At 40.2% G+C, this 219,012-nt stretch overlaps 5 protein-coding genes and 2 long non-coding RNA genes across 15 annotated transcripts; 5 read left to right on the top strand and 2 right to left on the bottom strand.

Annotated features, from left to right (window-relative positions):
* Positions 1–19,375: 19,375 nt before the first annotated feature.
* asb7 (ankyrin repeat and SOCS box containing 7) lies at positions 19,376–31,031 on the bottom strand. 3 transcript variants are annotated; one of them, XM_069528221.1, is made up of 5 exons: positions 30,781–31,031; positions 29,928–30,053; positions 26,203–26,456; positions 24,640–25,245; positions 19,376–21,006 (listed from the first exon to the last, which is right to left on the bottom strand). In XM_069528221.1, exons 3-5 carry the CDS (start codon positions 26,441–26,443, stop codon positions 20,867–20,869), a joined length of 987 nt encoding a protein of 328 aa, XP_069384322.1. In that variant the 5' UTR covers positions 26,444–26,456; positions 29,928–30,053; positions 30,781–31,031; the 3' UTR covers positions 19,376–20,866. The 3 variants fall into 3 exon arrangements, with proteins under 3 accessions (XP_069384322.1, XP_019935858.1, XP_019935859.1); XM_020080299.2 differs by having other exon boundaries at positions 26,203–26,414; XM_020080300.2 differs by lacking the exon at positions 30,781–31,031 and adding an exon at positions 30,368–30,505 and having other exon boundaries at positions 26,203–26,414.
* Positions 31,032–39,117: 8,086 nt separating this feature from the next.
* On the top strand, positions 39,118–47,415 carry lins1 (lines homolog 1). 2 transcript variants are annotated; one of them, XM_020079673.2, is made up of 6 exons: positions 39,118–39,506; positions 39,691–39,780; positions 40,669–40,801; positions 41,633–42,211; positions 44,563–44,746; positions 46,593–47,415. In XM_020079673.2, exons 1-6 carry the CDS (start codon positions 39,219–39,221, stop codon positions 47,404–47,406), a joined length of 2,088 nt encoding a protein of 695 aa, XP_019935232.2. In that variant the 5' UTR covers positions 39,118–39,218; the 3' UTR covers positions 47,407–47,415. The 2 variants fall into 2 exon arrangements, with proteins under 2 accessions (XP_019935232.2, XP_019935231.2); XM_020079672.2 differs by having other exon boundaries at positions 39,122–39,506; positions 44,560–44,746.
* Positions 47,416–51,653: 4,238 nt separating this feature from the next.
* Positions 51,654–65,720, top strand: cers3a (ceramide synthase 3a). 2 transcript variants are annotated; one of them, XM_020079695.2, is made up of 12 exons: positions 51,654–52,801; positions 52,918–52,983; positions 56,430–56,630; positions 56,937–57,054; positions 57,938–58,056; positions 58,212–58,269; positions 58,459–58,509; positions 59,149–59,241; positions 60,542–60,670; positions 61,778–61,884; positions 62,665–62,818; positions 63,922–65,720. In XM_020079695.2, exons 3-12 carry the CDS (start codon positions 56,458–56,460, stop codon positions 64,105–64,107), a joined length of 1,188 nt encoding a protein of 395 aa, XP_019935254.2. In that variant the 5' UTR covers positions 51,654–52,801; positions 52,918–52,983; positions 56,430–56,457; the 3' UTR covers positions 64,108–65,720. The 2 variants fall into 2 exon arrangements, with proteins under 2 accessions (XP_019935254.2, XP_019935253.2); XM_020079694.2 differs by lacking the exon at positions 52,918–52,983 and having other exon boundaries at positions 51,656–52,801.
* A 7,602-nt stretch (positions 65,721–73,322) lies between these two features.
* Positions 73,323–183,123, top strand: adamts17 (ADAM metallopeptidase with thrombospondin type 1 motif, 17). Of its 5 annotated transcripts, none has more exons than XM_020080368.2 (24): positions 73,323–73,463; positions 73,834–74,198; positions 87,603–87,774; positions 101,195–101,367; positions 103,113–103,196; positions 103,743–103,900; positions 111,661–111,704; positions 127,400–127,505; positions 132,733–132,873; positions 137,022–137,172; positions 138,784–138,885; positions 139,002–139,147; positions 139,301–139,470; positions 147,676–147,803; positions 151,862–151,982; positions 153,840–153,914; positions 158,287–158,367; positions 160,624–160,781; positions 164,190–164,349; positions 168,070–168,205; positions 173,445–173,649; positions 174,681–174,833; positions 178,381–178,558; positions 180,480–183,123. In XM_020080368.2, exons 1-24 carry the CDS (start codon positions 73,406–73,408, stop codon positions 180,629–180,631), a joined length of 3,417 nt encoding a protein of 1,138 aa, XP_019935927.2. In that variant the 5' UTR covers positions 73,323–73,405; the 3' UTR covers positions 180,632–183,123. The 5 variants fall into 5 exon arrangements, with proteins under 5 accessions (XP_019935927.2, XP_019935926.2, XP_069383787.1 ...); XM_020080367.2 differs by having other exon boundaries at positions 101,192–101,367; XM_069527686.1 differs by lacking the exon at positions 153,840–153,914.
* Positions 139,480–144,227, top strand: LOC109625220 (uncharacterized). Its single transcript, XR_002202444.2, has 3 exons — positions 139,480–143,592; positions 143,725–143,911; positions 144,071–144,227. It is a non-coding gene; the product is annotated as an uncharacterized lncRNA (long non-coding RNA).
* Positions 169,527–172,562, bottom strand: LOC138410778 (uncharacterized). The gene is made up of 2 exons (XR_011243368.1): positions 172,355–172,562; positions 169,527–172,103 (listed from the first exon to the last, which is right to left on the bottom strand). It is a non-coding gene; the product is annotated as an uncharacterized lncRNA (long non-coding RNA).
* A 4,178-nt stretch (positions 183,124–187,301) lies between the features above and the next one.
* On the top strand, positions 187,302–202,956 carry minar1 (membrane integral NOTCH2 associated receptor 1). The gene is made up of 5 exons (XM_020079710.2): positions 187,302–187,656; positions 187,963–188,872; positions 190,235–191,704; positions 194,433–194,690; positions 200,617–202,956. Exons 2-5 carry the CDS (start codon positions 188,024–188,026, stop codon positions 200,812–200,814), a joined length of 2,775 nt encoding a protein of 924 aa, XP_019935269.2. The 5' UTR covers positions 187,302–187,656; positions 187,963–188,023; the 3' UTR covers positions 200,815–202,956.
* The last annotated feature ends 16,056 nt before the right edge of the window (positions 202,957–219,012 follow it).

Below are 219,012 nucleotides of genomic sequence, written 5' to 3'. Positions count from 1 at the left end.
GTCAAATCAGTGTGCGGAGCACTGACCACTGTCATAGACTTACTGTTGTAGTCTGATTCATGAATTGAAAACCTTATTTTGTAAATTACAGCACACTTTAATAACAGTAGCAGTCTTTAATACTTTTTAAAGCACTTTCTAAATAAAAAGAAAGTCCATATTTGACTGATTTTATGAACTCATATGAACTGATTCAAAAGCAGCCATGTGCAGTCATATAGGAAGCTGTGGGTGTGATACATTGAAATACATCAAGACGCATTAGTAGTCAACCTAGTGAATACCAAAGAAGACCATTGTCTCTGTGTGAACTGTTGAGTATTTAACTTAGTGTGACGGAAATAAAATAAATTGCGAGGTAAGAGATGTTCTACTATACTTTTTGCTTTTTTATAAATAATTATGAGAAGTGCCCTTTTTGTCACTTGAGCCCATGCCCTCCAAAAATGTCTGTGCATGTCCCTGCTCTGTGCTGACTGAGAGTTAGGAGATCACCCTGTCGTGGGAAAGTGGAGTCAGGTGACTTCTCTTCTTCCAGGCTTGGCTGCTCCGGCTAATTGGCACTGCACACCTTCTAATGGTAGTCAAGTGTTCTCCCATCTGCAGGCTTCAACGCCAATTACAATCACTACACACATGAGCTAATTACAGCGTTATGTCTTGTAGAGAATTTTTCGGGGTTGAGTTGCATTTCACAGTTCAGACACACCATCGTTTATCTTTCATTTCAGCCGCAGGTCTCAGTTCAGGAGAATGTGATGATACTAGAAATAAAATGATGTGTGTGTGTGCAAACTGATGTGTTGAGGCAGCACTGGTATTGTGGCTCTAGTCTAAAAGAATGTTCAGAATGTTCAAATGGTCATGGGAAAAAAAACTGTACCAGTCAGATCTGATTGGAGAAAAAAATACAGTTGGCGACTTCCCCAACATAATGTTTACAACACTGTTCTCCATAGTTCATACTTCTTCATGTTGCTTGTGTCAGTGGTTTTGTTGGTTTAATGGGTTTCATCTTCGAATGTCCACAAAGCAGATGGTTGGCTTCTCACTCTGCTTTTTGCTGTAAAAAAATAACAATTAACAAAAATAGAGAGACTAAATCAAAGCAAGACAATAAAATGTTCCTAATATTGAAATTAAAGTAAAACAACATACAGGTTGAAAAGAAAGTTAAATGTATGAATGTAATAAACTATCATGTAAAATATAATGTAGTGTGTGTAAGTGTGTATACAGGAACACACGTGTATGTGGTCCATGTAGGAGGTTAATGCAGGTATGACATAGGAGACAAGTCAGTTGAAGTTAAATAAGATGTCACATTTGTATATGTAATAAACATCTGCAAGCCATGTAACCAGAATCAGAATCAGATGCAGTACATCTGCAAAGCTTTTACCTCTGTGTATTATTATTATTCTCTGTTTGTGGTGTTGTACAGAATTATAACAAACTACAGTAATAATATAAGAGCAAGTATGTAATATAATACACTCTGGTTCAACACCAAAGTACAGCCTCAAAATAAAACAATCAGTGAATTTATAAGAATTTCAACAAAGAACTAAAGTGATTACTACAATATTTATTTACCCCCAACATTTACTTCAAACTACGTATCATTATAAGTTGAGGAAGTAGGACTCCTGAAAGCCTTGGTCTCAGTCATGATTTCATCGTGAATCTCCATGGACCTGGTCTGGAATCAGACTCAGGAGGACCGTTGATACGAGCTCCAAATGATCTGACCATGACGGATGAATATCACTCTTACCTTGTGGTGCTCTGCCTTTAAACTTTAACACACTTTCCCATGCCTGTCTATTAGTTGTCTGCACTTTGAGTCACATTGCTGCAGTTGGACGCACACAGACAGAGTGCATAAAGGACAGAGGGGAGGGGAAAAGGCCAGAACAATTCAGATTGAAAAAGAATGACAGCTAGAGAGAGAAAGAGAGAGGAGGAAAGAGGGAGGGAGGGATAGTCTGAACCACTGAGATAACTCTGTCCAGGTGTTCAGAGCCAAACAAAGGCTCTTTTCAGAGCGCGATGAGAACGCACCGCTCCTCCACTTGTTGCAAAATATACAAGATAGAAAAAAAAGGAGCACAACCGAGGCAGGAGCTTATATTGTGTTTCGGTACCAAAATATGCACCAGGGAGCCTCACTGCTGCCAGTAAACAAGAGTATTAGCTGGGAAAGAAAAGTGCTGAGGTCACAACAGTGAACACTGACAATACGTGAATTGTGTTAGATTACAGTAAGTATCATTGGTTTGAAAGTTCTCCAGGATTAAAGTTCATAAGATAATAAGCAGAATCATCCAGCAGGAAGGAGTGGGTAATTGTGAATATGGCGAAAGAACAGTCGACCCTGTCTCCCAGATATTACAACTACAGCAAACACATTTTAAATTACTTCTTTTACTGACGTATTATTTTTCTATTAAAATGAAGAAATCATGATGATACGTTTCGCAAAAATCCTGGTACCAAACCATTAGTGAAATGTTCCTTGGCCACATAATGTGCTTGTTAACGTTAACATTTTCCTTCCTTAACCAAAACGCTGCAGCACATGGTGTTATGAGTTGCCTGCCTTTGACCTTGAGAGTCTGCTGTCCCCTCTGTAACTGGGAACACAACTTAGTGGTACTGTAAACAAGCAGAAGCTCAAGGAGATCGCCTTGCAACTGGACAGAGTAAAAAAATATAATGTCGATATAAAGGGCCAATTTGAATGGAATAGAAATAGAAGGGTAAAAAACAACAACTAAACTTTGGTTGGGTTGTTTTCTCTCCACCTTGATGAAGTTTGCTCCACAGTGTAAAATACTGACAGTCTTTATGTCATGGTTTTTAAGCAGCAGGCCGTGTTTGTATTCTTATTGCAACTAGTAAGACGTAATGTATTCAAAAGGTGTGGCATTGTAATAAATGCAATGGTGCAGTATTGTGAATGATGCACAGTAATGGCAGAAATCTGAAAATATTGCATGTTGATATAAGAGAGTTTCATCATGTCAGTCATTCATTCTTCTTTAAAGGTACAGTGTGTAGAATTTAGTGATATCTAGTAATGAAGTTGCATGTTGCAGCTGAACACCCCTCACCTCACCCTCTCCTTCCAAACATGAAAAAGAAACTGTGGTAGATTTTAATTGTTATAAAAACTCAAAAGGTGTTTAGTTTGTTCAGTCTGGACTAATGTAAAAAACATGGAGGCCTCCGTAGAGAGGGTCCTCTCGAAGTAAATATCGAAGTATTTAAATATAAAGGGTGTTTTGTAGGGAAAAGTACAATTTATACAATTTAAATGAAATGAACTAGTGAAAACATCATGAGGATTATTCTACATTAAATTTCTGCCAATAGTTTCCTTTCACCTAAATCTTACACACTGGAGCTTTAGTTATATCTCAAAATAGTGTACATTTGTCTAACTGTATCCTCACTCTGTTTCTGAGCACATCAAACAGGATAGTGCCTGATGTATATACAACTCATTGTCACTCTACCAGGCACAGTTTAAATGAAAGGAGACTTTTCCTTTATTTTAATTTTTCTGACGTGATGAATACACAGTGGATATAAATCACTATTTAAACCTCTACACATTAAAACTGTCCCCTTTGAGTTATTAATCTGTTGTTGATGACATTTATTTTATTTATATTTGTTTTTTTATCAAAGCCCTGAGAGGCAAGCGGAGAACTTTTTTTTTCAGGATTTGTTTTTGTAACACAAACAGATAAAAACAAGAGCCTCGAGAGGCAAATTCTTTTTATCGTGAAAACTATGTGAAGGATTAAAAAGAGAATTTCAGCCACATGAGGCTGAAGTTCATTGCTACCCCCTTGTAAATAGGACTACAATTATTTATATTTAGTTTCATGTTATTTCTTATAATTATCAGCCAGCTAGAAAACAATAAAATGAAAGGTTAATGCAGGATTCAGACCCTAGTCTCCTTTTTTAAGTCAGCCACCACCATCTGCTGTGTTGTTCTTTATATCCCAAGTTCTTTTCCAAAAGCCTCTGACAGAAAGAAATCCCCTGAAAGAAAATATGGAGAGAGGAAAAAAAAAAAACTAAATGGAAGAAAAATTAACAAAAAAAGATAAATAACATCTCTTGCCTCTTGGTGCCTGTGGATTAGTTTATTCAATAACTAAAGCTTCATGTGTTGGCAGTGTATAAACTATAATTTAAATATTTGTTTGTACAAAGCTCATCATATTCTACACACAGAATAATAAATGTGTACCTGCACTAACTGAAGGCCAGAGAGACCTTTCCAGAAATGTAATGTAAGCCATGTCATATATTTCTTCAGGGTGCTGGACTGTGATGTACAGAAATTCAACCACATACAAATACAATGTAATGTAATCACGATGTGTCCAGAAGATTTTTAGGTTATATACAAAAAGATGTTGCAGGTCAGTTCTTTGGAACTCGCTCGCTGGGATGGAAAGGTTTTTGCCAGCGTTTCATCACTAGCGTGGGCCTCTGCCTCAACATCCATTCAGTGCGGGGACTCTGTGGGCTCAGCTTGCACGGGGATATGTGCCTGCCTGGCGGCCCTCTGTCATCCCTGCCTGCCTCAGCTGACAGAAGGGAGATGGCAGGCTTTTGATGTCACAGAGAGATTCTTACTCCTGGCTGTTTCTCACCAATTCATATCGGTCCAGCTACTTACCCAGTCTGTTATTACGAGTGAGAGAATGCTTTGTGTTTCCAGATCAGACCAATTTGCAAGTCCATTCATGAACAGCATGAAACAGAAGGAGCTCAGATATAGAATCTCTCATCACTGTTTATAATGGGCAGTAGATTAACTTTCCTACCTGACGGTATCTCAGTTATTCGACTGTACGCTCGGGGGAACAAAATTGGACACTTGGAAATTATACAGTTAAAGTGAAAGGTCTCTTTGACTGTAATGCTGAAAAGCAGCTGTGGAGAAAATTCTTCTCACATTACATGTGACAGGATTTCTGTGGACTGACATTTGATTTTTATAATAGATAGATAGATAGATAGATAGATAGATAGATAGATAGAAAACATCTCAAAGTGACAGGAATTCTCCTTTTGATGGCGCTCAACAATACACACACAATTCACATTTTAAGACACACAGCATATATCCTAAAAATAAAACATAACAGAGCAACAGCGAGGACCCCCACCCCCACCGCCACCCCCACACACAGAGACGGTAGTGTCCTTGTGGCTGCTCTGACACTCTAGAGCTCCGACAAACTTTCTGTAGAATTTCTCCGGCCAGTCCCATAGTATGAAGTCCGCAGGAGCTGATGCAAGAGCACAGCAGGAGGTCCTTCTCAGGATTCCCCACGAGTGAATGGAGAATTTATAATGGCATTTTGAAGATGTGACAGACACATAAATGAAAAATAAAGCAAAGGGCTGACACCGGTGTTGATGTGCACACTGAAATTAATATGATAAGTCCTGCCTCTACATGCTGTGCCATCCCTCACCTGAACACTCCAGAGTGTGTTGCTGTCAGCAGAGAATCTCCTTCTGCATAGTTCATTTGTGAAAGGCAAACTCCGGAGAAAGTCTGGACCCAATTCTATGGACATCCTCCGGAGGTAATGGCTCATTGCACTGTCTTACTTTCATTTCCCGGTGATGCATTCTAGCCTTGAGCATAACGAATATTTGTTTACCTTAAATCTTTACCACACCTCCACTTAACCTTACAACATGTCATCATCACCTTCAGTTTTAACGATTGACATTATGAAGACTTGCTTTTCTACCTTAAAAGGAAAATAGTGGGTGTGTTACAGATTTAAGTCCCCAGAAAAAGAGTAATACACACACACACACACACACACACACACACACACACACACACACACACACACACACACACACTCATAGTGCCACACTTGGGGCTGTATTTCTCTGCTGAGAAACACAATGCTTTAATGGCAGTGCCACAGAGGACATATCACCTGTTCTCCTGTTGCACAGAAATTCTCGGGGGCTACTTGAAGTACACAGCTCCAGTGGAAACATTCTGTATACGTGTCGAATCAATACGCTCTATTGTGTGGAAACTCAGAGCAGTTCTGTGAGAGACTCCCACAGCATCTAGGATGGCTGGCCTGCTCTCCTCTGCTGCTCAGGGAAGCATGAGGGGATCCTGGATTAGTGCACACAGTGTGTTCTGTCTGCACCCACAGTCATCTCTCTACTTGTTTCCCTCTTGGTGTTTGAAAAGCAATAAGTAATGCTTTAAAATCTATCAACCCTATACGTCATTTAAAGGAAACCATTGTCCCTTTAACATCGAGTGTCCAAAGTAACCACATTGAGAACATTGGTTTGCTTTAGAGAATAGTTTCATGACATCTTGGATGTGGGATATGATTCATATTTGAAACAGAAATCACGAAATATTTCACAGTTTGTACTGATCTAGTAGTACCTTGTCCAGGATACACAAATTGTTTGCTCGTCATGATAGTTCTTAAGATCAAACGCGTCTTGAACTTGTTGTGAGCTGTCCTAGATGCTATGATGGATTTTCCATGTTTGATTTTATAGTTGCTCAAATCAGGAAGCCTACTAAGTACATGTTAAAAAATATTGTCCATAAAGTTGTTGGAATAACTCTAACAGACAAAAAACTTTGCAACGCTCAATCTTTCATTTCATCCAGAGAAATCAAACTAAGGTGGGCAAAATATGGTAAATAGTAAGTGGATCATTGCATTCTAAAGGATCTGGGGTTTGAACTGCCACTGGATGACCCTCTCTACCTCCTGAACCTGATTTTTTCTGTACAATTCAATTAAATACACTACATTTTGCCAAAGCTAGCATTTGGCACAAGACTGTTTCTCCCTCTCTGTGGTTCTGGTCAAACCACAAGTGATGAAGTCCTCCTACACACCATGTTTTTTACCAACTTGTTTTTTAAGTAAATCAGTTGTTGAAGTGGAACAATGTAATACATTACCGCTGAAGGTCACTCAGGGGACCCTGTGTGTGTTTTGTCATGATCATATTGAAGAATAACATGTAGAAGAATGCATGAAAACTCCAGCTACAGAAAAGAGCTAATTGCATGAGGGCAATTAGTATTTACGAAGAAAACATCAAGAGCTCTTAATGTGAACAAAGACGTGAAAGGAAAAAGAAAGAAATGTTTCTCAATTTTATCTAGAGTCATGTGAGGCATTGGTGCTCTGCATTGATGGCGGTGAGGAAGCCAAGTTGAATCAGGAAGTCAGATTTGAGACTGTTGTTTTCTGTCTTTGCTCTGTGCTTTTACAGTATGTGGAGGAACAAAAGTAAATGGGCACAGTGTGTTCTGTCTGCACCCACAGACATCTCTCTACTTGTTTCCCTGCAGGAACAGAAATGTTAAGCAACTTCTTCCTCCCTGTATTGAAGCTCTCGTCTTTCATTCAGCCATTCAGCCTGCTTTGGTCTCTGTTCAGAAGGGTCCTAAGGTCTATTTTGCACCATTTCACACAATAGAAATACATCAGGCCCCACTAGACAAAAATAACCGGCACTTTTACAATGAATGTAGCATATTCAGTTTAATTATAGATTGCATTTGGGGGAGGATAGGCAGAAAATAAGGAACTGAATGTTAATGTACTATTTAAATAGACTAATAGTCTAAGAAATGGACGGGGCACCTCCAGACACTTTGATCTGGTATGCAAGGCAATTCTTTTATTTAAAAAAAACAGCTCAGAAAAAGAAAAGAAAAATGTTTTTGCAATAAAAAAAAAGATTTTCTAATTTTGAACAGATAAAAAATATTTTTTTTGAGGGCAAATGCAGTGATACAATTATAATGTATATATATATATATATATGTTGCTATTACTATGTGATATATGTGTTCAGTAATTTAGCATGGCCCTAAAAGGTTTGACAAATTCCCACCTCTGGTCTTACACATAGACTGTATATAAAGATGGACAACATAACTGCTCACCAAAAGTGAAGCCGGAGCATCTCAATCAACACACTACAGACACCACTGACAGAACTGATTACCATGTTTACTTTCAGTTAGCTTTCTTTGTAAATCAACACTTCAACTGCTGCACTTTGTGAACTCCCTCCTTATCTGTTACACAACAGAGCCAATGTGTAACTAAATTAAATACAGAACTAATAAATACATTGCCAAACTGCAGTGTCAATATTAGAGAATTGTCAAAAACTTGGATTACATTAATTGGCAACATTTTTTAAACTCCTTTTTTTTAGTATCTTTGCTTTGTTACTACAGTATAGCTCAGTTACAGGAAAGCAAAATACACTCCTTTATGTGGTATGGTTGAAGTATGGCAGATAAAACTATACTAAACTTGCTATAGTATAGTAATTGGAGTTCATTTATATATCAGAAATACATTTGTTAGATTAATTCTTGCGTTTGCAATGTGTTAATTGCCAGATAAAAGCAAAGCCAGCAGACCAAAAGGCCTACATCTATACTACCAGTTCTCATGATTCTCTATGACCTTTTCTTGCATGTTAAGGTCAACTCCAATCTCCATATGAACAAGTGGCCCAGATGATTCGTATGAAGTGTACTCTCAAATGCAATCTAAATAGCAAATAATAAGTTCTCTACCCCAATTCATGTGCCTCAACCCATGCTGGGGTTCAGAGTCACTAAAAGACTGACTCAGAATGCAATTAATACAAATATAGGCCTCTTCACCATTTAAGTCTTCTTAAGACAGCAATGGAAAAGCGAATGGCAAGCTTCATCCAAGAGAGCCCACCAATATGAAATAAAGGTTAGTACATAAAGTATAATTTAGGTCAAACAATAAATCCATGATCTCTTGGCTATGGGTAAATGAAAATCACTTTGTGCTGCAATATTCACAAGGAGATCAATAAAATCCAGGTATGAATTTATGACAGGCTTATAAATCAAAGACCCAGATTAACATCACACAGTTTTTGGCCCTGCCAGTGGTTTTCAATTCTTGACAAGAGAAAAGGCTACTACCAAGGCTTTATGACAAAGAGTTCAAGGCACCAAACAGCTTTTAACATCGTTGGGCCTGTACAATAGGTGTGGATACCTTTCATACACACCAGTGCAACAGCTGCTTTATTATGGAGCATAGAGGAGATGCTTGTCGCTGCCACAATGACCTGTTTATGTCTTAGCCTGATGATATTCTTTGCAGAGACATAGCACTTGAAGGAGGCACAGAGGGCTATGTCACCAAATAGTGCAGTAAAGGAAGCCAATAGTAAAAAAAAAAGCAGACCACCTGTGGGAACTATCGCTTCAAGCTCTCCACTAAAGTTGTACATCTGGAAACAAGCTGGCATTTGTCATCATGGACCAATTCACTGGGTTCTCGTGCCACTAAAAACAAATCTTGAAAGACAACCACCAAGAGGAAATTACTTCATACTGAGATTTGGCAGCCCATTTTAATCATGATCACCATCATGATCATGGGTGGGAATTTGAGAACCAACTCTTCAAGAAAGTGGAACAGTTGACAGGAGTGGGTTATTCTCAAACACGACAATATCATTCCCAGGCCAATTCTGTTGAGAGATCCACTGCTACACTGTTACAGATGTTAAGGACACTTGAGGAAGGATCAGTCAAAGCAACATCTGCCTCAAATTGTACATGTATGATTGCACAAAACATTAAGCAATTGGGTTCTTGCATTGTATCTCCTCTATGCCCCAGCGCAGGCCAGCCCTCGAGTTATCTGTGCTCTGCTGAACATACGAGCTAAATGACCTGCCAGCAGATCTTCCAGTGCTTCACAAGCTACTACAACGAACAAAAGAGAAACACAAATGAGCAAGGTCCAGAAAGCTCCCAGATGTGATTTATAACAGTGATGGAACAGTCCCCATGGATGAGTTCCTGACATAGGACCAGAAGCATGTTAACACCTGAAGAGGAAGGAAGCATGATGGAAAGTCAGAGGTAGATTACCCCCCTGACACATGAGGACTCTTACCTGGTGTGCCCACATGAATCCAGGCTGTGAGGGAGCAGGAGCAGACAACAGTTATCAAAGAGATACGAGAGAGAAATTCGATGTTGAGTTGGTTCTAAATCAGTAGTAACTGCCAGGTTCCATTACCAACAGTGAACTGAATTAGTTATTTTATCCACTTAACACTGTGACGTTAACAGAATCTAAATCATACTCACTGAATATCGCAGAAGCAAGAGCTTCTAGGTTCTTGAAGATGATAGACCTAAGAGACAAGAACTAAACCTAAAAACATTACAGAGAAGAGTGTGTGCCGTACACCCAACAATGGATGTGTGAGCAGGAATTTTCATTATCGCTTTGTGTGCATTGGCAACAACTGTGTGTGTGTGTGTGTGTGTGTGTGTTTCACCTTCCTCTTACACTGGGTTATTCATTCAAATCAGTGTCCATGTCTGCAGCCCACAGGCAGATTATGTGTTACCTTCCTATTACCTCTGGATGATGGTCATGTGAGATAATTATAAGGATTATTATAAATATTTACCCCAGTAATATTGATAATTACCCAAATAAAGCTCACTTAACGTTCAGTCATCCATTCAATCTTAGTGCCTACTTCGTCTTCCTCTCACTGACTCTCCCTTTTCCTGCTCAAACTAATATAGCTGACAGAAGGCAGCCATACAGAGCACCTGTCCACTTCCTGCTAATACCTTTGTGCTGAAATTGGCTTCAATTCACATTGAAGCCTCATTGAAGAGTTTGAGGTAAGGAAATGAGGTGAAAGGAACATTTGAAGTGGAGAGACGTAAACAAAATGTAAATCTGGCTGCTTACTCTGCATGGCAGCCTTAATAATTATATTTCACTCTCAAACTGAAACAGGCTCTAAACCAGAAGAGCAAATGCTTTAAAGTTGCGAGTGATGTCACAAATGTTTACATCAAAGTATTTTACCCAGTTAAAAAGGCACAACATTAATATCATGGAACTATATCTATTGTTGATTTAATTGATGTCAGTAACATTATATTTTGGGGCTACAGCTCTATAGACCTTCATCCAATCTACTTCGATGACTTGGTGAGTGCATCCTACACAACCTGGAAGCTGAGAGAGAGGAAATTCTCTGTAGATTAATTGTGTTACTTTGTGAATATATCATGTGTTGGGTCACAGTGGTAATCATGTACAAACAATGTGAACAAACATCAATTTAACCGTATGACTGATGTTGACTATTTATGTGTTTTTATCAGTTTTGCATTAATCTCTCATTACACAAGAATGTACCTATGACTGTGCTCAACTTTTTAACTTTAATACCTCTGCAGCTTCATTTTACAGATGATTACTGATAATTGATTTACTGTTATTTAAACTGTGACTTTCAAACTTAAATTCCTTACTTTTAACTTTCCACATCAATTTGAATCAGAGCCAGCGTCCATGGAGCAGTCCACCGGCCTCATCAAGCTGCATGTTGCATCAATCCAGATCTCCAGCATTATTCTTTACTCCTTCACCACCACCACTGTCTGTACTCATTTAGGGATGATGCTGTGCGGCTTAACCTTTTTAAATTACCAGTAACAATATGGTCTAACCAAACTAATAAAAGCAGCTGCTACAGCTGTGGAGTCCTGGACTCCAGCAGGCCTACAAGAGACATGACAAAAAAGTCCATAAAATGATGAGAGAATTGAAGATAATACTTCTTGTGTGTGGCTGAGCTGGAGCAGGAAACAGTGGAATGGCAGCATGAGGGGATCCCTGCACAGGCCTCTGTCTCTCTGACGTCTAAGCTGCTAAGGTGCAGCTAACAGCTGGTTATGGTAACCAGGGGATGGAGGCCATCAGAAAGAGCCCCTTTGTTTTCTCAACGTTCGGCACAAGGCGGCCAAATGTCACACAGTTGACCCCTGATAGATGCTTGTCTCCTGAACCGAGCAATAAGATAAAGAGTTCCTTGACAAAACCCAGTGGAAATGAGCCAACATCAGCTCCTGGAATGCCTCCTCATTTCCTGGAGGACAAATATGTTTCATTCATCCTGCAACAATAAAGTACAGTGACAGTAAATTTATAATTTAAGCAACCCGACCTTGTTTGAGTTCTGAATGAACTTTAAAATGACTTCTAAAGAAGCTAAATGCCCCTACTAAAGACTCAGAGCAGACAGTGACCTGTTAGCATTTCAGAGAGATTCAAAAAGTTAAAGCGTTACAAAATGACATTTTTTAAAACAGATCAGAGTCACAGGCTTAAATCAACATCATAAACCTCAGGTATTCTGATCCTCCTGTGCAGTAACTCTTCTGAAGTTCGACACTAACAAGATTAAAACTCAAGCCAGGTCAAGGTGAAAACAAATTTCAGGGCAAGACATGAAATTGGCCACTTGAAAACAAAACAAAAGTATTAGTTAAGCTGCATTAATATCCAGATAGCCACTTGTAAATTAGAAAAAATGTAACATTGCTCCAGTGATGTAGTCGTGCGCTCCAGGGCTTGTCTGTGACATCACTGCTGGGCGTGGTTATAGGTGCCATAGAGAACTGGCCACACTGATCAGTGTTGCTGGATGTGATCAGTTACATTATTTGTTTGTTCTGTTCGATGGGTGAGCGAAGTGGTTGTGTGACAGACGATTATGAAAAAAAGGATCAGCAAAAGTGGCCCAAAACAGCATCCGGCCCATATGACCAGTTTGTAGTTTTCAGCTTTCTCCATGGCAGCATAATGTGATCGTGACCACAGGGCCGGAGCCTAGAGGTTTAAATGAGACGGACTGAGTTTTTCCATTTGCCATTGTGCTTTTAAAATGAACTGTCATGAACTGGGATGAATTTCAAGCTCTGTGGCCAACTGTCAATGCCTTTTTCTCTTTTTAGATTCCTATGGTAACTTAAAAATAAGAGGTTGATCTCCCTATTTGCATCATTTAAGTGACTGCACAACAGCTGTCACCGTTTCTCTCTGAATGATAATAAGAAAGTACATTTAGCTGAAATTACAGCACGGCTGTTGTCTTTATCTTGGTTATATAATCAGGATTTCAGCAGTACAGCTTGGAAATGTAGTAACTGCTGCTCAGCATGTAATATTAATAGCCCCCTTTTTAGTCACTGTGTCATAATTGTTGCATTTTCTGAAATGCAACAATTAGGGAAATAGAGAAATATGTTCATTTAAAGTAACTACTTTAAAGTGGATTCATACAGTGTGAGCTGGGAGAGTAGGAGAGAAGCTAACAGATAGAAGGCAAAACCAGCTGGTACTAGGCAGGATCAAAATATGACATCAGGAATAAATACAAATCATTTTATAGCAACATCAAGCAAATTTTGCAATGACAGCAGTTTCAAAACAGTTTTCTATTATGCCTTCAATTTGGCACAGCCACACACAGACCAGTCATTAAGTAGTTTTTAACCTATCATTGTTCCATGTGTTCCCTGCACAGTTTGGTTATGTCTTGTTTTCCTATTTTTGCCGGATACTAGACATTGCTTTCAGTGTTGTGATGCAGACAGCGCTGCCACTAACCCTTGAAAGTACCTGGAACTTGATGTGGAATTAACTTTTGAGCTGTACCCAAATTTAGTTCCAGGAACTTGTCCTCTGAAGGAGCGGAGAGCAGTGAATGGAAAAGCTGAGACAGAACCCGAGACAATGGACACATGTAGGCATACTTCTTGTGCTTGAAAGGGACAATCTGATCTCCAGCTACTCAACAAATCAGTGTGTCTGCTGTGTGGTGCTGGGCATGCGGAGCAGAGTGGAAGCATCAGAGCCGTCTGCTGCTGCTGCTGCTGGATGTGAGTGAAGTTTGAGAGCTGGAAAAAAGGGCTCAAATATACTGATGCTGATGATAAATCTCTGTGATTCATTATATTTCACATGTAGTCATTTATAACATCAGACGATGAAGATGATAGTATTTTCCTATTGATTCAAGACATTGACCATTACACCAACAGACCTGTACTCTATTCAGATACGATAAAAAGACATTGGGAGTGTATTATTCTGCTGCTGCCTGGAGAAAAGAGCTCAGTTTCTCACGTTACATCACTGAGAAACTACAGGACCTTGGAAACATGTTAATGTAATAGAGTCGCATGAATAGTTTTGCACAAACCCATCATGAATGATACGGGCACGTATGTGATTTAGGTGGGACACTAGGGAGGAGCTGTATCAGATATGAGAGGAAGAAGCATTTTGATATTTTTAGACAGCACACAGAGCTGTACAGACAAAGCTGCCATTGTTCCTCCTGTCTGAAGGCTTGCTGGCCCACAGAGGGATGGCATTGTCTTATCATGTAACGCTACCAGTGATCTTGTCAACGATAGCACCCTCTGTTTGGTAAAGTAAGACACAAGTATATCACAGCCACTATTAGGTCACCTCGGCTCCACGCGGGGCTCGACTGAGTCCTGCTGAGAACAAATGGGAGTGAAAGCAGAAACCACCTCTTTTAAAACAACATTCCTGAGGAAAAGAAAAGAACAGAAAGAGGGTGGAAGGATAGAGGAAAGGCATGAGCAGGGATGCTGCTTGACAAAGTGCCATTTTCTGAGTTTTGAGTTGCTTTTATATTTTTTGGTGAAGGGGGCAGTTAAGGAGTCACACTCGTGCAAAGCCATCCTTTGAAATGTAACACCCTGGTACTGTGCCACTGTGAGGGGAAGGACCTGAACACTCAGCCTTGTGCTGATTATTATCACATGATTACTTGCGACACAGCAGGAAGACAGTATTGTCTGATTATTTCCCAAATCCTTCTCAAATAGCTCCAAAATACGTTCCATGTGTGATATGTAATAAAAACGCATATTTTCAGGCTGCTACAATAAAGGCAGCGACGTCAGGGCCTGCCTACGTATGCCTACGGACTAAGTATCCAGCACCAGCGATCACGACACATAGTCTTGCCAGCTAACAGAGCAGAGTTAGCATTAAAACCTAACCGACCAGCATGACGATAGTCCACTGGACCCACAAACAGGTCCAGAGAAAACCTTCTCTTCCTCTCCTTCCATGGACTTGGAAACGTAACTGTTGTTTAACGAGCAGTGTATTGTATTGATAACTTCTCTGTATTCACTGAGCATTATTGCTATGTTATTTATTGGTATGTTCCACCATCACAATACCATCACAGTACATCTGGTAGGTCTCTTCTTCTTCTAACCTCTTTGGACTGCAGCCATCTCAAACTGGCCACACACACACACACACACACACACACACACACACACACACACACACTCAGTCTAAGTAATGTTGTTATTGATTATTAAAGTTATAGTTGGTCATTTCTGGGACACTGAATCAGTGAATTGGCTCTTTCCCTTCCTTTTGAAAGGTGGTGCCCTGCTGTCTAATTCTAATGAGATCTTATTATTTGATCATCAATAATGAATAATATCAATTACACAATTCTTTTCCAATAGCCAAAGTTAATGTGAATGTATGGAAGCTCAAGGTGCAACAGATTAGACGCGACAATGTGTTTAGTTCGAGCCGCAAAGACAATGTCAAGTAAAAACCAGAAACCTCCTCCTTAAGAGGAGAGCGAATCAAATTATTATCAGTAATCCAATAAGACGAACCCTGACAATTGTCTTTGTGTGTCACAAAGTGAATGAGAGTGTGTCAACACAGTTCCTGTGGGGAGCATGATTAGAGCACATAACAGTTTGATCATGTACATCTGTTTAGTGTTGGAGCTGTGATATTAACAGCTGCAATCTGACGCTGAAACATAAATATAAACCTACTCTGTGATTATTTGCAGATGGATCGTCATTAACCCCTTGAGATATGTACAACTTCCCTTTACAGTGTCTTTGAGACAGAGCAGAGTCCAGGCCTCAGTCGCTGGAGTTATAATCTTTAGAGGCACAGTCAGATAACAAATACATTTAGTTATCGTTGAGTGAATTCTTCTGTTTTCTCTTTCTGTAAGAACAACTATTCCGATGACTTCTCCTGCACTTGAGGTGTTTATTGATCAATTGTGATAAAGTCAGACTTGACTATTAGCTTGTTGCTCATAGCGTAGTGATGTCATGAGATAGAGGTGCATCTGTTTGGGTGACTTACTTAAGAATGTAGTCTGTGTCCAGTTGACTCGTTCTCCCCTTGTCCTCCCCTCTTGATCTACACTTCTGGTGGAGGCCAACAGATTTTTGGAATCACTCCGTCAAAGTGGTTCTCCTCGCTCAATCATACCCACTTCTAAACAAGTAGAAGCAAATGGTTTGATCGAAAAAGATCTTGACATGACATGGTTCAGTAACGAGGGCTAACGCTGTGCTAAAGGATGAATAACAGCACGTAGGATGTTGTGTTACCACCTGACCGACATGTAGGATGGTCACAGGACACTGGGACAGGACGATGGGTGCAACAACAAAAACATTTGATTCATGAAATAGCCTCTGTCTAAAGAGTGTTGCTGAGCTCAGGATCAGATGTGTAACTGAATCCCATGAATGAAAAAAAGATTCCACCAATAACAATGAGAAGTACAGTACAAAGAGGCAGTTGCAGGATATACTGGACAAACATTAAATGGCTGAATAAAAGACGACCATAACTAATACTGAACAATTCATATTGAATGTTCACTTATATTTACTTTTAGTAACGTCTCTATTTTAACTGTCCTCTTCACTGCTGTTATATGGCATGCTTCCCCAGTGTGGGACTAATAAAGGAATATCTTATCTGAATTCAAATGTTTAGGAACATGACTTTAATGTGTTTTCCCGCATACAACAGTGAAGATGATAATGATCACAAGATCAGAGAGAACAGAAGATAATCTGCTTCTATCCACCATGTGTCTTTGGTTGGGTTTTAAACTTATATGTAGTTGTTTTATATCACTTGGTTGTTTTGCATCACTGGCAATTCAGGAGTTCTGCATGTCTACATAGGAAACTGGACATGCTTGTGTTTCTTTAGTTCAAAAAAACATTTTGTGTGGATTTTGCATCACTTTGACATTTTGTGTCTCTTTGAGATCTTTGTGCGTCTCTTAACAGCCCTTCTGCCACTTTATAGAGGTTTTACTTTGTGAATGTTGTCGGCCTGTGCCTGACAGGCTCTATCATCTGTACTCCATCCATACAAAGAGACAAGGGACACCTTCAGCTACACAATCAATCACTGTGAGAGATAATCAGACTGAAAATAGTTTTTGATCCCACCTGTCCCATGTCTCAGTGACTAACACCAGAGTGGACCCATGGAGACGTCTACAGCAATGACGTCACTCGAGCAAAGTCAAGCAGGTCAAGACACAAGAGTCAATGCTCTGATCTGAAATACTGCTAATTATCCTTCACTATGAGTCAACACAAGAGCAACTTGTGTTTTCCAAACAAGCTCGTGTCAGACTTCTTTTTGCTGATGTCACTCGTTTCATGTCACCCCCACACACAAACATTTGACAACCAAGAAACGACAACTTGTAGTTTATTCACACATTTGTTCTGTTTTACATTTGAAAATCTGCATATTCTGTACATTCAGTAGTTAACGGTGTGGACGACTTTCTGAAAGCCACATAAGACGATGCATGAAGTGTTTCCCTGACTGTGACGACCAAAGTGTGCTGAGGAACTGATTGGAAGAGGCGGTCACTGTACGACGGACTCATTCACGCACAAAATACAAAACTGTAAAATGGCCCCATATCAAACCCACACCCAGGTTGAGGAAGATGGACCATATGGAAGATGAAGCAGGACTGAAATGTAGTGAAGAATGGTCTGAGATGACAAAGTGAGGCAGGGAGGGGGGTGCATTGGGTATTTTGGGATAAAACATTAGCAAAACTGCTCCATCAAAACCCAGGAAAAATCTCAAAACTCACATTCTTAAATTAGTGGAAATTATGCTCCTGGTTTAGCTCAGAGCAGCAACAACACTTTGCTGAGCTAGAACTGAGAACTGTTTACTTCAGGGGCTCAACAAGAACAACTACAACTTTGTGGCTGACAAATTTGTTCAGAATCAGCACCAAAATGATTTGATACCAGTGTAGGCTTCCTGGTAACAACTGGAGCAACACAAGCTACGATTGTCGTGCTTGGTGCTGGCATTGGCACATATAAATATATACAGAGACGCCAAGAGTTGGTTCACTGACACGCACCTGCTCAAAACTACCCCTCTGGATTCACATTGGTGGACAGAATACAGACAAAAACGTGCTCGATGATGATCCTTATCAAATGATTAGGTCTCAATAACTCTCATATGGTTTGCACGGGGGAAACACAATAGAGGTAAACTTAGGAAAATTAAATGTGTGCAGCCTTTCAAACCTGAGGTGAAAACTTAATATCACATCCAAAACTGATGACCAACTAATTTGTGATCTGTGTCAGAAAGTAGGGTTTCATTATAGAATCATCTGTTCACATTGTGTTTTCAAGATGCAGCAAAAAGCTAATTTCAGCCATGAAACACATATAGAAACATGGCGTGTAATAGATATACACATGCTAATGTGGCATCGATGTGTATTTTAATGGATGCTTTCAATTCTCTATTGGACAGTGTAATCAATGTCGGTTTTAGTTCATTGGATCACGGTTTTGGATTGAAGGTGTCCTGTGGAGTTTTTGACCTCTGCTGGCTGTTTCGTCTGTTTTGTACACACACACACACACACACGCACGCACGCACGCACGCACGCACGCACACACACGCATATTAGATATAAAGATGTTTCACACTATTCCACTGACTGACGGCTGCAGTAATGCTAAATAAACAGTAATGCACCAACGACTGCAAAAAAAAGAAAAATGCTATCTAGTAAAAACGGATGCAATTAATTCAGGGTATTTAAACTGTTTCTGTTCCATGTGGAGGTTTAATGTGGAAGGAAATACACTTGAACATTTCTTAGACTGCAATGTGTTGAAGTGACTTATATGAATGTAAACATTTGTGTGTTTGAGTTGTAAATTCCAAAGGGCACCTATAGATTAAACCAGATTTATCCAAAACTGCACTGGACACTGTATTCAGTCTTTAAAGAGCCTTTGATGGACGCAGCCCACAAAATTGGAGAGAGTGAAATACCAGTTAAAACAAATCCAAGCAACTCTCCTGAACCTCACTTTACATTTTCCAACCATTTTTGGTAACAGGAAAAAGTATTTGTCTCAGTTTACTTGAATACAAAATATCCTCATACAAAGAGCTGCTAAGTTAAAATTAAACATGAACAGGAAAGTGACATTTGTAAGATTGTGAAGATTTTAGGAAAACCAATTTTAGGTGCCAAGTACGTTCAGGATGCAATTTAAACACATGCAGAGACAAATAAAAACATATTCTTGTCTTGTGGGTATTTATTTAGACCCCTACAATTTATTTCTAAATGTCAAAATGAAAACTTCACAGTATAATTCACACGCAAAAAAGAAAGAGTCACACCAAACAGATCATAATATTAAATCCAAACTTTAAATACATTGAGAATACCAGAAATCATTGCTTAAATAAATTCTACAAAAATATCTGTTGTACATATTTACATAGACTGTAGTGATTGTGTGTCAGTGTTATCCAAAACAGACTATTAGCTGTTATTCTTGTTAAACCACACCTTCAGTGAGAACATGTGGTGCTTTCAGAACAGAAACGAATCACAGTGCACTCACTTCAAACTTCCAACCTTCCATAGAGTTTAGAAATGGAAAACGCAACTTGATTGGTGGTTGATCATTGCTCAACACTTAAGCTGTTTAACACAATTAATTCTATGCATTAGATTTGAGAATTCGGACTGCATTATATTCTTCCTGGTCATTCTTGTATATCAGAAGCAATGTGGAGCGAAGATTCAATCTAATCCTGTCTGATTTCATTACAGCACTATTTATCAACCTTGCGACCTTAATCTAAAACCTCAGCTTTCTTTTGATACTTAAAAATTCAGCTCCAAAGAATCAGCATGGAGCTGGAAGGACCATTTGTAGACTTTCACTTCAGCTGACGTTACATCTGATGTTATGCTGTCACTGTACAGAGTCAGCAGTTTAAACTCAAACCCACCTGCCGCAAATTTTAGCCAAATTTGACCCTAGAGCAGATGTGGATTTCCAAATTCTGGCACGTTGTGGCTGGTTGTTTGTTATAGAACGATGATTGATATAAGTGACCACATGGGGATCCAGCTTATTTCTTGTAACACTACTTTTCTATGTCGACATAACTAAATAGCTACGTTGAAATAAGATTCATCAATTGTTTCTGTGTGGGACATATCTGTCGACGGGCCCAACAGCTCTGTTTGCTTCATGAGTCATTGAAGTAACTGGAGAAGCTGGTAGTGATTGGAACCAGATTTAAAAACAAAAAACCCACCAGAATGTACCTTGTAGATGTTTTAAGTTACCTGTATGTAACTAGCTCACCACTTTGTGATTCTGAGCAATAAAATCTCCACTGCAACAGCTCGAGTTTAACATCCTATAGGGGGAAATAAATTAAAGTATATTCATTGAAAGTACACATTCGATGACAATCTGAGTCAACAAGGATAATATCGTGCACAGTAACATAAAAAGAATTCAAATGAGGTTTCGTATTCCCACAAAAACAATAATTGCTGCTCACACAAGCCAGCTCTACTTCCATCCTTCAGCAACCAGGAGTGACGTGGGAAACTATTTGTTGAAGTGTGTTGAACTGGACAAAAACAGGATCGACCTTCCTTCAGCAAGTAAGGAACAGACATGTTGATGGGTGATTGCATAGTCTTCATAACTGATAGCACAGAGGGTTTTCAGCCACTCTCTCCTCTTCTGTTGTATCCTCCTTCACACATTGTCAAACTTGTGTTTTAAATAGTCTTTCATAACCTTTGCAATTGGTAGATCCTCCAGGAACTTCAAGCTCTGAAGGCCGATGCAGTGACGGATTTTTATTCGACACAAGTCTTGCAGAGTCCTTGGTTGTCCTGAAAGAGGAATGGAAAGAGTCGTTATACAGAGGATCTCCACCAGAGGCACTTCACTCCGTCCAGGCCCATGTTAGCCAGTGTTTGCTTATTGTGTTAAGGTCAACATTGGTGTTTCTTTCCGTCAAACAGGAACCAGAAATTAGAGTGATGGAAAACCAAAGATAAGTATTACCAGTGTCACTATGTACAGTAATTTGTCCACTGGCAAGCACTGCGACACACCAGCTAAATCTTGTCTGTTAAGTATGTCTATGTCTAAGTATGCCATCCTGTTTTTCTGTACAGTCCTCAAGCTCCTCCCATATCTCTGCAGCGTAATGAATATGTTACATCCCGCTTCTGTCTGTAGCACCCCTCCCCTCGTCTGTATCCAGTTGAGAATTGAATGCTGCTGGGAACTCTTCTCAGCAGAGAACCCCCTGCTGCATTGTGCATGTGTGAAAGGCAAACTGTGGCGCAAGTCCTCCAAATCTCCAGAGATCCTCCGAAGGATTTCTGTAAACGGCTTATGAGAGAAAAAAAGCTGCTGTTACACATGCACTGCAACCGTGAACTTTTCTATGTATTGCCCAAAGGAGATGTATATGTGAAGATAAATGTCCAATTAGTTGAACCAGACATAAAATGGACTTAAGAATCAGTGCGATGTGTGATTGAGAAGATGTGGAAATATGTAAAGGGTGAATTCTAAGATACTTGACTGTCTCTATGGACTCAATATGCTGAAAAAGAAATTTCAATCCAATGCTTGCATAGTTAAATTCAGTGGGATTGCAGGACAAGTTTCAGCAGTGGACATTACAAAATCCCTACTACCTGCATAAACCAATGGTAGTGCAGTCAAATTTATAGGTAAGATTACAGAGACACTTTAAGATGAACAGCTAATAGTCAGAAAATATTGTGTATTTATTGATTAAAACCACAGTTTGAGGGATTGGTGCAGTGCTGTCAATCCCAAAATGTGATGTCACACCACAACAAGGATGACTACAACAAACTGCCAAAGAGTACAGGTGAAAATCTTTTAAATGGAACCTGGTTATAGATTTTTTGTTCAGCCTACAGACTTGTGTCTGTTCATGTAAGGTAAATCAATACCATCATTACTTCTGCTGACTTTACTCACCCCACTGTCACCTCCTGGATGAACTATACCCAAAACATCTTGGTTTGAAAAACAGGATGATAAGAAAGGCATTACAAAGGCTCTGCAAAATTCAGGTAATGAGGAGCCCCAGGTTGAGTGTTGTACAGCCTGTTCAGATTAAAGATTGTACAGTGAAAAGGGGTTAAAGATTATCACATATGACCTTCCTAATGAAACTCAATATTGTCTTTGTTCAGTTATGAAACTAACAGTCACATGAATAAAAGTTTGGTCTTCCCTTTGTAAACTTAAGAAAGTCCAGACCAAAGTACTTGGACAGTAACACATCTTGTTGTTTTTCAGGCTTTAAGTGCTGGAGAGCAGAACCCAAAAAAAAAAATTTAATCATCGATATACTTCGTCTGTACTGTATTTTGTAGTAAAAAGAAATAAATACAACCCCTGGAGCAAGAAACATTAAAAATGTTAATACACTGATACTTAATAAAAGATCACTAAAAAACAAAAAGTTTCAGCACCCTACTGCGTCAGTACCCCCCCTGCCAGCTGTTAAGCACGGGTGTGGAAATATTCTGCTTCAAGGTTGCGTGGCAGCGACTTATACAGGAAACACAGAGGAAAGAATGGATTCCATTAAATATCAGTGAATTCTAGATGCAAATGCCCTGCAGTCAGTCGAGACACTGAAACAGAGACAAGGCTGGCTTCTAACAAATGTCCATGATCCAAAGCAGACGTCAAAACCATCTGTTGCTACAGTTGAATGCAGAATTTTAGATATTTGGTGATTTCTGAAGGGAAAAATAATTCAATATAATAACCATTCTTTAGGTGGTGGAACTAGAGATTATTAGAAAAGCACAGGTATAGCTCATAACATTCAAGATGTTCAATTGTCCGGGTAAAGGACCATATGACAACCTGCCACTGCATTTCAGCCACTTGTCCACACGCAAACAGCCTTTTGACTAAAACAGATCCTGACAAAGTGCATATTTTCAAAAACGTGTGTGTACATGTAAAAGGATAATTTGGGAAACAATGATGCTTACTTTACACAGCTTACTGGATTTTTTTGGACCACAACATTCTTCCCGGCATGCTTGTTTGAGCAGTTGTAGTAATTTTTGTGTTCTCATTGTATTTTCTAACATGAAGGCTACGTGGACGTTTGTTTTAAACGGAGAAACAATACCAGTACAAAAAACTATCACGGGAGTGCAGACAAGGCATTAACTTGTAACTTAAAGGTTCAGTGCTCTAGTGAAAACATAACTAGGAGTAATTTATATATTCAATTTCTAGATCCCTTTCACCTAAATCTTACACACTGAACCTTTAACTCAGCCATCATACATTTCATTATTTACACCTCTGCCTTTACTGCTGTGTCTGTGGTGAAGTTGAATTACATTGAATGCGTTGTAATGTGGCCCTGTAATAGGGTTGAACAATATGTCAAAATGTTCCAATCAGCAAACTGTTGACTGACAATATACAGTACTTGTGCAAGTGTATGTGCGTGGGTGTGCATTGGCACAAACGCAGCACATAGTTTTGGATTGTTTTGGCTTTAAGTCGGACGGAAGCCCACACATTAAGACTTCATGAAGCTTTGCACGAGAACAGCTGTGCTAAGAGTTCAGCCGCTGAAAGGGCTGAGGGTGTCTGACATTCTGTGTGGGATGAGACTTTCATGTCATATGAGTTAATCTAGGGGGTGGAGGTGTAATCAATAACCCAACAGATATGTGATCTGGCTGATGGCTCAGAGTCTCTGAAAGGACTTCTGTGAATCAGTGCTCAGCTCTTTGATATCTTTGATATCAAACTTCAGGGGGCAGGAATGCAGCCATTGTTCCTTCCAAATCAGAATGCTTCAGGTAACGTGCTCTCCTGTTCTCTGACCTGGGATTGTTCTCTGACTGAACACTGGTCATTATAACCTTGTGTTGGCAAGCAGCCCTCTTTCACTCTTTACATTTCTCAACTTTTGCCTCCTCTCAGCTTACAATAAAAAAGATCTATCGCTTTTCTTACTAAACTTGGACTCTTTTTCTAAACCCCACCCACTTGAACAGATTTATTTTCACAGATAGGGACATTAACTTTTCACTGTGCTACGCTGCATTTGCTAACAGGCATGCAACACTGGCTTGTATCCATTCTTACAAATAAAGTGTGCACTTCAAAATGTAGCTATCGAGGCAACAATCTCAAATAAACCAATGCCACCTGTGAAATGTATTCTGACCCAGTTCCAGAGGCTATTATTTGAAGCACCAAATGAAAATGTGTTGACACAAATACTTCAATGGGCTACATGTGCACTTCTCTCTGATGGAAAGATACGCACCAGGCTAAAGTGTCTGGTTTTGACAGAAAGAGAGACAAAGTGGCTTCTTCCAAATGGAAGGAAGGAAGAGGAGAGAATAAGTAACAGAGGAATGAATGATGGTTTAATGTAATGTTATTGTTTTAGTTTTCTTCGTGTGTAGGTGCAGTGTTGTGAGACTTACTGGTGACCTCCTGCAGGAAGTCCAGACAGGGCCGGCTGATTCCTGACATGCTAACAGATACAGCTACAGGTGTCTGGCCGTCATAGTTCCTGGCGTTAGTATTAGCTCCATACGTGTAGAGCATCTGGGCACACAATACATCATCCCTGAGGGCTGACAGGTGCAGGGGAGTTTGGCCATCTTCAAGACGTCCCAGGTTTGTGTCCGCTCCCCTCTGCAGGAACATGCGGCAGTACGAGTGATTGCCTTTGATGACGGCATACCGCAGCAGGAAGCCATTCTGAATGTCAATGTTGGCACTGTGGTCCAAAAGGATCCGTACGCAACTGGAGCGCTCCCGGATAATGGCCAGCTGCAGCGGCGTGGTGCCTTTATCGCTCAGTGGGTCCACCTCGGCCCTGAACTCGAGGAGGAGGCGTACAAAAGAGTCTCGACCGTAGTGGGCGGCCACGTGCAGCGGCGTCCAGCCGTCGTTGCTTTTTGCATTTATAATGTCACTGCGAAACTCGGATTCCAGCATCAGTCTGGCGATGCGTGCTCTGCCATGCATAGCAGCATAGTGAAGTGCTGTGAAGCCACCTATGAAGTCCTTCACTGTGGGGTCAGCTGCACAGAGGAGAGAGAAAAAGAGAGGAAAGTCAAATACAGCAACTTTAAAGCACTAGCTAATGTGCACTAGCTCTATTATCACACTTACAGAATTCAGAAAATACACTAAAACCTTTAAACCTCCTTCTGACTGTTCAAATCAGTTTCAGATGGCCATAGATTGCATTTATTCAGAACGCGAGACAGAAGAAATTATGAGTGGATTTTATGTTTTTTTTCTTCAGAGGGAAATTTTATTTAAAAGAACAGTTTATCTGTGTTACTAATTGCAACTGGAGAGAGTTTCAGAAAAGTGGCCCAAGATTTCCTGACCACAAGAATTTTATTAAGAGATAGTGATCTGTGTTGAGACTGCAGCTTTTTATTCTCTGCCTCTGGATTATACATAGGAGACACGAAGAATGACAGATTACATAATAGTAAAATCTATTCATTACAAAATCACTCAAAATGGACAATTTTCAGTGGCTTCACAACAAAAACTGTTTTTCTATTTTGATTTACCAGCACTGGGGTCATGTGACCACTTGTTGGAAACATAACTGTGAGCTATCATGAGGCTTTGTTAATGTCAGTATGTTGATCAGTACTAGTAGCACAGGGAGGAAAAAGTCCAAGGTCTTCATTTTGGTTTTTATTATCAAATCATAAATCAGTCTCTTGTCAGTGAAGGACGAATATGAACGTTTTTCGACAGGCTGGACTACGACATTAAAACTTTTTTTCATCATGTTTAGGAACTTTTGACTTTCATGCAGAATAGCCAATTTTGAAATGAATATCACAAAAGACACACAAACATGTGTCATGTCAACAAAAGGATACTATTTTAGCTAGGACTTTCAACTTATACATAGGTGAATGAATGGCCGTCTTATCCAGTAAAGTAACGCCCTCTAGTGTTCACACAGGAAAACCTGACAAGGCATGATGCTCGAAGAGAAAGCCTCTGACCTCCATGCTCCAGAAAGACTCGGACACATCTCTCTTTTCCTTTGGCAGCGGAGAAGTGGAGCAGAGTCCAGCCGTTTGCGTCGCGGATCTTGGGTGAGTACCCTTGCTCCAGCATTCTCCTGACAGTGCAGACATCCCCAGCTGCCACTGCAGCCTGGATCTGGAGCTCCTCATGAAGCTCTGGGTTCCTTCTGCAGTGATGGTTCAGCATCCTGTCACATTTCGGAAGGGTAATGTTCATCTGTGCCTAACCGCTGTTAGGAAAAATCAGTGAATACATTCTGTATGCCGCAGGGAAGTGGCTGGGTTTGAGCAGTGTGTCTGATGTTTCTAACTCACCTGCCAATTGTATTGGATTTGGCTGCAACACTGTCTACCCCTGAAACTCCAAAAGTGTTTTGTGGACTCAAACACCTCATTTTTTGGTGAACTATCCCTTTAAAGCTGAGTTTCCAACACCGCAAATCCCAATTATTATAAACTAACCAATAGTGGTGGTACGGATACCTACAGTACATATTTACATCTGATTTAATCCAATGATTACATTTGTAGGTAGCGATTTTAATGATCAAAACATCACCACTTTCAATAAAGATGCCTTTTTTAAGATGGAAATACCTGCAGAGCTGATTCTAAGATTTAGATATATTGATATTTGGGCTGGTCTGGGCTTTAATGGATCTCTAATGGTACATATATTGATACTACACGGTGTTTAGTCAATCGCCATCTGCTGATACTGCACCACCTCCTTTACCAGAGCAAGGCTCCACAGTGCATGCTATTATGTGATCATTAAGATTGTGTGAATGTAAAAATATCAACATTGTTTATCACTGAGTTGATGCAATGCGGCTGACAAGAGCCCACTAATAATCATTAGTAGCAGGGTGCAAATCCATTCAGGTAACAGCTGCTCACGCTACAGTTTTCTGACCCAGCTTTGTGTCATCTCACCTTCCGTTCTCCTCTTAGGGGAGTTTAACATCCACATTGATAACACTGACTGCTACTTCAACTTCACACAACATGTCAACTTCCCCACTCGCAGCCTTGGTCACATCATGGATTTGGTCTGTTCTACTGGTCTCACAACACGTCGACCTCAATATCTCTGACCACCTGGCCATCACCGTGGACAATGACATCCCTATCCCCATCCCAAAAGATAAGCGCAATACACCCTTCATAAATCTCAAACCTATCTCCCCCACAACTCTTTCAGCCTCTCTTGTCAGTACTCCCCTCCCATGTTGTCTGATATTCCCTCTCCGATCTTGTCAACTACTACAATGACACACTCTCCTCCTGTCTTGATCAGCCGGCTCTCAGTAAAACCAAAACTGTCTCATTCACACACTCGGCTCCCTGGTATAACCAAATGAAATCCCAGCATGCGCCAGCATGAAATACTCTGCAAGAAAACTGGTCTAAGCTCACACCAACTACCTTCAACCATACAAAGATGCTCTTATCTCAGCCCGGTCCACCTACTACTCACACCTCATACTGAGGCTCTATTCTCCACAATAAACAAACTCCTCCAACCCAGGGACCTCCAACTCCAAATCCTTCACAGTGAACAAGTGCAACTCTTTCCTTTCATTTTTCCAAACAAAACAAACAACTTTTGTAAAGTGTCTTTGAGTATGTTGAAAATAAATAATGCTTAGAATTGCATGACAAGGTAAAAAACTGAGGATTCTGCCAAGATTAATGTTAAGGATATAAATCTGTCATAAATAAGACAATGTTACTAATACTTATCAAATTATGTTTTTGATGTATTCAAGTAACAAAATATGCATTGATGTGTTGAAAATGTACTTTTAGTCCCACTTTATCAAATATGATTGATAACATGGTCCAGCATGCTTGGGTAATCTGGGACGATCATTAAAGTTCTGTAAATGGGGAATATGCATTTAGGAACTTCCTGCAGCAAAAAACAAAGAGATGTAGTAAATGATCTGCAGTTGACTGACAGGAGTTAATGGTAAATACAGTCTGTCCCTGTCTGTTTCAACTGATTGTCTGGTTAGCTAACTAGCACATTACAGATTGCTGTCTAGGACAGAGATGATCCAAAAAGCACAGAAGAGTCTGTCCTGTGGTCTGCAGCCATTGGTTTCACCAAACATAGGAGGAGTCGAATTGGTAATATTCCGCTTGTCATGCATAAAGCAAGGTGATTTAGGCTTTTCTTAAAAGCCTAATATAAGTGTCCCAGATTACAAAGCGACCTGTCCCAGATGATCAAATTCAGGCAGAATTTTCTTTTTTGGCATAGAGAAACTAAAAGCTGGGTCATGTCTCCATTGATATCTCAATTCCTTCTCCTGGTGTGGTTAGAAAACCTCTTAAGGGTTACAGAAATCTTTAACATGTTGATCAACTGTGTAAAACAAATATATGGAATAAGTCACAGAAGTCAAGATTGCATACAATATCCCAGATTACCAGAGTTCACCCCTATGTGTAAGTAGTGTCATGTTTACGAAGGTTAGACAGTCTACGGGCTGACAAAACGTACGACAGCATCCACACTTAACATGTTTATCCTCCCCAATGACGTAGTAAGAAAGTGTAAAAGTGATGTCACAAACAGACAATGATAATGAGAATAGCGCTGCACTGAAACAATCATGTGGCTAGAATAGAGTTAGAGCCACATCAGGTTAGGTTGATGCACATATTGTAGGAGGAGCAGAAGCACACGTGTTAATGTCCAGAGGTGGACGACTCCACATCCATGCAGAGACTGAACATAATGATTCATGTTTTCTGCTGCAGGTTTCCACCTCTGAATAATTATACCCACTGCTGCTCCAGGATCAGGACAGACGCTTATTGAAGGTCCGGTCTTTGTCACACTCTCTGTCGGAGTCTGTTTCCTCCTCTGACCTGCGCTCACTTTACACTTGAACAATAAACTCCATCACTGATCACAAGTTAATAGAACAAGTAGAGGACTGACATTTACTTTGTGTTTGTTTGATTTGCTCTAGAGTTGAGGAGACATATGTTAAAACCTGGACACAACACGAGACGTGACGCACAAAGTCAGGACATGAGTGTTAAAGTGAGAGGAACGATCCGGAGTCATGATCCGACTCGATTAATAACTATTTTAGAATATAGGACTAGATGGTGAATATCCCATGTTATTATCAGTTAGTGTGTGACACACACTGTGTTTTAACTTCTTTGTTGCAGAAGAAGCGACGCCCCTTTTATCCAGGAACATGAATATGAATTCAGCAGTTTTTATAAAGATCAGTTTTAAGTGTGAGGATTAGAAAACATCAGAGGAGCAGAGTCACTTGTTGACCTGTGGAGTAATACACCTCAGTGCAGTGGAGCTGAATTAATTTCTATTGTGATATATATCAAGATCGACTGATATGAAAAAAATTGTGATAAGATTTTTTTCTATTTCGCCCAGCCCTAACCCAGATGTAGACACTCAATGCAGTGTGAACCTAAACATGTGCAGATAAGCTGTCCAACGATATTTTGGAGATAATGCAGTCCTTAAACAAAAGGCTCTTGAGGACACAGCGGCAGAGTTTCTACATGATTTTGTTCCACACAGCCCAAATTTAAGCCTGACTAAATGATAAACTCAGCTACCTTCTCTTGTTGGGAGAAATGACTTCTTTTCATTCAAAAACCTACAATAGATGGATGGTATGAAAAAGAGAAATAAAGAGAGAACGCACCTTTTGACCAGCTGGTAAGATGGACTTCTCTTAGTCATATCGGAGCTGCACCTGTAATGATACAGCTGCACAGTGAGGGAGCCTGAGAGGGATTTCAGGAGGCACCTCTGTCTTCACGTGTTATTTCTGCAACACACAAAAACACTGACACTGTTAGTCATGCAGCAACGATATCCCATGGTAAGGTATGCTCAACACTGACAGAGAACACCGTGCACATGTTGTGACTGTACAACCACTAATACTAGTAATAAGATCAGCAATGATGGGAAATGACTGGAATGGGAAATGACACGTATGTTGCAAATACACAACTTGCTAACTGAAGCTGGTTTTCATTTTGAATGAAGACAGATGTCTGAAGACAGATGTCTAAAACCGTGCAAAGAGACAGGAAGGTGATGTGGACATCCGCTCATCACACCCGACACTGTACTTACCTTCACCCATGAGCCGGTGGAGGAACAGCAGTGGACAATGGAATGGCTTTATTTGCTAACATCACCAACAATGCAAAGCACGAACAAGTGATCTACGTCGACAGCTGGCCAAACCCAAGACCTGCACATGTGCACGCGAAGACAACTCTTGACACAAACCACAGGACGTGCAGTTAATGTGACACAGGAGCTCTCGTTGCGAGGCTGTTATTGTCCGGGCTGGAAGCTAACGCCAGCAAGCTAACCAAACTCACTAGCGCTAGCTCGCTAGCTAGTGTTGACTTTTTGTCACGGCACAGCCGGTCACACATGGACCTCGGCACACTGCGTGGGCGACGGTCCACTTCGCTGCGCACATGGACTTGGAGGGCAAACAGCAACTTTTGCACGAGTGTTAAAAACAAAAGATTTACTTGACAGACGCCGAGCCGACGCTTCACTCGGCCAATCCGCTTCCAGAGGAGAGGAAGAGTCAGAGCTGCATACTGGCGTCCTCCGAGCTGTGGTGCAGCACCGAGCAGCGGTGTTATCCCCTGACACATGTGCGTGTGTCCGCAGCCGCGATCTTCACCATCGTCTCTCTGTGGAACGACCAGCTTTGACAACAAAGTGTCTCTGTGTGAACCCCGGTGACCCAGCAGCAAAAACACCTAGCCTTCCGACTGCAACCTTTCACAATAAAAGCACGAAGGTACACTTCATGCTTTGCAAAAAGGAAATAAGGAAGGATACTCGAAATGTTGCTGCTGATCCAAACTTTAGGTGCACTATCTATATATATTAGGGTCATTGAAGACCAGAATTGCACCTGTCTACGTTCCTATTACACTATTAAAGGTTCAGTGTGTAGAATTTAGTGAGATCTAGAGGTGAGGTTTCATGTTGCAGCTGAATACTCCTCATCTCACCCTCCCCTTCCCAGAGAACCTGTGGTGAACTTCAGTTGTCATGAAAACTCAAAAGGTTTTAGTTTGTCCAGTTTGGACGACAGTAAAAAAACATGGCGGTCTCCACAGAGAGGACTCCTGTTTATACCCACATACATGACCAGTGTACATGAATGGTCATGTGTGTTCGTATGGACGGAGATGATTTCATCTGGACGGAGATGATTTTCTTCTTAAAATAATACTACATTAGTGTGGACAGGACCTTATTCTGCAGTACAGTTGGTTTTAACTGTTCATGATGTCATGATTTCAGCTGACTTCATCCACAGAGTTCCTGGTTTACCATTTACAGCCGCTATTGCATGTCATTGCATGATCAAATTCTGAGGAGTAGAGAGGTGCGACACTGACAGGAGATTTATATACCCCAACATCTGTGGCAGAAATTATGTCAAATTATAGATATCTTGACATTCCAGCATTTTAGTCCCGGTCATGTCTTAAGCATTGTATAAACTGACATCATCATTTTGACAATAAGCAGAAGTTTACTTTTCAGCTAGTCTTTATAATCTCGGTAAGATGTTGATCGGGCTCTTCTTCTCAGAGTTTCTGCTTGAAGCTCCATTCAACCAGCCGGTAGATGTCAGGCCTCTGGGCTGCATTGCTGCTGAAATGCCGATGGAAATTTTACCTTTGTTATATGGTATGATAGAGTCAGCATTACACAATAATACACTGGGTGGCTGCAGCTGGGCAGTCATCCTCCAACCAGAAGGTCAGTGGTTCAATCACAGTCTTCCCCGTTTGAACCCCAAATTTCCCCTCATAGGAAAAAAGTGCAGCTAATAGATGCACTGATGACACCACAGGAGCAGTACTGAGGCATTTAATGCTTTTTTCAGTTTTTTTATATTTGAAGAAGTGGTCATCAGTTCAATTGTAATGGATTCTGCTGCAACACTGTTTACCCCTGAAACTCCTAAAGTGTTTTATGGACTCAAACACTTCACCCACCCCTCCATGAGAGAATTTTCATTTTTCAGTGAACTATCCCTTTAAGTTTTTACAATCAGAAACTTGTTGTCTCCCATGTATTATATATTCAAACTGTTCTTTGTGTCTACCAAAGGCATAGTTTCTCAATGGCTATGACACTATTAAAATAAAATAAATAAGAATAGAATGGGTATTTATCAATCTGTTTATCAGATTTTCAATAAGTGTGTAATATGAAAAGAAACAACATAAAAAAAAATATAGGCTGTACAACATAAAATAAAAAATGTATTAGTGCAAATACAGTAAGGTACTCAGTAATAAGTTGCATGTGTGTGTATTAGGGGGCAGTGGGGCTACAGTTTTACAGTGTGGATTGGATTGCCTGTATTTTTCTTTGTGGTTTTGTTGTCCATCACTTGATAACTTCTAGTTGTTTGCGCTTTACTTGAACCCTGTTCTCTCTGTCTAACACAGTAGTCCCTTCTTATTCACTTTCCTTTAGCTCTCTCCCATAGTGTCTCATTTGTCTGTTGCACTCTTCTTCTCCACTGCTCCCTCCTCCTGTTCTGCTCAAGAGAATGCATGAATCAACATATGAAAAATCTTTCCTACACCAATCTGCTTTGATATGAGTCTTATTTGTTGTGATTGTGATGACTGTTGCATGGACACACGAGGATCCAATACCTGCTGGCGTTTTGATAAACAATAGTCTTAGACGCTCAAACCCAGGCTGTTGTTTACAGATATGAATCCCTGTTCATATTTTACTGTTTGAAAAATACATATTGACTTTTGATCATTTTTATGAATTTTTATTGAAGAATGTTTCAATAAAAAAAAAAAGCCTCTTTGTTGAGGTCTTAATTTCCCCTCCTTTCAGCTTACATGAAGAACTATCATACTAAGCACAATAGTGAGAAAAAAAGTAGTGACCAATTGGCTTGCTAAAGCTAAGTTATTTAGCAGCAAAACTTCACAGAAATGTTGTACAAAAGAAGACCTCCAGGATTCAGGATTTTCAGACAATCAAGAACACAGTTGTCCTGAGCTGTTTGAACTACTGGCACAAGAAGCTGTCTAAGCCAGAAGCTCTAACAGTATGTGTGTGTGTTTGAGACAGCGAAGGGGCAGGAGCAGATGGGGGACTGAATAGAGATGTAGATGATGTGGTGGTTTAGCTTTAGCATTGCAATTTAGTGCAGCTTTCCAGATGCCCACTCACAAGCAGTCTCTGGTCATACAAAAACACATTAAAGCCGTTACAGGCAACGACGGCACCAGAAAATTATTATTGGGGGGGCAATGGGGGGAACTGATTGTTTCTAGGAGGTGCTAGTGAATTCTGACCCAACAAACACCAACAAATAATCCTATCATAGATATAGATTTACTGTTCCCAGGCTCACACACTACATATTGTGAAATGCACGTTACTAAATGTTTATCATAGAACAACACAAGCATATTTAACAACTTGTATTCAATGAAGGAACAAAAACCAAACAAATATTTCGAGGGGGGGGGCGCAGCCTTTGACAGGAGGGGCTTAAGACCCTGCTTGCCCCCCCCCGGCGCCGCCACTGGTCACAGGCCTTCATTTTTAATTGATTTTGGCACCTCTGTCTATCCAGTCATGGTCATGTACCTTTTTGTTTCTGAATAATTGTTATAGTTTTTGTCTCTGGTTCATATTTTTATACAACATTTGAGCATATGACCAGTTTGAGATCTGCATGATTGAAGTCCCCTGCCACGATGATCACACCTTCTGGGTGAGCTTTTAGCTGTTATGCGATGACATCCTGCAGCTTTTCAAGCTCTACCTGAGCTTCAGCTTGTGGGGGAATGTATTCTTCCATGATTGTTATTATTGTGAATTCTGTATCGGTCTGTACCTTACCATGAGGAGCTTTAGGTCCGGGCAGCAGTGTTTGTAGTCCACAACAGGGCACCAGGGCCCTGTAAAACATAACTGGATTTGTGCTTATCAGGGTAAGCTTAAGTACAAGGTCGTTCACTTCGTATCGGGGTAAATGGTAATTTATGCTGAATGGCTAACCTGCTCTGGAGCAGCTTAAATTTCAGATAAGAGATCAACCTGTATAAAAGCTCCGCCCACTGACCAATCAATTCCTTATAAATGTAAAATCAGCATTCTTATAGAGGATCCCGTGGAGTTCTGTGTGGATTATTTTATTCTGGATTATGTGTTTGTTCTCCTACTATTTTTATAATATAACGGTTTGCTCCTCGTTGTGAAACATGTGGCCCTGCTGTCAGTTCACTTGTCCATGTCTGTGATTGGTCATATACATAAACACGCCCCTTTCATGTTTCATTTTCATGTGTGTGATCTTGGTGAGGAAAACCTGGATTGATTTAACAAATTGATAACCAGCTTTGTATGACCCTGTAGCCTGACTGCGATTATTAGTAAAGACACACACCCCCTCTTCTGCTCCTCCTTGAGTCCCTCGTGTGCTCCGCTCTGTAAACAAAGCAGCCAGCTAAGATTACCACGTCCAGGTTGTTGTTTTTTAGCCAGGGGCCTGTACTATGAAGTAGGATTGGCGGTTATTGGGGTAACTTCAGGTGTAGTTCAAGTTGGGGATAAGAGTATAAACCAGTATAAAATCTCTTCCCACTGACCAATTAATTCCTTTGAAACATGACATCAGCATTCTTAAAGGATCCCCTGGAGTTCGTTGTTAGTCTCTGAGGAGGACAAGATTCTTCAGAGAATGACAAAATCTTTTTACCTACTCTGATAAATGTCTTTATAAAAAAATATAGATCCTCATCGGAGGGATGACAAAACCTTTAGCAGCTATTGGATCCGAACCAACCTGACACAGAGGGGTAATATGCTCACAGTACCACAGACTGTCTGCAGCGATCTACATTTCTTTTACCTGTGAGAGTTACTTATATTGATGCTGGGTGTGTGAGCGGTGGGATAATTAGACATAGTTTTATACTTTTATCCTTCCCTTTGAGGAACGTTTATTCTATGAAATTAAATATTTATTTGGAATGGGGGAAAGATAGTTTACCGATTTGCCTTGTGACAACCACAATCACACATTTTTTTTACCAGCTTTCCCTCCTGCACTTAGCAGCTGTGACTGTGTTTCTTTTATACTCGATACCCTCACATTTTCTAATATAACAGTTCACTCCTCAAACTCGTCCATGTCTGTGATTGGCCCTATGCAGTAAACAACGGCCCTTTCATGTGCATGCGCTCATACCGAGTAGGAAAGCCTTGATTGAGATAACCAGTGTAGAGTGACAACTTAGCCTGATGGCATTTGTTAGGTAAAGTGCACCCAGGTATCGGAAAGATATCCTGGGTTGGTGTGAGAACTTTTTGACCATCCTCACATATTACTGTATATGCCACTGTATATTATGTATATAGGGTCTATTACTTCTGTACACCATTAGAGGGGGTCTGTCTCTCTTCTCTCCCTAATCAGTATCAGAGGTCAGGTTTTAGATAAAGGACCAACCAACAGTGCATTGTAGTGTCTACGCTTAGGGACTTTCATATCAGATGCTCCAGACAGAGAGGCACCAACTCTAACTCTTTAGTGTATTTCACCAGTGGCAAGACATGACGACACAATGTGATTTAGGAATGCATACTTAGGCTTAACTATCCGATAGGATGCAAACACTTACATGTTACATAGGGACTGACAGCAACTCTAGCTTTTCATTGATGTGCTGTTAGAATGGGTGACGCAAGTAGAGGAAAATATATGGGGAAGCTGTGGGAGACATCTTCAGACTTGGGGCTGACAATCACTTTTTAGCGTTTGTATATTGTTGCACCTTCTGGTCTCCTTGATGCATCAAGTCTACATTCAAATCTTCTGCATGAGACATCAGCTGCTGCCTGAGTTCTGCTTTCCATCACACTGGATATGTTGAACTTGCTTCGTAGTACAGACCCTAGGTCTCTGTGATGATAGTCTCACAATGAGGCGGGGGGTGGAGTTGAAACTGAACCCTGGAAATGTAAAGATAGACTTATTCAGCCTGACCGTCATATTTGACTATTTACATCACCTGTCACCACCTGCTCTTCTGTCAGTCATGCTCCCTATACTGCCACTAGTGCCCATTTGTGGATACATTCCAGTACTGCCTGCGGTACACCATCACCCACAGCCTCTGACATTCCTGTCAGGATTACTCACAGAATGGATTTTATTTGTGATGAACAAAGAAAAGCAAAGAAGCAGTCGAGGAGGTGGTCTCACCTACTTACCGAACAAATGAAAAATCATGGCCCAGCCGAAAAGCTTAGACATGGAAGGTAGAATGGTTCTTTTAAACCTTCGTGCACTTACTAATAAGACTTTCATCATAAATGATTTTATCAGTGAACATAAGCTTGATTTTATTTTCCTGACTGAAACGTGGCTCAATTCAGATGGAGCTGCTCTTTCTTCAGTGAAGCCTCCCCCCTAACTTTAGCTACATACACACAATACATGAGGGGGGAGGTCTAGCAGCTATATTTTTAAACACTTTTAAATGCAAGCGTCACAGTCTAGATTCCTTTTTATCTTTTGAATATCAAGCTTTTAGATTGGAAAGTCAAAATCCAGTGTTTTCTATTTATCCCCCTCCAAAACCCATAGGTTAATTTTTTACCAGAAATGTCTGAGCTGCTGTCCCTCTCTTTAAATAACCATGACAGGATAATCATAACTGGTTATTTTAATCTGCATATTGATGACACCTCGTACAGTAAATCATTAAAACTTGAAATTAAGATCAGCTGTTTACATTGTGGCACCTGAGAAATCAAAAAAGAAATCACAGACTAAACTAATGCCATGGAAAACTGACAGAATACGTCTACTAAAGAGGGAATGCCGTAGAGCTGAGAGAGTGTGGAGAAAAAGCAAATTGACAACCCACAGAGAGATCCTCACCTACAACAAAGCTGTGCGCTGTGACAGGCCTATTTCTCCATGCCAGTATTGTGAACACCATATATACATCAAATAACTCCACTCCAACCTCCAACCCAGACAATTAATTTATATAATTTTATATATAATTTTAGAAAAATCAGTGAGCTTTGTAAAATGATTGCACATGCTCATTGGATGCAATCCCGACTCAATTTTTGAAGAGGTTTTAGACAGTTTTATTCTCGATCTATTGGACATTTTAAATTGCACACTGGAAAAAGGTATCTTCCCAGATACACTAAAACAGCTCTGGTAAAGCCCTTTCTTAAAAAAAACAAATCTTGATTCTTCTATGCTAAAAAACCACAGACCCATTTCCAACCTGCCTTTCCTTTGCAAAATTCTAGAAAAGGCCAAATCTAAACAGTTGGATGAATTCCTACTTATGAATCATATACACGACAGATTTCAGTCTGGTTTTAGAAAGGGACACAACACCGAAACAGCACTGGTGAGAATAATAAATGAGAGAAATGCATCTATCCTGATGCTCCTCAATTTATCTGCTGCATTTGACACAGTAGATCACAAGATCCTTTTGTAAAGACTCGAAAGTTGGATTGGTATCAAAAGGCATAGCCCTAAACTGGTTCAGAACATACCTTACTGGCAGGACATATTTTGTGAGCCTCTGTGACCATGACTCACAAAAGCATGATAACCTTTTTGGCATTCCACAGGGTTCCATTCTTGGTCCATTACTATATGTCTATATATGATACCACTGTGCAAAATCATTGGTGACCATGGTGTCAGCTATCATTGTTATGCTGATGATGCTTCAAGTTATCAATTGCCTCTTCAGCGTGGAAAAAATGGATGAGCAACAATTTTCTCAAATTAAACAAAGATAAAACAGAAATTCTTGTAATTGGTACTGATGATCAGAGACAAAAGATTATTGGCAAACCTGGGAGTCTGGCGCATCAAAACAAATGTAAGTAAAGTAAAGAACCTACACTTGAATCAGAACTAGATTTTAATTCACACATAAACAATGTCACAAAGATTTCCTTTTATCATTTAAGAAACCTAGCTAGAGTAAGACTGTACCTCACTCTGGAAGATACCAAAAAGGAGACTCATGCTTTTATACTTTCTCGCCGAGACTACTGTAATTCACTATAATCAGGTTTACCGAAAAAAATCCATGGATTGACTACAACTTTTGCAAAATTCAGGGTTTTAACGAGAAAAGTGATCACATTACTCCAGTTTTATCGCTTTACACTGGCTTCCAGTATCACTGAGGATTAATTTTTGAATTATTTGACTTGTTGTTGAGTCTCTTACATCATACATCTCTGATTGTTCATCAGAGTACGCTCTAAACCATTCCCTCAGGTCTTCTCCTATTCTCTTGCTCTATATCCAAAAACAAATTCTAAAAGGTTTGGGGAAGCAGCTTTCTGTTGCTTTGAATCAAAGGTTAGGAACAAACTCCCACCACAAATCAGACAAGCTTCTTCTGTTGATAGTTTTAAGAAACAACTCAAGACCTATTTCTATGATCTTGCTTTAAAATAATTGCATCTATTTTATTTGTATTGTACTTTTTCCTAAATCTTAGTTTTCTTGCTAAAATGTTCTTATTGATCTCTTATTTTCTGTCTTTGATTTTATTGTGAAGCACTTTGAGCTGCATTTTATGTACGAAAGGTGCTGTATAAATTAATGTATTATTATTTGCTAATGGGGGTCATAAAGAAGCAGGAATATCAAAATAACAGCTTTTCATAACCATTTCAAAACTCCTTGTAGGGGCTTTAAGTGAGCAGTACCTCTTTCATACATGGTCCACCAGAGCGGAACACGATGACATTTGTTTTATTTTGAAGGCTCGTGCAACACACATCCGGTGTTAGTGCATTACTTCTGACGGAGCTCGACGGCCCATTTGTTGTGGCGCTGCTTCCGCGTGAGTCACGTGGCAGGTGCTCGCGGAAGAGGCAGCAGGGCAGCAACATGAACGAGCGCTTTGACTGTCTGACACATGTGTACAAATGTTTCCTCTCGGGGTCGCGGCCCAGCCTCGGTGCCGCACATGTGGCCGGCGTGATGTGTGGGCTGGTGGCGTCTCCCGGTGGGGACGGCGTGGACGGCGTGGACGTGACCTGCATCAGTGTGTCTCTGGTGGAGATGCTGACCTGCCTGGTGTCTCAGCGGCAGCCTGGACCCGCAGCAGAGCTCACACAGTACTGCGCGGACACCCTGACACTGTTGCTCCGGGACATGGATCTCATGACACAACTGGTGAGTCCCACATCCTCATCCTCTTTCAGTCCTCTGAATGCAGGACGTTCACACGTGTTGCCAGAACGCAACATTGAAGACAATCAATGTCACAGTCAGAATCACAAAGAATGACCACACTCTCCTCCGGCGCCCGGGAGGTGAACTCACCAATGTATCTTGTTTTGTTAAAATCCGTCCACAGGTGCATCATTTCCAGAGTGAGGACCAGATTGTCTCTCATCTGGCTGCGAAGAGTGCATCATCGTGTGTAGTCTATCAGCTCCTCAAATCTGTGAGTAGACTCCTCAGGGCCACCATGCCTTTACTGGGAAACTTTCTTTGACCACATCAGTGCAGCAGCTGGTTCATCTGGGCTGTGTTGTATTCAAGTTTAATTTCTGGAAAGTTAATTTGAATTATTGGCTGAATTTAAGGAAATTATGCACAAGACATGTTATTGTCTCTGGATCATGAACCTTCAAATAAATATTGGACAGAGAAACAGAAAAGCTCATCAAATTTTAACAGATCATCCAAGTTGCAAGTTTAGACATGACACAAACAATAACAGATTGTGTGTCTTTATTTAACATCCATTAATTCACACTGTGGGTGGGAAAAGGCAATTTTGTTCATAAAGTATACCTCTTATACAAAGAGGTAGATTCAAGGTGACACCAGCCTTGTGTGAGTCTGCTCTTTGGCAAACGTCAGGTGAACAGTGCTCATTCTTTTAGAGAGATGGGGCTTCCTCCATGAAACATGTCTGTTCAAGGATTTTTATATGGAGGACTCATGAAAACATGTTAACCAGCTCCAGTGGTTCCTTGAGGCCTGTTACACTGGCTTATATTGTGCAGTTGGAGTCCCCTTAGCTTCAGAGCAAAAAGTCAAGAAGATATGTTTTTCATTTGTGTAGAACAAATCAAGAATGTTACTCAGTGGAGCGCAGATGTCAACTAAGACCCAACAGTCCCTTTAAATTGCAAGCTTCACTAAACTGCTCCAAAATGCAATGAGTTCTTTACTGACCCAAGTTTCAATAAAATCAGTTGTACTTCCTGTTTATTGGTCCCTTGCATGTTGTACTTAAGTTCTGACATTACATGTGACTTTTATACATCAAATAAAAACATTAATATATGTCATTATTTTATATATTAATATTTTCATTTCTCAGGGAACAGTCAGTCCCGTCTGGCAGCAGAAGTGTGTACAGGCATTTCTCAGCTCACCTTCCGCTGCTGAGTTGGACGCTTGTCTGTGGTCACTGACTGACGTCTTAAAAAGACTCCTCAGAACAGCTCCTCAAGGTAAAGATAGTTGGTTTCATGTAGGTCTGAGTGACAGCTGAACTCTGCTGATGTGTCAACCCACTGCAAGCTGAACATTAAGGTCCTCAGCCAATAGAAGCTCAGATACGTTTATGTTCTTCTTATTTCTGTAATTCAGGGCTTTGTTTTGCTTTGTCTGTCGAAGACAATCTGATCAGTGATATCAGTGAGATCAGCGCTGACAATGTGGGCCCAAAGATGATGTGAGAAGAGACTTAATGGTCACTAATGATATTAACTACCATCCAGTGAGTTGAGCTGTTCAGTGTCTGAAAAAGTTCAAGTTGTGGGAGGTAACAAACAGCAGTAGCCCCCAAGAAACACGATATGCGAGAGACATTCTAGTCCTCACCCAGACCTCTAAAATTATGAAACTTTTTGGTTTCTCAAAAGATTGTTCCTGCTGATCAAATTTCCTCTGAGGCCTTCTTTTGGCTGGGCCCCAGCAATTTACCCTGTGGTAGCAGAGCAGGATGGTGACCATGCATCGCTCTTGGATTAAGAGTAGTTTAAACCTATGTCATTTTATTAGATAGATAGTTTGTAACAGCAAGAACAAACCAAAAAATGATCAACTGCTCACAGTAAGTCAGTTAATATGTGAAGCTTTATGATAGGGATATTAAATACACAGTCAAAAGAGTGGCTACAGCTTAGAAATTATTTATTAGTAGTTGTTTTTTAAGCTTCAAAATGTCTTTTTTCCCCCAGTCAAAATCCAAAGATATCTAGTTTACAATGTTGAAATGTAGAATGTTGGTACACTAACTGTAAGATAACTCTTCTCATGTTACATCTTTATACCCTCAGAGATCCTCTGGAAACTTGTGGCACCTTTTGACTCCAGCCTCAGTGCTTTATGTTCAAGGTTTCTCCCTGAAAACCAACAGCTTTTGATGGAGTCCAGCAGCAGAGCCTGGGGAACAACATTCTGTCTCCTGCTGGACCTGCTGGAGGCGCTGACTGCATCCAGTTTGATCTCCGTAGCTGGTCTGAAGAGTCCGAGATTAGCCCACATTCACTCCTCAGCGCTCCTGACTGCAGTCAGCTGCTCCTCAGAGTATTTTGTGAAAAAGCGAGCCCTGCTGCTTCTGAAGAGACTCATTCTTCAGAAGGCTGGAGAGGACTGGGCTCCAGAAGACGTGCTGTCCGCCAGACAGAGACATGAGCATTTCCGCTCTGATATGAACATGCTAGCTCAGACTGTGTTAACAGCGGTGGCTGCTGATTGGTTGCAGAGTGTCCAAGTGGGGTCTGTCTCTTTCTTTGGGGGGACCAGACACATCCGAGGGGATGATGGTCAGAAACCAGACTGCGTGATGTTGAGAGGTGTCAGTCTGCTTCTTCTCAAGTCCATGGAGCTTCATATACAAACGGCTGGGAGAACAGGTGAGGATCCACAATGAAACACAACTCTGTTACACACAGATTGTTCAAAGCAGTTACATGTTGTTGCTGATCTGTGTATACTGCATGTGCTTTTGTTGCTGAGTTAAATCAGCTATTAGTGCATTTTAGTTATCCCTATATCAAATGTTTGCACAGATACATATATTTCTACAGTCTAGAGGAAATATTCAGAATCAAACCTCATTTCTTAACTTACCAAGAGATGACTACAGAGGTGGAAGCAATTTGGGCTGGGTATGGCATCTGCTCCAGAAGAAAAGGTCCCAAATTAATTCAGTTCACTTGAATCATCTCAGCAACAACCCAAAAAACAATGACCAGCCTTAATGGAGATGTAAGTGTCAGGGAAAGTGCGTCAAATAGTTTTCTTGACTTTAGATTATTCTTATTACGCTGATATATGTTCATGTGTTCATTTATCCAGTAAGTTTGGTTTGAATTTGTTAGTTGATGCTATAAAAACGGGTTGAACCGTCATGATTGACAGCTGAGTCGCGATTGGTCGAGCGCGTGTATGGCAGCATGATGTATCGGGAATCTATCGTCATCGCGATATCAATGTGTGCAACAGACGCATCAAACTGCGATAAATGATGTTTCTTGGGCCACGCATTCACACTCTGCATGTCAATATGTTTGGCCGATCAGATGGAGCCCTGCTGTCCTAGATGAAAAAACAGGTTTTCTGTCAGTGAATAATTGTTGGAAGAAGAGTAAACTGAGAAAACAGAGAATTGGAAAACAGAGATTGAACGGAGCGAGGCGGCTTCGTCAAATGTCGCTCCACCTCCTCCAGCTAAACTCTACTGTGGAAACTTCTAGTGCTCACGTGTCACATCATCAATATGAGGGGTTGATCACATAAAAGAATTATGAAGCTTACTTATGATCCCAGAGGGGAAAGTAACAGTGCACACACACTGAATCTGCTGCTCTGTCTCTCTCTGACACTCTACAGTTTAAAAGTTGATTCATTTGAAATGTCGCCAAAATATCAGTGATACTGATCATCACATAATGATTGATGCTTTGACTGGTTTCTGCACCGGACCCGGTGGCACTGCAGCCAGGCTGTGCCACCAGGTCCGAGCTGTCCGTGGGCACTGCATCCATAGCCAAGGACTCTCTGTTTATTTATCACAAGTCATATCGTCATCGTGATATTAAGCAACTTTATCGCATAACGCACGTTTTCCTAATATTGAGCAGCCCAAGCATGTGTATCCGTGAGAACTTGTCACCTCGGCTCCATCCCACAATTGCTACTGTGCAGACACTGGTTTTATATGAGCAGGGTTGCAGCTTCGTGTGCAGGATTTTTTGGCTTCATTTCTGGATGGTGGGAGGATGTGAAGACTTGTTTTCCATCTTTATATCCAGTCTATGGACAGACTGGTGAGGAGAGCTGGAATCCCTCATATCAGTGGCAGAAAGAAGGACCCTAAACAGACTGCTAGACATCTCTCAACACTCCCTGCACAGCACACTGCCTGGAGGAGTACTTCAGAGGCAGACTGCTGTCTCCGTCCTGCTCGACAGACAGACTGAGGAGATCCTTTATCCCTCAGGCCATGTTTTACATGTTCTCTCAGATATGGTGAAATGAGAGTGATTAAATGCATTAATCACCCACATCTGTCACCAGGCTGCCAGACTGTCACCATCACTGCCTATGTTTATCTATTTGATCTCTATATCTTTAATATCTCCAGTTCTATAGTTGTATTCGATTCTTTCACTATTTTCAGTTTTAAAATACCCTCAACATCTGTTGTACCCTAATTTACAAACTATGTTAGTCTAATGCACAAATTTTTACTTGTTTCATTTATTTATCTTTAAATCTGTATTTGAATTGGGTTTGGTACTCAGGCTCGGTTTATACTTAAAATATCTGTGTTACCCTCAATATCTCTATTAGCAGGGACAGCTTTGTAGTAGCTCTGATGGCTTGACTTGCATCTCACTTCAGATTGTGTAATTTTTCTAGACTTTATATTATGCTCTTGTGTATGACTGTTTGTGTCCCTCAAATGACGATACACTGTATCAGTGTTACAAGTTTTCTGTAGATTTTGGTAATTGTGGGCGGTGAAGATGATACTGCTGCGAAGGATGTGCAGATTTCTGAGAAACAGATAATTGGAGTCTTTCCAGATTCTGTAATGGCAAATCAACATAACAACACTTGTGTCTTTGTGAGTCTGTTGTTGTTGCAGTTAGAGGAATTGTGACATTCTGTACTACTTTATGTACACAGCAGGGGGCGGCCCGCTCACATATGAGTTGAGAAGCTGTGCTAATACCTTCACTGTGTTCTCCCACAGCAGAGCAGGACAGTGCCACTGAGGTTTATGGGTATCTACAGAGTCTGTGGGGCTTCCTGAGGCGGTGCAGTGTCCAGCTGACAGAAGTCACTCACCTCTGCTGCTGGGTCAGTCTGCTGTTCGGAGAGCAGGACGACGACATGATGGAGGCAGCTAAAGCCTTGCTCTCCATATTCCTCCATCACAGGTACAACAGATGTGTCATGTGTTGTTATCAACATGTCACGCAGACAAAGTTAATGGGGAAACTTGTTTTACTCATATTTCTAAAGGTTGTTATTCATTTTTCTATTTAGTATCTTTAAAGATCACCTAAAGACACGCCCTAGGATCTGATATGCTGAGCTTTGGATATTGATTTGTCTGAAATGTTTTTTTTACAACAATATTACCTCATGATGCCTTATGAGAAGTTCTTAAAAGAAAGATGGATATAATGCAAATAATAATATCTATAGGTGTAATTACATTATGTTATCAACAACATAACAGCAATAATTACTGTATTTAGGAGTAATGATAAGAAAAACAACAACAGATGAAATGATAAGAAAAATATGCTAATACAAATAATAAATAATAGAGAAAATAGTAAAAATGTGTTAATACGAGATGTTTCAAAATATAATCCCATATATGTCCCATGAAATGACTCAATCTCTAAACCAATGCAGTGAAAGTATAAATAATAAGAAAGATATATAAATAATTATCCAGATTTTTAAATTATGTTTTGTGTTCCTTCACTGTGGGATATGAAGGAGTTCAGAGACTTAACATGAGATTTATCTGCAAAAAAGAAATCAAGAGTGAGGGCGTAATGTTATCATGATTAAAAGAATGTAAAAACAGCCATTGAACATTAAACAGCCACCACTGCTGACTGAATACAAGTTGGACCAGACGTGTGGATCTTATGAAGGTCCATGTGATTTCCTGTTTATACTTGTGGTGGTGCTAAAAGCTGGTGAGGAGCTTTAAGGAATCTCCAAATTACAAGGTTGAGATTCACCATTTGATTCACTATGGATTCAGTCAGAGACTTTTCAGTTACAATTACCAGTTTTGCTTGGATATGAAAGAGATTCTCAGAGAACTAATGTACATTTACAACGAGCCCTCTAACCTTGTATATTATAATTATGTCTATCAATACTTCCTTTAAGAATTCACCCCAAATCATTTACAATTTGATCTGCCTAGCGTCAAATCATAATATACATTATCTCAAGGCTCTTTACATAGAAGGTCAAGACCTTAAAATCGTATTAATATAGAGAAACACAACAGTTCCCACAACGAGCAGCACTTTGGAGACTGTGGAGGAAAAACTCCCTCCCTCGCATTAATGTACTTTTAATTTAACATGACTAAGGGCGTGGTGCAGAGACACTACACTGTGTCAAGTCAAATAAATCCCCGTTAATACATCCATGTATCTTCACTGTATCATTAAAAACTTCAGATTTAGATAAATCACTAAGCTGTCACTGTACCTAATGTAAACATGAATAATACATCAGGAAAACACTCTTCACTGGTTGTCTCACAAAGCTTCTTTGCAGTCAACTACACTGGTTGGTGCAATTCTCTCCTGAGTGAACGTATTTATCCCAAAGTGTGAGCGACCCTATGTTTCACAACTGCAAGCTGGTGTGGAATCACCCCTCCACTGATACTGTATGTTTTCATGTGTTCTCGTGATTTTCATTAACAACACTGTACAGGTGTATATCTTTCCATAAGAAAGTTGCTGCAGTTAAACGTGGTGTTGAAAACCTTCTTCCAAACATGTTTGGTCAATAATAACGATGGTGAGTCCACATGACCTGGAAGAAGGAAATGTAGGAAAAAAGTACATTAATGTTCATTTTTCATCTGTGCAGACTTCAACAGATGTGAATGGTAGATTAGGAAGATATTCTCTGGGCGGATGTGTAACATGACTTTATCGAAGAAGATCCATCAATCAGGGAAATCCTCTCAGCAGGTTTTGAAAATGAGCTAACTGAACTGCTCGTCTCTCCCTGCAGACTCTGTTCTGGGGTGGATGATTTGGCTGAGCTGGAGGCAGCCTGCTCCTCTGGCTGCAACCCTCACTGCCACTTCCTGCTTCTGCTCCAGAGCGTCTCCTTCGATCACAGCACCCTCCTCGACTTCCTCATCTCCTCTGAGACCTGCTTTCTGGAGTACTTTGTGCGGTACCTCAAATACCTCAAAGCTGACTGGCAGGGTTTCACCGCAGCATGTGAAAGAGACACAGAGTCCCACTGTCATGTTTCACTGCAGGAATCACTTGCTCGCTTATGCGGTGGTGATAAACCTGCTCTGACATTTAAAGTTGAGCCAGAACGTGTTGAATCTAGCACCTGTGCTCAGCCCACATGTGTTATTCCACCAGTGGAAGGGGTCAGTTTGGCCAGTGGGCTTCGCCTTGTGGAGTATGACAGCTCTGGGGAGTCTGATCCTGAGAGCATGGAGATTTGTGAAGATGAACCAGGGGCGTCTGTAAAACGGGAAAGAGGTAGAACTCCGCTATCAACCACACAGAAACAATCTGAGTCATGCAACTCAACAGGATTTCTGAGTGAACCTACATCAACACGGGAAGCAGAGGGGCTTTCACCGCCAAGGTTACCGAGCAGGCAGAGATCATGTAGTCTGTCAGGACAGGGCTCCTGTGAGACATTAGCCAGAGTGGTCGCCTGTCTGTCGGAGCTCAGAGAGGTGGTGACAAGGCTGCAGACAAAGAAACTCTTCCCCTACAACCCTTCCTCTCTCTTAAAACTCTTAGCAGGAGTTGAGATGTGTTTCCAGCAATCACCTCCATCACAGTTTAATAAATGATAAAAGGCATATATGTGTTTTGTTCTGTTCTGTTCTGTGAGGTGGCGTGGAAGCTAATCTAATGGTTTAAAGCTTTTAATAAATCGTCTATTTATATAGAGATTTTCTAGGCTTGATGACCACTCAAAGCTCTTTACAGTACAGTTTATTTCCATTCATCTTTTCTATGAGGCGCAGTTATGGGTTCAGTATTTTATCCAAGGATACTTCGGGATGCAGATGAGGAAGACTGGGATCGAACCGCCAACCTTCTGGTAAGAGGACGACCACTCTGCCCTTAGCTGCAGCCCATAAGAGTCGAGTGCATTTCCTCTGCCTTGTCTGCCAGAAATGCAAAGAAGAGGGCTGCAGAAGGATAATTAAAATAATCTCCTTTCCTAACTTCTATTCCTTGACTCCAATAGGAAACGTCATGTGGTCTGGGAAAGATGTGAATGAAAAGCAGTAAGGAGTTAGGAAACAAGATAATATTACTCCATTTACACTTTGTAAGAAACAACTTTATGACCGAAGACACACAGACTGTGTGATACAGTGTTTAACTCTGAGCTGTGCACCCACCGTTAAACTGAGGTTACCTGCTTAAAACCAAATGACTAAACAGATGTTTCCAGTTTATACGGAGGAAACATTTAGAATCAGAATCAGCTTTATTTATTGGCCATGTATCAAACGCATACAAAGAATTTGACTCTGGTTTTTCCGTTGCTCTCAACGTACAGAAATAGATAAATTAAAAAAACAAGGACAATAAAGCAGAACAAGGTTAAGCAAACATTTAACCACTATGTACAAGTATGAGTGGATTGTCAGATGTTTAAAAGTTCCTCCCTGCTGAATGTGATCTGAGAGGGACAGCTGGAAACAGAAAAAGTGTAGTGCAGTACCGAGGCTGCCATCCGCAGCACCATCTTGATCTTTAAACATCAGTTACTCAAAAGAACTAACATCAAAATACATATTTGAAATAAGAACGAAACAAACAGGACAGAAAAGTTGAAAAAATATAAAAACACGAGGAATGTACGTGGAGAAAACCTTATATAAGTGGAATGTTTTTTTGTTGGCATCACACAATCTTCTATATATTTTGGTATGTATAGAATTTTTATTTAGTTCTGATGACGATATTGTGATCTATACGTTTAAGTTTGTTGCTCACTGTGACGCCTGACCAGACAGATGTGACGGAGGAGAAATCCGGAGTTCTGGATGTTGTCACGACAATAAAACAGCTTTTTTAAAATGTACTACTTCATCTACGTGGGTCTGGTGTAACTGCAATGTTTTAAATATTGCTGCGATAAATTGTGGGATGGCATTTTCTCCTTTCCTTTCATAAAGGATGGTTCAGTGTTTCCTATGCTAAAGGAGTTCAGTTAGGAAGTATTGAAGCTCCTCTCCTTATGATTTAGAGAATTCAAACAGCTCGTATTATGGCAGCTGCTGAAATACTTCCAGGTTATTTCACTCAGGTAGGAATCAAACTAACTTCTCCATAGTCTTAAAGATTCTTTGCACGCTCATAACATATCTCTGTGTGCATTTTGAAATATTAGAATGACCACATACTCACACTATGCAGAGGGTACCAGTTGAGTAGTGGTGCATTTAGTGAAAAAAGAAATAAAATAAGCATGTTTACAGTACGTTAAAAACTATACAAAATAGTGCAAAGAGGTGCAAGAGGAGGTAGTTGTGGTTAATTGTAGTGCAAATTAGGTAGTTACAATGGGACAAATAGTGTTAATACTCAAATGGTATATATGCTGTGTATCCAGAACATTGGCATTCTATGTATTCCTATGCAATGCCTCCATAGCCTAGCAAATATTTGTCAGTGATAACCCATTTCTACACATATGAAACTCAGTGCTGACACTCCAGCTGGTGCTATCAGTTTTTGGCACACATATTAAGAGATCACATCAGCCAGCAGATTTGTAATAAAAAGAGAAAAACAATCCTAAATGGAAACAAAAACTCATACAGAACAGTACAATAAATACCTGGTGATGTTGGGCTCCACTGAAGTCAAGTCCATCCACTGCAGAGTATCTGGGGTTTGATTTTTAAGATGCCTCACAAGATGATAGATGGAGGGATCTTCATCCTCACATCCTCCTGCAAGTGGTGAAATAACAAGGGCCTGTGGTGGAACCACACCTAATTAATACATGTTGGGAGTGATTGGTCAAACCTCTTTATGTATTGTGTGTTGCAATACATTTTAGTATCAAATGAATTATAAATACATTTGAAAAAAAAAAAATGCAGACAAACTGAGGGAGACGTTTCGAAGTGGTTCTCTGATTCTCTCATCCTATTTTTTTCCGGTACCTTTCCATGTGGCTGTCATGTTAATCATTAGTTAGCAGTGTCATCAAAGGGCCCTGTTGATTTAGCTTGACTAGTGAGTACCAGTGCATTGTTTGCTTTGTCAGTCCACACACCCTAAGCTACACAGGGGAGGAGCTGACTGTAAACTCTCAAAGTCAGCATACCTTCCCATGTAGAGTGGCTTTTTCCATCGGCCTGCACCCAATAAAGATCATTTGTATATAAATGTTTACAAATTTATTTTACTTGAATGGATTTTATAAAAAACATATTTCATACAAAGATATTCACATCATGTATTCTGTACTTTGTCGAAGTCCCTTTGGCAGTGATTGCAGCTCTGTGTCTTCTGTGGGGAGTTATGGAATAAACATGGACTTCTGCAGTTTATGGCAGTCTGCCTGGCAGATCATCTCAAGCTCTGGATGCATCTGAAAACATCTGGATGGGAGTCATCTGTGAGCTTCTGGTCGCCTCCAGGTCTCTGGGTTTGAGTCTGAGGTGAAGCTTTGTCACTGAACGGTAATGTTGTACCTTTATTTCACCTTGTCGTTCGGTATGAAATGTACAAACACACAATGGAGGAGTATTGTTCTGACAATAAGGCTCCAGCAGAGGTCGTCACAGAGCCGTACTGACGTCTTCGTAAAAGGATCACCTGGATGTAATGGAACATAACACCAACTCTGTTGTGTTGGGTGAAAGAACACTAAAAACATTTCTCTTTACTTCAGTCTTTAACTAGATCTGGCAGATGGCCACACTTTTGGGCCTTTATCATTTTTATCACTTTCCTTTCTGATTTTATGCATGTTTTAAATTTTATTTCATTTCTTTTTCTATTTGTTTCCTTTTCTTTTGAATGTCATTTTAATATGTTCTTATGTTATTTGAAACCTGTTCTTTCATATGAATTCAATGTTATATTTAATAACATGATTTGATTTGTATCTATATTGTATATATGTAAACCACTTTGAGTTGTATTTATTGTATGAAAGGTGCCAACAAATAAAGTTTATAGTTATTATTATTATCATTTTAGAAGATATATTTGCTGGGGGGCCGCCAAGGGGCGCTAGGGGGGCCTCAGGAAATTGGAGGGAAGATAAGAAAAAAAAAGCAAAAAAGCAAAAATATAATAATATTATTTACGTAATCATTATCATAAAATATTATCTAATTATTTTTTGAGGCAACTGGTCACAGCTGGTTTTATCCAAAACTGGCTCAAATAAATGCTCACCTTTATTAGAGCTGTGCATCGTACAAAGACAAGGTCATTCTACCTTGTCAGTAATGATCCCGATGTTTGGGTTTGTTGTTTCCTCACAGGCCAGAGAGAAAAACTGTTGTCAGCCTTTTTTCAATACCTTGCGCCATATCTCTAATCTACTGTACAAATGTGCAGCACAAACAAGGCTCATTCACAAATTCTTTTTCTCAGTGTGGTTTCAGCTTTTTAGTTTTCAGCTTGCTCAATGCAAAACTTGCCTTCGTAATACAGTCACCGTCAGAGAGATGTGTGTTGGACCCAAACTACACCAAAGAGAATTAAATTGATGAAAGATCATCTGTCCTTACAACATATCCAGTGTTGCAGCATGTTTCCAGCTGTGATTACATTGGTATTGGACTTTTTCATCACTGAGAGCAAGTCTTCACAAACTGGGTGGTGTGGCTTGTCTTTTACATGACAAATGTAACAAGAAACAATTTATTTCTTGTTACATTTTTTCATGGGATAGCATTACATTCTGCATCAACTTCACTGCGTACTGACAGTCACCATGATGCTTGGCAGTGATGACATGTAACAGTGCGCTGTTCACCCTGACCGTGCTCTGGTTAACAGCCAGAAGGAACCACCCTTGAGGACATGTTATTCTATTATTTTATGTTATTTTCTTAAAGTGTGGAGAAATTCAATTGCTGTAATGAGAATTATTTTGTAATTCTGAGTTGTCCATCAGCATTCCTTTTTTCCCCACATCTTCTGTTGTGCATGGACGTAGCATCTCAGATTTGTTTATCTTCTAAGGTTGACTTCTGAAATGGTTTCTGGTGTTCCATGGCAATGACACATCACACATGCGTGTAACTGTGGACTTGAGCTGAGAGGTCTGGAGGGTGTGGCATTAAAGTTAGGGAGGATTAGGAAGAGTCCTTGTGATTCCAATATTCTACCATGTCACAGTTATTGAGGTCACTGTGCGGCTGAGAATACTCAAAGCTTTGGAAATTGATGTACACTCTATTTGCTCTTATCTATTGATTACTACAATGTAATTGCAGTGGGCTCTGCAGTTTTCTTTTCACACGTACAACACAGTGGGGGGCTTCTCTGCTCTGACATGTTCAAATACTAATTCTCTGCAGGATTCAGGTGAGGGGTGGTGCAGCAGGCAGAGGATGTAACATATTAATTCTGCAGGGATCATGCAGAGAAGATTTTGTTCACAGCACATCTATTGACATCCTCGTCGGTGTCTTCTACAGAAATGGTGCCACTTTCTATGATTGTTGTTTTTTTGTTTTAAAATGTTTGCATCTGTCTCATGTGTCATCAATCCCCAATTTCCAAACAATTCTAAAAAATATTTTAATATTATATTATATTTTATTATCAGTTTGGAGTTTATAGTAAATGGGTATAAAAAAGGTCAGCGTAATGCAAGTGTGCTCTCTCTCGTCAGTGCACAGTTTGTTTTGTGGGAGAGCTGTCTTTTGTACTTTATCGGGAACGCAGTACAAACAAGGCTATTTGATCTCCTGAGGGCAGAGAGAAAAAAAAAGTACTTGTGTGTTGTGACAATTCACCAGCCTACCTGTACTTCCTGGAGGGGAGGGAAAAAAACCTTCCCAGGTGATTATGGCTGAAATGGGTGTGACCATGAAGAATGTCAAACAAAGAAAGTGGGACTGGCTAGCTTGTCATTGTGGGGTAATAGAGGGTTTTCCCAGTCACATTAACTTCTCCTATCAAACCCAGCAGTCAGCCGGAGTGGGAACAACTGCCCTTACCTGCTCTACCTGTAGCACTGACAGTGGAAAGGTAAGCCTGTGTCTTCCTGTGACCTTGGATTGTGATGAATGAGCTCTTTGTTTGTTTTAGCTTGAATGTGACTGACAGTTCCATGCTTTTTTATTCTGGTGTGAAATTGTCCCCAGGGCTTAAAGTTAGAGGAACAAGGCTGTGGCTATTGTGGTGAGCTGGTCCGAGGAGATCCTACATTGGTAAAGCTTGTTCTCAGGCTGTGAGAGCCTTTTCAAAGCTGTATTGGGAATAATGAAGTCCCTGTTATCAGAGAGATTATCATTAAGTATACAGTAACGTCTCAGCTGGTGGTCAGCCCACTAAAAATCCAAGGGTTTTGGTTAAGATTAGTTGCAGTGGTTTAGTATGTTATCTGTCTCTGTTTGACTGTTGCAAGGATCTGCATTGCCAGGCAACCTTTGTAGAGCCAGCACCAATGGAAAGGTGGAATAACAAGAACTTCAAATAATTACATGTCACTCAAAGCACCAAAAAAAACAACATCTAACAGTCAAGTCAAGATAGGTTTTGTAACTGTCATGAAAGCCTGGCATCATCAAAAAGACGTTTTTCAGAGGCAAGTCAGGGGTTCAGCGTTACTGGAATATCTCCACTAAATGTTTTAGCTTAATATTCTGCTTTAAAACGTTTAATTTGTGTTTTGCCAACAGTCGAAATCAGCTCATTGTTCAAGTTTTGAGTCAGTTAGAGGAGGCCTCAGGCAAGGAGTTTTCTATGCAACATGCAGACTGGACGTGCCTTGTCAAACACATTGCTGACTGAAGCCCCAGTATATTTCAGGGAAAATGCTTATAGAGTAGTTTAGTATTATGTCAACAAATAGGATGAGCTGCAGTTAAAAAAGAGCTTCAACCTCTCCCCTGCCCATTGATTGAACTGATAATAAATGCAGTGAGCCTACTTAAAGGTTCACCCTGTAACATTAAGGTGAAAGAGATCTATTGGCAGAAATTGAATGTAAAATAATCCTAGTGATGTTTTTATATTTATATTGAAATACTTTATATTATCATTGGGAGCAGCTCCTCTCTACAGAGGACGCTATGTTTTTTACAGCAGTCCAGAGTGGTCAAACATGAAGTGGGTGGTGAAGTGAGGGGTATTCAGCTGCAACGTGGAACTTCACCACTAGATGTCACTAAATTCTACACACTGAACCTTTAACAGTATGTCAGTGTCACGACATTTCACTAATAAGATTGTCAGGAATGCTTGTATCTGTAGTGAGCAAAGTCAGGACCATTCACTCGTGCACAAAATGCTGATAATGTGGTCACATAAGAGCAACACATTGTTATGAAGAATGTTGTTGGACTGCATTAACTAATGCTGAAAAAATAGTTCATGATAAGGATTTATCAATGGATTTTTTAAAATGCTTTTTTATGTAAATTCATCTTTGATTATTGTGTCTTTTTTTTTTTTTTACAAATATCGGATTTAACGGACAACACTCCACCACAACTACAACCACAAAAGATTCACGGCCAATGGTATGAATCAGAGTATTGAGTCACACAGTAATGTGACTGCATTCTTAGGACCTAATAGATGATGGAAATTTAAAATCACCACAAGATTTGCAGTCCAGCCCTGAAACATAACCTTTCCTATACTGTATGTCAAAGTTAATGGAGGACCACTGGTTTCATGGAAATAAACTAAATAATACAAATAGATATGAAGTGATTCATTATTTTTATTTGATTTTAAGATATCTTTAAGTACATGATTGCACAAATCAAATTGAAAATAGATTTAATCTTAATTTGAAAGGTAAATGTTTGTTCTTTTTCTTAATATCTTAGCTCATCGATTCCATCATCAGTTAGCTTCTTCTTTTAGCCTTTGCATTCAGTCTTTACATTTATACAAGAAGAAGAAAATCCACAGGGCTATAGGTTAGCTAGGTAGATGGTATCCTTTCCATCTTTTCCTAAACCAACTGAGTTTTTCTTATTTTGGCCCATACATAACAAATCCATGGCCATTCCACAACATTTACTGCATGTTTTTGTAATCACCACTTGTAATGACGCTGGAGGTCTGGGACACCTGCTGCTGGTATGCTCCCACAGGTTGTTATTGTGACCACGATGGTTTGGCCTGCTGCTGGTAGAGACAAATGAGTATCATTGCCATTGTCAGAGAACTTGGTGTATTTGCACATATTGAATCTGCCAACACAATGTGTTTGTTGGCCATCAACAGACACAAGACTTAGTATTCACATAAGCACACAAGGTCGCCTGCAGTCAAAGATAAAGTTGGGCAGTTCTAAGTATTTCAATAGACGACTGATGCTATGATTCTAGTGAGGGTATTCTGGACCACATCTACATCCACCTGTTTCACAGTAGCCCACCTTCTATAGGACAGTGACTCCCTGGTGCTTTGACTGAGCAATCGTCAAACCATCAGTTTGTCCGACGGTTGCAGGGGCTGCTGGGAAAGAGGAGGGAGGCTCAACAACAGCCTCCAGTGCCAGTTGATAAAGGACTGAATAGACTCCTTGTCAGTATGAGCTATTCTACTGCCTTTATACATGTTATTTTACACACACACACACACACACACACACACACACACACACACACACACTGACTCAATGATTAATTACCTTGTACTGTTAGTGTGTTGCTGGGCTGCAACCCAGACTTTCACTAAGCAGTGTTTTTTTTCTCTCTCCCTTCCTCCCTGTGTGTATGTGTGTGTGTGCGAGAGAGAGAGAGAGAGAAAAAGGGAGAGGGAGACAGAAAGAGAATTATTAAATAGGCGTGGAAGCTAATCTTGAGAATCAGGGAGGGATCCCTGGGTCAATATTTGTTTAGGAAACAGACCTTCATGTACAGTAACAGTCTATTGGCGGGTGCAAACCAACTTCAGGGTGCATTACCATCAGCTCTTGTAGAATCTGACTAGAATATTACCATATTACTATACTTCCTCTGTCTTTGTCTGAGAACTAACTCCCCTTTAGTTATTATACAGTCTGGTTGAGACTGGACTGAGCACTACACAGTATTTGCACAGAGCTGAGGACAAAACAATTGGTGCATGTACATTTTACACACACACACACACACACACACACACAACCAAAGGTTGTGTCCAGCTTCAGGCAAACTCAGGTTACGGGAGCCATGCATGGTCTTTAACAAGTACTTGCAAATGCTGTACTTTTAGAATATTATTGTATTTCGTAAATGCATTTTTTTCATATGCAGAATGAATGTCAGTTTCCTGTGAGACCAATGTCCATGTCAATATTTATCCAAATTTCCAGATGGGCCTTGTCGACAAATTATTATAATTATTTCAGGTTGTTGTGTAAACCGTCATAAGTCAACACAGGAAAATTAGCTTAAATAGCCAAGTCTGGCTCATTTATATTATTTTGTCTGTGGATTAATGAGCACCCTCCCCATCAAATAACTTAACAAATTAAGTGTAATTCCATGTTAAAAGGCTGATTCCTTAGATATTCTTAGTTCATTATTAGTTTATCGACAATTTCCTGTGAACTGTCAGTCATGTCACAGTCCTGTTTTTTCAACACATTAGCAAAAGACAATGATCTATGTTCATTGGTAGTTAACTTGACTTATCCCCCTTGTGTTTGTAGGATCTGGCGGCTGTGTTAAGTAGCAGGGATGTTTGACACACTGTATGAGTGGTTCTGGTGGGACAGAATCTGGCTGCCAGTGAATCTGACGTGGGCTGACCTGGAAGATAAGGAGGACCGGGTCTACGCCAAAGCCTCTGATCTTTATGTCACTGTCCCCTATGCCTTTGTGTTCTTACTCCTCAGATACCTGTTTGAAAAGTAAGAGCCACACTCCGTGCACCTACTCCCCCATGTGGTTATACAGCACCAACATCACAGCACGTTCATAACCAACAAATGATGCGAAATATATAAAAATATACACTGAAACTGACACTACATATTTAAGTACACAGAAGAACAACAACAATAATCTTATGCCCTAAGGAAAATACATATCAGTGTGTGTTTGTGTGTAAACAAAGGTATTGATTATGCTTCATGGAAACCTACATCCTCATTATTATAAACTACATGTCCTACACTGACGTTGTGAGAATTGAATCTTGTATAACTTTGTTTTAGTTGGATAGCAACACCACTTGCTGTCTCTGCTGGCATCAGGCAGAGAGTCCATCTGAAAGCACAGGACAACCCCATCCTGGAACTGTACTACACCTCTCAGTGTAGACATCCTGCTCAGGTAAACAGCAGTCACAATCCACTCAAATATTCATTCTGTGACCGTGATAGGTTAAATTCTTTATTTTGTTTAGCAGTATGATAACATAAAATATTACATAGTCAGGCTGTACTGCTGACAGCTGCAGACGTGTGATCTCTGCAGGACACGCTCTATGACTAACAGATGCCAGTGGGAACAAATAAGCCTTTAGATCTGTCATGGATCCTCTGGTATTACTGAGCTACTTATTGACTGAACTCAGAAAACAACACTATGTAAACTTTGGGTTCTTCATATTAGAAAGTGGTTGAGATAATAGGAATACACTTTCAACATTGAACTTGTGTAGTTTTTATTACAGTCCAGTCAAACACGTTTTCACTCAAATGTTCCAATAAATGTTACTATTTCTGTCTTTATTTTAGAATATAGGACAAGATGAATATCCCTTGGACATTTGAAGGTCTTGTGCACAATTTAAGTTACCAACTACCAGTAGATGTTAGCAGGGGTTAGCAGCCGCCAGCGGATGGTATTTCTGTCTCAATACTGAAATCACTGCACATGCCTAATATTAGCCGATTTTAAAATCCTTCTAAAAAGGTTTTAAATGGATCGGTTCCCATCCTTCCTTCAGTCTGATTACTGAGTGTAATCCATTCTACCCTTCACATTATCTAGATGCTGCTTATTTCACTATTCCTTGAATAAAGAAAAATATTGTTTTGGAGCAACACTCATGAAACATGAAAATCAATGTGAATCTATTCATTTACAAATCTCACTTTTGACACCATTCGTTGAACAATTATAACTAGACTGCACAGAGGTGTTGACATATACTTACATTTAAAGTATGCTCTGCACACACGTTCATGTGTGTGTAAACACTCACTTTCAGGCAGACATTGATGGGCTGTCTAAGAAAAGCAGTCTGTCAGTGAGACAAGTGGAGCGCTGGTTCAGAAGAAGACGTAATCAGGACCATCCTGGAGTCCTGAAGAAGTTCAGAGAAGTCTGGTCAGTATTGACCCCCCCCCCCCCCATCGCCACACATCTTCTTTTGAATTTATCTCCCATCTCTCTCTCTGTCTCTCTCTCTCTCTAATAATATTTAAAATATGATGCATTACATCTAAAAGCCACAGTATACATTTGTGATTCCTCTGCTACAGTTGGAGGTTTGTCTTCTACCTGTTGGCGTTCATAGGAGGACTAGCAGCCCTGTATGATGTGAGTAGAATGAAGAAACGGCCTCTTATTATGAAAAGCAACTCAAGGCAGCTACACCTCACCGGCAGCCTTGTGGTTGGAGCACTACTGTATATCTCACACAGAAGTCCTTACCTCTTCAACACTTCTACTTTAAATTTCAAATTACCAAATGCAAATGTAATAACATGTCCCTCCCTGTTGTTGCAGAAGGAATGGTTTTATGACACTCGGGAAGTGTGGACAGGCTTTCCACAGCAGGTTTGTTAAATAATACTTTTGACCATGGAGTGTCTACCAAAGTTTTTTAATCATAATTTTTCTTAGGTTTGAAATCTTTCTGTTATAACTAACACCTTTAACACTATTATTACTATATCTATAATTATATGATGTGTGTGTGTGTCATCTAAAACCCCAGGTTTTGCTGCCTGATTGAAAATTGTGTTGAGAAGAACACAGCAGTGTTGTTGTTTGTGTGGGATTGGTTTTATATCATGGAAGCAGGACAGAGGAAATATTTTCTGCTGTACTTGTGTCTTTATTACGTCTTTATTGAGAATATTTATAGAAATTGATTCTGATTCTGAAATACAAATAAGGTTTATGCGCTGACATTCCACGTTCTATGAAAACGGGACCTTCATTACAATACTGTGATGTAATTCAGCCTCGGTACACATGATCTTCATTATGAGGTTGTATATCATGTTGTTGAAAAACAGAGAAGACCTGGGAGGTGTCTTCTCAGAGTGAACAATAGATTCTTCTCCTACGCTAATGGTGTTAGGACAAAGAGCACTGCCCTCAGGGACGAACCCTCTGTCGGTGGGACTGGGCTTTGCTGTGGCTTCATGTTACACGTTGTCCAATGCTTTCTGTCTCTCTGTCTGTCTGCAGTCCATGCTGGAGTCTCAATACTGGTATTATATCCTGGAGATGAGCTTCTATGCCTCTCTTCTCTTCAGCATTACCTTTGATGTCAAGAGAAAGGTGAGTTGTTGGAAGCCGAAACATCGATTCACACTCCTCATCAATAAAATCCTTTGTCATCCCAATTTTTAATTAATACCTTGTATGCAGGATGCAGGGTATTGTTTTCACCCCTGTGTGTGTTTGTAAAAAATCACTCCACAATACACGGACTGATTTTACCAAACGTGATGGAAATTGTACTTGGGAGGATATGTTTAGACGATGATCTGTTGGAGTTGATCGGTCAAAGGTCAAGAACAACAGAAATATGGTCAGAAACACACATTTTCAATGATATCCCTGCAAATATAGAGAGACAATGTAAAGATTAGAAAGATTACATTTTATCAGAAAATTCTTATCATTATATTATATCATACATATTTGAAAAAAAAATTCAACAAGGTATCTCTGTATCCATATGCCTATATAGATATGAAAGAAAAAAATCATGATTATGTTGTAGAAGTGATTTCACCAGGGGATCAGTAAATTACATCATTTATAATGTAGTAATGTATTCATTTTTGCAACCAATAAGATTAGACACAATCTACAGCTTATTAGGAATAACTAATCATTCATCATCATATGGTATAAATGACATCATGATATCATGATGACATCGTTAGTAAAATGTCTGCATTGCATACAGTGTGTTATACATTTAACACTGTAATATGCATACAGATGACAAAAATGAGTTTATGAAATAGCAGTCCAAGAAAGAGATTTTATTTGGTCTTGGTCTCATACTGACTACTCCCACTGTCAGCGAGAACAGATGTCCAGTCATCGGTTCTCATCTCACTGGGCCTGTTGTCACGCCACCTTGGTTCAATAATCAACTGTCATGGTTTTTCATAACATTGCTATTCGTTTTAGTACAACTCTCACCCTGCCTCAGTGACATGTTCACTGAAATGATGGAACACCATCTATAATTCATTGTCTCTAAGGCTGAACCTCTGATGATCTGAACCGGTCCAGTTGTTTATCTCGTCACAACATTAGTGTCAAAGTCTGGGGCATCTTTTTCTATGTTATTCTGGTTTTTAACTGTAATTAACTGTATTTTGCAGTGCATCACCATTTTTTCACATCAACAAATTTATACAACTTGAAAACAACTCTAGTGATATGACAATTCATGTTTAACATTATTTAAAAAAAGTTGCTTATTCCAACTTTTTCATACAGTTGGATGAGGTGACTTAGTAGACCATAAGTAATGCTGGTAAGATTTAGGTAGAAAGTAGGAGTGTACAGTGTTCTACATGTTGGCTGACTGCTGTGATTTTATTTTTCCCTCTTTCAGGACTTTAAAGAGCAAATTATCCACCACTTAGCCACTCTGGTGCTCTTATCTTTTTCCTGGTGTGTCAACTACATTCGCATTGGAACCCTGGTCATGCTTGTCCATGATGCGTCTGATGTTTTACTGGAGGTCAGTCACAGTCACAAGTGTTTTTTATACAGCTCGTTCCATCACCTCATACGGATGTAACAGTGCTGTATAGAAAGGAATACCAAACCCCACAGGTTTTACTTTGATGGGATACAATTAGCACTGTCAGGTTCAAGAGTCACATTTCAGGAACATGTTGGTCTGACAGCGTCATTTGTTAAAAGCATGTGATTGTCATATTAATGTTGTAATGTCATTTGTTAGTTCATTTGTCGCATTCAAGTAACACGATGTAACTTCTCGTAGAGAAATGGCGGCCTCTACAGGCACAATTGGCCATCAAACCTGTTGAGCTTCGAGCCTGAGCAATTAATGTTCGCAAAGCATATCAATCACGACAGTGGAACTACAACTGTGCAGTCTCACTCACTGAAATGAAACTCAGTGGTGTACAATCCACATGATGCCTGGTTTCCCCAACCAGAACAGCTGTTGCTGTAACAACCACCACAAATATGTAGCGATTGTTTCCTCATCAAATATCACAGATGAGAGCTGACTTTTATTTCTTACTCATTTATAGTGCAGCATTACTTTTGAACTCAATGGGCCTGATTCCATCCGCTCACATAATGTTGCTTTAAAGGTACAGTTTGTAGAATTTGTTGAAATTGCATGCTGCTCCTGAACACCCCTCACAACCTCTCCTTCCAAACATGAAAAAGGTGTTTAGTTTGTCCAGTCTGGACTAATGTAAAAAACATGGCGGCCTCCTAGAGAGGACCCCCTCGATGTAAAGTAAAGTATTTAAATATAAAGGACATTTTCTGGGGTTAAGAAAACTACAATTCATACAATTTAGATGAAACGAACTAGTGAAAACATCATGAGGATTATTCTACATTAAATTTCTGCCAATAGATCCCTTTCGCCTAAATCTTACACACTGGACCTTTAACTGGAGTATTAAGAGGCCAAATTGCCCAAATTAAACTAAACTCCAAAGGTAATCTGGTGTCTTTTAGATTATACCATATGACACCATAAAAGGTTTATTCTAACCAGTGAGTATGATATGCTGCAGAAAATGGGCTGTTATTCAGTTTAAATTATGTTTATTAACAACACAACTCCTTTTTCTTACAGTCAGCCAAATTGTTCAACTATGCCAAATGGGAGAAAACCTGTCAAAGCCTTTTTGTTGTGTTTGCCATAGTGTTTATGGTAACACGGCTCATCATCTTTCCATTTTGGTAAGCTGATAGGTGCAGTGTGTGTGTGTTTGTGTCTGTGCGTGTATTTATGTGTATATATTACTTTAAGTATTATATTATTATTTGAATTTCTTTTCATTGTTGACAATTAAATTTAAATTGACATGTATTTGGTTTGCTGTTCAAATTGTTAATAGTGAACAGTTATTTCATCTTTTTACATGGGCACTGGCAGAAATTGTAAGGATTATACTATTGCGGTTCTTGTGAAATGCTGGGAACACAGGGCTGCTTTTACTCAAATGTTTTTCAGCTCAGCAGGATTTTTCGGAGAATCTCTGCTATTGAGTTTTATTGCTGCTTCACCGATGGAATTTTAAAATAGAAGGTTGTAAAAAAAAAACATTGTCAGTTTATTAGGTTTGTCTCGCCAAAACAAATGCAGGCCAATCCAACAAGTCTGCATGAACATTTAATAGCCTGTAATGAGTATTAATAGTGATTTTTATTGTTTTAAATTGAGAGATATGCATCTGAAAGTATATGAAGGAACACTTGTCTGGAGTAACCTGGTGGCCTATAGGCATTTAGTGCTGAGCAAACCACTGCAACATCACCTACGGTAAATCTGTCAACTCCATCTCAAGTCAAGTCGCTACTAATGTATTTTCTGATCATTATTCAAAGGGGAAATTGTAACATTGTAACACAATACAATGTTTGTACTCATAAAACACACATCCCAATGAAATTACACAGCACACAGGTTTCAATGCTGGATACAGATTTTCACTTGTTTTCGGTCTGACTGTGTTTCAGGCTCATCCACTGTACCTGGGTTTACCCCCTTCACCACTACCCCGCCTTCTTCGGCTACTACTTCTTCAACGTGTTGCTGGTTGTCCTCCTCTGTCTGCACATATTCTGGGCCTACCTCATTCTCTGCATGATCAGGAAGTTTATGTTTGGAACGGTGTGTACAGTTTTTGCCATTCACCCATTCACACACATACGGCATCATCGTCATGCTTATCTGTTATTAATCAATACCTTCACATTGTTTTCATTGGCTTTGCTGGGCAATGTGGTCTATCTAGTAAGGACATGGAGATATCATGAACATAGATGCCAAGGCATGACATAGGTTTGATAGCCTATGCAACCAAAGTTATCATCAACAGCTGTTTACTTACCAATTGAGCAGAATGGTTGTGAGTTAAGCATCAAATGACACACAAACACCACAATGATACAATTTTATTTGAGTGCAGATCAGACTACGACTACAGACTACATTTTAAGATAAGAAGTTCCTCATGAGAATGGTCAGGGTTGACCTAATTCCTGTTGTTACAAACATTTCAGGTCTGTTCACTTTTGTCCACACCAGGGAAATGACAATCAGTAATGGCCAACCCTAAAAACTTCTCTTGGTGGTGTGAGCTTCATGTCTAAACCTATTGGAAGTAGTTTTGTTGGGTAATTGGTTGCTACCAACAGTCAGACTTTCTTTCAACCATGATTACCCTTTAGTCTTACTCAAGTATTGTTTGTTTCTGAACTAACCTTAATCTGAAAGCTAGGGTTGGTCATTTTGGGAAAGCTAGCAAGAGCAACCTACTCAACCTCCAAACCACCCTCTCTTCAAGGCTACATGCCCAAAACACACGAATGTGCACTACCTCACAAGTTCTGCTTGACTCATTCGCTAACTCGTGGCTATCGTTTCTGCTTCAGAGTTGTGAGACATTTTAGACAAACACTTTTTTAACACCAAATAATATTTTGGCTCTGGGCAAAAAAATATTCTCATCAGTCAGCAGCCACAGAGCGAAGTAAACAGAAAGCAGTAAATAAATCATTTCGACTGACATCAACTCAAAACTCCAGCTCATTGTTCTCAGCTGCAGCTCAAGTTCCAGATCTGCTTTCAGAGGTAAGTTTTGCTCTCTTTCCATTTGGCGGCTGGATCCACCAGATGATTTTTGTATTTGCTCAACGCCCTTTCTCCCTGCATTTTCCCCCATCCTTCTCACCTCTCATTTACTTTATTTCTTCCCATGTCTTCTGTCACAGATGACCGGAGATGAGAGAAGTGAGAATGAAGAGGAGGAGGAAGAGAGCAGTCAAACAGAGCACGAAGGTGTAGGACAGCACAAGCTGGGCAATGGCCATGCAGTTGATGAGAAGGAGGACAAGAGTGGCTGCTTTGGGCGCTTGTCTCCACCAGAGGACATCTGTTCCTCAAAGACTGTCTGCTGACTCATGCTTAGTATGATCAGTAGAACTGAAGATGTGAGGAACCAAAAAATGTTGAATTAGTTTTATGCTCTAAAGGCTGAAAAATAAACAAAACATGTGACTTTTTCGTTTGAGATGCTGGAAAACAACCTAACTCAAATAAGCCTTGCTGTCTTACAGCGTTTTGAACTGTGAACACGTAAAGGGAGAGACTTTGAGATGTTTTGGCAGTCTGGCCCTCCCTAGTGTTGTCAGAGGCAACATTTCACTTGACAGCCCTGTAGGTCAAAAGAGACCAGCGAACCAAACAAACAATGATGTGCTCATCATCACCTCTAATTTGTTTAGCATTTTTTGTGAAGTGCAGAGTCGCTGTGCTGTGGATCTTTCCCCCAGCTGCTTTGCCTTGATGTTTCATTTGTCGTGACCTGCTAGCTTTTATCAACTCTCTTCTGGTTTGTTTGTCTGTGGAGATTGGCTTGAACAGTTTATTTATGGTAAGAGGGAGATGAATGGGATCTATGACCTGTTAGGGTTTCCCCGCCACCTTTTGTGTTTGAACCCTGTCCCCTCCAACTTCTTATCATGTAGGCTACAGTTCGTACATGTACAGTCCTTATTCTGTAATAATACTACATGCAGGTTTTTGCACGTTTGTAGTGATTTAATTAAGCATTAGTCTTGCATAGCCAGCACTATCTCCAATGTGGCTCTTACAGGAGAGTCCAGAAATACCACACTGCGGTTGCATACCTCTACCATTGCAGTTACCGTCAACATTTTTCTTTTTCGAATCAATTAATCAGTGAGTCCATAACATGTGTTTAGTGAGTTCACAGTAACCTTGACTTTCAACCATCAAATTATAATCTGTACATCCAAGTGAATGTTGAGGCATTTCATTATGTATTCCTGATATATAACATTAAGTCACGTGACCTTGACTTTGTGACCTGCGACCACCAGAATCTACTTATTTCATTTTTGAGTCCAAGTGAATGTTTGTGCCAAATTTGAGGAAATTCCCTCAGGTGGTTCTTTAGATATTGCGTTCACAAGAATGAGATGGAAAGATGTATGAACAGATGTAATGACAAATGTACAGACAGACACGTGCTGTCGCTGGCACAGAGGCATCAAAATTGTCTGGCTTGTTTGTATTACCTTAAACAACCACAAACATCTTGGTTCTAAGCCAAGGATGCTGCGATGGTGCCCTTGCAAAATATGCATTGTCAGGAAAAATTTGTTTCGGTGGAATATTTGCATATGGGGAGACGATCAATGTCATTAAAATGGTTAATTCCCAACAAGGAACAAGGAACGCCACACACAAAAACCAGAAGACACAGTATGATTAACCACTTCAAAACCTGTCATTTCATCACATAGATTGCTGGCTGGGCGGTGACTGTTGTTTCTTGTACCAAACTGGGATTTTGAATGAGAAATGGCTCAAATGCTGCATGAGACATGGCTATACCCACATCTACATCTGGTGTGTCAGACAACACAACAGTCACCATGTGAGCACATCATATACTATGATAATGTTGTAAAACTTACATATTTCCACACAGGTTACACTGATTTTGTTTTTTATATGAAAATTGCAATAAATTACTTGGTCTGGATTTTTGGGGCATTGGGGGTTCATTATACATCTTTAGTGCCTGTTGGTCCATGGTGTGTTTAGCCAGAAATATTTCAGGTGCTTACCAGGAAACAGTTCATCCAATTTTCCTATTTCTGAAACTACCATACATTTGTATGTTTAGTACAGTTTATACACATATGTACACATTTAAATAAACAAAGTACACAAAAAGGGATGGAAAGGCATACTTTTTGGTGTTGTGTGCAAAATGTTTTCCTCTTTTAGGACTCTAGAGTTGTCGTAGAGTCTATCAGGTTGTCCTGACTGGTTTATTGGCATAGTTTAGTAGCTACTGTTTAACTTTAAAAGTTTTTACTTAAAAAGTTCAACCACAACTTCTTTGTTCTGCTGCAGGACAAGGAAATCCTTATTCAAAATCCCACTGATATCTGTAGCAACACTTATAACAATCCAGCCTTAGAATAGAAGCTTTCTCTATGGTATGTAGCGGGGCTTGCATTCTACATTAAGATAAGGTAAGTATTTCTGTAAATGAAATTAATATGTTTATTTGATGTGTCTGTTTTATCAGTTTTTAATGTGAAAGTGTTCACTACACGTACTCATGTACTACATGTATCAACTAGTGGTGAATGTTGTCAGCTGTATCAAAATACTTTTTAGAGGCTTGTTGTAACACTCAAGTAAGCATTGATGCTGAATCTGTTTGAGGCAAAATACTTCAGAAGAGCAGCAAGTGGTAGTCTGTTAAATTGTCAGAGACCCTGGCCTGCAACAGCAGCACACACAGAAAGAGAGATCTCAGAGATTTTGATAGGGAGGCCTTTAAATGGATTCAGTGGTAGAGTCTAAATGGTAGATGTATGCTGTCCGAGCTGAAACACAGTGGGTCTGTCATTTTTCTTAGAAATTACATATAATCAGTCAAATAACACACATACAGGTAAACTTCAACGATATCAGAGCTCAACCAATTATGGTTTATAATATTTTAGATTAAGATTCATATCCAAACTTCTTTACAGGCTATTTTCACGTTGATAAAGACTATCACAGCCCTAACACGCTTGTGCACTTAAAAAGAAAGAAAACAAAATCTAAGAAATATATTTCTCTAAAAAGGGGAAGAGGAATGGAATAAAATCTCAGTTTAAATAAATCTGCCAATTCTGTCAATCAATCAAGCTGAAATAGTTAGAGAGGGGATGACAAATATCATACATCATGGATAAGACTGTTGTATCAAGAAAACCATCTTCATCAGCTGCTATAAGTCCATATTTGTTATGGTCCGTACTTATCTAGCACTTTTCTAGTCTTGATGACCACTCAAAATGCTTTACAGTACAGTTATTGCCATTCATTCAATCATGGGGCTCAGTATCTTGCCCAAGGACACTTCGACATGTAGATGAGGAAGACTGGGATTGAACCATAGTGTTCCTGCGACTGTTGGAACTCGTTTCAACCTGCAGCACTAACTTCATCAAGGGGGATTTATTCCAGACTGCTGCATTGGACTGCATCGGTTTTGGCTATATGTCTCCCGAATAAACTGCCAACAGAGTGTATTATTTATCATTAATGCTAAATAAATGTATAAGCTGCATTTCATAACTGGTGAATGTGGATCAGTTCTACCAGCTTTCATGTGTATTTGAAATGAAATCTATGAAGAAAACAGCAACTACAGCAGTAAAATGAGTACAGAAGCTCCTCTGAATTTTGAAAGGGAGATATAAAGATAGTAAACATGTGAATTATGGCTCTTTGACGGGAGCTGCATCTGATAACACAGAGTCTGTTGTTGTTTGTCTCTGGCTGGAGTCCAGACCTATAAACATCACTCGCTGATGAAGTTACACACCTCAAATTTCTCACTCTACTTATGTATCTGGGTTCATGGTGTATGGGGAAGTATAATAATTCTGGGAATCTGATATTCTTCCTATCTACAATACTTCGAATGGATCTTAAATTTGATTTATTATCGTCAAATTTAGACTTTAAAAGACTTCTTGTTGTAATTAGCAGAAATGATGGGATATGAATTTTCCAAATTAACATGTCTGTTTATAATATGGTAATACTTATTAGGATTATCTGCATCAATAATATGATTTTTACTTGGTGGTGCAGTGGCTGTGCTTTTTTGCTGTGACTATGAATCATCAAAGATTGTTGTAACAGCTTAAGATTTCTGTGTTTAAACTCAGCCAGTAGATGTACTCCCCTGGTTTTTTCCAAGTACTCTTGCGACATTACAAAAACAGTCAAGGAAGAGTGATTATCATGTTGTTGTGTCACGGGGAAATCATTCTTGGTTTCTTTTTGAACCACAGGAAATGTAGCTCTTGCTGTTGGGTGCAGCATGTTGCATGAAGTGTCACAGTTTGGAAAAGCAAAGATTAAACAGTTTACATCACTTTATGCTACAGAAACCATGACAAAATATTTTGTTGTATATTTTGATGATTTCTCATTGTTCTTGAGATTCATATTGAGACTCCACTGGTAGCCACAAGATGGCACTCATTACTCTGCTTTTCTCTGCCAAACCATGAAGCAGGATCAGACTGCTCACCACATGAGCAACAGAATAAAAAAGGAAACAATCTCTGGCTTGATTGACTGTGGACACCTTTATTATGTGTCACGTTCTTTTATGATTATGATTATATATAAGATAAACTGTCCATGTAGTTAGGTTAGATTTAAAGAAACTAACTGGCAGTAAAAAAAAATCAAAGCAGCAATAACCTGATAGTATGTTTTGTTGGACTTGCCCTGACTGGCAAACAGTCTGATCTTGCAAACTTCTCATCTCCACTTTGTAACAATGTGATAAATGTTGTCTCCAAGCCCAAACTCCTCCAGAGCCAAGGGGGAATTGTACAACTGTTTTCACAGGCTGAGCAGAACTTACTGTGATGATTTAACTGAAGTGTGATGTGTTTCCATTAACACACTGATTTAAGTGTCAAGCCCCTACACATGAAAGAACAAGGAGGCAGGACATTAAGGGCTCTTATTTTGTATCACGCTTTGAGTCAACAGAAGACTAAAATTTGTTCCACATTGTTTTTGTGGACGGTTCATTCTTATTTTATAAGCTTTGTCATTTATGCTTATATTTGGGATTATGTATTTTATCTTTTTTTGTTCAAATGTATATGTTCCTTCTCGCCCTCATCTGTTTTCTCTTTTTTTGTGTGAACATTTCTTGAAGTATGTGCTTCTTCTTCTTCTTCCCCTCCTTCTTTGTTTGATTTATTGCTGGATGGCAAACAACATCAAGGTGCATCCAGACACAAGCAAGAAAATATTGCACCTGAAAGAAAAAATGTAGTGGTCTTCAACCCCTTTAATTGCGGTCATAACCCTGGTTTCCACTGACAGTACAATACCTCTTTGATTTCTACATCCAAAGACTTACAAAGTGTTTATAAGAGATACTGAACCAAGGTTCCAGAGGCAGAAACTTCATAGAAATGCAGGGTTTTTTTCCTCATCTATTTCTTTGGCATATAATGGGAAAAAATGGACCTGCCTTTTGTGTGGAAAACAATTCTGTGTCAACAGCTGTTGCAGAGATATGGGGATCCTAAAATGCTTTGTCCAGATGGAATCACAGAGACTTCAAACAATGTCTACCCAAGTTGTGTGATGATTGAGTGTGGTACAGACCTAAACAAACCCAAAGCAGCACTGAGGTGTATTTTAAAAATATATTTGTTGACTACAACCTCGTCTACTTCTCTTTACATCTGGCCCCCACACTCACCTGTGTGAGCAGTATTATAAACTACAAATGTCATCAAGAGTTTGATGGGTTTTCCTGATGTCACCCTGATACCACATGGGGAGTGGCCGCCTGCTGGAAGAGACCCACCGCTGTTGGAGGCCAAGCCTCAGCTGCCTTGTCTCTTAAGATAAGGCAAATATTGAATTAACTTTTAAATGAGGCAAAACCAGAAATTCAATCAGAATTGTTGAAACTGTTTTTGCTCAGAAGATCTCTAAATAAAATCACAAACTAAAAATATAGTTTCAAAAACAATCTGAGTTCTCAGACTCAGCATGAGGTCTGGATTCACAGTATGAGCTGAGCAGCCCAGTGTGGCAGTTATAAAAGGAGATCACAAGGCCGTGCTATATCGACTCGGAAAACTCACCTCCCTCTGCTTCCATAAAGAGCCATCTGTGGTCAGTTCAGCAGATCAAACCACTGAACAAAACAACGTTGACATGCCAAGTGTGGCTGCCCTGCTGAAACAGTTGCCCGGCCCTTCACACCAGTGTGGAGCAGACGTTGGCCCTAATCAAACCAGTCTATTGCTCCCATCTGTCACCCCTGACCATAGCTGTAAGAAAAACCAGCCTGGAACTGTCACTGGTTTATTTAACTCAACGTGTTTCTTTCTGAAAGTTTTTTTTTGCTAAAGTCGTTAATGGTATTAAATCCTATAGAGTGTCTGCCCTGAAGTAGGTGTCTGCCGGAGTCCACCAGGTTTCAACAACTGCTGAAATTGTTTTGTTTGAATGAATATAAAAAAATCACTTAGAAAAGAAACATCTACTAATTAAGCTCCTTGTTAGGAATGCCTGCATACATGCTTATTCATGATATGATATCACCACGTGCATGGCAGCAAAGCATGGACCCATCCTGCCTCGTGTCAACAGTCCAGGTTAGTTGGTAATTTAATGGTGTGAGGGAAGAAAATATTCTTGGGTTTTTAATATAAATCAATGGTGGTTTAAATGTGACAGTTTATTTAAGTATTGTTGCTGAACATGTTCATCCTCTTATAGCCACAAGTTTATCATCTTCTGATGGACAATAGGATAATGGTCCATGTGATATAGTAAACGTCTCAAAAGTGGTTTCATGAACATGACAGTGAGTTCAGTGAACTCCGGTGACCTCCACATCAATGTGCAGTGGGACAATCTGCAGAGATGTGATATTATCATGTCAACATGGAGCAGAATCGCAGAGGAAAGTTTCCAACATCACTGAGAATGAGCAGAGGAAGACCCTAACCACTGCTGGTATGGCGTTCCTAATAATGGTATATACACACACAGCCACACCCGCAGTCCGCAACACACAAAACAGTTTGATTCCAAACAAACTACAGACAACGTGCACATTAGGTTGGCTCAGAAAGGGGGGGTTCAATTACAGGAAAACCACAATGCTCTGTCTGGGTAAATAAAAAATGAAAATTTCACAACAGCTGCACAACATAAAGTAACATAAAACAGGACATTAACATACAAAGTGAGGAACTAACACACAACACAAACCAATGAGGACCATAAAATTGTCAATGTACACTGAGGGGATCTCTTTTTTTGTAGAATATAGGATGTTGAATATTAAGGTTATCCCCCAACCACCAGCGGATGTCAGGGAAAGATCTTCAGTTATGTAACTTAGCGTCATCGGGTGTTTGGGCCTTTTAATCACACATCCCGCTCTTCTAAGGCAGGCCCACCACAGGTTGATCAGAGCAGCGTGCATGTCCCTTGCATCTTGGGGCCCAGTTGGGATCTTTCCTCCTGATCCAGTGTCATTGGCTGCATCGTTCTGCAGTGTGTGATGTTTCTTTTATGTTCTGGCACAGGGCTTGTCCAAGGATCCCCAGATCAGGCATGTACGGACAGGAGAAACAATTACAGTGAACTAAAATTCTTTCTATGCAGATATGGGCATGTGACTGCTATATCTAATAAACTTGACTTCGAGTTAAGACATCCAGATTTGAAAGAGTGTCATTCCACAAGTTAAAGCAAGCAGCGCATTTTTGTTCCATCCACTGTTCTGTATTTTAGAATATGTAGATGTAAATCAGGGGGTGAATGTGTTGTGTTTTTTGAACAAATATTTGAATACAGTATATACTGCATGCACAGTATGTGTGAAATACTTTTTCATCAGAAAGTTTTCATGTGGTCATCTGTGTGGGTGTGAACTTCAGTCAATCAGGACTTTGGTCTTAATTTAAAGCCCCTACAAGGAGTTTTAAACTGCTTATGAAACGTTCTTATAAGGTCTTATAAGACAAAAGTGAGCATTAGCTGGGGGTCTGTGACAGGAGCGACACACCCAGGCACCACCCTGACCTCTGTACCTTCCCCTTTCATTTCAACACCTACAGGTCACACTACGTTCTTACGTAGGCACGGGAAGTGGAGGTGACGAGGTGGTGATGCTTTTGAGAATGAAGATAACTGCTCACCTTACACACTTTACACAACCTGTCCTGAAGTGATTCATAGTAGGGCAGTCGGTAGCTCACAGAAACATGTTTTACCTGTATTGAGAAAAGAGTGAAGTTCAAACCCCTGGCACCTTTCTCATCTGCACACACCTGTGTGCAGTACAAGCATTAATGTTGGATCATCGATGCTGGAAATGTACACATATGGTCAGATTCACTGTAGCTGCTTCCAGACCTGCACTCTACTCCAGATAGTCTCCTGACATTCTCCAGAGAGGCTGTATGTGAAAGTGTCAGAGTGAGAGGCTCTTGTGCTAGTCCCCTATAGTAAAAACTCTTCTACGCAAAAATGAATCAAACCAAAGGAATATTTCATTTTTACCATGTAATTCAGTAGTGTTTATTACAATAATTCTGAAACCTCATTAATATTCATTTTCCAACATGCTAGAGCTTTTAATGTAGGTCTTTCTTGTGAGAACATTCTGCATTCCCCAGCCAGGCACCCTAACTTTAGCCACACTGTGAGCCTAACCCTCAAACCAAGTCTGAACCCTCACACAGCTGTCTGAAGTTAGACCCACCAAAATGGCCTCACAAGGACAAAACACACACACACACACACTCACATCTATCTTGGTGAGGACACTCATTTGCAAAGTGAATTCCTTAGCCCCTCACCCTAACCTTAACCATCCAAACTAAATGCCTAAATCTAACCCTAAGACCTAAAACCAAATCATAACCATCAAACAGCCCATTGAAAACGTGAGGACCTGTCAAAATGTGCTCACTTTCAAAAAATGTCCTCCCTCTGAGGGGTCTTCGCCCAAAATGGTCCTCACAAATACATAAATACAAGAATGCACACAGGCACACACACATAAACACATGCACGTCTCTCTGTAGTTGTGAGGACAGTCATTGACACAATGCATTCCCCAGCCCCTTACCCTAACCTTGCCCATCACAGCTAAATGAACTAACCCTACCCTCACTCTAACACCAAGTCTGAACCCTCAACAGACCTCTGAATTTGTGAGGACCAGTCAAAATGTCCTCACAATCATGGCATTGAACCAAAATTGGCCCTCATAACTATAGATAGGCATGCGCACACAAAGACACACGCGCGCGCGCGTGCGCGCGTGCAAGCCAGCTCTCTGCTCTTTTTTTTTCCTTAACTCAAAACCACGTGTAGGGTTTCAACCCCCGGAGGTGACAGACGCCTTCGCTGACCAATGAGAAGGCAGAGATTTCTCGGTCTGAGCGTAACGGGGCCAATGTGACACCAGCAGAGGTCGGTCCACGCTGTGTGGGCGTGTCCTGTGCGCCGAAGTCACTCCAGCCTTAATTACTCCAACTTCTCCAACTTTGGAAGGATTGCGCGGAGCGGTACGTGTAGCGGCTCCTGTCCCCGCACGACCACACCACACGCCTCTCCAGCTGCTGCAGCCTGCTGTGCTCCACCATGCACTCCAGCCATGTCAGCCCTCTGCTCGTCTCTCTGCTGTGCATCGGGCTCACTGGTGAGTACTGACGGTGTCTGCTTCTCTTAGATATAGGTCAACCAGAACCACCACTTTCCTCTGTTAAGCAGCTGAAAGTGTGACTAAGATCAGCTGTGTGAGGTCGACTGTGCTTCTTTGTTCGATTCCCTCCTTAGACATCGATTCCCTCCTTGATTCATCGAGTGATCACTGCAGTGTAATAACTTGCATACTGCTCCTAATAGTCACAGGCTGCAGATCCTTGCAAACCGCTAGTGGAGCAGGGAAGTTGAACGTGGCTGCAGGATTCACGGAGCATTAGCACAGACAGTTCAGTCAGTTCATTGAGTCAGGGCTGGTTTTTTACCCATCGTGGCCGCTGTCTGATGGAAAGTGTCTCTCCCCACAGTCCAGTCTGAGCTGGAGACGGATGAAGTGGTTCCCAGGCTGCTGTCCGGCCAGGAGGCGCACCTGTCCACCCACCACACCGCCCGCGCTCAGCGGCGCCGGGGTCAGCGCTCCGTGGACGCCCCGGGGGGAGGACACCCTGACCCGGAGTACATCATCGTGACACTGCCCGCTTTTGGAAGGGACCTGTATTTGAATCTAACGCGGGATAGTACGTTTCTCTCGGGGGACTTCGTGGTGGAGGAGCGGCGCAGGGACCAGAGCGCAGCGGTCCGAAGCCTGCCCACGAACCAGCTCTGCTTTTACTCTGGCTCCATCGTCAACCACACGGATTCCCTGGCATCTTTAAGCACCTGTGGCGGTCTAGTAAATCCATCTTCATTTTTTTCTTGCACTGCCGATAGCTTTCATGTCTTTTCATTCAGCCACGCTGTGAGAAGGCTTGTTGGATCACTGCAGCTTGGTCTAGTGTCCACGCAGCCATCCTGATGAAGTACCTCTAAGCACGATTATTAGCTCCTGTCTCATATGTCATTGTAGTTAATCTCTTAAAACCAACAGACCTGCCAGTGGGTCGGTCGGTTCAAAGTCACGCTGTCAAGCCAAAATCCTCAGAACTTGATTTCAAAAGCTTGTGGAGATCCTGTTTCCAAAGATAAATGTGTCTGGCGGCAATCTGGGGAAATGTGTTGAAAATGATGCACACACATGCTCAGTATTTTCCAGTCTGAAATGTAGCAGCATAAAAAAAACATAAAAACTTCTAGAGGAAACAAAAAGGAAACTGGGTTTGACAAAAGACCTTTAGCTCAAGTTCTGCATACTGACTTATTGTGCAGTTCTCAACTGCATTTAACAGAAGTGGCTGTAAGCTCTGGAAAAGCAGCTGAGATTTAAGAGTTTAATTTTGCCAAAGTAATAGTTTCAAGGCAAAGAAGAAACTTTCAGTACTTTTATATACTTTCTATGTGACAGGGTTCAGCAAAAGCCCCTTGTTCAAATCTTTTATGGTCATCCAATTGTTTAAGAAACTGTGAATTTCCCCACCATGATAAGTTCCACATTAGCTGAGGCATTTGACAATGCTCTTATGTAAAGTGAGTGTGGAGGTAGGGCTTCAGCCTGAGTGCTGGACTCTGCAGCAGAAACAGTCTTGAAGCCAGATCCTGCTGCAGACTCTGCTCCTTTATTTCCTCCACAAATCCTCAGTGACAGTCTGAGCTCTCGGCTAACCTACAGTGAATGACAAGATTATTGTCCTGCTGTGGACAGTGTGAGTCAGTGAGGACAGAAGTTAAGCAGTAAAACCTGAAGTCGCTCACAACCTGTCCAGACTAGGACCCGCTGGGTTGCATTCAGTGTCCTCAGTAAAATTAGCTGTGTCCCAGTGTTCAGGTGTAAACTACTTCTCAGTACATGTATTACATATTGTATACTTACAATGAACGACTCTGGCAGAGTAATGTACTGTAGGCACATAATGGGAAATTAGGCAATGTCAACCATACTGCAGCTTTGAATCTTTAACATTGAAATCTCAATGAACCACCACACAACATAACTGTATATTTGTTTTCAGTTTTTGTTAGTAATAGCACCTTTTCTGTCCACTATGGTATGTTATTGGTATATCATGTTCTAAAGACAACAAATGTCATGTTTGAGTTAATTTAGAAAAGGTGTACCTCCATTTCATAATTCGTCCACCAGAGAGCACTGACAAGTTTATTTTTGCTCTGTATAATGTCCTACTCACTACATTTCTGGGTCAATATGTGTTGAGTTCAACATCATAGATGAGTATCAGCATCAAAAATATAGTGCTGTCTCGGCCTGCATTGCGTTTTTTGATTGTCTAGTCAAAAAATGAAAGCAGTGTCATGATTAGAGAAAATTAAAATTCTAATCACTCATGAGGTTTTAAAGACTGGTTCGTTGACACCACCTGTTGAGGCAGTGTTATTGCGAGTAACACGATGATGGTGGAAAGTCAAATAAGCATTCAGTGGCAATAAAACAGCTTTGTAGTTATAAGATATATTTAGGTTTGAACACTTTCTGTGGGACTGGGACAGTTGGATAGTTTCATTAGACTGATTGACTTAAATTGAATAATCCCAGTTTGTGACTGTTGCAAGTGTAGGATTTGTCCAAACTGTCTCTGTGTAGACAGGTGTAGTGTTAACCTCTAAATCCACAGTTGAAGTCTTTCCTGGAATTCAGTCAGAAACATGAAGGCTCTGTGGGCTGTCATGTGGGACTATTTAGAGGTCTTAGAAATGTTATTAGCGGCACAGAGCGTGCCAGATATCGGTTCGCCAATTCTTCAGTTTCTGAGCTGGTAGCCACTCTGCCACGTGCACATGCTCGCTGTGTCTTTGATCTGAAGACTGACTCGGAGTGTGATCAGGCTGTCTGTATTTGTCCAGACACACACACACCCACACATACAAGCAGACAGAGGCACACATTGATGTCAGGGTTGTGCACGGTGAGTAGCCAAGATGTCTTGAAGCTCAGAGTAAAGTTTTTATTGGCTGCCAGCCACAGCAGACTTTTTGACCTTTTTATTGCCATTTTGTTGAATTCTCTTCTCCAGGCAGCTGCTGGATGTTATTATGATGAAAAGAAAATGTTTTTGAATGTGATGTCCGTTCATTGGAGCTAACTACGTCAGACCTAGTGACTCTTTAAGTGGGAAAATAGAGATGCATCTCAACCCTAATGTATTATGGGTTGCCTGTGAGAAACCTATCTCCATATGGTCCAGCTTATATATGTAACTTTATCCAGTCACAGCCCCTGTCCTTATACCTGCATATCAGTCAGCCAGGCATGCTCTGCACACAGTAGCGCTGTCACTTTGTCAAAAAAAATCAGCTTTGATTGGATTTGAACTGGCATGTACATTTTTCAAACAAATTCAAACACAATCCATATACCCAATTTCCCCTCCCCCTGCTCCGCTGCATGTTAATCTAGTCTTTCTGGCAGCAGTGCTGAGGATAAATGGGGTGAAGAGTGTGCATTCAGATGAGGTTGTGCAGTAAATGATTCTCCACTTGTTCCTGGTGCCTCTGATGCTTCTATTCGGTGGGGTAATAGCAGACGTTTACTGTTCTCAGTTGTGATATAGTTGTTGAGTGATGCAGCGCTGCATGCACCAGTCTGACCATTTCAGTCCCAACACTGATAGTGATACCTGGGCTTTGAGTATTAGCCAATACAGAGATCTTTTCATATACCAGTACATATATATATGTGTGTGTGTTGTATGCAAATTCAGAATGGACCAGTGTTTAATGATCAATTGTCAGCTGCTTTTAGCAGTTTTTTTGGCATCATCTTGTTGGAGGAGCCCTGACCTGCAACTTAGACAGAGCTATCTGACACTGGAAAGTATGTTTCACTACAGAATGTCTTAATCATCTTCTGATATCATTGTGTTGTATCACTGATTTTCTCCAAACTTGGTGGGATTATTTCTTGAGAGGGTATGTTCTGATGAGCTGGAGCTGATATAAAGTCAAATGACCCAAAATTACAAATTGAAAACAAGTTTGTGTTTTTTTTTAATAGATCTCTCAAATTTTCAAAAAATTGTTTTGCATTTACACAGTTATGTATGCTGTGTCCAGATGCTTTGTTCACCTGGATTGAGGCAGGTTTTCCTGTTCTTGCTGGCATATCCTCTCAAGCTTTGCCAGGCTTCACCAGATTGGAAGGGAAGTGTCTGTCAGCTGTAATCTTCAGGTCTCTGCACAGATGTTCTATGGGATTTATGTCTGTGCTCCGGCTTGGCTACTCAAGCACAGGAAACGCCGCGGAAAACACAGTGGTAAACAGTGTCAAATTGGTTTGTCGAGTATGGCAAACATTACAGTGCTTCCAACAGCAGCTTTCTTTCCTTACAGGTTAATGTCCACATTCCTGTGCTGAATGTATTTACGCTTTGCTCTGCTTGAGTGGTTTTATTATTCTGAAATATTCGACATCCAACCTTATTCTCATCGTCTAGATCAAAGTACAGCCAAACCACGCGTTTTTTTTTTACAAGATGTAATCTGTACCACTTTTCACCTCACTGGTTTAAAGCAGCAAGAGGAAAGAAGGCCTGAAGCCCTTCCTTATGGTGGGCAGCTGTCAGAATTTCTCATAAGGAGAGCAGTGTGTAATTTTTTAGCAGACTAATTGCGCTCATTCTTAGGTCATTCTGTTTAGGAGAAGGACTCTGTCCGGGTTGGTTAGGTACTTAAAGCCTACTTGGCACAGAAAGTATCAACAACCTTGCCAAAAACGTGAGTTTTCATAGCCCTATATGTATAATGTTTGTGATGTCACTCTTGAATTTCAGCACTTCACTTAATTGGGCTCTTAACAACACACATGTCAAGAGTGAAGCCAATACGTTGAAGGGTTCTGGAGCTATGCAAACCACATAAGCTGCTTTCAGACATGCACAGAACTCCTGAGATCCTAGTTAACGCAAATGTCCGAGTGAGAGCCTCCAGAGTTTCTGTGAACATTCTCCACCTGGCAGAGAGTCTAGAGGAGCAAATAAGAGACCACAGTAGGAGATCCTCTGCTGGATGCACTGTGAGTGAGTGGGTGTGTTGATAATGTTTCTAACAATCAACAGATGCAAAAAGGCAAAAAAAAACCCCAACAACCAAAAAGCATACTCCAGAGAAAGTCCACACCCAATTCTCCGGAGTTCCTCCAGAGGTCACGTCTGAAAATGGCTATACAGTCAGGACAGCTGTGGCTCAGGAGGTAATGCTGGTTATAGTCCACTAACCTGAAGGTCGGTGGTTTGATCCCAGTCTGATTCTGTGTGACCCATGACCTATAATTGACCTATGTTTATATTGCACTGACAAAGACCTCTAATGGTCATGTAAATTGCGGCTGTCATTTATTGGAGAAGTTCTTATGATCGGGAAATTGGATGAGAAATGGTCAATACGAGTCAATTTAAAGAAACTCCGGAATCAGTAAAACACTGGTATGTTGGCTTTAAAGTACAGAGACACTGTTTTTCTGTCTGATCAAGAGTCAGTAGAGGAAATGTACTGTACAGATTGGTCCAGCATGGAGAAAAATGTTAGCCTCTGTTAAAGCAGACAATAATGGACATTTAAGAGTTTTTAAGTTTATTTGTTGCAACTCTTACTTAAATATCACAGCAGTTAAGTACAATTACAACTACAGTACTATTTTCTGCAACTAAAGTATGAATCAAGTGTAAGTTTCAAGACTCATCTCTGCTGCTCTGGTATCGTTTCACCCAGGGAGCTCATCACCTATCCTCCCAAGAGATGATTCTGAGTATTCAGGGAATGCTAGAACCTTGTAACCCCACTCTGAGGACAGGTGTTGAGGAAGCAGTTCCATATCCTTGACGTCAAGTTGTAGCTGTGCTTACTTACTATCAATTTTCCCTCACTATACACTTCTATAAATAGTCATTGAAAACCATGTTTGTAAAACTTGTGCCATCATATCAAATAACCCTAACTCCGGCAGCACCAATTGAAGTTTGGCCTTACCCCAGAATTAATCATAAGCCGATACAGACGTTTGATTATCTGTGTGGACAAAGAATGAAATTAACACAGTAGAATTATTACAGCAAATAAGAAAAGGATTTCATCATGAGCAAAAATAAAAATACACTGGCAAGCTCTTAAAGAGAAGAAATCTCACTGAAACTTTACAGCACATTCAGCATTCAGTGGACAAAACTGTCCAAGAAGTTTGTTTGTGTGCAGCGCTTATATAGACAATTCAAAAATATTTGTGTGGGGGGGGGGGGGGGGGGGGGGGCTGCGTCCAACAATATGTGACCAAAAACTTTACAATTGAATTTAATACTATGATGTCTGGAAATGTGCCTTTATCCACACATTTAAACAGCCTGTTCTCAGTCAGTCAAGCTGGCTGGGCCACAGACTTAGGTTTGGCTAGTGGGGGGGGGGGGTCTTCTACAACACAATAGCTGTGCACGACATATTTCCAAACTTAAGTTTGCTATTTTGAGTGCTTGACCCCTGCACACTGGCTTTGTGTGCAGCACGTGATGGCTGTGCTGCTGATCTGCCGTGTCTCACAGGAGTCTGTTGTTCACACCGTCTGTTGTCTGCTGCTTTGCTCGGTTTTTGGTATGATTACTGTATTTGCTTGAACAAAAGTACTCAGCTGAATGCTAGGACTCTATGGTATGAAGCTGTATATCTTAAGTAATACAAATCTCAAAACAACTGAATGGATTTATTCATCAGATGCGAAGTCACATTGATAACGGTACACTTGCAAATATTTATTTGTTTGTTTGTGATCTATTTGACTGATAGACAGTTGAAACTGGTGAAAGATAATTTTCATTGCCTTGAACCACAGTATGCGGAGAAGACAGGCAAGACCCTAACCCTCTACAAGAGCAGGCTGAGACGCTCTACTCATGCAACAAGTGATGAATAAATCCAGATGAATAAATCCATTCAATTGTTGCTCTACTCATGCAACAAGTGTTTTCTGGGCGGACATGTAGTGGTGCCAACCTTTGATTTTATTAAGGAGTAGGATTACAAGGCAGAGCAGCACAAACTAGTACAAGTTAAAAATGATCATTCCCAACAACAAGGAGAAGCAAAACACCGGTCTTGCGCCCACTGACATACTGTAGACCAGAACACCCCAAACTTGTGGACTAACCGCACACACACACACACACACACACACACACACACACACACACACACACACACACACACACACACACAGTCAATACTGTAAGATAGCATGTGTTTGCATGTACTAATATATTAGTTTCATGTATTCCACTATCAGTGAATGTATCCACGTAATAAAAAAATTAATACAAATTTGTTAAAATTGTTATGTTTGAATAAAAGACTTGTTTACAATACAGTAAAAGCAATATTAGAAATCATGTAATTCAAAAGAGTAACAGAGCAGAGCCGCTCTCTGGAACTCTACAAACGTGTAATTGGCTGGGATACATCTTCTGGGTGGTCAGAGCCCAACTGTATATAGTTTTGTACAATGGTCTAACTTAAGAAGGGAGGGAGCAGAGAAGAGAAACAACAAGAGACCGTGAGAAACGACCCTCAAACAACACTATCTCTCATAGCTCTCATCCACTGAACTCTATTCAGATTCAGCAACTGATCCACTCAATCACCACCTTCTAGCTTCAAATTATACCCACAAAGTTATTACCAAACTTCAGTATAAACATAATATACATTACCCTCAGGCACTTTAGTTAGAAAGAACAAGACAATACAATTGAGAGAAACCCCAATAGGTCCCACAAGAACAAACACTTGGTGACAATGCAGAGAAAAAACTGCCTTTTAAGAGGAAGACAAGTGGAGTCAGGTGGGTCGGTCACCTGCCTCGACTGGGTGCCTTGAATTTAGAGAAATGTGGAAGAGAAAAGAGTGAGAGACCAAAGAGAGCTGTATGTACAGTTGTATTTGAGCACTGTCAGACTGGCTCTTTTAATAGTAATAATGATGACAGTGATACATTTAGGTGTAATTGTGTGATATTAAAGCAGTAGGCCTAAAGCAGCCTGACTAAGGGATGACTGGGGTCTGACTTGATCCAGACTTAACTATAAGTCTAACCTTAAATATAGAGATGCTATCTGCATCCTGAACCCAAACCATGATGGTTCCACAGGAGAGGAGCCTGCTGAAGACACAGCCTCATATTCTATTCTCAAGGAACAAGTGGGTCTGTGGGGATAATAAGGTACTTTGAGCTCTGCAGGATATGACGGAGCTGGGTCATTAAAGGCTTTGTACATAAGGAGAAGGATTTTGAATTTGATTTCGGATTTTACAGTGAGCCAATGCAGAAAAGCTAATATGGGAGAAATATGAGGATATTTTCTGACCTCCTGCCAGTACTGGTGTTGACGCATTTCGGATCAAATACAGGCTTTTCACAGACTTACTGGGACATCCTGATACTAAAGAATTAGTCTATGGAAAATGGCTTTCTTTTGAGTCAGGATGTTTCTATTCATGACAATACATGCAATGCACTTTATCGCTTTAAAGCACATGCACAAATAATGAGAGGAAAGGTTGACCAAACACCAGAGAAATAAAGAGAAAATGCAGGAAAACAGAAAGGACATGGAAAAAAGACAGTTCCATTAAAGTAAAAGGAATATATAAATCTATATTAAAAGGTTCAATGTGTAAGATTTAGGTGAAAGGGATCTATTGGCAAAAGTTTAATATAAAATAATCCTAGTGATGTTTTCACCAGTATGTTTCTTCTAAATTGTATGAATTGTTGTTTTCTTTACCCTAGAATGGGCGCTTTATATTTAAATACTTTATATTTACATCAAGAGCAGGTCCTCTCTACGGAGGCTGCCATGTTTTTTACATTAGTCCAGACTGAACAAACTAAACACCTTTTGAGTTTTTATGACAACTGAAGCTACCACAGGTTCTCTTTCATGTTTGGAAGGAGAGGGTGAGGGGTGTTCAGCTGCAACATGCAACTTCTACTAAATTCTACACACTGAACCTTTAAGCTGTCCAACAACAAAATATACGAAAACCAAAATTAAATTAAAGTAACTTTGTGGAGGAAAATCAAAACACTGTGTGTAAATTCAAGTTTAACAGTCTATCAAAAACAGAATTTTAGGGTAAATTAGAGCAATTTGAGTTACACTGAAACTTTGAACTGATGTTACACTGAACTTAACAGGAATACTACATCGCTCTAATAATAAAAAAAAAAACTGTTCTTTTTCTAGTTTCGAGTAAAATAAGGTTTGCATTTAAAAACTAAATAAAGAGCTTATGAAAAATGCAGCTTAAAATAAATGATTTTAGAAAAATTAATAAAAAGATGTAACTTGAGGTTCCCCTTCTCTTCTTTCTTCTGTTCCTTGTGCTGCCAGGATTTAATACCGTAAAGACAAAAAAAGGTAGCATGGGTAAAAATATGACCACCGTAAATGTGAGAAAAGTTGCGCAGGTTAAAATAGAAAGGCTCAGTCAAAATCTAATAGCAGGTCTGGGTCCATATAGAACAGTGTCTGGGTCTGGACTACAAGCTCATATGTGTGTATGTGACTTGTGATTTTCCAAGCTTTCCCAACACTAGTAAATTGCTGCTGTTGCAAATTCAGAAAAGTAATTTTAGCCCACATCTAAACTACTATACCTCGACTACACATTTTGTGCATTGGAGCCTGCTCAGGGTGGGTTGCTCTTTGTCAAATTATGAGAAGTTTGGCAATGTGAAAGAGATTTTCTTTGAATTTATATTAATAAATGAAGCACATATATTTCTGTGAAAGAAATTTCTTTGACGTTGGCACAATTAAAAAGGTTTGTCCTGGCATCTATATTTAGACTGTGGGTACATAGTATAACTTGAAACAAATATTACCCTATTCACTCTCCAGAAACAAACATTGTCAGACTCCTGGGTTGTAAGGAGGAGCTATAGACAATCAGTAAAGACTTTCGACTCTTAGGTCTGTGAGACATTAGGTTTGGAGCATGAAGAAGAGATGTCTCCTGATAGTGCTGAGTCACCAAAAGCATGCATTCTGGCTGCCACCCTCCACCACATTTTCTTTTGACCTACTTTTAAAGCTTCAGCTTACAACAGGAAATGGAATTGGAAAGCCACAGCAATGGGATGATCAATGTGATGATTTGTAGACAATGTGATTGTGTCAAACAAACCTGAAACCAAAAGTGTACAAAGTGTTTTGTTGGGTAGCACAAAGTCATCTGTTTCTATGCAACCTTTATTTATGAAGTTTTAGGTTTTAAATGCTATTAACTTTTTTTTACTCTAAGTGGATACAGATTGAATCACTGTTTTAAATTTATGTGAGTAAATGTTGCTGTGGGCTCACAGTAAAAAGGTCTTTGAGAAATGGTGATGGCAAAGATCTTTTTGTCCTGTGTTTTGTATTTGAGGCCAGTTAAAGGCTGTTGTACCCTCTGATTGCTGGTCTTGTTGGCTGTATGCAGCATGAGAAAATACTTGCAGACACTGCTCGGGGTTAGTAAAAATATTGCCACCTCCTGGGCAGTTCTCAGGCAAAAACAAAAAATGTGTATTTTGATTTACAGTTAATATAAAATAATATAAACATTTTGCTAAAAAACACAAATTCAACATTTCTCAGCAACTATTATGTTAATGTGACTATATGTAATTCTTAATAAGAAGAATAATCTGTACTTATATAGCACTTTTTAAAAACAGAGTTTACAAAGTGCTTTGACAACAAAACAAGAAAAGTAAATTAAAACTTGAACACGAAAAAGCAGTAAAATGCCAATAAAAAAGTGAAATTTAAAAGTAAAATAAAAGGTAAAGGTAAAAAGAAAATGATAAAATCACAGTATCACATGAAAGCAAGTCTATAAAAGTTGGTTTTAAGAAGTGCTTTAAAATAAAGTCACTGACTCAGTGAGCCTTATCTCCTCAGGTAGGCCGTTCCAGAGTCAAGGGGCCAGTCTTTTGTTTTCAACTTCAACTTTGAAACAGCGAGGAGGGCTCCAGCTGAGGATCTAATGCTGTGTGCAGGCACATAAGGGGGTCAGTGATTCTGTGATGTAGCTTGAGGCCAGAATCTGGCGTGCTTTTAAAGTGATGGGTAAAATCTTAAAGTCTATTCTAAAATGGACAGTGAGCCAATGAAGAGAAGCAAACACTGAGGTGATTTGATGTTGCCTTTTAAGACCAGTGAGAAGCCTAACTGCTGCGTTCTGAGCTTGTTGGAGGCGGGATAGTGACGTTTGGCTTATGCCAGAGAGGAGGGAGAAACAGTAGTCCAGTCTATAGAAGACTAGTGTATGAATTACTTTTTGCAATTCCGGGTGTGAAAGTATTGGTTTGATCTTGGAGATGTTTCTGATTTGTAGGAAGCAGGACTGGACTACTTTTTTAATTTGTGGGTCAAAAGTGATGGATTGGTCAAACAGTACTCGTTGGTTTCTGGCAACAGGCCTAACATTGATGGATCAGGTACCAAGGCTGAGTTAAATCTGAGTGATGGGGTTAGGTGAATTGAATAATATTATTTCTGACTTTGAGTTGTTAAATAGTTTTGTGCCATCCAACTGTTGATATCATTAAGACAGTCTAACAAAGCAGCTAGGCCTTCAGGGTCATCATGTCTCATTGAAGACATACCTGTCTGTCATCTGCAGTGAAAGGAGACATTGTGGCATTGGATGATTTGGCCAAGAGGAAGCATATAAATAGAAAATAACATCATGCCTAAAATTGAACCTCATGGTACATCACTGGTAACGATATCGTTGTAGAGGATGTGTTTACCTATGGTGACCGATTGGTGACTTTGACAAGGGCAGTTTCTGTACCGGGTTATGCTGTAAAACCTGATTGAAATTTCTCAAAGATGTTAGTATGACAAATAAAAGACACTTTTTCTAAATCTTTTGATGAAAACTGAAGTTTAGAAGCTTAAAGTTGTTAAGAACAGAGGGATCAAAGTTAGGTTTCTATAAAAGAAGTTGGACCACAGCCTGTTTAAAACTGGAAGAAAAGATTCCCTCTTTGAGGGAACAATTAAGAATCGTTCAATACTGGGCCCAACTGTGTCAATAACCTCCTTCAGAAAATTTGGTAGGAATCATGTCAAGGGTGCATGTGGTTGGTTTTATGAGTTATGATGATTTCAGATAAAAACAACAGTGACGCAGATTGAAGAGTGTTTATTGTTTTGAATATATAAGAAATGACAAACAAGCATCTTCCATTAGAGAGTAAGAGTAAGATTGATATCAGTCTCTTTAACATGAAGACTGAAGACTTTATCATATTCTGGTGTTGTGAACACAGGCTCATTATGGCTTTCTCTGCTGTGACAAGTCAAATGTCTGCTGTGAAAAGGGTGCATTACGTATCTCATTTATATAAACCATGCAAATAAACAGAAATGTAAAAATTACAGTTTGGGGTTTAAGAGGGATTTGTGTGCTGGAACATTCTTTGGCAAACAAGAGTTTATTCATTCACCCAGGAACACTGGCTATAACACAGGCTGCCAGATACAGTGAGCACAGGTTTTGGTCTCAGTGTGTTGGTGCCAAACCTGGAAGCCTTACATTGATGACACAGCTGTAGGAGTTGTGCAGGTTTTTCAAATAATATGTCCAATCAATGTCAATTTATTATTTGTTTACCAATGTGGGCCAATATAATTAGAATTATTATTCTCTGGAAAAATACTTGCAAATTAAAAAAGTGTGCTTTGTGTTTTCTAGTTGATCTTCTCTTTGAATCTGTATTGTACTTCTGTTGACAAATACATAAAAAAAAAAGTAAAGAAAACATTAACTTTACTAAAAAAAAATACACTTTTCTTATCTGCTTTCACTTTGGATAAATCTTTCCCCTTGCCTCCAGTTATGCTCAGATAAGCTAACCACATACCATGTAAAACTATAAACGATACCTCTAGTACAGGAATGTACACACCATTTCTTTTTTGTTGTTTTACTATTATTTTGGTATGATAAGCATTTTTGTCAATGACTTACTCATGACACGACAGAATTTTTCTCTGTGTGTACATAACGTTTCACTGTAAGAAGCCCCTGTGATTGTCCGACGTATTACAGCCATCCACATTCAGTCAGAGTGAAGGTCTTTTCATTCTATTTGCTTGTCTGTTTGTTGTTCTGTAAATATCCCAAATCACTTTGTCAAACCGTCAATGCTTATGTTGATATTTTCATGCCCTTGGTTCATCGGGATTGGCACCAACATAAGATAAGATATTTCCATGGGAACCATAATTAGTCCCAGATAACAGTAAAGATATGTAGGGTGCTATATGGTGAGAATCACAGGTTTGTGAGATAGCAAAGCCATGAATCTTGAGGATGTGTTCCTATTTACTGACACACACACACACACACACACACACACACACACACACACACACACACAGAAAAGACAATCCCACTATCACTTCATTACACAATACGATGGGGAGTGGTGTGCTATCACTAATGTTCAGTCCACATCTTGATTGATTGATTGACTTCATTGACTGCTGTGACTTTGTACAACATGGTGCTGCCAAGTGTAAGCTGCCATTCAACTATGTCTTGAGTTGAGTGTTGTGTGACGCTGTGATGCGAACCTCACAGTTGATATTGGTTTTCATCCAAAACCGTTTCATCCGTGTGCCGGAAGATTTTTTCCAGGAAACAACTTAACAGACTCTTTTACTATGTGAGCTAAATTGAACTACTTTTTGAGGAATTTGGGTTCATGCATTGCACATGCATCACATTACACAACATAAATGGGAATGATCTGATAAAGATTTGAACAAAATATCTTTACAGCTTTAAAGATTTCTGAGAAAACAAACAAACATCTCATAAATAATATTCTATAGCATATTAAATATCAACCATGGCACTCTCACATTTATTATTTATTGTATTCAATAAGACTATGAAATTGAAATGGAAACACTTTGAACTCGCTATCAGCAGAATCTCTATTGTATTTAATAATTTGGTCATCATGAGAAAGTTATGCTAGCTATAACAAGATAATGTCTGTTACCTTTATCATGTTTTATTTACTGTTGACATTTAAACACTTTGCTCTAACTATATACTAATTTAACCTGTCTACTCTGCTCTACTTCCCTATGTCTACAGTCTTTTCTTAATCTTCTGCACGTTTTGTTTTCTTGCACAGACTGGGCTCGTCCAGATTGGGGAGGACAGCCTGTTCATCCAGCCTGTGGGTGAAAGCGACCCATCACAGTCGTTCTCTGGACTTAAACACCAACTGCTGCGACAGCGACGCTCTGCAAAGAGTGTCTATGCTCCATATGCTGACCACACCAAATTCTGTGGGACGAAACAAGGTGAGTGACATAGAGAGCTGGACTGGATGGTTCAGGATGTATGAATATGGTCACACTGATATTTAATGGTTTATAAGGCAAGCCACCTCCATAGATGTTATGTGATGTCCATAGCACAAATGATTTGTTAAGTTCAAATTGAGCTTTGTTATGAAACTATACATACAGTTTGTATATGTGGATGGTGCTAAAGGACTTGCTTGAGGGAAACAAAACCTTACAGAATCTGGTAGTGTAAGTCTGGGTGGGAAGAGTGGAAGCTGCATGGAAGATGCAATATTTTTTTGGGATGGTAGAGAGCCCTCGATTATGCTCTCAGGTGTCTTCACTATCCGTTGCAGGGATTTGCGGTTTTCAATACAGACAGTGATGCAGCCAAAGTGGATGCTCATTATGGTCCCACTGTAGAACGTGGCGAGGATGGAAATGAAGAGGCCCGCTCTCCTCGGTCTTTGCTGGAAGTGTAGACACGGCATAGCAGTGGTGTTGTGTGGGATAGCAGCAGTTGATGGCTTCTGTTGTGGCAAATCCATGGAACCTTATGCTGCAGATGTGTCAGATGTGTCCACTGCAAAGCTGCTGATCCTCAAAGGAGTGTGTGTATCGGGAGCTCTTCTGAGGTCAGCAACCATCTCTTCTGTTCTTTTCAGTCAGAGACAGATTGCTTTTTCAACATCAGTCCGAACCTCCTTTATTGCTGACACAACCCACCACCACAGTGTTATCTGCAAACTGAAGTATGGAGCCTGTCAAGATCTAGTTGTAAAGCAAGGTGTTAATTTATAGCAGACTATACAACAATTCTAAAGAACCATGATGTTGAAAGATGAAGTGAAGATTATAAACAGCATTAAGACATTGTTGTTCACTGGTAAGATAGAGTCAGGTGGGGGGCAGTGTAGTGTTACATGGTATACAGATACCAGAAAGGTATTGCGATACCCAGCCGTTAAAAACATTATGATACCTTATTTCATAAGGATTTGTATTGTATTTGTACTTTATGAATGACGCGTGGGGCAGTCGCGGTTGTCAGTTGTTAACACCAGCTGTGGTTCAGCCTCGAATTCTGCAGCAGAGCTGCTACTGCCAGCGCTATGTCTTTACATAGGGTTTACGCTGAAAATAGCTATAAATGTGTGAGTGAGTGAGTGAGTGTGTGAGAAAGAGACAGATAGAGGGAGAGAGACTACTGTTCATCACCTGAAGTTCTTTAACTTTTAATATAACTACAGCCCTTCTAAGGTTTCTGGTATAACTACTGTATTTCCTTGTGTAAAAGTAGTGCTGTGCACTCAAATGAATACCAGTATAAACCAGTATGAAGCTGTGCATCTTCTGCTCCTGCAAATACTTCACAATAAAAACCTTTTAATGAACCTTTTAATAAAAACAAATTAATAGATTCAGCCAACAGAAACCCCGGAGTGCTTTTATTTTGAAACGGATAGGCTTCAGGAAGTGAAGCAAAGACTCATGTTCTTGACATATTGGACAGATAAACATTGAAACTGTGCTGAAAGATCACTTTCTCTGTCTGTTCAGCTGTGAACCACGAGACCCCGAATCTCTAGAAGAGCAGCGTGGCTGAACCGCAGAGCCATATATTTGCTGTGTGTGCAACGCTTTGCTTCCACTCTCTCTCACTGCAGCAGCTGTCACATGTCACATGTACATCTATACAAGTACATGTAAGTACATCACAAGTACATCATACACACACCCATGACCTCAAAAATAAGTCAAACGAGTGTTATTTATTATGTGACAAGCGGACATTTTTCACCATCCAACCAGCTTACCAATGAGTCTTATATGCAACTGCAACATTTTAACTAAGTAAGTTGTTATAATCTGCTTCTAAAATCAGGCGTTCGAAAGTATGCATATCGAAAACACCAGTTACGATCATTTAGTCAGTATTGGTAATGGGTATCATCATGGCACGTACATGTCTGTCAATAATAATTTCTATTACTAGAATGCGCTCCATAGAGCACACGCCGAGGTGTATTAATAAAACCTGTTTTAATAAGTTGCCTTATATTTTGTTTGTAAATATAAAGTTTGAAATCCCAAACTCAAGTAGGCAACAGGGGGCATAAAGTTACTGTAAAGTGAGAGCTTTAATAACATGCCTCTTATCAAAGATAACAAGTTATGACCTTGATCTTTACAATAATCCAATTTATATATACCTTAATGCTATAAAATGAAGGCTACTTATCCATTATCCACATTTTTGTTTTCTACTGATCACCCAGAAAAATAGCAATGTTGCATCTTTGAACAGCTACAAATCTTTTGCAACTCACTTCCAATTTTCCTATATCATGATTAGATTTAAAAAAAAAACGTTTCTTGTTTGCTCCCCTCCTTCATACACTGACAAAAAGAATAATTTGTGCTCAAGTCTTTATGGTAGAGAAATGGTTTGATGCATTTGGGTCACATTACAGAGGATCGGATTTGTGTAATTTTTTAGAATCTGGGGAATGTTACTTACACTCTACCCAATAACCCTGAAACATCTTCCAAATCCCTCTACAGTGATGTGCTCGCAGTGAGCTGTGTGAATGAACTACTGTCTGCTTCTCCACCCTCCAAGCTGAAATGGGCCAGTCTAACATCCCAGGGTAGCAATGCTAATAAATCACAGGTTTCAGTGCAGCATTTACTGCGATGTGCCATGCTTTGATGTTCATTCAGCCTCAGTGTGTTGCAAGAGAGGCTGTGTGGAATGCAGATGTTTCCTTATTCAATGTGTATCTCTTTTCTGCAATGTTCTTGTTGGAACCTGCTGAGTCTCTCGCTGTTAACACTATCAAACAAAGAGCAATCCCCACCTCTGCTCTTGTACACTATTAATGTGCATATTTCCCATACGCTCTGTGTCTACTTTGCCAAGATTCTACGTTTTTGCAGTCGGAGTTTTTCGAATCATGGTCTCCTGATTTTTGAATGATGGCAGGGTTTTTAGTGTGGAGCACACCTGAACACAGGATCCAGTCAAAAGCACTAATGACCAGCTTGGAAAGTCATGGAAAATTTTAATTAGTTGCAGACTGGATTTATAGTTATCCAAACACTTCTCTGAGCAGAGCACTGTTCTGGAGGCAGAATCACTGAGTGAAGCCAAAGAGCCACATCACATCAGCCAGAAACCTGAATTCAATGTCTGCTGCATGTCTGCCTGCTTTAGTTCAGTAGATATGTTAAAGTTACAAACTCCTCTCTGAGGCAGAGCCAGATTAGAGGCAGAAATGTTAATTCTGAGAGAAGCCAGACAAAATTAAAACGTTACTTAGATATTTTAGTGGTGATCTGTGTGTGACTATCCATATCTGAACCTCAGTCAGCTATATATTAGGGTGTTAACGATTCTAGAACCAAAACCGAAACCGCGGTCCAAGACGTCCATGGTTTTGGTTTGCGTGTCTGGTTTTCGTTGTTTAAACTGGATTGAACTGAACTGGGTTTGTGGGGAGAATGAAACGGACTTTGTATAATTACGGATTAAAGTGTGGACATTGAGATTAGGGGAGACATACACCCTCACCCCCCCTATACTTGAGTTTTTATTGTTTACTTAGTTTTATGTGAAGTCCAACATGTTCTTTAGAGTCAATAAATACATTTTCTGCCAAATGGGTTTTTTAATGCACGCTCTTAGCCTACAGGCGGCTAGCAGCTAGTTAGTATGACTGGCATAATTAGCATAGTCGGGCTAATTCTGACTGCTTTTATCAAAAATATGTATTCATTTTTTTTTTTGTGTGCAAATAATTAACATGTCCATGTTGTTTGCAGAAAGAGTTTGATGCCCTGCTGGCATTAACAATGTCTCCCGCTTTGGAGAACACTCTCACGCTAGGGACAGGTTTCAGCCACAGTGTGACTTGCTGGCATGCAATGCGGATGAGAGGGAACTTCATAACAGGGCTTGATTACTTTCAGCAACTGTTTGAACCCTGCGTTCTCAACAGCAGAGAACAGTTGAATATCGGCTGCTATAAAAACAAATATGACGCTTGTTATAACTTTGACACGATCTGAATTATTATCATGCAGCTGCTTAAATTAAATGCCACGTGGAGCTGGGTTTGCACTGAACTTGTTTTTTCCTGTCCTACAATTGATGCTGTTTCAAACGAGTGGGCATGTTCGATTGCTACCAGCTACATATCCAATTGCAGTTGCACAATGTCTGAATACAGCTTTTGTACTATCCGCCTTTCTTTGCCCATCATCATTATAGTTGACTGTGAAACTAAAGTGTTCCCACACAGTAGACTGAAGTGATGAGGGAGGGTCTTCAAACTCCTGCCTATCTGCGGTCGCAGACCAATCACCTGAATGTTGTACCAGTCTCTATAAATGTGTGGAGTGCCATGGGTTTGACAGGAGGGCACTCACTTGCACTAACATGAATACACAGTAGGATCGGCTGCCGAAAGACAAGCTTGTGCTGGATTTTGGACTTTCTTGTGGACAGATCCCAGTGTGTGAGGGTGAATGGCTCTGTGTATGACATGCTGTTCTCTGCCGCTGGTCTGCCACGGGGCTGTGTCCTTTCACCCATCGTGTACACTGACGACTGCAGAAGTTCCTAACCAAGACATGTTCTGAAGTTCGCAGATGACACGGTCATAGTGATACATAGTGTTACAAGGGAAGAACACAGCACCTGACACAGTGGTGGATGATTTTATTGAGTGGTGTGATAATTCCCATTTAAAAGTAAGTAAAACCAAATCATATCCAGCCATTTAGACTGCTATCAATGCAGAAGTTGTTGAACGAGTCCAGAACCTGGGTATTGTTATTGATAACAAACTAAGATTAAATTAAAATACAGAAGTACTCTGTAAAAAAGCACAGCAATATTTCGCTTCCTCTGGAAGCTCAATTGGTTTGGTGTATGCAGTTTCCTTTTTTTAATTACTCGTTGGTAGAGTCTGTCCTTTCCGTTGGCTTTATCAGGTGGTTTGGTAATCTCTGTATCGGGGACATGAAAAAGTTGCAACACATCATTCAAGATCATTGGTGTTAAGATACCTGACCTGTCTCTCACCTTTGGTAAGAGAGCTACAGCTAAGGCTCAAGACATCTTACAGTGTCTTTGACATCCTCTCTTTTCTGAAGTTAAGCAGAAGATACACCTTACCAAAGTCCAACAGCTTGAAAGATAATTTTATAACTCGGGACATCAAACTATTAAATTCTAATGTTGACCTAGTTGATTAAACATGTCCTGTTCACTCCTGATGAGGAGGGTCTTGTTTTTGGTTTAAATGTTTTATTGATGGTTTTACAAGCTCTCGGTTGTATGTTGTTATTTGATGTATTCATGTATTTATGTATTTTAATGTTTTTTTCTTTCTTGTGCCTGTGTGTGCGCGTGCGTGCGTGCGTGCGTGCGTGCGTGTGTGTGCGTGCGTGTGTGTGTGTTTGTTTTGGAATTTGAACTTGCTCAGGACACCATTATTTCGCTGTATTTTTACAGGGAAAATCATCGTTGGTGTTAAAAATATCATCTAAATAACTTTTAAGAAAAAATCTGTATAGTTGTAATTCAGCAATCTTTCATATGACCTTTTCCCAATGTGCAATTCTTCTATAAGGCCCATACATGCTAAATTATGGACAATGTCTCCTCTAAAGCGTCATGCATTAATTTGACAACCAGTTGTTCAAAAATGACATTGATACACCATGTAGTATAGTTATGAGGTTAGCTAGTTCTATCTTCGTAGCATATCAGTGCTGTAATCTTATTCAAAGGATTAAAAAATTACTCTGACAAGCCTATCCACTGACATTACTTATTCAGATGTAACCTCCAATACTTTAAATGGCAAAACTAATGAAATGGCTCCTATACCTAGAGAAGTGATACAGTAAAAACTGTAAAAGCATTGACACAAATTCACCGTTTTCCTTTAATCTCCAAACTCAAGATCAGATCATGTCTGAAGGGTGTAGCTACTTTGTTTCTCGTTATCCCGTCAAGTTTTGTTTGTCGTTCCAATGTGCACTATTCTTCAGCCGACTCTCCAGTATAGTTTAAGAGTTGTTTTGACTACATACGTCTGCAAATAATTTCTGTTATGACTGATGTGGTACTTTATGCCTGCACTATATGACACATTCTGAAACGTCATTTAATACAGTATTTGTATTCCATGAATAATGTTTGTTAGAAAAAAGAAAGCTGTAACATTCCCTGCCCTGCTTCACATACTTTGGAGGAGAGCAAACAGAAACAAACAGGGAAACTAGTTTTGTAAGACCCTAATGTGTCTGGTGGACTACACTGTGTCCGACTCTGCTCGGTGAGTGTGAGGGGGGACTGTGAGTAAGAAGGCCATTTCTGCAAAAGACCATTTTTGGACTTGTACCATGGCTCGAGGAGAAATGACAAATAACAGTCATACTTCTCCACCAAGCAGAAAGACATGAGCAGGCAGGCTGCTGTGTCTAAACTGTTGGGTGTAATCATTCTGTTAGCTTGCAGACAATTAGAACCCTTTGCAGACATCCCCCCCTGGTGCAGAGTCATCAACCAGAGGAGCTTGTCCCTGAGAACTGAACTGCACCCCCAAAGTTACATAACACCACCCAAGCTGAAGACCACCAGCACTTTTGACAACCTGTATAAATAAATTTTTTCCATATGCTCATAACTAGGTCATACACAATCACTGAAACCTCCTTTTTAGAAGGAAAGAAGAAAAACCTGCAGAGCTGTGAGTGTCGGACTCTTGCTCCTCTGTTTGTTTTCAGCCATCGTACAAAAGCTCAGCAGGGTTTTTCATTTGTTTTTATGACACATTTTCAAATAGCTTCACGTTATACACTGCCATTCTGCTGTAGGGGAAGTTTTCTGTGGATGTTGAATGAGAGATCATACATCATTCCTTCAACCACCCTTCATTGACATCATAGCAAAGTTAAACTAGCCCTCACTCTTCTGTTCTGTAAGTATGCATGTATGCACCTGGTGTAGGAAAATGTCAGATTACAAATTCTTTCCTTTGCATTTATGTCTGCCTGGACTCTCTGTTCCATTCCTGTAGTTCTTTTCTGTTTCCTTCTCCAACTCCACCTCATGTCCAGAGGAATGCACAACATGACGACCTCTCTCTCTCTCTCTTACTCTCTCTCTCTCTCTCTTTCTTACTCCCTCTCTCTTACTCTCTCTCTCTCTCTCTCTCTCGTGCATTCTTTGTACAGAAGTAGTTTAGTCTGCTTGGATTAAGGTAAGTGTGTCATATTGCATAAGAGCCTGGAGGAAGATCTAGAGTGACTGAACAGTGTATCTATTATAGTTTTGTTCAGTTTAGGGGCAGAATTACTTTATTCATCCCTTTTTAGGGGTAGTATGGGGGTTGTCATTATTTGCCTAAATTGAATCTTCAGTAAAAACCCTCAGTAAATAATTCAATTTGATAGTGTACTTCAAAGCTTGTTCTAATAGGAACTGGCAGTTGAGGTTGGGCTTCACACCTGGTGGTTTGGGTGGGCATTGTTAAGCCCGGCCCACCCAGTGTCACCTGTGCCTGCCCCTGAGTGAGCTTCCATTTTAGAAGTTGAAGTCGGACTAGCCATGGTTTTTGGATTTTATTTTTTATCTTTAAACTAAAACTGCATCTTGATTGTCAGAATGTCTATGAGAGGACACAGACAGCACAGCACACATCAATTCATGCCTGATGGAGAAATGAACACTACTGGGGAGAGCATTCATGCTCGTAGGATTAGCAGCATAACCCCCTCTTAGGCTCATATCAAGCCATTGCAGGCAGCAGGAGCAAGCCAACAGAGTAATCCTGTACAATTTACTGAACACCTTTTCTTTGTCAGGAAAAGTTCCTGGTATAAAAACGAAGACAGGTAAATGCTGCAGTTTACTGTCCATGCAGGACATTCAGAGGAGTCAACTTTGTTACGGACACAACCTTCAGCCTTAGCGGATTTTACAACGATGAGAAGCCTATTGCATGTTAGCTTGGTTAATGTTAATGAATCAGATTGTATCCCACAGCATCAGAGCCCACAGTCTTACAATTTAAAGTGCAATAATGATCTGTTCGCTAACAGTGTGGTTACTCAGAAAGGTCATCATTTCCTTCCTTCCTTCCACTCTCAGCAGGTCAGCCATATTATGTTTAGTTTTTTATCGCACAAACATTCATCTTTTACAAAACAGAGTGATGACGGAATCACAGTAAACCTTTACTAAGTGGTTACTGTCTGGTGTTTGTGCTGAAAAGCAACAAATCATTTCATGTTTGAGAGCTAGACCAAAATCACACATCTTATGTTTTATATGTTATATACTTCTACTATTAATAATTATAATAATTTGATACATTACTCAGAAAATGGGTCTATGTTCAAACACTGAATATCATTGCATCATCATCAAAAATTTTACAATCCTAGTAGTTATTTATATTTGTAGTATTTTGAGAATAATTATTTTGCCATAAATGAGATAAACACAAATACATATTTCAAACATTCACATTGTTGGAGAAAATCTATAAAGCTCTTGGATAATGACAGAAACAAGAGCTACCTGGAGTCAGTAGTTATGAAGTTAGAGCTGCAGTACTTTAAATCAGCAAACACTTGGGTGTGCTGTTCAATAGAAACATCTACTAATACACTTCATGCCCTAACAGAAAAATATATCAGAAGACTTATTTTTTTGAATTGCATAAAGCTGGAAAAGATTATACAGTATCCACATAGATTTAAGATATTTGTTAGTCCACAGTTAAATGGCTATAAATGGATATGTTTTAGTTCTGTGGCTACTAGGTGAAAGTATGGCCAAGATGATCTAGTGCACATTGTAGAATGATCCGTGAGGCAATAAAGAACCCGAATGTAACAACTAAAAGGTGTCACAAGAGCTGGTTAAAATCTCTGCTCATGAATCTACTATTCAAATCATGGGGAAATAGTTGCATGGAACCTTGTTCCCATGGCAGAACATCATGGAAGACATAGATCTCTCGGTTTGGTCAGGCGGCCAGCTCTAGGAGGAGTCCTGGTTTTTCCAAACCTCTTCTATTTAAAATTATGGATGCAACTGTGGCTCTTGGAAATGTTAATAGCAGCAGAACGTTTTTGTAGCCTTTCTCAGATCTGTCAATCCTGTCCCTGAGCTCTGCAAGCAGCTCCTTCAACTTCAGGGCTTGGCTTCCGCTCTGATAGGCACTTTTCAGCTGTGAGGCTTTGTATTGACAGGAGTGTGCCTTTCCAAACCTTGTCCAATCAGTTGAATTCACCACAGGTAGATGCCTATCAAGGTTCAGAAACGTTATCAAGAGAAATAGCAGCGTTTTTTTGTTTCCCCCCATCAATCTAATATTTCCAGGTATGTCTGTCTTTCTTGTCTGTCTGTATGTGGCTTGCAGATCTTGAGAACCGTTTGTCGTCTTCACACAATTGGTATGTGTATTGTTAACAACCCAAAGACGTGCAGTGTTAAATTTGGTGTGATTTGGATATGCACTACATTCAGCATTGATACACTTTGAATTAAACAGGCCCTCTCAGTTTAGATTTGTGTAGTTCTACAATCTGTGTGTAGGTGATCAATTGAGTAGTCTGTGCTCATGTGTAATATGTTTAAGGACTGATTGGGGAATTAGGGATCTGAATGATAAGTGAATGGGAACGGAGATGACAATGTGAAAGAAAAGGTAACAGAACAGGGTTGATGGTGATGACCCAAGTGAAAAGCAGGAGTCGGGAGATGCACTGGGGGAGTAAGCTGTTGAAATAGGTTACATGTCTGCATGGCAGTGAATGTATGATTTCAACATTTAAGCTAAACCTGCAGGTAACAGTGATACATGTGGTTTGTGCTACACTGTAAGAGAATGTGAAGTAAACTTTCACTCATTTGCTTATTAACTAAATTAGCCAATATACTTTAGTTTTTCTGAGAAGATTCAACATTTTAGTTTAAACCTTGTGTGTGTTTGCAGCAAGATGTGTGGTCATTATGTTTTTTGTTTCTCCTTAACAAAAGTATCACTTGTGTAAAAGGAGTAGACTCTGTCTTTCACTTGCTGCTCTTGACGACTGATCTAAGAGAATTTATAATTATAATTCTTTTTGGAGTGGCCTGTTCTGTCCTGTCTGCAGTATATTGAAATTCCTGCTTCATGAGTGGAATCTGAGACAGTGGGAAAAGCCCAAAGGAAGTTAAAGCAGTATCGAAGCCCAAGCATCTGCTTACCTCATGCTGAAGACCTTGTCAAAAGCACCTTACCCCCACTCCCTGTACTCCTCGGCAGATACTCTTACACTGAGTGGGACAGATCACAAGGGTTTCCCCCCCTGTTTCCTCAGAAAAAAGCCTGCAAAAGGAAATTTACCTTGTTGTAAAGTTTATACCCTACCATTTATAGAATTTCAGTCAGAGCACAAGGAAAAGAGCAATTAAATGATGAACGATTTGATGGTTATATACGCCACCTGTATAGTTGTGTTTATTAAACTTATGATTTGTCAATCCTGAGAGGTGACCAAATGAAGTACTGCATTTCACTATCTGCATGTGAACACATCCAACCTGTGAATAGGCTGTTAGAGGCAGAAATGGATGGACACACTCTGTATATTATATTCACACAAGGAACCTCAGCCAACACATCTGCTGTAGTAATCTGGTTACTGTAAGTTCATATAAAAGCATCAATAGTCAGATTTCTGATCATATTTTGGAACCATGGCTTGCTTATGCTCAAAGATTTTAACTGCATATGCTTTTTTGAAGAAGTACCAAAGAGGATGTACCACTGGTGAAAACATGCTCTTTTAGGTCAAGTGGATATAATTACCACTGAGCTTTATGGCAATACCAATACATTGGTTGTCACACAGCAAGAACAGAATCAGGTCCTCTGCATCATCAGAGTTTTCAGTGTAATGAAGGTTGACGAATAACAGGGTCTTTATGTCGAAAGAGCAAATTCCTTTTTTCTGTAGTGTGGTATTTCTGACATTGGTGGACATTTGCTTTGTGATTACCACCAGGAAATCTCTTAACAACAATGATTACTTCAGGCCTAAGTAGCAGCAGGAGCAATTCAGTCATTGTATGAGGCAATATTTTCCCACAAAGGTCTAAAAAGGCAGATTTACTGTTCCCCTGCACTCCTGGAGTGGGTTTCACAGTTCAAAGTACTGTGTTATTTGTCTGTGTGACTCAAACACATCCTCTCATATTTCTTATTACAAGGTTTCCCCTCCTAGTAATAAGAGTAGCTCTGCTGGGAAAGCCTTATTTCTGCTGAGGTTGGATATGTGTAACTTCTGTTAGACCACTACCTGTCAGCGCTGCCTTTTCAATCAATCATTCAATAAAAATGTATTTGTACAGCCCACATTCACAAATTACATTTTTCCTCATAGGGCTTAACAAGGTGCAGCATCCTCTGTCCTTAACCCTCAACAAGAGTAAAGAAAAACTACCAACATAAATCACTATTACCAGGTGGAATTGTTTTTAGAAACCTTAGAGGAGGCTACATGGGAGGGATCCCTCTCCTAGGATGGACAGAAGTGCAATAGATGCCACATTTCTATAAGCTGTCCCTTCCAAGCATGATTTCTCTTGTTGGGGTACTTCATTAAACAGTTTTTGTGTGACAGCTCTACTCCTGAGCCAAGAGATCAAGGACACTACATGTGACTGCATGCCATCAGCGACATCACTGTTTCCCACAATAAAGCAGTTGACAAGATAATAATATTAATATAGTTTCTACATTACTTGATATAATAATCAGTTGATTTACAGTGTTCCCATCCAAAAGACACTGTTCAGTCTGACAGTTTCCTGATACGTATGTTTGCCAGGTGGGATTTTACCAATAGTGGCTGTTGTATCCCAAAGGGTAAAGGTTTCTACCATTGTAATGTGTCCTACTAAAAGTCATAGTCAATATTCAGCTGCCTTACTTACCAGATGGTCTTTGATCTGTATTCTCTAACCCTGACTAACTTGGACTGGATACAATGCTTGCTCTTGGACTCCTTTAAATCCAACCTCCCAGACCCCAGATCATTGAATCACTTCCCACTTTGAGTACTGACGGTTTGGTTTCAATAAAAAAAAAAAAAAAAAAATCCTACCCTGAATAATATGATGGTCAGCAGTGCCAGTGGCAGCAATGGGGCACTAGTCTGAAATTCTCCCTCCATTGCTTTATTTGTCTCTCCCCCATGAAGCTTGGTGGTCATTTGGGCTGGCTTGTGTCTCACATGATATATTGACCCCGTACATGTCATATCATAACCATTAACAGATTAGCTTCAATTGCCTAAACTAAATCAGACCTTAACCACAAAGACTTCAGAAGAGAAAACACATGCTTTCAAGGGAATGATAAAAAACAAAACCATCATTTTCATTTTTGTTGAATGTCAAAGTTTGACTTTTTGGTTGCATTTGCTTATGTATAGCTAGTTTAAGATGTAAACAAACTTCCTGGCTCCGTTGAAGTTTCCTGTTTAAGAGCTTAAAGGGATAATTCACCGAAAAATGGAAATTCACTCATTATCTACTCACCACTATACCGATGGGTGGGTGAAGTGCTTGAAACCCTAAAAGTACTTAATACTTTTAGGGTTTCAGGGGTAAACAGTGTTGCAGCCAAATCCAATACAATTGAAGTAAATGGCGACCACTTTTTAAAACATAAAAAAAATGCCTAAATATCCGATGTAATTCTCCTCCTTGTTCCTGCTGGTCTCATCTCTTGAGAACTCAGGAGTATCGCGAGAACTTGCAGTTACTGCAGCAGTAACTAGAAGGAGGATAACAGCAGACATTTAGGCTTACAACATGGTGTAAATGACAAGTATTTGAATGTCGGGGGCTTACGGACATCTGGATGATACCACAGGAGCAGTATGGAGGCATTTAATGTGTTATTCTTTTGTCTGAAGAAGTGGTCGCCATTTACTTGAATTGTATTGTATTCGGCTGCAATGCTGTTTACCCATGAAACTCCAAAAGTGTTCTGGGGACTCAAACACTTCACCCAACCCTCCATCAGCATAGTGGTGAGAAGATAATGAGTGAATTTTCATTTTTGGGTAAACTTTGTCTTTAAAGGCAGAGGATGTTGCACCTTGTTAAGCCTGTAATTTGTGAATATGGGCTGTACAAATAAAATTTGATGTATTGATTGATTTAAAAAAAAAAACAGCTGAATCTGCTCAGCTCAGTTTGCTGCTTCATCAAAAATCTGCTTCAGTTTAATTGAACTGACTCAGATTTCGATAGATGAATGACTGACAAAGACTCAGCAGAGTCCCAGTGTTTCTTTTCCCTCTAGTGTAGAGTTTCTAACCTTGGTCTTCCTCTCTGTTGTTCTTTTTGTAGCAGTAAAGAAAAAGGAGAAGAGATCAAAAGTAGGTGAGGATGGTCGTGGGAAGAGAAACGCCATTCGCCTGCATGAAGCATACACTGTGGAGACGGTGGTGGTGGCAGACTCGGACATGGTGCAGTACCATGGTGCTGAAGCGGCTCAGAGGTTCCTTCTGACAGTCATGAACATGGTAAGAATCCTTGACACAAACAGAGCCCTCTGACTCACCTGCTATGTGTTTTATTTGTGATAGACAAATCAAGTGGTGACGAACCAAAGTTTCTCTGTTTGCACAGTTTCTCAGCTGAGCTTTGATGGAGGTTATACAGTTAAAAAGGCCACTTTTAAAGACACCCCCATGATTAATTATCCTGCTTTAAGATAAACCTTACGAAATGTGATCATATCCGTGAATGATAATTGGTCTGTATTTATATGGAGCTTTTTTTAGCCTTGATGACCACTCAAAGCACTTTACACTACAGTTTTACATTCACACACACAGGCATACAGTGCCTTTCTCTATGAGAAAGGGAAATTTGGGGCTCAGTATCTTGGCCAAGAACTCCTCAGCATGCGGAATGGGTAAGATCAAACTGGTTAGAGGATCACTGTTCTTCCCCTGAGCCACAGTCGCCCTCTGAATGCAGTCAGAATCACAAATAAAACATTTCCAGGTTTCTCGTGTTCTACTGAAACTTCTTATCCCAAATGTAACAGTTCTCAGTCTTGGGTGCTGGGTGCTCTGTGTTATTGATGGAGATGATCCAGAACTACATCTCTGTTTTGTCACTTACGCCGTCGTCTATAACAACAGATTCGACCAGTCTACTGTATAAACCTGCTTAGTACTCAGAACAGCACAGGGGAGTCTTCTTAGCTCTGGCTCAGGCTTTGAGGCCACAACAGGGGGAGAGGAGAGGCGTGCACAGAAAGGAGCTGGGAAAACAGTGAGAAAGCTCAAATCTATCAGTTTCTGTGTCAGCAGAACATCTCTTCAGGACTGCAACTCATAATTATTTCTCTTACAGATTAAACTGTCAGTCAAACAGATTAATCAATTAGTCTGCAAAATGTTGGAAACTTATCGAAATAGTCTGTTTGAGATTTTTTACGTTGAGAGTGAGGAAAGTGAAAGTGAGGATGTTTAGACCAGTCATCACTTTATAACACACCTTCAAAGGTGGAAATGACAGCCCCCAAAAGTGAAACCAGAACAGTCCCCTGCTGGCTGGCTGCAATATAGGTGTCAGTCATAAACCCTGCCTCCTCCATGTTAGCGAATGGAACATGGACCAAACTTAAAAGTCAAAGTATACAAATAAAGTTTTCCCGAAGATGGTTTCTGTCATAGTTCTTATTACACTGATGTATGTTAGACTGTTCATGTTTCTGATTAGTTTGGTTTTAATTAGTGAATTGATGCTATAAATAGGATGAAACGTCACGATTGATTGCTTAGATTGACTTGTGATTGGCTGGGTGGGAGTATCGATGGGGCCTTGATACCTTGGCATCAATCTCTGATGACTACTGGTTTCAATTGACATCACCAGTGTGAGACGGACCTTTTATTTACGTCGGAAGCATTGTCTCAACCTCATATGGTCATTGGTTAATGCTAGACTTTAGTGTTGTGGTTAAAATTAGTTATAGGTTTGGGCTAAAGTTGGGGTTAGGCATTTCCATGGCTTTAGCTGTTGCTGACCTAATGGAAATACCTCACCACTTTACCAACCTTCCAGAGATAGAAGCCCAGCACCAGGCTTCTTAATTAAAGGCCTTGTATGTCACATGCTGTCATTGGGCAAGAACAACATCATCTGTGTGCTTGTTTATAATTTTAAGGGATATCATGAAACAGGACATTGACATCTCTGCTCATTTTTCTTCCTGATGGTGAATTCTGTGAAAGTGTTTTTCCTTCTCTTCCAGGTCTACAACATGTTCCACCACCAGAGTCTAGGTGTGAGGGTCAACATTCGAGTCACCAAGCTGGTGTTGCTTCACAGCCGCCCAGTAAGCCTGCGTTTTTCACCCTGAGTGACCCCTCTTAAATGCTCTGTTGACCCTCAACAGCCTGACTGTCAGCAGATGCATGCACATGTGTGTATGGAATCTTATTCATGCCCCTCGGGAAAGTGATTTCCTCTATTGCTTTGTCCTTGTGGATTGAAGAAAATGAAGACTGCCTGTGCAAATGAAAAATTCGAACTGTGACTACAATTATTTTCATCAATTTCTTAATTTTCTTTTCATATTTGTCAAGAGTTTAGTTTGAAGTGTCCATGGTAATGTACTTAAATACTGTGGTCCCCGAGCATGTTTGAAATAGGTATCTGCAGGCTGGTATATTTCAGTGTTAAATACTGGGCCCAGTAATGTAGAACACAACTCTGTAAATGGTTTTTGGCATCTATGTTACACACTTTTAGATTTTATACTCATATTGTTTTTGATTTAATTTAAATTAATTGACCCGTGTGACTGTGAATTTATTTCTTAAAGAGAGTTACAAAGCTACAGAGCCGGACCAGATTTATCAGCTCTGTATCTCTTCCTCAGGAAAAGCTACATGTGGGCCATCATGGAGAAAGGTCTCTGGAGAGCTTCTGCCATTGGCAGTACCAAGAGTTCGGGGGGCCGCGCTACCTGGGCACCAACCATGTTCCTGGTGGAAGGGATGATATCCCACCAGTGGATACAGCTGTGCTGGTCACCAGGTATGTCATATTAATAAACGATAATGAATGACGTGAGTATCTAATGTGAGCTCAGCTGTTGGAGCATCTACAGTATTGGAGAGGATCCGGAAGGATGTCATTCCATTTTGGGTTAGAAAAGATAAATAATCTAAATAAGTATTTTGGTTTTCCCTGTATTCAAATAGCGGTTTTGTCTTTGAAGAATAGTTTCTCTGAAAAAGCCGGTTATACAAGTAATCAGCAAAGGCATGACTGTATTAAACAGCACACAGCAGCAGATGACTCATTAGATTTCCTTCTGTACACTCAACCTTCTTTTGTGCCAGAGCAGACGGAGCAATGAGAGGACAGATGTAGACCATAGAATCTCCTCATGGCCCAAAAGCTTCACGACTCGACCAAGGGTCCAATGTTCACTGTTACTTTGTGTTACTCTCAAATACATTTGGACGTGGAATGGAGCGATTTTAAACCCACAAGTTATTATGTAATAACCTCTTTATCCACTAGCTGTTCAGGTTCACTTTCTCTGTCTAGTCTTTGCCATGCACATGTGTGCTTGTAAAACACCTGTTAAAAACCTGATATCCACAGAGATGGACAGGAAATGTTCTCTCTCCTGGAGGAATCTAGCTGGGAAAATTAGGTTTCTCTTATCCCCAGCCCTTCCTATAGAAACTTGGTTTCTCATTGTGATATTTATGAAATAAACACACTGAAAAAACCAAACTAACCACACATAGACACATAGATGCAAAGGTAATTGGGTTCAATTGCTTTGTTCCTGTTCCTTTCCCCTGTACATATTGATTTTCTTGTTTTGCACATGATGGAACTTAGACGCTTGCAAGTTTCTGAAGTGTGTAATACACCAGCATACCTCATTGACTAATATTACCACTGAATGACAGATCATTTCTCAGCATATTGTCTGAAAATGCCATGTCACAATCTTGTTTTTCATTTTTGTGTTGCTTCTACTTGGAGAGTAAATGAGGGAGCTGGGTTAAAAGGAGTCATCTTGTTTAAATGAGTAGTCATGTCCATTGATAGATTCTGTCTTGTCTTCTTTTATGTGGGCATGTATACAGTGGTCTTTTGTTCTTGAGGTGGTTTGTTGCAAACCTGATCTGCCCTCCCATCTCTGCCCCCCCTACCCCCACTACCTCTGTTATGAGGCTTCCTCTGTGAGGACGGGAGCAATCAGGAGCAGCATCTGCTGGAAGGGCAGCAGAGGGATGCTGCCAACAGCAGTCAGGATGATAGCGAGGCAGCATGCAAGCAAATTAGAGCAAGTTGCTCTCAGGTTTCCTTATGGTTGATTAGTGTCCTTTGTGTATGTGTGTGTGTGTGTGTATGTGCATGTGCTTTGCTATAATCTCACATAGCTCATGGAAGGCCCATGTGGATGATATCCCAGCAGTACATCTCTTACTGCTTATTAACAAACTCTTAGGAGAATAAAAGGTATTTGATATTGATGTCTGGATGATTTCATGTCACTTGCATAAAATGTTTAGGCACCAGGTTTAGAACTTTTATTATAAATGATCAGAAACTTTGTTTAATGACAGATTGATCATTTAGAAAGAATGATTGGAGATACTCTCCTTCATATTTTTACACTCAGAAGAGAATAATCTGGTACAAGCCCTGTTTTACTGGTGGACACACAAACCAGTCGATAAGCACGTCCCCTGAAATCTTTAGTGAACCTTTAAGTGTTCAACCAATGCACCATAACACTTTCCTGAAAAGCTACCTAGCCTGTCCCAGCCCACACTGCGTGAGACCTGACAGATATTTGAAAGTGAACATCATTAGGAATACATCTTTTTTTCAAGACATGCCTTATGCATGGAGTTTTACTTTATAATTCCATCCATCATATTTGTTCTGATGAAACCTTTTTCTTTCCTTTCTCTCTCAAAGCTTCACTTTTCCTCTCCTTTGCTGTGCACGTTCCACATGCAGCCGAAGCGCTTTATGTGTTTTTCCACCCAGCTCCTTCCAAGCAGGTGTCAGATCTACGTAATGTTGACCCCATGTCCATCAGGCACAAGGAAGCAGCCAACCCTGCCAGTGGTTCACCAGACTAACAGTCTGAATGTTGTGATGTTAACTGCTTGTTATGAGTCTTATTTGGATAAAGATCCAGGTTTTTTAAGTTAATTAAGTTCCATTACCTATAGTGTCAAAACTACAGTCACCAGGTACTTTATTAAAAATACCTTAACATCACCTAATTCATACAATTATCCAATCATGTCTCAGGAGAGCAGTTTATAAAATCATGCAGTTAAAGGTTAGAGAGTTCAGTTAACGTTTTTCTGAAGCTGTTGTTCTCCTGAGATTTTAACACACAAAAAGTGGTACTCCGAATGAGGCCAAAAACAAAAACACCTAGTGAGCAGCAGTTCTGTGTTGATGAGAGCAGTCAGAGGAGGAATATACAACTGCTTGGAACTGACAGAAAGGCTGCAGTCACTCAGATAACTACTCTTTACAACTGTGATGAGCAGAGAAGCAACAAACGAGATGTTGAACCTTAAAGTGGATGGTTCTACAACAAAAGAGGCCAAGTCAGTTTCCTCCTCTGTTAGCCAACAACAGAAATGTGAAGCTGAGGTGACATCGACTCAGAAATGCTGCACAGTTGAAGACTGAAAAACATAGCCTGGTCTGATGAAGCTGGATTCTTGCTGAGGCTGCAGATGGTGGAGTCACAATCTGGAGTCAACAGCATGAACCTACAAACCAGCCTTAGGTCAACAGTCCAGGCTGCAACCGATGGTGTGGTAGTGAGGGGAGAGTTTCTTTGGCACACTTTGGGGCCCTTCATCATAACAATGACACAGTTAATCTGAGAATTGTTGCTGACCCTGTTCTATTAGAACATGGATTACACAATATTAAACTTTTATTGTGAGGGTTTATAAAGAGGATTAACTTTCGGAGCTGTTTGGTCAAAGGTCAAGGTCAAGTAAAGTATGGTCTAAAAAACACAAGATGTCTCTAGAAATAATAGAGAGTACAGTTGAAAGCTTGTATTGATTATTCCCCATCATATGATTTTGTGTGATAGCTAAGTGACATCAAGAAGACACAAATAGGTCAGAAAATTGTCATGTAAATCATGTATTGTTAAAAAATATTGTCTACATCCTTTGTGTTGATCTCAGTTGTAATTCCTACTCTGACAATTGTGACAGCACCATTACTACAAAATCAAATGTTTGGCAGCATTTGGACATGATAAACTGACAATTTAACAAGAAAATACGCAATAATGGTATTTAGTATAGAAACAGCAGCTCTGCTTTCTGCTCCCCGAGGAGTTCACCTACCTGCACATGTGGCACCTCAAGTGCGGTGCAACTGTGATGACGGTGTGCCATTCACAGGGCAGAGCCGCACACTTTAAAGTGGGAATGTTAGAAATAAGTGGGTTTTTTTCAGTTTATCATGTCACCTCGTAAAAATGTTATCATCTACGGTTAATTGTGCTCATGATTTTTCTGTGCTTTTATTTTATCTTGTGCATTCTCTGGCTCAAACCAACAGTATTATTGGTGGCATATTTTCACTTTTACTCCTGATGGCTACTGCTACTGGCAGATTTCCTCACACTGACAGTACTACTCAATAAGTGATACAATACGATATGATATACTTTATTGTCCCCATAGGGAAATTAGTTTTGGACTCAAATGCTGTGGACATACGCTTCAATATTTACAGAACAAGTTACATAGCAGCACCAACTGTGTGAATCAAAACATTAAAATGCACACAAAATGTTTCAATAAATAAAATATTGCACCACACACCCCATAGAATATGTTAGTTGATGTGCATGTTGAGGTATAAATTATTATTGTCTCTGTAAAGAATGGTTTCCACACATTATGATGTGTGATATGTTTTCACTGAAGCTCCTGTTTGAGCAGTAGTTGATAATGATAATCCTGTATTTTAAAATAATTTCCTGTCGCACCCCCCCCGCTTTGAAGACACACGATGCACTTGATTGAACCAGCGTACAGCAACGATGTTACTGAACTTAACTGCTCCTCTAATAACAAAGCATCCTGGTAGGGTTGCATACAGACCACTGCTAGCAGCCTGAAGCTGTGTGCTTTTGATACTTACGTGAAATAATGCAGATCATCCAAGCTTTTCAATTTCAAATGTCATTGATTCACTGACATTAGCACATATGTTATTTGGATATTATAGGTTTGTCATTAGTAACTGCAAGCAATAGCATTGCTTTATTTAAAATCTCAACAATGTTATTACAATGACAATCTCCGGCAAAACCTTGTGTCAAGTCTGTTTACATCGACGACTACTGATGAGGTGTCGGGTTCCTGGGACTTTTACTTATGATGTAACAGCTTCTTGAATTGGACCTGTTGTCCACACTGCTTCAACATGTTCTAGGCCCTTAAGTGGAGACTTTAGAAAAACAATTAATTATACACAATTATTATACACAAAGAAGACAAGATCTCAAGAGAGATTGTGGAGAAAAGAGATTTGATGCTGTTGTGAACTTGTCTCTGCAGAGAACCTCCCACTGCGTAGTGCATGTGTGGAAGACATATGTTCATAGTATTTTGTATTTTTAGTAAGTTAGTGCGGAGTCGACTCCAGCATGTGAATGACCAATGTATGTGAACATGCATTTTCTGTGTATTTCAGGTAGGGCTGCACTATATATCAGAAATCTATCGTGATCGTGATATCAACATGTGCGATAGATGCATCACAAAAACTGCGATAAATGGTGTTTCATGCGCCACGCATTCACACTCTGCATGTCAATATATTTGGCCAATCAGATGGAGCCCTGCTGCCCTAGATGATAAATTAAAGACCTTCAGATCATTGATGGGTCAATGATCTGATTGTTGGAAGAAGGGAATAAGAAGAGAATAGAGACAAAACAGATCATTCGAAAAGTAACAGCGCACACACACAAGTAAAAACAACTGAGTTTATAAACCTAGTAAATATATGTAGAGCTGGAGAAGCAGTGCGCTAGGCGCAAATGACAGAGGTACTGAGAGGATGTAAATTACAGACAGAGCCGCTAAAAACTGTTAAAAAAATAACTTCACGGTCCAAACATGTATGAAAAGACCCCAAATTAACACTGTCAGTACAAAGTGGAGCTGTGCATGGCTCCCTGGTGCCTGCCCCGACTTGGTGGTGCTGCGGCCGGGCTGTGCACCTTCTCCTGGCTGTCCGTGATCTTTGTGTCAGTAGCCAGGGACTGTTAATGTTTATTTATCGCAAGTCATATCGTCAACGCGATATTAAACAACGTTATCACTAATATCGTGCAGCCCTAATTTCAGATGTGTTAGTCTGGACAGAAAGTATGGATTCTTTCTCATTTGAAACTAAAATGCTCATCTGAACAGACATTGATGTCGTTTTAAAATGAAATATATATGATATTAAACTGTGTGAACAGAACTTGGGTCTGCAAAATAAGCCACAGGATTGATTAAAGCTGATGGCCCAGGTGAAAATAACAAGAAATAGATGGGTACTATTGCAAACTCAATTTTGATATGGTACTTTAGCATATTAATCTGTTGTTGCATCATTCAATATTTAGGAGCTCTCTAAATCTTTATATCTCTGCTGGTTCCTTTTCCTTAATTGGCAGGTCATGACCATGATCGAGTTCTTACAAAAGCCTAAATAATCGAACACAAAACACAAAATTTGAACGACAACATTTCGTCACACGTGTTGTCAACCAGATCTTGTTGAGGTCTGGTTCCCAGAGGCCAAGCTGCAGCTGTTCACACCTAGCTGAGGCTTACTACATGTAAGTGGGAACCTCTCCTCCTCCGCTGTTGTCGCTGTAGTGCAAGTATACTCAGCATTGCCAGGGGCCATAAAAACCTGCGGCTTTAAACGTTTAGAGCCCCAGGGTTTTCCCTTGATATCTTGCCTATCGTTCGCAAGGGTGTAGTGTAGTTGAATGGATTATTTTGATCGGGATTGGCGATTATGCTTGATCTCAGCAGATTAAAGCTCATACGTATTTTGTATTAAATATAAGGCTACATTCAGAATGACTTCAGCCTTGCATAAAAAATGTGGCCCAGGGATTTATTTGGAGGGTGTCTGCCTGTTGATGTAACAGGGGTGACAGCAAAACAATGCAGCTCTCTTGTTGACTGACTGTGGAACTCAATGAAATTTTGCATCAAATTTGCAAAGCCCCGATTTATAAATCACAATTTGTCTGATGGGGCTTAACAAGGTGCAACATTATCAGTGAAAAAAAAAAGTAAAAATACTTCAGAGAGCCACATGTGAGGAGTTCCTCTCCCATGACTGCAGATTGAACAGGTCCAGAATGGATGCTGCATAACACTTTCAATTGCAGCTGTGGTTGATGTGTAGCGAAGGTGGCATCTCCATTGAAATAATGAAAGGAGCAGACTTTTCAAACAGCTCTCGAAAGGGCCTTCCTCCAGATTTAATTGCTTTGCCCTGCAGGTGGAGTTCAGATCACCTCCTATCAAGACTTTGTCCTTTGAAATATTATCCATGAAGACTAATGTTTTTATGGCTTGCCCCTGTACTTATATTATGTGTGCGTTTTTTTTCTGTTACGGATATCGGGACATTATCAAGGAGCCATGTTTTACATGCAGACCTTATATGAGGATATTTAGCCACATTTGCTTAGATATGAGCCCAGCCTGGATCAATGGACGTAACAATCATGCAGCGATAGAAAGATGCGTTTTTAAATCTACCTGTGTTTATTTGAACTCATTGTACTCATCTTTTGTCTCATCTGTGAAAGGTTCAGTTGACATTTGTGACAAATGTTTTCACAATTTCCTGTCAGGGGCCAACACTTATAAAATCTCTGTTTGATAGGACTCTACACTGGGAGGAGTTTAGTTCAATGGCAATGAGCAAAATCATTTATCTGTTCATACTTCTATTATTAATCACTCAGTTAATATTTAAGCTATAAGATATATTGGGAAGTGCAGGACTTGTTATACAAAAGTACCTTCAGGAAACATGCACTAATGGTTACTTTACTTTACCCCCCTATTATGTCTGCAGAACATTCAAAGTTCCTATCTCTGTGGAATGATCTGGGAATTTTAGAATAGAACAGTAACATTTTCCAAAAACTTTTTTTTTTTTACCTCACATTAATGCTGTAGATGTCAAGAAAATTTTCATGGGGAAGTTTAACTTGCAAACATATAAATGATCTAACCTTAAAAGACAGTTATATTCAACTGGACTGAGATTTTGTCATTCCTAGGCAACAAGTTGGAGTAACCCGCAATAAAAGAAAACTTTAAGCCAAAATCTGTTGAGAGGTTAGAAAGTAAGCAGGCTTTAAAATTCTCTTTGGGTCTCATATTTCCAGTCTTCACACAACAACCTCTTTCACCGTTTGTGTTAACAGCAGTAAATGTTTGCACAATGCCATAAATGTTTTCCAGGAGAGACATCAGGGAATTGTGTGCTTTTATATTTAAATGATAATTGTGTCTTGCCGCTCTTTATGACAACTGGCTTCTCACCACGTCTTTCCGTGTGGTCATTCTGAGTAGCTATAGACAAAGTATTTCCATCCATAAGGTGGTTGGCTAACTAGTTATTTTTTGCATAACCCCATACACAGAGCCGTTTATTAGTTTAGTTTACACATTCTATATGAATGGTTATGTTATTTTCAGGAGATCGGTACAATAAGCTCTGTGTTTCTTTTTCAGGACAGATTTCTGCGTCCATAAAGATGAACCCTGTGATACAGTGGGTAAGTAAAACATCTCTCTTGCCTTTTGCACAAACATGCACACAAGCAAATGTCACTGAATCTGTCCTCAAAAGGACTGAAGAGGATATACTCAAATGAAACATTCACGCACAAAACATTAGTAATGTCAACACAAAGTCTCACTTTAAAACTTTTTCTGCATGCAGTCAAGGGAATGCCATTGCCAGAATGCTGTATAAGCATTTCCAATTGTCCCAATTGTGCCGGGAGGCCTCCTGGGAGGGCAAGCACAATGATAAACTTGTAGTCTTCACTTAGTGAGGTTTTGAAAAAAAGCATCTGCATAGTTGTATCAATTCAGTAACTGGTGATACAAGAAAATATGTTGCAAAAAGTATTTTAAAGTTCGAGTCAGATCCATGACTTGGAAGGACAGCTGTTCCAAATGTTCTGGTCAGAACTGCTCAAACTAAAGTTCATCCACCTGCTAAAGGTTCTGGAGTCACTGAAGGGTCAAGTTTAGTCTCTCGACTAATCTCCACTTCTGGCCATGGGGTTGGTCCTTTAAGTGTAGCCAACCAAAATAGACACCTCTTTTGGTTCTCGTTAGCTGCTTTCAGACATGCGCTGAACTTGGCAGTTCCTCTGTGCATGTGTGAATATAAATGTCCCAGTAAACGCTCCGCAGTTCCTGAAAAATGTTCTTCACCTGGCCCCCTGGTACAATGTCTGTAGAAAAAATACAGCTGGAATCATCTCCAGTGAGTGTGGGGGGGTTGATGATGCTAACGCAATAGACATATAAAAAACAAATCAATTCAGAATTGAAATGTAGGGCTTCCAAATTAAGGTGTAAATTTAATACCATGAAAGAGCAGCAACGCTGTAACTCCCCATCCTCCCATTCCTAATGAAGTCTCTTCTATTTACACACTTTTTTAACAATTTTCAAAATTGGACTCAGTTCAGTTTACAACATTGTAAGAGTTTAAATGAATTTGATTTAATATCCCAGTCAGACTGAGGACAATTACTGGCTTGATGACTTAACCATTAGGATTTTGGGTAACACTTTATATTAGGGAACACATATCAACCATTAACTAGTTGCTTATTAGCATGGATATTAGAGGCATATTGGCTCTTTATTAGTTATTATTAAGCACTTATTACTTATTCTCAGTGACCTTATTCTGCAGCTACTCCATTGATTAACATTTTTCCCTTAATAACCTCCTAATTACTGCTTATTGATGGTAAGTAAGGAAGTTGTTGTATACATATCAAGTGCTTGGATGTGTTCACATTGTGTTCCCTATTATAAAGTGTTACTGGATTTTGTCTTTTTATTATGCCTCTGCCAGCGACAGCCAGTGGCCAGAGGCATTATGTTTTCAGGTTGTCCGTCCATCCATCCCATTCTTGTGAACACGATAGTGCCTTGAAGGAATTTCTATCCTATGTATCCTATGATACAAACAATCCCTAGGAATCAAGAATTAACTGATATGAGTTTGGTAGGCAAAGGTTAAAGGTCAAGGTCACATTGACCTCATGTTCCTGTGAATATAATATATCAGGACTGCCAGTAAGGAATTTCATTACATCCAGCACAATTCACTATGACTCATGGATGACCTGATTCAAATTTGGTGAACACTAGGTCAAGGTCACAGTGACTGCTCAGAACACCTCAAGGAATTATTTCAAATTTGGTACACAACACTTTTTATTTGAAATCTGAAACCATCGAAAAATAAATTATTTATTCCTAAAAAAATCCCACAATTGTATAATAAAAATGTTTAGTTTAAAAACCTTCCATTTCACTTATTTTTATTTTGAGTACATTATTTTAATTCTTTATTTAATTTTTTTAATTTAAAGATAAAAAAAATGAACTTTCAGTCTCAAATTGTACTTCTTCAATTCTTTTCATTTGGCCCTGATTTAGCTCCATACATGTGAAGCCTGTTCTCAGTTGTCAGTCCTGAGATTATAGATTCTAGTTGCTGCAAAGATTTCTTCTGCCAATGTGAACCTCTCTGTTTCTCTCTTATGTAATGTTGGACCTCTTCTATTCCAATTGTGATTTATGCCCTTAGAAGTCAAAGAACTGGCCAGGAGCCATAAAAGACAAAGCAGTTTTCTTTTGTGCTGGTCTCCCTATTTGACCACATGAGCTTGTTATCTGGCTATATTTAGATTATCAAATCTCACACATTCGCTTTAAATAACAATTAAATAACTAAACAAATCAGATTTATTGTGGAAGGACTTTATCTTTAGGCACTGTGATGTATCAGAGTTTCTCAGAATACCTCAGATGTGGTGGTCTGAAGCCTTGTAATACAAAATACGCCTTTGAACTGAGTTGAGTTAATCTCCTGATTTTTATATGAGGAAGAATTCTCCTTTTTGAACAGTCTAAAACTGAAAGTTTCGAGAGGGCCCCTAGATACTTTTCATTTCTTTTATGAGGACGGTGTGTGTGTGCATACAAGCATGTGTATACGTTTGAGTGAGTATACATTGCATGCCTCATAATTTCAATTGCTGCTGTGTTGTCAGGAGCCACTAAGCTTCATATCAGGCCCTAAAACATTTAGATGGATTTGAATTTGGAGTAATTACTATAAATATTTTTTTAATGCAAAGTTGCAGGTTTTGGTGGTATTTATAATACTTACAAACTAAAAAGAACAACCCAGTGTGTACTTTGAAATATGACAACATGCAGTTCAGTAGTTCAAAAAACCCCTCCTTGTTTAGTTTAATGGCAGATAAAGCTAACATCATTTTCTAATTCAGACCTACTACCTATCCCCATCCAATCAAAGAGCCATCTCAAGCTATGCACATGAAATAATGGACAAAGTGTCCATATATGGTGAATGACAAGTTATCAAAGCATTCACCATGCGTCCTGTGTCCTTACCGGTCGTTTGCCTTCGTCGTATTGCTAGTATTAGCAACACTGTTGGTGTAACACTGCATGTGCGTCCGTGACCTGCAGCAGTTCAGTGAGGCAGCCTTCATGCATAGGTGAGGTGAGCGGTGTCTTAAATATGAATCAAGTGTGCCATCACCAGGATATATCAAATGCACATCTGGTGATTTTTGTGCACTCGCACACATTATTACACACCCTAGGTGAGCATGTTGGAGGCTCTGTCACGACCTGTCACATTTGCTGCCCTCTTCCCCCTGAAACTCAGATTCACCCCCTCATGATGTTTCTGACGGTTTGGACATTTTGTGGAGCGTTTCCTTCTTATTTTTGTCTGGGTTCATTTAGAGTTTTATATAAGCAGTTGCCGAATTCACTTGTCTGAAGGTGATGATGATATTACAGTCAACACAATATTCAGTATGCACAAATGCTTAACATTTAAGTATGATTCATAAAGAGGGTGACGGTTCATGTAGTGTATGTATAGGTGTGTGTAGAGGATATATATTGGTACTTTTGAATTACTTCATGCACACTGAACCATGTCACCCTCATTTATCCACAGGAGTGAGGAACACGTTTTTTCATCCATTGCTAATCTATTTCTTTGCTTCCTTACTCTCAGCTGCCGGTCCCGATGAAGCCAGGCAGTCTGCTTTTAAATGTTAAAGTAACAAGGATTAGCTGATCTTGACGAAAACAATGTCTTAGACCAGCCATGTTATTTTCACACCTGATTTAGTACTGTGCTCATACAGTCTGTGTTCAACCAACAGGAGTCATTTGCTACACACGCTATATTTTAAATTTGTCAGGGTTTGAACAAACTTTTCTTTTCATACAAATTTGTAGAATCCAAGTGTGGATCCACTTAGGCAAGGCCATAAAGTGGAAAGGCTTTTCCATGGAATAACCAATGTTGCATTTTTCAGCCATTAAATGGCTTATTATGTATGTACAAAGAAAACGCCCTCATATGAAGAGTGGATAAAACTTACATGGTAGAGCTTGGATTGGCTCATATCTAAGTCTTACCCTTCATAGCACCACTTCCCACACATTATCACATAGTATCTGCATGCACATAGCTATGAGGTAATGGAAGGAGATGCAGACAGAGGCAGGGCTGTGTTGTGAGGCATTGTGGCAGCTTCTGGCCATGCCTGGCCCTGCACAGCACAGCTCTGCCCTACCATAATACTCTCAGCCTGCTAATCTTCCTGCACAATGAGAACACTCCTGCTCTTTGTGCAAGTAGGCCCAAAGTGTGTGACCCACTCTGAGCCTCACTATAATCACAGCACTCATTAAAGGTCCTGCCTTAAAACCCCTGCCACCCACGTCCCCCCTCCCTGTTTCTCTTCTCCAGGCTGTCTCAAGCTTCATGTCAGAAGGCGCCTAAATACACACAAAGGTGGCCATGGAACAGCATTCAACCAGATTCCAGGGAACCACAGTTGTTGATCTGTTGTAACTGTACAAACATCTCCAATTTACACAGGACAATGGGGGATTACTCTGCATTTCTTTTACATTCATTCATCTGAATCTATTCTATGTGTTGAACATAAAATATTTTTATTACAATAATTGCTCAAATGACTAAAAGAGGGAAGCTTGTGGTATTTCGACAGTTCATAACTCTTGGTTAAAGTAATAAGGTTGGGGAATGCTGATGGTCTTGGTTAAGATAAGACTTAATTGTCCCAGAGGGACATTGGAAGCCTTGAATGCACAATTTGGCTTCTGTACAGAACCAAATATTCCAACAGTCCATACGTCTCATAAATACCAGTTTAAAAGTGGTTGTACAATAAATTACTCAGGATAAATATTTTTAAAAAAACATTGACACTCAATACTTAAAGGAAGAAGCCCTCAAAAATGTATGCTGATCTGTGTCTTGCACAAACTCCTGGCATTATTGCGAAAGCCACCAATTACTTTCAAGAAAGTTATTATCATCATCATCAGCAGCCGTGTTTGCTTTTGGGTTTAATGGAGTGAGGGATGAAGGAGCTGTTATTCACAATGTAGAGTATGAGTGGGAGGCTGTTTCCTTCATATAAGGTCTGAAGATCTGGGTGCTGATTGACTCCATGGTCTTCATGGCCTTCTGCATGAGACAGCTGACCTGTCCCGTTAACTGCACTGACAGGTTGCAAGACATTGCTCAAATTCCATAATGCAGAGAGCTCTCTATTACTGTGTGATTGAAGAAAGGCAGTATTTTCTAACCATCTACACCATCTATACACAGGTTTTGGTTGCTGCTGGCTTATGCAGCAGACGATTTGGCCGAGCAGCAGACCAAGGGTTGCTGTTTCTGAATACTTAATGTGAATATTTTTTCTGCTACTTGTTCAGTTGTTACCTGTGAAGGCAAAATAAGACAGTAAAGCTCACACATCCCTGGGGGCAGACCAGTCCTTAGCCCTACCCCTCTGTTTTGCCCGTTCATGCGTAGGGGTAGTGTGTCCTGATTCTTGTTGGGATGGAGGGCTAGGGGCAAATATTAGGGCTGTACATTGGAAATTTTTCAGACCCACACTTTAAACCGAGGTCTATGAAACTTTCCCAGAATGCCTTGCACATCGCAAGCAAGATGGGAGAGATACCCACAAACTTGGCATTTTCTCAATTAATAAGGATTTGAAAATCATGATAATAATTGTAACATCTTAGTTTATTTCGTTTCATTGATTATGGTCATTTTTTCACAACAACCTTTAATGCTAACATTAGCATGCCAATGTTAGCAATCATTATTGCATGATAATCCTATATTTTGATGATTTCATGTCGCACCCCCCTCCTTGAAGATACTTGATGAACTTGATTTAACCTGCGTATAGCTGCGATGTTACTGAACTTACCTGCTACTCTAATAATAATGCATCCTGGCAGGGTGGCCTACAGTGTGAAATAATGCAGTGCATACAAGCTTGTAAATATCCTATGGATGAATGGCAAATGTCATTGCGCTTGTCTATTATTGCCATAGTACGGAGGGAAAGCAGAAAAACGTGTCCTAAACATTAACCTGGTAATTAGATACACCTGCATTATCATAGCTGTTATTTGGATATTATAGGTTTGTCACTTTAGTAACTGCAAACGGGTTTATTTAAGATCTCAACAATGTTATTACAATGATATCCCAGCAAAACTTTTTGTCGCAACTGTTTTCATCGATGACTACTGATGACACGTCGGGTTCCAGTGATGACTACTGATGATGTAACAGCTTCTTAAAAGGCTGTCCCAATTCTTAGGGAAGGATTTCAACCACTACCTCTCTGTTTCAAGGGGCAACATTACCATGGAAAACAAGGGGTAAGGGTAGGGAGAAGGGGTGAAATGGGATTGGGCCATTGTTATGGAGGTGTTGTCAGTCCTGACCTGATGAGCACAGTTAGTAAGGGATGAGTGAAGCCATTAAACACAAAAGGGGCTGTTGATGATTTGGGGTTGCAGGGAGAATCTACAAAGTGCAGTTTGGTGAGAAAAGATCTGGGCTTCTACAAGTGCTTATTCGATTAACTACTATAAAGTGCATCCACTGTTCTTCTGTGTCATGCAAAAGCAAAGGGATCTAATAGCTTTAGTCAACATGGTATTTTTTTATGTCACACAACAAGAGTCTAGGGTCATGGGTCTGAAATCATTGCTTATGACCAAAACAGGTGTCCACAACTGGCATCGTATATTTTTTTCTATATGGCTCCTGTTGAAATACACTGCTGTTTTCTTACCAATCTGCATTCTGTATTGATATTTTCTACAGTTAAATTAAAGGTCCAGTGTGTAAGATTTAGGTGAAAGGGATCTATTGGCAGAAATTGAATGTAGAATAATCCTCATGATGTTTTCACTAGTTTGTTTCATCTAAATTGTATGAATTGTAGTTTTCTTTACCCCAGAAAAGGCCCTTTATATTTAAATACTTTACATTTACATCGAGGGGGTCCTCTCCTTAAAGCCAACATGATAAATGTTTTAAAGAATTATAGCATCTGTATTTATTCCTATTGTTAATATCCACAGTTTTGTTTTGAATGTCTAAATACTTGTAGGAATTATGTATTGGCCTTTAGTAAAGGGGAGTTTGGTTTGACCTGATGTAAGGGGATTTTCAGCCTCAGATGTTGACTAATAAAAAGTATTCACTGCTGAAAGACAGCAGACTTTCCAGCTCTCCATCATCGTAAATTCATCATCCAGATGAAAAATCCTTATGTGGTAACTATTGTTTTTTCAACATTAACACATACAGTTAACACAGATCCTCCAGTTAGAACTAGAGGATCTGTATTATGAGTTGATTCTGTTATCGTACAAACCATTTCACTATAAAACTGCTTAGATGTGATGCAGTTTCAAATCAGCTGCAGTATTCAGTGGGTAACAGGTTAAAAAGTGTTGGTTGTGGGTGGCATGGTGGTTAGCATTGTTGCCTCACAGGAGGAGGTTTCCCAGTTTGAATCTAGGTGCTTTCTGTATGAAGTTTGCGTGTTCTCCCTATACTTTCCTGAGTTGTCTCTGGGTTCCAGGGAAACTTGGGATTGGCCCCAGCTCTCCCCACAAGAGGTACAGATAGTGAAAGGATGAATGTGTCAGTTGGTTTCAAAGATCCTCAAGTGTTCAACCTCATTCCTCCCTAACAGAAATTTGGGAATATGAACATCCTTCATCTTTGCATACTGGAATGATTTCAGGGTCAAGTGTGGAGCAATGAGTGATGAAATAGGGGAACTGGCAAATGATTGATTGCAAGTCATATTTAAAAAACTATAATATGGAGTTTTAGACATTGAGCCTCAATTGGCACAAGGGACTTGATGTGCTTTTGTGGATTTAAGAATGTTGTGCAGATAATATTAAACCAAAATACTGAAGTAAATAGTAACTGAATCTTTAACAATCAAATATCCATGTGAATAAATCAACGTTTAATGTTTTTTTCTGCTGCTGTTTATAATAGCTCAAAAGTACATGAGATGATCCGGTTAGTTGGAACCCTAACCTACACCTAACCTGTTAACCATCATTTGGAGCTAATGTGCAATTAATAAGAAAATGCAACAATTAAGGTTTCCTGGACTTTAAAATCCATGAAAAACTATAAGGTTGATACAGACTGAGATATGTGAGATATTTGGACAAACTCTGTTCTCATATATTGGCAAACTGATGAAAGTCTAACCCCAAGTGTGATGGTGGGTGGGACTGGGATGTAAGTAATATTTGTAGTAGTATCCTATTTCCTGTGTTTGCTTTGCTGGAGCAGGGGTGTAACTGGGAGATTAGGGGGTTGGTGGGATGTTGATGTTAAACTATGTCCGGATGACTGGAGAGTCACGGTTGACTTTATGGAGTAGCTGCTCACTGGTAGGAGGTGACGCTGCACAAGTCAGCTGATTCATACACTGTGTGTGTATGAGAGGAAGAGAGAGAGAGATACAACAACACACCCACACAATGTTTTTGTGAGAGGTGCACAGAAAGGTTGCACAACATCAGTGAGATAGAATAGGTTGGATAACCAGCAGAGCAGTCGATTGCAAGACTGATAAAGACAAGAAAGACAAAAACCTTTTCCACTGTTTGAAAACAGAATGTAACCATCCCGCCAGCCCTGTTACGAGTGGCTCTGTAGAATAGGATTCAACAGCACGACTCAGAGGCATGTTTCAACTTAGAAAATGGTCGGTACACAAATTTCAGTCCATAAGCAGGCAAAGGTATCCATAAGTGGTTAAACTAAGGCTTGAACAGGTATCAGAAAATTGTATGGTACACGGAAAGCTAAGACGAGGAAATAGTCGCTGGAAGTAGATACAGAGTAGGCTACGTTCTGGCAACTGCTTGAGGGAAGCACACAGACTTAATACACATGAAGGCAGGGAAGGTGATGACACAAAGGTGAGATCACGCACCGGTGAAGCACATGAGGGCGGGGCAAGTAATCACACATGAGTGAAACTTGACAGGGCATGGGGTCTGACAAGAGAAGACACACAGGCTTCCAAAATAAAACAGGAAACACGGAATGAAGTGATAGTACATAATGTAAACAAAACTTAAGTACTCAGGTGAGATGGGACAATCCCACTATTGAGATATCAGAAGCTCCCGAACTGCTACAGCTAGCACCCAGCTCACAGTCAAGCTGCCTATACATTACATTGCTAATAATATTTTTCAAAATCAGAGCTGTCCCTAATGCTATAGATCAGTTAAAAACAAATGTGATACTTTTGACCAGAACCCCCAGCCCCACAACCTGTAGTCAGTTGTTGATTCTGGACGTGAATAATGGTAGTTGACCCTTGCTAGAGCTGCAAATGAAATGAGTGATTCAACTGAAGGAAATGATTGAGCATAAAGTTCTTAATTTAAACAATAAATAAATAAATGACACAAATATGTCATACAGATGTGTATTATTTGAGTAGCAATGATAAACAATGTTATGTCTATGTCAGTGATTTGCACATAGGGTAACATAATTGAGTCATGGGCATTAGAGGAGGAAGCATTTTCAGGCATAATAGAGCACCGATAAGAGCCAGAACCAGTCCAGAGTCACTGATGCCATGCAGTGTGTCAGCCATAGGCAGAGACCTTGACCAGAGGAACCTTTGTGCTGTACACAGACCAAAACACTGATTAATCTGTTGAATAGGAAACATCTTAGATATGGGACCAACCGAACACCCTGGCTTCCTGCATCTTCAATTCCACATATTTTCCTCATACCTAATCTCATTAGCTTCTTATTTTCACTTTTTCTATCTTTTTTTGTTCACCTATTACAAATGTGCCTATAGTGCCTGCATGTGAACAGTATGAGTACACATTGTGCAATGTGTCTATGTTTGCGTGCGAGTCCAAGTCTTCTGTCTGTGTACAGTATGCGTGTCTGCAGCATTTTCTATTTGTTTATAGTGTGTGAATAAGTGGGGAACATTAGTGTGACATTAAGGTCAGTGGGGTCAATCTATAGTGAGCCAGTATTTGCATGTGTCATGTGTAGGCATGTGTATGTATGTGTGCGTGAGAGGGTGAACAAAGCGTCTCTTCCAGGCTGACTCAGGCCTGTGTTGTCAGCACTGGGAGCTTTGACTGCCCAGGATTCAGTGGCTCATTGGAAAGCCCTTCATGTTGTAACGGCTAATTAGCGCAAAATAAATGGCTGGCCGAAGCTGCTTGTGGGCAGCACAGGGCTGTGAGTCCAGAGGTCTGATAAGGCTTTGTGGGTCTTTTGAGGCTGTCTGGCTGGATGTGCTGCCAGCTATGTGAGCCAACACATTAGTGTTTGATCAGTCAGCTAGCCCCTAACACCAGGTCAAAACCCAGCACTGATAACCACAGCGCGGTGGATCGCAGCTCTTTGTGTGGGGGCTTTAGCCTCAGAAGTGCTGGCTTCAACGGATCTTTGATGCTGCAGAAAATCTCAGTCACATCTCTGACATCACTGTGGAACTTCGCCACTCAGCTCTGTTTTATTCACATGGGCTTTACAGCCAGGATGGTGAAGGCTTGCTCAGTAGCATTCAGTGTCATGTAAAGGTATTCTTTTCTGCTAATGAGGACCTTGGGCGGTGAACCAAACATAGCATTAGCTTCCTACTTTGGTGCTCACATTTGTATTAGTGCCTGACTGCTTGTAGACATGAAGGACATCAAAACTATATGTCAATGGTGAGTTGGTAATTTCTGATCAACTCTAATTCAGTTCAATTGTATTTATATAGGGTCAGATCACATTTTTTATCTCAATACTGCATATAATTAGTACAAGTTGCATCAGGATTTTCAAGCAAAACATATCCACTATTTAGGCCTATTTACAAATATCAAAAGAAATAAAAAAAATAATAAACTGGGATGTCCAGACATAGAGGTGCCAAAACTCAAAAATCTAGTCCAGGTAGTGTGGCTGACCTGAGGATAGTAAAATCCAAATATAGGGTTTGTTATCAGTGGTGCCTCGATTATGAACAGCTGCTAATACAGGATGGAAGCAAGTCATTCAAAAAAGACAGAGCTTACTCAGCATGAATCCTCTTCTCTAGCACTCAGCAGGTGTTCTTTAAGTCTTCCCTCTTTATTTGAATGAAAACATCAAGGACCATCATCTAATTCCCTCAGATCGTACACATTATACACACGTAATTACAGCCTCTAGCTAAGCATGCTTGGTTGTAAAAACAGCAAACCAGTGAAGAGGAAAAGAAACACATGTTCAAATCCAGGCCAACATCTGTTTTCATCAGCCTGAAATGTTTCCAGTGAAGAGGGCTTTAGCTTGAGCTCAGTCCAATCCAAATACACCATGTTTGTATTTTACTAAATGGGTCCATTCTGTACTATGCTGTAGCAAGATGAAATGTACCGGAGAGTTTGAGGAAGTTAGTCCTCACTTTGCATTCAAGCTGAAACTGTATTCATCATGTGGTCTCCAGGTATTTCAGTTCAGTATTTTTTCTTGCAGTTTTTTGCCAAGCATGAAGTTGTTTCTAGAGGAAAGACAGTGACAAAAGGAACTGTGAAATAGCAGTGTGCCTAAAAGGATAGGATGAAATAGAGTTTTTCCAACATGTATGTGTGTATCCGATACCAGCAATAACCATTCAGGCCATAAACATTTAGCTGCAAATCTACGACCATATTCTGAAAAAAATCTGAGACACAACACTTCAGGGACAGGTCATTTTTGCGTGATGCACATTGGTTCTGGAATTATTTCAACAGAATGTGTTTGAGGGAGAATGTGGAGAGAGTCCAGTCACCAGTGGAGTAGCCATTTATGTCTGATTGAACTATATCTCTGTTCAATTTCTCATATAGACAGGGACCTATACAGTTAATGATTCATGTTGTGAGATATGTCACTGGAGGATAATGTCCTGAGCTGTACCATCATGCGGTGTTGGGAGTGTTTGCCTCTAGTGAACAGTGGCTGTGTAAAATTTAATTAGCATCATTTGGCTGCTTACCGGCTAACAACAGGTCATCTTCAATTGAGAGAAGATGAGATAAGGTGAAGCAACAAAGGTCCTGTCCTTATTTGTTCTCAAGTTAAAGAAGCATCAAAGCATATTTGAGAAGTGCAGTTAGATTGCTGCAACCAATTTTGGTTGTATACTGGGAGGATGAAGTGGAGACCTATTCTTAACAAGTAGCCTATTATTTGATGGCTTTGACATAGCAGGTTTTAAAATTTGTGAAACCAACCAGGTCAGTCCAGTGAAGTAGCCTTAAGGAAGTTCAAATTTGACTACATTCTACATGGTCTGTCACCCAGCACATTCGACGCCACCACGCCATTATGTTCATCAGGAGCATAATGCCCTGACGTTGTTGGGAGTGCACAAACAGGCCATGCACACTACTGAGTCACATTATAAGTTGCTGTGATGAAATTCATGCAAGTCAGCCTGTGATTAATTTTTTTCACTTTGATTTTCGGTGTGGTTTTGAATCCAGTTCATAGTCCATTCATCATTATCTGATGTGGGATTTAAGTGTTCCCTTAAATGTCCTCTTATGCTCCATAATGCATTGTGTGATCGAGAGTTGTGTAAGGGTAATGAAATAATAGAAATGTATTGTCTTCTAACACTGCTTGGTATGCTACCATGGGAAGTTCCTTTTGGTTTGAGTAGTCTGCCAGGGGATGAAGCTGAATTTGCATCCTTCTGCAGTTCCCTACACTGCATCACTTGAGCTCCTGTCCTTTTCTGGATTTCCACTTAACTATTCATTGACGCAGCCATCAAGAAGACACAGCGGGAGATTCAATGACCATAGATTGTAAGCCAGTGGCTCTCAGAGCTGAAACCAGTGGGGCAATATGTCTTTCACCAATGCCACCCCGACATCCACATCAGGCTGGTCCCACCTCCCCACAAATCAACAAGTCATGTTGATATAAGAGCTGTGGTTAAAGAAAGATAAGAGAGATCCCTGCCCTGAGCCTCTCTGAGGCTGTTTACAAATTTGGAAAGAAGAATTTTATCAGCTTCCCAGTCAGTGCTGTGTAAAAGCCCACCATGTTCAACCAGCTCACAGTTGTCGAGAAGTAGAGGGTTCTTCTTGTGCCTCAAATTTGTTTACACCCTATTTGCACCCTGAGAGTCAGTTAAGAAGAAAAAATATGTGTCATGCAAAGCACCGACCAAGTTCTTTTTAAGGTTGAGTATTAATGAAACCACTGTCAGTCTTAATGCTGATGGTGCAGTGTGTGATTCAGAAAATAGAAAATCAAAAACTGAAAGGACTGTCACCACAAGAAGGCACAGCTGCTTAAGTTGTTAGCGCTTAACAACAATACCTTTCTGATGCTCACCCGTGCCTGTTGACAGTAGCCGAGGGTCACAGGCATTTGTAGAGGGTTTCCTCAAAGGACAAGGCTGGTTTGACTGGTCCAATAAGTCTTAGTTGACTAATGACACATGTAAGATTACCTTGCAAGATTAAATGCAACAACCTTTACCTAAACAAAGGGGAAATGGAAGAGGTTTCTGAGTACTTCAGAAAGATGCATGCTGAGCATACACCACTGACCACCAGTTTGTAGAGTGTCAGTTGCAAAAAGTTCTTCATGAAATACTGTAAGTCCTCTCCTAGACCTTACACATGACGATACACCCTAAAAGAATCACTTGATTGTTTTTACTTCCTGCATCTCCACATATCCTCTCACTGTGTTCTGTAGTGTCCATTGAGGGCTGCATCACTTTATCAGTTGGGAACCTTACCACACTTTCTCACAGTAAACAATAAGCACAGTGCTTTTAACAGCTCCATAAACCAAATCGTGATGATGCAAGGTGGAATGGCCCCTCAGCATTGTGATTGACCCATCATCGCATCCTCACATTCTGCTGGAAGTATTGTAATATCAAGGCTTTTTGTATCAGACAAAAATGTGATCTAGTTTTCTAATTTTATTAGACAACACTTAATGACTCAGGAAAGCATGAGCATACTTTGACAGAGCCCTTTGTGTTCCCTTTTTATGATGAAACTCCTCAAGCAAAAATAACACTATGACTATTTCCATCTCATCACTGCAGTGTGCCAATGACAGCTTATACAATGGATTCAGACAGATATGGTTTGATACATTACATAACTGTCCCATCCATCCCCTCAAGTTGCAAGGTGGTGCTTTATATATCATTGGTACCTCTTGTTTCTTTATCGCACAAAGGCGTTATCGGATGGCATGCTCACTACAGAAGTTAGCGAATTTGAAATTGGTACCTTTTCCTCTAAACTCATACATTTATGACATATGTAAGACAGATTGCTTTCTTGTAGTAAACTATTGGGGACGAATAACTCAGCACTGAATGCTTTTTGATAATGAATACAGACACAACAGGAAAGCGCCCATTAAGCATCAATTTCATATCTTCTTAACATTGTGAATTTATTGCTCCACTTTATTATTGTGCTAGCAGCCACTTGAATGCCTCCAGCTGCTTCTCTGTTTCTTCTAAAACAGCTCTGTCTTATCACACAGACCTAAATCCTGAAACCTCATTCACTTCATGCACCAGTGATGTAATGCATGTGTTTGCCATGTTGGCTGATAAGGCCCAAACTTCCCTGTCTCTCTGGATTTCTGTTCTTCTCTTTCTCTCTGTCAAGGTTCTGCTAAGGTTATTTCTTCTCTCTTTAAAAATCTCATCTTGCTTCAATTGTCGTATTATTGCCAATGCTTAATTTATGTCTATCTGGATTCAAATGAGGCAACATGGCCTCGTTCCAGAGGCAGAAAGAAAGAAAGCCAGGTGTGTGTGTGTGCGTGTGTGCATGTGTGTGCGAGACACATGGAGATCTGTAACGCTCACCTCAGAGAATGCCTTGATAAAAGGCTGTTAAATTTCAACAGTTATCACCACTCATGTCTGCTGAAGCATTCAGTGTGTTAACTAGTTGCACTTGAAAGGTATGAGAACATTCAATGTGGTTTTGTTTTTCAGACTCGTTAATTGAGTTGTTGTTTATCCTGTCAATTGCTCCACCTATTATGGAGACACATGAGGCCTAACAATCTGATACTATGTCCTGTCCGAGTCCTGCACCTCTGATGTGACTAGTTTCGTCCAGTATGGTTGAATCCATCTTTATTTTGGTAATGAGGAATTCTTAAGCAGGATAATATTCACTGCAAACATTTGCTGACATCCTGTGTCACTTTGAATCAACAGGGAACATAAACACAGTGTTTCCACAACAGTAGTCTGTGGGGAGATTTTTCAAGTTCTTAACGACTATTTTATTATTTATGCCATGCTTTGATACACCAGTATCTATCTATAGTAGTATTGATGAGGCCTCTTTCATGACCTATCAAACCATGGATTTACACTTCAGTCTTCTTTGCAATGAAGGGCCTCAGTAGCCTCTTAACTCTCCTCATTGTTTAATGAGGTAGAGCAGGTCGGAATTTTCAGAAGTTTGATCCCTGACTTCCCCAGAATACATTTTGAAGTGTCCTTTGGTAAGATACTGATGACATACTATTGGTTTGTAATGTGTGTGTGAATGGGACCCAAAATGATTCGAGTGGCAGTGTAAGACTAGAAATGTGATATATATAATACAGTCCATTTACAATTGAATTTGGTTGTTGGGTGCAGTGTAATTAGAATCATAGAAATGGAAATAAGAGGCCGTATGATTTGGAAATATAGTATTGATGAAATGTTAGCAAATAACCCAATATTATGAAACTTATTGTCATGTTGTTGTGTTCCAGGTATCGCTTATCTGGGTGGTGTCTGCAGTGCCAAGAGGAAGTGTGTGTTAGCAGAGGACAATGGACTCAATTTGGCCTTCACCATTGCTCACGAGCTGGGACACAAGTAGGTTTCCCTGTTTTATTCTTTTGTTATTTTGATTGTATTTTTCACAGTCCATCACATCATTGAGTCTAGCTCTATTTTCCACATTTCTGCTGTTATCAGTTCATTTTCATTTAAACTATCAACAATAATAATATTGGGATAATCATGTTGGCGTAACAGTTGAAGGCTTTCATTCAGATCACCAGCAAAATGAGCTCAGTCATTCTTGCAAAAAGGAATCTTATCTAATCTTAAAACCTTGTGGCCGTTTGAGCAATGCAGAGTGTAGGTGGAACACTTCAAAGTTGCTTTATTCAAAGTTGGAAAGTCTCACAGAAGGATAACAAACAAGCTGTATTTACGCTCTAGAGTTATTTGACTGCTGGTGAGGTTTTCTCTGTCTTTTGTCCACAAACAGTCAGTGGACAAGTTCCCTGACTGATGTTTGCTGTAACAACAATCCCTGATTCTCTGTGACACTTCAGACGGGCTCATTTCCAAACTCACCAGGAACTCAAGTTTCTCTCCTTTTTGTCCAACTTCTCCCCCTTTTTTCTCAGCACCGAGACATACATCTGTGAATGATCACAACTGAAATGTTATCCTTTCAAACTTCCCTCTTTGTGACCTAAAGCAAATTTGCCCATAGTCCAACCTTTTACGCTTATTTGCATCTATGCAGTGAGTGTGTACTGGAATCCTTTAGGAAATACTGTGTGACAGAATGATCTCAACTCATGGTTCACTCACTCACTCACAAAGCCTAAAGCTTCATGGTCCTCAGTGAATGCAACGGGCTTGGTTGTCTTCATGTGACCTAAGTGTAGAAGGTGCTCATGTGATGATAAGTCATTGTATACAGATGCGATCTTTGACTCAGTTGTGAATAAATTGTTGATAACACACTAACAAGAGATGTATACAAATATGCCTTAACAATATTATTTTGTATATTTTTAAGGGGCATTCAAAACCATCAGGTATATAACTTTATAAATAAGCAAAATGTTACAAAAAAAGATAGTGACCTATGTGCCAAAGGTGTCAAATAGAAATGCGTGTCTTGTGAACCTGAGGACAAACAGAGAAGTTTGTGGGTGAGTATATATAGTCTCCTATGATATTCACAGCAATTTGGGCAGGGCAACTAAAAAGAAATGGCAATTTGAATTCAATCTGAGCTTTTTTCTCGAAAGCATTCCCTTTACCTGTAGTCAGGTTACCAAACAAACTTTTTTTCTTTGACAAGTGCAGTGACCGTTCACAACCTGCCTGTTTGGAATGGTCTGTAGCTGCAGCTACAGAGCGCCTGTTTATTCAAAGTTACTTATTTCCAAATCTATCCCAAGTCATCAATGCACTTTCTTGGGCCTTTAACAATACACATTCCAAGTATAAAACAGATATGATGAACAGATCTGTAGATATGTGTTCCACAAACAGACAGACGGATGATGAAAATGGGATCTGAATGTACACAAATGCTTAATAATAAAGGACTATTACACAAAGGCAAAAAAGCTGGGACTCAGCTGCTTCTTTCTCCCCTCTGTGTGGCAGTAAGATGTGTGTTACAGCTGGAAAATCATCTGGAAAAGATGCCAAAGTGTATGAACCTTTGTAGCAGCTTTGTGGCTGCTCCCTCCCCCTCTGGAATTATCACAGTTTTCATGGAGCAACTCTGCTCCAGCTTTGGGGGCCAGGAAAGGTAACAAGCTGGCACACAGACTCACTAGGAGTAGGAATTGTCATTTAGGAATTTATGTAAACTCTTGGCTTAGACTGGAATTGTATTGAAGTTTTTATCGGCAGGCTCAGCATAGTAGATGATATGGGATTAAAACTCTAACATTTATGCAGCTTTACCTATTCCACGTATACATGTTTAACTGGTAATGGTTGTCATGTTCACACAGGATTCTTATACCTTCCTTAAGTGTGGCACCATTACGTGTGTGTGTGCGTGTGTGTGTGTGAGAGAGAGACAGAAGACCCCCTGGAATTGTGGGGACCATGTGGCTGAGATGTATGTGTTAAGTTTGGGGGATGAGTGTGTGACATGTTGGTGCCAGGTTTAAAGAAAGTAGTTAGTTGCTAGCAAAGAAAGACCCTTAACCTGTGAATAACATAACATACCTAACATTCACTATCAATAACTCATTACCAAATATTACAACAACACAACTCAAACTTATAAACATCACACAAAATAGAATTTAACCATCCTTTGCTTAGCTAAGTTTAAATATTAAGCCCAGTTGTGTTACCACTTCATGAAGAGGGGGACGGGTCCATTTTGATGTGCTGTTTGAAGTCCTGTGAAGTGGTTTTGCTGGTTGTGGCTCTTGTTGTCATGCATTCATATCTGCTGGTCAGACTTTGTCGTGGCCAATGGTGCTGAAGTGTAGCCCTATGAGACAAATGGTGATTTTTGAAAATGGGTTATACAAATAAAATTGATTCATTGATGAAGTATGTAGGAAACCAGACATGATGCATAGAATCAATTGTCCTCATGCACTCATCTCATGATATCAGGTTTTTGTTCACCAAGGCCCTTTTACCATGATCGATCAGTTTGTTCAGGCTGCCAGCTTAAGGAAGAGTTCTTTTGTTCCGATCTTCTTCCATTTGGAATCATGAAGGCCCCTGTGGGTCTTGGTAATGTTAAATACAGCTAAAACTTGTTGGAGCCTTCACACGGTCCAATTTTCTGAGCTCTGCAGGCAGCTTCTCCAACGTCATGGCTTGGGTTTTGCTCTGATTTTAGCTGTGAGACTTCAACAGGTAATAAATATCTATTGTCATAGTAAAGGGTCTGAATACTTCAATGTTAATGTGAGAGTAATTTAGCAAATTTTAATTTTACTTTGTTATTTTTTTGGGTTTGAAAGTATTTGGTTTCAACGGTTTTTGGATGTCTGGGTTAAATATATCCATTTATGTTCCTGGCATTTAACTGTATAGCATTCAATGTACTGCACAGTAAAATACAGTCAGTAATTTAAAATACTTGCGCTCACACACACACACACACACACACACACACACACACACACACACTCCGAGGTTGCCGACAGACCCGTAGATCAGTGCAGGGACTTATTACAAATGAGACAAGAGGTGTGTTATAACTCACATGACTGGTTGCTCCCTCATTGGACAGTTTTAGTTTTCTTCTGTGGTGTCACAAACAGCTCACCAAGAAATAATTGCTTATGACCATAACTAAAGTAGGAAGACTATAACACACTTCTTGCATTGTTACATCACACATCTGCTATTACACCACTCAGTGGTTGGTCTTCATTTTTCGAATTTGATTGACAAAGTTCACTTGAACCAACACAAACAGGTTGAGTGTGAAAATAGTACTCTTCATTTTCAAACCTGTTAATTTTGTCCAAACCAAGGACAAAAGATTGAACGATTGCCTTTTCTCTTCACAGACTTATTACAAACAAACTGAGAATTAACATGAACTCATTACATATCTGGACACATAACCCAGTCATTGGCCAGGTTTGGTGATGCCATCCTGCCAACAGTTAATGTGATGCTGGTGTAACAAGGTGGACTGTAGACTGCTAATCAAACAAATCTCATAATATGTCAAATGGACTGAAACTGTAGTATTATGGGTATTACAGGGTAGTTGCTGTGAGAAGTTCTCCCCCATTTTATTAGAGTACAGGATACCAGCCTGCACTCATGCACCGGTGTTAATATGGTTAAGAAATCATATTGCAGAAAAATATACGTTGCGTTTGCGGATGGTTTGTTATTAAAGTGCAGGGTTCCCAAATAGCTCACAGTTACCAGTTGAACTCTGTCTTGAAGCTGACTGAAATCACAAATGCAGCAAACGCATCAGAGCTTGACTTTGCATCTGTATTCGGTCAGAAGATTGAATTAGTTTTCATACAGATATGATGTTCTGTGGTAGGTATGTTGTGCTTTACAGTGTGTACTATTGTACAAACTGTTATGACAAGATATCTTAGCCATTTTTTAGATTATATTGCCTGTCTGCATGGGCCTGGTCAAGTTGGACTGTTCTGAGGCACTAATGTATTTCCTCTGCTTTGAAGGCACTGCACTATCCTTTGCTAAGGATGAGGACAAGTATGACAAGTATTAGTCCTTCACTGCAATTCTATATTGCTTTCATTTATACCAGAGGAAAAGAGTCTGTATTTGTAATTTATTAGTTTCTGAGTCTGTGCCTGGAGTTCAGAAGTTGTTGTTTTTAATTTGCAAATGTAGGTCATGGCTTTGAGTGAACACACACCACACCACACTACACACACACACACACACACACACACACACACACACACACACACACACACACACACACACACACACCATAACTGTGCCAGAGTGAAGTCCTCCCTGTTTGTGTCTCACTCACATACGTGCAGTGTGTGTCTGAGTAGCTTCCCTCAGGCTCTGACTCTGCTCCATCAATATGTCGCGGGTGTGTTGCCATGAGACGTGCTGCTGGTTGAGGGAGATTCACTGAACTGTAGTTTTTCGAAGCTGTTATATGTGCTGCTCAATAAAAATCTAATTTCTTTGAAAAGTAAAATTCTAATAAATGCTAATTAGTTTCAGTACAATACACTTAGTTTTCTTGTTGCTTTCACAGAGAATCCAAACATACAGTGTAAGCACAGTTGACCAAGATGTAGAAAGAATTTGTTTCTACTATTAGTTTTTTTTTTCTAATTAACTGTGATTCGTCTCTATCTTGCTGGGTTTTTTGCTATTATTTTTACTATTACTGTAATTATTACTTAGATGGGCATGAATTTAAGCTCAGAGTGCTATGCACATTACTGTGTACTGTAAAATGGAGCACATGAGAGCTCCTGGTGGCTGGCTGCAGAATAGATTGTAAACCCTGCACACCCATCCTAGCAGATAGGACATTTCTGTCATTTTAGGGTAGTTGTAATCACACTGATGTATGCTCAAGTTTTCATTGTCCTCCTGAGCTTGGTTCTAGCTTTTTTGATGCTGTGAAAACAGGCTGAGACAATAAAAATATCACACTGACTCCTTTATGTAATGGTACTGATCCAGCAGGTCTCCTTTAGCATGGTTTAGCATTTCATTTGGAGTCATAGAGTCATTCATTGAAAACAGGCTTTATAATATACCCGATCCACAGACAGGGACTGTGATGAGGACCAGCTCCGCAAATCTTTGACACAGTGTCTTTATATCCTTGTCTTTTCAGCATGGGGATGAGCCACGATGACGACCACGCCACCTGCACAGGTCACTCCCACATCATGTCTGGTGAATGGGTGAAAGGAAGAAACCCCAGCGACCTGTCCTGGTCCTCCTGCAGCCGTGATGATCTGGAGAACTTTCTCAGGTAAGGCACAGCTGCACTGGGTCCTGACAGGTGACCCCAGAAAAATGTGTGTAAAATATGTATTCATTTTCACTTATAGGTAAAGATAAACTAAATGATTTCAGGAAATTAATAAACATGATAATAAACAAAAAAAAATGAAATGAAGATGCTGTAAATTTAAACCAGTGTCAGTTTGAGTCAGTTTTGCTCAATTGCAGCTATCTTTGTGTTACTTAACATTGCACCATAAACAAGTTGGAGCAACAAGAGACAGCAGATAACCTCAGCCTGACATTATTCTGGGTGAGGGTCAGTGTGTAGAATTTAGTGACATCTAGTGGTGGTGTGCATGTTGCAGTTGAATACCCCTCACCTCACCCTCTCCTTCAAAACATGACAGAGAACCTGTGGCAGCCTTCAGTCGTCATAAAAACTCAAAAGGTGTTTAGTTTGTCCAGTCTGGGCTACTGTAAAAAAAAAAACATGGCATGGTCCATGGAGAGGACCCCCTCGATGTAAATATAAAGTTTTAAAATATAAAGGACTCATTCTAGGATGAAGAAAACAACAATGTGTATAATTTCAATGAAACACACTAATGAAAACATCACTAGGATTATTTTATATTCAATTTCTGCCAATAGATCCCTTTCACCTAAATCTTACACGCTGGACAAGTTTGAGCCGAACCAGAGCAAATTTAATTTCAAACAGGGACTATATGAGTGCAAGGGCAGGGTTTTGATGAAAAGTAATGCACAATCTGAACATAAATTCAACAAGTCATGCGCTCGAACTGAAAGACCACGCTCTTATTTAAAGATAAGATGTGTTTGACTGTGTTGGTGTGTCTTTTTGAAACTGTATCCATGTAGGTCTCTAACCTGAGGTCAATCTGATAAGTCCTGATAAGTGAATGAAGGCCCAGTGAAGTTCTGAGTGTCGGGCTGCACAGACACCTCACATTTGGCTGTCACTTCTTACTGTATGTTGGCTTAGCTCAGCATGTTGTTAGATAACCTGTCTGCATAGTTTTGTGCCACAAATGATGAGCCCTTAAAAATGATAGTTGGTCAATCTCTGCTTTGTCAGCTTATCTATCCAACTGCTGACAGTTGCTGGAACCATTGATATTTTTAAGCCTACAAAAAATCGTCTAATTTGACCAAGCAGTAGGTCGTTCTGTCTCATGTCTACACTGCTGGTATCAACATCCATCCCGAGTGATCTGATCACAGGTGGACAGTACTTGGACAGTCAGTTTGAGCACACCCTAATGTGTCCTCAACGTGTCTTTAGATCTGATCCCTTAGATCACGTTTGGTGATGCTCTAGGACTCGTGATCACAATCTGCTGTGTGAATGCAAATGTGGGCCATATGAATGTGGACACATTCCACTGAATGTTGGAATGAAGGACCACCTACTCAACTGAACCCAAAGTATTTTTACCAGTATCAGTAACCACATGTTGATTTGATTGTGGCCAGCACCACAATATCAACACTAACCATCACGTAATGATTGCTATTATTTAAAATGGATAAAATCTCATCACATAGTAGAACTGATTCACGTAGCCTCGCTTGACTCCACTCTCTCCTTCTCTCTCTTGCTCATGCCGACACACTGACATACAAACACGCACACAGAGACAATGACAACGCAGTAAGAACAACACCTTTTGGTTTTCACGAACACAAAAAAACACTGTTAGACTCCATCTCCTGAGTAACATCTAGCCACTGGCCATTCTTCCAAAATACTGAAATTGAAAAACTGAGAGCCTCCAAATCAGACTTGGGTTGAGCCTCACAACTCAAAGTCTGAAAAAAAAAACATGAGGGCATATTTCCAGGCCTAGTTTTGAGTGGATGTAAAAATCAGGATTTATGAGGAAAACCTGTTTTGCATTCATGACTCCCATGTCTCCCATGTCCCCCACACTCTCAGAACTTAACTCGTAGATTGATAACAAGTCAATTGTGTTATTTGCTCATTTAATAATTGTGTCATGAGTAAACACTGATGTCATCTGAAGTTATAAACTCAGTTTAAGATTATGGATCCATTGGCACGTTTACCAACAGGCTGAATGTGATTTATCAGTCTTGGCTAATGATCTGTTCACTGATACCAAAACCACAAACATAGAGAAAATGGAAACAGACTTTCTCTTCAGCAAAGTCAATACTAAGAGCAGTGTTCTTCTTACAACACCAAAGACCAGTGCCCTACATCACCCAAGTGGCGTGTAACACTGATGTTGACATGGAATCTATTTTATGTGGGAATCTTGTGTTTCAGACCTGCATTATAGAAAATGGAATTTTGGCTGCAGGACCACTGATTTTATATCATTTTTATTTTTCATCACATTTTATTCAGTTGATAGTCATTAGTTTTTTTAAAGACATTTCTTAATTTGTCATGCATATTGTACCCTGTGGCATATTAAATAATAATAATACATTTTATTTATAGGTGTCTTTCAGAGCACTCGAGGTCACCTCACAAGGTGGAGATAAAAACACAACAACAAAAAAATGGATCAAAAACATGTAGTTCTGATGAGTTTGAGGAAATTGAAGAAGAACTGGGAGTTGATTTCCTGTAGGCAATCAGAGAGGGAGGGAGGTTTGGTGGAAAGGTAGAGCTGGGTGTCATCCGCATAGCAATGGAAATGAATGTTCAATTTTATGGAAGATATGGCCAAAAGGAAGAGCAGTAAGTAAGTGGTGGGGGACACCAGTAGTGACTGGAAATGGCTGGGATTTGAAAGATTTGAGCTGGATGAAGTGAGTGTGGCCGGAGAGGTTTTGATCGGTGGTGCCAATGGAGGGTAGTCTGTCGAGGAGAATATGGTGAGAGATGGTGTCAAAGGCTGCGGTCAGAGGAGGATGAGAATTGTTAACAGTTCAGAGTCAGCTGCCATGAGGAGGTCACTGTACTATGGAGGGGCGGAAACCAGACTGGAATTGAAAAAGATTGTTGTCAGATAAGTGAGCATGGAGTTGAGATTTTCAAGCATTTTGTAAAGAAAAGGAAGGTTAGAAATAGGACGCAAGTTATTAACATCTTTGGGGTCTGAACCATGTTTCTTTAAGTATAGGAGTTATTGCAGCTGATTTGAAAGATGAGGGACCAAGACCAGAGGTTAGGGAGGAATGTATGATGACAGTTATTAGGGAGGCTAGAGAGGGTAGGCAGGCTTTTACTAGGACGTAGGAAGAGGGTCTAACTGACAGGTAGATGGTTTGGATTTTTAAATGTGGTCAGAACTTTCAACAGCAGAGGGAAGATTGAAACTTGAAAGTAAGAGAGAGGGGCTGAGAGAACCAGAGAGGATGGACTATAGGAGTTAGGAGTCAGTTGCTGGTGAATTTTGACAACTCCGGCATTAAAGGAGACGTTAAGGAGTGACAGTAAGAGGTTGAGTACACATGAGGTGCAAGGGAGTCCAGCAGTTTAATTCAGTTGTGAAAAGTAATTAGGTTGTTGTCAAGTTTCAGTCAAACACAAGAAGTCAAACCTATGTATGTATGGAAATCTGTCTGCATCATTGCTCACTGATTAAGAGTAAAGCGAGGAACGTCCCACTTTTAAAGTACCAGTGTTTAGGATTTTTGTGGCAAGAGATGATATTGCAGATGGCAATCAACTGAATACCCTCTCCACTTAACCCTAACTTTTTTAGTGTGTAGAACAATCTAGGGTGGCCTTCAGGTAACGGAAGGCACGGATGGTCATCTCAACATCCAGTATTTAGTTTGTCCACTTTGGGTTAATTTTAGAAAACTGTGGTGCAACATGGCAGCCTCCAAAGAAGAGGACCCTGTCTTGATGTAGATATAAAGGCTCATATTAAAGTAACGAAAACATGTTTAATTAGTTAGTCTCAGGTGATAGCATACAAATGAAAACAACACTCTGAATATTATGTTCAATTTCTACCAATAAATCCTCATAAACCTCACACACTGGACCATTGGTATGGTGTTTATGATAAAGTGGCTTCATCATTATATGATTACATATATTGTGTTATTATCATCTATTAATGCCAGGTCTGTTTTGGATTCAGATTTGATGATGAGAATAAGATTCTTTGAAATGAAAAAGTTAACACAGTCCGGATCCTTTTTTCTTTTGGGTCTTTGGAACAGATCCAAAGCCAGTGGCTGCCTTTTGTACACAGACCCAAGGAGCCGGTACCAGGTCCGGCTGCCCCCCAAGCTGCCAGGTATGCACTACAGCGTGGATGAACAGTGCCAAATCCTGTTTGGAACCAATGCCACTTTCTGCAATGACATGGAGGTAAGACACAATCTATTTGCCCTGTTTTTATAAATCTCACATCTAACAACCAGGAGGTCAAATGAGATTTGGAATGTCTAAGAGTGAGTTACTACATAGGTATTTTATTTATAAAGCCATGTAACACCACATGTGACTAGTTATTACATAATGTGGTGCCACAAGCCCCTCTCATTTTGATCCTGATCATGGATCACGGTCAGACATTCTAATATGTACAGATAATTTAAACACTGGTACACCTCTTCATCTGTCAGACACTGTCTTTTCTCATCAGCGTTGTGTCTGTTGCACTTCTCTCCATCCTGGGAGAGGGATCCCTCACATGTGGGTCTCTCTACGAGTTAAGGGCAGAGGATGTCGCACCCTTTTAAGCCCTATAGTATGAGATGAGTAGTGATTTATGAACGTGTATTCAAATTTAGTAAAAGGGAAAATAAGTACAAATAAAATGGAAAGAATAACAAAATAGAAATAGAATGAAATACAGTAATGGATGACCTTATAGAAAAGCTTAGTTTAAGGTGCTCATGAAAGAAAAAGTTTTCAAACTGGTTTTGAAAATTGAATCGATAGAGCATTTCTAAGATCAGACAGTTGATTCCAGCACGGTGCTGCAGAAACTACAGTGGCATATGTGTATGTGTTTTAAAAGGTAAAACTCAAATCAGAGATGACAGGTAAATTACCTAGTTCATAACCTTTCACCTCTTACCAGTGGATGCTGTCAGCAGTTGTACAACTCATTTACAGTAAAGACATGAGGCCTTGAGTCATATTGCACAAGTGTTTATCTTTCCATTTTTTTCCCCCTCAGTTTTTAGTTGTAAAAATCCTTGAGATTCCAGGGGTTGGACGTCTGTGACTGAAGCATGATATTAAGCAGGTTGCTGCAGTGTGAACCCACCTGTTAGTGACTTAATAAATAGGCCTATACACAGTTTGTAATTTCAGCCAGGGAAACACGAGCATTCTGAGCTGCAGGGTTGTCATTTGACTGAGAAATACTTTTCAGACAAAACATCTGTTTCTGACCATTTTGTTTACTCGTCCTGGCCTCTACATTCAGTGCGGTAGCCTTCACATGATGCTAATTCTTACATAGTGCCATCATTTGAGGATGAGGATGGCTTTTTGACAACTGAGAGCAGCAGCAGAGTGTTGAGTGGGCTACAACTCTGTTGTTGTACTGACAGTAAATTCATCTGATGCTCGATTTACCTTGTGAATGCCATCATGAGTCTGAAAATGTATGGTATCTCTCTCTCGCACTCTCTCTCTCTTCTTCATTGACATAGTTTTTGGTGAATTAAATCATTGTAAAATTAAACTAGCTCTCATTCTGCTGGTAAATCTTGTGGGACCCCTTCAAGAATATCTGACATTGCCCAAAAAACATGGAGTTGATTAGATGATTCCTAATGTTCTGTATGTATGCATGTATGCACTTGGTGGGGGAAATGTCAGATTATAAATGGTTTCCCTTGCATTCATGTCTGCCTGGAGTCCTGGAGTTCTTTTTTTCCTTCCCCACGTCCACTTCATGTCCAGAGGATCGCACAACATGAAAACCTCTCTCTCTCTCTGTTTGTGTGTGTGTGTGTGTGTCAGCACTTGATGTGTGCTGGCCTGTGGTGTCTGGTAGAAGGTGATTCTTCATGTAAGACCAAACTGGATCCGCCTCTAGATGGGACAGAGTGTGGAGCAGACAAGGTAGGACCATCTGACTCACAGCATGCTTCTGATAGAAGTGCACCAAGTTCTGGTCCAAGATGTTGATCTCCCTTATTTTTATGTATTCTGTGTGTGTGTGCATGTGTGTGTGTCAGTGGTGCAGGGCAGGCGAGTGTGTCAGTAAGACACCCATCCCTCAGCATGTGGACGGTGACTGGAGTCCATGGAGCCAGTGGAGCATGTGCAGCAGGACCTGCGGTACTGGAGTCCAGTTCAGACAGAGGAAATGTGACAACCCTCCGTATGTCACCTCTCTGTTTTTGTGTGTGTGTGTGTTTGAGGAGGGAGAGCGAAAATTTAAGATAAAAAATTAAGCGCATACACTGCCAACTCAGGAACCATTTCTATCATTCACACATATAATAACTGAAAAATCTGGGTTGTCTTTTGCCAGGCCTGGTCCTGGTGGGCGACAGTGTCAGAAGGCCAGTGTGGAGCACAAGGCTTGTGAAAGTCCTCCCTGTCCCAAGGGCGCACCCAGCTTCAGAGACCTGCAGTGTCTGTCCTACGACCGACATGCAAGCAAGAAGAAGGGCAACATGCTGACAGCTATTATTAATGATGGTGAGACAAACACACACAGACATACGTATTGTACATACTGTGCTTCCTGCTAATACCCCCTCACTCATCAGCTAATTTCTCATCGAAGCATGAAAAGTGGTATACAATACCCAACTGTCCAAGAGCAATACTTCAATTTCTTTTTAAAGGTGCCAGTGGAAGCTGCTTCCAAAATTAAGCAGTGATAATAAAAAAGACATAGCGACCTTTGGTTTAGTTTTGGATCAAATTCTAAACTGAAAGCCAGTGTGAAAAATGTCATATGACAACTTTTGAAGACTTTTTGTAATACCGTCCTATCAGTCTCCAGAGTTCAGCAGCCTATCTACTGCTGTGGCATTTCAAATGATGCATGTCAAGTGCAGGCCCTAGCATCAGTAGGTATTATTGTGCTGCAGTACACTATAACAATGTGTTTTTCCAGTGGGGTGAGGCTGAAAATAGGACAGTGGCATGATGTTTTATTATGTAGCACCAGTATAGCTGTCACTAGTGTGGTGGTTGTACTTATGAAGTAATAAGTATGGCGAACCTAAGTTATTTAAGATTAAAGCCATTCTATATTTTTTTGGAAGCCTCTTCTAAAAAGATTCAGATTAAAATTTTAGTAGTTTAATGCAACTTTTTCTCACTTTTTCTCACCCTGTATATTTTGTGTTTTTCTGCTGCTGCTTAACTTGGTCTTTTGCGAGCAGTAACTTATTGTGGCTATTAACTAGAAAATGTTAAAAAGATATTTTTGTGATCCTGACATGACTGAATTGGTTCACTTTAATGTCTCACCAGAGACCATCAGCTCTCAAGTTACATCGTAGGTAAAGTAATTGTCAGGTTTGCACGAGGAAGAACGCATAGCATGAAAAAATACATTATTTCTTGTTCATTCGAATTGATGTTGATCCTTTTTTGTCCTTCATGAAATCGACAATGCTATAGAAGTGCAGTATGGTTGGAGTGATCCTTTAAGCTGAAGGAAATCACTACCAATCTTTGGAATTTAAGCAATCGAGATGGATTTTGAGGCATGCATGAAATAATGGTATCTGCTTAGCAGCGGTGTGAGATGTCTTCTATTAATGATCATCCTAAGAAAGAAACAATTGTTTTTAACAGGGTTGAAACTGTAACAGAAAAACCCCATCACTGTAACTTTTCACATTTACTGCTCATCTGAGCAAAGAGCACACACTGACATTTGTAGCTTTCTAAGTATCCTTGCATGTTGAGGTGTTGTCAGATAATAAATTAGAACAGTAAATGCTGTAAAGGACAGGTGGCAGCAGTAAATTAAAAGTGCTCACGGAGACATGCACTGAACTCTGCAGTCCCTCCGTGTTTTCTCTGGGGGAGGTGCATTGTGTCCGAGTGAGACACTTTGCAGTTTTTGCAGACTTTCTGGCCTCCTAGTGAAAAGTCCAGAAGAATCCGATGTGTGAACGCAGTGGGGGGGATTCCCCGTTGGATTCACAGTGAGTGAGTGGTGGGCGCAAAAATGAAAAAAATACAAAAAAGAAGACAAACATCTCCAAGTGAAAAAGCGCTACTACACTTATTACAGCTATTTTCAGTAAGACTTAAAGGGATAGTTCACAGAAAAATGAAAAAATGTACTCATTATCTAGGGGTGGGTGAAGTGTTTGAGTCCACAAACACTTTAGGAGTTTCAGAGGTGAATACCATTGCAGCTGAATTTAATACAATTGAAGTAACTGGTAACCTTTTATTCAAACAAACACATCATGCCTCCATACTGCTTGTGTTATGTCATCAAAGTGTCCGGAAGCCCCGACATTCACATTTGACTCGAAAGGAGATCAGTTACACCACGTTTTTAGTCTAAATGTCGCGTTCACGCTTGCTTGCCTATGCACTGCGCAAACACTCAGCCAAGGGGCGAGATCAGCGAGAACGCACATCTATGTTTACGTGCTACCGGAACTTGGTATTTACACAAGAGAGAGAGAGCTGCTGGAGTTTCAGCAATCAACAAGTAAATGTGTCGGGTCGGAAATTACATTTTAGGTCTTTACCAAACGGTTGTGGCTTACAATACAGACTATGGCTGTGGCTAATGGCTCTTCGTCTGGATCACCACTCCTCCGTTCATTCACCCAGTTCAGTCCGGGTGTGTACTGAACCCTTTTTTCAGCGGATGATTACCATCCACATGTGCCTGGAAGAAAAAATGATATACTTCTGTTGAAGTCTACAGCAGTGCCAACGGCATCACCAGTAAGGACAGAGGTATGTACTTTATTTACCTGTATAGTACTTTTATTTATGTATATATTTATTAACACTTTTCAGAAACGTGACCACAAGATGTAGCTCTGTAAAGCCATAACGGTACAGAAACTAGAATGACATGTGATTGCTTGTTGCTTGTGTTTGCTGATAGAAGAATTACAACACTGGTTGCACCGCAGATCAGCTGTGTGGTGGTTGTCTGTTGTTTACACGTACATTATGCTAATGGCGGTGGAGCTGGCTGGTAGATCTACTGTATTTCCTTGAAAACATGTCGGATTATATACTACACTAAATGTCAGGACACTAGGGTATAAAGACCTGCATCTTCCGGTCTTGCGATAACAATCAAAGTCCCGTTAGAACAAATTAATGGATTCAGAAAGAGAAATGCTGTAGTGCTTTTACTTTGAAATGGTTTCAGGAAATGTTGAAAATACGTTTGTGACATAGACAGATGGTCCAAAGCAGAATAAACAGAAAATTAGTTTCAATGTTTATCTGATACATTTATGTCGCAAAAATAAATGGTTACTACACTTTCTGTTTGCCTTTCAAAATAAAAACAAAACTGTTTCTGTTTTTGTTTAAAAAAAGGGATTTTATTGTGAAATATTTGCAGGAGCAGAAGATGCATGGCTTCATACTGTGTAGTAATGGTATTTATTTGAGTACACAGGACTACATTTATACAAAGAAATATAGTCATATGGCCATATTCAAGTCAAACTAATGTAAAAAACATTGTGCTGCAGTAGCAACTCTTCTGCAGAACATTTTGTTGAACTGAGAAGCTAAATAGATGCTCAAAATAAGAATTTATATTAATATGAATAAATTTTGCATTGAATAAATAATAGTTGGATAACTGCCTTTCTTTCGTTTTTAGGAAGATATCAGAGTGGTAGATCTGAGCTAATATTTGGAATTAAAAAGTGTCCTTGGGATTTTAAAGGTTGCTGACCGCTGTCAGAGTCACACATTACCATTTATTTGCTCTTAGAAAATGATGATATCATAATCAGCGTATGATTATATCTAACTTACCTCATATCACAATACCTGTTTCCAGGAGAGCCCAGAAACAACAAGAGAAAGGACACGTCCATCCACGTCTACCATGCCTTCCCTTAAGTACTCACACATGCATATTGTAAAATAATTTAAAAACTACATCCACTTATTCAAATTGTAGTTCATTGGTCATCCATTTGATGGTATTAGTATACAGATGAATAGCTTTTGAATGTCTCTTTTGCAATAGATCAATTAGTATGTATTACTCAACAAAACCTAAAAGCTAGAAAATATTAATTATGTCTAGCCTGATGGCTGTCTGAAGCACAGACTGGACACAACTTCTTGTTGGAGCAAAGGTTTTAGCAAAATGTCAGCATAGTTGATGCAACTTTTCAAGACTTGCTATCAGCGTTGAGGGGGATACTGGAACCAAGTGTCACACCACTACTGGGAGCCAAGTCCACATAAACTGCCAATACTCAAATGGACATAGAGATTTTATTTATAGAGAGAATATAACAGCCTGGGCTTCTCTGCCAAATACAACATCGACACCATCATGGAGGACAACGCTAATGGGAGTATCCTCTTTGAGTTAGTGCAGGAAAGTATAGCAGTACATCATCATATCATGTAACCACAACCTGAGAACATGTGTCATTTGGCATGCATGTTTATGCAACATCACTTTTGCACACAATTTCTACCTGACTTTTTCTAGTATGTTACATATGGAATCTATACTTGTGGTATAGGCTACAGAGGCAACAAGCACTGCTGCTATGGAGCCAATAGGATATCGGAGAGGACTGGATTATCTGCTGGAGAAAGGTGTAGAGGTGGTGACTAGTGACAGTGAGTAAAAGTACATTCATACAATTTTTTAACAAGTGCTGCAACAAATTGTACTAGTAAGAAATAGTACAGTTCAAGCAAGGTATTTGTCTGTGAAACTTAATTTCCAATATTCTCTCTTTTGTATCGCAGGATCTTATAAAAAAGTGGCGATCGCTATTATATAAAATTTTTGGTGTGCACTGCTGGGAGGTATATGAAGAAGAGAATAAGTGTCAGCATGATGCTCTCAGTCCAGAGCAATAGAGGCGACAGAGGTAGCTTCAGAAAGACACCTTCAAAACCCTGTTGGCTATTGCCCTGGAACCTAACACACACGGTCAGTGTTTCTTTTGTTTTTATCACATTTTTGGCACAATCCTTGAAGAGCACCTGATTTTTCCTCATCTTTTTTATTGCCTTTTTTATTCTCATGACCCTGCATCCTTTCTTCCCTGACATAATTGAACTTACCACCTGCATATGTGCTTCTTTTCAGGCACTAGCGTCTGGCACTAGCTCCGCTGCTAGTCACCTTCGATCCGCAGAGAACGGCTTGGTTTTCATTTGGCTACACAAAGCAGAACCACAGCGAGAGAGAACCATCGATGTTACAGTGTTCTAGTTCTTATATAGCTTGGGGGGCGACTATGCTAATGAGGTACGCAGTTCGTCATGCATGTCGACCGATAAAAACTGTATAGTGACCATGTGCGGGCACTTTCAGACAAACTCAGGAAAAGAGGAATGCTGTAAACTTTCAGCACTACATTGTTCCCATTAATTTCACATGTTTTCAGTAATCACTTAATGTACAGGATGTTAAAGATTTGCAAAATACTGCAGCAGTTGACTCAATAATATAATGACATGAAAGATATGACAATGAAACATATTAAACGTGAAGTGCTTATAATATTCTTTGCATGTTTGAGACAATTTGACAATAAAATGTGTTTATATTTAGTTTTACTTATAGAGTCTTCAGATAAATCCTCTTTTTGTTCTCCTTGGGGCGTTTTTGTAAAGAAATCACTGTATTTGCTGCAGTTCTCTTGAAGCCGGTCAGCTCACAGCAGAAGTAACTCAATGACTTTGGTCTTACCTGAGACAGAGTCGAGAGTCGACCAATCACATTAGATAAAAACTTAAATCAATACCTATTGGCTAAAAGTGGAAGCCCCCGGGGCACAGAGAGCTGCATTCCATGGAAAATCTGCAACAATCAATTTAAAACAGACTCAGGTCCCGTGGTAGTTAGCCAGTCGGTTGTTTTTTCCTTTCACTGTTTGTATTGGTTACTCACAATGGATCAGGATTATTCACTGCCATTTGCAGCGTATCGTGAGCAAAACTTTAATACATTACCTCCACCAAAAGTGGTGAAGACAACAACTCTCATTAATAAATCAAATTTATTTGTATGGCACGGTATCACAACAAACAGTTGTCTCAGGGTGCTGCACAAATTCTAAGATCTTAAAAAAGACAAAATCCAACTTGCATGATCCCAAACTGCAAGCAAAACAACTTCGTCTCTTTTCAGTGCATCTTTGTCAATGAACTGAAATATTAATATACTTGCGATTTGTCAGCTGTTGCTGGGCAGTGGAAAACTTTTAGTTGGCCTAGATTCTAAACTGCGATACAGTTACGGAATGGGGATGGGCAATATGCAAAAAGGCTGTGGACTATAATCCACCACAGGGGACTATTCACTGGTTATAGAATTAAAATCTCATGCAATTCCTGTGATTTTAATCTTACTTTGATTACTAATGCTTTGATATGTTTCCAAATATCCACTGCTGCCAGGGTGCTGTTATGTTAAACCTCCGCTGCTCACATCATTACAGCTGTTTGACTAATGCTGTCTTGCATTTAATTGATTATGGAAGCAGGTTACTTATATTTCAAATACATTTGAATATGTTTTTGTGAAGGTAGATATAAGTCATGCCTCCATCCTTGTTCCATCCATTGGAGACTGGATTCACAAGATGAAACTACTCTTGTGGAGGTTGAGACTGAACTTTAAAGCTTAAAGGTACAGTGTGTAGAATTTAGTGATATCTAGTGTTGAAGTTTCATGTTGCAGCTGAGGGGTTCACCTCACCCTCTCCTTCCAAACATGAAAAAGAACCTGTGGTAGATTTTAATTGTTATAAAAACTCTTAAGGTGTTTAGTTTGTCCAGTCTGGACTAATGTAAAAAACATGGCGGCCTCCGTAGAGAGGGTCCCCTCATGTAAATATAAAGTACTTAAATATAAAGGACATTTTCTGGGGTAAAGAAAACTACAATTCATATAATTTAGATGAAAAGAACTAGTGAAAACATCATGAGGATTATTCTACATTAAATTTCTGCCAATAGTTCTCTTTCACCTAAATCTTACACACTGGACCTTTAAATGATTCTCAGTGTTTACTAAAACCTCAAATTTAACCATGCACTACTAATCCATAATAGTCCACCATGACAGAATGAACAAAGAAAAGATGATATGATTTTTGATAGTGATGTTTAAGATATGTATGGTGAAGAATAGTATATTAAAGACATAAAAGCTATCATAATAGTTTATGGAAACCAAAGCTGGGAGGATCCAGGACATGAAAAATGATATCCAGCATCACAGTGGAAACGTCTACCCCTGAGCAGCTTAGGAGAGTTCATTTTTGACCGTTTTCTCAGAGAGAGCTACATAAAGTCTCTACCCATGGGTCCACATACCAGCGAGCTCCAGCAGAAAAAATACAGCATTGTGGCTTCTTGACTTGTCACATGACCGACACCGAATTCCACCTAAAGCTTGTTGTGATAGTCAATGATCGGTGGTGTAATAATACTTTGTCAAATGAGAAATATGGATATTTTATCATGGGACCTGTATTTGACTATAGATCATATATACTGCACGTAAGAAGTCTGATGGAGATGAACAGAGCAGCAATGACCATTGATTTGTAAAAGAGTTATTTCCAGTAAATGTAGAATATGAGAGTTGGCTTATTGTAGATCAAGCAGTCTTGTTATAATCATAGTCCATGATCAGCTGCCACGGTGATCACGATCCACCATCACGATCCACAATCCACCATTACAGTCCATGATCAGCTGCTACTATGATCACGATCCACCATTATGATCTCTAATTCGCCGTCCACAGTCATGAGCTATGATCCATCATCGCGATCCATGATGCATTGATAAGATTGTTATATTATAATGAGAGAGAGGAAGAAAGAGAAGCTGCTTGTGTCATGCCCCTCTTGGTTTTTGGTGTTTGGACAGTAAAGCCATATAAGAGATTTAGTGGCAACATATTGTCACACCATCATCATACCTCAAAACCTATTCTACATTGTTGCATTTCATGTCTCTTGGTAGGTTATCTGCCAGATGCACCAGTTAGCTGACCTAAAACTGGAGGTATATGGATTTAGAATCTGTTATCATCATTTTTCATTAATTTTTTTAGGTTTATTCAACGCCTCCCATGCCTACAAATGTATTTCACTGAGCTTGAGAAAACAAATCTGGTAAATGTTCTCTCTTAAGTTTTAATTAAATGTCTAGTCAGGCAGAGTCATTACAGAGAGATTTACTCTCCAATTAGATTTTCTTTGCTTATAGAGTCAGTACAAACATGCGTGGAATCTGGCATACGATTTGTTCAATTCTAGGTGTACAGGTCTACTAAATACAACATGTCTTTCATCATGTATAGCACTCTATTATTATTATTATACAAAACATCCATGACTTAATTGAACATGTATTGTACTAACACAGCTAGGTTCCATCTTTAAACTACACAAAAGAAGAGTCTCTAGAGATAAATGCTGTTTAAACAATGGATGCTACTGTTTGCTTTTTGGAATTGTTTCAGTCAGTTGTTTATTCATTCAACTCATTTCAGGTAAAAAAAAAGACCTCAAGAATGAAGTGGTCTGTAAATAGGAAATGTCACTGCTGGATTGTAACATTTAATGAAAACACATCTTTGTTCTTCTGATTGATCAGTATTTTTATAACGAAGTGTGTGTGTGTGTGTGTGTGTGTGTGTGTGTGTGTGTGTGTGTGTGTGTGTGTGAGCAGAGAAGCCCTGTGTGTTGTTCTGCAGCCCGGTGGGTCGAGATGTCCCAGCCTTGATGGCTGACAGAGTGATGGATGGGACACCGTGCGGACCATATGAAGCTGACCTGTGTGTTAACGGGAGGTGCCAGGTACAAACACAAAGACACACACACACACACTGTTTAAAATCATGTCATGGGACGGTTCACACAAAGTATGATTGGACTTCCTTTTTCCTGGTGGTCCAAGAGGGACAAAGTCACAGCTTCCTTGGCCTGTGTGGCAGCACTAATCCTACTGAATCTTCAATCAGCCATTATTCTTTTGAAAAGAACAGAGCTGTCAGCTGATTACTGCACCAAGGTACAAGGCCCCAAACCTGAGTGGGAGAACCATGGGTCAACCATAGGCCCCTTTCTCAATGTTTCAGCATTCCACCCTCTTCTGATCCTTGGTCATAGAGCAAAGTCAGAGAATGTGGGAAGACAGTGCTGTGAATGTGCTGCTGTTTAACCTCTACTCACTAGAGTTTACACAAGTCACTTTACACTATTCAGGGTTCTGTCTGAATAGCGCAAGTACAATTTTTTTCCCACTGTTTGTAGAGATTTTGGTCAGAGGAGCATCAGCTCTCTGTGGAACTCGGAGGAGTCGCAGACAGGGAAAGAGTGCTGGTGCTCTGGTGAAGTTAAAGTGATAGTTCATAGAAAAATGAAAATTCACTCATTGTCTACTCACCATTATGCTGATAGAGGGGTGGGTGAAGTGTTTGAGTCCATGTAACACTTCGGGATTTCCAGGTGTAAACAGTGTTGCAGCCAAATCCAGTACATTTCAAATAAAGAGTGACCAATTCTTCAAACGTAAAAAAACTCAAGACTCAAAACGGTGTCATTTAGCCTAAATGTCATGATAATCTCCTCTGGAGCCGCATTCGGCTGCACATTGCTTCACCGAAAGCTGTCTCCATCTGGACAGCTTTTTACAGCTGTTTGGTTTCCATGTTCACTCAGTGAATTAATCAGGGAAACAGAAATGTTTGTTAAAACCCACAAACCTCTTTAGTCTCCACAGGAGTCTTCCACTTTTACTCTGGCCTTCATTAACAGCTCACCTCAGTGCCTGTGTTGGCACCTGGCTGATCACATAACCGCATCAGAACATAAACATCAGGAATATTAGCTGTTTATTTTAGGTGACTCTAACAGAGTGATCCTCAGCCAATAATCACCAGAATACAGACAAGATAAACATCCCACCTGGGATAAAAACACAGTGAACCATTACCATGTTAGAGGACACCCAGGTTGATCAAAAAAGCATGTGCCTTTTTCAATCAATCAATGAATTGATCAAATTGGATTTGTATAGCCCATAATCCCAAATCACTGACCACATGAACAAAATTCCAATATTTAAAACATTGATTAGAAAAGACTGTGTTTGACATATATGGAGAGGTGTATCAATGTTAATATACAAATTAATCAGAGGAGGCCACTGTTCTGTGTCCCACAGCACAAACTGTTTTCATTTAACCATGACCACAAACATTCCTTTAACAAATGATTTATTGTACCTTAACAAGCCCTAACCACAGAAAGAGCAGATCAGATAACATGAAATAGTCTCCTGTTGGCAATGGGGAATCTGGATTCTTGTGTCTTTATTTTGAAAGTCACTGATGGATTATGGAGTTTATTGTTTAGTTTGAAGGCGTTGTGGTGACAGTGAGCTGAGAACAATCCAGATTTGACACTGAAATGGATGAGTGATTTTAGGGTGATAATAACATCAGCAGACATTCAAATATAGACGGTTTCCAGTGTGACGTCTGTAGGATGACCTGATGTTTTGAGATAAATAAAAAAAACTTTATTCGTTTGGCACTGCTGTAATCACAGGATTCTTTTTACCAGTCATAAAATAAACAGACAAATAAATACAGGTCCCAGTGCAGCATGGTAAAAGAGGTCAGTCAGGGATTAATAAATTAACCCATTCATTAGCAGTTGGCAGTGGTAGAGTGAATGGAGGGTTTATTTGGATCTGGTGTCTCCAACTACAGTCAGTCTTTTGTGTTTATTAGTGAATGTTGGATGCTGGTACATTTGGAAGGAATTTCCCCATCCTTAAGTCCAAGGCAGACAGAGAGAGCGAGAGAGGCTGGTCCAGAAAGTCAAATATGGATGCAATTATTGTGACGCACATGTGCTCACAAAATACTTACTTCACATTTCAGCCATGACTCATGTATCTTTTACTGTGCAAGATCCCTTAAAATGGGTGCAGCTGCAGCACACATTACATTCATAGTCTTTTACATGTTAGCTTTCACTCTCTTTATATATATTACAGTATATGTGTATGTATTCAACTGAATGATAGTGGCACATGAAGAACTGTTTTAAACTATCTCATCTCACTCACACCTCTCCCAAACCTGAGTTATTGTTTTAGATCCTCTGTGAAAGAAATGGGATTTTCTTTAACTTTAACCTGAGCTATACATGTAAAGTCTAGTACCCTGCAAAAGTTAAAAACACTTAAGATGTTTTGGTTTTCTTTTGCACCGTCTAATCCGTCCCAGATTCATTCTGTGGCATGACCTCAAACTCTCAGCCAGTTACGAAGAACTATCTTCAACCACTTGAAGAATTAGGAGTCCTGCAACAGATAGGCCTGGAGTGGGCCCCACAGATCCATGATCTCAGCATCATCCAGTCAGTCTGGGATCACATGAAGAAATGAGAACAACTACAGAGCTGTGGCAAGTTCTTGAAGATCCTCAGAGAAAACTGCCAAGTACCTTGAAAGAAGTTAAAACGTATGCACAGTACTGCATGCATACATGTATGTAATGTATACACAACAAGAAATGAATAATGTGGAAAGTGCCATTGTGCTGGTCCTCCATATCTTACAGGGCTAGTATAGAGATAAAGGCTGTGTTCAGTATTCATGTTTTGAATTGAGATGACCCTCATATTAGGGTCACAGCATTGTTGTATTGTTGCAATAAGCCAGAAGCAGTGGTGGTGACAGAGCCCGATTTATGTCAGCATAAAGGGAGAGTGGGCATGGTGGGACGGATGTTGACGCTGTTGTGTTACATGTCAAGTGTCTGATTCCAGAATGCTACCTACGATCACAATTTTGACTTGTCGACTGAAAGTGCTTTAGAATGTATGCCTCATACACACATTCACACACTGATGAGGCATTAGGAGGAGTTAGGGGTTCAGTGTCTTGCTCATGGACACTTTTACACTTTGGCATGGCTCAGGTGGACGGAGGTACATCCTTCATGCCCATGTGTAAGTTAATGAAATGGTATAATAATCATTTAGATTACTATGGAAAATGAGAGGACACGTTTTATCTTCTGTCCTCTGAGACCTGCGAGGTTCAGCATCAAAACCCAACCCATTCCCTCCATCTAAGATTGTTTATGGTTAAAAGTATGGCATACCTGTAGTTTGGTTTCATCAAAGTCCACCAATCAGTTCCATTTTTTATATAATTACTGAAGAAGGCCAACGTTTGTATGAAATAGGCGAAATAGAAGTTTGTGTATCCATTATCTTAAAGGTCCAGTGTGTAAGATTTAGGTGAAAGGGATCTACTGGCAGAAATTTAATGTAGAATAACCCTCATGATGTTTTCCCTAGTTAGTTTCATCTAAATAATATGAATTGTAGTTTTCTTTAGTCCACAAAATGTCCTTTATATTTAAATACTTTATATTTACATGGAGGGGTCCCTCTCTACAGAGGCTGCCATGTTTTTTACGTTAGTCCAGACTGAACAAACTAAACACATTTTAAGTTTTTATGACAACTGAAGTTTACCACAGTTTCTTTTTCATGTTTGGAAGGAGAGGGTGAGGTGAGGGGTGTTCAGCTGCAACATGCAACTTCAACACTAGATATCACTAAATTCTACACACTGTACCTTTAAGTTCAACATCACCACCTGATGGTCACTGAGTAACAGATGACACCAGGACAAGCCAAGCTGTTACACTCAATACAACACTTGAATACACCACACACAAAACACACAATTGCAAGTTGTCTGAACATACAGTAAAAGCCCATCCAAACCGAAAGACAAACCACACAGAGACACACGTCAGCGTGTATTACCACGGAAACTCATCAGTGTTTTGGTTCAGTTTTGTTCTTAATTCCTTTGTTGTTGGTAGAAAATCGGCTGTGATGGCGTCATCGGCTCTTCGGCTAAAGAGGATCGTTGTGGCGTTTGCAATGGAGATGGGCGCTCCTGTAAGATAGTGAGAGGAGACTTCAACCACACTAAAGGAATGGGTGAGTGTGTGTCTGTTTAATATCAAACTAATATACCCTGTATGTGTTCATATATGTGGTGGCTTTCAATAGAAAAAATCAGGTTTCCAACCATTTATATTCACAGATGAAGCGATTATTTATTTGATTTATATTTTTTGATTTATATATATTTTTTAAATAATGATCAATGACAAACAATGTGTTTTGTAAGTGTCTGGTATAAAAGCCGTTTGTACGCAAACTAAAATACAAAAACACTTGTTTATTTAAGTTGTTGAATTATTTGGGCATTAAATGCATTGGTCCAATTTAAAAGATCCTGGCACAATCACATTGGCCTTCAGTTCTGGTCAAACACCAATGTACAGTAGATTTCACATGGTCAGACACAGAACCCCTGCTGTGTCACACTTCATTTATATCAGCCTGCCAGTTTTGAAGACAAAGAGGTTTATGGTACGACAAATGTTTCTTATGTTTGCATTGGTTCTCAAAGTATTCCAGGGATCAACCAGATGTGTTTTATGGGCTCCAAAACAATGAGAGGCTTCACGTCCAAATGGTTCAGTATTGATCTGATATGACCACGGGGAGTTGTAAACACAGGCATCTTCATTCCTACACTAAAAGTTGAGGATTTAAATGCAAACAGTACAATATTGGACCTACTGTACTCTGATCTATGTCAGTGGTTCCATGTGTAGTATAATACAGTTTAGAGGGTTGGAGCACACAGTTTATTCTGATAGAAAAGCAGCACAACAACAGTTCACATCAGTTGTATTGGTGTCTGTTACACTTTTTTACATAAATAAAAGCAAGTCCATGGTTGACAATCTCAGTGAACATTCCTCAACTTGACCAGAGGCTTTTGAACACACATTCACACATGCATGCTGAAGCATCAAGATATGCTACTTTACCAGGCAAGGGCTGTCCTGACCAACTGAGGGATCACTTTGATAATCCAGTACAATAAATGTGAAGCAAAGGTCTCAGAGTTCTCATTCATTTTATTAGATCTTGAAACCTGGAATTAACCTGCAACATTATCAATTGTGTATAAGCCTTGAATGATGATGATGATGATTATTAATATTATTATTATGAAGCAACCAATGTTTTATATTTAGTGTCTTAAGCTGACTAAGTTGTCACTAAACTTAGTTTCAGTCCTATAAGAAATGATAAATAGTGTGTAACATATGCAAATATTCGTACTGTTGTGGTTTTATTGCTGATATAATTGTACTCACATGAAGCAATACAGATAAAGAGTAACCTTGGAAAATGAAACATTACTTGTATCTAGATTACACCTGTGACCACAAAGTCTTTCCTCTGATGAATTTGGGAGTAAGGTTTTCCAAATATCCAATCCATCACTTTAAAACCAAACCAATAGAACTAACCAAAAGAATGACCTGACAAATCATACAGCAAGTAAATGTACTCATAGTTAGGTAACACTACTTCTTTATAAGACATAATTGTATGTGAAATACTTGTCGACTCTGTCAGACGACTTCACTGGATTTACAGCTCCTGGTTGGCAGGATGTCCCCCTGAATTAAAGGACACACACTTTCTCACCCTCTGCTCCTCGTAATCCTTCATCATGTTTTGTGTGACCAGCGGTGATCATTCAGGTTCTGTAGCAGTAGCCTCTGTGGAATTAATAATCAGTCATTATCTATCACACATGGAGCCACAAACTGAGCCAGAGGAGGCGATAATAACTGGAACGAAAGCCTGTTAAGTGTGTGTGTGTGTGTGTGCGTGTGTGTGCGTGTGTGTGTACACATGTGTGTGCACATGCTGGTATGATCCGCAGGACATGTGACCTCCCTTCAACTTCCTTGTCTTGTCCTCCAGTCACCACTAGGCAGTGTAAGAGGGTATCTACCTGTGTGATGGCTAAACCCAGAGCTGTCCCCAAGTGTTTCTCATGTAAGATGCATGCAGTGTGTGTGTGTGTGTGTGTGTGTGTTTCCTGCACTACCTGGTGTGTTTTATCGTAGGTAGATGAGAGAAGCAGTTAGTTGTGGGCTCCCCTGGGAGATTTAGTCTGAATCTTAAAGCTTGGTTAAAGTTACATAACCAGCTGTTTGACCCTGTTACCCCATAACCCAGCCGTCAGGAATGCCAAGGACGGAATCCAAGCTGTTTCCTTCTCCCTGCTGCTGCTGCCAAGAGCTGGAGCAATAGTGGAGGGGGAGGAAACAGTCGTCTGCAATAAAATGCCTACGTTCACGCTCCTGAATCCCAACCCAGTACACACATCTGGTTCTGCTCCCAGCTTAGAAGTTTGACATACAAAGCACTGTATAAAATGCCCTACTTTTAACATATGGCATTTGCTTCTTAAAACGTCATATGAGTGTCTTTGAAACCCAGGTGAGCCCATGGCAGTCTGTGTCTAACCATACGTGGACGGGCAGGGTGGTGGAGGGTTGATGGATATGATTGGCTGGTGATCAGGAACGTGTGGGGTGTTTGTTCATAATGGATACAAGTTGTCCAAATGCTCGGATAAGATCTGTACAGGTTCAGTTTCACCCTGGACTCTCAAAATTTTGTGTCATGAACGCAACCTCTTGAAATGCAAATGCCATATCTGCACATGCAGATGAATTATTTGCCCTCACTGTGCAAGGAAACATGGAAAGACTTCTAAATAAACAGCCAGTAGACACACATTGATAGTAATTGAAAGTATCACATTTTCCAAAGTCATTTGGGTGAAGAGTGAAAACATCTTTTTCACTGAGAAAAACCTTCAGTGACATTCTTAGCTCAGATACTTGTTGCTGTCGTCACACCTCAGAAAGGCCCGTAGCTGCCAAATGTACCTCCCTCATAGAACCCTGATTGGTCTGAACCACCATGGTTCGACCACTGGCGAGTGGTGGAGTATGACAGTTTTAACATTCACCTACCACAGGTCAAATTTGCATTTCATTTTTGGGTTCATTTTACAACATTTTTGCCATTGTCTCGTCTGTGTGTCTGTGTTCGATGTCACCCAAAACTGGCTGTCAGTCACTGTCAGAGCATCCTGCACACTGTATCATGCCACTGTAGCTGTAACTGCTGTGTGTTGGTGGTAAGTGATGTTGGTCATATTGGTGTCTGGAACTGTAACGCACTGTATAAGATAATAATGTTGGGCATTATTGTGTACCAGAACAAAGCAGCTCATTCGAATCACTTCAAGCATTTGAGTCCAGCTTTTTCTGAGAGCTTTGAAATCAAGAAGTTTTAAATTAGTTTTAAAACACCTGCTCTACTCAAACATAATCAATTAACCATTTAACATTTTAAAATCTAAATATTTTTCATTTCCATCAGGCACAGTAATATTTTACATATCTGTGGGTGAATGGATAGATCAGCTGTGACTCTGACACAGGAGATAGCAGTTCTCTGGGTCAAACCAAGCCCACAATGAATAAGCGACAGATCATAAAATCACTGTGTAAATCGTCTAAATCATAAAAATTATTTTGTAATACTGTGTGACAGCTACACAACACACCGTGTAAGGGAGATTTGAGATCATATCTTGTCTTGCAGTTAGGGGGCCACTTTGCATTTCACTCACCAGCTTAATTTCTCTAAAAGTCATAGACTCGAGATATAAAAATGGACAGCATGATAGCTCTGAAAAGAGCTTTAGCTCATACCCCATCCATGTTAGCATATGAGACATGTTCCAAACAAGTCAAAGTACACATGGTTTCTGTCATTTACAGTATTTCTTATAACACCGGTGTGCTCATTTTTCCTGTCAATTTGGTTTTAATTCAATTTGATTTGATAAAAACAGGGTGACACATCATGATTTACAGCTGAGATTGTCTTGCATTTGGTCGAGCATGTGTGCTTCACTACCGCTGCTCCATCACCAAAGTGTTACTGTGCAGGCTTCTCGGTGCAAGATGGTAGCCGTAGCATTCATATCCAGGATATTCTGCATTCATTTCTGGAAAGTAGGAGGAAGTTGAGACATCTTTATATACCGTGGATATTAAAAATAAATGAACCTGCACTGTCACACCCCCCAGACATTCAAGACTAGTAGAGCTGGGGTATCTTGAATGAAAGCTCTATATTATGCAAACCAGCTGAACTTATTAAAAAGAGTATTACTCTGTAACAGATGTAACTATAAAAATGTAATTGTCTTAGCCTTATCTATATGTGGTGAAGTGATAGTCTGTCATACCTCCAGGTTGATCTTGATCTATTTTGTAGGAATGAAAGTGAAGTTGCTATTGAACTCAAGTGAAGTCCTTTGTGCTTTTGACCACTGAAATACTGCAAACTGGAGTCATTGGTCAAATAGTTGGTAGCTGTCAGATTGAGCTGCTTTGTATTGAAATAATGCCCAGCAAGTATAAAAGAGGTGTGCTGTTTCTGGAGAAGGGCTGGCGGCTGGTTGTGATATAGGGATGCCAAACTTAGAAAGTAAAGTATTGTAATGCTTATTCAATGGTAATCTAATTGTGTTATGGTGCCTAACGCATCACCAACCCAAAAATAAAATAAATAACTTACCGGTGTTCAGAAAAAATATATACAGCTACAGTCCTGCCCAGCTACATGGCCAGTGATATTATTAGTCCTATTGTGATTAATATTAATAATATAAACCAACAAACCTAAAAGAGCATCTAACTTACTGTACCTGGTCGTTCATAAACTGCTTAAGCTTTACTTTTCATATTTATCACTTTTTCCGTTCCCTGACGTCCATTTGGTTCTTTCCGATATAAGTAAACTTTAATTTACTGATGCAGAAGCAGTAGTAAGCAGTCGACCAGGGGCCTCATTTATAACCTTTGCGTGTGCATAAAATGGGTCCTGAAAGATGCATACGTCACCTCTCACGCAAATGTTTGGATTTATAAAAACAAACTTGATGTTAGAATGTGTGTACTTCCATGCTGGCTCTGACCCAAGTGCATTTTGGAGACTTGAAAACGACGATGCAGATGTGAGGAGGCTAGTTGAAGCCAGAATATTGATCCACTTTATATATATATATATATTATATATAAGAACCTTCAATTGAAAAATATATAAAATAACCGACAGCAAACTACATTCAGATATCATTAAACAGCAGAGTTGCCGAGCTGAGTCATTAACAGTTTTTATTAATATCTTCTAACACAGTCATCATCAAGGACAAGTGTGTGTAAAACTGCTGTCGTGGACGTGACTGTGCCATCAGGCGTCCAGGAGATCAGTTACAAAAAATAAAGAAAAACTGTTGACTTTCAAACTTCCATTCCAAATAATATCCCAGAGTGGAGGTTAAGATCCCACTGAGGTGTGAAGTAATCAGTCTATGTAATTATCTAGTAATCAGATTGCTCTAAATATAAAGATAATGCTTGTAATACTGTGGATGCACTGGCATTGAGGACTTTGCGAATGGAAGGATGAGGAGGAAACGAGTGTTCAGAGATCACAAAGATTTTTTGTCCCATAATGATGACTGATCAGCTGATATAGATTCTATAGATCTGTGATCGATTTTTTGCTGAACTGAGTCCAGTATGACACAGATTTACACGATGGAACCGGACTAGTTCAGGTCTGTGTGTCGCTTGATGCCGTGACTCTGTCATGAATCATTATGGAGACCCATTGGTCAGCAGGATAATTTAATATTCATTCGGTGCTTTCCATTGACCATTTATGGTTGAATGTGGGCGTGTAGAGGGCGGGATATGAGGCAGCTCCACATACAAATGTTTCCAGGTGGACTATGATTTACGAAGGGAACATTGCGATCAGGTGTGCGTGCGCACAGTTTTATAAATCAGGTTTTTTTTTTGCACACTTTAGTATGAATCCTACGCACTGTTTTATAAATGAGGACCCAGGGCTTGACTCAAACCTACAGAAACTGAAAACAAAATCCAATCATGCTCAAATCTTTACTTATAAAAGTCTCTTGTTATTGTCAGGGGGTATTGCAAATGAATGGAACCCAATGGAAGGGACATTTAAAGCAAAAACACATCATTCTAAGCTACAACTAAAACTCTACAACATGTTTGGTAATGGGTCGTGAAGTTTTGGTAATCTGTAATAAAGCGTCCCTTAAATGACTCAACACTAAGAAGGATATTAAAAAGTGGGACTGAAAAATGTAAAAATGTCTAATGAGGGAGTGCATTCAGGTGTGGTGGATTGAGCATCTCTGAAATAGACACAGGTCTATAGGTCACCAGCCCGTCCCTGTCTCCATATCCACCTGTGTCTGTCTCTAAATATGTTTTCACTCACGTATCTGTCTTTCTATCAGGCTACATCGAGGCTGTGGTTATCCCTGCAGGAGCCAGGAGAATCAAAGTTGTGGAGGACAAACCTTCACATAGCTTTCTAGGTAATGATGCATGTGTTTTTACAGGGTGTACTCGGAGACGTGTACACAAACATATATCATGTTTGTGTATGAGCATTTCGCACATTCTGCCAATGTACATTCACACACAACTACTTGAGTGCTACCACAATGCATATTCATGTGATCCCCTGATTATTTATATATTATCTGAATGAAAAACATGGTGGCGTTTCTGTAGCTATTTGGAAACTCTGTAATGAAAGTTTTGAAGCCTGAACTGATTCTTCTTTTCACAGACTGCGCATTGTCTCACTAAAAAGATTTTCTAAGTGTTCATACTAAAATCAGTTAAAAAAATGAGTTAATGCTGATACATATGCACATTGAAATTTGTGCTGGATTGCTACTCCCTCTGAAATAAATGTAAGATAATTGGAGAGCATCAGAAATCCCCACCACAACCTCTCCAGCATCAGAAGGTGTGGGAAGCTACAACTGAAAAACTAAAATCTGACGATTCCCATTTATGATTTATGTGTCTCCTCTCTCATTACCACAGTCGACTTTTCAATACACCTTCCAGTGAGGTCATATAATCAGATATGAGGTGATAAGGGAACTCCTAAAGTGCTAGATGCTATTGACTGGAGGAACGTACAGGGAATAAAGCTGTTTCTAAAAAAAAAAATATGTGAATCTTTATCATTCAAACTCTAAATTCAAACTCAGTCTCTGCCATATTTTCATTGGAGCAGGTTAGCTAATCAGTTCAGCCACGCCTTTATTGAGGCAGAATTCAAGGTTAATATGAGTCCCTGGGTGGGTTTAGCTCACATTCATCAGTCTCTGATGAAACAAGAGGACACAAATGTTATAGAGGCAGCCAGACAGAGAAAAACATGAGCACTTTAAAGAAACTTCTTGTGATGTTTCCAAGGATACACAAAGCAGCAGCTGAATATCACCATGTGGCAATAGGATATTTACATTGACACTACCTTGACTCTAGAATTTTTCGGCCACAGATACAATGTCCGCCATTGTTTTGGCCTCATCTGGGCTTTATGATTTTCTTTTCTTAACTTGAACCCACAGTAACAGAAAGCCAATGGATAGCTTTGCCATTTAAAACTTGTATTCAAGGCTTACATTTAGGTGGACTAATATATTGGTCTTATGTTGGTTTCACAGTCCATCATTTCTTGAATCTCACACATACAACTTGCTGAGATTGATCACATGTTATACAAATGTTGCTTTAAATTCAACTCAGATTTCTGTTCATGATCTTAAAAGACAAAATAATGGAAAGCCCAGCTCCACATACTCTAACAGAGTGACGTGTCCCTCTCTGGACATGTGGTGAGGTAATCAGTTGGCTTGTCTTCAGAAAACCTACAATCCACTTCAAGGGTATCATCAGGCCTGCCAGAGCTGCCTTTTTTTGGTTAGAGGAAGGAAAAAGCTGAAGAAGCAAGGGACTCTGACCCATGTAAAATATTTTTTTTAATTTTTGATTAAATCCTTTCAAAGGAAGTTTAGCATTTGGCCAACACATAGGGGGCATTCTCCAGTTCAACTTTTACTGACTGCGTCCAGGAGGAAAACAATTACTCACAAAGCTGCAAGTTGAAATGTTTGCCAAAGGACATGAAAGGAAATCTGAGGGACATTGGCAACAAATTATTTGGTCAAATGAAACAAAGTTACATTTGCTGGCATCAGATCAAGTCCAGCATGTTCAGAGTTGACTTGCAGTACCACAGTGACTGACCAACATGTCAATGATATCACACGAGTTTGTAAAGTGTTTGTTGTAAAATGTAGTACAGCCCCTGCAGACCAGATGAAAAGAATCATTTGTGAATGATATCCACAAAACTTGGATCATCCATCAAACCTATCATCAAAAATATAATAATGTAATATAACAAAATATAATAATGTAATATAACAAAATATGAGAAAGCACTCTTACTAAGTAAATGAATTAACCTTTTGTTGCAAGTGGTTCTCCATAAGTAGACAATGTGAATTTGTTGTGATTTTAATGCAGTTTCAATGTCTGCTCTACTGAATCTTCAGTGTAAAACTTTAATCAGCTTAAAGGCCCACAATAGTACTATGCAGACTCTCTGTTGAACAACAGACACAACCAGGAACCGACCTGTGATATCAGCTTATGTAGAATTGGACCTGACTAAATGGGAAGATCATCGGATCATTATTCCATGTCAAAGGCAGGGCTCTGCATAAAAACGGTGTTACCTCTGACCTCTCATATCTTCCTCAAAGCCCTGAAAGACTCCAGTAAGAGATCCATCAACAGTGACTGGAAGATTGAGCTTCCAGGGGAGTTTGAGCTGGCCGGGACCACAGTGCGCTATGTGAGAAGGGGACTGTGGGAGAAGATGTCTGCCAAAGGACCCACTAAGACGCCCTTACACCTCATGGTAAGCACAGTCATTCTGTCCCTTGTTCTTCTTTCATAATACACACTTAAATGCACATTACATCATTTGGTCATACTAATAACACACAACAGTCCACATGCACAGTCTTTGTTCAATCAGGTGCCGATTGGTCCAGGAACATGAAAATAGGCCTCCTTCAACCAAGTATTAGACATACACTGAATAAATTTACCAACCACATATGTGATAGCTGTTCTCTCTTTGATTCCAGACAATTTTTGGGGCCGTTTGGGACCACAAGTCATGAACACAACATTGACATATCAGCTGCTGTTGGTAATGAGGTTGATGGGAGCACTAATACTAAACAGGCTGGAAACCCAAAACAATGAACTGAATGGGCGTAAAAGGAAATGACGGTAGAGAGCTTAGGTTTTGTTTGCATTTACATTTTGTGGTGGTAGCCAATATTCTGGCTCTTGGCTGTATGAGCCATTGTTTGGCTAGTAGCCTCCATGTTGTTCTTTGGGAGGAGGAAATTAGAACCTTGAAAAAGGTCAAGCAAAACCTCTACATCACTTTCCATCATTTCTATTTGGAGAGACTTTTCAAGAGCGGATCTCTTTACAGGGAAGGTAGTTGAGATCATCATGTCATCATGATGGGGTCAATTCCATGGATACAGACTCAAATGAAAGACTACACTATACAGCCACATACAAGTGAAGTTAGGAGGAATACATCGCAGTACATCCCATCCCTGTCAAGATTTAGAAGTGACAGTAACACATTTATTGTCCCTTTCTTAAATGCAAAGATCAGTGTACAAATCACAAAACCTAAATAATGTTCAAAACTTGATGACCAGATAAAATAAAACTTGGCTTTTGTCAGATTTGTGTAAGCAGGTGTCTGTACTCTCCAAAGATTGTTTGTGAGGGAAGAACCTTCTTTCTGTATTACACAACTGCAACACTTTTTGTAGTTCACACAACTCTAAAAGTTTCCTAAAGTCATCTCAAACTGGTTTCATGCACATGATCACTGGTCACCAGATGTGATCCAGTAGAACCTTTGGGATGTGGTACAACAGGAGTCTAGTAACATGAATGTGCAGCTGACAAATCTGCAGAGATGATGTGATGTAGTCATGTCAGCCTGAAGTAGAATCTTAAAGGAAGGTTTCCAATAACTGCCTCTTGTTAGTAGGGTGTTAATAATGTGCTCTGTGAGTGTAGCTCTACACTTAATTTGCTGAAAAGAACACACACAGTCACCCCGTGCAGAGCTGGAGTCATGGTTTAACAGCTGATTACACTTTTGGGCATAACTGTAAGCCATTGGTCTGGAGTGTAATGGAAGCTAATGAATCCCATGTCTGGGATTTCCATTTGTGACTAAGGGCTCTATGTTCATGATCTGTGTATGGTCTAAAGCACATGGTGCAATTGCTCTTATAATGGATCCAAATACATATGTACACAATGCTGCATGTTCTTAACGGTTCAACTTTAGTATCATCAGCCCATAAAACATTTCCCCACCACTGTGGAGTATCAGGGTGCTCTTTGAACTACAGACTCTATATTTTGTTCCTCTGTGTAGTAAGTGTAGATGAGCCCAGTTTTCTTACCCTTATGATGTCAGTGCCAACAGGTTATGGGCCCAGGAGGGAACTTGGAAGCAGATGGCATTGGCTATGTTTTCGACGGAGATGAGAAGAATTATGAGTTATAGGAGACTACGTTTTTAGGCCACCTGCGGTTGTTCGGACTAAAGGCGGCCATCTTAGATGTGTCAGGTGAGGCAGACGAAGGTAGCAGTGAAGCTGAAAAAATTAAGAGGTTTACGCCGAGTTGACAGTATTTGGATGATAAAAGTCTTTCCCTGAAATTGAGAGAGGCAGCGGACCACTGGAGAAAAGCCTTTTAGATATTGAGGGGACATTACACTGGAAAAGGGAAGCCGTCAGATTTTTTCTAAACAGAGCTAACATTCTTTACTGAAAACCACCAACGAGAGCGTCGTATTATTAGTGCAGAAACGGCTATCACAGCACTGAGAAATAATGGTAGACACTAAAGCAACATCACACAGAATTATGGACATGGAGAAGTTTAAGATGTGTGATGAAACTTTCCAGCCAAAAGTTCACTTTGTGGAGTTGGCTCACGGTCTTTGAAGACAGGTGAGGCGGACTGCAACGCTGAGGGATGCTCTCTACATACTGTCATATCCACAAGACATTTTCTCTGTCTAAGCAGCATAGGCAACGGAGCTGCAGTGAACTTTTGGTCTTATAACAAGGGAATGTTTTCAGAGTAAGAACAGATGAAAGAGCAAAAGCACCACTTGAGCTTGTGCACACTGATTTGGCAAAAGATACCCATTAGCATTTCCGATGACTGTTCAGGGCCAGTGTGTATTTCCTGAAAAACAAAGAGTGATACTGCCAAAGCTTTGTTGTTGATGTGGCACCTTATTTCACCTTACTTATTATTTATTTACATTATTTACAGAGCACTTGTTGCCTGTTTATTACATTTTCATTAATATTGAATGTATTGGATGTCCAAATTGCACCAAACTTGGCACTGCACTCCCTCTGGCAATATAAAATAGACATACGAAGACTCGAGCCGATTAGATGAATGGTTCAGGAGTTATGCAATCCACAGAGAGACAGACATCTGAGGAATTACTAGGAAAATAACGTCAGAGTTTATCAGTCAAAACAAGGCACTACCACCTCATCAGTCACCAAATAAAAACATATTATCATATAATAGCATTAGCTAACTTGGTGAGAAAAACATTCAATTTCTTATTGTAAAACAATTCATATGCATCAACAACAGGAAGTGTTTGGCTTACATTAACACAACTCCATTATGGCTGGAAGTGATCAGTAAAACAGAAACATAAGACTAATATCTGGTATTACAAACAGGACTGTGAGTTACCTAACTCGTTGCCACAAACCTTCAGATAGAATAGCTAAACACTGAGAGAACACTGAGAATTCTCTATTGTCTCCAGAGCACACACACACACACACACACACACACACACACACACACAAACACACACACACACACACACACACACACACACACACACAAGTTTAGCTGCCAAAAGCAAAACTGGCATAGCTGGACCACAACAATGTGGCTCGGCACATCCCCTGCTGTGTGGCTGCAGTGGAAACATCACAGTGGGCCCGCCACAGCAGAGTTAAAGTGAACCAACCTGGGTCCTTGGAAAACCTTAGCAGAGTTGAAATGGAAGCAACCACCATCAACTTGGCCACATTTGCTTTCTATCATTTACTGGTGAATATTGAATATTAGTTTTGCAAATAAACATTAAATGATGATAAAAATGAGTGAAGGCTGGTAAGATTAAGATGCAGCGTCTCTTTTGTCTAAACCTCTGTCATGTCCCCAGGTGCTGCTCTTTCACGACCAGAGCTATGGTATCCACTATGAGTACACAGTGTCCCTGAACACATCTCAGGACAGGAGAAATGAGGAGCACAAGGAAAAAGAGTATCTCTACATCTGGACGCACAGCAGCTGGCAGGACTGTACTGTCCAATGTGGAGGAGGTAACAGACTCTCATACAGTATATGTTCATGCAAACTATCACTCATGCACACACACTCATCATCATTATCACATGTCATGTAGAACATCTCTGTGGGGAAACCAGGTAAACAATAAAATCATGTTAAGTTGCAGCAATTAAATTGTGTTTAGAAACATGGTTTACTTTTATTTTAAATTGCCTTTGCCATGATTACTATATCTGTTTAGGTAAAGTAGGAATAAGAACTGTGAAGCCATGTTTCTACTCATGTTAATCAGGTCAAAGTATTATTCCAAATCTTACTTCCTTAAATCTTATCTCTATGCCAGTGTAGGAGGAAGAAGAAGAATTAACACAAGTGCATTACTGGCGTGCCAAGGGAACCAAGTTTACTCTCTACCAGCTGTTGACAACAGTGAATCCTTAAAACAGTAGGAAGTAGTACATAACAACTGACCAGGTGCGCTTTGCGTTTGTGCATGGGTGCTTCAGCGATTTAAGATGACAGAGAACCTAAACGTCAGACTGAATTATCAAATTCAACTTGTTATATGCCAACATCAAAGCTCTGCAAAAAAGAGATTAGCTTTATCTTCTCAAATGGAGATGACTGACATAACTCATCTAACAAATAAAGAGCAACATGGATAAGAATGTTTGCAAGGTCCAATTCTTAGTTATTATAAGGATCCTAACACAAAATGTTACAATGAGTCTTGTGTAACAAGGTTGTACAAAAGGATTAGTTTTACTTTTGTGTTCACTCACTAGAAGTAGTAAAAGATGGACACAAAGTGCATGGTGACAGTGGAAACTGTATAAACAATTTTTACAATAACTTAAATGTTTTTTGTTGGAAGAAATTCTAATCTACTGTCATCATTATGTAAAAACAAATTGGTGACCCCTGATTTACATACAGTCCAATCAGAAAATTATGTGGCAACAACTTGGTTCAAAAAGGTTTTTAGACGGTCAGGTTCAGAGATTACATTTTTTTTTACCAAACATGAGAATAGAAAGAAATGTTATCCAAGTCCATTGAAGCATACAACAATTGCTGGTGCCAGGTATTGAGGTAAAGCTCAGAAACCCTGGACCCTAAGGAATTTTCAATCAAAATTAAATTAAACGTCAAAGGAAAGTGACCCAGTAGTTCTAGCTAAAAGGAAGGTGACAGTGACTCAGTGGTATGCACCTTGAAGTAAAGCAGTCCATTAGCATAAGGCAATAGCATGTTCCACTTCTGTCTGCTAAGATAACGACACAAGGCAACAGAAAACTTCATGAATGCTGCAGTAGAATATGCAACAAACACTTTCATTTTGTGCATGAGTAATATCATTTACAACAAGCACAGTGTATGAAGGTTGTGCACTTGCCTCTGTTGGCATATTCAATATTACCATCTTGATAATGCACCTTGAAAATAACAGTAAAATACTGAGCCATAGACTTCAGATCAGGTTTCTCTTGGTCACATTTGCATTCCACTGCCTCATGTTAGCAATACAAAAAAAATTATGCAACTGAAAACATCCCATTTTAAGACCATGGGCACTTAGATGGGCCAGAGTGTATTTGTTATTTAAACCATGTGGGTACTTTTCAGTGAATGAACAACTGCACTGTTCTCAAACTACAAAACACTTGCTTTTGGTGCTGCCTTGCACCAAATGTAAGATAAGGTCCCAAGGACCCACCCTGCTCTTTTTGAGTGGTTCAGGCTGTTACTGGAATTTTTTTTTACCACACAATCTGCACCCTGACATCTCCTGGATAAATGGTTCCACCAACAGGATGATGTGTCTCACCAGCCAGCAGATGCTTATATAGTACCATAGAGATTAGGTTTAAAGAGGTGATTTACAACTTGATGGATGTGCACTGGTGAAATCTGCAGCCACTTAGTGAAACTATAATGTTGGGATAAGCCACAACCTCTACTGGATGTTTACAGTACCTGGTTGAATCCAAGCTGCTTAGAATGCAGCCTATATGCAAGGGTGAACAAAAATAACAAGTAATGGTCTCAATAAAAGGCTTTGTCACTATGACATGAGTAACATTATTGGCTTAATAAGTTATGTGGGTGTAATGTCTTGGCATGTAACAGTCCAGGAAATCTAAGATCTGATGATAGTTTTGGCCTGTTAGAGCTCATGTGGAGTTGATGGAGGTAGGATTGCAGGGAGTTTGGACAAAGAAACAGATCAGTGTAGAGCCAACCGCTAATCCAATCCTATGATGATATTTGACATATTTGCCCACCCCCCCCATTCCCCACCCCACCCCATACACACACACAGCACAGGCCAATTCTAACCCCTACCTACCCCCATGCTGATTTCTTGAGCAGCTCTTTTATCCTCTTAATGCGTGGTGATATTAGTATCCAGCTTTCAAAACATTTTAATTTATGAGGTCAGGTGCTTCTGGATTAGAGGAGTCAGCAAAGCAGCCAGGGGTGAGCCCCCTGCTGCTCAACTTATCTCATTTTTAATGGTACATCACACATCAGGTGTTGATGTGCTGCAGTTGGCAGTTCTTGTTAGGACATAGTCTGAAGCGTATAGAGCAAGTGCATTTAGGGTATTTCCATCCCTGTATTGTTTAATGTTGGAAAATAAGGTCAGTGCAACATGCACATTGTCGTCAAGGGTTGTACTTTGTGTATTTATTAATCATGGATGTGTTTTGAGCGTAACATGCAATAAATTAGTCAGAACACCATCACCAATTCCCTATTAAATCTTTCACCTTGGTAGTAAGAGAGAACACATCTCTGAAGAGGAAACAGATCTGCTCATGCTTGTTTTAAATCAGATCATCTGTGTGTGTAACAAGCATGTCGACACATATAATGTCACTGTGGGGATACTCGGCCCACTCCGGGAAAAGATGGCTAGGAGAGAATGGCTGTTCACAGTCCTTTATTACCAACGTCAGCCTAATCAGGCACACACACATATAATCAGGTCTCTCGAACCACACATGTCCACAGGTCCTCACACGTCCTGTGGTCTGTGGTCAGCCTACTGCAAGAGATCAGAACCAGGTTACCAGCATGCTCATATTGATTGACTGATTACCCGATTCTGCACAGCTGTCTGATCATGGCTGAGCCACTCCTCCCTGTCGTCCAGCAGTTGGCACCCTAGCCACACCCCGCTGCCGCAGTCACCTTTAAAAACGTCATGAGTTCAGTGCAGCTTTCTGTTGCCTCAAGATAGCGATGGGCTAGCGAAACACCTGTTGACACGTCATTTTAAGACCAACATACGATTGATGTGTTCGGATGGGTAAAACTGCATATGCTATTTAAAGTCATGAAAATGACAATTGTGTAAATAGAATATGCACTTTTTGACTAATTTCCTTGTGTGTTCATTAAAATGTATGCTGTTCTCTAATATCGTCTGAACCACCCATTAATTCATCCATACGCCCACTTATCCGCTAGTGACAAGTCTATGTCACAAAGTAACATGCAACATGGCTGACTAAAGACTAGTTTGGCCCAAATGTGTACAGCAGTAAGCACATCAAACCTCTGGTTTAGGGTCATGACATTTCCACACACATCCTCAGAGCAGTCACAATTGTGGGTCAGCTGACCAATTAGAGCAGAGGGGCTCGTTTCGACACTGGCCGAGAGCCCAGTCTGCTTGCTGAAAATGTTTGTACCAAAACCCCTTGAAACAAGTTGATTACCGACTTATTTTTGTGTGTGTGCAGGTGAACGGAGGACAGTGGTTTCCTGTATGAGGATAGCCAATAAAACCATGGATGTGGTGAACGATAGCTACTGTCAACTGGAGAACCGACCACAGCCCCATGTGCGATCCTGCAACTCTCACCCCTGCCAGTACCGGTGATGCATGTGCTCACACACATACTCGCAAACCCAAACACACAGTGGTCCTCATAGCTTAGACTCACTAGATAGACTCTATGTGAGGTGGTCTCATGTCTGGTTTGAAATAATTTAACCAAAGAATGTTCTGTAAACCTAAAATGAGTTTGAAAACAAAAACACTTTTAGAGTTTCAGGGGTGAACAGCATTGCAGCCAAATCCAATACAATTGAAGTAACATGCGATCACGTTTTCAAACTTAAAAAACAACAAAACCAAACAAAAAAAATGGCTCCATACTGCTCCTGTGGTGTCATCCAAGTGTCCCTAAGTCTGGACAGTCAGATTCGACTCAAAGCAGCGTCATTTACACCATGTTTTAAGCCTAGATGTCCACTACTGGAAGTAGCAATGGTAGCAGAAGTAGCGCAATCCGAATGTGCCGTTGGGCGAGAGCTTGTGTGCGGTGTGTGCGAATGTGAATTTGGGTCCAGAGGATGATAGCAGAGGACATTTAGGCATAAAACATGATGTAAATGACGCAATTTTGAGTCGAGGTTAAAGTTTGGGGCTTCCAGACACGTGGATGAGCAGTATGGAGGCATTTTATGGCTACAACATTTTATGGCTGTTTACCCCTGAAACTCCAAAAGTGTTTAGTGGAATCAAACACTTCACCCACCCCCCTACCAGCATAGTGGTGAGTAGATAATGAGTGCATTTTCTTTTTTCGGTGAACCATCCCTTTAAACTTTTCAGTTTCTCATTAAAATTATATAGCCTGTTTAAAATGATTTACTTATTTTAAAGGCCCAGTGTGTAAGATTAAGGGACATCTATCAGCAGAAATAGATTATAAATATTCATAATTATTTTCTCAATATCAGTGTATAAATCAACTGAAACTTAGAATCATTGCATTTCATTACCTTATAATGACCCCTATATTTTAACATGATATATCTTCCACGGAGTCCACCATGTTTCTACAGTAGTCCAGAATAGACAGATAGAACTAATCACTGACTCTTGAGAGGCCTTTCATGTTCTTCAGGTAAAATAATGTTTTGACATCCAGGAATTAATTTTATTAAAATTGCGAGATGGAGCATTTTTCAACATTTTCATAGATTTCTCAGAGAAATAATCCATGAAAATTAATTATCAAAAGTCCATGTATTCTGTGCAATGTATGCAGTAAGATTGTCGTTTGAACTGATCTAGACAGAAATAGATTAAACTTCTGGAGGTTCTGGGGGGAATTTTAAATAGATATACAGATTTCATTCCTACTTCTCACTTCACTGAGTAGGGACCCTCTGGTAATGAGGAAAGATATTTGATAGAACTAGGCTTTATTTTATCGAAACTGTTGTGGTTTGGGATCAGCATTTCATTGTCAGTACAACTGAAAACACAACATAACTATCTTTTGATAATGTTGCTCCTCTCAAATTTAGATTCTTTTGAATGTCTTTTAAGGTTTATTGCCATCATCACTCAGTAGACAAGCTGACAAATGTGTTACTTTCCTGATACACACCTCTGTGCTGGCGATAGACTGTGGCCAGAGGCATTATGTTTTTGGATTGTCCGTACGTCCCATTCTCATGAAGAAAATAAGAAGAAGGGAATTTCTTCAAATTTGGTACAAACATTCACTTGGACTCATGGGTGACCTGATGATAATTTGGTGGTCAAAGGTCAAGGTCACTGTGACCTCTCAAAACAAATGTTTTGCCTTCTGAATATAATCTCTGAAGTTCTGAAGGGAACTCTATTAATTTTGGTGCACAGGTTCACTTGGACTCAAAGACGAATTGATCACAGTTCAGTTGGCTGAGAGACTGGTACTCCAGATCCTTCCCTTGTCCTCTCCCCTGGAGGCCAACGCATTGGATGGTCATCTCGTATGCAAGGTTCATCACAACACACCACCAGTGCAGGTCAGGCTCTCCGACCACCACACCGAGATGATCACAGAGGCTCTGCAAACACAATCCTCATATTGGCTGGTCCTCCGGAGAGATCCTGAGGTGGGGCCAAAGGTGTGTGAGGAGATGTTTTCCCCTCAGAACAACCCTTCTACCCTCACTGTCAAACCTGTCCCTGTGGAAAGGGAGACCACTGATCTCTTCACTGTTCCAGCTTGTTACCACAATCTCTGGGAGGTGTTCAATAAGGTGCGGGCCACACACAATCATCTCACCCTATGACTGTGCTACTGAGCTGCTCATCGGAACAGCGTCTGTATTCTTTGTCTGCCCCAGAGACCAAGGCCATGCAAGAATATATCTATACCTCATTAGCTGCTGGAATCATTAGACTGTCATCGTCTGCTGCAGGGGCAGGGTTCTTCTTTGTGGATAAGAAAGATAAGACCACCTGTCCTTGTATAGACTCGTGGACTGAACATCACAGTCAAGAACTGTTACCCCTCCCGCTTATCTCATCAGCTTTTCAACTGTTGAATGGAGCCAAGATCTTTTCCCAACTGGATCTTAGAACTGTTGTCATTAAGTAAGGAGGCCCCAGCCGTGTTCCAAGCCCTGGTTATCGATGTCATTTTGACGTTTAGAGTGTCTTCGACCCCAGTAGAGTGACCGAACACAAAGCACAAGATAGTACAGAAAGTTCAAGGGTGAACTCAAAAGGGCTCCTCTAGACGGTCCTCCAGGCGGTCCGGATGGGCAGCATAGAAGTCCTGGCGAAGGGTTGTGTCAAGGATGAGCAGCCGAGAGATCCAGGAGCGCTCCTTAGGGCCGTAAACCTCCCAGTCCAACAGGTACTGGAAGCCTCTGCCCCGTTGGCGAACATCCAGGATGCGGGAGACAGTGAATGCTGGATGGTTGTCGAGGATCCGGCAACTTGCGTGATCCCACCTGGAGTGGAAGGTCCCGGGAGGACAGCTATACCTACTGTCCTTTCCTGTATGTGGGAGCAGAGGTGCGCATACAGTTAGTCAACCACTTGTTACTGGGACCAATGCTGCCTGAGCCTCCCTCTAGATCCTATGGCAGAAGCGCAGGTGGGACTGAAAAGAAGGAACGACCATGTCCTCCTCCTGGGAAGGAAACAAATGGGGTTGGAAACCATACATGATGATGAACGGTGTATACCTGTGGGCCACCGAGGGAGTTATGGGCATATTACACCCAAGCCAAGTGGGAACTCTAGGATGAGGGATGTCAGGCAGAAACACAGCGTAGAGCTGCTGATGTTCTGATTAGCCCACTTCGTCTGCCTGTGGTTGGAGAGTGATAGCCAGAGGATAAGCTTACTGACATCCCCAGCACTAGGCAGAAAGCCTTCCAAACCTGGGATGTGAACTGGGGCCCTCGGTCTGAAACAATATCCAGGGGAAGACCATGTAACCAAAACACATGCTTAGTTAGGAAGTCCGCGGTCGCCAGAGCTGAGGGGAGTTTGGGGAGAGGGACAATGTGCACACCCTTAGAGAAACGGTCCATAATGGTTTGTACGGTAGTGTGACCTGCCGATGGGGGGCGACAAGTGACGAAGTCCACAGTGATATGGTGCCATGGACTGCTGGGGATGGACAATTGTCGAAGCAGTCCAGAGGGAGGTTGGTGGGAGCTCTTACCGCGACAAAGGACTGGGTGTAGGCCACCAGAAACGTCATCTGATAAATTTCAGTGTGTGTTGGACTCCTGGATGGCACGTTAGTATGCCCCCACAGGAGTACTTGGGATCTGAGGGAATTAGAGGTGGTTAGGAGGACAGTTACCTGGGCCGTGGTCAGTCACTTGGGCCTCCTCAATCCAGCATTCCACTTCCCAGAAGGCAGCTGCCACAATACATAAGGGAGAGAGGATGGACACTGGGGAATTGCTGTTGGTCTCAGGGGCTGTTGGTCAGGAGAGGGCATCAGATTTCTGGTTCCCGGAACTGGGTCTGTAAGTGAGAGTGAAGTTAAATCTTCCCAAGAAAAGAGCCCACGTAGCTTGCCGAGGATTTAATCTCTTGGCTGACCGGAGATAAGCTAGGTTCTTATCGTCAGTCTACACAATGAAGGGATGCTCCGCCCCCTCCAACTAGTGCTACCACTCCTCCAGAGCCAGCACCACAGCCAGTGGCTCACTTTTACCCACATCATAATTTTGTTCGGCTGGAGAAAGTCAATGATAGCGGAAAGCATAACTTACCATACTCCGGAGAGCATTGGGAGAGGATGGCCCCAACCTCGGACACAGGGGAGGCAATCTGACCCCAGCGCAGAGACAGAACACAAAGCACAACACAGTACGTAAAGTTCAAGGCTGTATATTTCTCCAATAAAGCTGGATTGAGGAGGATGCGGTTTAGATGACGCAGGTGAAGGAGGTCTCTGTGATGTGGCAAGCACTGATGGAAGGCAGGAGGACCATGTAGTAGAATCCTGGAGGCACATGGAAGAAACAGTGAGAATACAGTCTTGAGTGACATGAGGAAAATAACTCTACACAATATAGAGCAGCCAAGAACCAGCAGCTACCACTGTAGCGCTGAAGACAAACTGGTGATGACTGGGAGAACGACCAGGGTAGATATCCTGCCGGTGATAACCGAATGAGCTGCAGGTGAGGTGGTGAGCTGCCCCTAGACACACCTCCGCTGAGTCATCAGGTTGAGCTGGTGCACACCTGCGGAGGGGAGACAAAAAAAGGGAAGGGGAAAAACACAAGGGGGCACAGAGGAGCTGTGACGGTCCTCCAGGACTTGTTAAATAGTTTGGTCTTTGTCTACTTGGACAATATCCTCATCTTCTCCCACCAACAAGGCCACCCATGTTCACCATGTTCTGCAATGCCCCTTGGAACATCAGTTATATGTAAAGGCAGAGAAGTATGAATTCAACGTCATTCCTGGGATTCATCATGGCCGAGGGGGAGATGCACATGGATCCTGCCAATGTTAGTGCAGTGTCAGAGTGGGCCATTCCAGTTAACCAGAAACAGGTTCAGCGTTTCCTGGGGTTCGCCAACTTTTATCGAAAGTTCATTAGGAACTTCAGCTCCATTGCGGCCCCTCTGCACTCATTAACCTCACCTAAAACCAGTCTTTTGTGTACCGAACCCTGCATAATCCAGTAAAGCCTTTTGTACTTACCTGTGAGCCTTTCGAGTCGTATTTGTGTCAGTGTGATATGTACAGTGCGTATTTAACACTTAATTGTTGTCTACTTAATCTCAGAATCTAAGAATTTAGAGACAAAAGCAAATCGACTGTATTTAACATACTTGATGTGTCTCATAGGTGGGTGACAGGTGAGTGGGGTTCCTGCTCCGTCACATGTGGTAAAGGTCTCCAGCAGAGGGAGGTGGTTTGTGTTTACCACCTACAGAACGGCTCACTCATCCACACCAGGGGCCTGTACTGCCAGGGAGGAAAACCTCCTGTTCTGCAGGGCTGTGAGGGCCGCCTCTGCCTCACTGTGTGGGAGGCTTCAGAGTGGTCCAAGGTACGTTATACACACACTGGGCTGATGTAATGTGAAAACCATTGCTGGCTCTGGTCCTTGTTTCCCATTAATGATTGATCACAGAAGGGAAAAGTGTTTCCTAAGAGGGTTTCTGCATATGCTCTTGAAGGTATATGTACGTTTTCCATCATAAAATGTGTAAAAACAACTAGACCTGTGTTATATATGTTGTTGCGTTGTGCTCTTACATTATCAAATCCAGTGAAATCTGTCATTTTAATCAATGTAATGGTATGTTCCATTTGGTCTGTCTGTATGGCATCAAAATTGACTTTTTATCCAGTTTTAAGTCACATTTTTATATTACACCTTTTAGATCAGTGGTTTTTAACTGCATATTTTAACCATGTGTAGGATTATAGTAATTGGATGTCTGGATCTCAAGTCATCAGAAAACAATTGTGTTATGTTTGCAACAACGCGGCTCACAGCCCTGCCAAGACATCCTGCGTGCCTGCAGCACAGCATTGGAAAAACACAAATTTTTCTTACAATCTTAATTTGAACATCTGGATTTTAGGTTACCAGAGAAACAAGCTGAGCAATTTCTAGCTGCAGCTCGGCTCACAAACCCTCTGAGACATTTTTTCATATGAAATTGCTTTATTCAGCGCATTCATAGGGTTTGATCACCAGGTCCATCTGCAGATAATTCAGGTCCCAGTAAAAACCTCCTGAACAATTGAAGGAATCCTATCCTGGAAAGCTGACTGCAATGACTACAATGGTGGTGAACTCCCACAATCCCATGCAACACAAAAAAGTCTGTCTTTTGACGTTGTTTTGATTTAGAGACTCCTTGCAAAATTAAATATTACATATTGTGCATTAAAATTCTTGTACACTTTTGTCAAGTCAACACCTCAAAAGTGAGGATGCACCACCATTAAGAGTGTCTTTAATTTTTTGTCGGCTAAATTGTGACAAAGCAGTATTGAATTGAATTGAATTTTTTAATCAAGTAATTTAGTCCATTCTATCTATCCTCACTTTTCCACTTCTTCCTCCAGTGTTCGTCAGAATGTGGTCAAGGTGTTCACCGGCGGACGGTATCGTGTACAAACCCTCAGGGTCTATGTGATCCCTTGTCCCAACCTTCTCAAGAGGAGCCCTGTGAGGACCACTCCAAATGCTATGAATGGAAGACTGGAGACTGGTCGAAGGTAGCACCATCTTCAAAGCCATTGGCTCATGCACAGAATGGTTAAAATAATAATTATCGTTATTACCTCAGACTTTTACATGTACAGCACCTTTTAACATTGATCAATATATTCCATTTTATTAAATACTCTGAGATCCTTTTCCATTGAAATACACCTCTGTGTAACTAAGTTGTTCTGCCAAATCAAGAATAATTTTTAGCAAAACACTTTGTAAGGTGAAATCCTTGGTCCAGATGTTTTTGTTCTTTCCTCTCAGAATCCCCTGTAGTGGTGAAAACTAATGATTCCTCAGGCAATCAGTGAAACATGGCCCTCCCATCATTTGCCCTGGTAGATCTTCTCACATGACAACATTGGAGCTAATTGGAATTGAATGCCTTTGTCAAGGTATTGGCAGCAGTAGAGAGGGGCAGGGCTATATGTGTGTTCAATGATTGATTTACAATATTAAACACTGAGTGCATTTTCTTGTCAGTGAGTAGATTCAGAGGATTAGTTCTTTTGACCCTCAGCTGCCCACTGTTCATCAGACAACCGCAACTCTTGTTTTTCTCATCCTCTCATTATCAATTCTCTGTGAAAAAGCAGCTCAATTCATTGGAGAGAATAATTATGCTCAGTAAATAAGTTGTGGTGAAACACCATTCCACTGCTGGAGTATTATCAACTTTTTAGAACGTGGTGTAGCTATAGCAGTCTCACTGGGCAATACTGTCTTGTAGTGCTGGAACATTTGGATTATGAACTATGGTGATCCGACTGAATCACTTCGCTAATATCATGTGAGTAAATCTGGTTTTTATTGTGGCCATGACCTCTTAAAAAATGACAAGTGAGTCAGGCTATGGCTGTTAAAATGTATCCTGTTGCTCAAGCTCAACATACAGTGAAAATATCACTCAATGCCTTAAAAGGCGGGCACTGGGATACACTGGTGACCTTTCCAGGATATACCACGCCTAATATCATGTGTCGAGGTAGCCCAAGCTGACGTTGGACGATCAGATCTCACTCTCAAAGGATACGAGGTAAAGATAATGATAAAGTGACATGGACAGTATTTTCAGAAGATTAGGATGTTTCTTTCCTGTGAGATTTGTCTCAAACTAAGGAATCCAGGATTTTGCTTCCATAACTTGAACCTCAAGAACTTTAGCATTATCAAGTCAAAAAATAAACTAATCCCTAATTTCCTGATTGGTCCAACCTCAGACAAATTTCACTCAAAGTTGTCTTGTGGTAGATTTACTTAAATCACACACATACACACACACGCACACAGGATAATCATTTTTGCCATGTTCATGTTGACACTGGGCAGAATGACAAAATTGCCTCATTCTTTTGGTCACAGTAGAACACCACAGGGGAAAACCATTAAGCATGCAGTGAAAGTCTGTTAAAGTCTGTTAAAATCACAACGTTCCACATGAGGTCATAGACACTGGAGGAACTGGCCTCAGCCTCCTTATAGTGGGAATTTGGCCTGAAGCTGCTGTTAAGAAAATAATTCACCATATTGTGTAGCCAAAAGAAGGAGGGACTGGAAGTAGCAAAGAAAGGCTTGTGGGTAGGGATGTCGCAATCAACCGATTTCACGATGTCCGCGTTTTTTTTAAAGTCACGATTTTCATAACCTTAAGAATTGTAAGAACTGCGATATCTATGGTGTCCTGCTTCTCACGCCGTGCTGTGAAATCTCTCACAAGTTACGTATTGTGCGCGCAAGCCACTGAAATGTTAGTTGAAGAGAGGGAACTGACTTAAAGGCCACATTTCCACCAACACTGGACAAACAACTTCATCAGAGGAGTTCACAGTGAGAGGAGAAAAACTTGTTTACTTCGGTTTCTGACCAGCTCGACTGACACACACATACACACACACACACACACCTCTCTTCCTATTAACCATTATAAATGTAGCCAGGAGTTTGAGTCCCCTATACTGGAGGTAGTAATAGTATAAGGACATGAAGGATGTAGCTCGAACCAGGACAGTTTACCTGTTTACTTTTTAACAACTAGTCAACACCCAAAACAGAACAACTTCCTTCAGTAGCCCTACATAAAATTGGTAACATAAAAAATAACCAACTGTGTACTTTAACAACTAACTGGATATTATTGATGATAATAATAAATATTTTAGTTCATTAGCTATTTTATTAGCTATATATTCGCCCTATATTGTTTGTTCTGTGTCTTTTTCCTTCTATAGTATCAATAATCGTGACAATCATCTGGCCTCTTTGTTGTAGAATGGTCTGACAATTAAGAATGAAGGCTGAAGGTCAGATGATTGATTGGAGTCAAACATACACTGCCTGGCCAAAAAAAAAGTCGCCACCCAAAAAAAAGGTCACACTAATATTTCGTTGGACCGCCTTTAGCTTTGATTACAACACGCATTCACTGTGGCATTGTTTCGATAAGCTTCTGCAATGTTACAAGATTTATTTCCGTCCAGTGTTGCATACATTTTTCACCAAGATCTTGTATTGCTGATGGGAGAGTCGGACCAATGCGCAAAGCCTTCTCCAGAACATCCCAAAGATTCTCACTGGGGTTAAGGTCTGGACTCTGTGGTAGCCAATCCATGTGTGAAAATGATGTCTCATGCTCCCTGAACCACTCTTTCACAATTTGAGCCCGATGAATCCTGGCACTGTCCTCTTGAAATATGCCCGTACCATCAGGAAAAAAAAATCCATTGATGGAATAACCTGGTCATTCAGTATATTCAGGTAGTCGGCTGACCTCATTCTTTGGGCACATAATGTTGCTAAACATAGACCTGACCAACTGCAGCAACCCCCAGATCATAGCACTGCCACCAAAAGCTTGTACAGTAGGCACTAGGCATGATGGGTGCATCACTTCATCTGCCTAAATCCAGACGGCAACTTTCTTTTTGTCCTGGCAGTGTAAATGAAGAGGACCTTTCAAGATGTTGAGTACGACCACAGATCACATTTAAACATGACTAAAATCTGATAATAAAAACAGACGGCCTTCTATAAGTGTGACACTTGTATTCACACCTGTATCAAATTCAGTTTTCTTCATCCACATATTAACCAACAAAGTGGAAAGTCTCATCTCTAGCTGAAAACCCAACATCCGTTTCAGGAGTCACATTCTCCCATGTTAAACTCTCATTCATATCAATAATCTAGGTTTATTGGTTTCATAGTTTTTCATTGTTTTGAACCACGGCCTCCAGGATTTGCATCAATAAATGTGAAAAATAAGTTTTAGTAACTAGACCTGTTTTAATTTGTTAGACACCTAAAGTATAAATTCAACATTATAGGTGTTGGATTCAATTCTGTATCAGCACACATCCTTAACTGCCATGGAGTAGTTAACAATTGAAAAGTATTTCAGTGATGCATGTTTGATGTATCTCATTTGTTTAACCTGTACAAAAACAATGATTTGTGGGTTCAACAGGATTTACTGTACAGGTAAATACACATTTGAAATGAACAGACCAACCTGGAAAACTGACACCTTCCATCTTTTTAAATCTGCTGTTACAGTGTTCGTCATCCTGTGGGAAGGGCCTTCAGTCACGAGTGGTCCAGTGTATGCACATAGTGACTGGTCGTCATGGTAATGACTGCCCGGTGACACTGAGACCACCAACCTACCGACCTTGCCACCATGGTGCGTGTAATGAGAAAATCAATGTGAACACCATCACCTCCCCCAGGCTAGGTGAGAAACTCGCCATGATTCAGTTTTACAGGTAAAAGGTGTTGTACGAAAAGTTTATCTGCCGTCAAAATGGTTTTTCCTTGCCAGGAGCGGGTGTTAATGTTTGTGTGTCATTGTTGTGTTTACAAGAAAAAAAATTTGATATTGCCCTCTCAGCAACTCTGCTGTAGCTGTCTGAGATGAGCTGCCATGCTGGCGAATGCACACAAATCTAACGTTTAGCGGGGTGTGTACCACCTGTCTTTGGGTGAGAAGAACTCTTCAGGCACGTAGTCTCGTGGCTCCTGGCACGGATCAGCTGTGAACTGAACACATCAACACCTGTCCATCCACACAAGGTTGTAAATTGCTATGAGGACCATTTCCTACAATCATTCTCGAACATTGGGAGCACTTACACTTACTTACTTACTTACGTACAATTGCATTTAAATGTCTACACACAAAACAATGCTCAAAACATCAGCTGTATGTGCTTCTGTAGCTTGTGCTCCATACACTTTAAATGAACTTTGCATATACATGTATATATAGGGTTAATTATTGATTATCTGTGATCACAGTGATTATCTGCCTTTCTTCCTGTCAGCAAGTTTGATGAAAAGACCATTTCAGAATAAATTTAAATCATGACTGAAAAAATGTAGTTGTCAATTACATCAAACATAACTTACCTCGGCATTAATGCTGAAACACTCAAGAAGGTCATTAGTTTCTGGATGTTAGGGACTTGTTTTCACTCCTTGAATTCCCAGCATGCTGTGCACCTCCTTCAGTTGGCTAAACTTTGTGCCTTGGTCAACAGAACTGTCTTGTGTTTCCAACTTTCCCACCAATTTACTTACCTGCCGGTGTACATAGATGGACCTCAGCTGTGCTGTTGCCCTTTTGATGGATGATGGGCAGTCAGGAAAGGTTCAACCAATTCTGCTTCAGAGGATCTCTCTCCAATTCATTACTTTGATGGACCTTGAGTGTTAGTGTTCATAGTGTTCATAATCCACACCCTCGTTTTAAATTACATGTTGGGGGTTATTCAACCAAGGAACCTCACCAGCCTGGAACATTGTCGTCCAGCAGCAAAGGATCAGCAACAGTCCTCTCTTATACTTGAGATGTCAGGTGGCTCTGTTGTAGACTCCGTTGAGGGGAGACAGGTTGGCTGCACTACCCTCCAAGAGCTACTGACAGTCCTGTTGCACCCCCTGCTGGAGCTGAGCAAACTTGTGTTGGACTCCCTTCTGCCTCTCTCCCTGCTGCTTATGCTCCTTTTCCGTCCTGGTGTCCCATTTGGCCTGCTGCTTCTGCATCAAGGATCTCAGGAGGGTTAAGTAATTCCACCTGCTCCATACTACTGGTAATCTCAAACCTTTCCAAGTAGGCCCTCACTTGCTTAAAGCCGTTTACTTCCCGTTGACATTTTCCAAACTGCTTCCTGTCGGTCTGGAACACACCTGTTGCTGCAAGTTGTGGGCAAGCCAGAGTGAGCTGTTCGAGGTTTAGGAGGCAGAATCGAGTCCACAATAGGATCTGTTTGCAAGTGCCGCCATGATTTAATTTAATTAAAATTAAGAAAAGAAAAAAAAAGTGAAATTATCAACAGATAAATCAACTAACAGTAAGTAGTAGTGCTATAACAATAGCATTAACAATAGCACTTATAATGCGATAATAATGGTCATCACAAACAAAGCCAGGATTGTGGGAAGTGTTTGCAAAGCTACAGAGAGCAGATGGAATATTCTCTGAAACAATTAACAAACACAGACAGATCTTTGTAAGTGTACAGAGTGTAATTGGGGAAAGATTGTGTATTTTCACCCACTGTGTCACACAGTGGCAAAACAGTTTGCTGTCACAAGTGTGAAGCATCACATGTGAATGCTGACTTGCTGTCTTTGTCTCATTTCACCCTCCTCAGCTGCTCTGACCTACAAATGCATGGGGGACCAGTGGACAGTGTACTGCCGCGTGATCCGAGAGAAGAACCTCTGTCAGGACATGAGGTGGTACCAGCGCTGCTGTGAAACCTGTAGGGACTTTTATGCCAAGAAAATACTGCACAAGAGCTAATGACCAAATACACCCACCTTCCTCTTAATAGCCCTCAATTTTGCAAATGGTTTTAATATTGTTAAATAAGAAAACAATTTTTATTATTGATGGAAAAAAATGGCAAGTACACATAAGTGTACATTTGAAATGGGCTTATAAGCTTCTAGTTTGAGGAAGACTTGAAAATGTCCAATGTTTCTTTTGCTGTACACCAAAACTTTTCTAAACAAATGTGGAGTCTAAGGAAAACCAATCCAGACCACTGTATTTCACATAAATGAAAATACGTGCTTGAAGTTGACTGGCAGGTCTATGAGATATCATGGGGTGAAGTCAGAGCTTTTTCTTCTCCTATCTTTTTTAATTATGCTCTCCTTTGTATCTTTTTTCCTCTGTACTGTACTGTATAGCTAATTGTTGCAATTTCAAATAACTAGCAAATAGGTTTATATATAGGTAAACTCACATACTTACATTTTAATTGAGTATACTGTAACAATATAAAAGATCAGGAGCCATGTGAAAATACTGTAGAATTACAGTAATTAAACCCAGCCAATGATAGGAGACCCACTGATCAACTGGTCTGTTTAATGGCCATGGATAGCCCATGTAGCAGAACATTATTACACTTTCATTCTAAGGGCACAGTGCACGGTAGTTTTTTTTCCTTCCACTTGATGTATTTAAATCTATCTTGCCTACAATATTACTCTGTTTACTCTAAGATTAATGTAACTTCATCACTTAGATCAACTGGGCACATCAGTGCAAAATGTTGTTTTGCGATATTATCTGTTAGGTGTTTCAGTAGGTGGAGCTCAGTATGAGCATACAGAGCCGCCGCTTTTAATTGGCTGTTACTTTTTGTCATTTCAGGTTCATTATGTCTAAATTAAATTTAGATGCTATTTTACAAACATTTGTTTTACTAAGGCACATGTATGCATCTCTGCTGGCCAGATCACCATATGATTACAATTACTCTCAGTTTTTCCAGGCTTCACACCAATCAGGGTCAACGTTACTCTCCAGGGGGTGGTGCTAATGCACCTGCAGAGTAGTAAGAGTATCTGCGGCACTCCAGCAGTTTACTTGCAATAATAACGTTAAGCTTCACAGCTTTCATTCTCGCATCACCCTCAACCAACCAGATCACCGCGCCCTCACAGGCAGTTCCCTTAAAAACCAGCATGATTATTTTCTAAACAAAAATTGTTATCAAATTTAAAGTCAAATTCTTAATTCACATGCACTGTGCATTGACATTTTCTCATACTTGTACATATGACCTTGTGAAGATCGGATCACACATTGTGGTACAGGCTCTCAGAGTGGTTTAAATGATAATACATAAATGACCATATTCTGCAACTTCTCACCTTGTCACCAGGTTGTAGTGGGTTGTTGGCTGGGACAAAATCTCAGACCTTTTGTATTTTTATGGAGGTTAAATCTACTTATAACTGTCAAATGGGAAAAGTTGTAAAGCTCTTCTATAAGGAGCTAATAGACCTCTGGTGCTTTTCTGCATTGAGCACCACACAGGCCAGTGGTTACAGATAGAGACACTTCATTAAATAAAATCCATCTAACTTGTATGAGAGGTACGACATGCATGTTTCTGCTGCCTCAAGCTGCCACACAGATGAGCTGATCCTTTGCAAAAGAAAACCCTTATAAGCTCCAGGCAGCATCTCATCAGGAGACTGCTACGGAACACATTATGATGACGTGACCAAAACAGGTAGCTGAGCTAGCTCTAGTGCTGGCAATCTAGTCAGATGAATTTATACGCCTGTTAATATTCCCAGAGCAAGGGCTTTGTTTGCCACTGCTTTGAATATTGTTTTCAGAAGCATTTCCCCTCTGACAACTAAGACCGACACACTCTTTAAATGGTCAAATGTCAAATACTTCATATCGTGTGTGTGTGTTGTGTGCGTGTGCGTGCGTGTGTGTGTGTGTGTGTTGTAATACAAAAGGCCTCAGTCTTTTCCAAGGTGCTATCTAATGACCTGTTTCACTATTGTGGAATTCAGCTTACGACGGTCCTCTTCATTGTTAACTGTTATTTGTTTTGTATGTTGTATTGTTATTTAACAACATTGGCTTTTCTTGATGAATCTTTTTGGCTTATATATTGAAAACATGCTTGATTATACCTGGACTGTACTTTTTTGTTGCAGTGTGTGTTTGTTTCATAAACTGCCATTATGTGTATTTTATGGTGCTGATTTGGAACTGACTTGATAATCTGTTTATAGAGGGATTTAACCATTTGTCTGTTGTTCTGTGCAGTCACACTATATATGTACTGTCTTCTACTCTGTGTCACCTATTCTTCAGACCATTTTGAGCAAGAAGCTGAACGATTTGATCTACTACACTACTGTAAAGTGATTCTCTTTTATTTTGTTAAATAATAAATTATGTGATTTTACATGTAAAAAAGGAAATTACCCACTGAGATATGTGGATGATACAATTAAAGCAGAATGCAGACTGCTCTCCTCTTCTTGTCTTTACAGAAAACTCTTATACACTGTAGAAATACATAAACGGATAACCTATTAAGACAAAGTAGCCAACATAGATAAAGGCTATATTCACTGATAGATAATACTTTTCCTCACTTTTCATGAAGATTGAATGAGGCAATGTGATTCAGCTCAAAATCTGGAAGAAATTTAGTTTACTATGTGCTTTTAAAGGGCAGGTTTGCATCTTCGAGCTCATTCGTTTTTAACCTTTTCAACTTGTTTTAAATTCTGCATTTCTATGAACACCTTACAAATATTGTATGATACACTGTGATGATTCAATTTGAATACTGTGGACTCCCAGTGTTCATATTTAATGATGTTTTGATCTATAATAATGACATGTAACATTTAGATGAACTGCAAGAGTTTTGAACAGGACATTAAGGATGACAGCAAAGTTCATTCAATATAGTAGATAAACCAAGTTATCCTTTGCTTTCCTTCATTGATGGATACTAACAGTGTTAATGACAGTAATAATAATAATGTGAATCAACAACATCAAGGCAGAGGATAATGTGATGTCAGGGCCTGACCAGGCAGCTGCCTGTACTCAGACATCTTCGCCAAGTGGACAAGATGACTTAATGTAACTAAATGATTTTACCCCAGAGAGCAGGGTGAATGTGAGGAACACTCATGCTGACTGAAAGAAACACATGAATGCTCAACTTCAAAAAATTATTATTTGCTCTTCAACTTTCAGGGGACAGACCTGTTGTTAATACAGCTGTTAGTTCGTTCAGCACAGTACAACATCTGCTGGTGGAAAAGTCCAGAAAAACCCTCTAGGGACCATGAATATCTCAACATCAAATTTAATAGCAATCCCACCTATAGACACATCATGTTTCTCAAAACCAGAAAGGTCAACCTCATGGTAGCAGCAGAATCGGGGGGGAAGCACAATAGTTGGTCAAAAAGACAGAGAACAGAAATAGCAAAGATACTTAAAAAACAGCATCCAGTGATTGATTGGCTAAAGGATCGTGGCCATGTAACTGGTCAGATGTGAGTGGAGGGATTTGACAAGTGAAAATGATGGAGAGAAACAGATCAGGGGTCTCATTTTTAAAACAGCGCGTGGGGTTCATACTAAAAGTGTACGTGCGCAAACACCGGAGGAATATTAAACTCTCCTGTTGACGAATGGGTCTCCACGGTGAGTCATGACAGAGTCACAGCATCGAGTGATGAGAAAAAGAAGGGAAACTCTCTGTCACAGACATCGAGGTGTTTGTTAGTGAGGTGGAGCAGTGATGTCATTGATAAAGAAAATACACTGTTGCTGTTCATACAGTGAGTGAGAGTGAGGACGATGGAGAGAACGCAGCCTGAAATAAAATATAGATCCAATTCAAAGGTGGAGGCAGAAAAATAATCAGAATGTGGAGGAACTTGTTGTATCGTCTGTTTGTAATTTAATCATCCCAAACTGCAGGATTATTAAATTCAGAGACAACTCTGATGTCCCCAATCTATAAAATTTAACAGAATTATTATTAAATGCTTGTGTTTGTACTGGGATGGTTCGGTTCCGTCGGTCGATCTAATACTGGACTCAGTTCAGTACAAAGATCACAGATCTGTATCAGCTGATCAGTCATCGCTGAACCTTCGTTTCCTCATCATCCTTCCATTCACGTGCATCCATCAGTGTCACCACAGTATTTTTATATATTTGGAGCCATCGGAACAATCACTTAACACTGTGTAACCTTCACTCAGGGATATTATTTGGAAATTGTTCCAATGTAAATATTTTTTCTTTGTTTTTGAGAGTGATCTCCAGTGTGCTCTGTTCTTATGGAACAGTTATGTCACACGAGCACAAATTACGCTGTTGGTTCTAATGTAAATGATGAATGGGATCAATAATCTGCTTCAGTTCCCCACCTCAAATCAGCTTTGCCACTTTCCTGTCTCCAAAATGTTCATACGCATGGGTCAGAGTTTGCAACGGTTATAAATGGGGCCCCAGGAGTACACAGTTTCAATGTTAACCCACAGAAGAAATTGAGGTGAGAGATCTTCCTCATTGAACATTTATTCATACAACCTGATTTATTGCCTGTTGTGGTCATAGTAAAAAATGATTTGCCACACACCACCTTAATGCCCTGCATCTTCACTCCCCTTAGAGCCTCAGGTCTCAGAAGTGCAGCATGGTGATCAACAGTTTTATTGTGTTTTTCTCTTTCTTGGATGAATACCTTTTTTTTTTTTTAGATAAAAGATAGTTGTGTTATGCACCTCTTCACTATTCAGACAAGCTGACTAGGCTACCAGAAACTAGCCTAACTTGCCTCTCCCTTTCAGGTGACAGTTTGTGTTAGTGAGATTCTCCTGAAACAGCAAGAACCCTGGACAACAGACTGAATGAAACTGCTCCCAGAGACTGACTTTGAGTTCAATTTTCCTTACAAAACTACACCTGTATTTCCAAGGTCAAGAACAAATTCTCTTTTTCAAAAGGAATGGATTAGGAGATAAAAATCCTCAAGTAAATTGGTGGCAGTGGTATTTCATTTACATTTACAGCTTGATGTTGTTGCAATGTTTTTATGCTGCTGCAACGTACCCCACTATAACTGACACCACATTGTATTTGCTGGTGATATTAAATGTTATATACACTATGCCGTCTTCCATTATATTCTTCATTAATATGGATTCCAAAGAGCTAATAGTGAAATCTGCATGATGCCATATAATAACATATGAAACAATTACAAAAGGTAGGTACTCTAGTGGAGCTGATGTCCTCTTGAAGTCACTGAAGGACCTTTAAGATGTGTGAAAAGCTCTTTACAACTGATGGAAGTGCACAGATACTTCACAGTGTGAGACACTGTATCACACAGTCATGTGACATAACAGTGGGTGTGAGTGTGAAGGGGCAGAGGGATGTACAGTGAGCCTAATGTCCAGCTGTAGGTGAAGTTACGTCATTCTAGGTACAAACAAAGCGCTGTATTGGTGACACGGAATTAACCAGGTTGTGACCGGAAGTAAGATGCAGTTCTTCATAATAAAAGCGCCCAAATTTAACCTAAAAGAACACTTATTTGAGTGCACAGTAACTGTTGTGAGGAAGAACCAGAGACTGTGTGATAAACTTAAAAATGGTGCACAGATTCAGTGCCGGATTTTATAATTTTGTAATTTCATACTAATCTTACACTGGATGTATTTTTTCATTTTTTTCATTCACACACATGTTGACCAAAATTCCCGAACCATTGTTTCATGGGTCTATTCCATTTTCAAGGAACTGGCAGTTTACTACTACATTTCTTTACCCTGATAAAGCCCTGTGACACTAGGCTAGTGTCTTGTGTGGATAGTAGGCTACACTGTAGTCAGCCAATAATTTATGATTTTTTTGAATGCACTTCTGTCTTTATATATTAAGATTCCCACACACAGCATGCAACATGCAAACATGGGGAAATTTGACCTCTGTATTTAACCCACACATGGAACACAATCCACACAGTGACCACACATGGAACAGTCCATACAGTGGGCAGCCATGAAGGTTACTGCTACTGCCTCCCCATATATCTGCTAGACACATCTAGCACAAACCTTTATATGGTTAAAATTACTAACCAACCAGGCCCAATGGTTGGCCCACTGTTAAAATGCTTTTTAATTGGTTATAATTATCAATAAAAATGAAATAGCATAATAATAGAACTCTGTCAAATGTAATGTATTGTACTTTTTATTCAAGTAAGCAGTATTTTACTTGTAATCAAAGATATATGCATTCAATGGTAAATGGTTTTATATAGCGCTGCATATATATAGCGCTTTTATGAGGGGCACTTTGGGATTTAGCATCTTGCCCAAGGACACTTGGACATGCAGATGGGATCGAACTGCCGACTTTCTGGTTGGATGAAAACTGCTCCCTCCATCAGCCATAGCCGCCATTTAAAAACACGGTTTTGTTCTCTGAGAATGTAGGTTGGAAGATATACCAACCTCATCTCTATGGGGGGAAAGTAACCCTTTCCAGAAGCACTTCTGTAGAGCTCTTATTTTGAAAGCGAAAACCGGCAGTGATAGGTCATCTTTTTGCCTTGATAGCTCCAGTGCCCGGACAGCTTCTCCACCGCAGCTGAGAGCTGTCCAGGAGGGAGACCACACCGTCGGTCTATGGGGACACTCCAAACCGCTCAGTGTGACCGGGAGCACGGATCCATGTGCAACATCACCCGGGACACATTTCACCAGCGTCCACTTGTGCGTGTGAGGACGCACTGTGCAGCCCTCGGTGTGCGTGTGGATTTCTCTCTCGTGCGGACGGAGGGCTAGGTTGAAGTTCATATCTCTGCAGCGCTGAGGGATGCGCGCGTATGCGGGGCTGCGCAACCACAGTATGCGTGATTGCGCTCTGCTGGCTCTTCCTCTGGCTCCTGTCGGCTCTGGGTGAGAAGATGCGGTGCGGCGCCCAGCTGATCAGAGGATTCAACAAAGACTCTCAGGGTGAGTGACGGCGCACAAATAGGCTGCGACTTTAATGTAAGAGTGAAATGTGCCCGTGTGGGCGCCCCGCTGTGCCAGAGGCTCTGCAGCTGCCCTTACTGTCGACAACACCAGGCAGCTGCTCCCGTCACGAGGAGCAGAACATTCCGCTGTTTTAGATGTAGAGTATAGTCCCCATCTCTTCTGGCCGAGTACGTGCCATTTAGATTGTGCCTGACACCTGCTGGTTTGTGATCTCGTGAGTTCTATTGTGTGTTAACAACAACAGATTAACAATGAATGAACATGGAAATGTGTTGCTTCCAGGTGCCAAGCTTCTCTGGAGGTAGGACCTGTTTTTTAGGCCTGTTCCTGCCACCCAGCCGCCATGGACCCCCTCCCAGAGTACTCTCAATTCCTGATCCGGATCCTGGAGGAGCTGGACACCAAGTACAACACCATGTCCTACCAGGACCTGTGTGAGTCCCTGTGCGCCCGCTTTGACCTGGTGCACCTGGCCAAGCTCCGCAGCCTGCTCTTCTACACAGCCTGTCTTGACCCTGCTTTCCCAGCCACGCTCTTCAAGGACAAGATGCGCTGCTCTGCAGAGGACCAAAAATCCAAGAAGCTCATGGTGGCTGCAGACATCGTCACCATGTTCAACTTGATCCAAATGAATGGAGGCATGGCCAAAGACAAGCTCCCTGCAGTGCACAGGCCCAAGTTCCATAAGAACAAGTCGGTAGAGGTTTGCAGGTCTGACAGTGATGCCTATAAGTATCAGGACTGTGACGGAGGGGCTGGTTACGAGCACATGGATCCCCCCAGGGATGGACACCACCACCACCACCATCATCACCATAGCTCCCCTCAGCAGCACCCTGTGGATCAGACTGCGTCTCCCTGCTCTAAACAATCGGAGTGCAATAACTGCCAGCCGTTTATTCCCACCTCAGACCCCAACTTCCTTCTGGGGGTCAGCAAGGACCTGAAATGTAGAGCAGCCTCTCTAGACAGACTTCACCATCTGCCCCAGTATCCCAGCAGCAGCCCGCCCTCTCAACCTTGCGAAATGCAGAGCACCTACTTTCCCATGGACATCGACAGCGAGTCCACCACCGACCAGGAGTCTTTGCAGCACATCCGCCATCTTGAGCCCTTCACGGTTCACTCCTGCATCCAGAAGAGGAACATCTTTAAACAGGACTTCCACAACCTCATGGCCTTCTCACCACAGGTTGGATTTTGTAGTTTGTTGTTGAAAGATCTAAGAGAGAGAGGGCTACTTTGATTTTTGGTTGAAAAATATAGAGTTGTCATATAAAGTATACAAGTCCGTTTTTCATATGTTCATTTAGTCTTTTAGTGTATTCAAATGACATGAACTTAAGACATATATGCTCATATGCAGTCGAACATCATTTTTTTATATGACACATTTTGTCTGATAAACAGACAAAAACACTACAAATGTATTTATAAAATTAGACAAAAGTAATATTTCTGCTTAGTATGTGACTTAACACAATAGTTATCCATTAGGTTGAACTGACTGACCAGCAGCACTATTTGTTTCACCTGGAATTAGATTCATAGAAATATCTTGAGTTCAGTGTATTAGTGTGAACTGATTTCAAAGTTTTGATGAACCGTATTCAGATATATACACTGATTTAGGTGAAGCAGTGGAGTGGAGCTGTGATTTTTGTTGTGTTAGGAGACTAGTTTAGTCATCTGTGCTAAAGTCAGAGCACATTTTGAAATATGGCTTCTTGAATGTTTACCTGACATTCAGAATAAAAGAGCATAGTCATTATTTATAATGTTATTATTATTATTCACTGGTTTGTGGAGTACAACAATCCATTAAATAGATATGAGTGATCCCCTAGTTAATTGCAACTAGCAGTGTCACAGTGAGTATTCAAAAAACATCCATCAAGATTAACTTAACGTGTTAAGTGATGAATGCTCAATGGCACTGTTCTACTTTTCTATTGTCATAGTTCAGTGTGGAGCTGATTTGATCTACTTCATATGCATATTTTTATCTGTATGTGCTGTGTAGGTTAACATAGAACAATGCATCAGTTTATCATACATGTATGTTTTGAAAGTAAAATCTTGATTTTCCAATTCATTAGCATATACAGCTATTAGATAAATGAGGTTGTTTAGAAAAGAGTGTATTCTAACATAAAATGGAAAAGCCCACAGTACTACTACCTTAAAAATGGACTTAAGTTCTCGTTCTCATAAATGAACCTGCTACCCTACTGACATCATCTGATTTCATTTAATGGATGTATGTACCATATGGCATTATCTTAACAAAAACCTCACATCCCTTTTTTATTTAAAAGTTTTGTTAAGGTCTAACTGTTCCCATAACATGGCTCTACTCAGGGCTTCCTTATTTTTGTTCTTCATTTACAGTCTAACAGTTCTTTCTTTCTTTTTCTGTTCATTTTATTAACCTATCCATTTATTATATAAAATCCGAGAGGGGCTTCATACTTCCGTAAAAATCTGTGATTCTAAATCTTTATGATTCCGTAGGTAATGTGTTGTGTTAACCCGGTGTGGATTCCTGTCTTAGGTCATCACCACTCCGAACAAGCAGGGCCGTAAGGCTGCTGAGGTCTACCACAGGAGGGAGATGCACAAGCCCGCCACTTTCTTCAACCACAGCTTTGAACTGCCTTACAGCAACCCTTACTTCGAGCCCACACTCAACTCCCCTCTCCAGGAACGACAGAGGGTGAAGCACGAGAGCCTGGACGACCTACAGGCATCCACGTACTTTGGCCCGACCACAGTCTCTGAGTTCGTCAGCAGCAGGAAGCACAGTAACAAAGCAGGAAAGCAGCCGGCGTGGCCAGTGAAGAGCCTCAGTCTCAACACGGAAGAGGGGCCTCCAGACTTTGAGAGGTTGTGTCTGAACAGCAAACCATTCAAAGATAACCACCATCGCACCACCAGCATCGTCGGCATGGACAGCGAGCAACATTTTCAGACCCTGAAGGAAAAGGTGGCATCTTCTCCTTCTGCTTTTGCAAAGAAAACAAATGGATTAAAAAACAAAGATGTAGCACTGTTGGCAAGTGGTCCAGTGGGTATGGACAAAAGAGAGGCAGCCAAAAGATTTAGGAACAAAAATATGAACAGTCCATCCTTTCAGGGAGGAGACAGCTCCTCGAGTATCGGGACTCAAACTGAGCAGGCTGAGCAGAAGAAGGTGAAGGAAGTAAAATACAGTGACAGAGAGAGACGAGCCTTCAAACACTCGGATGAGGACTCTGAGATCGTCAGTGACGACATTAGTGACATTTTTCGTTTTCTGGATGACATGAGTGTTTGTGACTCTCTGGGAGTTGTACAGTCGTCATGCTACAACAGCACCGGGTCTCTCTCTCAGGTAACGCTGAAGTCAGAAGGTGACAGCTCCCCTGAACGCAACACAGTCAAACTAGCCAAGTCCAAGCTCGACCGCCTCTTCCATTCACTGGAAAACACGGACGATGAACTCAAGTCGAGTGTGTGCAAACTGGTGACGAGGATTGGTGAGATTGAGAAGAAGCTGGAGTCTCTGTCGGGGGTCCGCAGTGAGATCTCCCAGGTCCTCTCCAAGCTCAACAAGCTGGATGAGAAGATCCAGGAGCCTGAGGTTAATGGAAGGCACAGGGAGACGGTGTCTGCATCTGGGTGTAATGCCACCCCTGACAAGTCTCACCCACACACACAACAACATCTCAACGCCACCTTCTCACCTCGTGCTTTCCAGTGCCACACCACTGGCCACAATATCAAGGTGGACAATGGCCCCCTGGGGGAGTGGTGTTGCTCGGATGGGAGTAACAGCAGCAGCCTTAGGGTTAAAGCTCTGAAGAAGAGCATGCTCACCAGGAGGTCATCCCGCTCACTCAATGAGGAGAACAGCGCCACGGAGTCAAAGGTTCCCAGCATCACCAACTCTCCACGGGACTGGAGGACAGTGCCGTGCCACCCTGGAGACGAATGCAAAGACAAAGATAGAGATGGCAAGGACAGACACCTGAAAGCCAAAGAGGTACAAACACTTCTTTTTAATTCACTTATAAATGAGACAAAAACACACAGTATTTGATCTAAATAAAAGTCGAGGCACATATTATTAAATTACATTAATTAGAAAACTGATGCAGTACAGCAAATAGCATCAAAAATAAATAAAATGTGATGCTATAATGAAACACAAAGAATCTAAGTGAAAGGAAATGTTGAATGCAGTGGGTAAGGAACTCAAACGGGACGCTCTAGCACATTGTGATGCAGACAAGGTTGTGTATATTTATGTTACAGAGAAGTCACAATGTTATTTCTTCACACTGTTTGTCCCTTGTCAGGTGACTTTGTTGGTAGAAACATAGCATGCTTTGAGGTGGCAGCTCAAGATACCTACCATCGACCTGATGTTTTGTCCATCTCACATGCTAGTGTTGCAGTGCAGGTCTCCTCCACAACACCTGAGTTACACAGTGCAGCATTTCACTGCATGCGAGAGTGAGAATTGTGTGTGTGTGTGTGTGTGTGCGTGCACTAGAGAGATTGACTCTTGACATGTGAGTTGACAGAATACACAGATTTGTTCAACTCCAACTCAAGTGTGTCTCATCTTATCCCATTAGCTGAGAGGAGTGTACGAGGCAGCATCTCATTTGTAGCCGATACCGACCAATGTGTAAAATGACAAATATAACCACTACAGTGCTCACATGACTCTGTGGAAACAGCCCTCTAGTATCAGCTTCAGAACATATAATACATCATCATGCACAGTGGATGACTGCTTTCCGTCTTTGCCACTGAGCACTGCAGGGACTGGTTCTGGGTCACAGTCTGGTCAATAGCCTTGTGGAAAAAAGACTTGCATTGCATTGCAGGCACAACCAAGGCCTCTGGTTGTCAAGAAAATCCCTGTGCAAATACATTCAGTATGAGTATCTTTATTTTTTTAAAACCAAAACAGCCAGTACTTAAATAAGAGCACACTCATTAGGAGACAGAATGAACATGACGTTCGAGTGAGCGCAGTTAACAAACACACTCGACTTGTCTGCTGCATTTGACACAGTAGATCATAAGATCCTTTTGCAAAGACTCGAAAGTTGGATTGGTATCAAAAGGCACAGCTCTAAACTGGTTCAGAACATATTTTATTAGCCTCGGTGACCATGTTCCACAAGCCATAATAACCTTTTCGTCATTCCACAGGGTTCAATTCTTAGTCCTTAACTGTTTTGCTTATATATGACACCACTGGGAAAAATGATCAGTGACGGTGGTGTAAACTATCATTGTCATGCTGATGATACTCAGTTATATCTATCTGTAGGGCCAGAGGACTCTGATGCTTCAAACAAAGTTATAAATTGTCTGTCCAGCGTGGATCGATGGATGAGCAACAATATTCTCAATTTAAACCAAGACAAAACAGAAATTCTTGTAATTGGTAATGATGATCAGAGACAAAAGATTATTGGCAAACTTGGAAGTCTGGCACATCAAATCACATTTAGGATTTTAATCCACACTAACAATGTCACAAAGATTTCATTTTATCATTTAAGAAATATTTAAAGAGTAAGACTGTACCTCACTCTGGGAAATGCTAAAAAGGTGATGTAAAAAACATGGCGGCCTCCATAGAGAGGACCCCCTCGATGTAAATATGAAGTATTTAAATATAAAGTATTTAAATATAAAGGGCCTTTTGTGGGGTAAAGAAAACTACTATTAATACAATTTAGATGAAACAAACTAGTAAAAACATAATGAGGATTATTCTACATTAAATTTCTGCCAATAGATCTCTTTCACCTAAATCTTACACATTGTCTTTATTCTTATTATTTATTTAAAAAAATCCTAAATCTTTGTTTTATAGCTAACATGTTGTTATTCATCTATTTAATCTCTTTGATTTTATTGTAAAGCACTTTGAGCTGCATTTATGTATAAAAGGTGCTGTATAAATAAAATGGATTATTATTATTATTATTATTATTATTATTATTAGCACCCTGCATTCAGCTGCCGCTTGAGGTTATTTTGCTCTGTTTGGTTTCACCCACAGACCTCGTTTTTTTCCAAGTCTCTTGTTCATTTCAACCTTCTCTGCAGTTGTCCATTGTGCAGGCTGTTAAGGGAAATTCCACCCCAATACTCAGAACACCTAATAACAAACAGGGTTATGTCTACATGTTGTGTTGTTAATCTACTTAACAAGTCAGAATCATTTAAAATACCCTTAATTATTCAAATAATAATTATTACGTACTGGAATGACAATGCCAACTGTCATTCTGTTGTGCACTGAAGATATTGTCTAACATCTGGGCCACACTGACTGCGTGAGCAGCACAGCTCACGTGCCTGAGACACGCTGCTCTGTTTCATGTGTGTTTCTTTTGAAACACACATGTTACTCTATTGTTACAAATCACAATGATTAGCTTCCTTGTCTGTTTATGTCCCCAGAGGCTGGGAGCCACACATACAGAGTATAGTTTTAATAGAGTTCAGTCAGACAACTCACAAAGCAGATCATTGATCCACTTCATCATTAACATTGGAATCAACAGTGTTATTTGTGCTCGTGTGACATAACTGTTCTATGAGAATCATCGATTGGAAAAGATATAAAACAACTTACACCAAATTACATTAAACAGCAGAGCTGAGTCACTTTCTGTTCTCTCTCTCTCTCTCTCTCTCTCTCTCTCTCTCTCTCTCTCTCTCTCTCTCTCCATTTCCAGGCAGAGCGTGAGCGTCAATATGAGCTTTCCCAGGCCCACCTGCCCCCCAACGCCCACCCGGCCCTGATCGAACAGGTTTTCTCACCGCACCCCTTCACCCCCTCCATCAAGGCCCATGTGAAAGGCAGTCACCTGTACACTGACCTGAGGCTCACCAGCCTGTCAGACGCCAAGCGGGGGCAGCCGTCCTGGACCATCGAGGAGTATAAACGCAACTCAGGAGGGAAGGGGAAGCAGTTCACAGCCCTGGACGTGCAGGTACTGGACTTACAGCAGAATCACAAGAGGGATGTAAGGGGATACACTAAGCATGCTGCTCTGTAAGGTTAATACCTTTCTTCTGTCTGGTCAGGTTTGGATGGTAGATTTTTTGGGTTGGATGAGTGGGGGTCCTGAAAATGTGACCTACAATCAGGAAGTAATTCACAAAAATCATCATCATAATTCCCATGATCACTTTTGAGGAGCCTCCTCGAGTCTCTGATAAGTGCTGCCTATTGTACAGTTGTCTTTCATGAAACTTCTCCATATTTTACCTACAGGACTGCTAGGGTTCTCTCATCACATGTCTGTGTGTGATTTACGTGCGACTGCAAAGACCCTGTTTACCTTCGACACAGGCACAGAGGCCGGTTATTGATGGTCGCTATACGACTGTCAGAGTCACAGGAGATTAAGAAATCAATTCCTCTCCCTGACAAGCCTCTGGCTGTAACAGAGATGCACCTAAGCCCAATGACTTCTTCAGATTTCCTTACAGGCTCCCTTAAATGCTTCAAAATAGCTTTCGCTTACTGTATCCAATGACAAAACACTTCAAGTGCTTTTTTCTCTTTGTTTTTCTTGTGTTTTCTGTGGCCTGGCTCTCCATATCAAATAGTTTGGAGTGCTCGGAAAAATGCATCCCTATTTTGAACCCAAATTAACTCAAAATGTCAGCACTTAAAAAATCTAGTAGTAGTGTAGCATGTCTGTGCCTGACTTGTACCTTAACAACCAGAGATTGTTTTTGTTGATAATAACTTGGGTGGGTGGAAAGCTTTTTTTCTGTCAGTCCATCACATGCCCCCTTCTCACAGAACTGTTAGTCCACAAGGAAGAAGAGAACCTTACCTTTAAAGGTACAGTGTGTAGAATTTAGTGATATCTAGTTTTGAAGTGGCATGTTGCAGCTGATCACCCCTCACCTCACCCTCTCCTTCCAAACATGAAAAAGAACCTGTGGTAGCTTCAGTTGTCATAAAAACTCAAAAGGTGTTTAGTTTGTCCAGTCTGGACTAATGTAAAAAACATGGTGGCCTCCGTAGAGAGGGTCCCCTCAATATAAATATAAAGTATTTAAATATAAAGGACATTTTCTGGGGTAAAGAAAACTACAATTCATACAATTTAGTTTAATGTACTAGTGAAAACATCATGAGGATTATTCTACATTAAATTTCTGCCAGTAGATCCCTTTCACCTAAATCTTACACACTGGACCTTTAAAAGGGAGGAATGCAGACACTTGAATTTTTTGGTGAACTTTCCCTTTAATGCTGTGCTTAAATACAGTATGCACTGGATTTTGGAATTGACTGAGTATAATTCTTAGCATTACTATAATTTGCTACACACAAAGTGAACATAATCCATTGAAAATATATATGGTTCTTTTAAACCACCCAAAATGATTATAGAAAAAGCTTAAGTGCAGCTATTTCCCTTATATTGTGTTAGGCCTCTGTTCTGTAAAGACTTCCAATGAAACAAAACTGAGAAAACCAGAAAGGTTTTTGAGCAGGTGCTTCCCTGCCTCCAAAGGCAGGGAAGTGCAACTTACAGTGTTGTTTAGTAAGTCATACACTTAATGGTGTAATGCTGCATTGTGCTTCTTTACAGAATTCTTATTCCACCAAAAGCTGTTTGCACTGTTTAAGGGGTGGTGGAAAAAATATTTAAATGGAGGCACATTACAACAACTGTATTAAATAATCTAGTGATATGTTCCATCATCTGACTATATTTGTGTGATATTATGTTCACTGAGCTCTGGAGTTACTTAAGTCAGTACAATGCTTTTTAGAAATAAATTGCCATAGAGCCACGTTGTTGGATGGACTTACTAATTGACGTAAATAAGAAAAGACATTTGAACATTTTAAAAGTAGTTTAAAAATATATCTTTAGTTATTGTACATACAGTGATGAACGCAATGAAGGAACTGTTTCTAACATACCTGTGTCTGTCTGTCTGTTATGTCTGGGACTTTCCCAGAGGAAAACCACTGCCATACGGCATGTCCACTTAGACACAGACACACTTAATACAGTAGTAGATGCCAAGTTATAATGAGGAGAAAGTTATAAACAGTGGAAGACAGAAATGAGAGAGAGAGGGAGAAAGGCATGGTAGTTGGCTAAGAAGCCAAACTGCAGGATACTAAATATAGCACAAAAACTAGGGAAGTTCAAAAGGCAATTATGTATCGCTGCAACACCATGTTCCAACAGTGAAGCCCCCTACTTACTGTGAGCATAACTATACAACCAGGTTTTCTGTTCAAGAGACTAATTATCTGGATTGTTGTGTATTGTTTTAATGACACGCTGTAATGATGTTGAATTTGCAGTGTGACTGACTGTAATGTGATTTCTGATTACAGGGGGTCAGCATCAGATCGACTTTACATTACATTAACATTTACGTTATGCTCGTCATTCTATTTACTAATAAGAATGTACACACAGTTTACCAGCTGCAGGGCTGGTAATGCTTGTACTGTGTGTGTCACAGGTTTAATGGCAGTAAGTATATGTTGTAATAACTTAATTAGTTTAGCTTGAACACAATCACATGTGCAAAAGAAGTGGTGTGTATACTTCGGGAAGCTGTTGTGTTTCTATCTTCTAGTTTATAATCATATGAATAGAACAGAGTAGAACATGTTTTATGGTTTGTCCTTCTGCCTGCAGCTCTTTATTTCACAGTATATACAAGAATCAGAGGGAATATCAGTATGCTGTGAGTTGGAAGCCTTACAATGAAGAATGTCTCCCCTGCACTGTATTCAGCAAAGCCATTACAGAGCAGATTGGGGAAAAAAAATCAATCTCTGCTGCAGAGTCCATTTTTTGTGGCTATACACTCTTGCAATAACTATGTACGTTGCAGGGACCCATCACATCCAGTAAACATTTCTCTTCTCTCCACCTAAAGAACACATTATTGACTTTATTGACAATATATACCCCAGTCAGCCTTTAGTTTAATATGAAAAAGAGCCCCCCTGAGCATCCTGCTCGTATAGGGTTAAAGATGCTTTCAGCATAGTGGCATTGTCCCTGGGTCTAAGGGGACCTTTGGTGTTTGTTGCGTGGTTTCCCCAATCTCCTCATTTCCTGTTAGCACTCTCCTTTTCCGGTCTAATTAAAGCAGTGATTCCCTCCACCCTACAGCACAGCAGTGAGAAAGAGCTCCCTGGTGGCAGCGTGTACAGACACAAGTTTCTAATTAAGATGCAGAGTGCAAAGTGCAGTTGAGTATACCATGCAGAGTACTTGGTTGGTGGTGGAGAGTACACTGGGGCTCACATGAAGACAGGTTGAGATTAGGAAGAGTCTGGTATCATCTGTTGTCCTTTGGTTGTACACCCAGACTCTGTTCATCTGTCTGCTGGCTCCCCTCACAGCCAAAGCTCACCATCTGCTCTTTCTTTGCCATTTAAAAATGTCTATTTATCGAGACCATTTCCTTTTCACTCTGAGGCATCTGTCACTATTGTTTTGATTTTCAGGTGATTCTATTTCAGACCCTTGGTATTTTTCTCTGTTATTGAGATGGTAATGGTATTATACATTGACAAAGACATCATTTGGGAATTATTTGGACCTGCTGTCCATGCTACACTTCTTCTTAGAGATCATGTGTGTCAGTAAATCTATCAAAATTAAAACATGTCACAGTAAAGGTCTGCTTCATTTAACTGACCAAACCTTGTTTGCTTTTCTTTCCATGCTGGAGAGTTGAGCTAACAGTTTCAGTTCCAATGTATTTGGATTAAAGCTCTCACTGGTACTCCAGTGTACCACTGACCATGCAGTGTGACACCTTTACATGTCCTTGCACTGTGAAGCCATCACAAACACTTAAAGTTCTTAAGTAAAGGCAGTATTTAAATGCGTAATAATAAGCAAACTAGCAGAAACCTGAGGTGGTTGTTCATAAAGGTTGGAGAGAACATGGAGAGGTGACAGACCTTTACTGTGCTATCTCGCATGGTAAATTCAGCATGATGTATATTTCCACCTGATCCATCTAATGATCATTTTGTTTGTTAAGTGAAACCTGCTGATATTTTGGGTTTCATGAGGTTTTTGTTTTGGCTGTTGTTCCATGACAACGTCTTTGACTTGTGAGGACATTTTGTTTCGGGAGTAAAACTCAAAAACCATTGTAATATTGTTGAGTTTTACTGCCTGTATTATACCTGATATGATATGACTGGCGTGACCTCACTAGAAGGTTAATCTCACTCTGTTAGATTTGTTGAAACTACAGAAACCCTCTGTTTTCTTGTTTTACACTGGTAGGACACACAGTAGAAGTTCTTCTGTCACAAACTATCTTTGAGGAGTACTAAGAGCGGCGTGCAGACACACAAATGAGCGCCACCATGTTTAATTTCAGCCCGTCACCAAGTTACAGACTGAACTGACATTAATTAGAGACCACTGCTGATGTACCACTGCTGACGTCTGATATTTTAACCTGCGACAGTGACACTCAAATGAGAAGCAGAATGCTTTCTTCACTATTCTAGCATTAGTGAATCTGTGAATGAACTTTCATTATCAAGTTGTTCTTCTTAATCTGCTGATTCTGTTTAGACAAAGAGGACCTCAGCAGCTTTTGAAAGCAGATCGTCTGACTCTTTTCAGTGGACAACGTTGGTTCAGCACAGTGAAAGCATCACCGCCTTTTTGTTTTAAAAAAGCTGTTGCTGAATGCTATAAAAAAAATGTTTCGATCCTGAGTACATTTCAGTTTGCACAAATCTATTTTTAGAAGAACTGTGTTGTATTACTTCATCAGAACAACAGCTGTTGTTTTCTTACAGAAGTTTTAGCAGTTTTAATTCACTAGTTCCAGTTTCTTCTGCTCTGCTGTTTCTTGCTGTGCTGGTATGCTACTGTCAGTGAAACGAAACACATCTTTTTGATGGTTCAAATTTGGTGGCTGAGTGAAACATTTGTGCAGGAAGTATTGAGTTTTATTGCTATAGCAACAATTAGAAAAAAAAAGTTCAGACATGAAAATGTTTGGAAATCATTTGTAAATCAAAACTGTAGCAGCTTTAAAGATAAGAGTGAAAGAAGCAGAGTTGCTTGGTGCTGTCGACATGTATCTTAGAAAAAACTGGGGAAACATGCAGAAAATAGAGAGGCTTCCTTATAAAACTATAAACCATACATATAAAACAGACAGAATAAAGGGAAAGAAAAGTTTGTCGTCTACACTACTGCTTACATTTTTGGAACAGATATTTTCTGATCCAATTTTTACACATACATCCACATGATCTTCATTTTACGCTGCGCTGACAGAGACTGTGAGACAGGACGAGTGTTTGTCCTGGAGCAGCGGTGTTATAATTATTCATCATTGGAAATCCGCTGAAACAATGAACGTAGCAGACAAACATGAATCATGTTCAGTCGATGCAGAGTGGTCCTCCTCCGTGCAGGAGACCAAACATTAGCACGTGTGCTGCTGCTCCTCCTCCTACACTCTGTGCTGTGTGCATCAACCTAACTTGATGTGGGTGTGACTCCTATTCCAGCTGCATGATTGGTTCAGCGCAGCACTATGCTCATTATCATTGGCGGTTTGTGTTGTCAAGTCATAAATGGTAAAAATTCTATCAATGTTATATGAACCTGTCTTGCATTTCTATCGAGGTAAAGTTATATCGCCATAATTATCGATATCGCTTTATCCCCCAGCTCTAATTTGGCTATATTAAAATGTTCTAATGCACAAACATCTTAGCTCAGTGTACATTTTTTGAACAGTTTTCTCACGCAACAGTTCAACAGTGCCCTGGTGAACCTTGTCTGTGTCTTGACACCTGTATAATGAAAATCAGTGCAGTTGTATGTGTGCGATCACTGAGTTTCTATGTCTGTGTCTCTGTTTCATCAGACCCAGGAGTCCCTGAACCCAAACAACGTGGAGTACTGGATGGAGGACATCTACACACCGGGCTATGACTCGCTGCTCAAAAGAAAAGAGGCAGCGTTCAGGAGGGCTAAGGTGTGTAAGATCAGCGCACTGATTGCTGCCGCTACCTGCACCGTGATCCTGGTCATCGTTGTTCCGATTTGCACCATGAAATCATGAGCGCGCTGGGATGGACGACACACTTTTACTGATGTCCTGGTTTGTTTGTGGACTAGGTAAGTGTGCAGCAGATTCACCAACAACACAAACATGTTGGGAATTGACTACTTTATGTTCTCTTGCTTTTCCTGCAGCATTTAGTGCTGGTGGTATTTCTTGCCAATATAAAAATGGTTAGGACATATATTGTACCATAGAAATGAATTCAGCAAGTGCATAATATATACTGTATATATGCTGTAGTCTATTGTACTGTCATACTGTCTGGATGGTTGGAAGCTCATTGATTTAATTGTTTGTCTTAAACAACTGCAGCAGTTGATCCCAGAAGAAGAAGAAGAAAAAAAAGAACTAGTTGATGTAGCCAACATATGATTCTTTATTTTTTGTATAATCACTGTACAGTGGATTTTGATCAAATTTATTTTTGATGAATTATCTTAAATGTAAGAATGTATCTATCAATCACAGCAAGCATTTTAAGTAACACAATTTGTTCAACGCTTTTTTCTAAATAGAATATTGTTAAAGTGCTTTAGTTGAAGGAGAGATAGACTTCTAAATAGAATGCAGACACAGTATGACTATGACTTACACAGCCAAACTGAATGTATTGAAAGGCATGAACTAAGGAGTAACTTGAATGTTGCTGCCTTTTCTTCCTTTTTCTGAATTATAACGGCCAACAGCACATCGTACCTGCTCCTCCTCCCAAAACAGTGGATTTACTCTTCTTGTACAGCACTATTTATCAGGCCGACTTTCCATGCCGACCAGGACACAAAACAGAAAAAACATCCTTCTCTCCGAGCGGGTTTGTCCATCCATTCAATGCTGCAATCTCCTTAAATGCCTTAAAGTGCAAACACTATCGAAGCTCTCACAAGCCCACCTGTTTCCCATTCCATTTCAATACCTGGCTACCCATAGTTTAGCTTCAATGGAAAGTAATAGCTGTTAGTTTAACTTATGTATAATGTAGTGCATGTTAGGTGAAAGAATAAGGCTGATGTTCTACATTCTCCTTGTCGTCATCAAATCCCAAATATTTTTTTACCGTATATCACTCCATGTCTTAATATATTACTGTTCAACAGAAATAAGCAGTGCATTTGATGGGGACTATTTCCAGTGGCGTACTGATACAGATTTCATAATCTAGCTAGTATTTCTGGCAGTAAGACAGTGTTTGTGGTATTTAGTTATAAAAAAGGAACAGAGCAACTGTTCAAGTTAATGAAGAATGATGTAACCTGGTACCAGTGTGTGGCTCACCTTTCTAATCTGTACAAGCATTCAAAGTGTTTCACATTATGGGTCACTTTTACCCGTCACTTTTCAACACAATTTTAATTGATCACACAATACATAATCTCAGGGCACATTTCATAGAGAGAGGTTGAGCCCTTACAATATTAATATTATTGCATGTAGACTGGAGGTGCCAGAAATGGAGGCACCGGACCACAATGGACAACTCACTCTACCTCCTGAGCCACAGCCGCCCCCAGAGGGACATATACTTTAAACAGATACTGGGTTAGTTGGATCACTTTATCATTGGTTTGTGCTTCCACATGGGATTTGTTGACAATAATAAAGATATAGCATGATACTAGCCTTTTCCTTTAACCTCCATGTGAATGAAAACCAATACTTTATCTTTCTTAGAGCCAGGTAAACATTATTTTGACCTCTGCCCACCTGCACCGTACCATGTACAACGACTCAACACAACAGCCCTGCAATAACTCCCACCTTTATGAATATATCTCTGCAGTTGTTTAGTTGTTAATGCTGCAGTTGTGTTGGATTCAATTATGTTGAGAATTGTTTGAATATTCTGCTTCCCCCTGTGTATGTAAATTACACAAACTATTTAATATGCATTTCAGTGTTATCCTTTAAACTTGATCTTTATAAAACAGAAAACATATATGTACACAGCCACACAGCCATAACATGGTAAATCCATGTACCAGCAAGATATGTATGGTGCGTCGTCTGTATCTCTTTCATGAGGGTCTGTGATTGGTCAGAGAAACAGTCAGAGCTACACAGCTGGGTTCAAGAATGGGAAGGTCGTCCTCCTGCACTGCTATCCACCAAGCTGAATGTCAGAAGAAAACAAAAAAATAAAAATGAGGTAGCTGGCTGAACAGGTTGTTGTAAATTGACAGAAACAAATGGCTTATAAATGATGTTGGATATATTGTCACTCACTTTTGAATGGTTAAAGCAGAAATCAACAAACAACCAACTGTCTCTCTTTGCAGACATTCTGAGTATTTATGGTTTGTAAAGGTTTTGTGTTTTATACATTTTTTTAAATTATACAATTAATATCAAACAGATCACAAAATGTCCTGAAGGAGGGCTTTAGGATGGTCTCTCTGATCTGATTTGGCAATCATTTTTTTGGCTCTGTTTTGTAATTTGAAAACAGTTTTTTATGCATTTCTCTGTCTTTCTACACAGTTGGTGTGGTAAGGAACAATACTTTGTTGTAATGTAACTGATTTTAATTTATTTATTTAATGTATATATATATATATATATATACATATATATATATTTTATAGTATAATGAATACCGACAACGAAAACCTTAGTTTCTCTTTGAATTTCTGTACATTATTTTCTTATTATCTGTGATAACTACATGTATGCATGAATGATTAAACAATGCACTCCAGTACACCACCTGCAGAGTGATCATCCAGTGACAGGATACAACCAGGCTGCTGATAAAACTGCATCTCATCATGTGGCAGCCAGTAGTTTTCATTTCCCCCACCTGAGATTAGAAACTCCTGCAGTCTGAACACTACATCAGCGATATATTGAGGATCTGCAGGTGATGTAACAACCTCTCATAGCTGCCATACTGACGGGCAGATATCATGTTACTCTAAGTACTGATAGCACATATAATAAATGCATCAATACTTACGACTGAGGGGAGAACTTTATAATATATCCACTGTGGCAGACAAATGTTGAGTTAAAAAAAAGGAAGTACCAACCCAGACCCCAAACATAATTTCCATGTCATCATCATTTATTATTTAAAACTTAAGAAGACACATTGTGGTGGAACCCTCAGTTTCAATGGTGCCAAGGTACAGCAATACAAAAATACAGGGAATACAATACATTTTAATTCAAACAACAATAAAATAATACATAGTTTAACCAATTAAAATATTTTAAATATAAATTGAAGGTACAACATTCAAAAGTGTATGAATGATACAATAAATGAATGAATAAATGAAAATAACCAGTACTTAAAGGTTCAGTGTGTAAGATTTAGGTGAAAGGGATCTATTGGCAGAAATTGTATATAAAATAATCCTGTGTTTTCATCTAAATTGTACACATTTTTATTTTCTTTACCCTATAGAATGAGCCCTTTATATTTAAATACTTTATAAAAGTTCAAAGTTCGCTTTATTGTCAATTCTGCAAATGCACAGGACATGTGTAGTATTGAAATTGCGAGACTCTCAAACCTGTGGTGTTAGTGACATTGAATAAACAATAATAACAAAACAATTAACATTAAATTGTGGAGTCGGAATGAAGTGTAACCGTGTGTAAAACTATAAAACTATATAAAACTTATAGTGTGTAAAACTATAAATAGTGCATAGAAGAGGACAGTGCATGAAGTGAAAAACCAGTGTATAAAAGTAAAAATGTAACAGTGCACACACAAGGGGGGGCAGAGTCCTGGCCCGTGGACTCTGCAGTCTCCTCCCTGAGGGTAGCAGGCTGAAGAGGCTGTGTGACGGGTGGGTGGGGGGCGGAGGGCTCTGCGGGTGAGGCAGGTGTTGTAGATGTCTTGGAAGGGGGACAGAGGGACGCTGATGATCTTTTCAGTCGCTCTCACGATGCACTTGAGGGTCTTCCGGCAGGACGCGGTGCAAGTGCCATACCTCACCGTGATGCAGCTGGTCAGGAAGCTCTCGATGGGGCAGGGGCTCTGGCTCTCTTCAGCTTACATCAGGGGCGGGTCCTCTCTATGGAGGCCACCATGTTTTTTACAGTAGCCCAAACTCAACACCTTTTCCATTTTTATGACAACTGAAGGCTACCACAGGTTCTCTTTCATGTTTTTTTTTTTGGGGGGGGGGGGGGGGGGGGGGGGGGGGTTATTCAGCTGTAACGTGTAAGTTCCCCACTAAATTCTGCACACTGAACCTTTAAAAACAGTGACAGTCACAATCAATAGTTAATTCTCCCAATTGTCTCAACAGTGGAGTCAGCTTGTAGTTCTGTTGATCTCTATTCCAAGTGTGTGGAATACACTAAAAATCTGAATTTCCTAACTCTGTATGAATTTCAGCTCATGTATTCCTTTCAGTTAACATCGTCAACATGCAATGTGGATTGTAAGCATTTAAAAGTGCTAGTGTTTGGGAGAAAACTATACAGGAAGAAACGATTGTGTGTTGTTCATTTGGACCCACCAACTTCACAAGGCTTCATGTTCAGTATTCAGATATTTCCTGCAGACAATGTTTCAGAACAGGTGAATGTGTTAAAGAAGATGTAGTGGCTCTATCATAACTTGAAATAAGTCAGGGTTGTCATTAAAGCAGTTTTATGTCCACATTGAATCTGCAGACGGTTACTGTTTCCTGCTTTGTTCTAATCAGGAAACAGATGGGGCACGTTGTGCTGAATGAACAGTTTATGTCTGATGCCAATAATTTGTGCTAATGCAGGAAGACGTGCGCACCATCGGCATGGTCTTTCATAACCTTAACCATGTGAGAGCGGCATGTGCAGATATTGTAGAAAGAACTTTAGGTATCAGACAAAAAATAATAAATGATGACATTTGTATAAAACCATAGTTTTTATTTTATTTTCTTGTTTCTTTTTGAGCAGGCAAATACATCACATTTATGTATCTCTTATTTTTTAAATATGTTGCTGTACATATCAAAAGCTCAGTTAAGACATTTAGTCATAAGGTGAAAAATAGGTTCAATGAGTGATTATTTGATTTATACCTCTGCCTCTAATATGATGCCGATGGCGATGTCACTGCAAGACTTCAATAGTGCAGTGCACTTAAGACAAGTATTCTCATCACTCTGTGCTAGGCTACATGTACTAAGATTGTAAATCTGAACTGTAACTGCTTCTTGTCTACAGTGAAGAGAGATTGTTAGTCCTGTGAGTAGAGAGCCAGTGTTTCTTTCACTGGTCGCCTCCTACTGGGCTGGATCTGCCGTCAGCACAGAGAATGTGAGCTGCAGCAGACCAGGAGTGTGTAAATAGCTTCAGGTTTGAGGAACATTGTGGGAGCAGGTGTTAACTTGAAGAATATTATAATAAAAATGTATTGTTCGGACTGTTAATGCCTCTTTTCTTTCTATGTTGTCCTATTGTGTTTCACCTAGGATACCTGAACACATTTCATCATTGCTGGAAGACATTTTAAGTATAGTTACAGCACATATGTGTGAAGATTATTTACGTATTACCATTCTCAGGCCTAGTAAGCAACCATGTTATTCTTCTTCACATTAGTTTTCCTCTCTTTTCCTTTTTTTTATTTTACATATATATATATATATATATATATATATACTCATTTCATCCTCCAGGTTAAGGCTAGAGATGTCAACCACAATATGTGGTAGCTTTTTAGACAAGAACAAGAAAAGAATTTCAAACCGCTCTCAATCCCATGGTTTAAAACACTCTTATACATTGAAATGTTTGTTTTGTCAGAATGTAAATGTAACTTAACCACAGGAGTTACTATACAGCTTTCTTCTATCTAGTTTGCAACATTATGGCTGTGGTCGAAATCACTCACTAATCACTATATAAGCCTCTGTATAATGTTTAGTGACATTTTGTGCTCTGTATAGCTCTATATAGCAATGTTTTCCAGAATGCATCATGAAAAGTCTTGTACAACCAATGGTCACTAACCGAACAAAGTATTCCCTCACACACTTGTGGCGGGAAGACGATAGGAGAGAGGGCAGCAGGAACGGTCTGATCTGTCATACAAATGTAAATTATAGCTGAGCAGCACAGTCACACATCCACAGCACAAACTGAGGCAAACAAATGTATTTCTAAATTTAAATATGACCATTCAACATGCTTATAGATGCACTGTATGAATGTGTGTGAATGGCAAACTGTACTGTAAAGTGCTTTGAGTGGTCATTAAGACTAGAAAACATATGTATAAATACAAACCATTTGCAGTAATAAGTTATATTACTTGTAGTCTAATGCTACATCTCTCATTTATTGGTTGAAATTATTGTCTGTGCTAAAATAGTATAATAGTAGTAAGTATATTCAAATGTTTTTCTTCAACAATGTTTGTGAAGAAACTTTAAGAAATTGGATATAAGAAACCAAACTGAAAAACTGGCAGTATGGTGGTGCAGTGGTTGCACATAGCAGAATGTGAGCATGAATGGTTGTCTGTCTCCAGAGGTTGCCCTGTGATGGATTGGCCTCTTGTCCAGGGTAGCTAGTCCATTTCTGCAAAGGATAAACGGTAAAACTGGAATAAATGAATGCATGTTAACAGAGACTCTTGTTATTTGATGCTTATCAAGGGGTATTGAAGTTTCCTATTGATTAATAAAAATACTCCTGCCATCAGCCTGTTACAGCTCTCTGAAATGCATTCAAGCACCATCTATCAGTTTAACAACAACGTGTTGTTTCTATCTTCGCCATCTTTTTAACAAAGTTCCTACAGATTCTCTATCTTTAAATAAGCTACATTTCAGGTTAAACGTGTCTGTTTCTGGGCCAGCCGTGAACACGTCTGGCCAGCTGAATGCTCCTGGTGGCCTAAATACTGCCACACAAAGTGGGACACAAGACACCACGCGGAGCTGAATGTGGGTTCTGTCGAAGCAATGCTGTCTGTAGTGTGGTGTATCTGCATCGTACTAAGAGACATCAAGACTATCAGTGTAAGAAGTAACACAAGATTAAATGATGTGATAGAAAGTCAACAGTGTATTGAAAGGCCATTTGGGTGAAAGATGTGAAGCAAGTCTGCATCACATCTGAACTCTTGCTGAACTCATTGCATGGACATCAAATGGGTTCATTATTGAGTGACACAAGTTATTTTCAGTGATAGATTGCCCATTAACAATTCATCTCAGTTTGACAGAACTGTTCAGCTGCCAGAGGAAAAAAATCTGAAAGTGTGTTTTCAGCCCCTTCCAGTTTTGTTATGCTGCAGTTCCTCTGACAGCCTATTTGACTTTCCCAACAGCCAACCTCAAGGTGCAGTAACTGCAGTCAGCGTAGCTTTTAGATGCTGTGGCTACAAGCAGCAGGGGAGGCCAGTTAGTCCTGCAATCTGCTGCAGGAAAGTTAGACTCTCAAGACTTGAACACAATTACAGCAAGATAAAGGAACTAGTGAGAATGCAAACCATATTATACATCTGTCTCTGCAAAACCTGGCAGTTACCAGCCTAGACGTGATTGTAAACTTTCCCAACATTTTACTGCAGGAACCAAGAGGAATGACAAAACAAATGTGATGACACTCCACCTCTGCAGCTGTCACACAGTTCATCACAAATGTAGTATTGATGCCATCATTGTGGACGTAATTAGAAATGTTGCATGTACTTTAGTGGGGTATGGAAACTGTTTTCAGGATGGATGAGACCACAGTTTTGAGTGGCATAGCAAATGGTCTGAATGCTTTTGTACATGGGAGTATTTGGTTTTTGACTTTAGAAAAAAATAAAATAATCTGTTTAAGCGTTGATAATATTAAGTGTAGATTGATAAGTAAATGTCATTTTTGTCCATTGGGTCAGTTACTTAAAACAAATTGAATGGCAATTTTTGTAATTAGTATCATAATCCATTAGATCACACACATTTAAAATATAAAAAATGGATGCAGCCACACATTTTGAGTCACAAAAGTATAATTTTTCTCTTGAAATATAACAAAATATTTTGATTTCAAATAAAATGCATTCAGCATGCAAGATAAATGTTTAACCTTTGCTGAGGTCTGGGTCTCCACGCACCCTTCTGGTTTAAAATGGAGCAACTATTACAAAGTTGTATTACTTCTGGTATCAATAGTTTTGATGCAAGATTGTTGCTATATTTTATTGACAGAATTAAATGTATTCATGTAATCCCGAACAATATACCTACAATCAATTTAATCAATTTACAATTTTATAGTCTTATCTCATATTCTAAATAGTAAAACCTTACTATCCAACCATTCTTGAAAGTCATTTACATCTGTCACTGGAACTGCAGTGGTTGGGCTGACCAGTGATGGCTGAGGCTGATGTTGCTGATATGCTGCTTTTATTCAGGCACGTCCCCCAAAACCTCCGTAGGTGTTCAGTTATACTGAAATCTGATGACTGCGCAGATCATAGAGAAAGTATGGTTCACATAATTTTCATACTAACCATAAACAAAACCCTCACAACCTGTGCGGAAAAGTCTACATTCCACAATGTTTCTTCACTCATAGTTTAAAATGTTTTTCTGAGTTTACGATTCAGAAAAGAAGGAAAAAACAAATGGTTTAGCGTCAGAGAAAGTTACTCAAACTATAGGACATCAAAACTTCCTTTGCTGTTACTGCGTAGGCCTTTTCTCCCACTCTCTTTTGTTTACACTTGGAAAGATGCCATTTTTGCTGGGTTGCCATTTTTATATTTCCCCAGAAACAGGAAATTGGATTGAAGCTGTAATCATCCCATTTCCCAGGATTAAACACTAAACCATATCATTATTAATGGATGTCTCTAAAATGGATCCACTTCACACTTTACATCTTAAAAAAAGCCACTCATGCAAAACACAGAAGCAGCAGACAGAGGATTTCAGGACATTTACCTCTTGTTGCCTCCTTGACATGGTTCCAAAAATAAACAGGGGATTGTTTACAGGAATCAAATTATCTCGCCTATAACGTGTTTAAAATCCTTGCTAGACTTCTTGTTGCTTATCTCAAGTCCCTTTTATGTTTAAATGCCATGGTGACACTTCAGGTTTTCCAGCACACTGAGCTTAAAGGCGGAGTAATGTGCAGCTAAATAAAAATTAAATACCAAATTGAATGTGCTGCTGAATCATTCTTGGTCCTGCTTCATGCATCAAATTAATAGTTAGACAAGTATTGGTTTGTCTGCCATATGGTGTGACCTTTCAAACCAATTTGACTGTGAAGGGGAAATAATGGCTTTCCCAGCCATGGAAATGTGAGTGTGGGTGGGGTGTGGATGGGGTTACATCGGTGAAAGGCTGTTGAGCCAGGTGAGAGATTCTATGATAATGTTTGAAACCGATCCCAAATCCTGTCACACATACAGATCTGCCAAAACACTCGCAAAACATTTTGGGACAGAGAGAGTAACCCAACGTCTGCAGCAAATTATTACTGCTGTTTGTCTGGAAGATTTTCTGTGTGAAGGATCCTGATGTGCTCTGAGGGCTGACAGTGACTTTTTGAACATGATCATGCCTCATATCACACTTTCATCTTCCAATTAAACATGAAACATGAAATCATCTAATGTTCTCTTAGTTGTTAAGTTTGTGAATATTATCTTATAGTATAATATTATGTATATATTTCATATTGCCTTCCTACAAAGTTAAAGGAATATTCTAGGCCCCATTTGCAAAAGCGTCTTAAATCTATACAGATAATGAAATCCATTGTATGAACCATCTTTAGATTAAAAAGTGTTTTCATGACGCATTTTAACCTACAATGCTTTTTCAGAGAGTGAAAAGTCACTGGCCTAATATAAAAGCACATTTACTAAAACAACTCAGATATAGCTCACTCATTTCTATCATCATTGCTGTTTTTTTTACTGTACCAAAATATACTGCTCTCTTGCAAATCCACCCTTACACTGATAAAGGCAAAGGTTAACCTGGATCATTGAGATGACAAATGTAGCCCAAGCCAGCTGGCAGTTAGTGTTTTTCAGCATTTAAATATTAATGTTGTTTGCCAATCACACTAATTCAATCCAAATAGAAAGCGAAGCAAGTCATATGTCTGGGCGTTGTTTTGATTACAGTTTGTTGATATATTGTATAATTAAAAAAAGCTTTCCTTGGCTACCCCGACCTTTGGGGGAATGTAATGTGCCTATTACTTAGTGATCTACAGCGATTAACTTTTCTACATTTGTGGTGAGAGAGATGTACATTCTGCCTCAACTGCCTTTTCACTTGTGTTGTAGTGTTATTAGGAGTTGAAAAATCCCTCCACCAGCACAGGCACAAACAATGGTGAGGACAGAGCAGCTATTGGATTTAATTTCATTCCAAGCATGAGACTTTTGGAGAAAGGCCATTCTTTCAGCCACCCATACCTGCTGCCTCATGCTTAGTGCTAAACCATGACCTTGTGACACAGCCACAAGTGTGAGAGAAGTGTGTGTTAGAAGTTTTCTAATATGTAAGATGGCGGCCCGCAGTCGCAGCGGCTCGGTGCTCTTCAAGTGTGTTTTTGTTTGCATGTCTGTTCATACACTTTAGTTAATGCAACATGAATCCCACCTACAACCGCCAAGCTCCTCTGTCCATTGGAATACAGCAAAACCTGACAGTTACGAGTGAATTTATTTACTCGCGCAACATACCAGAGGAGATAGCCAGAATACCGGGCTCTCCATGGAGTCACAGGAAGCAAAAGCGCGGCTGCTGCTCTGGCCTACAGTTTGTTAGGCTAACAGCCACACAAACTGCCGCTGCCCAGCATTCTTCTCACCAATGCCAGATCCATCATCAACAAAAAGAGCGAACTGATCCTTCAGGTAGCCGCACACCAACTTTTGCGTGAGTGCTGCATTCTGATAATAACAGAGACGTGGCTACATCCGCTGATCCCAGACTCTGCCATCAATGTAGTGGGTCGCACAGCCTTTTGCTGGGATATGAACAAAGACTCCTGTAAGAGTAAAGGAGGGGGGTTATGCATTTGCGTCCAGAACAACTGCTGCACTAATCCCACAATTTATAGACAAACATTCTAGTTCTAGTGACTTGAAGTACCTGATAGTTAAATGCAGGCCTATTTACCTCCCAGGTGAGTTTAGTGTTGTTACAGTCATGGCTGTTTATATCCCACCCGATGCTAATGCTAGCATAGCACTAGGTTACCTGCTTTGTGCTATCAACTCACAACAGAGCAAACATCCAGTTGCAGCCCACATCATAGCCAGTGATTTTAATCATGCTAACTTGATTAGGCTGTCCTCCCTAAATTCCATCAACACTTTAAATGTGCTACTAGGGAGGATAACACACTACACAAAGTTTACTCAAACATCAAATGTTTTGGATCAACACCACTCCCCCAATTAGGCCAGGCAGACCACTTATTCTTCTGACACCAGCATACATCCCCCTCAGAAAACAAGCTCAACCCATCACAAGAAAGAGCATCCTCTCGGCTGCAGGATTGCTTTGAATGGACCAATTTCAACATTTTTGAGGACCAAGACTTGGAGCAGTACTCCTCATCTGTACTCAGATACATCAAGAACTGTGTTGATAATGTCACTGTCAACAAAGTCATCCAGGTGTACCCCCTACCAGAAACCCTGGATGACAAAAGAAGTTTAATCTCTCCTCAAACACCGGGATACAGCCTTCAGATCCAGCGACAGATCCCTGTACATCACTGCCAGAGCCAACCTGAAGAGAGACTTCGAAGATCACTTCAACACCAACAACCCACAGAACGTTTGGCAGGGGATCCAGTACGTCACCCACTACAGGAGCCACAGCCCAACGGCTGATGGCGACGCCTCGCAGGCACAGGAACTGGGACTGTTTTTTTGCTTGCTTTGAGGTGAAAGCAACAGGGACTAATTCAATCCCCCCATTAGCCTCAAACCACCTCACCCTCACTCAGCAGGAGCATGATGTGAGACATGTGCTTAGAGCCATGAGCCCACTGAAAGCTGCCCGCCCTGATGGTGTGACAGGAAGGGTCCTGAAGGAATGTGCGGTTCTTCACAAAAATCTTCAACCTTTCCCTGACCAACACCATCATCCCACCTTAACTGAAATCTTCCACAATCATCCCACTGCCAAAGAAGAATGCCATCGGTGGCCTCAATGACTACAGTCTGGTCACACATCATGAAGTGCCTTGAAATGTTGGTTCTGCAACACATTAAAACAATAGTTTGCCTACAGAGCTCTACTGCAGACCCCATCACCACTGCTCTTCACATTGCAGTGACTCACCTCAAACACCAGGGGAGCTATGTTAGGATGCTATTTATAGACTTCATCTCAGCATTTAACACCCTCATCCCTGGCAGACTGGTCAGAAGACTGACAGACCTTGGACTCTCTTTAACAAACCACCCTCAGGTTGTGACTATAGGCCCACACCTCTACTCCACCCTCACCCTTACCACCAGTGCCCCCAGGGCTGCGTGCTGAGTCCCCTCCTTTACTCCTTCTACACCCATGACTGCACCCTCACCAACCCCACCAACACCAGCATCAAGTTTGCGGATGACACGACCGTGTTTGGACTAATCTCAGGAGGAGATGAGACAAAAACCTGCTACATGGTGCTCTAAAAATAATCTGGTCCTGAACTCATCAAAAACCAAGAAAAATCATAATAGACTTCCACAGAAACTGAGCAGACCCTGATCCACAATCAATGGGGAGAAAGGGTCCCCATCTTCAGGTTCATCACTGAAGACCTCTCCTGGACACACAACACCACTGCAGCAGTGAAGAAGGCACAGCAGCGGCTCTGCTTCCTGAGGATCCTCAGGAAAAACAACCTGCCGGAGAAACTGCTGGTGTCCTTCTTGTGCAGCTCCACCGAGAGCATGCTGGAGTACTGCATCTCTGCGTGGTACATTGGATGATCAGCAGCGGACAGGAAAGCTCTTCAGAGGGTCATCAACACTGCCCAGAGGATCATCGACTGTCCACTGCCTGGAGGACTTAATCAGGTCTCGCTGCCGCAGGAGAGCAGCTGTCTTCCTGAAGGACCATTTCTACCCTGGACATCATCTGTTTGACCTGCAGATGCTTCAGGTCAATAAAATCACAGAACAACAGACTGAAAAATAGCTTTTACCCAAAGCCATAAGAGAACTCTGCTTATTCTTTCTTTTACAAAGACTTTATTGCACTACATATACAAATAGAGATTTATCTTCTGAAATTATCTGCCGCACTGTTTTTATATTTAAATTCTATATCATATGAACACTCTTTTTTATTGCACCTATTTTACCTGTTAATGCTGTTTTTTTCCCCTATTCGTATGATGCACCCTGATTATTGCTGCTAAATTTCATTGTACACTGTGCAATGACAATAAAATGATTCTATTCTATTCTACTCTATTATATGTATTTAAGATGGTTTAGTGCTGAATCCTTGCAAAGTGCAACCTCTATCCTCATCACATGTGCTGTCACTTAGCTGTTTCCTGCTGTAATCACTCTCACAGGTGATTTCTACTGCCAGTTCACAGGTGTAGAGGCGGTGGTTTAGGAAAACAAAGAGAGGTGAATTGTTTGGGGGAGACAGGAGGTTTTTAGTGAGGAGGAATAGGGAAAAGAAAAGATATTTGCTTAATTTTTATGGTGATACCTTACCTGTGAGGAATTTGAGATTATGAGGAGGTTGAGGAAAGGGAAGGGTTTTTTTTATCAACTCCTGGTTGGACTCCTATTCCCCTGTTCATCTGTGAGTTTGATTCTCTTTTTGGCTTTTCCCTCGTTAAATTTTTGATTTTTTCTTTGTTTTTGTGGACATTTTACATGGACTGAGTGAGCAGCCTAAGGATTTTTACAATCAGGGGTTCAAAATGAGGACAGAAAGAGCAGATAAGTATCAGGGGAAATGAGGAGAGGCCCTAACATGACCAGACTGCAGCTCAAGCCTCATTCTCTAGATGCAAAGTCCCTGGATAAAGAGTCTGAAAGAAAAGAAGACATGAATCTATCAATAATGGAACAGATATATGCTGCAATGCAGGACACTTTAGATGCATTTATTATTTGATATAATTTGACAATTTTAAACTTCATTTAACAATTATTTAGCATAGACAACACTTTTAGGCCCAATCCCATCTCACCCCTTGGCATTGCTCTGTCTGCTTGTGTGTGTCTGCCTGTTTAGACACAACTGACAAATGTGTGGAATAAGTACATAATTAAAAAGAACTATTACAGTGGATAGGCAGATGGGGAGATTTCATCATGTGGGGGAAAGGAAAATAGGGGAAATTGAAACTCCAGGAGAACAGCAGGAAAATGTATGGGATGCATATTTGATCATTTATATCATATATTATATATAATTTATATCGTTTAAAATCGTTTTTCAGTGTGTGTCTAGCCCAATTTGCACATCGCGAATGGAAAAAATACAACAGACACCAAAACCATCGCTGCAGAGCACGAGCTGGCCGCGGCACTTTGCTGTAATATTCTTTGCAGCTCTCAAAAAAAACTAGTAACAACTTAGTAACAAATACTAAGTGAATGAAATGGCAAATTCTTGATCTATTCAAAATGTAGAAGAAGTTGCCGAATTGATCAAAATCAAAGTGTAACTTTTACTAAATTTTAAATTGAATCATTACCTTGCGGGGGAAAAAGACTCAGAGCTGCCAGTCTGTTCCTGTAATTGCTCAGGTGGTGGTGCTGTTGTTAACATGTAATTTTAGTAATCCCATCACAAGTGGAAAGCTCTAAGTACAAGCATGTTTTTTTCTATGCATACGCTGATATGTTTGTGGCCATCAGCAAAATATCTAGACTCAATGATACTTTTCTTAAGTTGGAAAAATCTTGCTTTACTGCAGCTACACAAGATTCATTCAACAACTCCTCTCTCTCATGCCGACACAGACACACACAAACAGTGACAATGGACGCATCTATAAACTAGAGTCATAGCGACATAAATTGGTCTCAACTAACACAAATTACATATGTGTTCATTTGCATTTAGAGCAGGGAAGTGAAATCCGATCACAAGTGGTCACAGGTGAAACAGTCAGGACAGATATTAATACCAGGTCTGAACATGGTCAGAGAGCTGTACAACATGCTATGTGGTCCACTTCTGACTTTGAAAAAGATTCCTTATATTTCCAGTATGGAAAATAATAAGGTTTACTGGTGCAGTTAGACATGGTATCTGTCATCACACACATTAAGCACCCTATGCTATTGACTGAAACTGAGTAATCATAGATGCATCTAGAGGTGAACCAGTCCCGTCCCAGATCGGAAGCTGAATGGACTTGAAGGGTTTCCTGTTTAGGTTATCTTGTGAATGTGGACCATGGGGGGCCTTGATGTGGACATGTCAACCATCAATGGATCCTAAAAGCTGGCAGTTTAGCTGTTGGCAAGGTGTTGACAGCCATTGTTAATTTCAACTGGTAGTGTAGTGGACCAGGAGAGCCTGAATTGAATCATCCAAACATTCAAATGATCCAATGTGCACTGTCAAACACTGCCATCTTTTGGTAACAAAAACTCAGAGGAAAACGTTGGTCCATCTACCAGCCTGCAGGCCACCAGACCTCCAGATACTGAACACAGTCAGGTCTTCTCCCTTCTGAGAAGAGCTGTCATTGCCTTAAAAGATGACCTATACATTTGGCATACAAAAAACATTAGATATGCAGGAACAACTAAAAAATAAATATATATATATATATATACCATAAAAGCCTACAGTTAATGGTGAATATTTTATGTATGTCTGTCTATCTGTGCGCTGAGCCCCCAAATTCAAACTCTCCTCCAGTGAATTGTAAGGTGCGATGCACAGCAGCAGGTCATTCTGCCATTTCTCTCTATAACTTTGATACGCCCCAGCTACCCTTTTATATACCACTAATAGAAGATAAGCTCATCAGGATACAATACTCAGTTTGGTAGATGTTTACTGGCCATTTATTGAGTGCAGTAGTGTTGGGCACTTGATTGTACAGCAGCCTCATTAAAAACAACATTGAGGCTGTCGCCCCGCTAAAAAAGAAGGTAAATCAGAGGAGATTAGCTCCATGGTATAATACTCAAACGTGTTTTAAAACAGACATCACGGAAACTAGAGAGGGAGTGGCGTTCCACCAATCAATATGACTTTCACCTAGCCTGGAAGGATAGCCTGATGAATTACAGGAAAGCACTTAGAAATGCCAGAACCTCTTATTATTCATTATTAATAGAAGAAAATAAGAACAACCCCAGGTTCCTCTTCAGCTCTGTAGCCAGGCTGAGAGAAAGTCACACCTCTACTGACCCATCTATCCCTCTAACCCTGAGAAGCAATGATTTCATGAGCTTCTTTACAAATAAGATTATAACCATCAGGGATAAAATCCACCACCTCCTCCCCATGAAAAGCACAGATACACTGTCTGGTCCTGAAACCATAGAACCACCTGTAGCACCAGATTTATGTTTGAACCAGTTTTCTTCTATTGATCTTCCTGAACTGACCTCATTAGTTTCATCATCTGAACCAACAACTTGTCAATTAGACTCTGTCCCAACTGGACTTTTGAAGGACGTTTTCCCCCTGATTGACAGTTCCATATTTAATCAGATTAACATGTCTTTGTTAACCGGCTACATACCACAAGCTTTTAAGGTAGCTGTTATTAAACCTCCGCTTAAAAAGCCTACGCTTGATCCAGAGGTTTTAGCTAATTATAGACCCATATCAAACCTGCCCTTCATTTCAAAAATCTTAGAAAAATCTGCTGCTAACCAGCTGTGTGATTACTTAGATAGTAACGGTTTGCTGGACAAATTCCAGTCAGGATCTAGAATCCATCACAGCACTGAAACAACACTATTGAAAGTCACTAGTGACCTTTTCATGGCTTCAGATGATGGACCTGTCCTCATCCTGTTGGATCTTAGTGCAGCATTTGACACCATAGATCATAAGATCATGTTAAAGAGACTAGAACAACATATAGAGATCAGAGGAACAGCACTAGACTGGTTTAAATCATATTTATCAGATAGATTTCAATTTGTTAACATCAACAATGACCCCTCCATGCACATGCAAGTTAGTCATGGAGATCCACAAGGTTCTGTCCTTGGACCGATACTCTTCATCTTATATATGCTCACCTTAGGCAACATTATCAGAAAGCCTGATGAATCTAATCACTTAGTTCAACTTCAGGAATGTCTCAAGAACATCAAGGCCTGGATGACCCAAAACTTCTTACTTCTAAATTCAGACAAAACTGACGTCGTTGTAATTGGTCCTAAACATCTTAGAGAATCACTGTCTGACCAGATAGTCACCTTGGATGGTGTCATCTTGGCCTCCAGCTCCACTGTGAGGAACCTTGGAGTTATGTTAGACCAGGACATCACATAAAACAAGTCTCTAGGACAGCTTTCTTCCACCTGCGCAATATTGTAAAAATTAGAAACATCCTGTCTCAGAAGGATGCTGAAAAACTAGTCCAAGCATTTGTTACCTCTAGACTAGATTACTGTAATTCCATATTATCAGGATGTCACAGGAAATCGGTAAAAAGCCTCCAGTTGGTCCAAAATGCGGCAGCACGAGTGCTGACAGGAACTAAAAGGAGAGATCATATTACTCCTGTCTTAGCTTCTCTACATTGGCTCCCTGAATAGATTTCAAAATCCTGCTCTTCACATTTAGAGCCCTTAACAATCAAGCCCCTTCATATATCAAAGAGCTGATAACACCATATTATCCAAATAGATCACTTTGTTCACAAAGCACAGGCTCTCTAGTGGTTCCAAGAGTCTGTAAGAGTAGAACAGGAGGTAGAACATTCAGCTACCAGGCTCCTCTCCTGTGGAACCAGCTCCCACTCTGGGTTCAGGAGACAGACACCATCTCTGCATTTAAAGTTAAACTTAAAACGTTCATTTTTGATAAAGCCTATAGTTAGTTCTGGATCAGGTGAGTCCTGAACCATCATTTAGTTATGCTGCTATAGGTCTAGACCGCTGGGGGAACTCCCATCATGGACTGAGAACTTCTCCACTTCTCTCTGCCCCCCCACACTCATTTATTTATTTTAATACATGTCAATAACTATGTGACTTTTTTCTCCCATAGTCTCTCTCTCTCTCTTTTTCTCTCTCATGTCAGATATCTCTGACTC

This window comes from Paralichthys olivaceus, chromosome 1, assembly GCF_024713975.1.
Source record: "Paralichthys olivaceus isolate ysfri-2021 chromosome 1, ASM2471397v2, whole genome shotgun sequence".
Taxonomy (NCBI): Eukaryota; Metazoa; Chordata; class Actinopteri; order Pleuronectiformes; family Paralichthyidae; genus Paralichthys; species Paralichthys olivaceus.
This window is presented reverse-complemented; position numbering and strand designations above follow the sequence as displayed.

Bases quoted from the DNA above. Each gene is read 5' to 3' on its own strand.
- cers3a (XM_020079695.2), top strand. From the start codon at position 56,458: ATGTTTGACACACTGTATGAGTGGTTCTGGTGGGACAGAATCTGGCTG. The intron at 56,631-56,936 runs GTAAGAGCCACA...ACTTTGTTTTAG, and splicing joins CTCAGATACCTGTTTGAAAA to TTGGATAGCAACACCACTTG. The intron at 61,885-62,664 runs GTAAGCTGATAG...ACTGTGTTTCAG, and splicing joins CTCATCATCTTTCCATTTTG to GCTCATCCACTGTACCTGGG.
- minar1 (XM_020079710.2), top strand. From the start codon at position 188,024: ATGGACCCCCTCCCAGAGTACTCTCAATTCCTGATCCGGATCCTGGAG. The intron at 188,873-190,234 runs GTTGGATTTTGT...TTCCTGTCTTAG, and splicing joins TCATGGCCTTCTCACCACAG to GTCATCACCACTCCGAACAA. The intron at 191,705-194,432 runs GTACAAACACTT...CTCCATTTCCAG, and splicing joins GACACCTGAAAGCCAAAGAG to GCAGAGCGTGAGCGTCAATA.
- lins1 (XM_020079672.2), top strand. From the start codon at position 39,219: ATGAACGAGCGCTTTGACTGTCTGACACATGTGTACAAATGTTTCCTC. The intron at 39,781-40,668 runs GTGAGTAGACTC...TTCATTTCTCAG, and splicing joins TCTATCAGCTCCTCAAATCT to GGAACAGTCAGTCCCGTCTG. The intron at 40,802-41,632 runs GTAAAGATAGTT...TTATACCCTCAG, and splicing joins CCTCAGAACAGCTCCTCAAG to AGATCCTCTGGAAACTTGTG.
- adamts17 (XM_020080367.2), top strand. From the start codon at position 73,406: ATGCACTCCAGCCATGTCAGCCCTCTGCTCGTCTCTCTGCTGTGCATC. The intron at 87,775-101,191 runs GTGAGTGACATA...TTCTTTTTGTAG, and splicing joins ATTCTGTGGGACGAAACAAG to CAGTAAAGAAAAAGGAGAAG. The intron at 139,148-139,300 runs GTATGTCACCTC...GTCTTTTGCCAG, and splicing joins AGGAAATGTGACAACCCTCC to GCCTGGTCCTGGTGGGCGAC.
- asb7 (XM_020080299.2), bottom strand. From the start codon at position 29,965: ATGACTAAGAGAAGTCCATCTTACCAGCTGGTCAAAAG. The intron at 26,415-29,927 runs GTGCGTTCTCTC...GAAATGTGACAG, and splicing joins TCTTACCAGCTGGTCAAAAG to GATGCTGAACCATCACTGCA. The intron at 25,246-26,202 runs GTCAGAGGCTTT...TCCTCTGTGCAG, and splicing joins AGTCTTTCTGGAGCATGGAG to CTGACCCCACAGTGAAGGAC.